Below are 221,891 nucleotides of genomic sequence, written 5' to 3'. Positions count from 1 at the left end.
CTACATCTGAGCAGGGGGTCTAGGTCTTCTCCATATATGGTCCTTGGTTGGAGTATCAAACTCTGCAGTGCCCCTGTCTATGGGCCAAGGGTTTTAGCTTTTTGGTTTCCTGTGGAGCTCCTGTCCCCTCCAGGTATCTCTGTTTCCCCATTCTTCCATATGATTCCTTGCATGCTGGCCAAAATTTTGCTAGGTGTCTCAGTATCTGCTTTTGTTCCATAATATGCTCAACTATACAAGGACATTTGCTCAACCATGTTTGTAGGAGCTTTGTTAGTAACAGCCAGAATCTGGAAACAACCTAGATGTACCTCAACCAAGAACGGATACAGAAATTGTGATACATCTACACAGTGGAATATTACCCAGCAATTAAAAACAAGGAAATCATAAAATTTGCAGACAAATGGATGGAAATAGAAAAGATCATCCTGGGTGAGCTAGCTCAAAAGCAGAAAGACACACATAACATACACTCACTTAAAAGTGAATATTAGACATATAATGTAGGATAAACATACTAAAATCTATACTCCAAAAAAGCTGAACAAGAAGGAGGACCCTAGGGAAGATGCTCAATCCTTGTTCAGAAGGGCAAATGGAAATGACATCAGGAGCAGGAGAAGAGAGGGAACAAGACAGGAGCCTATCAGAGAGCCTCTGGAGATTTATTTTTAAATTATTATTTTTATTTTTTATATTAATTACAGTTTATTCACTTTGTATCCCAGCTGTAGCCCCTTCCCTCATTCCCTCCCAATCCCACTCTCCATCTCTTATCTCCTCCTATGCCCCTCTCCAAGTCCACTGATATGGGAGGTCCTCCACCCCTTCCATCTGACCCTAGCTAATCAGGTCTCTTCAGAACTGGCTGCATTGTCTTTCTCTGTGGTATGGTAAGGCTGCTCCCACCCCAGGGGGAAGTGACCAAAGAGCCGGCCAATCAGTTCATGTCAGAGACAGTCCCTGCTCCCCTTACTAGGGAATCCACTGGGAGACTGAGCTGACATGGGCTACATCTGTGCAAGGGTTCTAGGTTAAATCCATGAATTGTCCTTGGTTGGAGTATCAGTCTCAGAAAAGACACCTGTGCCCAGATAGTTTTGCTTTGTTGCTCTCCTTGTGGAGCCCCTGTCCTCTCCAGGTCTTACTATATCCCCCTTCTCTCCTAAGATTCCTTGCACTATCCCCAAAGTTTGTTTATGAGTCTCAGCATCTGCTTTGATACACTACTGGGTAGAGTGTTTCAGAGGCCCTCTGTTGTAAGCTCCTGTCCTATTTCCTGGTTTCTCCTTCTTCCAATGTCTCTCTTGTTTGCCTTCCTGAGTAAGGACTGATCATATTACCCAAGATCGTCCTTCTAGCTCAGCTTATTTAGGTGTACAGATTTTAGCAGCTTTATTTGTAATAACCAGAACGGGGAAACAAACCAGATGTCCCTCAACAGAGGAATGGACACAGAAATTGTGGTATATTTACACAATGGAATACTACTCAGTAATTCAAAAACAAGGAAATCATGAAATTTGCAGGTAAATGTTGGGATCTAGAAAAGATCATCCTGAGTGGGGTATCCCAGAAATGGAAAGACACACACAGTATATACTCATTTATAAGTGAAGAGTATTTTTAAAGCTGAGGTTCTGTGTAGTATTCATTAGGACTGCAAGGTAGACTTTTATATTTGGCAAAATAAAATTGATTTGTACAAAAGTTAATTAGCAGTATAACTCACAGTTGAGTATAATCTCTTTTCCCAAGAATGGCTAATTGCAAAGGCAGAGCATCACAGGACATGTTAGATTTATGCAAATATCTAATGCCACAAAAATAGTAATAATGTTTCTTTAGAAATCAAACAATACTTATACATGTGAGATGATGTTACAATGGCAGATGCCCCACTGGGGACAAGCTATCAAGATCTCTTTTCCTGTTTAGTTATTGCTGTTTCAAATATCGGTAGTGGACTTCAAACAACAATAAAAGAAAATAATGGGTTAACTACTTTCTTTACTTCTCATAGTGTGTAAAAATAACAAGAAGGGTTTCTAAAAAGAGGATAATTTAGGCCAGCAGAAGTGTTAGTGTGTTTAGAAATTATGAACACAGAATTTCAGAACTTTGCCTAGGAAAACAGTGTCTTTCCAATCTTGCAATATAGCTGATCTGTTTACTCTTGCAACTGGATTATTCCACTTGAGTCCAAGAGAAGAGAATAGGACCTTAATGCACTTAATACACCCAGAGTCTTACTAAAAATCACTTTCTAAATAAGTCTCCTGGAAATAGCCTCCTAATGGGTCTCTATGCCTCTGGACTTGCCTATCTTTAATCCATTTTGTATACTGCATATGAGTGGTTTCTTTCCATCTTTGGTTCCTTGGGTTTCTTTAAAGATAAAGATTAAATTCTTTAATGTGTTATTAAAGACTCTCCATCAGGGGTCTTTACTTAACTTCTAGTTTAATCTCTTAAACTTCTAGTTTAATCTAGTTTAATCCACATATATTATGGTTCTACTTCCTAAGTACATTTCATATCAATATCAGTGAGTTGATTCACAGGCTTGTTGCACTCCCTCCAATTTTTATTATTTTTCAGCTAAAATTATCTTCTATATGATCTTCCTTCTTCTACACACCACCCTGTCCAACCCATTAGTCAACCTTTAAAGGATGTTTCTGGTTTTCCTGATCATAAGCCTCTCACGACTTTTCATTTCCTAGCAGACAAAGGGCAGAATCTCCTCATCTGGGTGTACAAAGCACTTTTATATATTTTGTGTGCATTACTAACCTTCTGTCCTTTAGCAATGTGCATTGTCGTAGTTCCCATCACTTGATGTAGCTCTTGTATGTAAGTTCAAAAAGGATAGCTTAAATGCATATTAATGAGCATATGAAAAAAATTATTCTTTCTTCTGAGTAAGTCCAATTGTTAAAATTTGGGGGAAACGGGGGGTCAGTGTTGTTTATACTGCTTTGTTTCTTGAACAACGCTCTCATCTTGTTTGCATTCTTTCTCTATTGATTTTTTTCATTCTCAAATTCTAAATTAACTTATCTTTCTGGTGTTGGGACTTGAACTCATAGCCTCTTGTATCTTAAATATCATTGAGTGATAGCACCACCTCTTCCTCCATTCAGAGTTGCATAGGGACAACAATTTTTAAAGCACATCTAAAATATTTAAGTTAGAAATAACAGCTTCTCCAATTTTCAATTGGCAATGGTTGCAAAATTTGCTGCAGATGAACTGCTATTTCATACTAGAGTAGATAATGTCAGTTGACTTCTCAAGAATGTGGCTATGTTCCGTAAAGACATACCCACGGAGAGACAAAATTTGAAAGCATATAACACTAGCTAGGTTCAAATATAGCTATAAGTAAGTTATTACATACTGCTATTGATCTTTCAAAGATATAAGATATGTAAGATAAATGCTATTCCATCTTCATTGGAATTTTATATTTGCTTACTTAAACAAAAACCTGAACCACCAAAAGCAGGTTCACTATGACTAAAGGTGTCCTGTTACACTGAACACTAACTTTTTTGGTAGAAAAAAAGAGTAAATATTTTAGGCTTTGTAAATTATATATTCTCGGTGGCAACTACTCACTTGTACAAATGTATTGTGGAAGAACCCTTGGGCAATATATGAATGAATGAGCAGAACTAAGTTTCAATGAAACATTACCTACAAAAATAGGTAATATGCCAAATCTGACTCATGAGCCATAGTATACGAACTACAAACTATTCTGACCATGAGTCATATTAAGTAAAAATATATTTTGCTCATAATATAGTATATACTTATATACACAGCCAAGATAAAGATTAGTAAAGCAGGAAAAAGCCTTGCTTTTTGTACAGTGTACTATAATATCTTTCATTTTCTCCTATTCATTTGTTTAAAAACGCTGGTTGTGAACCTACTAAATTGATTTTATAACTCATTAAGGAGTTGTGAGTCTAAACTTGTAAAACTCTTTTTTCATGTAGTTTATTCATTTACATATCCTCTGAATCATAAGGTGGAAGTAATGTCTTATTTGCATAGTTAACATTTAAATCCTCATTAAAAATCAATCAATTAATTAGTTAATTCATTCATTAATTCATTCATTCAACTGTCCCTAAAAGGACATTATTATAAATAATAAGGCAGACTGCTCATATAGTATCTTGCCAGTACATGTTCTGGATCCAACACAGTGAACATTCAAAAAGTACTCCAAATAAGTGCTCAGATATTCCACTCTCAATGTTATTGGTTTGTACTTTTCTTTTCTTAAATTTGAAGCAGTTACTCTGTCCTGTTCTTTCTCCATTGCTGTCTCAGGATATGTTTCAGAAACATGGTGAGGTCCCTTGAAGCTTTCAGAGCTCAGGAGCAAATAACATGAGACATAGTAATTGTTTCTGAATGAGGCCTATCTTTAGCCTGAGGGGATCTTTTTTCTTTTTGCTTGGCCTCTGAAGTTAACTGATCCATCTATAAAATTAAAAGGAAAAGGAAAACGTAACATGGGAATCCTAAAGTTCTTTACAGCATAGTCTGGAGGCTAAATGAAAGTCAATTAACTGGACAACATGCAGAATTCAAGGAAAGTAGCTTATTGCTTGACTTGCATTCCTTCTGCCTCATGACAAGAGTTTTAACTGACAGCTCCATACCAAGACTTTTGTATGAGACATTAGGAGCCCAAAAGCTAAAGGTATTCATATGCTTTACATGAAGGATGGGTTCATATTAAACAAGTTCTGCCACCCAGGGAAGAAAATAATCACTTCCAGTTTCATACTGAGTATTAATTAAAGTTATTAAACTTAAAATATGAACTATGTATGCTCATTTTTTAATTTTTTTTTTTACCTCGGTGGGGCTAAATGTCTAAGAGATCAAAGATGTTCAGGGGATATGCTTTAAACTAACAATCATTTTTGACGAAAAATACAATTATTATGTTTTAGTTATCCAGAATGGTTTCTGATTGGCTGAGCCGGGTAGTAAAAGACAACTGTTGTTTACAACCTGGAGAAGTGCTTTGTGAATTAACAATTGTGACCCTAGCTTTTGTTGACAGTTAATCTATTCCAGACAAGAAATAATATTGCGGAGCACATGATTACTGCAGCAGTAGAGGAATTTCTTATTCTCAGGATTTACTTCTATAATCTGTAACTGGATGTTTTTGAGGTAGAAAATAATAGAAAGAGAATTGAGTACTAGCTTCTACCTTATGCAGCAAAAACAACAGGGAAGCATCTTATTCTCTAAGACTATGTAATAAATGGGGACTAGTATCCCCCTCTTCAATGCCCACCCGTAGGTAATGTTGTTACATACATCCATAAGTGATCAAATAATCTTTCCTCGTGGGGAGGAGGAGGTGTCTTATTGTTCTTGCTCAAAAGGAATTTGCAGAGACAACTGGGTGGTAATGATCTGAGTGGGTTTTGTTTGTTTACACATTCAAATTCTTGATTGTGCTGTTACAAGTTTTAGTCTAAAGTATTGAGCATGCTGACTTCTATTTGGTTCTTACCTACAGTTACCTCCTACACATCCATATCCTCCACATTAAGGCCATTGTTTCCAAAATTTATTTATATTTTTATAAATTACAGTTTATTCACTTTGTATCCCAGCTGTAGCCCCCTCCCTCATCCCTTTCCAATCCCACCCTCCCTCCCTCTTCTTCCCTCCCCCTCCCCCAGTCCACTGATAGGGGAGGTCCTCCTCCCCTTCCATCTGACCCTAGCCTATCAGGTCTCATCAGGACTGGCTGCATTGTTTTCCTCTGTGGCTCTGTAAAGCCGCTCCCTCCAGTCTCCAAGTGGGTTCCCTAGTAACAGGAACAAGGACTGTCTCTGGCATGAACTCAGTGGCTGGCGCTAGTTTACTTTTTTGTTTCATTTGTCAATTGGTTGAGAACCCATGCACTAAAGAAGGGTACTCTTGTATTTATTAAGCAATAGAGAGTGCAAACATTTTTCCAACTAGTCTTCCTGTTTATAATAACAGTGACAACTGTCCCTCTCTTTGCACTGTTCCTTCAATAATTTTCTGAACAAAGAGATTTGATTCTGTTTCTCTCAACATATTAAGGTAGATTCACTAATTTCTCTCATACTCAAGAAAGTATATTTTTATTTTAAGTCAATAACCATCATAATACAAGAGTGAAATAAAATGTGTTTTATTTATTTTCAAAAAGAAACGTAGAAAGCTATTGGTAATTGCATTTGTTTGATAGGGATGTAAAAATAAAATGTCACATACTATACACCATAAGCAGTAGAAAATTATTCTCTTGACCCTTCACAGAAAAGAAGTTTGTGACAAAGATATTAGAATTGGTTTCTTCTAAGAGCATCTCTCCTTGTTTTGCAGAGGGCAGTCTTCTTCCTGTACCTTCATGTATTCTTCTGTCTACATCCTAATCTATTCTAATAGCATTTGAATAATCCCAGCTTCATTCATAGTTAAGAATACAAGGTATGTAAACAGATGAAGTCAATTGGTTCAAAACTTACTCTAGTGGCTTAATTTTACCTTAATCATCTCTAAAATTTTCATCTCTAAACAATTTTTGTTCTGACCATCTAGAGGCTTACCAGTTTTACATTCTAACTCTGGGGTGCAATATTTTTGATACAGTAACCAATAACTTTTCCAGGGCAAGCAGCTCACAAATTGCTGCTCATTAATGTGCCTAATATCAGATTCACTTCTTTCAATTTATCTATTTTGTTATGGGTATGAATGTTCTGCCTACATGTATGTATGTATATATGTATGTGCATCACACGTGTGTATTTTGCTTGCAGAGATAGAAAGGCGTGAGCCACTATGTTGGTAATGGGAACGTAACCTGGGTCCTCTATGAGAGTAACTAGCACTCTTAGCTGCTGAGCCATCTCTCTAACCCCAAATTGACATCTTCAATGTGAGTTAAAAAGAGGTCTATATTTAAATGTATTTAAGCATTTCTAGATATATCTTTCACTTATTTTCTAGATTTCATCATTGAAACATTTCTAAATTATACCTTGACATTTGAACAAATTGTTATTTATTCTTTACACCCAAATTTATTTTCTTCTAAGCAAGCCTTTTTGGTGGTACATATGTATTTTTCCTGATATAATATAACATATATTCTGTAACCTAACATATTCTGTGCATGTATGAGAAAGAATGTGTGAAACACAATGCATATGTTTGTTTATTAAAAATCACATGGAGTACTTATTTTATGCCTTTAGTGTTCGTAAATGCTTGGCATATTTGGACATGCAATAAATATTTGTTAATAAATTGATAATTATCTAGCATTCTTAGATAGCACCATTAGCCTTATATGACCAAATCCTTAAAAAAAATAAGACAATTTTTTTATAAAGCATTTTTGGGAACAGTGTCACTTACAATTCTGGACATATAGGGCAATGACATCACTTATCCTTGCATTTGGTCAAAGGAGATACTAATATTTTTTCGTAAACCATTTAAAGTGGTTTATGCATCTAGTTTACAATGCTAAGAATAAAATTCTGGAAGTAAAGATGAAAATACTAGGGAGAAATCAATGCCAGATTTTGCAAAACCACCTATACATGCCAAGCAGGCCAAAATTGATGGAAGGGGATAAAAAAAAAGAAGGGAATGACACAGTTTGCATAGGAGGGACAAAGTGTTCAGAAAGACCACAGGGAACTTTGAATGATTAACTTAAGTACTCATCAGTAACTGTTTCACCCTTTCTGATCCTGTATTCCAATTTAACAAACTTCTTCTGACTTCTTAAGTGTGATTATTCCCTAAGACCTGCTTTTGTTCGGTACTAGACTAGACATGAAAGCCAGGATCTTATGCAAACTAGTCAAATGATCTCCAACTGAGCTACATTTGTAGTTTAAATAAGGAGAGGAGGACCTTTCCTATCAGTGGACTTGGGGAGGGGCATGCATGAAGAAGGGGGAGGGAGGGTGGGATCAGGAGGAGAGGAGGGAGGGGCTTATGAGGGGATACAAAGTGAATAAAGTGTAAAAAGATAATAATAATAAAAAATAGAGCAAGACAAAAAATAAGAATTTTCTAGTCATGTTGTTTTTATATGTTTCATGAAAACAAGGATAATGCTTAACACATTTTTGGTCTATATTATGCCAAGCATATCTCCAGTTCAGGTACACGTGAAAGAATGAGTTGTTCTGTTTAACATTTAGGTAGATACAAAAAATTAAACAGGAAAAGCACATCAAGTAAGCTACTAAAAACAATTTTTCCTCCCATCATATTGAGATGATTTTTCAACATCTAGTTCAGCGGTTTTCAATGTTTCTAATGCTGTGACCCTTTATTATAGTTCTTCATGTTGTGGTGACCACCAGCCATACAATATTTTATTATTACTTCATAACTGTAATTTTTCCACTGTCATTAATCATAATGCAAATATCTGATATACGTGATATTTGATATGCAACCTCCAAAGGAGTCATGACACACATGTTGAGAACCACTGATTTCATTTGCAACATCCCACCAGTTCCTGTACCCCAAGAATTCTGTATACCAATTCAGTATCCCACCAGTCCCTGGGATCTTGAAACAGGAGTTAGTATTGTTACAAAACTTTTATATCAATGTTGCATTTATAACATGACTTTCTTACACTTTTCCACGTTTACTTTTTCTTTAATTAAGATAAGATGTTAGGGGCTGAGATAATTTAACTCTGATAACTTTAAGGCCTTCCCTGGGACCCAGACTGCCTGGCTAGAAGACTATCATCAAAGCATTCAGATGGATTCTTCCCATTCTTTCCTGGCTCCTGTGAGGAGCCTATTGGCTCCCTGAGGAAGCAGTACTCCACTATGCGGCTTGCTACCAAAGCTTAAGGCTAGCTGCAGAAGACACAGTCACAGCTACAACAGTTTGCAACAACTGGCTCCAGATATGTTGCCAACACAAGCTTTGATAAACTCCAGTTGCTCATAAAAACCACTATTACTCAGAAAAGAGAGCAAGCACTTCTGGTGACCCAGAAGAGGGCCTGCTAAGGTGAAGATGAGGTCATTCATTTTCATGAAATTCTACCATATCTAATGCAAACACTTTCCGCACTACAAAACAAGGCTGGTTGTTTAGCTCATTATTTGAGTCAGCAGGGAGATAGCTTTCTGTTCTGCTTAAGTTTGTAATCTTAGACATGAAACAATGGTTAATTCCAAATATTCTTTTTTTCCCTACTGTTTTCTATTATTTACAATTTATTTATGTTGTATCCCAGCTGTAGCCTTCTCCTTCATCCCCTGCTAATCCCACCCTCCTTCCTCTTTTCCTCCTTTGTCCCTTCCCCAGGCCACTGATAGGGGAGGCCCTCATCCCCTTCCATCTGACCCTAGCCTACCAGGTCTAATCAAGACTGGCTGCATTGTCTTCCTCTGTGACCTGAAAAGGCTGTATCCCCATCAAGGGGAGCTGATCAAACAGACAGCCAGTAAGTTCAAGTCAGAGACAGCCCCTGTTCCCCTTACTAGAGAATCTCCTTGAACACTAAACTGCCATGGGCTACATCTGTGTAGGAGTTCTAGGTTATCTCCATGCTTGGTCCTTGGTTCAAGTATCAGTCTCAAAAATGACCCCTAGGACCAGATGTTTTTGGTAATGTTGCTCTTCTTATGGAGTTCCTGTCCCCTCCAGGTCTTTCATTTCCCCCTTCTTTCATGAGATTCCCTGCACTATTCCCAAAGTTTAGCTACAAGTCTCAGTATCTGCTTTGATACGCTACTGGGTAGTCTTTCAGAGGCCCTCTGTGGTAGGCTTCTCTCCTGTTCCCTGTTTTCTCTCTCTTCTGATGTCTATCCTGTTTGCCTTTCTGAATGAGGATTGAGCATCTTACCCAGGGTCCTCCTTCTTGCTTAGCTTCTTTAGGTGTACAGATTTTAGTATGTTTATCCTAAATTATATATCTACTATCCTCATGAAACAGAAAAGCTTCAATAAAGCAAAGGACACTGGAATCAGAAAAAAAAATTACAGCCTATAGACTGGGAAAGGATCTTCATCAACCCTATATCTGACAAAGGGCTAATATCCACAATATATAAAGAACTCAAAAGCTAAAAAGAAACAAATAAAGTAATCCAATTTAAAAAAAAAAGGGGGTACAGAGTTTAACAGAGAATTCTCAATAAAGGAATATCAAATGGCAAAGAAACACTTAAAGAATTGCTTAATGTCCTTATTCATCAGGGAAATGCAAATTAAGATGACCCTGAGATTTCACCTTACAGGCATCAGAATGGCTAATATGAAAAACTCAAGTGACCGTACATGCTGAAGAAGATGTGGAGAAAGGAGAATCCTCCTCCGTTGCTGATGGGAATGTGAACTTGTACAATCACTTTGGAATTCAATCCAGTGCTTTCTCAGAAAATTAGGAATAGTGTTACCTCAAGATCCAGCTATACCACTCCTAGGCATATATCCAAAAGATGCTCAAGAATACAACAAGGACATTTGCTCAACCATGTTTGTAGCAGCTTTATTTGTAAGAGCCAGAACCTGGAAACAACCCAGATATCCCTCAACTGAGGAATGGATACAGAAATTGTGTACATTTACTCAATGGAATACTACTCAGCAATTAAAAACAAGGAAATCATGAAATTTGCAGGCAAATATTGGGAACTAGAAAAGATCATCCTGAGTGAGGTAACCCAGAATCAGAAAGACACACACAGTATATAATCACCTTGCCTACTTTTGATATTGATTATTAGTTAATCAGATCAATCTGGTAACAGCAAGAGAAGCAGTATAAATGATGTAAGGGTTTATAGTGACAATAGCAACTCATGAGCAGTTGAATAGTTCCAGAGGCTGGGGCAGAAATGACAGAGAACAGAGGCAACAATGAAAGCTACTGGAAGTAGAGAGATGCTGTAAAAAAAAAAAAAAAAAAAAAAAAAAAAGCAAACGTCTGTGTAGAGCCTCAGATTAGAAATCAAAAGAGTAGCAAGGAAATACCTAGCTTTAAACTGTCAAATGTCCTCCACACCCTAGGCTCAATATCTGTAACATTAACCACTTTAGAGCTGGAAAATTCCAGAATCCAGAGACCACAGGAGAAATGTTATGCCAGCATGTGCTGTACCATTAGGTATTTCTTGCTGATGTCTGCTACTGCTACAGTGCTATTGGAACTAAAGGATTAAACTAGTTACTAAGTGTGAGAGTTGCTTGGTGGTTAAAGGCCACAGTAATAAGCCTCCAACTTGAGAACCTGGAGACTTGAACAATAGGCCTTCATTCCCAGGCTTTGGAGAATAATCCTCCTGGGCTGATCAGTTCAGCACGTAGGCATTGGGTATTCATGGACCAAGACTGTCATAACTGAATGAACATCTATAAATTAACTCATGAATTCTCTACAGGTAGAGCCAAAATACCCCAGCTTGTTAACTATCTCTGCTTCATGTTGAGATATAGGCAAGTGGTAGAGTTCTTCACTCTGACATATTTGGTTATATTTGTTACTGAATTACAGGGCAACGATTGCCCTTTTCCAGCCTTTGTCTCTGATGAATGGGCTAATGTGTCTGGCTAAGTTAGTGACAATCTTTGGTCCTGACAGCCTGACTTAATCAATCCATTTAATTTATTGATCAAACCAGCCGTAAAAGAACATTCTCCATTAAATATGTTTTATCATCTAGAATTATAGAGCAAAATGTATTTTTATCATCTGAAATTCAGTTATCACATGACACATTGTCTGTCTTAGAAACAGCTTGCAAAGAGAAAAATCGAAAGATTAAAAAAGACTCTGTGGCTTTATGTAATGAGCAAGAGGTTGAACTGTAAAACCGAGCTGGATTCTGCCTGTCTACTTCTTTGAAATTGCAATGCAAAGCGATTTTACCTCCAAGCAGTTTTAGGCTGATGCCTGAAGTTACAGTCATTAAACTGTATTACATATGTTGTGCAGAGCAGGCATGTGATAGGCTATGATTTTCTAAGGTCCATTACGTTCATTACAGAGAAGAGAGCTATGTTTCTACAACAGTTAGAATAAATTCCCTTCCAATCCATGTCAAATAATGAGTCTACCTCCAAATTATAGCTTCATATTACAAGTCTGTGAAAATAACAACACCTAGCGTTAATTAGGATTTAGGGATGATACCTACTTTAACACATTTCTCATTTGGGTAATACACAGAACCTGTCAGTTAAGTTCTGCTATACATAAAACTCAGAGACACTGTACAAGGTGGTTGAGATTTGACCCTATGTCAATTAGATTCTGAAATTTGTGTTTTTTCCATTGTATGAGTTTTCTCTGTTCGGACTTTGCTTGAACATGTATTTTAAGCACTCTATTAGCAGGGCTTTACATCCTATTCGGGTTTTTTCATGTCTCTTCTGGAAAACCAAAAACATTTACTATTTGGATTCTCTTTTCTATTGGCCTGCCCATACCAAAAAGATTCACAGGTAAATAAATGACCATGAATAGTGGCACTCATAGGAGCATGAGTGGAATACCAAGGAATTGGGATTGGCGAAGGTTAACACAGTGTTCAAGATGGGGTTGGGGAGAGCATTTTAATTATATAGCACAGGCCCTGTAAGCCTCATTAAAAATAAATTAAAAGCCATTTGAACAAAATCTCAATAGGAGAAGAGCTGAATAGGGTAAGTCAGTCAAGCCATTATCGGTATAAATTTAGCGCCATATTACTGTTTCAGAGTTTTAGAGATGTGACAAAAAAAAAAAAAAAAATTCTGTTCTGCCTTTAATCCCATTGTTATTTATTTCCAGCCAGCTGTCTAGCTAAAGAATGACTCTTCCTAATCAAAGGCTAAATGAAAGGTTATTGACTTTTGAAGATGTTTTCAGATGTTATGGGGTGAAATCTGGCTTGTCCCCAGGCCTTTATGTAGAATACCATTTTATTCATAATATGGAAATTAAAGATTTTTCTTACAAGCTTTTTCCACATAAGAGTGTCTCTTACAAAAATACTTTTCACACCAAACTTGGACCAAACACATGTGTGAAGGTGACATAAACTATGCTTTAAAATTTAATAATACATAATACATACATATATATACATTTCTATTCATCTGTAAATTCTTTTAAAGAGGTTCTTAAAATTTTGTAGGGATAAAAATGCATTTCAAAATCATTCCCTTTTAGTTGCTAGTTTTAATGGAATAGAGTGGGGTTTTGTTTTGAACTCATACTTTAAACATTCTTTGTGAATATGTTAAAAGTTATTTGTGTGTATGTGTACGTATATTTGTGTGAACAGGTACATGTGTGCAGAGGTTAGACATCTACTGGGACCTGGTGAATGTCATCAATTATACTGATTGTAATCTATGTCCTAGAGATACATGTGTCTCCACCTTTCAAGGACTGACATAAGCACACACCACATTGCCCAAATCTTTCACATGGATGATGACGATTGAATTGAGGTCCTCCTGTTTGTGAAACAATCAGCTTGCCAAGTCATCTCTCTTAAACCTAAGCTTTTATAGAACTTTGAACCATCTTATAGACTGACACCTTTCAACCATTCCATAATACTGAACTTGTTAACTACACTGGAGTCAGGTTAGGGTTGAGTTTCTAGACTTCAGAGGCAAGTCATTGTTTGCCCAGTAGTCCTTATAATACCCATTACTATTTTGAACTTTTTTTCACTATTATGACACTCAGACTTCTTTTTGAGAGGAGTAGGTTGTGATTATTTATTATTTTTGTTCAAGAATCTAGTGGGTTTATTTTTATTGCAATTAATTCAATTTGTATCCCAGCTGTAGCCGCCTCTCTTGTCCCCTTCCAATTCTGCCCTCCCTCCCTCTATTCTTCCCATGCCCTTTCCTCAATACACTGATAGAAAGGTCACCTTCCCCTTCTATCTGACCCTAGCCTATCAGGTTTCATCAGGACTGGCTGCATTGTCCTCCTCTGTGGTCCCCCCTCTGTAGCAGCTCTCCCATAAGGGGGAGGAGATCAAAGAACCAGCCACTGAGTTCATGTCAGAGACAGTTTCTCTTCCCCTTCCTAGGATACCCACTTGGATACTGAGCTGCCATGGGATACATCTGAGCAGGGGTTGTAGGTTATCTCCATGTTTGGTCCTTGGTTTGAGTATCAGTCTCAGAAAAGACTCCTGGGCCTAGATTTTTTGGTTCTGATGCTTTCCGTGTGGAGCTCTTTCCTTCCAGGTCTTTCCATCTCCCCCTTCTTTCATAAGATTCCCTGCACTATGTCCAAAGTTTGGCTATAAGTCTTGGCATCTGCTTTAATGCCGTGCTGGTAGAGTCATTCAGAAGCCCTCGTGGTAGGTTCTTCTCCTCATTCTTGTTTTCACCCTCTTTCAATGTCTATCCCATTTGCCTTGCTGAATGAGGACTGAACATATTACCCAGGCTCCTCTTTTTTGGTAAGCTTCTTTAGGTTTACAGATTTTAGTATATTTACCCTTTATTATATGTCTAATATCCACTTATAAGTGAGGATATGCCATATGTGTCTTTCTGCTTCTGGGATACCTCACTCGGGATAATCTTTTCTAGTTCTCACCATTTGCCTTGTGATTTTCATGATTTCCTTGTTTTTAATTGCTGAGTAGTATTCCATTGAATAAATATACCACAATTTCTGTATCCATTCTTCTGTTGAGGGACATCTGGGTTGTTTCTAGCATCTGGCTATTATGAATAAAGCTGCTATGAACATGGTTGAGCAAATGTTCTTCTTGTGTACTTGAGCATCCTTTGTATATATGTCTAGGAGTGGTGTAGCTGGATATTGAGGAAGCAGTATTCCTAATTGTCCAAGAAAGCACCAGACTGATTTCCAAAGTGGTTGTTCAAGGTCACAGTCCCACCAGCAATGGAAGAGGGTTCCCCTTTCTCCACATCCTCTCCAGCATGTGTTGTCATTTGAGTTTTTTTTATCTTAGCCATTCTGATGGGTGTAAGGTGAAATCACAGGGTCATTTTGACTTGCATATCCCTGATGACTAAGGACATTGTGCATTTCTTTAAGTGTTTCTCTTCCTTTCGATATTCCTTTATTGAGAATTCTCTATCTCTGTACCCCATTTTTTAAATTGGATTACTTGAATTGTTGCTTTTTAACTTCTTTAGTTTTTTTATATATACTGGATATTAGCCCTCTGTCAGATATAGGGTTGGTGAAGATCCTTTTCCAATCTGTAGGTAGTCATTTTGTTCTGACAACAGTGTCCTTTGCTTTACAGAAACTTTTCAATTTCATGAGGTCCCATTTATTGATTGTTGATTTTAGAGCCTGTGCGGTTGGTGTCCTGTAAAGGAAGTTGTCTCCCGGCAACGAGTTCAAGGCTCTTCCTCAATTTTTCTTCTAACTGATTTAGTGTTGATTTAGTGTGTCTGGTTTTATGTTGAGGTCTTTGATCTACTTGGACTTCAGTTTTGTGCAGGGTGATAAATATGGATCTATTTGTATTTTTCTACATGTAAACATCCAGTTAAATCAGCACCATTTGTTGAAGATGATGTCTTTTTTCCATTGTACGGTTTTAGCCTCTTCAGTCAAAATCAAAATCAAGTGACAATAAGTGTGTGGGTTTATTTCTGAGTCTTCTATCCAATTCCATTGATCCGCCAGCCTGTTTCTATGCCAGTACCATGCAGTTTTTTTTATTACTGTTTTTCTATAGCACAGCTTGAGACCACGAATGGAGAATACCTTCAGAAGATCTTTTATTGTATAGGATTGTCTTAGTGATTCTGGGTTTCTTATTATTCCATATGAAATTAAGAATTTTTCTTTCAAGGTCTGTAAAGAATTGTGTTGGTGATTTGATAGCAATTGCATTGAATCTGTAGACTGATTTTGGTAAGATACTCATTTTCATTATGTTAATCTTACCCTTCCATGAACTTGGGGGAACTTTCCAGCTTCTGCTATCTTCTTCAATTTCTTTCTTCAGAGACTTGAAGTTTTTTTCAAAGAGGTCTTTGATTTGCTTGGTCAGAGTCACACCAAGGTATTTTATGTTTTTTGTGGTTTTTGTGAAGGGTGTTGTTTCCCTAATTTCTTTCTCAGAACATTTGTCTTTTATATACAAGGGGACTACTCCTTTTTGGAGATAATTATCTATCCAACCACTTTGTTGATTATGTTTATCAGCTGTAGGAATTCCCTGGTAGAATTTTTTGGGTCATTCATTTATACTATCACATCATCTGCAAATAGTGATATTCATTTTGGACTTTCTGAGTTGTGCTGAAAGTATAGATGTTCTAGATCATCAGGGTTGGCAGATGGCTGTGTGAATAAAATTTTTGATGCATGATGGTTCAAATGGAGAAGACCTAGACCCTTTGCTCAGAGGAAGCACATGGCTATTTAGTTTCCAGGTGGGTCCCCTGTAAGGGAATCAGGAGATGTCTCTGACATCAACTCAGTGGCTGGCTCTTTGATTACCTCCCCTTGGGGAATGCAGCCTTGCCAGGCTATAGAGGAAAATGATGCAGCCAGCACTGATGAGACCTGATAGTCTAGGGTCAAATAGAAGCAGAGGAGGTCCTTCCCTATCAGTTGACTAGGAAAGTGGCATAGGATGAGAAAAGGGATGGTGGGTGGGTCTGGGAGGAAACAAGGAAGGGGGCTACTGCCAGGACACGAACTGAATAAATTGTAATAAATAAATAAATAAATAGATAGATAGATAGATAGATAGATAAATAAATTTTAAACTGCTTGATGCAGGAGCATGAGGATCTGTGTTTTAATCTTAACACCTATGTCAAAACACAAGATTCAACTAAACTGCCTAGGCCATTAGGATCCCTAATTTCTCCTGTTTATGTTGTTAAAGAACTTGATTCTACAGGAATTAAAAAAAAAAAAAAAGAAGAAGGTGGATTGCCAGCAAGATGGCTCAACATGGCAAGAAGCTTGTTACCAAACCTAGTGACCTGGTTTCAAATCCTTGGAAGGAAATGGCAGAAGGAGAGAATGGTAGACATCTATAAATTGTTCTGTGACCTCAACATGTACACATGCTCATATACACACCCACTAAATAAATGAAAAAAAAAACAAACAAATAAATAAATAAAATTAATTCATTTTAAACGTAATTTTAATAAAACATACTTAGTGATTTGAAATGGATCCTCTGGCCTATACACACACACATATATACACACACACATACACACACACACACACACACACACACACAAGTGTACACATAGACATACACCCCCCCCACACACACACATACACATACATAATCACATACAGGAATTCTATATATTTGATCAGTGCTTTAGGACTGTGGTCAGCCTGAATAGGAAAGACAGCTAACTATAGACAGTAATGACTGAGAGACTGCTAACTTTAGAGACAGAGAAAATAAAATTTGAAGGCAAAGTCAAGAGCTAACAGATTTGTTTCCAAGTTACTGAACTATTTAAAAGCAGATTTATACTGCACTATCACTTTCTGGTTAAAATAAATTAAATCACAGATTACAAGTCCTTGTAAAGTACTGCAGAAGTCATTTCCCCTCACTTTTATCTGTCTATGAATCAAAGCTATTAAAATCTTCTATTTTTGCTAAGCTACAAAATGAACATATTAATTTAGTTTTTGAAGGTAAGTTTTACAAAGACCACAAAAATCTACTTAAAGCTGAATCAATGAGAATATGTACACACTACTATTATGTATAAGACATTAGCATTAAGCATGGCAAAATGGGAGTAAAGTGATGTACAAAATTAAGCTGACATTGGGATAACATGTGCTCTAAACATGAGTTTACAAAAAGTACAAACATTTATAAGAATTTTATTAATTTATAACATTTCAAGGTCACATTGAAAACAAGTCTCTTTTCCTTATAGTAATTTCTGTCATGCATTTTTCATGTGAGATCTTGTAGTCTTTGTCCTGCCTTCTTTCCTTGTTTTGAGAATGATTACTGTCTCGTTGACTATCAGATAGAAACTGAGTTTCAGGACTCTTACAGGCTTTGGGATTTGAAATAATAACTATCTGAAGAGCAAGTGATTTAAAATTTTCTGTCCTAAATGTTTTGTAAACTTTCAGCTAAGTAATATTATCAGATAAACAAATATATTCTCACATACCTTGAAATAAAAAGGGAGGTTAGCTGGGGCAGGATGGGACCTAGAATTAGTGGTATCAAGGCAGAGAGGACTAGAAGGAGGATCAATAAGGAGAAACTACATATGAGATCGCCACAATAAAAATCCAATGCTTTGTTTGCTCATCAATTTAAAAATAGCACAAGGAGGTTATCAAAGCATTTAATTCACTATCCTTTGAGTAATATATTATGGTTTTATCTGTTTTAGATTATGTTAATAACCTTGAAGCAAAAGAAGATGAGCAGCAACCATTTTAGTTGTCAAAACTATGTTGGATGGAGTGTAAACTACATGCCAGACACTGAATAAGATATTTAACTAGGCCTGTACTTAAAAGATTATAGCTCTCCTGTTTATCAGGATGTTAGAAAGTCAATGAACTTACTCTAACTGTTACTACTAGCAAGTGGCAGTGTTGAGACTTGTCCTCAGGCTTATTTCAAAGCCTGTGCTGCTTATTACTATGTGCTCAAAACACATGTCTTTTAAATCTGGGAGATACTTTGTTGGGAGAACTCTGAAATATTTCCCATTTCCTTGGCTTAAGTTGTGATATGCTGACCATTTAGCTTTCTGTATTTTGAACTACAGTTTTCTCATTACATGTTATATATGATTTCTAGCTCCCTCTGGCCCAGACGGCCATGGCCATTCCTTTACCAGTTCTGTCCTCTGCATTGCCTTTGATCTAGGGGTTGCCCTTTGAGTTAAGAACTAATTTTCAAGGCACTAGGTAACTCCAAGTTTACCCATCCTGAGTTCCTAACTCAGGATTTTCAGAAACTGTGTCTGCATCTCAGAATGGAAACATCAGTTTGCGAGGTAAGAAGATAAGCATTTTCTTTAAATTCCATGGCAGAGATAAGTTCATACTTAGACAAGAGTAAACAGTCCTGATGCTGTGAGGACTAGAAATTCACTCAATCTGTGTTTCTAGAACCAGTTATCAAAGCTTGCCATCATGTTCACAAAGATGTTTGACTCTTTTAGAAAGCTGTGATGTTTGGCATTCAGGGGCTATATTGATGGAACGGATATATTCAAATGTGATGAAATATCCTCAAATACTAGAAGCATTGTTCAGCAAGAAAAATGGTGTTTTGTTTCTTATCCACATCTGGGTACAGATAAAAAAAATTACTCAGTCAAAAGATTAGTGTTGTTCACATTTGCTCTTCAGAATGAGGATTGAGCATCTTCCCTTGGATCCTCTTTGTTGTTTAGCTTCTTTAGGATTATAGATTTTAGTATGTTTATCCTACATTATATGTCTAAAAACCACTTAGGAGCGAGTATATACCATGTGTGTCTTTCGGTTTCTGAGTTACCTCACTCAAGATGATCAAACATCAGGAGAAGGAGAAGACAGGGAACAGGACAGGAACTGATTACAGAGGGCCTCTGAAAGACTCTACTGATAGAGGTATTAAAGCAGAGGCTGAGACTTATAGCCAAACTTTGGGCAGAATGTGTGGAATTTTATCAATGAAGGGGGAGACAGAAGAACTTGGAGGGGACGGGAACTCCAAAAGGAGACTAACAGAGCCAAAAATAACAGCCATGAGGGCCCTGAAGAGAATGATACCTCAACCAAGACCATGCATGAAGAGAACCTTTGGCTCAGATGTAAGCCATAGATTCAGTCTCCAAGTTGATTCTCTAGAAAGGGGAACAGGGGTTGTCTCTAACATGAACTCAGTGGCTGGCTCTTTGATCATCTCCCCCTGCAGGGGTAGCAGCCTTGCCAGGCCACAGAGGAAGACAATGCAACCAGTCCTGATGAGACCTGATAGGCTAGGGTCAAGATAGAAGTGGAGGAGGAACTCCGTTATCAGTGGACTAGGGAAAGGGTATAGAGGGAGAAGAAGGAGGGAGGGTGGGACTGGGAGGAGACAAGGGAGGGGACCACAACTGGGATAAAAATTGAATAAATTGTGACAATTTATAATAATAATAATAATAATAAATGCAAGTAAAAAAAAGATTAGTGTTGTAACTCTTTCACACATCATTCTTATTTTGTTACATTTCTCAGACCTTTCACATTTTGGTTTATTTTTTATTTTTTGCTTCCTTTAAAATATTTCTTTTTTTTAACTTTTATTAATTACACTTTATTTATTTTGTATCCCCTCATAAGCCTCTCCCTCCTCCCCTCCCAGTCCCACCCTCCCCCCCCCCACTTTCTGCATGCATGCCCCTCCCCAAGTCCACTGATAGGTTAAAGACAGATACTCCAACCAAGAAACTTGCATATATCCTAGACCCCTTGCTCAGATGTAGCCCATGGGATCTCAGTCTCCAAGTGGGTTACCTAGTAAGGGGAGCAGGGGCTGTTTCTGACATGAACTCCTTAGCTGGCTCCTTGATCACCTCCCCCTGGGATGGGGGTGCAGCTGTACCAGGCCACAGAGGAGGACAATGCATCCAGTCCTGATGAGACCTGATTGACTAGGGTCAGATGAAAGGGGAAGAGGACCTCCCTTATCAGTGGATTGAGGGAGAAGCCTAGGAGGAGAAAAGGGAGAAAAGGTGGGATTGGGAGGGGATGAGGGAGGTGGCTACTTCTGGGATACAAAGTGAATAAATTGTAATAATCAAAAATAAATAAATAAAAGATGTTGCTTTGTAGACATTATCATACTTTTTTCAAATATTCTGTCTGTAAATCATATCATTCTCTTTATACCACAACATCCTGAAAGGCAAAAAATATTTGCTTTCTTTTCTAATCAGCCCTTACTCTGCGTGTGGTGGGTGTTCCACACATGCTGTTTATTTGAATGTACTATTACTGGAGAGTTTCCTTGTCTGGTAGGATCTAGATTTATACTCAGGAAGGCAGAACATTTATCTGAATGCTTTCACAAATATCCTGTGTGGAATTTCATTGTGTTTTTTTCCTGAAACAATGTCACATTTTGTATTTAGGAGTGATTATGAGTAATTATCTCTGGACTTTAGTTCAGGAATCAAATTGAAAGTTTGAATGTGTCTTTTTCCCACCACCACTTTAAAACAACTTAATAAAAACAGTCAAGACCACCTGACGACCTACACAGCTGTTCTTCCAAACCTGGGTGTAATCAAGCATAAGATGTACGGTAGGTGACTACATTCCAAATACAAGCTACTATTATGAGAGATCCAAATAAAATAGCTCCAATTTATTACTGTGTATTTATCTATTTTAATGGTGCATAGATTCAAGAATGCTCCACCAGCTTCTGTGTATTGTCTAGATGATTCTTCTACATACATCATTTTTATTTATTTATTTTTAATTTTTATTAATTACAGTTTATTCACTTTGTATCCCACCTGCAGCTCTTTCCCTCCTGCCCTCCCAATCCCACTCTTCTTGCCTCTTCTCCACCCATGCCGTTCCTCCAGTCCACTGATAGGGGAGGACTTCCCCCCCTTCCTTCTGATCCTAGTCTATCAGATCTCATCAGGAGTGGCTGCATTGTCCTCCTCTGTGGCCTGGTAAGGCTGCATCCCTCTGAGGGGGAGGTAATTTTTTCCCTTTTTATTGAAAAATTTTTCATCAATTACACTTTATTCATTCTGCATCCCCCCATAAGCCCCTCCCTCCTCTCCTCCCAATCCCACCCTCCCTCCTCCCTCTGCTTGCATGCCACTCCCCAAGTCCACTAATAGGGGAGGTTCTCCTCTCCTTTCTGATCTTAGTCTGTCAGTTCACATCAAAAGTGGCTGCATTGTCCTCTACTATGGCCTGGAAAGGCTGCTCCCCCCCAGAGGGAGGTGATCAAAGAGCAGGCCAATCAGATTATGTCAGATTATGCCTCTTCACATTACTATGTAACCCAATTGGACTCTGAACTGCCCTGGGCTACATCTGTACAGGGGTTCTGGGTTATCTCCATGAATAGTCCTTGGTTGGAGTATGAGTCTCTGGGAAGTTCCCTGTGTTCAAATTTTCTTGTTCTGTTGCTCTCCTTGTGGAGACCCTGTCCTCTCCAGCTCTTACTATTTCCCAGTTCTTACCTAAAATTCCATTCACTCTGCCCAACAGTTGCCCATCAGGCTCAGCATCTGCTTTGATAGTCTGAAGGGCAGAGGCTTTCAGAGGCCCTCTGTGGTAGGTTCCTAGGTTGTTTCCTGTTTTCTTCTTCTTCTGATGTCCATCCTCTTTGCCTTTCCGGATGGGGATTGGACATTTTAGTTAGGGTACTCTCTCTTGCTTAGTTTCTTTAGATGCACAGGTTTTAGTGGGTTTGTCCTATGTTGTATGTCTATATGAGTGAGTATATACCATGTGTGTCTTTTTGCTTCTGGGACAACTCACTCAGGATGATCCTTTCCAGATCCCACCATTTACCTGCGAATTTCATGATTTCCTTATTTTTCATTGCTGAGTAATATTCCATTGTGTAGATGTACCACAATTTCTGCATCCATTCTTCAGTTGAGGGGCATCTGGGTTGTTTCCAGCTTCTGGCTATTACAAATAAAGCTGCTACAAACATGGTTGAGCAAATGTCCTTTTTGTGTACTTGAGCCTCTTTTGGATATATGCCCAGTAGTGGTATGGCTGAATCTTGAGGAAGCGCTATTCCTAGTTGTCTGAGAAAGCACCAGATTGATTTCCAGAGTGGTTGTACAAGTTTACATTCCCACCAGCAGTGGAGAAGGGTTCCCCTTTCTCCACAACCTCTCCAGCATGTGTTGTCACTTGAGTTTTTGATCTTGGCCATTCTCATGGGTGTAAGGTGAAATCTCAGGGTTGTTTTGATTTGCATTTCCCTAATGGCTAGTGAGGTTGAGCATTTCTTTAAGTGCTTCTCTGCCATTCGGTATTCCTCTACAGAGAATTCTCTGTTTAGCCCTGTTCCCCATTTTTTAAGTGGATTACTTGGTTTGCTGCTTTTCAGCTTCTTTAGTTCTTTATATATACTGGATATGAGTCCTCTGTCAGATAAAGGGTTGGTGAAGATTCTTTCCCAATCTGTAGGTGGTCGCTTTGTTTTGATGACGGTGTCCTTTGCTTTGCAGAAGCTTTTCAGTTTCATGAGGTCCCACTTATTGATTGTTGCTCTTAGAGCCTGTGCTGTTGGTGTTCTGTTCAGGAAGTTTTCCCCTGTACCAATGAGTTCTAGGGTATTTCCCACTTTTTTTTCAAGCCGATTTAATGTGTCTGGCTTTATGTTGAGGTCTTTGATCCACTTGGACTTCAGTTTTGTGCAGGGTGACAAGTATCGATCTATTTTCATTTTTCTACATGTAGACATCCAGTTAGACCAGCACCATTTGTTGAAGATACTATCTTTTTTCCATTGTATGGTTTTGGCATGTTTGTCAAAGATCAGGTGTCCATCAGTGTGTGGGTTTATTTCTGGGTCCTCTGTTCGGTTCCATTGATCCACCATTCTGTTTCTATGCCAGTACCATGCAGTTTTTAAAACTGTTGCTCTATAGTACAACTTAAGATCAGGGATGGAGATACCTCCAGAAGATCTTTTATTGTAGAGGATTGTTTCAGCAATTCTGGTTTTCTTGTTATTCCATATGAAGTTGAGAATTTTTCTTTCCAGGTCTGTAAAGAATTGTGTTGGTAATTTGATGGGCATTGCATTGAATCTGTAGATTGTTTTTGGTAAGATGGCCATTTTTACTATGTTAATCTTGCCAAGCCATGAGCATGGGAGATCTTTCCATCTTCTCATATCTTCTTCTAATTCTTTCTTTAGAGATTTGAAATTTTTTTTCATACAAGTCTTTGACTTCCTTGGTTAGGGTTACTCCGAGGTACCTTATGTCATTTGTGGCTATTGTGAAGGGTGTTGTTTCCCTAATTTCTTTCTCAGCCCTTTCGTCTTTTGTATACAGGAGGGCTACTGATTTTTTTGAGTTAATTTTGTATCCGGCCACTTTGCTGAAGGTGTTTATCAGCTGTAGGAGTTCCCTGGTAGAGTTTTTGGGGTCACTCACGTATACTATCATATCATCCGCAAATAGTGATAATTTGACTTCTTCCTTTCCAATTTGTATCCCCTTGATCTCCTTCAACAGTCTTATTGCTCTAGCAAGGACTTCCAGTACTACGTTGAAGAGATATGGAGAGAGTGGGCAGCCTTGTCTTGTCCCTGATTTCAGTGGGATTGCTTTAAGTTTCTCTCCGTTCAGTTTGATGTTGGCTATAGGCTTGCTGTATATCGCCTTTACTATGTTTAGATATGTGCCTTGTATCCCTGATCTCTCCAATACTTTGAACATGAATGGATGTTGGATTTTGTCAAAGGCTTTTTCAGCATCTAGGGAGATTATCATGTGTTGTTTTTTTTTCTTTCAGTTTGTTAATATGGTGGATCACATTGATGGATTTCCATATATTGAACCACCCCTGCATACCTGGGATGAAGCCTACTGGGTCATAGTGGATAATATCTTTGATGTGTTCTTGTATTCGGTTTGCAAGTATTTTATTAAGTATTTTTCCATCAATGTTCATAAGGGAGATTGGCCAGAAATTCTCTTTCTTTGTTGAGTCTTTGTGAGGTTTAGGTACCGAGGTGACTGTGGCTTCATAGAATGAATTTGGTAAGATTCCTTCTGTTTCTATTTTGTGGAATAGTTTGAAGAGAATTGGTGTTAGCCCTTCTTTGAAGGTCTGGTAGAATTCTGTGCTGAAGCCATCTGGTCCTGGGCTTTTTTTGGATGGGAGACTTTTGATGACCGCTTCTATTTCTTTGGGGGATATAGGACTATTTAGTTGATTTACCTGGTCCTGATTCAGCTTTGGTAAGTCAAATCGATCAAGAAAATTGTCCATTTCATTTAGATTGTCAAATTTTGTGGCATATAGACTTTTGAAGTAAGTCCTAATGATTGTTTGGATTTCCTCAGTGTCTGTAGTTATATCCCCCTTTTCATTTCTGATTTTGTTGATTTGGGTGGTGTCTCTCTGCCTTTTAGTTAGCCTGGCTAAGGGTTTGTTGATCTTGTTGATTTTCTCAAAGAACCATCTCTTGGTTTCATTGATTCTTTGAATTGTTTTATTTGTTTCTAATTGATTGATTTCAGCCCTCAGTTTGATTATTTCCAGCCGTCTACTCCTTCTTGGTGTGTCTGCTTCTTCTTTTTCTTGGGTTTTTAAGTGAGCCATTAGGGTGCTTGAATGAGCTTTCTCGAATTTCTTCTTCAAGGCACTTAGTGCTATGAACTTTCTTCTTAGCACTGCTTTCATTGTGTCCCACAAGTTTGGGTATGTTGTGTCTTCATTTTCATTGATTTCTAGAATTTCTTTCTTTATTTCTTCCCTGACCCAGCTGTCATTTAGTAACAAGTTGTTCAGTTTCCATGTGTGTGTAGGCTTTTTGTTATTTCTGTTATTGTTGAGGTCCAGCTTTATTCCATGGTGATCAGACAAGATACATGAGATTATTTCAATCTTCTTGTATCTGTTGAGGCTTGCTTTGTGACCCACTATATGGTCTATTTTCGAGAAGGTTCCATGAGGTGCTGAGAAGAAGGTAAATTCTTTTGTGTTTGGGTGTAAAGTTCTGTAAATGTCTGTTAGGTCCATTTGATTCATGACCTCTGTCAGAGACATTGTTTCTTTGTTTAATTTCTGTTTTGTTGACCTGTCCTTTGTTGAGAGTGGGGTGTTGAAGTCTCCCACTATTAATGTGTGGGGATCTATATGTGCTTTACATTTTATCAATGTTTCTTTCACAAATGTGGGTGCCCTTGTATTTGGGGCATAGATGTTCAGGATTGTGATGTCTTCCTGGTGGAATTTTCCCTTGATGAGTATGAAGTGTCCTTCCCCATCTCTTTTTATTAATTTTGGTTGAAAGTCTATTTTATCAGATATTAGAATGGCTACTCCTGCTTGCTTCTTGGGTCCGTTTGCTTGGAAAGTCGTCTTCCAACCCTTTACCCTCAGGTAATGTCTATCTTTGTGTCTTAGGTGTGTTTCTTGTATGCAACAGATTGCTGGGTTTTGTTTACGTATCCATTCTGTTAATCTGTGTCTTTTTATTGGAGAGTTGAGTCCATTGATGTTGAGAGAGATTAATGACCAGTGGCTGTTAGATCTCTTGATTTTGATGTTGGCTGTGGTCATACTGTTGTGTGCTTCGTTGCTTTTTGTTTTACTGAAGTGAGGTTATTTATTTCCTGTGTTTTCTTGAATGTAGCTAGCTTTCTTGGGTTGTATTTTCCCTTCCAGTGTCTTCTGTAATGCTGGATTTGTTTGTAGGTATTGTTGAAATTTGTTTTTGTCATTGAATATTTTGTTTTCTCCATCTATGAGGACTGAGAGTTTTGCGGGGTATAGTAGCCTGGGCTGACATCTGTGTTCTCTTAGGGTCTGCATGATATCCGTCCAGGCCCTTCTCGCTTTCATAGTCTGTTGAAAAGTCAGGTGTGATTCTAATGGGTTTGCCATTATATGTTACTTGGCCTTTTTCCCTTGCAGCTTTTAGTATTTTTTCTTTGTTCTGTATACTTACTGTTTTGATTATTATGTGGCGGGAGGATTTTCTTTTCTGGTCAAATTTGTTGGGTGTTCTGTAGGCCTCATGTATTCTAATTGGCCTCTCCTTTAGCTTGGGGAAATTTTCTTCAATGATTTTGTTGAAAATATTTTCTGGGCCTTGGAGAAGGGAGTCTTCTTTTTCCTCTATACCTATTATTCTTAGGTTTTGTCTTTTCATATTTTCTTGCATTTCTTGGACGGTCTGTGTCAGGAATTTTTTGGATTTAACATTTTCTTTGACAGATACATCGATTTCTTCCATTGTATCTTCTACACCTGAGATTCTTTCTTCCATCTCTTGTAGTCTGTTGGTTATGCTTATCTCTGTAGTTCCTGTTTTCTTCCCTAGATTCTTCCTTTCCATTATTTCTTCCATTTGTGTTTTCTTTAATTTTTCCAATTCTATCTTCAGGTCTTGAGTTGTTTTGTTTACTTCCTTCACCTGTCTGATTGTACTTTCCTGTTTTTCTTTTAGTTCCTTCAACTCTGTTTCTATCATTTCATTCAGTGTTTTAAGCATTTCCTTTCTAAAGGCCCCTAAACTGTTTGGCTGCAGCTTCCTCTATTTCTTTACAGATGGCAATAATCTGTTTGAGTTTATCTTCCTCTATGTCTTTACGAATCTTACTTGTTTCCTCTGTTATCATCTTCATGAGCATACTTGTTAGGTCATCTTCTTGGATTTCAGTTATGGTGGGGTATCCAGGGCTACTTGCCCCTTGGTAACTGGGTTCTGGAGATGCCATATTGCTCTGTCTTTTGTTGCTTGAGCTTTTACGCTGGCCTCTACCCATTGTGTTATCTTAGGTGTTTGGGGTTATTTTCTGGTGGTTCCTGGGGATCCTGTGGTGGAGAGAATCCCCTTTGCAGAAAGCTTCCTGAAGGATGTCTTCTCAGCTTTTTGGGTATAGTCCCTGGATGGCTGGTTTTTTTTTCAGGAGTTGCTCACCTCAGGGATATAGACCTGAGTGGTAACTGTGGTCTTTGTTAGTTGAGAGGGTTCTCCTCTCACCCAGGGAAGTCCTGAGGGCAGCTGCCCTGTTTCTGGGTTTCTTGTTGTAAATTTAATGATCAGCTGCTGTGACCCAGTTGGACATCAGGCGCGCATCAACTGTTTGTGGCTGTGTCTGGAGCACAGCTGAGTGCTGGTGCCTCGGCCCCACTAGACTGCTAGACTTTTTCTAGGGAAGGATTGGGTGATTTAGGTCAGTAGTTTCCTTCCTTCCCTGTGGATTCTCTGGAGACACGGACTCCCAGTGTCTTTTTTTGCCCTGGTGCACACTGCTCAGTGTCCGCCACCTGGCTGGCCGCAGAAACTGCCTGTGCCTGGAGCACAGCTGTGTGATGGCGGCTCAGTCTCTGCCAGCTGTCTGGTGCGCAGAAACTGCCTGTGTCTGCCTTTGCGGCTTTTGGGAGCCTGAGTGCCTCCCTGAGCTGGGTAATTTTCCGGTGACCTTTTCAGGTTGGGGGTGAGCTGAGTGCTCTGAGATCAGACCCGCCTTTTCTATCTCCGGCGGCGAATCAGGCGCGCAGGCAGGCAGGGCTCAGTGCTGGAACCTGGGTCCCCGGCTCTGGCTCCGGGCTGGCTCCTGGGGTGCCCGTGGAACCCGCCCGAGTCTTTTCCAGGGGATGTCTGGGTGACCTAAGGCTGGTCCCAATCGTTTCCTGTACCCTGGGGTTATCTCTCGACTGAAAATTCCAGTCTCTGATAGTGTGGTGCACACGGTTCAGTCTGGGACCCTGACCAGAAACACTGGCTTGTGGCTCTGGGCTGGGGCTGGGGCTGGCGGCCGGCAGCCAAGCGTCTGGCGGAACCTGGATCTCTTCCGCGGTTTAGCCGGGTGAGTTAAAAACTGATTGAATCCCCCACCGTGGGGTATCCTCTCACCTGGGAAACACAATGACTGTGTTTTATGGCCGAGAGTTCTGATTGCTGGTCACTGTGCTGATCCTGCTGTGCTGCTGCTCAGAATGAGAGTCCTCCAGGCGCCACCATCTTGCCCCTCCTCGAGGGGGAGGTAATTAAAGAGCAGGCCAATCACTTCACTTTAGAGACAGTCCCTGTTCCCATTACCATGGAACCCACTTGGACACTGAACTGCCATGGGCTACCTCTGTGTAGGGGTTCAAGGTTATCTCCATAATATAGGATAAACATACTAAAATATATACCTCTAAAGAAGCTAATCAAGAAGGAGGTCCCTGGGTAAGATGTTCAATCTCCATTCAGAAAGGCAAGCTGAATGGACATAGAAAGAGGGAGAAAACAGGGAACAGGACAAGAACCTACCACAGAGGGCCTCTGAAAGGCTCTACCCTGCAGGGTTTCAGAGCAGATGATGAGACTCATAGCCAAACTTTGGGCAGAGTTCAGGGAATCTTATGGAAGAAGGGGAAGATAGTAAGACCTGGAGGGGACAGAAGCTCCACAAGGAGAGCAACAGAACCAAAAAATCTGGGCACAGGGGTCTTTTCTGAGACTGATACATGCATCATTTAATTGTCATGTTCAAAGACTGTTAGTATCTCACCACTGCCCAGGAAGCAAATTCAGAGTCCACTACATGTTGTTAGAGCTCCCTGATAGTTGGGTGTTTTCCTCTACTTCTGTGCTCCTCTTAATCACAAATTCACTCATCCACCTGCTCCATCATATTCTTTATGATCCCTCCCAACATATGCATGGGTAATGACTTTCTGAATTTTCTAAGCTGTTTTATACTGTAAACACTTCCCTATTCTAAAAATACTGTGCTACTCTTTACCAGTTTAAATTCAAGTCCCACTTTGTAATATTTTCCTAATAATCTGTCTACCATTCATGAGCCATTATCCCTATGAACCCTGGAGAAGTTCTAGGACTTTGGAGTTTTACCCAATAATTCTATTCACTTTACACACTGACTCTGATACTACTTGCATAACACATGATCTTATCCTTATCTTTGACACTATAAAAATTATATACATAGACACCAAGAGAAGTATAAACTTTACAGGAGCAAACATACTATCAATTTTTCTTGGTATTCTCCCTCATACCTACAATTGAGGAACTAATTTAAATTACATTTAGCAATTTTGTGATGGAGTATACTTTTGAATTGCCTGCACAGAGATGTGAAATTTTGATTCCACATAAGAATATAGGAGCAGATAGTGTTGGTGCACTGTCTCAGTACCCTTAGCTGGGGCAAGTGTACAACCATGAGTTACCAAAGTTCTCTGTATTCTGGCTGCTTCACAATTATACTAGCCCTTGGGAGCTGAGATGGGTTACCTTCCTTGTATATTTCATGCAAGTTTGTTTGAAAGCAACCCATAACTTATGAAGGACACACATAAGGGCACAAAAGTCCCTCTCTCTTACTTCAGGGCAAGGTAGACTCACAAATCTAACCCACGTTTCTATGAACTAGTGTGAACAACTTATGCTTCTCCAGATGGCATGCCCTCACTGCTTCTCCTGATTTATCTGGTCTGTTTGTTTGTTTTTCTGATTGCCTTGACATCACTACATCAATAAACTATTTACTTAAGAATCCTAATCTCAGGATTAGTAACCCAGCACCAGAAAGACATGCATGGTATACACTCACTTATAAGTGGATATTAGCCATATAATATAAGATAACCATATGAACAATAAGGAGGACCCTATGGAGGAAGCTTAAATCTCATTCAGAATGGCAAACAGGACAGACACCAGAGCAGCAGAAGAGAGGGAACAAGATGGGAGTCTACCATAGAGGTCCTCTGGAAGGCTTCTCCAACAGGGGATCTAAGCAGATGCAGCAACACACAGCCAAACTTTGAGCAGAGCATATGTAGTTTTATGGAAGAAGGCATGTGGAAAGACGTAATGGAACAGGAGCTCCACAAGACCAGCAAAGCCAAAAAATATGGGCCTATGAGGACCTGCAGAGACTGATGCACCAACCAAGGACCATCCACGGAGAGGACCTAGACCATGCTCATGTAGCCCCTAGGAAGCTCAGTCTTCATGTGGGTACCTGAGTAAGGGGATCATGGGCTCTCTTTGACATGAACTCAGTTGCCTGCTCTTTGATCACATCCCTTTGGAGATTTGGCATTGCCAGGCCACAGAAAAGAGGATCCAGACAGTCCTGAGAAGACTTGATAAGCAAGGTCAGATGCCAGGGGAGAACTCTCCTTTTCAGTTGACTAGAGGATAGGGATAGGGGGAAGAGGGATGGATGGTGAAACTTGAGAAGATAAGGGAGGGGGCTACAATTGGGATATAAAATTAATAAATTGTTAAAAATAAAAATTAAAAAAAAGAAAAAAAAAACCTTTTAACTAACTATATGCTCTCTGCTCCAACACACTTTCTTGAATCATGGGCAAGGGATTCTCAATATAATCTATTGTGAGCCCCTGTCCACAAGTCTCCTAGGGCAGCACCTTCACTGGGACCACTTTCTCTTATCAGCGTAGATGGCTTTTGTAACAACATATATATTCTAGCTGTATCTACTTTACCTTATCTGGTCTGGCTCTGAGTGCCTGGCTTAGAAAGCTGGCTTTTTATTAAAGGATTAACTGATCTTCTACCTGATTTGATAAGGTTCAGATTTGATAAGGTGAAACAATTACATAAATCCATAATAATAAGCATGTGAATAAATTCTTTGTGGCTCCTTGTGAAAATTACTTTCACTATTCAAAATTGAGAAGTATGATTTACATATTAAAATAAAAATGACTAGAAGTCAGATGATAAGAAACACATTTCTGAAATGATATGAAAAAATGTACAGGAATAAGCTTTTACTCATATAAAGATCTGATTATCTGATATACATTTTCTGTACAAATTATCAATCTTATTTCTTCTCAATTCCCATATTTAAAAAAATCGATTAAGGGCTAATACGAAACTAACTCAATGGCAATTTTAAAGGTTGTTTTGTCTTGTAATGCTTTCTCTGGCCTTTTTTTCTTTTCTTGCCAAATTATATTTTTTTGCACATATGTATAATGGTATATGTATATGTATATATATACATATATATGTATATATATACATATATATACCATAAACATATATATGTGTATATATATATATGTATATATATAAACTTTATGTTTCTCTGAGATTTCTGTATGTGCCAATATGATTCTATACATGTTTCTTGTGCTTTTTCTTTGGCTCTTTGTTTTCTACTCAGGTTGGTTTTTTAACTTTACTCTATTTTTTGATCTGTCTTTTTAAAATAACTTTGTTTTCTAATGAGAGAGATAGAAAGAAAGGATATAGATTCAGGTATGTGGTGAGATGGGGAATATCTGGTAAGAGTTGGGGGAGGGGAACCAAAATAAGACTATATTGTATGAAAAATTTTATTTTCAATAAAAATGTTGATAAATTACTTTCTATGACATTCAAATGAGAATGGAATATGATAAAACTATGAGGAGATGTTATAATGCATATAAATAGATGTACTTTTATAGCAATGCAATCCAAAGCAGAAGTAAATTAGAAAAACAGTCATCAAATAGGAAGGAAAATACATTGTTTCTATGTGTTTAAAGAAAAAGGAAGATAGTGCTTATTTAGTGACTCTAAGAGAAACTCTTTCACATGAACTCATTTCAGAGTCAAATGTTCTAGTCTGCAATTAGGACAAGAGTTTTTCTAACCTATTCCTATGGTGAAGCTATTCGCTTCACAACAATCTCTATAACATATAGATTAAAGATAGTTGTCCATCCTGGAAAACAAAATCACGAAAGAAAGTGCCACTTCTTTAGGAAATGCTTTCATTCCTTTTATAATCCTTTTGCTCAGAAAGACATACTACGAAGACCACAGCCTCAACTAAGGGAGAAAAAAGCTAATTGACAAAGACAAAATGATGTATTTTTACATTGAACAATTGGACTTTGACATAACAGTTGATATCTGTCATTAAATAATGATTTTGTAAACATAATGATCTCTACTTATCCCAGAATTGCAAACAATTTTTGTAAAAGAAAACTAAAAACTAAAGACAAATTACAATGATCAAATGGAGGCAAATGGAATTGGATAGATGATATGTTTCGTGTTTTACCTTCTAGAAAGCAAAGACATCGTTATGATAAAAATATATTTAAAGCAAAGACATCGTTATGATAAAAATATATTTAACTTGAAGACCTTCAATGTCTGGAAAGAATGCCTATTTGCTGGACTTCAACTCACATGACAGCAACATTTCTGAAGCAGTATCCTGAGGTCCACTTGATAATACATTACTCTATACAGAAATTTCAAATAACATTGAACAGTACAGGTGGATTCCTAATTACTCAAAGGGGACATGAGATAATACTGAAGAGACTTTTTTTTAATAGTTCTGCTCTTTTGCTTGCAGATTTTATTGAATGCCCAAAGTATGTCTATATAAGACTAATAAACTTCTCTTGCCCTTAGTTAAATATAACCAGAATAGAAAAAAGATATCAAAAGCCATGGAGAAATACTCTTTTCAAATAGAGAAACATAAAGGGGTATTTTTAATTTTATGACACATGAGGAAAGGTACTAGTAATGGCCTTTGATAGAAAGTTAGTAAAATCTATATAGAGTCTCAGCTAAGAGTAGGATGAATTTTAAAAAGAGAGTTCTAATTAAGGTCCATGAATGAGATCAATTCTCAGAATAAATACATAATACTCAGTGGCAAGGATAGCTGTATTTAGAGTTCATGTTATTAAAGAACTAACAACAAGATATATTCAGAGGCTTTGTAATTTATAAACTAAAAGAAGATTTAGAGTTGCATCATGTGTATATAAATCTTTGCTCCCTTATATGATTTTGGGCAAGTTATTTATCCCTCCAATGTCTTAATGTCTTAAATCTGTAATTATTGTGTAGCATAATGGTAACTATTGCTATGATAATTAAAATATTTTATTTATTTTTAATTATTTATTAATTCACTTTATATCCGTATCATAGAGACCCTCCCTATTCCTTCCCACAACCCCTACCCTGAGGGCCCCTACTCCTCAGAAAATGAGAGCCTTCTCTACCAACCCACCCAATCAAGTCACATAAGGACTGAGATCATCCTCTTCTTCTGTGGCTTGGCAAGGCAACCCCACTGAAGGAAGTGATCAAAAAACAGGCAACAGAGTTCTTCTCAGAGGTATTCAAATGACAAAGCAGCATCTGACACATAATTAACACCTGGTACTTATTAGCTAGTTAAGTTTAACTGTGTTTTCATATTGTAGCTATTGAGCTTGGGATCCACATCCATGAAGTCCTGGGATTTAATCATAAGCAAAACAACCCCATATTTAGACAAGGTTTATTTGATTAAATAGTCATAGAAAAAGATTGATAGTAAAACAACATGGCACAATAAAAGAGACTAATCTATCTATAACTTCCACTAATTGCAAATAGAATACCTAAAAAGACACATTCTTAAAATTACTTCCAATTCTTTTCAAAACCATATAAAAAGTCTATGTAATGGCCACAGGTAGTCAGCATAAGGCACTCTGCTAGCAAGTAAAGGGATGAAGCCTAACTGCTGTTCCCTTTTTGCATCCACTTATTAATTAGGATCTAGGACAAGAAGCAGTTGATATGAATGAGAATTTGGCAGTAGGTCACACATGGCAGTCATTGATGAAAAACCATCATTAATTTACACCTAGAGATCATAAATACAAAGATAACAAGACATTCTCTGTATTGTCAGGAGACAGAGAATCTAGATTCAGAGATAAAATACATGTCCACATCTACAATGACAGTTCTCATGTAAAATTGTGTAAGAGCTAACAACACATAAGTTACTACAAGATTTCTGCTATCATCAATAGTAAGTGAGCTTCTATTCCTTGCCATGAGATACTGTGAGAGGATATAAGAGGAATATAAAAATATAGTTTTCTTCATATCTCTGTTTAATGAAGAACTAACATAAGATAGCTATACTCATTTATTAGAAAGGATTAGAGTTCACAAAGATTAACAGAATTGAACATAGTGACTTAAACAATAATTACGGTAGAGTGCAAATATATGACCTCTATCTGACCTTGACGGCTGAATTTTCCTGATAAAGTTTATCAGTAAAGTGTGTGATAAATCCACCAAAAACCTATACAATTCCCTTAAAAGTACAAGAATATAGTCTCAATTACTCCCTTCCCCGTGAAGAGAATAGTATATTTATACCCTCTGAGTGCTGTTATGCTCCCTAGTAAGATAGACAGGAGTGACATGATACTAAAATGTTAACAGAAACTACGCTCTACAGAGTAGTAATATACTTCCTCAGCATTGCCCTTCTTTTCCTGCTTCTTTCTTTCTTTCTTTCTTTCTTTCTTTCTTTCTTTCTTTCTTTTTGGGAGTTAAGGCAGGATGTAACAGTTGAGTTTTACCTAACTACAGTTCTTATGTGAAAGTTTCCCGTTTTTTTGTTGGTTTGTTTGCTTGTTTGTTTTTTAAGTAAAACAAACCTCTGATTATTGATCTTTGCCCATTCTGAACCCCCACGATTACTTTGTCTCATATATTCTTTCTTGTATATTCTTTCACATCCATCTGCTGCCAGGAATTGGATTAACCATTGCATAGTCTCTAAATATACATTCCTCTAGTCTATAATTAAGAAAGATGACTAGTTATTTTGTTTATAGAAAAGAGCACAGGGCACTAGAATAATGAAGAGTAGAATTTGAATGTTAACTGCATTCAACCAACCGCACAACTGCATACAAGTTATGTAACCTCTCTGAGCTGCCATATTGACATCTATCAATCTGGAATTATATTAGTCATGAGCACTGAAAAGAAAGTTCTATGTGAAACACCTGTATATTAACTAAATGCTCAGTAAGATCTCATTTTATTTTACTGTCTTCTTTATGATTAGAGCATGACATCTTTCAATCTTTCATTTGCATCACACAGAGTGGTATTACTGGAGCAAAGCTTCATACCTTGCTTACTAAAACAAACAAACAAACAAACAAAACTATACCCTGGATGTCAGAATATGATGCTGTTCTAATGACCAGGAGAAGCAGTTATACCTTACAAGTAGACAAATTAATTTGATCCAATTTTTTAAAAAATACACAAAAATATTTCATTTTTATAATTATTATCATATTTTTGCCATTTTCTATATATTCAGCCTCTTTGTAAGACATTTAGAAGCTGCCACGTTGTTTTCAGAAGAGACCTAACATAATTAATAATCAGAATATGTAAGGATTAAATAAATTAATTGCAAATGTGACAAAATAAATCTGTTGTAATTTCATATTTTTTTCCTGGGAAACTTCTGTACTGCATATATTTTACTGGGCTACTGTTTAAAAAAAAATTAAGTAAGTACTTTCAAAAATAAGTAAATTTATATGATAATATTATGGGGCAGACTAAGAATAAATATTTATCAAATATGAGCCAGTTATGTTAGGCAATATACACGTAATATTTAATTTTTACCCAAACAAGTATTCTTATTTTACAAAGAAGGAAAGCAAAATTCAAGGAAGCTAACTTAGAATCTAGAGATGACCAATGAACTTCTCCTACTGGCAAAACCTTGAAATTCAAGCACCCAGCACAGCAGTATTACTGTTCTACCACAGTTGCTATGACAATCAGAACCACTGCAGTAAGTTAAGATCAACTCTCATTGTTGGGTGCTGGGATCACAGCCTAACACTAGGTGAATAGTAAGCTGGTGGTCTGTCCTGGCTTCAAAAGGCAGAAAATACACCTGCTTGTTTTTATTTGAATTATAATTCTGGATTGAGGAAAGTTTTGAAAGGATATAGGAAAAAAAAAATCACTAGCCAAAGTAAGCAAAGATGGTGAAAATCTATAAAAACACCCACCTCCCAGAAAATCACATAAGCAGAAATAAAAAAAACAATCACAGAAAGCAATGGACTGGGCTATGGAATCATAACTCATACAAGGTAACAATTAACTAAGTTATTTGAAAACTAATGTAGCCCATTTACTATTAGCATGCTTCTTATGCAAAATATAGTGAGTTGTATTCTCTGATATTGACTTCAAATGACAAGTTGAAACTAGTAAGGTATATCCCACCGCTAATATCTAATACTATTTTTGTCTAGGATACACACTGAGCAGAAAAAAAAAAAACCAACGCCCCCCCCAAAAAAAAAAAAAAAAAAACAGGATGGATACATAAACTTGAATTGGTTGCGTAAAGATCACTTTGGAAAAACTTTAAATAAAATTGATTAAGGGAAATTTTGAGGCATTTTTAAAACATGGCTCACATTTTAATTCAGACATGAGTTGGCAAAAAGAAGTACAAAAACCTTCAATAAAAAGGACTTTCTGCATGGAAGAATTACAACAAAAAGCATCTGTACATGTTATTAGAAGTATAGACAACGGCGACATAAAAACATAAACCAAAAATCACTTCCTGTTTTATACCATCAGAAATAAACTTATTTTGTTGAAGTTAAAAAAAAAAACAAGCACATTGCAATTTCCCCATTAAAACATGGGACAACTGTGTACATATCTGGAAGTTTACCAATCAGTGGGTCTCAGTGTAGCTAGATATACCCCTATCACAAAGCAGCTTCCTTGAAATACAGCTGCTAAATCAAAAGTACCTTTATTTTTTTAATCTTACTATTTTCAAATTGCCTTCCATCATGACAGTTTATAAAAGGTTCATCTAGGTTTTGTGGCTAAATTCAACCTAGTACTCTATGTCTCAGAATCATGGTTTTGTAACTTTACTTACTACGCGGAACATTCAGAATAACACTTCTTTATTAAGGTCTTTCATGTCATTAAGGTTTATTGTTCTATGCATGTTCAAACTGTCTATACATGTAACCCATCAGGACTCTTCATTTAGCAGCAACACGTATAACAGACAGATGTTACACTGTGTCTCTTTATCTCACGGAAACAAATAAAAAATCTATTTTTATGGCAATGTTTAATCCTTTTTATTTGTACTCTAGATCCCATTCCACATACTTGGTCTCCCTTGATTTTTCCTTCTCTAAATAGATCATTTCTAGAGTCATACAAACATAAACTTAAAGAACACCTTCTCATTTGACAACTACTCCAGATGTTATTTTATTTCTCTATATATCTTCTTATATGCACTTTTAAAATATGTATTTTTAAATATGTGTGTATGTGTATATCTGTGTAGGGATGTGTGCAGTGCCCTCAGAGGCCAGAAGAGGACACCGAGTTTCTCAAACCAGTTAAAATTAGTTCTTGATGCTAGGAATTGAACTCAGTTCCTCCTCAAGAATACTGTGCATTCTTAAGAGTTAAGCCATATTTTCTAGCTCCATAACCAAATCTCTTTAAATGGCCTAATTTTATGGATGGTTCTGTCTCATTAATCACACTGTCCTTTCTAAAACTCTTTTCTATTGCCTTAACAGTGAGTAAATTCAGGATATTGTGCACCTATCTTTTTGTTGTATATTGTCTACTTTGCTGATTCCTCACAGTTTTTGACTACAGCTGTTCCTAAGTCATTTTCCCTTCTACTCATCTAAATTTTATGTTAATTAGCTCAGCCAGTTTAATGATTTCAAGATATCTGTATATTAACCACCAAATCTATAATCCTGCTCCATAATTCTGTGAATTGTAGACTCATAAAAATAAAAACTGAAACCTTTTTCTTGTTATTCCATCTCACACTATACCAATGAGAGTTCAAAGAACCATGATTCCTAAAACAAATGTCTATATCTGTGTCTACCCAGTTTCTCTATCCAAATGAGTGGCACCATCATACACCCACCCAACTGTATACACCAAAACCATGAGTTGTATATGATCTTCCCATTTATCTAAATCCCCATTTTATTAATAGTAATGCTAATGATATTAATTACAAGAGGAGTTAGTCCTTCAGGAATATTCATTATGTGTCAGAGCGCTGTGCTGAGTGTTTTGTTCATACAGAATTCTTTCTTTATCTGCAATTTTGCTTTTTCATATTTTATCTAATTTCCAGTAAACCACCACAATCAACCATAGTTTTCTAAGTAAGCCACATATATAAGCAATGAGGGACAATATACATAAACATAAGAGGAGTCTAGGAAATTTGCTACAGAAACCCATAAATATTATCTTGAAACAGGGGAAAAGTTAAAAATAAGAGATGCGAAAAAAAAAGAGAGAGAAATGAGAAAGGGTAGATGTAGAGAAGTGTCACAGAGTTAAGCTAAATATTTTGAAGCAAAGGACAAAGTAATCATTAAGCAATTAGCTTTGGAAGAACTGGAGTGAATATAAGAACAACATCCGAAAACTGCCTTATTACATATCTGAAATCACAGAAATCAGCAATACTAAATTTTATTCTAACATAAACAAATCATATATGGGAGTGTATTCACATATATTAGAAATACTAAAATTATTTTGAAATCACATTTGTGATTTTATGCCATCTTCCATAAAGTTTACAAATTATTTTACATCTTCAGAAAGGCATTGGCTCCCATTCAGTTTCTTATGAATCTTTTATGTTATTTGTCTATTGTTCACCAACATTTATCCTCTCATGGTAACAGTATTTGAAGAGGGAAAGGGCTCACAGGCCAAGAAAGGTAAGCAAGCCTCTAAAAGAGTGGTTTTTCCCTTCCTCGGCGCTACCTACGAGGTGGCTGCCATCTGTTTTGAGGCAACATGGCTGCCCTCCGGCCTCTGGTGAAGCCCAATATCATCAAAAAGAGGACCAAGAAGTTCATCAGGCACCAGTCAGACCGATATGTAAAAATTAAGCAAAACTGGAGGAAACCCAGAGGTATCGACAACAGGGTTCGGAGAAGATTCAAGGGCCAGATCCTGATGCCCAACATTGGTTAATGGGAGCAACAAGAAAACTAAGCACATGCTGCCTAGCTGCTTCCAGAAGTTTCTGGTCCACAATATCAAAGAGCTGGAAGTGCTGCTGAAGTGCAACAAGTTTTACTGTGCTGAGATTGCTCACAATGTGTCCTCCAGGAACTGGAAAGCCATCGTAGAAAGAGCAGCACAGCTGGCCATCAGAGTGACCAATCCCAACACCAGGCTGCGCAGTGAAGAGAATGAGTAGATGGCTTATGTCCGTGCTTTATTTGTGTTTAAAATAAAACCACAAAAACTGCCAAAAAAAAAAGTGGTTTTCAACTTTCCTAATGCTGCGACAGGTCCTCATGTTGTGATGACCCCACACCATAAAATTATTTCATTTTTACTTCATAACAACAATATTGTTATTGTTATGAATCATAATGTAAATATCTGATATGCAACCCCCAAAGGGAATTACAACCCACAGAATAAGAACCATTGTTTTAGAAGATGGAAAAAACAAGAAACAAAGTATCCCCTACAGTCTCAAAAAAGAAGTATAGTGGCCTACTTTAACACAACTCTGACTTCACATTTCTTCGAACAAGCACCCGGTGTCACATACCCATGCTGAAAGAAATGGCTGGGATAATTTAATGAAAAGAAATGGGAAAATGGAACGCAGCAGCATGGAAAAACCAGATCTAAATAAAGGAAGGCTCAAAAGAGAAGAGAGGAAGGAAGCAACTTCCACCCACCTTCAAAGTGACAATTACAGATTCCTTGTCAAATCTAGCTAGGAAAACAGCTGTGAAAATAAGCCAAAACCTCCCCCAAATGCTATTTCACTGGCATGAAGAAACAGCTGCAGTTTCCTTTCTCACTCTTGCTCTTGCTCACCAGGAGCTTAAGGACACACTCAGAAAATATTTTCCAGATTGACAGAAACATGCCTAATCAACACTGGACACTGTTCTCTAACCCAATGAAACTTTTAAGCTAACAATACTAAAAAGAAATAGAAAATGACCTTATTTAGAGAAGAGGACTGATAATAAGAAGGTGACCAAATTGGAAGTAGTGACCTGTAGTTCCCATACATCTGGGAGGTAAATGGTTCAATAACAAAAAGGATTTGCCATACAATAGTGTTGACTTATGCTCAGTTTATGACTGTTAATGAGTGACAGGGAGCACTACACAAATGACTGACCATACGCCTATTTGAGGGGATAATATGTAATAACCCTTTTTAAATTGAATTTTTATTTTTTAATATTAGAGTTTATTCACTTTGTATCCCAGATGTAGTACCTTCCCTCATTCCCTCCAAATCTCACCCTCCCTTCTTCTTCTTCTCCCATGCCCCTCTTCAAGTCCACTGACAGGGAGGTCCTCCTCCTAGGACTTCCATCTGACCTTAGCTTATCTAGTCTTATCAGGACTGGCTGCATTGTCCTCCTCTGTGGCCTGGCAAGGATGCTCCCCATTTGGGTGGGGGGGCCGGTTGGTGATCAAAGAGCCAGCCAATGAGTCCATATCACAGACAATCCCTGTTCCCTTAACAAGGGTACCCACTTGGATACTGAGCTGCCACGGGCTACATCTGAGCATGGTTTGTAGGTTATATACATGAATGATCCTTGTTTGGAGTATCAGTCTAAGAAAAGACCCCTTTGCCTAGATATTTTGGTTCTGTTGCTTTCCTTGTGGAGCTCTTGTTCTCTCCAGGTCTTACCATCTTCCCCTTTTTTCATCAGATTCCCTGTACTCTGCCCAAAGTTTGGTCATGAGACTCAGTATCTGCTTTGATACACTGCTGAGTAGAGTCTTTCAGAGGCCCTCTGTGGTAGGCTCCTGTCCTGTTGCCCGTTTCCTCTTTCTTCCAATCTCCATCCTGTTTGTTTTTCTGAGTGAGGATTGATCATCTTACTCAGGGTTCTCCTTCTTGCTTAGCTTCTTTAGGTGTACAGATTTCTATAGGTTTATCCTATATTATATGTCTAATAACCACTTATAAGTGTGTATATACCATGTGTGTCTTTCTGCTTCTGGGATACCTCACTCAGAATGATATTTTCTAGATCCTACCATTTGCTTGTAAATATCTTGATTTCCTTGTTTTTAATTGCTGAATAGTATCCCATTGTGTAAATTTACCAGAATTTCTGTATCTGTTCCTCCTTTGAGGGACATCTGGATTGTTTCCAGGTTCTGGCTATTACAAATAAAGCCGCTATGAACATGGTTGAGCAAATGTTCTTGCTGTTTAAGAACACGTAAAAGTATCATCCACTATGACTAAGTAGGCTTTATCCCAGGCATGCAAGGGTGGTTCAATATACAGAAATCCATTAATGTAATTTACTATATAAAAAAAACTGAAGGAGAAAAACTGCATGATCATTTCCTTAGATGCTGAAAAAGCATTTGACAAAATCCGACACCCATTCATGTTTAAACCCATAGAGAGATCAGGGATACAAGGGCACATACCTAACATAGTAAAGACAATACACAGCAAGCCTAGAGCCAATATCAAACTAAACAGAGAGAAACTTAAATCAATCCCACTGAAATCAGGGACAAGACAAGGCTGCCCACTCTTTCCATATCCCTTAAACATTGCACTTGAAGTCTGAGCTAGAGCAATAAGACAACTAAAGGAAATCAAGGTTATACAAATCAGGAAGGAAGAAATCAAAGTATCACTATTTGCAGATAATATGATAGTATACATGAGTGATAACTCTTTATGAGCTTTTTGTCAATTATTTTGTCTTCAAGACATTAAATCCCACAGAAAATATTTGTATGCTTCTAGACCTTTCAATTCTGTAGTAACATAATATCACATTTCCCACCTGCTCATCATGCCCCATGACCCTTCATTTAAGTCCTCATGTAAATTTACTGATGTTATTTCCAGCTGTTATCATTCCTTGCCATTCTGGCCTTGTTGCCAAACTCCTGTTCATTATTTGTATCTGAATTACACACTATTTCCTCAGAGAGGTTTTTCCCTATGCCTCATAAAAAAGTATGCATCAACATATCATTTATCACATTCAAGTGATTAAACCATTGACATTAAGAAGTAACTTAGTTTCCTAAAAACATGTCCCTGGGTGTTGTCATGGTTGGAAAAAGACACTGATCAGAGAGCAGACTTCACTGTTATGCTATAATCTTTATACCTGGTATTTCTGAGTAAGAAATGAATAGAGTGAGAAAAAATTTTAAAAAGATTAAGTGGGGGAGCCAAGATGGCAGCAACCAGCATGAACCATATCTGAGGGGCACAGGATCCAAAACTCCGAAATTGGTGAGTAGAGGGGCAGCTGAAGTAAGAACATCAATACTGAGGCTTCCTGGGTTAGATCAGACAACATGTGAGCTGGGACAGTTTGGATCCAGGTCACCCATGGATATCTCCAGGAACTGAGAATTGCAAATATTCAACCCCCCTGTACTTGTCCTTGCTGCAAACATAGGTCCCCTTGCTTAGCAGAGGTGGCAGTGATTGACTCAAGTACAAGCCTCTGTGCTTAGTGACTGAGACAGCAGAGGAAGGCATCCCAGGTCTGCTCCAGCAGCAGGCAGCTGTATGGGCCTCCCTGTTCTGCTGCAGGATCCTCCTTGCTTAGTAACTGAGACTGCAGAGGTGGCTACCCCATGTATGGGGTCTCAGTGCCAAGGAGCAAAACAGTGGACAGCACCCAGCTGATGGATCTCCTACACTCTCATTTGCACCTCTGGGTCCAAATCTGAGAGTAGAGAATGGGGGGGGGGAAACTCTGTGCTTCCCAATTAGACCAGCAAATGAGTGAGTGCTCCTTCATGTAAGTGTGTACTGAGCCTCAGATTCAGGGTCCCTCTAAGATAGCAGTCAGACATTGGATCCCTCCCACGTACACACCACTGTGGGCAACATAAGGAACCTTGGGAGAGTATTCTCATCATTGAAAGCCCTGTTCTGTGGTTCTACCAGTGGAGTCCAGGAAAATAATTTCTGGAACCCAGAAATATATGAATACCAGGATGAGAGTAACAAATAAATCATCCAAGAAATCGCTGATACCAAGAAAAGACAAAATGTAAGAATAATAGGAATAGACAAAAAAGAAGATTCCAGGATCCAAGGTCCAGAAAATATTTTCAAGAAAATTTTCCCAACCTAAGGAGAAGTCTATAAAACTCAAAAGGCCCATAGAACACCGAGTTGATTAGACAAGAAAAGAAACTTCTCACTTCACATAATAGCCAGAACATTAAATCTACAGAACAAAGAAAAAAAAAATATAAAAGGCAGCAAGGGAGAAAGGCCAATTAACATGTATAGGTAGACCTATCGGAATCACACTGGATTTTTCAACAGAAACTATGAAAGACAGAAGGGCCTGGACAGATGTCATGCAGACTCTAAAAGACCACAGATGCTAACCCAGACTACTATACTCAGCAACATTCAATCAACATAAATGGAGAAAACAAAATATTCAATAACAAAACAAAACTTAAACAGTATCTATATAGCAGCCCAACCCTACAAAAGCTACTAGAAGGAAAGCTCCAATCCAATAGGGGGAAAAAAATAACAACTATACCTAAGATAGCACAGGGCATAGATGACTTAAAAAAAATTAAAAGAAAACAAGCATGGAAACATAGTAACACCACCAACCCCACAAAAAAGAAACAAACATTCATTTGTCACTATTATCTATCAACATCAACAGACTCCAATCTCCAACAAAAAGTCACAGACTAACTAAATGGTTACAGTAATAGTCTACAACATTCTCCTTAATCCAAGAAAGACAACTATGCAACAAAGATAAACACTCCCTCAGAGTAAAGGGCTGGAAAAATGTTTTTTTTTTTCAGCAAAAAGACCCAGAAAACAAGCTGGGGTAGCTAAACTAACATATAATGAAATAGACTTTCAACCAAACTTAATTCAAAAAGAAGAGGAGGGACATTTCATTCTCATCAAAGAAAAAAGTCCACCAGGATGAAATCACAATCCTGAACATCTATGCCTCCAATACAAAAGCACCTGCATTCATAAATGAAATATTATTAAAGTGTAAATCATACATCAATCATACAACAAAAAAATAGTGGGAGAAATCAACGTTCTACTCTCATCAAGGGACAGATCATCTAGACAGAAAATAAATAGGGGAATAATGATGCTTACAGAGGTCTGAAATCAAATGGAGCTAATAGATGTCTACAGAATTTTTCACCTAAACTCAAAATAATATACCTTCTTTTCAGTAACTCATGGAACTTTCTCAACTACTGACCTTATATCCGGGCACAAAGAAAGCATAAATAGATACAAGGGGATCAAAATAATCTCTTGGATCCTCTCAGACCACCATGACTTAAACTAGACCTTAAAAACAACAGAAATAACAAAAACCTTACATACATATGGAAACTAAACAAGTCTCTACTACATGACAGCTTGGTCAAGTGAGAAATGAAAAAAAGAAATTAGAGACTTCCTAAAATTCAATGAAAATGAAGGCACAACTTACACAAACTTACGGGGGAAAAAAAATGAAAGCAGGGCTAAGAGGAAAATTCACAGTAGCAATAAGTGCCTCCAAAAAGAAGTTGGAGAGGTCTCATACAAGGAATGTAATGGCACACCAAAAAGCTCTATGAATGAAACAAACACCACCACCAACAAAATATATATAAAGGAAAAGAAGGAGACACACGCAAGAGAAATAGAAAATTGGAAATAATCAAACTCAGAGCTGGAATTGATGAATTAAAAACAAAGAAAACAATTCAAAGAACCAATGAAACCAAGAGGTGGGTCTTTGAGAAAATCAACAAGATAGACAAACCCTTAGCCAAACTAATTAAAGTCAGAGAGAAACTACCCAAATCAGCAAAATCAGAAAAGAAAAGGGTAACACAACAACACACACAGAGGAAATCCAAACAATCATTAAGTTTTACTACAAAAAGCATATATGCCACAAAATTTGAAAAGTAAATGAAATAGACATTTTTTTTTCTTGATAAACTCTATCAAAATTAAATAGAAGCAGTCACCAAAATCTCCCTTCCAAAAAAAAAAAAAAAAAAAAAAAAAAAAGCCCAGGGCCAAATGAGAGCTAACTCCAATTTTCTTCAAACTATTCCAAAAAATTTAAACAGAATGAATGTTACCAAACACATTCTTTGAAGCCACTATCACCTTGATACCTAAACCCCACAAACTCCCAACAAAGAAAGAGAAACTCAATGGTGGGATCTAGAAAATATTCTGAGTGAGGCATCGCAGAAGGAGAAAGACACACATGGTATATACTCACTTATATAGATATGTAAGATATGATAAATATAATAAAATCTATACACCTAAAGAAGATAAGCAAGAAAGAGGACCCAGGGTAAGATGATCAATACTCATTTAGAAAGACAAGTGGGATGTGCATTGGACATAGGAGAAAACAAGTAACAGTACAGGATCCTACCACAGAGGGCCTCTGAAACACTCTACCTAGCACTGTATCAAAGCAGATACGAAGACTCATAACCAAACCTTGGGCAGAGTGCAAGGAATCATATGAAAGAAGGGGGAGTTAGTATGACATGGAGAGGATAGGAACTCCACAAGGACCAAATGTATCTGGGCACAGGGGTCTTTTCTGAGACTGGTACTCCACCAAGGACCAGGTATGGATATAACCTAGAACCTCTGCTCAGATGTAGCCCTTAGTAGCTCAGTAACCAATTGGTTTCCCATAGTAAGGGGAACTGAGACTATTTCTGACAAAAGCTCAATGGCAGGCTCTTTGGCCTACCCACCCCCAAAGGGAGGAGCAGTACTGCTAGGCCACAAAAGCCTAGGAGGCCATTGCAGCCAGTCCTGAAGATACCTGATAAAACAGGGTCAGATGAAAGGGGAGGAGGTCCTCCCCAATCTGTGGACTTGCAAAGGGGTGGTGATGAGATGAGCGAGAGAGGGTGGGATTGGGAGGGAATGAGGGAGCGGTATACATCTGGGATACAGAGTTAATAAAATGTAACTAATAATAAAAATTAAAAAATAAAATAAAAAAAGAGAAACTCAGATCTATGTATCTTATGAACATTGATGGAAAATACTCTATAAACTACTTGCAAAACAAATCCAAGAACACATAAGATATCATCCACCATGACCAAGTAGGCTTCATCCCAGGCATGGGGGGGCAGGGTTCAAAATAAAGAAATCCATCAATGTGGTCCAACACATTAAAAAAAGAAAACTGAAAGAGAAAAACCATATGATCATCTCTTTAGATGTCGAAAAATCATTTGACAAAAATCCAACACTTATTAATGTTAAAAGTCTTAGAGAGATCAGGGATATAAGGCACATACCTAAAAGTAGTAACAACAATATACAGCAAGCCTATGGCCAGCATCAAAGTAAACAGAGAGAAACTTAAGTCAATCCCACTGAAATCATGAACAAGACAAGGTTGCCCACTTTATCTCTATCTCTTCAATATAGTACTTGAAGTCTTAGCTAGAGCAATAAGACAACTAAAGGAGATCAGGGGATACAAATAGGAAAGGAAGAAGTCAAAATATCTCTATTTGCAGACATTATGATAGTATACTTGAGTGAGTCCAAAAATTCAACCAGAGAACTCCTTCAGCTGATAAATACCTTCAGCAAAGTGGCTGGATGCAAAATTAAAAAATCAGTAGCTCTCTTGTATAGTAAAGACAAAAGGGCTGAGAAAGAAAATAGGAAAACTACATCCTTCACAGTAGCCATTGATAACATAAAGTACCTTGGTGTGACTCTAACTAAGCAAGTGAAAGACCTATTTGAAAATAAACTTCAAGAATCTGAAGAAAGAAATTGAAGACAGTATCGGGAGATGGAAAGATCTGCCATGTTCATGGATTGGTAAGATTAACATAGTGAAAATGATCATCTTGCCAAAAGCAATCTACAGATTCAATGCAATTCCCATCAAAATAACAACAGAATTCTTTTTTTTTTTTACATTTTTTCTTTCTTAATTACACTTTATTCCCTTTGTATCCCCCCTGTGGTTTCCCTCCCTCCTCCAGTCCAAATCCTTCCCTTCCTCCACCCTCTGCATGCATACCCCTCCCCAAGTCCACTGATAGGGGAGGTCTTCTTTTCCTTCCTTCTGATCCTAGTTAATTAGGTCTCATCAGGAGTGGCTGCATTGTCTTCTTCTGTGCCTGGTATGCTGCTTCCCCCTCAGGGGGAGGTAATTAAAGAGCAGGCCAAACCATTCATTTCAGAGACAGTCCCTGTTCCTATTACAATGGAACCCACTTGGATACTGAACTGCCATGGAATACATCTGTACAGGGGACTTAGGTTATCTCCATGCATAGTCCTTGGTTGGAGTATCAGTCTCAGGAAAGACCCCTGTGCTCAATTTTTTTGGTTCTGTTGCTCTCCTTGTAGAGTTCCTGTGCTCTCCAGATCTTACTGTTTCCTACTTCTTTCACACGATTCCCTGCACTCTGCCCAAAGGTTGACCAATAAGTCTCAGCATTTCAATTGATAGTCTGCGGGGCAGAGCTTTTCAGATGACCTCTGTGGCAGGCTTCTGACTTGTTCCCTCTTTTCTACTTCTTCTGATGTCCAGCCTCTTTGCCTTTCTGGATAGGAATTGAGCATTTTAGCAAGAGTCCTCCCTCTTGATTAGTTTCCTTAGGTGTACAGATTTTAGTAGGTTTATCCTATATTATATGTATATATGAGTGAGTATATACCGTGTGCATCTTTCTGCTTCTGGGACAGCACATTCAGGATGATGTTTTCCAGATCCCACCATATACCTGCAAATTTCATGGTTTCCTTGTATTTTATTGCTGAGTAATATTCCATTGTGTAGATATACCAGAATTTGTGCATCCATTCCTCCACTGAGGGGCATCTGGGCTGTTTCCAGCTTCTGGCTATTACAAATAAGGCTGCTACAAACATGGTTGAGCAAATGCACTTGTTTTGTACTTGAGCATACTTTGAATATATGCCTAGGAGTGGTATAGCTAGATCTTGAGGAAGCACTATTCCTAATTGTCTGAGAAAGCGTCAGATTGATTTCCAGAGTGGTTGTACAAGTTTACATTCCCACCAGCAGTAGAGGAGGGTTCCCCTTTCTCCATAACCTCTCCAGCATGTGTTGTCACTTGAGTTTTTTATCTTAGCCATTCTGATGGGTGTAAGGTGAAATCTTAGGTGAAATCTATTTAATTTGCATTTCCCTGATGGCTAATGAGGTTGAGCATTTAAGTGTTTCTCTGCCATTTGATATTCCTCTGCAGAGAATTCTCTGTTTAGCTCTGTAATCCATTTTTTAATTGGATTACTTGATTTTTTGCTGTTTAACTTCTTTAGTTCTTTATATATACTAGATATTAGCTCTCTGTCAGATATAGGGTTTGTGAAGATCCTTTCCCAATCTATAGGTAGTTGTTTTGCTTTGATGACGCTGTCCTTTACTTTACAGAAGCTTTTCAGTTTCATGAGGTCCCATTTATTGATTGTTACTCTTAGAGCCTGTGCTGTTGGTGTTTTGTTTCAGGAAGTTGTCTCCTGTGCCAATGAATTCAAGGGTATTATACACTTTTTCTTCTAAGTGGTTTAGTGCCTGAATTTATGTTGAGGTCTTTGATCCACTTGGACTTTAGTTTTGTGCAGGCTGATAAGTATGGATCTATTTGCATTTTTCTACATGTAGACTTCCAGTTAGACCGGCACCATTTTTTGAAGATGCTGTCTTTTTCCCATTGAATGGATTTGGCATCTTTGTCAAAAATCAGTTGTCCATAAGTGTTTCGATTTATGTCAGGGTCTTCTATTTGATTCTATTGATCCACCATTCTGTTTCTATGCAGTTTTTAGTATTGTTGCTCTATAGTACAGCTTGAGATCAGGGATGGAGATACCTCCTGAAGATCTTTTACTGTAGAGAATTGTTTTAGCAATTCTGGGCTTCTTGTTGTTCCATATGAAGGTGAGAATTTTTCTTTCCAGGTCTGTAAAGAATTGTGTTGGTAATTTGATGGGAATTGCATTGAATCTGTAGATTGCTTTTGGTAAGATGGCCATTTTTACTATGTTAATCCTGCCCAGCCATGAGCATGGGAGATCTTTCCATCTTCTGATAGATTCTTCTAATTCTTTCTTCAGAGACTGGAAATTTTTTTTTCATACAAGTCTTTGACTTGTTTGGTTAGGTTCACACCAAGGTACTTTATGTTCTTTGTGGCTATTGTGAAGGGTGTTATTTCCCTAATTTCTTTCTTGACCCTTTTGCCTTTTGTATACAGGAAGGCTACTGATTTTTTTTTTTAAGTTAATTTTGTATCCAGCCACTTTGCTGAAGGTGTTAATCAGTTGTAGGAGTTCCCTGGTAGAGTTTTTGGTCACTCATTTATACTATCATATCATCTGCAAACAGTGATACTTTGACTTCTTCCTTTCCAATTTGTATCCCCTTGATCTCCTTCAGTTGTTTTATTGCTCTAGATAGGACTTAAAGAACAATGTTGAAGAGATATGGAGAGAGTGGACAGCCTTGCCTTGTCCCTAATTTCAGTGGGGATGATTTAAGTTTTTCACCATTAAGTTTGATGCTGGCTATAGGCTTGCTGTATATCGCCTTTACTATGTTCAGGTATGTGTCTTGTATCCCTGATCTTTCCAATACTTTAAACATGAATGGATGTTGGATTTTGTCAAATGCTTTTTCAGCATCTAGGGAGATTATCATGGGGTTTTTCTCCTTCAGTTTGTTTATGTGGTGGACCACATTGATGGATTTCCATATATTGAACCGCGCCTGCATGCCTGGGATGAAGCCTACTTGGCCGTAGTGGATGATATCTTTGATGTGTTCTTGGATTTGGTTTGCAAGTATTTTGTTGAGTATTTTTGCATCAGTGTTCATAAGGGTGATTGGCCTGAAATTCTCTTTCTTTGTTGGGTTTTTGTGAGGTTTCAGTACCAAGGTGACTGTGGCTTCATAGAATGAGGTTGGTAATGTTCTTTCTGTTTCTATTTTCTGGAATAGTTTGAAGAGTATTGGTTTTATCTCTTCCTTGAAGGTCTGGTAGAATTTGGCCTTGAAACCATCTGGCCCTGGGCTTTTTGGCATGTTAGACTTTTGATGACAGCTTCTATTTCCTTAGGGGATATAGGACTCTTTAATTGGTTTACCTGGTCTTGATTCAGCTTTGGCATGTAGAATCAGTCGAGAAAATTGTCCATTTCATTTGGATTTTCAAATTTTGTGTCAAATAGACTTTGGAAGTAAGATTTAATTATTGTTTGGATTTCTTCACTGTCTGTGGTTATGTCCCCCTTTTTATTTCTGATTTTGTTGATTTGAATAGTTTCTCTCTGCCTTTTAGTTAGTTTGGCTAAGGGTTTGTGTAGCTTGTTGATTTTCTCAAAGAACCAGCTCTTGTTTTCATTGATTCCTCTAATTATTTAGTTTCTTCTTTACTGATTTCAGCCCTGAGTTTGAATGTTTCCAGCCATCTACTCCTCTTTGGTGTGTCTTCTTCTTTTTTTTTTCCTTAGGGCTTTTAAGTAAGTTGCTTGTATGAGATGTTTTGAAATTCTTTTTGAAGGCACTTAGTGCTATGAACTTTCCTCTTAGCACTGCTTTCATTGTGTGCCACAATTTTGAGTATGTTGTGCCTTCATTTTCTTTGAATTTTAGGAATTCTTTAATTTCTTTCTTTATTTCTTCTCTGACACAGCTGTCATTTAGTAGCAAGTTGTTCAGTTTCCATGTGTGTGTAGGCCTTTTGCTATTTTTGTCATTGAGGTCCAGTTTTAGTCCATGGTGATCAGATAAGATACAAGGGATTATTTCAATCTTCTTGTATATGTTGAGGCTTGCTTTGTGACTAACTATATGGTCTATTTTGGAGAAGGTTCCATGAGGTGCTGAGAAGAAGGTAAATTCTTTTGAGTTTGGGTAAAAGTGTCTGTAGATGTCCGTGAAGTCCATTTGTTTCATGACCTCTGTCAGAGTTATTGTTTCTTTGTTTAATTTCTGTTTTGTTGACCTGTCCTTTCTTGAGAGTGGGGTGTTGAAGTTTCCCACTATTAATATGTGGGGGTCTATGTGTGTTTTTTTTCTTTTACAAATGTGGGTGCCCTTGCATTTGGGGCATAGATGTTCAGGATTGTGATATCTTCCTGGTGGATTTTTCCCTTGATGAGTATGGAGTGTCCTTCTCTATCTCTTTTGATTAATTTGGGTTGAAAATCTACTTTATTAGATATTAGAATGGCTACTCCTTCTTGTTTCTTGGGTCCATTTTCTTGGAAAACAGTCTTCCAGCCCTTTACTCTCAGGTAATGTCTATCTTTGTGATTTAGGTGTGTTTCTTGTATGCAACAGATTGTTGGGTCTTGTTTATGCATCCATTCTGTTAGTCTGTGTCTTTTTATTGGAGAAATGAATCCATTGATGTTGAGGGAGATTAATGACCAGTCCCTGTTAGATCCTTTGATATTGATGTTGGCCATCGTAGTATGTTTGTGTGTTTGGCTACTTTTTGTTTTGCTGTAGTGAGGTTATTTATTTCCTGTGATTTCCTGAAAGTAGTTCTTGAAAGTAGTTTTCTTAGGTTGTATTTTTCCTTCTAGTATCTTCTGTAACGCTGGATTTGTGTGTAGGTATTGTTGAAATTTGTTTTGTCATTGAATATCTTTGTTTTTTCCGTCTATGAGGACTAAGAGTTTTCTTAGGTACAGTAGCCTAGGCTGATATCTGTGTTCTCTTAGGGTCCTCATGATAACTGTCCAGGCCCTTCTGGCTTTCATACTTTCTGTTGAGAAGTCAGGGGTGATTCTGATGGGTTTGCCATTATATGTTACTTGGTCTTTTTCCCTTGCAGCTTTTAGTTTTTCTTTGTCCTGTATACTTACTGTTTTGATTATTATGTGACAGAAGGATTTTCTTTTCTGATCTAATTTATTAGGTGTTCTGTAGGCCTCTTGTATTCTTATACGCCTCCCCTTTAAGTTGGGGAAATTTTCTTCAATGATTTTGTTGAAAATATTTTCTGGGCCTTGGAGGAGGGCATCTTCTTTTTCCTCTATTCCTATTATTCTTAGGTTTTGCTCTTTATGTTGTCTTGGATTTCTTGAATGGTTTGTGTCAGGAATTTTTTAGATTTATTATTTTCTTTGATTGATACATCTATTTCTTCCATTGTATCTTCCACACCTGAAATTCTTTCTTCCATGTCTTGTAGTCTGTTGGTTATGCTTACCTCTGTAGTTCCTGTTTTCTTTCCTAGGTTCTCCTTCTCCATGATTTCCTCCATTTGTGTGTTCTTTAATTCTTCCAATTCTATCTTCTGATCTTGAAACATTTTGTTGATTTCCTTCACCTGTCTGACTGTATTTTCATGTTTTTCCTTCAATTCCCTCAGCTGTTTGTTTGAACATTCCTGTGTTTCTTTTATTTCTTTCAGTGGTTTAACCGTTTCCTCTCTGAACGCCACATACTGTTTGGCTGCATCTTCCTGTATTTCTTTACAGATGACCATAATCTGTTTTATTATATCTTCCCCTAATTCTTTAATGTGTTTTATTTACTTCCTCCATTAACCTCTTCATAAGCATAGATGTAAAGTCATCTTCTTGAATTTCACTTATGTTAAGGTGTCCAGGGCTACTTGCCCTTGGATAACTGTGTTCTGGGGATGCCATATTGCTTTGCCTTTTGTTGGTTGTGCTTTTTCGCTGTCCTCTATGCATCTCTGTCTCAGGTGTTGTCTGTTAATTTCTGGTGCCTCCTGTGTCCTGGGGTGGGGAGAATCTACTTGGCGGGGTTCTAAAGTTCTCCTCGGCTTTTTGGGTATGGTCAACTGGATGGTGGTGCTTCTCAGGAATTACCACAGTGCACTTCAGGTGTATGGACCTGTATGGTAACTGTGGTGTTCAGGAAGTCTCTCCTCTCATCAGGAAAGGTCCTGGTGATGGCTGCCCTGCTTCTGGGTTTCTTGCTTGCTCTGAATTTAGTGAGCAGCAGCTGTTGCTCTTAAGGTGTAATTTTTGGGTACAGCCGTCTTGAAGAACCAGGGATTCCAACAGTTTTGTCAGTTAAGCTAGGGATAACTGGTTGATCCTTGGGGCAGTATCTGAGGGCTGCTGTAATGGCTCTCTGGTTTTTTAGGTCTGAGGATGCAGCTGTGTGCCCCAGTGCCCTAATGGTTCTCAATAATGGTGGGTGAGCACAGCGCTCCTGCCTGCAGTAGAAGGCTAGAGCCTAGAGTCTGTGTGAATCCAAAAAGTCTTCTGGAGCTGGGTGTCCTGAGAGTTGGACCTTATGATCTCTCTGCTGTGGGTTTTCCTCCTGACAGGGACACCCAGTCTTTGCTTTGGGGACAGCCTTTCTGTCTGTGATGGAGAGTAGAACCTGCAGGCACAGACTTATGTGGCTCCACCTTTCTGCCTTTTTGGCTATTGGGTGCCTGGAAGTCTGTCCAAATTGGTTAACTTTTCGGGAGACCTTTTCGGGGTGGTGGTATCAGCTGAGTGCTCTGAGATCAAACCAGCCGTTCCCCTCCCTGTGGGTTTGCACCCAAAAAAGAAACTCAGTCTCTGGTCCTCTGGGGCCCACAGTTCTATCAGGTGTGCAGGCAGGACTCTGTGCCAGAGCCTGGGTTCCCGGCTCTGGCTCTGGGCTTGCTCCTGGGCGCCCACAGAACCCAAGTCTTTCCCAGGGAATGTCAGGGTGACCCAAGGTTGGTCCCAATTGTTTCCTGCACAGTGGGGTTATCTCTTGACTGGAAATCTGAGTCTCTGATGTTGTGGTGCCCACAGTTCAGTCTGGGACAGTGATCAGAGCACTCTGGCGTGTGGCTCTGGGTTGGCGACCAAGTGCCTGGCGGAACTGGGATCTCTTCCTCGGTTTACCTGGGTGAGTTAAAGCTGATTGAATCCCCCACCATGGGGTATCCTCTCACCTGGGAAACACAATCAGTTTTGTTTTAAGGCCATGAGTTCTGACTGCTGGTCACTGTGCTGATCCAACTGTGCTGCTGGTCAGAACGAGAGTCATCCCAGCGCCACTATCTTGCTGAACCCCCAACAAAACAATTCTTTACAGAACTTGAAAGAACAATTTTCAATTTCACATGCATAACCAAAAAACTCAGAACTGTTAAAACAATCCTGTACAACAACAGATCATCTGGAGGTATCTCCATCCCTGATCTCATTCTGTACTACAGAGCAATGGCAATACAAACTGCATGGTACTGGCATAGAAACAGAATGATGGATCCGTGGAATGGAATAAAAGACTCAGAAATGAACCCACACACCAACAGTTACTTGATTTTGACGAAGAAGTCAAAACCTTACAATGTAAAAAGGAAAGCATCTTCAACAAATTGTGCTGCTCTAATTGGATGTCTAGATGTAGAAAAATACAAATAGATCTTTATTTATCACCCGGCACAAATCTCAAATCCAAGTAGCTCAAAGACTTCAACATAAAACCAGACATACTAAATCTGTTAGAAGAAAAATTGGGGGAGAGCCTTGAACTCACTGGCACAGGAGACAACTTCCTGAACAGAACACCAAGAGGACAGGCTCTATGAGGAACAATCAATAAATGGGACCTCATGAAACTGAAAAGCTTCTGTAAAGTAAAGGACATTGGCATCAGAGCAAAATGACAGCCTACAGACAGTGAAAGAATCTTTACCAACTCTATATCTTACAGAGAGCTAATATCCAGAATATATAAAGAACACATAAAGAAAGAACACATGAAGTTAAACAGCAAAAAATCAAGTAACCCAATGAAAAAATGAGGTACAGAACTAAACAGAATTCTCAACAGAGGAATATCGATTGGCAGAGAAACACTTAAAGAGATGTTCAACATCCCTAGTCACCAGGAAAATAGAAATCAAAATGACCCTGAGATTTCACCTTACACTCATGAGAATGGCTAAGATCCAAAACTCAAGTGACAACACATGCTGGAGAGGATGTGGTAAAAGTGGAACCCTCCTCCATTGCTGGTGGGAATGTAAACTTGTACAATCACTTTGGAAATAAATTTGCTTCTTTCTCAGACAATTAGGAATAGTGCTTCCTCAAGGTCCAGTTATACAACTCCTAGGCATATAACAAAACTATGTTCAAGTACACAATATGGACATTTATTCAACTATGTTCATAGCAGCTTTGTTTGTAGCAGCCAGAATCTGGTAACAGTGCAGATGTCCCTCAATGAAGGAATGGATACAGAAAGTGTGGTACATTTATATAATGGAGCACTACTCAGCAATTATAAACTAGGAAATAATGAAATTTGCAGGCAAATGGTGAGAACTAGAGAAGATCATCCTGAGTGAGGTATCCCAGCAGCAGAAAGACACATATGGTGTATATTCATTTATAAGTGGATATTAAACATTTAATATAAGATAAACGTATTAAAATCTCTACACCTAAAGATACTAAGCAAGAAGGAGGACCCAAGGTAAGATGATCAATCCTCACTCAGAAAGGGAAAAGGGAAGGATATCTGAAGAGTGAGCAAACAGGGAACAGGACAAGAGGCCACAGAGGGCCTCTGAAAAACTCTACCGAGCAGGGTACCAAACTAGATGCTGAGACTCAGTGGGAAACTTAGGCCGAGTTCAGGGAATCTTATGAAAAAAGTGGAAGGTAGAAAGACCTGGAGGGAATAGGAGTTAAACAAGGAAAGCAACAGAAACAGAAATCTGGGCCCAGGGGTCTTTTCTGAGACTGATACTCCAACCAAGGACCATGCATGGAGATAACCTAGAACCCCTGCACAGATGTAACACATGGCAGCTCAGTATCCAAATGGGTTCCCTAGTAATTGGAACAGGGACTTTCTCTGACAAGAACTCAGTGGCTGGTTCTTTGATCACCTCCCTCTGAGGAGGAAACAGCCTTACCAGGCAACAGAGGAAAAAAATGCAGCAGTTCTGATAAGACCTGATAGGCTAGGGTCAGGTGGAAGGGGAGGAGGACTTCCCCTATCAGTGGACTTTCAGAGGGACATGGGAGAGATGGTGGGATTGGGAGGGAGGGAGGGTGTTACAGCTGGAATACAAAGTGAATAAATGGTAATTAATAAAAAAGAATAAAAAAATAAGTAAAGAATAACAAAAAAAGATTAAGTGAAACTGAGTTGAGAACTAATCATTTTCTCTGTAATTTACTCACTAATGAATGAGTTCCTTTCCTTTTTGTAGTCCCCTTTTTATGCAGAACATTTCCACCTTTACTAAAATCCTCTTAAACTCTGTCCTTGCTCAGCAGCCTTTATATATATATTATAAAATTATATATATATATAATTCTGCCCAAAGGATGGAAAATTAACTTCAACCTCACAAGCCTTTGACGAGGTTAAAATTTTGTTTCTACCTTTCAATACCGTCCATGAACAAATGATCTTGTGAACTAACCAACTATCACACCTCTAAGTCACTTCCTTACCTGGCATGCCTCAACAAAGCTGAATTTCTTACTATAATGAAACAAATGCTGGTGTTGTCCCTAAAAGAGATTAACAAACAAACATTTTGCCTTCAGTCTGTATTAAAATCCCACTTGAATATCCTAGACAGGACTTATATTATGAGCTTGGTAGGAACAACGATAGTGTCATGATACACAGAAGATCCCTCTATTTGTAAAGTGTCAATGAGGTTTTAAAGCCCAAAGCCAGGTATCAAAATATTATGCTTATATGATATGACTAAGTCCCTACTTTATGCCACTAACAGAAATATAGAACTATCACACTGTAAACACTAATAATATAATGGCCCAGTATGAAGACATCTAGGAAGGTTTTCAGGGGATAGAATAACAGCCTGAAAATTACTCAAATTAGCACATATGCCATTCTAGATTCCTTTCTTAAAACTTCTGTTTGAGAGGCAGTATGCTTCCCTCTTGAAATGAGATTCACAGCCCGTGGGTGCATTTTGAATTTTTCAGAGAGCCTTTTGCATTGCCCTTCCTGCCATTCTAGTAAACTCTATAAATTTCTCCCCAAACTAACCTATGGAGATAAGGGACATTTCTTGTTACCAGAACTATAGAACCTACAGAAAAATGAACCACACTGTTACTTAGATTGCATCAGAGCACAGGGCTCAAGTTCCTGCCCCAACTGACATTCTCAATCTGTTATCAAATAATTTACTGCTTGTCTGATCCTCATTCAAGACTGGAAACATAGAAAGCAGATGGCTGTCTGTCTCCATACACCATGCTAACAAACTTCGACGAAAACCAACTGTCCTTTATCTCCAAAAGAAACTGTTTCAGGCTTGTTATCCATCCAGAAACTTCCAGACAACTCTAAGGCTTGGATTTCTTATTAAACCTTCTCCTCCTAGCCTTCTTATTTTTTAATTAGTTACTTCCTACCACAAAAAAAAGGATGAAAAATTATTCTTTTGGATTGACTTTTTATTTTTATTTTTGTTTTGTTTTGAAGACCACATAGTTTGGTCCATCCATTCAATGTGAAACTTGAGAAAAATTTATCTCCATGCCTTCATATTCTCAGCAGCTTTTTTATTTCTTAATTGGATCTCCTTTGACTTCAAAAATCACCAAAACACTACCATTACTCTCACTGTGATCACATGGAACCTGCTGAAAACTGCCCTTATTTTTAAACTCCACATTTTACCTGATGTTGTTCGTCATTCCTCCCTGCGTCTTTTTTTTCCTTGTTTTTCTTGCTTTGGTCACTATCAGACTCTGTTTTTCTTCATACATTTGGGAACAGTTATTATTTTTTCCTGACTGAAATTTTTCTCACTCTCACAGGAAAATATTAACTAAATCTCTATCCTCAGGGCTCAATTTTTTCATCTCTAGAATTCTCTGCTTAAGAGCAACAAATTGCAAGTTCGAATGCTTCTAAGAGCTAGAGAGATAAAGCAAGCAGAGAAAAAGGAAAATGGGTTTAGGAATTCCTGGGTATGGATCATAAACTATAAAGCTAATTTATGATTCTAAGATCAAACTGTTATTCAGCCCAAACCAGTTTATTTGCTGTTCAATTTGCATGTGTGAGATGTGTGTGTGTTGGGGCACATGCATACGGAGAACAGACAAGATACAGTTTTCTGCAATGTTTTCTCCATTGCACTCTCATTGAGCTTAGTTCTCTGTTTCTCACAAAGGCTAACAACCTCCTGTGAGCTTCCGATTGCCACTGACCCCAAGTCGGAGGTTACAGATCCCAACCACCACATTCCCAAGGATGTTTCACTTGGCCTGTTTATTTCCTATTCTTTGTTTTTAAATGTATTCTTCTCTTATATATAACATGCAGACTACAGTTTCTTCTCTCTTCATTCTCCCCATCCCAACTTCCACTCCCCATCCCCCAGATCCACTTCTCCGCTTCTCTTGAGAAAAGAGCATGCCTTCCAGAGTTGTCAACTGAACACATCATAAAAAGTTATAATAAGACCAGGCACAAACCTTCATATCAAGGCTGAAAATCAGGGTGAAGAATTTTTTTTTTTTTTAATTTTTTTTTTTTTTTTGTGAAGAATTCTTTTTTTTTTTTTCAATGCAGTTTATTCAGGAACCTTGAACAATCCTCGGACCCTGGGGAAAGCCAGCCCACAGCTTAAATAGCCTCTGGGTAGCCAACCCAGGCGTGCCACGTGGGCAATGCAGATAGGTCCACATACATGTAAGCAAGCCAGATCCTCGGCCTTAGCCAAATGTGGAGTTGTTCGTGACAGAGAGCACTCACCATCGGGAAGTTGGAAGGCAGAAACCAGCTCCATCTTTAAGGCACAGCATTCCGCAGCTCTCTACAGTTCCCCCTTTTTGTTTTAGACGCATCAGGCAAGAGTAGAGGTCTGATCTCTGTAAAAAGCTAAAAGTTGATCTACCAATAGATCCAGCTAAACCACTCCTTGTCATGTGACCAAAGGACTTACTATCTTGTTCTAGAGACACTTGCTCAGCAATGTTTGTTTTTGCCTTATCACAATTGCTAGAAAATGGAAAGAAATTAAATGCTATCAACTGTAAAAATGACACTGAAAATTTGGTACATCTACACTATTGGAATACTAGAAGAAAAATCTGTAAATAAAACTGAAATCAGTAGGGTAAGCAAATAAAACTAGAACATAATACGATAAATGAGGTAACCCAGATCCAGAAAGACAAACACCACATTTTTGCTCTTATTTATGGATCTGAATGTTTATATATGAGTATATAATCCTAACCAACCTTAGAAACCAGAAAAGTAAAAGAGGAAATGAATTATTCAAATAAAATGACAAATCTAAGAAAATAAACAACTCAACAGAAAATGAATGGAAAATGTAGGCTCTCTAGAATATTGTGAAACTACTAACCTGACAAACTATTGGTATATAAGAGAAACAAATCCATGTTAATCACACAAAAATATTTTCAACAAAATCAAAGAAAAATTACCTAAAGCTTGGAAAAGAGATGCCTATCCATGTCCACATCATGTAACAGTGAAAACATACAGAACAAAGAAAGAATGTTGAAAGCTGCAAGGTAGAGAGACCAAGTAACACAAAAGAACAGATTTATCAGAATAACATCTGAATTTTCATACTTTAAAAACCATGAGGGCTTGGTATGATTTACCTCAAGTTCTGAAAGAGCATAGACAAATAGCCAGCTTATTCCCAGAAAAAAAAAAAATGTATGTCATAATTGAAGGAGAAAAAATATCTTCCATTATAAAGCAGACTAAACGGAATGTATGACCACCATATCATCTCTGTAGAGGATATTGAAAGGAATATTTTAGACCAAAGAGAAGAATGAACATATCCAAGAGATGAAAAAGAAAATAAAACAATATTGTGTCAATAGTTAAACAAAGGAGGACTCAGAGCACAAGTACCATAAAGAATCAATACATATCTTTCAAGATTAAGTTTAAATATCAGTGAATTAATTAAACTCCCCACTCAAAAAACTTAATTTAAAAACAGGATCCATCATTTCGCTGCCTCCAAAAAAACACACTTCACTCCAAAGACAGATGCTACTTTAGGATGACAGGTTAAGTATTCCAAACAAGTGAAACTAGGAAACAAAAAGAAATTACTATTCTAATATCTGACAAAATAGACATCAAACCAAAACTAATAAATGATAAGGATACCTCCTACTGAAAAAGGCAACCGGAAAACAAACACAAACATGTGGTTGAATACAATGACAAGGACAATGCAGCATTTGAAAACTAAATTCACTACAGATAGAGATACTGACAGATACTGTCAGATAGAGATACTCAACTAGAAATGGAGATGGAATTGAAAAAGTGAATAACACAAATAAAAACTTTTGGCAAAGGAGTGGGAGGTAAGGAGTCTTACAAGTAGAGTGTATCAAACAGAAGAAACAGTGTCAAGACATGAAAATAAAGTAGTGGAATGTGACCACATAAACTAAGAATATAAAAAATTAAGCACAGGAAAGTAACATGCAGAAATTGTGATGTATCATAAAAAGTCGAATCCAAACCTTCGAATTACAAGCAAATGAAGAAAAAAATCTCAAGTTATAAAAAGCCACAACTGGTCAAAATGCAGAGATCAACTCAGTTTGGGTGCCCAGTTCCAAGTGAGAAATCAGCAACACATTCCCTACACCCAAGGCTCAAGAAATATCATAGAATAGGGACAGAATGTTTTTTAGACCCAGTGAACCAGCAATGCTGCATGAAAGACTTCATCTCCTATATATGACAGAAAAGCTGAGCTCATACAAACCCAACAAGATAGTTGTCTAAATTAGACTTAAATAATGATAACACCACTGGCCTGTAATGGAAGTTTTGTTTCTTTGTAAATTCAGTTATGTTATGTAAATATGTTTTTGTTTTAATCCCAAGTGTGGGATTTTAGTTTGTCCTTTAGCTTGTCCACACCTGTTACTTGTCTCGTTTGGGGCATGGTCTTTTCTAGCTGGTAATGGCCTATTTCATTCAACATGGAGAGGGGCATGGTCTAGGCCTCTGATGATATAAATATGAAAGAGAAAGTGTGGCAAAAAATGGTGGCATGTGGCAAGTGGAGTGACTGTTTTGAAAGAACAGAAGTGGATGGTGTGGTGGCTTGGAGACAGAAAGAAACTTTTCAACGTGTTGCTTGGAGGAGACTGCTTGTGATCACTGTTGACAGCCAATTGGTATAGCCCTAAAAGGAACTCATAGGTTCTAAACAGCTGGTAAAAGGGTCTGTACCCTCTGTCCCTACTAACCTTCTGTATTCTATCTAGGGTTGGAAGTTTGGAAGGGACAGGCTTTAAGGAACCCCAAATAAAATAGATTTTAAAAAGTAAGCACTACAGTGGCCATGCCAATGTGGATGGGGGAACTCCCACAAGGCTCTAACCTATATTTCTTCATATAGAAATATAGGCAAAAAATAACTTCTGAGAGAGGAAGTCACTCTGCCATTCACATGAGCCCTCTAATTTATCATCGAATATCAAGTGGTCAGTCCTAAAAATATAACATATGATCCACACTAAATGGACTCAGCGGATTATATTATAGATTTATATTATATTAATATATGTAACAATAATTACAGAAAAATTTGTGTGGTAGTTGGTGGAAGGGTTGGAAAAGAAGAAGATGGAAAGTGAATTAAAACAATACTAAAATATGAAGTTCTCAAAATATAAAAAAATGCTTTAAAATTATAAAAATAAGACACTGTAATTCTAAACAAAAATGCATCAAACTCACACTCAATTGCATAGAATAGATTATCCAAAACACATAATTAAGTCAGCAACTTCAATATGAAACTTCTACCAAGATAGATCATTAAGACAAAAAAAAATTAGAAAAAACAGCAACAAATATTAGAGCTAAATGACATCACAGATCAAATGGACCTAAAGGGTACCTAAAAAATATATGAAATTTTCAATCAAATAGATGGCATATAGAAATATAAAGGAAGTCTCAACAAATATAGGAGAATTGAATTACCTCTTTGTATTTTATTTGACCACAATAGAATAAAATTGAATTACCTCTTTGTATTTTATTTGACCACAATAGAATAAAATTAGTTATCAACAGCTATACACACCACAGTAAATATACACAGTTGTGGACAATGCAGGACTGGCTGCATTGTCTTCCTCTGTTGCCTGGTAAGGCTGCTCCCCCCTCAGGGGGAGTTGATCAAAGAGCTAACCACTGAGTTCATGTCAGAGACAGTCCCTGTTCCCCTTACTAGGAAACCCACTGGGAGACTGAGCTGACATGGGCTACATCTGTGCAGGACTTCTAGATTATCTCCATGAATGGTCCTGGGTTGGGGTATCAGTCTCAGAAAAGACACCTGTGCCCAGATATTTTGGTTCTGTAGCTCTCCCTGTGGAGATCCTGTTAATTCCAGGTCTTTCTTTTTTTTATTTTTTTAACTTTTATTAATTATACTTTATTCACTTTGTATCCCTCCATAAACCCCTCTCTCCTCCCCTCCCAATCTTACCTTCCCTCCTCCTTCTCCATGCCTGCTCTTCGCCAAGTCCACTGATAGAGGAAGTCCCCCTCTCTTTCCTTCTGATCTTAGTCTATCAAATCTCATCAGGAGTGGCTGCATTGTCATCTTCTGTGGCCTGGTAAGTTTGCACCCCCCTCAGGGGGAGGTGATCAAAGAGCAGACCTATCAGTTCATGTCAGAGGCAGTCCCTGTTCCCATTACTATGGAAGCCACATGGACACTGAATTGCTACGGGCTACATTTGTGCAGGGGTTCTAGGTTATCTCCAGGCATGGTACTTGGTTGGAGTATGAGTCTCTGGAAAGACCCCTGTGTTAAAATTTTCTGGTTCTGTTGCTCTCCTTGTGGAGTTCCTGTCCTCTCCAGATATTACTATTTCCCACTTTTTTCATAAGATTCCATGCACTCTGCTCAACAGTTGGCCATAAGTCCCAGCCTTTCTATCTCCCTCTTCTTTGATAAGATTCCCTGAACTCTGCCCAAAGTTTGGTTATGAGTCTCAGCATCTGCTTTGATACACTGCTGGGTAGAGTCTTTCAGAGGCCCTCTGTGGTAGGCTCCTGTCCTGTTCCCTCTTTTCTCCCTCTTCTGATGTCCATATATAATCTATCATAGTGAAACTAAGAAGATATTTTTAAAAAATTAAGCAGCTCCATCAAAAGCTGCTATAATTGAAAAAGCAATAAAATATCTCTGGTTCTCTGCTCCTTCCTGTTTCAGAGACAGTCACATTTTTTTGGGCAGTGCTAGCCTTGTCCTTTTGAAATGATGGTGAAGGTCTGTGTGAGCATATATGGCCATATTAGTAGGATGCTTGGTTACCAGGGTTGCCTACATCTCTGGCAAAGTGGAGACTGTTGCCATCAATGACTCCTTCATCTACCTAAACTACATGGTCTACATGTTTCAGTATAACTCTACCCATGGTAAGTTCAACAGCACAGTCAAGGCTAACATCAGGAAGCTTGTTATCAACAGCAAGCCCATCATCATCTTCAAGGAACAAGACCCTGCTAACATCAAATGGGAAGATGTTGGTGCTGAGTAAGTTGTGGAACCTGCTGGTATCTTCCCCACCATGGAGAAGATACCACTTGAAGAGTGAGACCAAAAATGTTATGGTCTCTGCTCCATTCACTGATGCCCCCATATTGGTGATGGGCATGAACCATGAGAAGTATAACAACTTACTCAAGATTATCAACAGTGTTTCCTGCACCACCAACTGCTTTGTCCCCCTGGCCAAAGTCATCCATGAAAACTTTGGCATCATAGAAGCTACTCATGACCACAGTCTATGCCATCACTGCTACCCCTGTGAATGGCCCCGTTGGAAAACTGTGATGTGATGGTCATGGGGCCCCTGCATCCACTGGTGCTGCCAAGACTGTGGGCAAGGTCATCCCAGAGCTGAATGAGAAGCTCACTGGCACGGCCTTCCATGTCCCTACTCTCAATGTGTCTGTCGTGGATCTGGCATGCTGACTGGAGAAACTTGTCAAGTATGATGACATCAAGAAGATGGTGAAGCAGGCATCCGGATCCACTAAAGGACATCTTGGGATACAGTGAGTACCAGATTGTCTCCTATTACTTCAACAGTGACTCCCACTCTTCCACCTCTAAAGCTGAGGCTGGCATTGCCCTCAATAACAACTTTGTAAAACTAATTTCCTGGAATGAAAATGAATTCAGCTACAGTAACAGGGAGGTGGATCTCCAAGGAGTAAGAAGCCCTGGACCACCCACTCTAGCAAAGACATGAGAGCAAGAGAGAGGCCCTCAGCTGCTGAAGAGACCCTGTCCCAACTTAACCTCTGACACTGAGCATCTTCCTCACAGTTTCTATCCAAGACCCCCCACCATAGTAGGAGACTCCCAGGGAGCCCTACTCTCTTGAATACCATCAATAAAGTTCACTGCAGCCAAAAAAATCTCCATCAAAAAAGGTATAAAGGTTTATGTCTTTTTTTTATTAAATCTTAATTTTATAACTAGATGTCCCTCAAAAAAGGAATGGATGCAGAAATTGTGGTACCTTTGCACAATAGAATACTACTCAGCAATTAAAAACAAGGAACCATGAAATTTGTAGGCAAATGGTTGGAACAAGAAAAGATCATCCTGAGTGAGGTAACCCAGAAGCAGAAAGACACACATGGTATACACTCACTTATAATTGGATATTAGCTGTAAAATATAGAATAAACATACTAAAATCTATAGTCCTAAAATAGTGGTGCATGACTTTCATCCCATCACTCAGTGTAGAGGCAGAGGCAAACAGATTGCTTTGAGTTCACAGTAAGCCTTTACATAGTGGGTTCTAGAAAAGTCTGAGCTACATAGGGAGACCTTGTCTCAAAACAAACAAACAAATAAACAAATATCCCAATCAAAAAAGCACAGGTCAATATATGTTCACTCCAGAATTTTAAGAACTGCTAAATAAATAAATTGATTAAATAAAAGTATTAAATGAAATAGAAAAAGGAAATAACACTTCCCAATTCTTTCTATGAGGTCAGTATTATGCTGATACCTAAAACACATGAAGCCACAATCCAAAAATTAAACATGAGTCTCCTTAATAAATCCAGATACAAAAATCTCAAAAAAATACTTAAAATCTGAATTTTAAAACACACTAAAAAGATCGTTAACCACAATAAACTCAATTTCATCTAAGATTATGAAGATGATCTCTCACATAAACAGAATAAAAGACAAACATATGATTATCTGAGTCGATGCAGAAAAAAATACATTTGAAACAGTCTAAAATCCAATCATAATGAATAATGTCTTGGAAAGACTAGAAATACAGGGAAATCATCTCAGCCCAAATCATGATAAATTAAGAAAAACTGAAGCATTTCTACTAAAATCAGGAACAAATCAAAGGCATCTATTCTCTCCAAACCTGTTTGTGATACTTCTTGAAATTTTAGAGAAGAGCATAAAATGAATGAAAATAGAAAATAAAGGAATCAAAATTTTCTTGTTTGTAGATATCTTTCTACACACACACACACACACACACACACACACAAACACACAGGACACTATAGGCTCCTACAGAATACTTCTACAAACATTCAGCGAAGTGGCAGCATATAAAATTAAGACAACAAGATCAGTAGTTTTCCTACATACTAAAGACCAACAGTCTGAGCAACAAATCAGGGAAAGACACATATAGTCTAAAAATAAGATTAAATAAACATAATCAAGGAGATGAAAACATAATACAATGGGAGGAGTTATAGAAGGACCCAGAGGGGACAGGACTTCCACAAGAAGAGCAACAGAACCAACTAACCATGGCTCAGGGTAAAATATGAGGACTAAAGTACCAATCAAAAACAATGCATGGACTGGACAGAGGCCCCCTAAACATATGTAGCCTATGAACTGCTCAGGATTCATGTGGTCTTCATAGTAAGGGGATTAGGGGCTGATTTTGACATGGACTCTGTTGCCTGCTTTTCAATAACTTTCCCTTGGGGGGCTACCTTGTCAGGCCATAGGGGAAGAGGATGCTTTCAGTTCTGATGTGACTTGATAAGCTGTGGTGGATTGTTTAGAAGAGTCTCCACTTTTCAGAAGAGCAAGGGAGAGGGAATGTGGGGAAGAGGGAGGAGGTGGGACAGGGAGGAGAGAATGGAGAGTATTATGATCAGGATGTAAAGTGAAAACTTAAACGTTTAAAAAAGAAAGAAAGAAAAAGAAAACTTTAAAAAAACTGCCATGGGCTACCTCTGTGCAGGGGTTCCAGGCCATCTCCATAAGTGGTCTTTGGCTGGAGTATCAGTTTCAGCAGTTTCAGAAAAGACCCCTGTGCCCAGACTTTTTGGATCTGTTGCTCTCCTTGTGGAGCAACTGTCCTCTCCATGTCTTACTATCTCCCCCTTCTTTCATAAGATTCCCTGTACTCTGCCCAAAGTTTGGCTATGAATCTCAGCATCTACCTCGATACCCTGCAGGGTAGAGTCTTTCAGAGGCCCTCTGTGATAGGTTCCTGTCCTGTTCCCTGTTTTCTCCCTCCTCCAATATCCATCCTCTTTGCCTTTCTGAATGGGGATTAAGCAGCCAGAGTCCTCCTTCCTGATTAGCTTCCTTAGGTGTACAGACTTTAGTATGTTTATCCTATATTATATGTTTAATATCCACTTATGACTGAATATATACCCTGTGTGTCTTCCTTTTCCAGTTCCCACCATTTACCTGCAAATTTGATGATTTGCTTGTTTTTTTTATAGCTGAGTAATATTTCATTGTGTAAATGTACCACAATTTCTGTATCTATTCCTCAACTGAGGAGCATCTGGGATGTTTCCAGCTTCTGGCTATTACAAATGAAACCGCTACAAACATGGTTGAGCAGCTGTCCTTTCGTAATGGGGACAGGGACTGTCTCTGACATAATCTGATTGGCCTGTTGTTTGATCACCTCCTCCTGAGGGGGGAGCAGCCTTATCAGGCCACAGAAGAAGACAATGCAGCCACTCCTGAGGAGACCAGATAGATTAGGATCAAAGGGAAGGAGAAGAGGACCTACCTTATCAGTGGACTGGGAAAGGGTCAAGGGTGGGGATAGAGGGAGGGCAGATTGGGAAGAGAGGAGAGAGGTACAGGGGGGGATACAAAATGAATAAACTGTAATTAATAAAAATAAAAATAATTCAATAAAAAATAGCAAAAAAATGAACAAAGAAATTGAAAACACCATTTGTTGTTTTAAAAGAGAAATGTTCTCCATAAGACTTATGTATTTGAACACCTGGTACCTATTCAGTGGCACAGTTCAGAGAAATAGAAATTTAGGTGTTGCAGACCTGTTGGATGAAGTATGTCACTATGAATAGGCTTTGAAATTTTATAGCCTCAAATGGATGGAACTAGAAAAGATCCTTCTAAGTGAGGTAACCCAGATCTAGAAAGACACACATAGTATATATTCATTTATAAGCTGATATTAGCCATATGTACAGGATAACCATATGACAATTCACATACCAGAAGAATCTAAATATCAAAGAGGGAGGATTATTTTTTAAATTATTATTCTTTATTATGATTTATTCAATTTGTATCCCAGCTGTGGCCCCCTCCCTTGTCTCCTCCCTTTTCTCCCTCTATGTCCCTCCCCTAGTCCACTGATAAGGGAGGTCCTCTTTCCAGTTCTTTCTTGACCCTAGCCTATCAGGTCTCATCAGGACTGGTTGCATTGTCTTCCCCTGTGGACTAGCAAGGCTGCACCACCCAAGGGGAGGTGATCAGAGAGCTTGCCACTAAGTTCATGCCAGAGAAATTCCCTGCTCCCCTTACTAGGAACTCCACTTGGAGACTGAGTCTATGGGCTGCATCTGAGCTGGGTTTTAGGTCCTTTCCATGTGTTGTCCTTGGCTGGGGTATCAGTCTCTTCAGAGCCCCCAGGGCTCAGTTTTATGGATCTGTTGGTCTCTGGACAAGAACCTACCACTGATGGCCTCTGAAAGACTACTGATTGAACTGTCAATGCCCCTTGCTGAGGGGCTACTACTGTGAGATCAAATATATAAATTCCTACCCATGTTATTTTTCATTTTTTCCATCACAACAGTAGAAATAAAACTAAAGACAACTATCTACCCATTATAATGGCACCACCAGAAGCTGCTCTGCAAGCTGCAGGAGGAGAACAGGTATGAGTGTTTTTTTTCCAGTCTCAGACCCTTCATGTTACAACACTGACCTACTAGGCGACCAGGCAATATGTACCTACTAGGACAATCATGGCACAACAGTTATTGGGTAAGTAAGCACATTTTGGCTGGAAATTTCATGTTTTGGTATTATAATCATGGCAAAAGCTGATGGTTGAGATTGTCATAAGTCCTAGCATAGAACCTGCTACAATTATCTTGCTAAATGGTCGTGTTATCAAATTGCATTTTATTATTTTTTTATTTTTTATTTATAGCTCCTTCCCTCATCCCTCCTCCACTGCCTCCCTACCTCCCTCTTCTTCCATGCCTCTTCCCCAGTCCACTGATAGGGGTGGTCCTCCTACCCTTCCATCTGATCTTAGCTTATCAGGTATCATCAGAACTGGCTGCATTGTCCTCCTCTGTGGCCTGGCAAGGCTGCTCCACTCTCAGTGAATTATTCAACCTCTCTTAGACTCAGTTTATCTAGAAAATGAATATAATAATAGAATTTTCACATATGCTTATTTTATAGTTGAAGGTAAGAATCCATGTTCTATGCATAGCACATAGTAGCTATGTAGCAAATACTAGCTATTACTATGATGTTTTTATTACTTTCAACATCAGTTACAGGAAATCTGATAACTACTTTTATCTAACACTATCATTTTAAGTACAGTCTCTTTAGAGATAATTTCAGCTAGTTCAAAGAGAAGTGACACATATTTCAGAAAGTCAAAAAGCCAGGCACAGTTTTAATTCATACTCCAAAATCAAATGTTGCTTCAACTACACTAATTTGTTTAACTTTAATAATTATGTATTGAACACTATGTTAGACCATGTATGCAACTTAAATCATTAAAGAAAAAGGATATATTTATATCAAGTCATTACTACCCTTGAGAATCATGGTTTTGTGGATGAGTCCAATATATATATTTCCAATATATAAACAAACAATTATGCATACTTTTGTAGACACGATGAGTTTACAACTCCATGATCTCATGAAAAAGGATGAGGTTATATTTGTGTGAGTTAATGCGATTGGCCTACGTTGATAGTGACTGGACTTTTTGTACATCAAATAATAAATAAGAATTTAATAGTGATAGAGGGAAGCAGGCAATGGATATTTTAGGCAGCGAGATAGTTGGGATAAAGCTACTATATCAGCCTGCCTCTTAGCTCTATCTCTTTACAATTCCTGGAGCATTTGAGTGTCTCATTTATTTGTCAAATAATAATGTGTCATCTCATGACACGTTTTTTATTATTTCCTTGGACTATTCATCTTCTGTGTTAGCTAATTTTTCATGTTTCACCACCTCAGGAGAATTCAAGCTTGAAGAAAGAATACGTTTAACAGATGACCTCTCCCCCATGGTATTTTGCATATGGTCTTAGAGTGGCTACTTAATAAATACTTACTGACTTGATGTGCAAAGAGACAGCAGCCAAATCATCTTAAACATGCACTAATTTCCTCACTTACACTAAAGCCTCCTGTAAAATACTTTGTTCATTCCTCTAAAGTATTTTTTAAGGGCCATAAAAATTAGTTTTGGAATCCTTCTATATGCCAATTTCAACAAAGAATATAGTGGTATATGAAGGCAAATGAATGTGCCCATGTTAGTAAATTTAGGCACATTTACAACAGCCTATTATAGTTTAAGAGCTCAAAGGAAAACAAAAACAAAAACAAAAAAAAAAACAAACAAAAAAACCAAGGACTTTCAATTCAGGTCTAGATTTGGGCCCGAGGTGACTTACTCAGTGAATAAAGCAATTGTCGTGAGAAGAAGAGCACCTGAGTTCACATTCCCCAGAAGTCATGTACAGGTAAATACAGTAGCATGTGTCTGTAATACTAGAACTATTACTGTAATATGGTAGTTAGAGAACTTTAAACCCAGAAGCACACAAGCCATGTACATATGAAAAAAATAAGACCGTATCTCAAACAATGTGGAAGGAATGGACTGACATCAGAAATTGTATTCTGACCTCTACTCACAAGCACGTGTGTACTCATACTTACATATATGATACACACACTCATATATATATATATGTATATATACACACAAATATCATATATGCTCTCACAAATATAAAGGAAAACAGAAAATCACTGATTGCATCAAGACTGCAACAATACAGTTTGCTCAGTTTTCAATAAGTAGCATGCACTCGGATGTAATTAGAAAGAAATAATCAACTATCATACCACTCTGTATCAGCATCCTGGCAAGATGAAACTGAGCAATATAATGCTCAAATTAGATGGGAAACTACTTTTTTCTTTAAAACAAATCATGAGTGTGGAGTGGCAATTTGAACTAAATGAAAAATCAGGATGAGCAGATAGAATTAGCCCTGCTTAGAAACATTTCAAATGTTGGCTTTAAGACTTGGAAATTATGTTACTATATATACCAGTGGTTCCCAATCCGTGTGTCTTGACCTATTTGTAGGGGCTGCATATCAGATATTTACATTATGATTCATAACAGTAGCCACAGTACAATTATGAAGTAGCAACAACATAATTTCATAGTTAGGGGTCACTACAATGTGAGGAACTGTATGTATTAAGGGGTTGCAGCATTAGTAAGGCTGGAGACCACTGATCTAGACAAGTCTTAGCCCTCTTTGTTTACAACTGAGAGCACTAAGTGGTCCTAAGCTAACACTTACTACATTAGGGCCTGTCAAAGAAAATACACATTAATGGTATTCCTTATATGGTGGTTTTAATGAGAATGTCGCCCATAGGTTCTGACATTTGAACACTTATTCCCAATTTTCTGGTGCTGCTTAGAGAGGTCATGGAGAGCCAAAGCATTGCTGGAGAAAGTACATCACTGGATGTGGATCTTAAAATTTTGAAGCTTTACCACTTACTGCTGTTTGCTGTCTGCTTCATGTCTGTTCTTGAGGATGGGATCTCTCAGTTTCAGCTCTAGCTGCTTGTTACCATGGTTTCCTCACTGTTACAGACTCTACCTCTCTGGAACCATAAGAAATCAGCTCTTTCGTTCTTAAGATGCTTTTAATCATGGTGTTTTATTGCAGCAACAACAACAAAAACATAATATGCCATGTGTCACTGATTCTTTACAAGATTATTCTTTCCAATCTGTGTACAAACAAGAATTAATATAAAGGAGTCAATACCTATTTATGCAAGGAATAGTTGGAAATTAAGATACTTTGCCCAGGGTGATGAAGATTATATTTCAGCCAGAATATCTTGATCAGACCAAGTATTACAATTAGGGTGAGAAAATGGAGAAAAATTTGATGCAAATAACTCCTGCAAGAATAGACTGTTATTGATCCAAAAAAAAAAATTATCTCTGCTACTATATCTTTCTCACAAACAGTCAATGCTTCCTACCTATCCAATATACTCTCACTCCCTAGATGTTTATAATAATTCCAAATGATCTTTTATATATTCACATGTATTTCCAGCACTTGGGAGCCTAGAGAAGCAAAAAATCTCAAGTCTAAGGGAAGCCTGAGCTTATATGACTGTGTCGTAAAAATAATGAAAGAAAGAAAGAATGTAGGAAAGATGGGAAATAAGGTAAAGAGGAAATGAAAATGCTTTTAAAAATTTTATTTGTTCTTCCTTTATGTGTATAAGTGCTTCGCTACCCTGTGTGTGTGCCATTTGTGTGCCAAGGATGGAATAGGGAGTCTGATACCCTGAGTTAGATAGTTATGAGATACAATGTGGGTGCTGGGAACCAAACTTGAATCCTCTGAAAAAACCACCAAGTGTCTTAATCAGTGATTCTCCAGCCTTGGAATTACCTTTTAAATAGATATAACATAAATGAATGTGATATAAACAGACAGTGTTTCATACTTTAGATGTCTCTTAGGAACCTTACACACCATTATAAATGTCTCTCACTGGGCAACTATCCTTTCTCTAAGAAAGTTCATCACCACATACCAAGGATAAATGAGAAGAATGGCATAGTGAAGCAGAAACTCTTAGATACTTGTATTGTCATTAAAAAAAAAAAACTATCTTTAAGAGAATTTCAGGGGATCTTACACCCTCTCCTGCACTTCTTAAGGATCAGGCATGCCCATGATGCATAAATGCACATGCTGGCTAAACAAACATGCATATCAAAAAGAAATTTGGCATATTTGCCTTTATTTGAAAAAAAAAACAGTAAGTAACAAGGATGGCTAAATAAATTATGCTAGATCAACCAGATAAAATATCTAAATGTGATTATAAATTAAAACTGTGTACTGTTGACCAACATGGAAAATATTGATGTGTTAGTTGAAAAAGCAAAACATGAAATTATGCCTACAAGAGCTGTAGTTATTTCAAATTGTGTGGGCCTGCGCTACAATGAAAATAATTATGTGAAGTAGGCAGATTATAGTCAAAATTTATTAATTATATCGAAAGTAGAATTAGAAACCAGATGTAGGAGAAATTAGTGATATCTACCTTTGCAATACATAATACAAAATCAGGTGCCAATTTCTTAAGAATTCTGTTAATAAGTCTATGTTCTTTGAGCCTTTATTAATGGATTGTTAGGAAGGGAATATGGAAGGACAAACTAATTCAGCTGAGTTCTGGGTGATAGCATGAAGGCATTGTGAAAGTACATATTTCCTGTAAAGCCTATTAATTTTTTTGTATTTTTTAAATAGTCATAAAGATAAATTTAAAATGAGTCTATATGGATGTAGGTGGAAATGAAAATAAAAGTGGTGAAGAGAAACAATAAAGGCTTGGATAGCTCCGTATTGAGTAACAATTACATGAAACTGGAGTCAGGTATTTCTAGAAATAAAAAAATATAAAAAGGAATTGTTCCTCTCTGCTTTGAATCAACACTAAACTGCTCTCAAATCATATACTATTACTGTAACTATACCGTGCCACATAATGAATGATAACTTTAGCACACAGTTCTACACTCAGAAAACATAAACCATTCTAGACCTCTTTACAAATATTTACAGCATTAACGAAGCCCCACCAAGATGAAGACCATCTGCCCTCTTCCTCTTATATAAAATAATCTCAACTGAATGCTCAAGTAGAAAAAGAGAGAGGCAAGGGGCCATGGAACATTTAGCTGAATAATGGATATAATTTAAAGATACCAACTACAGTTCTCTTAATGACAACTTGAATTTGTTCAGTGCCTTATTCATCAATATTTTCACACAGTCTAAGCAGCGATCAGAGGCTAAATCCCTGAAGATAATTATTCTATCAAAGCAACTCTTAAATTCGCTCCTGCCACCAATTCTTTCCTATTTCAGGGGCCGTTTGCTGGTCACTCTGGAGTGATTTGACTGAAGAATGTAATCAGAATAAAGCAGCAGCACATTTTTCCTGCACTAGGCACCCACATCCCAAAAGAGATAGACTCTGCTATCTGAATTATTATCTACAGTTTCTTTGCAAGGCTGAATCCACCAGTCTTGCTGATAGCTGTTTGCTTAAAACCATCAGTCACCTAAGAATAGATGAACTGATGACCTGATCAATACATTCTCTAAGAATTTTTGGTGACAGTTGTGGTTATCTTTCGTTTTCCCCCATGATATACTCACTTTGGCCTCCTCTATGGCAGCTCTCCAAATCATGCTCTCTTTAAACAATACCCTATGTTCTGGACTTTCTGTCTCCATTGCTCATCAAAACTGGTCTAAAATAAGTCTTTCAGAGTCTTCTTGTTTGTTATTTGGTTGAAAATTCAGGGGAAAAAGTGCTTTTCAACATGCTTAATTCTAAATATTCTTAAATATCAAAAGCTGAGCTTTTACTCTCCGTAAACTAAAATGTACATGTACTCAATTGTACAGCTATTAAAAACTCAGTATTATCTGTTAGTAGATTCATATTCTACTAACTTAATCAACACTTACAGAGGTTAAAAATAACGATCATTCACTGGTTTGATTCACTGACATGGACATTGCATACTACCCATGGACCTCTTTCAAAACCTTTTTAATGTGTCACAGGTATGAAGATTGTAATTGAGAACCATTAATACATGTTAGGTATTAGTCATGCTTTTACAATCCCTAGTATTTTAGTTTTTTGTTGATACGTGTGTGTGTGTGTGTGTGTGTGTGTGTGTGTGTACACATAATTTGCACATAGAATCTTATGAGGTTGGTACTATTATCATTTTCCATTATATAAGTAAAAAATAATGATCAGAGAAGTTGTTTTATTAGATCACAATTACATAGCTAATCATTAGCCAAAGTCAAAATTCAAACCCAGGTCTGTTTTCTTTAAAAAAAATGTATGTAATTAATTCCCAAACCATATTGTCTCTTATTAAGCATTCTTTCAGTAAATATGCTTCAAATTTTCCGTTTCCATAATCAAAATAAGTAGCACATAAAGCCTGTAAGGGATGAAGCTAATGGAGGAGGGCTGTCAGCCATTTAGTGTGTTAATTGGAGGTGAATTCTTGAAATCACACCTGTGTGCCAATCTATTAGTGATAAAGCATTTTATCAAGATACAGCTTTAAAATCACTGGGAGATGTGTATGTTTAAGTGGATTAAAATGACAATGCTGGATTTTTAAGCAAATGAGGAAAGGGAGTCTGTCCGAAAGAGAAAAGATTATCCTACAAGGTTCACAAAAGTACGGTCTTTCGATGTAATGGGTAAACTTGCAATGATATTTCTCACCCCATTGATGGCCCACCTTGATTTTATTGATTACATTGCCTGAGGGGAATTCCTCTTACTCTCTCAATACTCCCTGGGAATCCATCTTAAAGCTGGCCAGTCAGTCCAAGAAAATGATCTTCCTGGAATAGAATCTTTAGTCAAGGGTATACAAATAGCTGAGCTCTCTTGCTAGAATCTCTATGCAAGCTCTTAAAGTATGGATTCTCTGGACCTAGGATTTTTTTAGGGCTACAAATTCCTAGGTAAACTTCCTCCTAATCACAGGCTGCCTAAATCAGAATCCAGGAATCCATGCTTGTTTGAACAAGATCTCCAGGTGTTTCTGATACACCTCAAGGCAAGTAGGTCAACCATCAAATTAAATAGTGTTTAAGCACAGTAGCAGACCTGAACTGACTATAAAATGGACAAAACATCATTTGGGGGAAAAATTAATCCACCTGCAGCAGGACTGATAAAACAAGATGATTAATAGCAAGTAATCTAGACTCCATTGACCTGTGTTTGAGACTTAACTTACATCATATAATTTTAAGAAAGTAACTTAAGCTTTCATCAGTTTTAATTCTATTGACTTTAAAATGAGGGCAAGAGTGATTCTTCAGTGAAAATTACATGACTTAATTCATATAATACACACAGAACATGCTTGAATTATAATCAATGAATAATAAAGATAAATTATAATTGAGTAGATTTCTTCTCTTCATTGGAACTAGCATGCTGTTGAGAGGCATACAGAGGCAGTTTCATTGGGTCTACAAAAGGGAGCTTTAAGCTATCTCTCCAAGAAACAGCAAAAGAATGACAGGGTTGTTAAAACAGTAAGGAGGGACAAAATGATTCAAGTTACCCAGTTGAGTGGTATTGTATTATAAGCACCAAACAAGTGGTGTCATAGAGCTGGCTTCCATAAACCACAGTCAAAAAATGATAGAAAAAGGCAGATGTTCCCTAAATCAATGAATCCTAGAATGACACTTTTACTAACACCAGTGACAGGGAGAACACCTCTCCCAAACAAAAAATATACTCATGACAGTCTCAGACTCTTAATTTATACTTTTAGAGAGAGAATGCTAAGATGGTTGAAGTGCTATTTTGTCTCAGAAAGCAAAGTTTGAGCAAGTATTGAGGAAAAGGATATTTAGCCCTTTGGGTGTGCAATAATATTAAGGAATAATGATATATTGTTACTGCCGTTTTTTGTTTGTGCTCTTGTTTGTTGCAGTTATAGAGACTATAGTCAGGTCATTGCACATGCCAAGCAAGCATTCTACATTTGAGCTGCACTCTCAGCCTAATAACTTCATTTTTATATTAATTTTGCTTGCATCTTTCAAAGGTTTTTAGAATGCCCATGCTCGATGCATTCATACAACATCCCCATGAAACAATTAAGGTGGATATTATCTTATTAATTTCAAAGACAGGGAAATTTTGTTGATCTGAATGGGTAGGTGGGATTGACTATTCAGTGAATATCATAGATGGGCCCTGAACCCTCTTTTCTTATTTCCTAGCCTATTATTCTCCATGGAAATGAAAAAACAAAAACAAAAACAAACAAACGAAAAACTAGTTTTGTTTTAGCAGCAGTGACATTCATGGCTGAGTACAGTAGCACAGAGAGAACAAGAATTCAGTCAAATGCATTTCCTACCATGGTTCTCATTCTCATTCATAGTACATTTCTTCCTCTTTGTTATGTATATTTGCCTAGGTTTTGAACCAAAGCTAGGAACCTCTGATCCTCACTTACTTCAGTACTTTTTCCTAAAACAACCAAGATGGCATCTTCTTTCTGTTATGAAAGATCAGACTTTTAACAGGTTCCTCAAAAAGAGTAACTTTTTAATTATTTTTTTACAAAAATTATACATACAGACTAAGTCCTAGTGGCAGGAACAGAACTGCATCTGTGTCTCCTTTGTATTCAGAGTAATTTTACACAAGACAAATTTACATATATGCTATGAGCTAATGATTCACAAGGAGGGAATTTTGAGTACTGGAAAGTTTGAAATATCAGAACAGTTTCTTAAGCTTTTAAATGTCACTCTCCTCTTTAATAAATCAATGTGTTACCTTTTTATTGAAAAAAAAATGTACACTATAAAAGAAAAAAAATCAAAACCAAACAGGTACAAATGCCCTGAGTGATAACGGCTTTGAAAATGCATCTGTGGAAGTGAAAAACTGGGGGTGGGGTGGGGGTGGGGAAGAGGTCTTGCTTTGGAGTGTTGTTTAGTTTATTTGCTTGCTTCTCCAAATAAATTATTTCTTTTCAGCTCTGCTCAGCCATGATGTTGCTGAGATCGACTTGTTCCTCTAAGTTGATTTGCTCCTAAATCTAATTCTGGGATCAAAACAAGGCAATTTTTACTCTCTGATGCCAAGCCAGACTATGTGCTATGTAACCTTGATGTAAGGTAAGGTGAGATGACAAAAATGTCTATTTCCCTCCCTAGTTACTCTGTTTCTGGTGAGAATGCTGAAACATTTGACTAAAAAAAAAAAAAAATGAATCAGTCCAAAATCTGTTTTCACAAGCTTCTTTACATCTTTCTATAAAGTGTGTTCATTTTGAGGAACAAGTTGGAAGAAGGCCATGACACCCTAGAACTTTTTCACATCTAGCAACATTTAGCAGAGCAGAACCAGAAAGGGCTACCGCAGATATCATATATGCTAAGTAATTGAAGTAGAGAAATGGAGACAAAACATGCAGTTACAGAATACCCACTCTTTAACTCAATTAATACTGTGAAAGTAGATGAACTAAATCCCGAGTGAATATTTATTATCAACATAAGCACAGCCATGTCATGTACTTCAATGCCTCAGACCCATGGGAATGGCAAAGCCTTCTCCAGGTCAGGCTCAAACCAATGGCAGAGCCTCCCCAGTCTGAATGGGGATGCTGACAAACTCCTGACCTTTAGCTAAAACCAGTGTGTGCAAAAAGCATCTACTGCAGCTTCTTCCTGAGTGTTGACAGTGTGTGGAGAAACTACCAAATGAAGCCCACCGCTCCATGACAGCAACCTGAGACCTCTTCCCTCCAGAGACCTTCAACTGAGATTGGCTAACCTGCCGTCTCTTTCCTGTTGTAAATAATAAACTTGAATAGTTCCCAGGCTGTTATTGGTGTATCTCCCTCAGACAGCAAGACCCAACCACTTCCAGCTTTTCTGTGTTTGCCATTTTCTCATTCCTTGTCACCTCACCCCAGTTAAGACAATCTCTAAGCCATGCAGATCACTGCATGGAAGCTTCACATTTCACTACTTCTTTGAATTGCAAAGGAAAATATTAATTCAGTCTTCTCACGGGAAATCTTTAGCACTTCCAATCACTTCCTCCCTTATGGAAGTACTGCTTACAAAATAAATATTATTTGGGAAAATATAAAATTTTGATATTAAGGACGGCATAAATCCCTCTACACACTTCAAAACATACTTTATTCTTTTCAAAGCTGTTCTTCAAGTAAACTTGCTCATTTTCATAATATATGTTCAAAAATCTCTATCCCCATGGTGGAAGCATCCAAATATTCATTATATTATGAACCTTATTACATGTTTCTCCCAGAAGAGAAACCATTGTATAGAAAGTCAAGTAAATGAGTTAGCTGTAGGGATAAGACCTATCTAATTATCTGTTTATCTAATTAATCACAGTGCTGGGTAAAGAGAAGTATGATTAGGAATGAGAGAGCTGTAGCATGAGGGGAATGCTGGTCTAAAAATATGTATTATTCAAAAATCTTGTAGGGGGATCCAAGATGACAGCACCAACTACACAGGGTATCTAAACAGCATCTTATCAGTGAGAGCAGGGTGACCGGCAGGCTGTACTATGGACCCCCAAACCTAGATGAGAGGAGAATCCAAGGGATACTTGAATGTCCATCTTCAGGCCACCCTGCTAATAACTGGGAAAAATTCCCAGGCTCCCGCCTGGCAGTTCCATAGCCCTTGGCTACGTGCCCAATCGCAGTTTCTGCAGATACATTCTTGGGACTCACTGCAGCTCTCTGGGCTCTGACCTGCAGCCATAGATCACTCACCATCTGTGGATATATTCCTGGGACCAGCAGCGGCGGTGGAAGGGGAAGAAAGGGGACTTCACCCCGCAGCCCTAGACCAACTGCCTGAATCCACCATCTGTGAATATCTTCCTGGAAACAGCAGCAGCAGTTCCCTCAGCTCTGTCCCCACAACCCTAGGCCACCCTTTGAACCCACCATTAGTGAATACTTTCCTGGGACCAGCAGCTTGCATGCAGGACTCCTACCCTACAGCTTTAGGCCACCCACCTTCCCAAACACACAATCTGTGGATACCTTACTGGAAAGGCAGTGACAGAGCATACGTATTTCTGACACAGCAGCCTTAGGCTACCCACTGCCCAATCCCACTTTCTGTGGATATCTTCCAGGAACCAGAGCTGGGCAGCTCTGACCTTGGGCACTCACTCTCACTGCCTGTGGAGTGAATACCTTCCTGTACTAGGGGTGAGACTCCAAACCAGGGTGCCTGCTCTCACAGACCTGTGGACACGTTCTGGGTACTAGAGGTTCCTGTTTCTAAACCAGGGAGACCACACTGTACATCCTGTGGTCACCTTCCTAGTCACAGAGGATAGTGGTGCTCACTCTCACCGCCCAGTGGAGGGGATACATTGAGGCTCTGAAGGGAAGCATGGCTCCATTCTGCCTACTCCCCTCTTGCCTGGTTCACCCAGGTGAATCAGGCAAGAATCAGCCAGCACAGCACAGACAGTGAACACAGCAGAGCTATGCTAGGCTTGGGATCCAGGTTCCATTCCCCTTCATCTAAAGGAACCCTGTGGGACACTGGGGCAGCTCTAGGCAAAGAGATCTAGCGACCAGTGTTCCAGCAGCCTGGCTCACATAGGCCAGAATCATGGAGAGCCGCACATACAAAGAATCCAATGGAGCTGAACTAGGCACCTGACTTAAGTTCTATTGTCCTCCTCACCAAGGAAGCCCATGGGGCATTGGAGCAGCTCTAGGCTCTGAGAACGTTCTGCTTGCTCTCCAGTAATCTAGCCCACCTGGGTCAGAAACAACATGGCCAACATAGCCAGTGAACCCAGCAAAGCTGAACCAGGTCTGGGATTCAAATCCCATCCTCCAACTTCTTAAGGAAGCCTGTTGGATGCTGGAACAGCTCTAGATTCAGAGATCTTCCACCTGTGCCACAGCTACCTGACATACCTGGGTCACAAACAGTGAGCCAGCAGAAACACTGAAGCCAGAGGAGACTACTTGAGACTCCAGACACAGGTGGATCCAGTTTGCAGTACAGGCTCCAAAAATAATCAGTCAAGGCTATAGACAACCAGATGGCTAGAAGTCGGCATAAGAATACAGGCAACAAAACCCCGGACATCATGACTTCACCAGAATCTCCAAAAATCAACAGATATTCTATTTCAGCTGAAACACAGGAAAATTATCTTAAATCTAAAATTATTCATTTATTTGAGGAACGTAAAGAGGAAATGAAACAAAAAAATGGAGGCACATATAGAGGTACATATGGAGGAAATGAACAAAAAGAAAATAGAGGCCATCATGGAAAGATAGGAATCCACATTCAAACACATTAAGGAAATCTTGCAAGATATGAAAACACAATTAGAATCAATAAAGAAAATACAAATAGAGAAAACCCTGAAGTAGAAGAACTTAGAGATCAGAAACTACAAAGGTAAGCATCACCAACAGAATACAAGAGATGGAAGACAGAATCTCAAGTGCTGAAGATACAATTGCAGAAATTGATATATTTCTCAAAGAAAAAAACCAAATCAGAAAAATTACTAATACAAAACATCCAAGAAATCAAGGACTCCTTAAAAAAAATTAAGAATAATAGGAATAGACTAAAAAGAAGATTCCAGGCCCCAAGGTCCAGAAAATATTTTTGAGAAAATCATAGAAGAAAATTTCTCCAACCTTAAGAAAGAGATGCCCATAAACATACAAGAGGCCTAGAGAACACCAAATAGACTAGACCAGAAAAGAAACTCCTCTTGCCATATAACAATCACAACACTGAATCTACAGAAAAAAAGAAAAATATTAAAAGCAGTAAAGGAAAAAGGCCAAGTGACATGTAAAGGCAAGACCTATACGAATCACACCAGACTTTTCAACAGAGACTTTGAAACAAAATATTTCATGACATAACTCAATTGAAAAATATATATACAACAATCCACCCATACAGAAGATACTAGAAGAAAACTTCAACCCAACAAGATCAACTATACCCAAAAAACACACAGGATGAAGACACCATCACATCAAAAAAGCAATAGAACTCAAACACACAAACATACAACACACAATCACCACCAACTCCACAATAATAGGAAGTAAGAATCATTGGTCACTAATACCTATTAACATCAATGGTATCACCTCTCCAATAAAAGACACAGACTAACAGATTGGTCATGGAAACAGGATTCAAAATTCTGTTGCATTCAAGAAACAAACCTCTACAAAAAAGATAGACACTACCTCAGAGCAAAGGGCTGGGAAGATGTTTTCCAAGCAAACGGACACAAGAAGCAAGCTGGGATAGCCATCCTAAATAATACCTAATAAAATAGACTTTCAACCAAAGTTATTCAAAATTGATGGAGAGGGACACCTGGTTCTCATCAAAGAAAAAAATCCACCAGGAAGACACCACAATCCTGAACATCTATGCCCCAAACACAGGGGAACCTGCATTCATAAGAAACAATACTGAAGCTTAAATCAGATATTGATCCCAATACGTTAATAGTGGAAGGAATCAGCACTCCACTCTCACCAAGGAAAGGATCATTGAGCATAAGCTAAACAGAAAAATAACGACACAGAGGTCTTTAATCAAATGCACCTAATAGATGTCTACAGGACCGTTCACCCAACCACAAGAGTATAACTTTTTCTCCACACCTCATGAAACCCTCTCCAAAATTGAACATATAATCAGGCACACAGCAAGCCTCAACAGATACAAGACTGAAATAATCCCTTGTATCCTATCAGACCACCATGGTCAAAAAATAAAATTCAGCAATAACAGAAAGAATAAAAAGTCTATACACACATTGAAACTGAACAACTCTCTATTCAGTGACCACTGGGTAAGAGAGGAAATAAAGAAATTAAAGACTTTCTAGAACTTACTGAAAATGAAAGTACAACTTACCCTAACTTATGGGACACAATGAAAGCAGTGCTAAGAGGACAGTTCATAGCACTAAGTGGCTTCATAAAGAAATTTCAGACATCTCCTAAAAGCAACTTAATGGCACAACTGAAAGCCCTAGGTGTGGGGGGGGGAGAAGTAGACACACCCAAGAGGAATAAACAGCTGGAAATAATCAAACTTTGAGCTGAAATCAATACATTAGAAACAAAGGGAACAATTCAAAGAATCAAGAAAACCAAGAGTTGGTTCTTTGAGAAAAATCAACAAGATACACAAATCCTTAGCCAAACTAAAAGGCAGAGGGACACTGTCCAAATCAACAAAATCAGAAATGAAAATGGAGATATAACAACAGACACTAAGGAAACCAAGGAATCATTAGGTGCTACTGCAGAAGACTATATGTAACAAAATTTGAAAATGTAAATAAAATGGACAATTTTCTTAATTGATTGTATTTACCAATGCAGAATCAAGATAAGGTAAATAAATTAAATATTTCAATATCCTCTAAAGAAATAGAAGCTGTCATAAAAAGTCTCCCTACAAAAAAGCCCAGGGAAAGATGGTTTCAGCACAGAATTCTACCAGATCTTCAAAGAAGAGCTAACACCAATGCTCTTCAAACTATTCCACAAATTAGAAAAAGAAGGAACATTACCAAACTCATTCTGTGAGCCACAGTCACCTTGATTCCTAAAACACACAAAGACCCAACAAAAAAAGAAAACTTCAAACCTATTCTATGAGGCCACAGACCCCTTGACTGCTCAAAGACCCTACAAAAAACTTCAGACCAATTTCACTTATGAACATTAAAGCAAAAAAAAAAACCAAAAAACAAAAAACAAAAAAAAACAAAAAAACTCAATGAAATGCTCACAAACCAAATCCAAGAACAAATTAAAGATATTGTAAGTAGGCTTTATCCAGGGCACGCAGGTGTGGTTCAACATACAAAATTCCATCAATATAACCCACCATATAGACAAACTGAAAGAAAAAAAAAACACATGATCATCTCCTTAGATGTCAAAAAAGCCTTTGCAAAAATTCAACTCCCATTCATGTTTAAAGTTTTGGAGATATCAGGATACAAAACACATACCTAAACATAGCAAAGCATTATACAGCCTATAGCCAACAACAAACAAATGGAGAGAAATTTAAATTAATCCCACTGAAATCAGGGAAAAGACAAGACTGCCCATTCTCTCCTTATCTCTTCAACATAGTTCTTGAAGTCCTAGCTAGAACAATAAGATAACTAAAGGATATTAAAGGGATACAAATATGAAAGGAAGAAATCAAATTATCACTTTTTGCAGATGAAAAGATAGTATGCATCAGTGACTGTCAAAATTCAACCAGAGAACTCCTTCAGCTGATAAACACCTTCAGCAAAGAGGCAGTATACAAAATTAACTCAAAAAAAAATCTGGAGCTCTCCTGTATGCAAATGACAAAAGGGCTGAGAAAGAAATTAGGGAAAGAACTCCCTTCACAATAACCACTAAAGTACATTGGTGTGACTAACCAAGCAAGTAAAGGACCTGTTTGCAAAAAAACTTCAAGATTCTGAATAAAAAATTTGAAGAAGATATCAGAAGATGGAAAGCTAATGCATGCTCATGGAACAGGTAGGATTAACACAGTGAAAATGGCTATCCTACCAAAATCAATCAAAGGATTCCATGCAATTCCCATCAAAATACCAATGCAATTTTTTACAGAACTTGAAAGAACAATTCTCAATTTCATATGGAAAAACAAAACAAAAAACCAGAATTGCTAAAACTATCTTGTACAATAACAGAACTCCATACCAGATCTCAAGCTGTACAATAGAGCCACAGTAATTAAAATAGCATGGTACTGTTATAGAAACAGACTGGTTGAGCAATGGGATGGCATCGAAGACCCAGAAGACACTCTTATGCAAATTTGAGTTTTGATGAAGAAGCTAAACCATACAAAGAAAAGAAAACTGCATCTTCAACAAATGGTGCTGGTCTAACTGGAGGTCTATGTGTAGAATAATGAAAATAGACCCATATTTATCACCCTGCGCAAAGTTAAAGTCCGGGTAGATTGAAGACCTCAACAAAAAAACAGACACACTAAATCTGATAGAAGAAAAAGTGAGGAAGAACCTTGAACTCATTGGGACAGGAAACGACTTCAAGAACAGAACACAAACAGCACAGGCTCTAATATTTACAATTAATAAATGGGACTTCTTGAAACTGAAAACTTCTGTAAAGCAAAAGCCACTCTCAGTAGAATGAAACAGCAGTCTACATATTGGGAAAGTTCTTGAATCCTACATCTGACAAAGGGCTAATATCAAGAATGGATAAAGAACTAAAGAAATTAAACATCAACGAACCAAATAATCCATTTGAAAAAAGTGGTACAGAGTTAAACAGACCATGCTCAACAGAGAAACCTCGAATGGTAAGAAGCACTTAAAGAAATGCTCAGTGTCCTTAGTCATCAGGGAAATGCAAATAAAAATGACTCTGAGATTCCATCTTATGCCTGTCAGAATGGCTAAGATCAAAAACTCAAGTGACAATACATGCTGGCAAGGATACGGAGAAAGGGGAACACTCCTCCATTGCTGGTGTGAGTGAAAATTGTACAACCACTTTGAAAATTAATCTGATGCTTTCTCAGACAATTAGGAATAGTGTTACCTCAAGATCCAGCTATACCACTCCTCGGCATATAACAAAAAGATGCCCTACTATTCAATAAGGACGTTTGCTCAACTATGTTTGTAGCAGCTTACTTTGTAATAGCCGGAACCTGGAAACAACCCAGATGGTCCTCAACGGAGAATTAGATACAGATAGTGTGTTACATTTACACAGTGGGATACTACTCAGCAATTAAAAACAAGGAAATCATTAAATTTTTAGGCAAATGGTGGAAACATGAAAAGATCATCCTGAGTGAGGTATCCCAGAAGCAGAAAGACACACAGGGTATACACTCACTCATAAGTGGATATTAGACATATAATATAGGATAAACATACTAAAATTTATAGTCCTAAAGAAGCTAAACAACAAGGAGGATCCTAGGGAAAATGCTTAATCCTCATTCAGAATGGCAAACAGGATAGACATTCCAAGTAGGAAAAGACAAGAAACAGGACAGGAGCCTTCCACAGATGACTTCTGAAAGAAAGACTCTACCCACCAGGGTATCAAAGGAGATACTGAGATTCATAGCCAAATTTTGGGGAGAGGGCTGGAATCCTTATGAAAGAAGAGGGAGATAGAAAGACCTGGAGGGGACAGGAACTCCACAAGGAGAACAAAAGAGCCAAAATACCTCGGACAGAGGGTAGGGGGTCTGCAGAGACTGATACTTCCACCAAGGACCATGCATGGAGAGGACGTAGACCCCCTGGTCAAAAAAAGCCCATTGGCTGTTTACTAGTAAGAGATACAGAGGTACAGAGGTACAGGGATGCAGGAGCTGTCTCTAACATGAACTCAGTGGCCAGCTCTTTGATCACCTCTCCCTGGGGGGTGCAGCCTTGCCAGACCACAGAGGAAGATGGTGCAGCCAGCCTTGTTGAGACCTGATAGCTATGTTTAGATAGAAGGGTAGGAGGTCTTCCCCTATCAGGGGACTGGGGAAAGGGCATAGAAGGATAAGAGTGAGGATGGGTGGCACTAGGAGGAGATGAGGGAGTAGGCTGCAGTGAGGATACAAAGTGAATAAATTGTAATAAATAAATATATACATAAAATAAAAATTTAAAAATATGTATTATTCATGTTACTTGAAATTTGGACATAAAATACCCAGTAATATGTTCTTCTCCTTAACATTTTTTTAATATGGGAGAGAATTCAATGTATTAATACTTGACAGGGTTCCCAAAAACACTGACCCTAGCAGAAATGAAATCTTGTCAATGCCTGATATTTATTTAAGAACTGTACAAACTCTGAGATGGCTTCCTGCATGGAAAATGAGGTGAAGCTCCAAGGAAAATCCCTGTTTTTGGTTAGTACTAACAGAAATTTGTGGATAAGAATGCTGAAGTTTGAAACTCCAGATTTATTTCAGTGTTGCAGTAGTATCATTAATCAGTAAGGTGTTTCCTATTAGTCACTGACCCTGAGTATCATCATCTGTATAATATGGTAGTGGGAGAAGGCAATCACTACCTGCTTTTTGGAAAATCAAAATTTAGCATATTACTTTCTTTCTTAATTCAATAGACTTTCAAGGATCTAATATGTATTGTCACTAAGATACTCTGATTAGAAAAACTGTAATTTCAACCATCCAACTGTGGCTTCCACCCAAAGCGCAGTTATAGAATATAAATAAGCAATTAGCTTCTATAGGTTTATCCTTGGAAATTTCAAACAAAACACATCATCAACAGCAAACATATATACTGGCTAGTCTACAAAGATGTTTACATACTTGCCTGACTTATTTTCCTTTGACTTCAATATAATAATTTATTTAAAATATTTCCTAATTATGCAAGATATTCTATGTCCTCTAATATGTGCTGGTAATATGATGGTGAAGAGTTATCACATGGAACCTTCTCTAAAATTGACCATATATTTGGTCACAAAGCAAACCTCAACGAATATAGGAAAATTGAATTAACCCATTATTCTTTATCAGATCACCATGGATTAAAGCTAGACGTCAACAACAGAGACAACAAAAAGCCTACTCCCTCATGGAAACTGATAAACTCCCTGCTCAATGATCAATGGGTAAGGGGAGAAATAAACACATTAAAGATTTCCTAGAATTCATTGAAAATGAGGATACAACTTGCCCAAACTTATAGGACACCATGAAAGCAGTGTTAAGAGGAGAGTTCATAGTTCTAAGTGCATTCATAAAGAGATTGGAGAGATCCCATATTAGCAACTTAACAGGTCACCTGAAAGCTTCAGAACAGAAGAAGCAAACACACCCAGGAGGAATAGACAAAAGGAAAATAATCAAACTCAGGAAAGGAATACATAAATTAGAAACAAAGAGAGCAATACAAAGAATCAATGAAACCAAGAATCAGTTCTTTGAGAAAAATCAACAAGATAGACAAACCTCTATCCAAACTAACTAAAATACAGACACTATCCAAATCAACATAATCAGAAATGAAAAGGTGAACATAACAACAGACAATGAGGAAACCCAAGGAATTGATATATCTTACTTCAAAAGCCTATAGTCTACAAAATTCGAAAATCTAAAGGAAATGGAAAATTTTCTTGATAGATTTCACCTACCAAAGTTAAATCAAGAACAGGTAAATAGTTTAAACAACCCTATAACCTCTAAGAAAACAGAAGCAGTTATCAAAATTCCCCAACCAACCAACCAACCAACCAAACAAACAAACAAAACAATACAAAAAACAAAAACAAAGAAAAAAACACCCAGGACCAGATAGTTTTAGTGCAGAATTCTACCAGACTTTTAAAGAAGAGCTATCATCATTACTCCTCAAATTATTCCACAAAATAGAAACAGAATGAACATTATCAATCTCATTCTATGAAACGGCAGTCACCCTGATACATAAACCATACAAAAACTCAACAAAAAAGAAAATTTCAGACCAATCTCCCTTATGAACATTGATGTAAAAATACTCAATAAGATACTTGCAAACCGAATTCAAGAACACACCAAACACATTTCACCATGATCAAGTAGGCTTTGGTATGTTTCAACATACCAAAATCCCTCAATGGAATGCACCATGTAAACAAACTGAAAGAAATAATTATCACACGATCATCTCCGTAGGTGCAAAAAGGCTTTTGACAAAATCTCGTACCTCTTCATGATGGGATACAAGGCCCATACCTAAACATAATAAAGGCTATATACAACAAGCCGACATCAAACTAAATGGAGAGAAACTCAAAGCAATCCCACTGAAATCAGGGTGAAGACAAGGTTACCCAGTCTCTCCATATATTTTCAATATAGTACTAAAAATTCTAGGTAGAGCAATAACACAACTAAAGGTGATCAAAGAGGTACAGTCAGAAAGGAAGGAGATAAAATATCACTATTTGCAGACAATGATAGTATATATAAGTGACCCCAAGAATTCCACAAGAGAACATCTGCAGCTGATGAACTCCTTCAGTTAAGTGGCTGGATACAAGATTAGTTAAAAAAAAAAGTAGCCCTCCTGCATACAAATGACAAACATGCTGAGAAAGAAATTAGTGAAACCACACCCTTCAGAATAGCCACAAATTTGGGTAACTCTAAACAAAGAAGTCAAAGTCCTATATGACTCGACCTTCAAGTCTCTGAATAAAGAAATTGAAGAAGATACTAAAAGATGGTAAGATCCCCCATGTTTGTGGATCAGTAGGATTAACAGTAAAAAAAAAAGTCCATCTTAGCAAAGCGATCTACAGATTCATTGCAATACCCCTTAAAATATGAATACAGTTATTTATAGAACTTGAAAAAACAATTCTAAGCTTCATATGGAAAAGCAAAAGTCACAGAATTGCTGAAACATTCCTATACATTAATAGAACTTCTGGAGGGAACTTCATACCTGACCTCAAGCTATAGTAAGAGCAATAGTAATAAAAATTGCATGGTACTGGCATAAAAATAAACTAGGTGATCAATGGAATCAAATCATAGTCCCAGAAATAAATCCACACAACTATGCATATTTGATTTTGAACAAAGTAGCAAAAAACATACAATGTATAAAAGACAGCATCTTCAACAAATGGTGCTGGTTTAACTGGATGTCTGTGTGTAGAAAAATATGAATAGATCCCTGTTTATTGTTTTGCACAAAGTTAAAATCCAGGTGGATCAAAGACCTCAACATACAACCAGACACACTAAATCTGATAGAAGAAAAACTGGGGAAGAGCCTTGAGCTCATTGGCACAGGAGACAACTTCCTGAACAGAACACAAACAGCACAGGCTCTAAGATCTACAATTAATTCATGGGACCTCTTTTTTTTTTCTTTTCCATAATTTTATTTTTCTTATTAGTTACATTTCGTTAATTCTGTATCCCAGCTGTATCCCTCATTCCCTCCCCAATCCCACCCTCCCTCCCACATCTCCTCCCTGCCCCTTTCCAAGTCCACTAGTAGGGGAGGACCTCCTCCCCTTTCATATGACTCCCTTTTGTCAGGTATTTTCAAGACTGGCTGCAAAGTCCTCCTCTGTGGCCTAACAGTACTGCTCCTCCCTTGGGAGGTGGGGAGGTCAAAGAGCCAGTCATTGAGTTCCTGTTAGTAATAGTCCTTGTTCCCCTTACTATGGGAAACCAATTGATTACTGAGCTATCACAGGTCACATCCAAGCAGAGGTTCTAGGTTTTATCCTCTCATGGACTTTGGTTGAGTGTCCATCTCAGAAAAGACCCTGTGCCCAGATATGTTTGGTCCTTGTAGAGCTCCTATCCTTTCCACATCAAACTCCCCTTCTTTCATATGATTCCCTGCACTCTGCCGAAGGTTTGGTTGTGACTCTTAGTATCTATTTTGGAGCACTGCTAGGTAGAGTCTTTCAGATGCTTTCTGTGATAGACTCCTGTCATACGTTCAATGCATATCCCATTTGTCTTTCTAAATGAGGATAGATCATCATACCCAGTGTCCGCTTTCTTGATTATCTTCTTTAGGTGTATAAATTTCATTATGTTTATCCTATCTTTTAGGTCTATATAAGCAAGTATATTCCATGTTTGTCTTTCTCCTTCTGGGATACTTCACTCAGAATGATCTTTCTAGATCCCACCATTTGCCTGCAAATTTCATGATTTCCTCCTTTTTGATTGCCGAGTAGTATTCCATTGTATAAAAAAACCACAGTTTCTGTATCCATTCCTCCATTGATGGACATCTGGGTTGTTTCCACGTTCTGGCTATTACAAATAAAGCTGCTACAAACATGGTTGAGCAAATGTCCTTATTGTGTACTTGAGCAAATTTTGGGTATATGCCTAGCAGTGGTATAGCTGGGTCTTGAGGAAGCGGAAAAAAGATAGCATCTTCAACAGATGGTGCTGGTCTAACTGGATGTCTACATGCAGAAAAATGAAAATAGATCCACATTTATCACCCTGCACAAAACTAAAGTCCAAATGGATCAAAGACCTCAACATAAAACCAGATATGCTAAATCTGTTAGAAGAAAAAGTAGGGAACAGCCTAGAACTCATTGGCACAGGAGACAACTTCCTGAACAGAACTCCAACAGCACAGGCTTTAAGAGCAACAATCAACAAATGGGACCTCAAGAAACTGAAAAGCTTCTGTAAAGCAAAGGACACCGTCATCAAAACAAAACGACTGCCTACAGATTGGGAAAGAATCTTCACCAACCCTCTATCTGACAGAGGGCTAATATCCAGTATATATGAAGAACTAAAAAAGCTGAAAAGCACCAAAACAAGTAATCCAATTAAAAAATGGGGAACGGAGCTAAACAGAGAATTCTCTGTAGAGGAATATAGAATGGCAGAGAAACACTTAAAGAAATGCTCAACGTCATTAGCCATTAGGGAAATGCAAATCAAAACAACCCTAAGATTTCACCTTACACCCATCAGAATGGCCAAGATGAAAAACACAAATGACAACACATGTTGGAGAGGTTGTGGAGAAAGGGGAACCCTCCTCCACTGCTGGTGGGAATGTAAACTGGTACAACCACTCTGGAAAGCTATCTGGTGCTTTCTAAGACAAATAGGAATAGTGCTTCCTCCAGACCCAGCTATACCACTGCTAGGTATATACCCAAAGTTTGTTCAAGTACACAAAAAGGACACTTGCTCAACCATGTTTATAGCAGCTCTATTTGTAATAGCCAGAACCTGGAAACAACCCAGATGTCCATCAACGGTGGAATGGGTACAGAAATTGTGGTATTTTTATACAATGGAATACTACTCAGCAATCAAAAAGGAGGAAATCATGAAATTTGCAGGCAAATGGTGGGATCTAGAAAAGATCATTCTGAGTGAAATATCCCAGAAGGAGAAAGACAAACATGGGATATACTCACTTATATAGACCTATAAGATATGATAAACATAATGAAATCTATACATCTAAAAAAGATAATCAATTGAGCGGACATGGGGGAAGATGATCAATCCTCATTTAGAAAGACAGATGGGATGTGCATTGAAAGTATGACAGGAGTCTACTGAGCGCATCTGAAAGACTCTAACTAGCAGTGTTTTCAAAGCAAAGACTCATGACCAAACCTTTGGCAGAGTACAGGGAATCATAAGAAAGAAGGGGAGTTAGTCTGATGGGGAAAGGATAGGAGCTCCACAAGGACCAAATATATCTGGGCACAGGGTCTTTTCTGAGACTGACATTCAACCAAGGACCATGTATGGATATAACCTAGAACCTCCACTCAGATGAAGCCTGTGGTAGCTCAGTAACCAATTGGTTTCCCAAAGTGAGGGGAACAGGGATTATTTCTAACAGTAACTCAATGACTGGCTCTTTGGCCTCCCCACCCCCGAAGGGAGGAGCAGTCCTGTTAGGCCACAGAGGAGGGCTTTGCAGCCAGTCCTGAAGATACCTGATAAAACAGGATCAGATGAATGGGGAGGAGATCCCCCCTATCAGTGGACTTGGAAAGGGGCACGGTGGAGATGAGGGAGGGAGGGAGGGACTGGGAGGGAATGAGGGATCGGGACATGGCTGGGATACAGAGTTAATAAAATGTAACTGATAAAAAAAATAAAAAAAAAGAAAGAAAAGAAGAATCTGAAATCATAATGATAATCATAATCATAATCCTAGACATTTTCTTCTCACCTTGTTTATAAATACATACTGGGAATAATTTTGAAAGATGTTCCAACATATATTTTAATAAGATCTTGGTTTTACTGACTATTGGTAAGTATTGAATGAGATGCAGATTCTTTTGTAAGCTGAATATAGTGGCTTAAAAGCCTATGTTGTGGAACCAAATTGCTCTGGATGAAATTTCAGCTCAGTGCTGTGTTCATTGTGGGATCTTGAGCCAATTATGTTATGTTTCAGTGCCTTGGTTTTATACTATAAAAATAACAGGGATATGGATCAGCTTCCTAGGGATGTTGTGAGGATTAATGTGCATGCATATATGAACTTGAAACAGGCCCTAATATACACAGGAAGGGTTCCATTCAAGGAGTAAAAATTACTAAGACTGATATCATCTTCAATATCAGTCAATGCATCTGAGAAAGTTAGGAAAAAAATAACCCCCGGATTCAAAAATAATCTGTAATGTAGGAAGTCAGTCTTCAAACTTTCTTAACTTCACAGTTCCTTCCTTGTTCCCCAACTCCTTTCTCTGGCCCTGTGTTGAGGCAAACAGACCTTGGGAAGCCCATTTAAAACTAGGGTTTAAGGGATATGGAATGTACTTTGTCTTCTCTGTTAAGTGTGTGACTTTGGGGAACATCACACAATATTTTTGCTCCCCAATAATTCACTGAAATGAGACTCTTGAGGAACATGACTGACAGAAATTCCTTATGCTAAGAATTCAAACTGTTGCATAGTAAACTCTTTTTTTTAGGACCATGGGAGCTTACCAAATTGCTTATACTAGATAGACCATATAAACTTTCTTATCTTCTACAGAAGACTATTAATTTAATGTATTTATTTGCTTATTTTTAATTTATTACAATTTATTCACTTTGTATCCCTGCTGCAGGCTCATTCCTCATCTCCTCCCAGTCTCACCCACTCTCCCTCTTCTTCCCCTATGCCCTTTCATTAGTACCCTGATAGGGAAGAATCTCCTCACCTTCTATCTGACCCTAGCCTATCAGGTCTCAATAAATCTGTTTGCATAAGACAAGTAACAGGACAGAAGCCTACCACAGAGGGCCTCTGAAAGACTCTAGTGTATCAAAGCAGATATTAAGACTCATAACCAAACCTTTGGCAGAGTGCAGGGGGGAAAAAAAAGAAAAGAAAAAGAAAAAGGGGAGGAAGGAGTTAATATGACCTGGAGAGGACAGGAGTTGCACAAGGAACAAATATATCTGGGCACAGGGGTCTTTTATGAGACTGTTTCTCCAAACAAGGATGCAACCTAGAGCTCAGATGTAGCCCTTGGTAGCTCAATATCCAAGTGGGTGCCCTAATAAGGGGAACAGGAACTGTTTATGACATGAACTCAATGGCGGGCTCTGTGACCTCCCCTCCCCCCTGGGGAGGAGCAGCCCTGTTAGGCCACAGAGGAGGACTTTGCAGCCAGTCCTGAAGATACCTGATAAACCAGTATCAGATGAATGGGGAGGAGGTTCTCAACTATCAGTGGACTTGGAAAGGGGCAGGGAGGAGATGAGGGAGGGAGAGTGGGATTGGGAGGAGAGAGGGCGTGGGATACAGCAGGGATACAAAGTTAACAAACTGTAACTAATATTTAAAAAATAAAAATAAAAAAAGACTAAACTAGTAACAGATTAACCTCTCCTGAGATAATAAGAAGGAATCCTGAAAAAATAAAAGCCAACAACTAGAAAATTCATAAAAGTATATGTGGGTCTCTTAGACCTCAAAGGTCCTTAAATGAGATAAAAACATTAAGCTGCAGAAAGAAAAAGACTTACCTCAGGCCACACAGAAAGTTATCCATAAGTATGCTCTCCTACTTCATAAAAGTATCACATAAAATAAGAGTATATTCTCAGGCTCCTGACTTGTTCCCTCTTTTCTCCTTCTTCTGATGTCCATCCTCTCAAAGGCTCTGCCCTGCAGATTATCAATACAGATGCTGAGACTTATGGGCAACCTTTGGGCAGAGTGTAGGGAATCTTAGGAAAGAAGTGGGAAACAGTAAGATCTAGAGAGGACAGGAACTCCACAAGGAGAGCAACAGAACCAAAAAGCTGAGCACAGGGGTCTTTCCTGAAACTGATACCCCAACCAAGGTCTATACAAGGAGGTAACCTTGCACAGATGTAGCCCATGGCACTTCAGTATCCAAGTGGGTTCCACTGTAATAGTAACAGGTACTGTCTCTGACATGAACTGATTGGCCTGCTCTTTAATTACCTCCCCCTGAGAGGGAAGCAGCATTACCAGGCCACAGAAGAAGACAATGCAGCCACTCCTGATGTGACCTAATCGACTAGGAACAGAAGGAAGGAAAAGAAGACCTCCCCTATCAGTGGACTTGGGGAGGGGCATGCATTCAGAGGGTGGAGGAAGGGAGGGATTAGGACAGGAGGAGGGAAGGAACCACAGGGGTATACAAAGTGAATAAAGTGTAATTAATAAAGAATTAAAAATAATAATACCACAAAAGAGTATATTTTCAATTCCATATACTTCCCTGAAGTTTATCTTTAAAATCTAGTCTAACACTGGAAAGTTACAGGCATACTGTATCAGAAAAAGATCAGTATTCCTGCCAGTACATGATCTCAGTAAAGAAAAAAGAAAGCAAGAATCAGACCTGGAAAGGAGGTACTCCTGGCCATATTTATCCACCCATCCATCCATTTGTTTGTTTGTTTGTTTAATAATGAGCATAATATAAGGATACCTGCTTAGAACTACTAAAGTTGCGCATCCATATCTGCCTTAAACTTCCATACTTCTTTGCCAAAGTAATAGGTTTTTATGTTTACATTCATTGGTTATTTTCTCCCAGGCAGGAAGGGGTGAAGCCAGGAGACATAGGGAGAGAGAGAGAGAGAGAGAGAGAGAGAGATAGAGAGAGAGAGAGAGAGAGAGAGAGAGAGAGAGGGAGAGAGAAAGAGGGAGGGAGGTATCTAGGGAGGGTGAGTAGAAAGGACCAAAAATTGCCTTCCTCCCATAATAAAGCCTTACCCAAATTCTGGTTTAACCTCACCAATGGCCTTATAACATTTCTAAAACTCAGCTTTTTCACTTATAAAACAGAAATGTTGACAGCCCCTCTCTAGCAGAGTTTTATGAGAATTCCATCCATTTAGGCATAAGTATTCAGAGAAGGGCCTGAAGCTTAGGTCAAAGGAAGAGCCCCTTGCTTAGCATGTATAATCTTTTGGTTCAACATCCAGCACCATAAATACATGCAAATACACATGCATGCACACATGCAAACATACATGCATGCACACATGTATGCATCCACATGCATGAGAGATAGAGACAGAGAGACAGCAACAGTAAGAAACAGAGACCCAAGGAGAGGGGAGACAGAAGAGGGAGATTTGGGGTACAGGGAGGGAAAGAGACAGAAGAACTTAAAGCACTGTCTATGTAGCATATGACTATTTTACAATTAACAGCAGTGACCAGCAGCTGCCTTCGGACACTAGCATATATTTGTGCTACAGTGTAAATTAACACTGCCTTAAGAAGGAAAATTTTACATAAATATAAAGCTGCATTTCTAGAAAAATTTCTTGGTGGGAAAAAAAATCAATGTGCAAAGATTATAGAGTGTTGCATAAGGAAGTATCCCAAAATACTAACAAATGCTGTATCTGATACAATGAGAAAGGATTACTATAAGGAATTTCTGTAGTTTGTATGTTTGTGTTGTTGAAGGGGTTAGAATGAGTACATGTTACTCTTTTAATAATAGAAAAATAATAATGTATTTTTTAAAAAAATTAAATGTTTAGTTTGTTGATTTGTTTCCCAGCAGATCTATGTCCCAGAGATATTTTTTTAACCTTTCACCATTCTAAGTGCAAATAGCTGAACTCACTCCATAAAGCTGGCTCCTCGTTACTGTAACCAATTTCTTGTAATGATTTTTTTGTTCTCCTTTAAAAGGAGGGTGAGGACATGAAAAAATAAAAAGACACCAATTTGAAAAATTACTACACAAAGATACAAAGAACACACCAAAGAATCCCAGGCAAATGGCAATGCAGATGAACACTTCACCACAAATAGGAACTCTCTCTCTCTCTCCCTCTCTCTCTCTCTCTCTCAGCATCTTTTTTTCTTCCTTTCACTCTACCTGCTCACTGTGTAAGTTAATGTCCTGGTGTCAACATTGGTTTTCCTAGCTTTGGTCAGGTTATGTCACAACCCTAGAATTATTTAAACATTAGGAGAGACCAATGCTGTAAGATAGAATCTCAAGAGTTGTTTTGATTTCCATTTCTCTGATGACTAAGGATGTTAAGCATTTCTTTGAGTGTTTCTCTACGATCCCTCTGTTGAGAATTCTCAGATGCAGTTAGTCCATGTGGATCTCTGAATGTGGGGAGCAGGGGCTGCCTCTATCATGAACTCAATTGACTTCTCTTTGATCACTCATCCTTGATGATGCAGCCTTGCCAGGCCAAGGAGGAAGAGAATCCAAGCAGTTGTGATGAGCTATGGGCAGATGGCTATAGTGGAGAACTTCCCCTTTCAGTGGACTAGGGGAAGGGATGAGGAGAAGAGGAAGGGAGGGTAGAATTAGAAAGAGTTGAGGGAGGGGGGTTTAATCTGGATATATAATGAATAAATTGTGAAGAAAAAAATAAAAAGAAAAAATAAGAAAAAGAACTGTCTGAAAAAGTGGTAGCCTACAGATTGGGAAAAGATTATTACCAACTACATCTGATAGGGGAATAATATCAAATATATATATGACTCAAGAAACTTGGTATCAATAAATAATTGATCAAATAATTCAATTAAAAATGAGATACAGATATAAACAGAGAATTCTCAATAGAGGAAGCTCAAATGGCTGAGAAATACTTAAAGGAATTCTTGGCCATCAGGAAAATGTAAATGAAGACCATTTTGTGATTCCATCTTAAATTCCATCTGTTAGAATGGCTAAGATCAATATCACAAGTGATAGCTCATGCTGGTGCGGAACTCACCGAGACTGAAGCAGCAAACACAGGTCTGCATATATATTTTAGCTTTCAGTTTAGTATTTTTATGGGACTCCTGAGTGTGTGAATGAATGAGTCTCTTTTTCTTGTGTTTTTTCTTAAGCTTCTTTTCCTCCTGTTGGTTTGCCTTGTCTAACTTCAATGTGATTTAAAAAATATTTGGTGTGCTTTGTTATTATCCCCTAGAAGCCTGTTCTTTTCTAATGAAAGACAGAAAGAGTGCAAGCAGATAGGAGGGAACATGGGGCGGAGGTACCTGGGAGGAGTAGATGAAGGGGAAACTAATAGATATATTGTATTAATAATATATTTTCAATAAAAAGAGAGACCAATGCATGCACATAGTACCATAAAAATTCTGCAGAGTGCCAGCTTTCCCAGCTCATTGTGTCCTTTAGACATCAGTAACAAATGGAGCAGTCTGTGGAGAGCTCCTCCTGGTGACATGAGTTACCTTGCCAACTAGGGCTCATTACAAAACAAGAACCATTGCACTAGGCTGGAACAGAAGGCAATTTTCAATTCATTTATAGCTCATGCCACTCGTTTCACCTCAGCTCTAAACTGGATAGCTTTGCAAACATAAGGCCCCTTAGGCATATAAATTAGTGACTTAAAGATAAGCTTACAGCCAAAGCATTTTAGGTGTCTCAGCTCTGTTTCTAGTTAATTGAAATTGGAAATGGAACCTATCTAAATTGAAATTTACATGCAGATTCTGAAAATGATATTAACAGAGTCATATGCTAAACCGACACTGCAATTCAAAAGACATACTTCTCCCTTGGAGTCACCAGTTAGACATTTAGTGGGTAATAGAAGAATATAGCTTGAATGGCTAGTATACTGTCTCACATTTCAATCCATAAATCATAGTCTGGCTGTCAATTGCTTTTCCTCTTTCAAATACTCTCAATCATTATCAATTAAAAAGTACATGATACAAGCTACTGGCTAAAACTGCATCAATAGGGGGTAAGAACTTACAAACACATTAAATAGACTCAAATGTGTAATTCTAATTTGAAGAATATTCATTGTCACAGTGGGACTGAAAATGTGTCAATCATTATTGAGCCACCTGTTATATGCCATATTTACTTATAGGCTTTGTTTAATTTAATATTAACAATAATGTGACAATAACACTCCAATAGGGAAAGAATTTTTTCAATAATCTATGTGATAGCAGGATGTTCAGAGTCATAAGAGTGAAACTAGACCCCCTGAATTACCCTACAATGGAAACTGGCTCAAATGTGCCATTCGTGTAATGAAAGAATTCACTCTCTAAACTTGTAGAAAAATCTTAGAACTGTATATTTGTGATGTTTTATGGGCAATGCCTTCCTAGATACAAAATGAAAACATAAATAAAGTACTATTTACTTTAATTTTACAGAGGAAAGGAAAGATTGAAACCACAGTAATCACCTACCTTGCCTATTAAGAATCAGAGCTAAATGTCAAGGGCCATTAAATCTCTTTACAAAATAACATATAATTATGATGATGCTAATATTAAAAAAGAACTGATAGCCCCACATGTCTCTTTTATTATTAGTGAAAAATGTCTTCAGTCTGGAAGTTTCAGCTGATTATAAAGAAAAACACACAAGCTAAGTGAAAGGTCTTCAAATCCACACTCAGTATACCATGATGAGTCAATAAACCCCAGCACAGGAAAAATTTAGGTAGGCAAGACATAATATGGTCAGCCTGGGGCATGCAATAATTTCTAGACTATGTAGGACCTACCAAGATTAGGTTTGTAAGATATGGTCAGTTACCTTACAGATCTAAAGTGCTCATAACCAAGTAAAAGTATTGTTACATGTTTTGCCCATAGACTTCTTTTGGCAGAAAAGGATGATTTCTTTCTCCTGAAATAATACATTTTACACGTAATCATTCACCAATGTCTATGATTTGTTATCATACATGCAACTGTATTCAAATATTTCTCAGGTAAGGGTCAAGGCTTCTTCCACAAAGGCACATCTACTTTGGAGGCACTTGCTCAAGATAATGGCCTAAGTCCCTCTGAAATTCAAAATTGAAGCTGGGGATTTAATCTCTTAAGGTTAAGGCTATGGCAAACATGGGTGGAATCATAATATTTAAATATAAGCCCAGATAGAAAGGATCTTCAAAAGGTGCGGAGCCAAGATGGCGACTAGCACACACAGTTTCTGATCTGTGGAAGAGCAGAACGTCTGAGTTGGTGAGTGGAAGGACCTCTGAACCCAGGAAAACAAGAGTGAGGTTTTCTAAACAACAGGAAACATCTCATGAGGTGAGAACTTTGATCTCCGGTCACCCAGGGACTTGTTTGGGGAAGAAGAGAAACGATCCTTTGATCTCCTGGCACTCCCCTCTCTCAGACCTCTCTCCTCCTCTGCACAGTGTACTCATCAAGATTCTCAGTGCAGAACTAACTGCCTGGGATCTGCAGTGGCTGAGGAAGAGCTCTTAGCCCTTTAGCAGCAACTGCCAGCTGTACTGGTCTTAGAGTCCCAGACATGCGCAGCACCATCCTCCCAGGGTCCCAAGTCTGCTAGCTGCCATACTGGCTCCACAGTATCACCCAGCCACTGTCTGTACGTTCCGCCCAATCACACAGTGACAGATAATATGCTATATACTCACCAAAACCAGGCAGAAATGCCATACAAGCTAGACACACCAGGCGCTGGGCCTCCCAAGCTTGGAGAGCACAGTGGAGAGCCCCCAGGACTTCCCAGAAAGCATCTGGACTTGCAACCCAGTATCCAGCTACAGCAGAACTTCCTAACCTGGCGGCGGAGCATCACTGAGCTGGTGGGGCACATCAGTCCTCCAGCTTAAGACCAACCAGGGCCAAACCAGAGAGCAGAGAACCCAGTTACCCCAATCCATTCCAATGTGACCACCTCAAGAGTGAGTACACCTTGCATGTCTGCAGAGCCCCAGATCCACCCCCCTTCTAAAATAGAAGCCAGGCGTTGGTCCCCTCCCACCCACATACCCACTGTGGGGAACAGAGGGTCACATGGGGCATTGAGGCCCCTGCACTGTGGGTCCAGACCCGAGGCACCATCATCTCAGGGCCCAGAATCTGCTAGCCAACATACTGGCTCCACAGAGTCACTCAGACACTGACTGCACAGCCTGCCCAATCCCTCAGTGACAGATAATACACTATATACCCACCAAAGCCAAGCAGACCTGCCATCCAAGCTAAGCACACCAACACCAGGCGCTGTGCCTCCCAGGCTTGGAGAGCACAGTGGAAGGCTCCCACATCTTACCAGAAAACATCTAGACTGGCATCCCAGTCTCCAGCAACAGTGGGAGTTCTGAACCTGGTAGTGGCAGCAGCACTGAGCTGTCAGAGCACATCAAACAAGCAGGGCCAAACCAGAGAGCAGAGAGCTTAGATATCCCGATGCCTGCCAAGTGACCTGCCTGAGAGTGAGTGCAAACTTGAGTATCTGCAGAGCCCTAGATCCAGGGTCCTTCTAAAACAGAAGCCAGACATCACAACCCTCCCACCCACATACCCACTTTGGGAAACAGAGGGTCACTTGGGACATTGAAGCCCCTGCTCTGTGCGTCCAATTGAGGAGTTAAGGCAGTTAATGGCAGAAATTGTGCTGCGACCATCACTAGTGCCTACTACATATACACTGCAGAGCCCCTCCCACACACTCAAGGGTTCAACATTATCACTCTGTCCCCCGAGACACACTTCCATGCACACTTCCACACACACGCACACAAACATACATACACACACACACAGAAACACACATGCCTGCATTTGTCCCATTTGCACCTGCATACTTTTCTCCCACAGGTACAGCTAGTCCTCAGCACATGCTGAGAACACGGGACCTCTCTCAGGTTCCTGAAGAACTCTCCAACGCCAGAGAGAGACAGTACCAGTCTGAGCTGCAGAATCCAAAAACAAACAGGGAAGGTTTCAGATAAGCCAATGGCCAGGGGTAGGCGAAAGAACACTTCCAACATAAATCAGACATCATGACTTTACCAGCGAACCCCAAAATTGATGGATACTCCAATTCATCAGAAGCACAGGAAAATGACTTTAAAGCTATGCTTACTGAATTATTTGAGGCTCATAAAGAGGAAACAAACAACTGTCTCAGAACAATAACCATGCAAATTCAGACAGTTAAAGAGGAAATGAACAAGTCTTTCAAAGATTTGGCCAGACAATTGGAGGTAAAGAACGAAGAAATAGACAAAATTCTTAAAGAAACACAGGCAAACATAGCCAAACAAATAGAGGCACAAGTAGAGATAAAATTAGTAGCATATAGAAAGTAAATGAACAAAAAAATAGAGACCATCATACAGAGACAGGAATCCACATTCAAAGGGATGAAAGAAACAGTGAAAGGCATGAAAACAGAATTAGAATCAATAAAGAAAACACAAACTAAGAAAACCCTTGACCTGGAGAACTTGGAGAAAAGATCATGAACCACAAAGGTAAGCATCACCAACAGAATACAAGAGATGGAAGAGAGAATCTCTGGAGCTGAAGATACAATCCCAGAAATTGATACTTCTCTCAAAGAAAAAGTAAAATCAAAAAAGTCCCAAACACAAAATATCCAAGAAATCAAGGACACCATGAAAAGACAAAATCTAAGAATAATAGGAACTGATGAAAAAGAAGACTCCAGGTTCCAAGATCCAGAAAATATTTTCAAGAAAATCATAGAAGAAAATTTTCTCAATTTAAAAAAAGAGATGTCCATAAATATAAAAGAGGCCTACAGAACACCAAATAGACTAGACCAGAAAAGAAACACATCACGTCACATCATAGTCAAAACACTAAATCTACAGAACAAAGAAAATATATTAAAAGCAGCAAGGGAAAATGGCCAAGTAACATATGAAGGTAGACCTAGCAGAATCACACCAGACTTCTCATCAGAAATTATGAAAGCCAGAAGGGCCTGGCCAAGTGTCATGGAGACTCTAAGAGATCACAAATGTCAACCCAGACTACTATACCCTGCAGAGCTTTCAATCAACATTGATGGAGAAAACAAAATATTCCATGAAAAAATTAAACTTATGCAATATCTACATAGCAAACCAGCCACACAGAAGATACTAGAAGCAAAACTTCAATCCAATGAAAACAACTTCACCCAAGAAAACATGGCATACAGATAATATTCCAACAAAAATGAAAAGAAAACAAGCAATGAAACAAAGTAAGACCCACAACTCCAATACAAAAGAAACTAACATTTATTGGTCACTATTATCTATCAACATCAATAGATTCAACTCGCCAATAAAAAGACACAAACCAACAGAATGGATACAGAAACAGGATCCAACATTCTATTGCATCCAAGAAATACACCTAAGCAACAAAAATAAACACTACCTCAGAGTAAAGGGCTGGAAAAATGTCTTTCAAGAAAACAGACTCAGAAAACAAGCTGAGATAGTTATCATAATATCTAATAAAATAGATTTTCAACCAAAATTAATAAAAAAAATGAAGAGGGGCACTGCATTCTCATCAAAGGAAAAATCCACCAAGAGGATATCACAATTCTGAACATCTATGCCCCGAATACAAGAAGCACCTACATTCATAAACGAAACATTACTAAAACTTAAAACACACATTGATCCCAACACCTTGATATTGGGAGACTTCAACACCCCACTTTCACCAAGAGACAGATGATCTAGACAGAAGCCTAATGAGGAAATAAAGGCACTTACAGGGGTCCTAAATCAAATGGACCTAATAGATGTCTATAGAACTTTCCACCCCAACTCAAAAGAATATACCTTCTTTTCAGCACCTCAAGGAACCTTCTCCAAAATAGACCATATAGCTGGTCACAAAGCAAGCCTCAACAGATACAAACAGATTGAAATAATCTCCTGTATTCTATCCAACCACCATGGAATAAAGCTGGACATCAACAAGAATGGTATTAGAAAAAAGCCTACAAGCACATGAAAACTAAACAACTTGCTGCTCAATGATAACTGGGTTAAGGAAGAAATTAAAAAAAAAATTAAAGACTTCCTAGAATTCAAAGAAAATGAAGGTACAACATACCCTAATTTATGGGATACAATGAATGAAGTGCTCAGAGAAAATTTCATAGCTCTAAGTTCCTTCATGAAGAAATTTATGAAATCTCATACAAGCAACTTAATGGCCCAACTGAAAGCCCTAAAGAAAAAAAAGCAAATGCACCCAAGAGGAGCAGAATGCTGGAAATAATCAAACTCAGGGTGGAAATCAATCAACTAGAAACAAATAAAACTATTCAAAGAATCAATGAAACCAAGAGCTGGTTCTTTGAAAAAATCAACAAGATAGACAAACCCTTAGCCAAACTAACTAAAAGGCAGAGAGAAACTAGTAAAATCAGCAAGATCAGAAATGAAAAGGGGGACATAACTACAGACACTGAGGAAATCCAAACAATCATTAGGTCGTACTACAAAAGTCTATATGCTACAAAATTTGAAAATTTCAAAGAAATGGACAATTTTCTTGATTGATTCCACTTACCAAAATTAAGTCAAGATCAGGTAGAAAGATTGAATAATCCTATTTCCCCCCAAGGAAATAGAAGCAGTCATCAACAGTCTCCCTTCCAAAAAAAGTCCTGGGCCTCATGGATTCAGTGCAGAATTCTACCAGACCTTCAAAGAAGTGGTAACTCCAACTCTCTCCAAACTATTCCACAAAATAGAAACAGAAGGAACATTACCAAACTCATTCTATGAAGCCGCATTCATCTTGATACTTAAACCACAAAAAGACCCAACAAAAAAGACAACCTCAGACCTATCTCTCTAATGAACATTGATGCAAAAATACTCAATAAAATACTTGCAAACCGAATCCAAGAACACAGCAAAGATATCATCCACCATGACCAAGTAGGCTTCATTCCAGGCATGCAAGGGTGGTACAACATACGGAAATCCATCAATGTAATCCACCACATAAACAAACTGAAGTAGAAAAACCACATGATCATCTCCTTAGATACCAAAAAAGTATTTGACAAAGTCCAACACCCATTCATGTTTAAAGTCTTGGAGAGATGAGAGATACAAGCACATACGTAGACATAGTAAAGGCAATATACAGCAAGCCTATAGCCGACATCAAAGTCAATGGAAAGAAACTTAAATCAATCCCACTGAAATCAGGAACAACACAAGGCTGCCCACTCTCTCCATATCTCTTCAACATAGTACTTGAAGTCCTAGCCAGAGCAATAAGACAACTAAAGGAGATCAAGGGGATGCAAATCAGAAAGGAAGAAGTCAAAATACCTCTGTTTCTAGATGATATGATAGTATACATGAGCGACCCCAAAAACTCAACCAGAGAACTCCTCCAGCTAATAAACACCTTCAGCAAAGTGGCAGGATACAAAATCAACTCAAAAAAGTTAGGAGCCCTCTTGTATACCAAAGACAATAGGGCCGAGAAAGAAATAAGGAAAACAACACCCTTCAAGATAGCCACTAATCACATAAAGTGCCTCTAGGTGACACTAACCAAGCAAGTGAATGACCTGTTTGAGAAAAACGTCAAGTCTACGAAGAAAGAAATTGAAGAAGATATCAGAAGTTAGAAAGATCTCCCGTGCTCATGGATTGGTAGGATTAACATTGTGAAAATGGCAATCCTGCCAAAAGCAATCTACAGATTCAATGCAGTTCCCATCAAAATACCAACTCAATTCTTTACAGACCTTGAAAAAAAGATTCTCAGCTTCATATGGAGAAACAAAAAACTCAGAATCTCCAAAACAATCCTGTACGACAACAGACCATCTAGAGGTATCTCCACCCCCAATCTCAAGTTGTACTACAGAGCAATAGTAATAAAAATTGCATGGTACTGGCATAGAAACAGAAAAGAGAATCAATGGAACTGAATAGAAAACCCAGAAATAAACCCACACACTTACGAATACTTGATTTTTGACAAAGCAGCCAAAACCATTCAATGGAAAAAAGATAGCATCTTCAATAAATGGTGCTGGTCTATCTGGATGTCTACATGTAGAAAAATGAAAATAGATCCATATTTATCACCCTGCACAAAACTAAAGTCCAAGTGGTTCAAAGACCTCAACATAAAACCAGATACTATAAATCAGTTAGAAAAAAAAAAAGTGGGGAACAGCCTAGAACTCATTGGCACAAGAGACAACTTCCTGAACAGAACACCAACAGCACAGGCTCTAAGAGCAACAATCAATAAATGGGACCTCATGAAACTGAAAAGCTTCTGTAAAACAAAGGACACTGTCATCAAAACAAAGTGAATTCCTACGGATTGGGAAAGAATCTTCATCAAACTTTTATCTGACAGAAGGCTAATATCCAGTATATATAAAGAACTAAAGAAGCTGAAAAGCAACAAACCAAGTAATCCAATTAAAAATGGGGAACTGAATGGCAGAGAAACACTTAAAGAAATGGTCAATCTCTTTAGCCATCAGGGAAATACAAATCAAAACAACCCTGAGATTTCAATTTACACCCATCAGAATGGCCAAGATGAAAAACTCAAGAGACAATACATGTTGGAGAGGTTGTGGAGAAAGGGGAACCCTCCTCCACTGCTGGTGGGAATGTAAACTTGTACAACCACTCTGGAAATCAGTTTGGTGTTTTCTCAGACAAATAGGAAGAGCGCTTCCTTAAGATCCAGCCATACCACTCCTAGGCATATATCCAAAAGACGCTCAAGTACACAATAAGGACATTTCCTCAACCATGTTTGTATCAGCCTTATTTGTAATAGCCAGAAGCTGGAAACAGCCCAGATGCCCCTCAACTGAAGAATAGATGCAGAAATTGTGGTACATCTACACAATGGAGTATTACTCTGCAATGAAAAATAAAGAAATCATGAAATTTGCAGGTAAATTGTGGGACCTGGAAAGAATCATCCTGAGTGAGCTGTCCCAGAAGCAGAAAGACACACATGGTATATACTTACTCATACAGACTTATAGGATAAATCTACTAAAATGTGTACATCTAAAGAAACTAATCAAGAGAGAGGACCCTGACTAAGGGAAATAGTAGGTTATGGAGAGGTAGGAGCCCCACAAGGAGAGCAACAGAACCAGAAAATTTGAACACAGGGGTCTTCCCAGAGACCCATACTCCAACCAGGCATGGAGATAACCTAGAACCCCTGCACAGATGTAATCCATGGCAGTTTAGTGTCTAAGTGGCTTACATAGTAATGGGAAGACAGACTGTCTCCGACACAATCTGATTGGCCTGCTCTTTGATCACCTCCCCCTGATGGGAGAACAGTCTTACCAGGCCACAGAATATGACATTGCAGCCACTCCTGATGTGATCTAATAGACTAAATTCAGAAGGAAGGAGAAGAGGACCTCCCCTATCAGTGGATGTGGGGAGAGGCATTCGTGAAGAAGGGGGAGGGAGGGTGGGATCAGGAGGGGAGGAAGGAGGGGCTTATGGGGGGATACAAAATGAATAAAGTGTAAAGAAAAGAAATAATCCCAATTAAAAAAATGGAGAACAGAGCCAAACACAGAATTCTCCATAGAGGAATATCAAATGAGAGAGAAACACTTAAAGAAATGCTCAACCTCATTAGCCATCAGGGAAATGCAAATCAAAATGACCCTGAGATTTCACCTTACACCCATCAGAATGGCCAAGATGAAAAACTCAAGTGACAACATATGCTTGAGAGGCTGTGGAGAAAGGGGAACCCTCCTCCATTGTTGGTGGGAATGTAAACTGGTACAACCACTTTGGAAGTCAATCTGGTGCTTACTCAGACAATTAGGAATAATGCTTCCTTAAGACCCAGCTGTACCAGTGCTAGGTATATACCCAAAATTTGCTCAATTACACAACAGCTACATTTGATCAACCATATTTGTAGCAGCTTTATTTGTAATAGCCAGAACCTGGAAACAACCCAGATGTCCATCAACAGAAGAATGGATACAGAAATTGTGGTATTTTTACACAATGGAATACTACTCAGCAATCAAAAAAGAGGAAATGATGAAATTTGTAGGCAAATGGTGGGATCTAGAAAAGATCATTCTGAGTGAAGTATCCGAGAAGGAGAAAGACAAACATGGTATATACTCGCTTATATAAACCTACAAAATATGATAAACATAATGAAGTCTCTACACCTAAAGAATTCAAAGAAGAAAGCAGACACGGGGTAAGATGATCAATCCTCACTTAAAAAGACAAATGGGTTATGCATTGGACGTATGACAGGAGTCTACCTTAGAAGTCATCTGAATGACTCTTCCTAGCAGCGTTTCAAAATAGATACTAAGACTCATAACCAAACTTTCGGCAGAAGGAGAGTTAGTATGACGTGGAAAGGATAGGAGCTCTACAAGGACCAAATATATCTGGGCATAGGGTTTTTTTCTGAAACTGTTTCTCCAACCAGGTACCATGTATGGATATAACCTAGAACCTTTGTTTGGACGAAGCTTGTGGTAGCACAGTAACCAATTGGTTTCCCATAGTAAGGGGAACAGGGACTATTTCTGACAGAAACTCAATGGCAGGATCTTTTACCTCCTCACCCCCCCAAGGGAGGAGCAGTCCTGCTAAGCCACAGAGGAGGATTTTGCAACCAGTCCTGAAGATACCTGATAAAACAGGGCCAGATGAAAGGTGAGGAGGTCCTCCCCAATTCGTGGACTTGGAAAGGGGCAGGGAGAAGATGAGGGAGGGAGGGTGGGATTGGGAGGGAATAAAGGAGCTGGATACAGCTGGGATACAGAGTTAATAAAATGTAACTAATAATAATAACAATAATAATAATAATAATAATAAAAAGTGGAAAAAAAGAAAGTTCTTCACCAACTCTATATCGGGCTGAGGGATAAAATACAGAATACAAAAAGAACTCAAGAAGTTAAACAGCAACAAATCAAGAAATCCAATTTAAAAATGGAGTAGAGAGCTATACAGAGAATTCTCAACAGTGGAATATTGAATGGTAGAGAAACACTTAAAAGAAATGTTCAACGTCCTTAGCCATTTGGGAAATGCAAATCAAAACAACCCTGAGTTTTCACCTTACACTCATCAGAATGGCTAAGATCAAGAACTCAAGTGACAACACATACTGGAGAGGATGTGGAGAAAGGAAACTTTCCTCCATTGCTGGTGGGAATGAAGTGAACTTGTACAACCACTTTGGAAATCAGTTTGGGCCTTTCTCCGATAATTATGAATAGAGCTACCTCAAGATTCTGCTATACCACTCCTAGGTATATATCCAAAAGATACTCAAGTACACAATAAGGACATTTGTTCAACCATGTTCATAACAGCTTTATTCATAATATCCAGAACCTGGAAACAACCCAGATGTTCCAAAACTAAGGAACGGTTACAGAAATTGTGGTACGTTTACACAATGGAATACTACTCAGAAATTAAAAACAAGGAAATCATGAAATTTGCAGGCAAATGGTGTGAACTCAAAAAGATCATCCTGGGGAAATTTTCTTCAATGATTTTGTTGAAAATATTTTCTGGGTCTTGGTGCCCAATGCTGGAATGCTAGTGAATTTAGGTATGCCCTGGTTACTCGCATGCCTCGCTAGGTGCTTGTGCCCGTTGATGCCCCTCACGCTATGACTCTCTTCAGACAGAAAAGGGATCTTGGAATTATAGCCGCCATTGTTACTGCCATCTCATTGGCGGCTGTTGGAGCTACCACCTCAGCATTAGCCATGAGTCATACTATGCAGACTGCTCAGACCCTAAATAATCTTTTAGCCAATGTAGCTCATGCTTTAGATGTACAAAAAGGAATTAATGCTCAAATAAAAGGAGACTTGATGGTGTTCAATCAGAGGATTGACTTCTTGCAGGAGCAAATTGATACCTTATGGCAAATTGCTCAACTGGGCTGTCAATGGAAGTATGCTGGACTTTGTGTCACTAGCATACAATATGAGAATTTTTCCCGTGCTGCAAATCTGTCTAAACAATTGTCTAGCTATATTTTAGGTAATTGGACTGAAGAATTCGATACTATGATGGAGCAGCTGAGAGTGGCCATTGTTATGGCAAATTCTACCAGAGTGGACGCAGAACTAGCCACGGGATTATCATCATGGATTGCTGCAGCCATGAATCATCTGATGGAATGGGCGGGCATGGGAGCGTTAGCAGGCCTTCTGGTGTTGGTCTCCTTGGTTTGCCTGTGGTGTATATGCAAGATTAGAGTCTCATAATAGTTTAATGCAGCCATGATCATTCAGGCCTTTACAGCCATTGAAGCAGGACAGTCTCCCCAAGCATGGTTGGCTACCATAAAAAGCTAAAATGTTAGGCTCAGGATGTGAGGCTAAGCACTGCACTCAGGGTCAGCCACTTTCGACCCAGAGAAGAGCATGTCTGATTGCATGCGGGTTGATGCCCCAGGTCCCGCCTCTGAGAAAAAGATATCGGACGGGTCTGATGCTCTTTGGGTGGATGACACCTAAATGAACATCGGTACAAAGTCCCAATTTATTTCTAATATCAGAGATCAGACCTCTACTCTTGCCTGATGCGTCTAAAGCAAAAAGGGGGACCTGTAGAGAGCTACGTAATGCCGTGCCTTAAAGATGGAGCTGGTTTCCGCCTTCCACCTTCCCGATGGTGAGTGCTCTCTGTCACAAACAACTCCATATTTGGCTAAGGCTGAGGATCTGGCTTGCTTCCGTGTATGTGGACCTATCTGCATTGCCCACGAGGCATTCTGGGGTTGGCTACCCAGAGGCTATTTTAAGTTGTGGGCTGGCTTTCCCCAGGGTCAGAAGATTGTTCATGGTTCCTGAATAAACTGCATTGAGAAGAACAACAACAACAAAAACAAAAGATCAGAAAGAAGGAGAGGAGTACCTCCCCTATCAGTGGACTTGGGGAGAGGCATGCATGCAGAAAGGGGGGGAGTGTGGGACCAGGAGGGGAGGAGGGAGGGGCTTATGGGGGGATACAAAAGGAATAAAGTGTAATTAATAAAAGTTAAATAAAAAATTAAAAAAAAAGATCATCATGAGGGAGGTATTCCAGAAGCAGAAAGACACACATGGTATGTACTCACTTATAAGTAGATATTAGACATATAATATAGGATAGTCATACTAAACTCTGTACACTTAAAAAAGGTAAGCAAGAAGCAGAACCATGGCTAAGATGCTCAATCTTCATTCAGAAGGCCAAATGGGATAGACATCGGAAGAAGGTGAAAATAAGGGACAAGACAGGACTCTAGCAACAGGGTATCAAAGCAGATGCTGAGACTGATAGCCAAACTTTGGGCAGAGTGCATGGAATCTTATGAAAGAAGGGGGAGATAGAAAGACCTGGAAGGGTCTGGAGCTCCACAAGAACAATATAAAGAACCAAAAAAAAAAAAAAAAAATCTGGGCCTAGGTTTTTTTCTGAAACTGATATTCCAACTAAGGTCCATTCATGGAGATAATCTTGATCCCTTGCACAGAGGTAGCCTGTGGCAGCTCAGTGTCCAAATGGGTTCCCTAGTAGTGAGAACAGGGGCTGTCTCTGACATGAACTCAGTGGCTGGCTCTTTGATAACCTCACCCTGACCATGAGCAGCCATACCAGGCCACAGAAGAAGACTATGAAAGACAGTCTTGATGAGACCTAATAGGCTAGGGTCAGATCAAAGGGGAAGAGGTAATCCATTATCAGTGGACTGGAGAATGGGCATGGGAGGATATGAGGGAGGGATGGAGGGCGGGATTAGGAGGGGATGAGAGTGGGGCTACAGTTGGTTTACAAAGTGAATAAATTGTAATAAATAAAATGTATATTTAAAAAAAAAGCCCAGATGGCCTGTGTTCTTCTTTTTGTAAAAATTCCAACCTCAAATTAATTCACAACTTTCAACTCTACCCTAACTGGTTAAGGAGAGATATCATTCTCTCACTGCTGTGCAAATATCTGCCTTTCCAAATGATTTTCTTGATTTTATCACATTCTTTCCCTCTGTCATTACTATCTACTGATTTTAGGTTACTTCCAAGATTCACTGAAGGTTATCATTTCTTTTTTGTGAGTATCCTCTCTACTTAGTCATAACAAAAATCTTGTTTGGCTCAGAAAGCCACATGAACAGAATTTCTTACATAATAGCACAATCATTCTTAACTTTGACTTTGTGCATCTGACTTACCTATAAACTTTATTTGTAAAATATCACTTTTCTGAAACATACTGAGAACTCCTAGATCAGAGACATTGAGGGTAACATCCCAGGATCCACTCTGAAAAGTTTTTTCATATGTTATGATTTACATTCAAGAGGGAATACAGCGTCTAAGCCTCACAGGTTCTTGAAATGGGTAGATTACTCACTAGCTTTCTTCTCTGGTCCTCCAAATGTCAAATTTCTCTTCTCTAACAGTAGTGTCCCTGTGCTCTAGCTCATTCTCTTACATTCTGAAATATCCAACCTTTGTTCTTTAAATATGAAGGCTCATTTATTCATTATTTCAACGATCACTTGCTCCAAATCCTGAACTTCATGGTTTTCTTGTTTGGGCAAACAAAGAAAATCAAGGCATACTTCACTGCTCCAAAAGTACAGAGTATCAAGGTAGAGCCAGAAATGTAAAAACACACAAAAAAAAATCATATAGCATGAGAACAAAGACAAAGTGTTTTCTATAAAACTGAACTCTTCTTCACTCTTTCCTATCACTAATCACACTGTCATTTTATTCCATATCTATTTATTTAGTGCTTTTTCTTATCTTTACACTTGGAAATAAAATGCAAGAAAGAATGTTGTTTTTCTTACTGCTCTCTTCCCAGTGAAAAAAAGCACAAAAATCAGAGAAGAATTCATTTTGACTAAAAGAAGTAGGTGTGTAATGCCATGTTATATGAACTTGTACAGGCAAATTAAGCTCTGAGTCTCAATTTCTATAATTCTTCCAGAGATTAGATAAGAAATATGTGTCCATATGACATATGCACAAAATCTGTACTACCCTTAGGCCTATAGTAGACTTTAAATGTATTGTATCTTCCATATTAGAATATATTTACACCAGTAGAAACAAAACATATTGAAATGGACTTTAATGGAAGAAGATATCATTTGGGAGCTTACTATAGTGCCTCTGAGACTAACAGAAGGTCTGAGATCCCAATAGGTTTGAACCAAAATCAAATTAATATCACATTTTCTTCTGCCTGAGCAGAGGTTCTGTTTGTTAGAAACAGGCAGTACACATTGGTATCAATCAAAAGCGAAAAAGAAAAGAAGAAAAATAGCCTAGGGTTAGCACTAACCTTGAACCAGGCCATCTGACTGTGGGCAAAAGAAATAAGAGTATTTCATTAAGAACCTGACACATTAAGAGCAATATTAATGGGCTGCTTCTGGAGAGAAAATGTCAAAGTAAATGTCGTCTGTTTATGGTAGTTTTGAATTGGACAAATTGTAGTACATTCTGATGAGGAGCTAAGTGAGGTAAGCACATCACGTCAAATACTTGAGAATCCAAAGTGACAAATCATACCAAGCAACATGGAGGCATGCATGGCATTTATTTCTGCCAACTAAGCAAAGCATCCTCAGAGACAACATTGAGCCAACTTCTGAGTGGTTTGCTTTGCCAGAGCCTTTCCTGGGGTTTGTCATTCTTTTTGAAAAAGATAAGGGGTAAGTGATGTAGCAGCTTCAACAAGGTAAAGGTGCTGAGCTATAGGCATACACACATGGTATGTACTCACTTATAAGTGGATATTAGACATATAATATAGGATAGTCATACTAAACTCTGTACACTTAAAAAAGGTAAGCAAGAAGCAGAGCCATGGCTAAGATGCTCAATCTTCATTCAGAAGGCCAAATGGGATAGACATCGGAAGAAGGTGAAAATAAGGGACAAGACAGGAGCCTATCACAGAGGGCCTCTGAAGGACTCTAGCAACAGGGTATCAAAGCAGAATAATGTGTGATATTCAGGTAAGTTCATTTTTCTCATTGCTACTTCTGTCTTAAAGCAGTGTATATGTCAAGTAACCAGATATAGGCCTCTAGGATACTTGTAGTCTTTGAGTTTATTTAGTAGATATAATAATGTCTGCCTTGATGATGACATGGATCATCAGTTGGAATATCAGTTTCAGAAAAAAACCTAGGTAAAACAAGGTAAAAGTGCTGAGCTATAGGTATCTTATAAAGTCCCTGAAATTAAAATGCTAATAGAAGGATATGGGAAGAAAAGAAAAGCAAAACTGTAAAACTAGTTAAATCCATGCCGTGACACTGAGGGGTGAAGGAAGAAGAATCCCAATACAAAGCCAAAATAGGCAATGCTCCTGTGCAAAGCAGCAATTGGGACACCCTTATCATGCTCTAGTAAGTAACAGCATAGGTTAAATGAATATAGGGAATACCGTGGCTAGAAATTATAATTTAAGAGAACGTTTTAATGATTTTTAAAGTTATCCTATAGCTATTATCTGATTATTCCCAAATCTAAAATAGTTATAATTCAAAGTAGAATGTAAATTCTCAGAGTCCATAGCACTTCTTTTACTCCTACCTAAATGAACATTAATGTAATGTTCAATAAATTGATTTCCCTGTCAACATAAATATTAGGTTATTGGGTATCATTTTTCATATTTCTCTTTCCTATAATTATTTCCTTCTTATATGCTTTGTTACTGTTTACTCCTTCTGTGACTATTTAGGGATAAGACATCTCTGAATAAAATCTCTAGAGATGCTTAGAGATATCCAACTAATAAAGATATCAAATAAGATGTAAACAGTAATAGCTAACTCCAGAGAAAAGAAGAAAAAACTAGACTAACATTTCCAAACAATGTACTTAAAGAGTTGTGACAATCAAAGGATAGAAAAGATATGGGGAGAGAAAGTAGACAGAGATAGAAACTAAGATCAGAAATAAACAACCACTGTTGGATAATTTTAGATTCTACTTTCTACTCCAAAACTTTTATCATTATTAACAACTACATACTGAACATGTTTTATGATGTTTATATCCATGTCATCATCAAGGCAGACATTATTATATCTACTAAATAAACTCAAAGACTACAAGTATCCTAGAGGCCTATATCTGGTTACTTGACATATACACTGCTTTAAGACAGAAGTAGCAATGAGAAAAATGAACTTGCCTGAATATCACACATTATTTACCTCAAAATACAAGATTTAGAAGAAAATGTTGCCTCTCTCTCTCTTAATTTTAAATATATTTCTTGAAAACTAAAATCACTCAATAAATTTTTGAACAATTTCATTATAATACAACTCACTCCTGCATAAATCCAGGAGTAGAGTGACTGAGAACACATCCTTTGAAATATAGTCAATAGAAGATTATATTGTAATCGTGGCCCAGAAAGTTCATGAGTACCTTGTTATCCAATGTCCCCATGAAATTCCAATGTAAATAAAACCTCCCTTCCAGTGACTAAAATATGGACAATACAGACAAGTAACTACTGGCATTTGGGAGAAGGGACTAGTCAGTAAATAAGCAGGATAATAGCTTGGGTCTATGGCAATATTGATGTATCAGCTATATTCTGATTTTTTATATCATCCTTTCAAAACAAGCTCTATCTAACTGGAAAAATTCTAATAAAATTGTCCATCCTTTCAAAGAAAGATTCCCATTAAATGCAAGGGGATAAAATTTTCTGGTTGTAGCATGTTTTCTTCTGAGCAGATTCAGAGCTGTTCAATAGAAGTATAATAGAATGTGTAAATCTTGTATGACTTGGGAACAGTGTATCTGACATTGAAGATACAAAGCTGCCATCATGGAGATAACCTTATATTGAGCACTAGACATTCAGGTAGAGATAATGAGTCTTCTGACAATATTTGAGCAATAAAAATAGATTCAAACCAAAATAAAATACCAAGCACCTTATAAAAACAGCCACCAGCAGCTATGGTTTCAACATAAAAATTCAACAGGGATCATTGACAATTATAAAGGCAGCCTTGAAAGTTAAGCTGTACTGCAATAAATCAAAATTAATTCTGAAATTGCTCTTATAATGATGAAGCACACAAAAAGAATATGTTCTTGTCCCATTGGGCTAAGGAACAAGTTAGTTTATTCTTGTTTTGAGAAATAAACCTAAAACAACTAACCGGGTTGGCTGTTCCTTCTAAAGAATGGTCCTATTCACTTATCTGTTTCCAAAGCAAACACTTCTCAGGAAATTTTAGGTTAGATGACTAACACTTCCTGCCATAGTTCTGGAGAATAATGAGAGAAATGCTTGCTAAGTTTAGGTCCTCCATAATTCTCATATCCAATTAAATAATGAATCTACCTGTCCACCTTCTCGCATCTATCCTCAAATGAGAACTCACACAAAGGAACATTTTTCACTGTTCTTACATTAACTACCACTGTTCTCCTGCAGGATCCAGTTCTTCTGATGCCTTCAATATGTTTTCTTGAAGAACTATTAGCACATTGACCAAATGTGAATGAACTTGTCTTTCATTTATTTCTGTGTTTATTTTTATTTCATGTTTATGAGTGTTAGACTGCATATGTATATGTACACCATGTGCAGACAAGCCAAAAGACTGCATCAAATTTTCTGGAACTAAAGTTACAGATGCTTGGAAGTGTCCATGTATGCTAGGAATTAAACTCAGATTTTGCAAAAACAACAATTTTTCTTACTGGTGAGTCACCTCTCCAGCCTTTGGAAGACCCTTTCATTCACAAATCAATGAACTAGAAAGAAATCATAAATAATACTTACACATAGGTAGTTCTTTACAGTATATTTTCTTGTAAGGTGAATAACTCCTTCTCATGAATCCATAGTACTAATAGCTAGTACAGAAATGTATCAACAAGCCATTTATATGTGAGAATTATGTAAAGTTATTGTAAACTATGGGGTATTTCTTCCATCTTTATCTTAGCAATATCCATCCTGTACATTTACACACAGAGGCAAAGAAATGAAGACCTCTGAAAATGATCCAAGAACCAAGTTCTCTTTTCAAAACTAAGATGCTTGTCAAAGGAAATGTTTCATTAATGTCTGTATATAAGAATAAAAGTATAAAGAAAGTTAACTCATTGGCTCAGGATGTCAAAATTCGAGGCTTTCACTGCAAATTCTCAAATGAATGGATTACCATGTTTTGTGTATCAGGATAAATAACAAAAGGCAAGAGATCATGCAGAATGTAAGTATTGTTTATTTTAGGATTTTTTGATGTTAAGATTTTGTAGTTTTGTTTTTATATACATTGTAATTGAAGACAATTTTTATACAGTATATCCTGATCATTTCCCCTTTCCTGAATCTTCTGAGATACTTCTTTCCTCCCTAACCCCTCATTTCCATTACTGTCCTTTCTCTCTTTAGAAAACAAACAGGCAAACTAGCAAAACATAAATTTAAATTAGAAAAGAGAAAACCATAAACACACAGATAGAAAACTCTTTGAAAACACAAAATAAGAAACCATACATATAATCAAAATACCAGTAAGACAAAAAAAAATGTTCAAACAAAGCAATTATGAAACAAAATGTCAACAAAATTACCATTGAGTTCATTAAGTGTTGACCACCTATTGTTTGGTATGGGGACACATGTAAGTGTGGTTAATGTACATAGGGAGGATATTGAAGAAAACAAATTTTGCCTTTGAAAGCAGGAGTCAGTTGCAGATAACATCTTGGTTAGGAGTTGATGCCATGTTCTGTTGCTTTTAATCTATCTTTCCTTACTTGACTGTGTTCTGGTACATGAGGTGCGTTTTATAAGTACTTAATCTATGTTCATTATATGAAGCTTACCTACCCCATTTAATTCTCTTTGGTGTCCTCATGCTCTGTCCAAATGTCTATTTCTATTTATTGTACCACACTAACTACAAGTTATGAGTTATAGGCCTAAGCTCAGTTCTGCCACCACCAATTTAAACAAAATATTAGGCAAGATTACTTCTTGAAAGACAGAAAGAGAAAGAATCAATGAAAACAGACAATTAGTTTGAAAGAAGCTATAGAGGAATCAAAGCAAGGTGGTGAAATGTTATATGATCTGGGGACACTCAGTAGCTTCCATTTGTCTCTAGATTTTCTTGACTATTTCACCAAAACAAATTATTTTGTTCTGAGAAGACATTTAAATAATTTGAAACTCGATCTAAAAACATCTGTTTTCTGTTGTTCATGAAGAAATAAATGAGTTTTAGGAAATGTAACAACAGACTATACGCCCAATATAAAAGAAAATTTATTTTAATTGGATAGTAAAAATGTTTTATCCTACAAAAAAAGCACTTAACATTCCTGAAATATTTTAGAAACATTATGGATCAGAGATCTTCTGAATGAAAACTAATATTATCCCATGCATTCACTTACTCCTTCTTTCTTGCTTTGTTCATTTCATAGAAAGCCTTTATCTGAATCAAAGAACAAAGTTATTTTCAGTTGTGCTGAGTAGGAAGTGCTAACAATAGGTAATGAAGTGTAAAATATGCTTTAAATTTGAAAATATCTGATTAGCTGGGTAATTCTCTCAAAAAGGTTTGCAATACTGTGAAATTAGCATTACTGGTAAATAATGAAATGGACATACTAGTTGTAAGTCATACATTTGATAAGAAGTTAATAGTCAAAATGTGAAACAAATTCAAAGAACTGGCAAACTGATTATGAGATGGATACAGTTCTTAAGTAGAAATTTCTCAAAATAAAATATAGAGATGGCCAAAATCATACCAAAAGATATTTATCATCACTAATAATTATAGAAATGTAAGCCAAAGGCAGCCTCACAGCCTTTAGATTATATATAAGAAAAAAGAAGTGGATCCAAGATGGCAGCACCAAGAGGACACTGTGTCTGACTAGCAGGACAGTAGAGACTGTACAGCGAATAACAGACCAAACTCTGTGCCCTAAAACAGCAGAGATTGTGTTTCCCAGGTGAGAGCAAACCCACGGTGTGGGAAACAATCAAGTCCGTTCTCAGGTCACCCAGCTAAACCTGGGAAAAGTTCCTAGGTCCTGACAGGCAATCAGTCACCAGGCCAGAGACACACTCCTGCATGCTCTCATCACAATCCCAGACTGAACTGTGGGCCCCACAACACCAGAGACTGGGTTTTCCAGTCGAGAGAAAATACCACAGTGAAGGAAGCAATCAGGGCCAACCTCAGGGCACCCAGACATTTGGAAAAGGACCCGGGCTCAAGCAAGATCTCAGCCTCCAGCCCAGAGACCCACTTGAGTACCCAACTCACCTTCCCAGACAGAACTGTGTGCCCCCAAACACAGGAGACTGGGTTTCCCTGTCGGGAGAAAACACCTTGTTGAAGGAAACAGCAGGTCAAACTTAGGGCGCCCAGCTGACCCTCCCCTGCCACCCGCAAAAGTTCTCAGGAAAAATTCCTCGGTTCCTTCAGGCTCCTTGTTGTCAGCACGGAGCAACCCGCCTGTGCCTGCATGCTCTGCTCACTCTCCCAGACTGAACTGTGGACTCCAAAACAACACAGACTGGGTCTCACTATTGGGAGAAAACCCCAATGTGGAAGAAACATATGGTCCAACTTCAGAACACCAAGATAATCTACTGAAAGTTTCCTGATGCTTGCAGGCTCCTTCTGCCACCCACCTGAGTGCTGAGTTCACCTGCCATTGATTATCCCTTGGGTACTAAGGGCACAAAGCTCCAACCTCAGACCTACAGAAGCCTGGAATCCATGGAATTAGCCCACAGACACTGCTCCAAGACACAACCTGTCTCCCTGACTAAACTGAACAAACCACAGAGCTTCCTGGTTCTTCAATAGGGCTGAGCCTAGCAAACACAATGTAAGAGCAGCAGCTTACTAAATTCTGAACAAGTAACCCAATGGCATGACAGCTATCTTAAGGATTTCTCCTGGTGAGAGTAGAGTCCCCTAACTACCAGTGCCCCAGTAATGCCACAGACCATACACCTGAGGTGACCTGCAGCAATTCCCTGAGAAACACCAGCCATTTGGTGAACAGACCTGAAAAGCTGAAGAGGCCTCCTTCAGGTACAACCATCTAACTGCCCTTGGTATTCTCCCCAACCCAGGATGCCAGGGGCACCAGAAACTTTGAGCCAACACCTGCAACAGCCAGAATTGTAGAGGACAGCGTAAAAACACAACCAACAAAAGCCAAAGCAAAATGGCATTCCTAGAAACCAGTTATCCAGGGGTAAGTAGCAATGGACACCTTAACATGAGTTAAATTCATGAAGAAAACCTTACATCTATACTTATGAAGAGGATAATGGAGAAAACAAATAAAATGCATAAATAAATAGAGGAAAGACATTGAGAAGAGAGGAGTTCCACAAGAAGAGCAACAGAACCAAGAAATCTGGGCACAGGGGTCTTTTCTGAGACTGATACTCCAAACAAAGACCGTTCATGAAGATAATCTAGGACCCCTGCACAGATGTAGCCCATGGCAGCTCAGTAGCTAGGTGGACTCCCTAGTAAGGGGAAGAAAGGTTGACACTGACATGAACTCAGTGGCTGGCTTTTTGACCACCTCTCCCTCAGGGGGTAGCAGCCTTACCAGGCCACAGAGGAAGACAAGGCAGCCAGTTCTGATGAAACCTGATAGGCTAGGGTCAGATGTTATGGGAGGAGAACCTCCCTTATAAGTAGACTTAAAAAGGGGCATGGGAGGAGATAAGGGAGAGAGGATGGGATTGGGAATGAATAAGGGAGGGGTCTACAGCTGGGATAAAAAGTGAATAAGTTGTAATTAATATAAAAAATAAAAAATTAAACTGTAAAAAAAAAGGAAAACAGAAAAATAAAGTCAAACAGATTGTGGCCACCTGTAAAGAAGTATAAGAAGTTGCAGGCAAATAGTTTGTGGACTTCAGAGAGGAAATAAATAAATCACTGAAAGAAATAAAAAAAAAACAGGAATGTTCAAACAATCAGATGAAGGAATTGAAGTAAAAGCAGGAAAACACAGTGAGACAGGTGAAGGAAATCAACAAAATGGTTCTAAAGATACATTTGGAAAAAATAAAGAAAACACAAATGGTGGAAATCACAGAGAGGAAGAAGTTAGGGAAGAAAAACGGAAATACAGAGTTAAGCATAATCAACAAACTAAAAGAGATGGAAGAAAGAACCTCAGGTGTGGAAGATACAATGGAAGAAATCGATGTATCTAACAAAGAAAATGTTAAATCTAATAAATAAATAAATAAATAAATAAATAAATAAATAAATAAATCCAGATGCAAACCATCCAAGAAAACAGGAAAAGATAAAACCTAAGAATAATAGGAATAGAGGAGAAGGAATATTCCCATCTACAAAGCCCAGAAAATAAACTGAAAGTAGTAAAGTACACAAAAACACTACTACAACCAACATCAAAATAAAAGGATCTAAAAGGCACTGGTTTTCTCTCAACATCAATGGACTCAACTCTCTAAAAGAAAAAGACAGAGACTAACAGATGGATGAGTAACAAGACTAAACAAATTTTGCATACAAGAAACATATGTAAGTCAAAAAGATAGGTATTACATGAGAGTAAAGGGCTGGAAGATAGTTTTCCAAGCAAATGGACCCATGAAGCAAGCAGGAGTAGCCATTCTAAAATCTAATAAAATAGACTTTCAACCAAAATTAATAAAAAGAGATGGGGAAGGGCACTTCATATTCATCCCCTATTCGTGGACTTGGAGAGGAGCATAGTAGCATATGTGGGAAGGATGGTTGGGTTGGGAGGGGAGATGGGAGGGGGCTACAGCTGGAATACAAAGTGAAAAAATTGTAATTAATATAAAAAATAAAAATTAAAAAAAAAACTGCATGGTACTGGCATAGAAACAGAATGGTGGATCAATGGAATCAAACAGAAGATGCACAATAACCCAGACTCCTACAGATACTTGATTTTTGACAAAGAACCCAAACCACACAATAGAAAAAAAAAAGACAGCATCTTCAACAAATGGTTTTGCTCTAACTGGATTTCTGTTTGTAGGAATATACAAATAGATCCATATTTATCACCCTGAATAAAACTAACACCAAAGTCAATCAAAGATCTCAACATAAAACCAGACACACTTAACCTGTTAGAGGAAAAAGTGAGGAAGTGCCTTGAATTCATTGGCACAGGAGACAACTTCCTGAACAGAACACCAACAATACAGGCTCTAATATCAACAATCAATAAATGGGACCTCATGAAACTGAAAAGCTTCTGTAAAGCAAAGGACACTGTCGTCAGAACAAAACAACTGCCTACAGATTGGGAAAGGATCTTCATCAACCCTATATCTGACAGAGGGCTAATATCCAGAATATTTAAAGAACTTAAGTTAGCACTTACAAATCAAGTAATCCAACTAAAAAATGGGGTGCAGAGCTAAAGAGAATTCTCTATAGAGGGATATTGAATGGCAGAGAACTTAAAGAAATGGTCAACATCCTTATTCATCCAGGAAATGCAAATCAAAACAACATTGAGATTTTACTTTACACACATCAGACTGGCAAAGATCAAATACTCAAGTGACAACACAAGCTGGAAAGGATGTGGAGAAAGGAAAACCCTCCTCCACTGCTGGTGGTAATGTTAAAGTTGTGCAAACACTTCGGAAATCAATCTGGTGCTTTCTCAGACATTTAGTAATAGTGTTTCCTCAAGATGCAACTATACCACTTCTAGGCATATACCCAAAATATGCTCAAGTATACAACCTGGACATTTGCTCTACATGTTTGTAGTAGCTTCATTTGTAATAGCCAGAATCTGGAAAGAACCCAGATGTCCCTCAACTGAACAATGGGTACAGAAATTGTGGTGCATTTACATAATGGAATACTACTCAGCAATTAAAAACAAGGAAATCATGTAAGTTGCAGACAAATGGTGGGAACTACAAAAGATCATCCTGAGTGAGGTATTCCAGAAGCAGAAAGACACACACCGTATATACTCACTTATAAATGGATATTAGACATATAATTATAGGATAAACATACTAAAATCTGTACACCTAAAGAAGTTAAGAAAGGAGGACCCTGGGTAAGATAATCAATCCTTACTCAGAAAGGCAAATGGGATGGACATCGGAAGGGGTGAAAAGAGAGACAGGATAGGAGCCTACCACAGAGGGACTTTGAAAGACTCTACCCAGCAAAGTATCAAAGCAGATGCTGAGATTCCTAGCCAAATATTGGGCAGAGTGCATGGAATCTTATGAAAGATGGGGGAGACAGAAAGACCTGAAGGGGACAGGAGCTCTAAAAGGAGAGCAACAGAACCAAAATATCTAGGCATAGGGGTCTTTTCTGAGACTGATACGTCAACCAAGATCTATGCATAGAGACATCCCCAAACCTTTTCACAGGTGTAGCCGATGGCAACTCAGTTTCCAAGTGGGTTCCCTTGTAACTGTAGTAGGGGCTGTCTCTGACATGAACTCAGTGGCTGGCTCTTTGATCATCTCTCACTGATGTGGGGTTGTGAAAACTTGCCAGGCCACAGAGGAAGACAATGCAGCCAGTCCTGATGAGACCTGATAGGCTAGGGTTGTATGGAAGTGGAGTAAAACCTCCATATCAGTGGACTGGGGGAGCGGTATGAGAGGAGAATAGAGAGGGAGGGTAGGATTGGAAGGGGACAAGGTAGGATATAAAGTGAATAAACAGTAATAAATAAAAAAATAAATTAAAAAAAGAAAAAAAGGTATAAGACTGTCGAAATATAGAAATTCTTATCACCATCAGTGGAAATGTAATCTGGAACATCAGCTAAGATATACAGTATGGAGATTCTTCAAAAAATAATAATCAGATCAGGGAGATGGCTCAATGAATAAATCACTTGCTGTACAAGAATGAGGATCTGCAGTCAAATCTCTAGAACCATCTCATAGTATGTGTCTATAATTCCATCATTTCAAAGATGGAATGGCAGGTGAAGACAATACTCATATGTTCTCAAGCCAGTTGATTCCATGTGATACTAGAACAAGCCATGTTACAGTATTATGTTCTTTTTTTGTTGTTTTTTTGTTTTGTTTTGCTTTTTGTTTGTTTGTTTGTTTTTGTAGAGAAGAAGAGTGAGTCATAGAAAGCTTAAGTGTTGGCCAAAGTTTGCTTTGCAACTTGGTGTCAAAGTTAAATGAACAATCCACATTCTTCTAATTCTCAATTTAGCATTCGAACCATTTTTAGCTACTGAGCCTTTTAGCATGCACTATTGGATACTTTAAACAATGTAGGTAAAGCATAACAAACTATCTCAAAACAGTGAAGTTCATATTCTCCTATACACTATTAATAAGATCCTTCTAGCTTTGTACTCTGATGTTTCAAATGCTCACAGAATTCTCTTTGCATGCCTAGCTATTACAGGCGTAAACACTATAATTGCTCAGAAAGTATTTGTATATTAAGTGAATAAAAGTATCTATGTAAGAATAAATGAATGAGTTGTCAAGTGACAGGAACATGTTGTCTTGATGCCAACTTCTCATGGCAGTAAGACAAATAGACAAATAGTGTAAAATTAAGGCCCAGCATTCCAACCATTCTCCAAGTATTTGTTAATTTGCTCCATCAAGTTATTTTATGAGAAACACCTGCGTTTCTCATTACACAGCACCTATTGTTTATGTCACAATTTTGGAAACATAGATGAAGTATGGGGGCTGCTTGAGAATATTATGAAGTATGCTACTGTGTCTACTAACCACGTGGTCTTTCTTCTATGGCCTTCAAACTGCAACTGCTTCCTTAAATGCAGATGATTCACTAATCATAAATTAAACCAGTTCTCCCATTAACACATTATAATTGCAGGGATATTTCATCTTCATTTTCTAAGTCACAATAGATTTAATATTTGACTTTTGGCTCCTTCCTAACCAAAAATCTTAAAATAGGCAAATGTTCTACACATTCAAAATATCTTTCTCCATCAAATGACTGAGAGATGTAATAAATCACTCTACTTATTTTTATTAAATTTAGATTTTGTGCATAGGAAACATTTCAAAATGTAAACATGCATACATTCCATGAACCATAACAGGTTCTTTTTTCCTATGATTATTTTATATGTATTTAAGTGTAATAGTTAAATTAAAATTTTCTTTTTTTTTAAATTTCTATATAAATTCTTCCTGGGATCTACTGGCAACTGCTAATTTGATAATCTATAGCTATAAGTTACATTCCTATTTATTTATTTATTTATTTACTATTAATTACACTTTATTCATTTTGTATTCCCCCATAAGCCCCTGTTTTCAAAAAATTAACCCTAATTGTAGACAGATGATAATAACATAAATGAGTGGTGTATATGTAAGATTAGAGTCTCACAACAGCGTAATGCAGCCATGACCATTCAGGCCTTTACAGCCATTGAAGCAGGACAGTCTCCCCAAGCATGGTTGGCTACCATAAAAAGCTAAAATGTTACGCTCAGGATGCGAGGCTAAGCACTGCACTCAGGGTCAGCTGCTTTGGACCCAGAGAAGAGCATGTCTGATTGCATGAGGGTTGATGCCCCAGGTCCCGCCTCTGAGAAAAAGGTATCGGACGGGTCTGATGCTCTTTGGGTGGATGACACCTAAATGAACATCGGTACAAAGTCCCAATTTATTTCTAATATCAGAGATCAGACCTCTACTCTTGCCTGATGCGTCTAAAACAAAAAGGGGGAACTGTAGAGAGCTGCGGAATGCTATGCCTTAAAGATGGAGCTGGTTTCCGCCTTCCACCTTCCCGATGGTGAGTGCTCTCTGTCACGAACAATTCCACATTTGGATAAGGCTGAGGATCTGGCTTGCTTCCATGTATGTGGACCTATCTGCATTGCCCACGTGGCACGCCTGGGTTGGCTACCTGGAGGCTATTTAAGCTGTGGGCTGGTTTTCCCCAGGGTCAGATGATTGTTCAAGGTTCCTGAATAAACTGCATTGAAAAAAAAATAACATAAATGAGAATCTGAATAGCGTTATTACTTAGCTTAGCTTTAAGGTAGTAAGGTATCTTGAAAACATAATTTGCAATTTTTTTTCAATTGAGCATTAACTTTTATGCTTAATTTAGAGTGAATGCCCAGGCAGATCTTTTCTTCCTTTAAGACACTTATAAGTCTGCTGACACACTATGCACAGTAAAGGACATTTAAATAGATAGGCAGAAACAGAGTAAGAAGACTAGTGAGAGAGTATGTGATTTCTAGGGCAGCTAGCAAAAGAACACAGGAGGATGTACTATGGGAGACCATGGAAGCATCAGATTTTATTAGCTGAGAAAGCTTATGAATATAAAACATTCATATCATATTTTATTTTTATTGATTAAAAACAACACACAACATATTTTATAGTAATTTATTTTCTATTAATTACAATTTATTCATTTTGTATCCCAGCTGTATTCCCCTCCTTCATTCCATCCCCATCCCACCCTTCCTCTCTTTTCTCCTCCCATGCTTCTCCCACAGTCAACTATTAAGGGCTGTGGGAGAAGACATGTTGTCTTGATGCCAACTTCTCATCTGAACCTAGACTATCAAGTCTCATCAGGAATGGCTGCATTGTCCTCCTCTGTGGCCTGGCAAGGCTGCTCCCCACTCAGGGGGAGGTGATCAAAGAGCCAACCACTGAGTTCATGTCAGAGGCAGTCCCTGTTCCCCTTACTAGAGTATCCACTTGGACACTGAACTTCCACGTGCTACATCTGTGCAGGGGTTCTATGTTATCTCCATGCATGGTCCTTGGTTGGAGTATAAGTATCAGAAAAGATCCATGTGCCCAGATTTTTTGGTTCTGTTGCTCTCCTTGTGGAGCTCCAGTCTTTCATTTCCCCTTCTTTCATAAGATTCCCTGCACTCTGCCCAAAGTTTGGCTATGATTCTCAGCATCTGCTTTAATGTGTTGCTGGATAGTCTTTTATAGGACCTCTAAACAAGGAAATAATGAAATTTGCAGGCAAATGGTGGGAACTAGAAAAGGTCATCCTGAGTGAGCTATCCCAGAAGCAGAAAGACACACATGGTAAATACTTGCAGGTGGATATTAGGCATAATATATAGGATAAACACATTAAAATCTGTATACCTAAAGAAGCTAAGAAAGAAGGAGGACTCTAGGTAAGATGTTCAATCCTCATTGAGAAAGGCAAATGGGATGGATATCAGAAGAGGGAGAAAACAGGGACAACACATAACTTTCAAAGAATGGAAGTATCTGATCATATGCCAAGAAAATATTTCAGTTTTGCTGCTTTAATCTCACTTCTTTCTCTCATATCAAAATGACTCATCTCAGATATTACCATCCTTTAGGACTGAAAATACATCTAGGACATACTATTTAGTCATGTAAAACCTTTCCTCTATTATATAGTCATACCCGAGTTGGCAACCTTCAAATAAGGATCTCATAACTCAGAGACTCCTAAAGAGTTGTCTTGTGTTATTGGTTTGCATGCAATAGTTCTCTCTGTGGGATGTCCTAATATTTACATTGGAGCTCCAGTTTCAGCTCTCTGTTACGGTGTTACCTCTAAACTATATTTGATACACATCTCTTGACTAGCTTTTATATTGAACTATCTTTTAGCTCTGAGTATTCAATGTCCAGAATAGTGGATCCCTAAATAAATATGAATTAAACTACCATTCTAGGAAAAGTATACCCCATTTCAACATATTCTGATATTCCAGGTCCATATCCCTAAAAATTTTAATTTTTTCTCTCTGTTCTGCTCACTGTCAATGTCAGCTCACCCACTATTTCCCTTGTAAATGTTCATAGATAATATTCTGACTAAATCAGATATAAATCTCAAACTTGGCAGCAGTGGTCAAATAGGTAGTTTTTTTTTTTTTTTAAGCCACAAGTAACAGAAAATAAAACCCTGAGTCCCTTAAGCAAAAAGCAACTTATTATACCACACAATTCAAGGTAAATATATCTGTACTGATGACTTAAGCAATGCATCCAAAATTGTGTTCTTCATTCTTTGACCTTAGCCTTTGTTCTTATGCATTTCACATTGTCCAACTCTAACCTTAAATTTTACATCTAGATAACTCTAAATCCATTGACAGGAGTACAAGCCTCTTTAGAGGAAATGGTCATTTAAGTTTCACTCTATTTCTTTTTTTTCTACCTGAGTCATATGTCCTGAACTTGAATTAATCATTGAAGCCTAGCAAAATGCAAAGCTCTAATTGGTTTGATCCTGAGCCTAAAATAACCACAGAAGCTGAGAGACAAGATCTGTAACCTATAAGGAAAAATATGAAGGAAGGATTTTAAAAGACAGGTAAGTTTTGTGTAGTAAAATAATTAAGGTAAAGTAATATATAAAAAGGAAAACCACCTGAGAATTCACTATGGAAAAAAAACACTATATTCACGGAATGGAATGACAGCACTATTACATGAATTTAGAAGGAAGTAAGAACATATTAAATTGTTCTCTTGATTTCATAAACCGAACTATTTTTTCATCTTCAAAGGCTAGAAAATGCTATTTTCCATGGTACTCTGGGATGCTTTTATGTCTTTACAATGACTTAAAAGAGGCAAGGATTAGTTTAATCAATTGAAACCATTACTGGAGAACCATTACTGAGGGTACTGTTTATATATTTTTTAGAAAAGAAAATGCAATATTTATAGTGACTTCATATTTCAAGCCAAAACAAGAATTACATGTTTTTGTGCTTTAGATATGGAAACTACAGCACAGATGGACCTTATAAACAGGTTTGCCAATACCCATATTATTTTTCAAAGGCAGTATCCTTATTAGCTCTTAACTATATAACTACATAACTAATAGCTTTATTTCTTGCCTTTTGGTACTACCTTTGTGTAAGGAATTTATAATTAAAGAAAACATTTTTCATTGTTAAAGCCACCATTTTTATGAGTGTCGCTTAAGTGGTTTAGCAATGAAAACAGTAGAAAGCTTTAACGAAATAGTATTTCCATATTTTTAGTTTTTTATGCATCTAATTTGTATGAAGAAGAATGTGTGCCATTTGTTTTCTATGATAACTATGCCAAATTAAATTTACTGTCTCAAAAATCATAACTAAGCTGTAGATCAGATTTTCCTCCATCAACCATTCAGCACTTACTCCAATCAGTGCTTTATGCTATCAAGCATAAGCAGCCATGGCAACCACATGAATATATTCTCTTTTAGCGGTGACAGGAAAACACAATTATTTTGCCCAAGATTTTTATATTATTATTTCTTTATCTTCCCTCTTTAAAATACTATTCTTTTTTGAAACATGTGGACTTAAAAACAAACCAAAGATATTAAGGTAACACTACATTCTCTTTTGAAAATACTCAAAGCAAATAAAACTTAATGAAACATAAAGAACGACAAAAATTTCTCTCACACCTTACTAATGCAAATACAAATCACCTTTGAGGACTTTTTGAAAGAGAAATATAGTCAGTGTTCAACATGCTAATTGAGTTATCAGCCTCAAAGGCTGGTGAAGAGAAAATCAATTATCACATGTACTTTATTCTGCAGCCTGTAAACTCATAAATAACATTGGAGTTACCCCTTACTGGGCTTCTGTCCAACGTCTCTGCTTCTGTCATTCTTCTGGAGAAAAAAATATGGTTGGTAAAATAGAAGGTGTATGAGAGTAAAGCTGCACTGATTACCCCTTGAGGTTAAAATTTAAATTTAGGAGATCTTTACAGCTCAAAATTCCCGAAGAATACAGCATTTCTGAGAAGAAGAAGAATATGAAGAAAAAGAAGAAAATGAAGAAAAAGAAGAAGAAGAAGAAGAAGAAGAAGAAGAAGAAGAAGAAGAAGAAGAAGAAAACAGCAAAAGACTACAAAGAATAAAGAAGCAATCATAGGAGTACTGTGTTTTCTCCAAGGGCTTTTATATTTTCACTATATGTGAAATATATATTTTTATATTTTCACTATATCATATATGGGTGTTTTGGGTGAGTGTGTGTATGTACATGATGTGTATGTGTATAGGTACCCATGCTAGGCATACATGTGGAGGTCAGAATACCACTTAATGCATTCAAGTCTCTGCTTTCACTTTAATATTGTTTCAAGAGTTGAATCCAGGCTGTCATATATAGAAATCATGTCATTATGCTTTCATGGAAAGGCCTTTATCAACTGTCTCACTTTTAAAAAAGATATATTTATTATAATTTTGTGTGTATATGTATGGGTGTACACAAATGCACATATGCTACCCACACATATGTAGGTCAGAGGACAACTATGTGGGGTCAGTTCTTTCCCTCCACTTTTACATGTGTTCCACGAATCCGATTCAAGATTCCTGACCTTCCCAGCAAGTACTTTTGCCCACTGATCCACATCAGTAGCCCTCTTTAAAGTTTTAAGAAGAAGTTTAAAATATTCATGCTCCTTTTATAGAGTATCTTCCTTAGAATTTAGATTGAAGGAATTTTCTGGGCATGTCACAAGTCTAACATCACTTTGATAATGATAAAAATGGATGAATCTTCTCATGGGGTTTTTCTCTATAAAAGACTTAAGCTAAGACTAATAGTTAAGGCACAAGTTCTAGAACTGGAGGCACTGGTTTTGATTCATGATTCTGACCATTAAGCAGAGAGATGACTCAAGGAAATTTAATTAATTTCTTTAAACTTCAATTTTTTCAACCATACAGTGGAGAGCAAAACAGAAATTAGGTAATTATGATTCCTATAATATTTAAATGATAGAAGTGGTACCTGACAAAGGTAGAATACTTAATAAACTAAATAAACTATACTTGCTATGATCAGACTTATGGGACTGATAGTGGTGGTGATGGATATTCTGTCAAGTACCATGGAATTTATGTTGCTACCTGCAACAAAGGGGATTGAAGTCTTTCATTATTTTGAATTATTCTCAATTAGAATTTTCATATTTTCATGAAAATATAACACATGGAAACCTGGGTATAGAATCATAACAAACTAAATCACTACCTTCAAAGCAAAGATTTATTTTAGGCTTCTTTATTATCTACCTGTAATTGTAAAATCTAGTACTTTCAATTCACATCTTCTACAGCATTGGATGAGTGTCAAAGAGATGATATTTGATATGACTTGCCATTCAAAATAATAAAAATAACAGCAAGACAACCTTTATCATTCCTGATTAACACAAGAAAAATGATGAAACAACATATCAAAGAAAATACCAACTCCACAGAGTCTTATAAATAAAACAAAGCTCTGATCTCTGGAAGAAAATATGATCATCTTGTTGAGTTCAAGGACCAGAATTATCATGATAATCATATTCCTTGGAACAAGACACCACTTGCAATGGGGCTGTCTAGGACATTTAGCTCTACTGAAATCTTCCTTTGCTTCTTGGCTTTAAGAGTGAAGTCAACATTTTGAATTGCAAGTGCTTCTCCTCTTATAGCTTCTCTGTTTTTGTATATGGCATTTGTAATGAGATAGTGAGATCACTACATCATTAAAGATTACCAATCTCTACAGTGCATGAGTTTGCAGATATAGATAAAAATGTAGCTTAATACACAGAGATAGCAGGTACCTAGAGTTATACATTCCTATTCTTAGTCAGACAAGTTAAGCTTCTTGACCTTAATTCTTAAATTAAACCACTGTTAATGATAGCAAGAGTTATAAATGAGAAATTCATTTATTTATTGTATGCAAACATTCAATAGCATCTTATCCCTCCCTAATAATTTCAGAGACCCTGGCCACATACTTGCCTGCCCATGGTTAAGACAAAAAGTAACTGTTAACATTTCAACATGGGAGTCCAAGATGGCGGTAAGCAGCAAACACTGTATATGAAGGGCACAAGATCTGAAATTCAGAAATAGGTAAGAGGACAGGGAGCTGAAGCCAGAAAATCCACATTGAGGCTTCCTGGGTTAGGGGATAACCCATGATCTGGGTTTAGATACAGGTCACCTGTGGATGGATCCAGGGACTAAGAGTGGGGGATATTCAATCCCTCTGCACTTACCCTTAACCCAAACACAGGCCTCCCTGTTCAGCAGCAGTGATGGCCCCAAACATGAGAATCCATGTTCGGTAACTGAGACAAGAGAGGAGGGTTTCCCAGGTATGCTGCGACAGTGGAGTGTCAACTAGCATAAGCAAGAGCTTCCTTGCTCAGTGACATAGACAGCAGAGGTGGCTACCCCAAGTATTGGTCTCCCTGCCCAGTGGCCAAACAGTGGATACCACAGAGCTGACAGATCTCTTACATCCTCATTTGACCCTTCAGGCCCAAATCTGAGAGTAGAGAACAGGGTGAACCCCTGTACTTTCCAATTAGGCCTGCAAGGAAGTGAGTGTGCCTTCAAGTGAGTGCATGCAGAACCCCAGTTCCAGGGTCCCTCTCTACCAGCAGCCAGATATCAGATCCTTCTCATCCACACCCCCACTGTTGGCAACATAGGGTTCCTTGGGACAACATTCTCAACTTTAAAGCCCCTGTTCAGTAGGTATATTAGGGGAGACCAGGCAAACAATTCCTGGAACCCAGACAGATCTGAACACCAGGAGGAGAGTATGACAGGCCTGGAGGCCACTGAGGTATTCAGGGCACCTGCACATGCCCTTTGTACCCTCAAACAGTTCCAGAAAAACCACCCTCTCATGCTTAAGCTCCACCCTTGAAGCATCTACACACTCTACCACCCTGTATTTCAAGACATACTTCCATGCAAACTCACAAGCTTGTACACATGAGACTGTGACCCTCCTCCCTTAGCTAGAGCTGAAACAACAACATCCACACTCAAACCAGTGGAACTCTCATCTTCCTGAAGAATACTACAGACACCAGAGACAGATGGACCCACTTTGAAGAACAGACTGCAGGAACAAACAGGTAAGGTTATGAAGAAGCAGATGGCTAGAGGTCAACATAAGAACACATCCAACAAAAAATTAGGACATCATGGTTTCACCAGCAACCCCTAAATCAAAGGATATGTTAACTTATTGGAGACAAAGGAAAATGATCGCAAATCTATGTTTATCTAGTTATTAGAGGCACATAAAGAGGAAATGAACAAAGCTCTCAAAGAAATACAGGGAAATTCAGCCAAACAAATAGAGGCACAAGTAGTGGCATATAGAGAGGAAACGAACAAAAAAATAGAGGCCATCATAGAAAAAGAGGAATCCACATTCAAACAGACAAAGGAAAGAAATGGTGCAAGACATGAATACAAAATTAGAATCAATAAAGAAAACATAAACAGCGAAAACCCTAGAGCTGGAGAATTTAGAGAAAATACCAGGAACCACAAAAGTAAGCATCATCAACAGAATACAAGAGATGGAAGAGAGAATCTCAGATGGTAAAGATACACTTGCAAAAATCGATATTTCTTTAAAAAAAAAAGTAAAATCAGAGAAGTACCAAACACAAGTCATCCAAGAAATCAAGGACACCATGAAAAGACAAAATCTAAGAATAATAGGAATAAACAAAAGATTCCAGGCTCCAAGGTCCAAAAAATACTTTCAAGAGAATCATAGAAGAAAATTTTACTAACTTAAAGAGATACGTACAAAAGGAGTAGAAAACACCAAATAGACTAACCCAGAAAAGAAATTCCCCATGTCACAAAAAACAAAAACAAAACCAAAAAAACCCACTAAATCTACAGAACAAAGAAAAAATATTAAAAGCAGCAAGGGAAAAAGGCCAAGAAACATATAAAGGTAGACCTATCAGAATCACATCAGACTTCTAAACAGAAACTATGAAAGTCAGAAGGGCCTAGGCCAATGTCATGCAGACTCTAAGAGACCACAAGTGCCAAACTAGACTACTACATCCTGGAAGCTTTCAAATAAAGAGGAGAAAACAAAATATACAATGAAAAAACTAAACTTAAGCAATAACTACACAACAACCCAGCCCTACAAAAGATACTAGAAGGAAAACTCCAATCTAACAAAAACAACTACATTCAAGAAAACACAGTGCTGAGCCGGATGGGCAACTGTTGGGCAGGTGAACGGAATTTTAGGTAAGAACTGGGAAATAGTAAGTGCTGGAGAGGACAGGGTCTCCACAAGGAGAGCAACAGAACAAGAAAATTTGAACATAGGGAACTTCCCAGAGACTCATACTCCAACCAAGGACTATTCATGGAGATAACCTAGAACCCCTGCACAGATGTAGCCCATGGCAGTTCAGAGTCCAATTGGGTTACATAGTAATGTGAAGAGGGACTGCTTCTGACATAATCTGATTGGCCTGCTCTTTGATCACCTCCCTCTGGGGGGGGAGCAGCCTTACCAGGCCACAGTAGAGGACAATACAGCCACTTTTGATGTGAACTGACAGACTAAGATCAGAAAGGAGAGAAGAACCTCCCCTATTAGTGGACTTGGGGAGTGGCATGCAAGCAGAGGGAGGAGGGAGGGTGGGATTGGGAGGAGAGGAGGGAGGGGCTTATGGGGGGATGCAGAATGAATAAAGTCTAATTGATGAAAAATTTAAGAAAAAAGGGAAAAATAATTTAAGAACCTTAAATGATTTTCAAAATTGGAGGAAAACATGGAGTTAGTCAATTGGCATGGAGCACGTCTCGCCCCTGGGGGCAATGGTCTCCTGAACCTACTCAGACCTCGGACACCACCACTGCTAGTTCTAGAATTGACGCAGGATGTTCCAACGAGGGGCTAAGGCTTCTCATAATATTTCCTAAAAGCCCACACCTGTTTGTCTATATCCCCCATTTTTATTCATTATTAGCCAGATAGAGCCAAGTAATTGTGGTAATGATACTTGCTTTTTTGCCCAATGCTGGAATGCTAGTAAATTTAGGTATGCCCTGGTTACTCGCATGCCTCACTGGGTGCCTGTGCCCATTGATGCCCCTCACGCTATGACTCTCTTCAGACAGAAAAGGGATCTTGGAACTACAGCCACCATTGTTACTACCATCTCATTGACGACTGTTGGAGCTACCACCAGGGCATTAGCCATGAGTCATACTGGGCAAACTGCTCAGACCCTGAATAATCATTTAGCCAATGTAGCTCATGCCTTAGTTGTACATAAAGGAATTAATGCTCAACTAAAAGGAAGCTTGATGGTGTTCAATCAGAGGATTGACCTCTTGCAGGAGCAAATTGATACCCTATGGCAAATCGCTCAACCTGGCTGTCAATGAAAGTATGCTGGACTTTGTGTCACTAGCATACAACATGAGAATTTTTCCTGTGCTGCAAATCTGTCTAAACAATTGTCGAGCTATATTTTAGGTAATTGGACTGGAGAATTCGATACTACGATGGAGCAGCTGAGAGTGGCCATTGTCACAGTAAATTCTACCAGAGTGGACACAGGACTAGCCACAGGATTATCAACATGGATTGCTGCAGCCATGAATCATCTGAAGGAATGGGCGGGCATGGGAGTATTAGCAGGCCTTCTGGTGTTGGTCTCCTTGGTTTGCCTGTGGTATATATGCAAGATTAGAGTCTCACAACAGTGTGATGCAGCCATGATCATTCAGGCCTTTACAGCCATTGAAGCAGGACATTCTCCTCAAGCATGGTTGGATACCATAAAAAGCTAAAATGATACGCTCAGGATGCGAGGCTAAGCACTGCACTCAGGGTCAGCCGCTTTGGACCCAGAGAAGAGCATGTCTGATTGCATGAGGGTTGATTCCCCAGGTCCCGCCTCTGAGAAAAAGGTATCGGACGGGTCTGATGCTCTTTGGGTGGATGACACCTAAATGAACATCAGTACAAAGTCCCAATTTATTTCTAATATCAGAGATCAGACCTCTACTCTTGCCTGATGCATCTAAAACAAAAAGGGGGAACTGTAGAGAGCTGCGTAATGCCGTGCCTTAAAGATGGAGCTGGTTTCTGCCTTCCACCTTCCCGATGGTGAGTGCTCTCTGTCACGAACAACTCCACATTTGGCTAAGGCCGAGGATCTGGCTTGCTTCCATGTATGTGGACCTATCTGCATTGCCCACGTGGCATGCTGGGGTTGGCTACCCAGAGGCTATTTAAGCTGTGGGCTGGCTTTCCCCGGGGTCCGAGGATTGTTCAATGTTCCTGAATAAACTGCATTAAAAAAAAAAAAAAAGAAAACACAGGATATAGATAACTTCACAAAAAAATTAAAAGAAAACATGCATTGAAACACAGTATCATTATCAATTCCATAATAAAAGGAACTAACTAACATTCATCGGTCACTATTATCAATTTCAATGGACTCAACTCTCCAATAAAAAGACACAGACTAACACAATGGTTGAGGGAACAGGATCCAACATTATACTGCATCTAAGAAACATGCATCTGCAACAAAGGTAAACACTATTCCAGAATAAAAGCCTGGAAAACTGTTTTTCAAGCAAACGAACCCAGAAAACAAACTGGAATAGCTATGTTAATGTCTAATAAAATAGCCTTTCAAGCAAAATTAATCTAAAAAATGAGAAGGTGAATTTTATTCTCATCAAAGGAAAAATCCACGAGGAGGACATCACAATCCTGAACATCTATGCCCCAAATACTAGAGCATCTGCATCTGTAATTGAAACATTATAAAAGCTTAAATCACACATCCATCCCAACACATTAATAGTGGGAGACTTCAACACTCCACTCTCACCAAGGGACAGGTCTTCTAGACAGAAGCTAAATAGGGAAATAACAAAATTTACAGAGGTCCTAAATCTGTAAGGACCTAGTAGATGTCTACAGACATTTTCACCCAAACTCAAAGGAGCATACTTTCTTTTCAACATCTCATGGAATCTTGTCAACAATTGCCCATATAGTCTGGCACAAAGCAAGCCTCAACATATACAAGAAAATCAAAATAATCCCCTTAAACGTATCAGACCACTATGGCCTAAGACTAGACCAAAACAACAACAGAAATAATAAAAAGACTACATACACATGGAAACTAAACAACTCTCTACTCAACGACAGCTTGGTCAGGGAAGAAATGAAAAGGAAATTAGAGACTTCCTAGAATTCAATTAAAATAAAGACAAAATTTATACAAGCATAAGGGACACAATGAAAGCAGTGCTTATGAAAGTTCATAGCACTAAGTGTCTCCAGAAAAAAGTTTGAGATATTTCATAAAAGCAACTTAATGGCACACTTAAAAGCTCTAGGAAAAAAGAAGCAGACACACCCAAGAGGAGTAGATGATTGGAAAAAATCAAACTCATATCTGAAATCAGTGAATTAGAAAATAATAAAACAATTCAAAGAATCGATGAGACCAAGAGCTGGTTCTTTGAGAAAATCAACAAGATAGACAAACCCTTAGCCAAACTAACTAAAAGGCAGAGAGAAACGATCCAAATCAGCAAAATCAGAAATTAAAAGGAGGACATAACAACAGATACTGAGGACGTCCAAACAATCATTAAGTCTTACTACAAATGCCTATATGCCACAAAATTTGAAAATCTAAATGAAATGTATGATTTTCTTGATAGATTCCATTTACCAATATTAAATCAAGATCAGGTAAATAGACTACATAGTCCTATATGCCTCAAGGAAATAGAAGCAGTCATCAAAGTCTCCCCCCCCCCAAAAAAAAAACACAGCCAGATGGTTTCAGTGCAGAATTCTACTACACCTTCAAAGAACTAACTCCAATTATCTTCTAACTATTCCTCAAATTAGAAATAGAAGGAACAATACCACACTATTGTATAAAGCCAAAGACACCTTGATACCTAAAACATGCAAAGACCCAACAACAAAAAAAAGAGAACTTGAGAACAATCTCTCTTAAGAACATTGATGCAAAAATACTCAATAAAACACTGAGAATCCAAGAACACATAAAAGATATCATTCACCATGACCAAGTAGGCTTTATCATAAGCATGGAGAGGTGGTTCGATATATATAGAAATTCATCAATGTAATCCACCATATAGACAAACTAAAAGAGAAAAACCACATGATCATCTACTTAGATGCTGAAAAGCAATTGACAAAATCCAACACCCAATCATGTTTTAAGTCATGGAGAGATAACTGATACAAGGCACATACATAAACATAGTAAAGACAATATACAGCAAGCCTAGAGCCAACATCAAACATAATGGAGAGAAACGTAAATCAATCCGACTGAAATCAGAGACAAGGCAAGTACTTGAAATCCTAGCTAGAGCAAAATGACAACTAAAGGAGATCAAGGGATAAAAATTGGAAAGGAAGAAGTCAAAGTATCTCTATTTGAAGATGATATGATAGTATACCCCAAAAATTAAACCAGAGAACTCCTTCAGCTGATAAAAACTTTCAGTTGAGTGACTCGATACAAAATTAACTCAAAAACTTATTAGCCCTCCTTTATACAAAAGACAAAAGAGCTGAGAAAGAAATTAGGGAAAATAGACCCCTCACAATAGCTACTAATAACATAAATTACCTTGGTATTACTCTAACCAAGCAAGTTAAAGACTCTGTTGAAAAAAAAAAAACCTTGGAGTCTCTGAAGAAAGAAAATGAAGAACAAAGCAGAAAATGGAAAGATCTCCGATGTTCATGGGTCAGTAGGACTTACACAGTTAAAATGGCCATCATTCCAAAAGCAATCTACAGATTCAATGCAATTCCCATCAAAATACCAACACAAGTCTTTACAGACTTTGAAAGAACAATTCTCAACTTAATTTGGAAAAACAGAACCAAAAAAAAAAAAAATTCCCAGAATTGCTAAAATAATCCTGTACAACAATAGATCATCAGGAGGTATCTCCATCCCTGATCTCAACCTGCACTACAGAGTCATAGTAATAAAAACTGCAGGGTATTGACACAGAAAGAGAATGGTGGATCAATGGAATCAAATAGAAGATCCAAAAATAAACCCACACACCTATGTATACTTGATTTTTGACAAAGAAACAAAAACCATTCAAAAAAATACAGCTCAAGTACATAACAAGAACATTTGCTCAACCATGTTCATAGCTGCTTTATTCACAATAGCCAGAATCTGGAAAGACCTGAGATGTCCTTCAATGGAGGAATGGATATAGAAATTTTGGTATATTTACACAATGGAATCCTACTCAGCAATTAAAAACAAGGAAATCATAAAATTTGCAGGCAAATGTGGGAACTAGAAAAGATCATCCTGAGTGAGGTAACCCAGAATCAGAAAGACACACACGGTATATATTCACTTATAAGTGGATATAATATACGATAAACATACTAAAATCTGTACACTTAAAGAAGTTGAGCAAGAAGGAAGACCCTGGTTAAGAAGATGATCATTCCTTACTCAGAAAGGCAAATGGTATGGACACTGGAAAAGGGAGAAAACAGGGAATAGTTCAGGAGCCTACCACAGAGGGCCTGTGAACGACTCTACCCAGCAGGGTATCAAAGCAGATGCTGAGACTCATAGACAAACTTTAGGCAGAGTGCAGGGAATCTCATGAAAGAAGGGGGAGATCAAAAGGTCTGGAGTGGAAAGAAGCTCCACAAGGAGAGCTACAGACCCAAAATATCGGGGCCCAGGATTATTTCCTGAGACTGATGCTCCAGTCCAGGACCATACATGGAGATATCCTAGAACCCCTGCACACATGTAGGCCTTGGCAGCTCAGTCTCCAATTGGGTTTCTTAGTAAAGGGAACGAGGAGTGTCTCTGACATGAACTCATTGGCTGATTCTTTGATCACCTCTCCCTGATTGGGGAGCCTTCTTACCAGACCACAGAGGAAAACAATGCAGTCACTATTGATGAAACCAGATAGGCTAGGGTCATATGGAAGGTTATTGGGACCTCCCCTATCAGTGCACTTAGAGAGGGGCATGGGAGGAGATGATGGAGGGAGGGTGGGATTGGGATGGAATCAGGGAGGGGGCTATAGCTGGAATAAAATGTGAATGAACTGTAATTAATAAAAAACATTAAAAATTAAAAAAATAAAAATAAAAGAATATATAATTCAATATGTATCTTTCTGTTTCTTGCATAAAATATGTAGAATGTCGATTTCCTGTGTGTGCCATTCCCATCCATTGATCTTCATCACGTCACCCTCCCCAAAGGAGGCCTCTTTTTATAAAGATCTTAATATTTTTAGCAAAGGAGTCTTTTTTTTTCAGTCAAAACTCACAATTTAAAAAAAGTGAAGTTTCTGTGATTGAAACAATTTGATATGCCCAGAGTAGTACCTTCATGGTCACTTATTTTGAATATTCTATCTCTCCAACTCAATTCTCCCACTTTACCTGGATGATTAAATGCATGTTTTAGAGAAACACTATCTAAATTTGAATTCTGAATTTGACATTTACTTTTTTTTTTCTGGTTGCTCTCTCTCTTTTTTTGGGGGGGGGGCTTTTTTATTTTTCATCAATTACACTTTATTCATTCTGCATCCCCCCATAAGCCCCTCCCTCCTCCCCTCCCCATCCCACCCTCCCTCCTCCCTCTGCATGCATGCCACTCCCCAAGTCCACTGATAGGGGAGGTTCTCCTCTCCTTTCTGATCTTAGTCTATCAGTTCACATCAAAAGTGGTTGCATTGTCCTCTACTATGGCCTGGTAAGGCTGCTCCCCCCCAGGGGGAGGTGATCAAAGAGCAGGCCAATCAGATTATGTCAGAGGCAGTTCCTCTTCACATTACTATGTAACCCAATTGGACTCTGAACTGCCCTGGGCTACATTTACTTTAACTACCTTTATATACCAGTGTTTCTCCAACCATTACATGGCACTCTGTGGAGGTACATGCATGCACACACAAACACACACACATGCACACATACACATATAAAAAAAAGAGAAGTTATCATCATGTATGCCAGCTATGCTATCATTAACTTTCTACATTGAGTTCATAACATGTGGAAAGCACCTATATTGTTTTAAGAGCAGGCAGAAGTGAAGAAAATGAGATCTCTATGACCCTAGGACTTCGTTAAGGACAATTTGATCACTTCTCTATTTCAAATTAGGATAACATTGGGTGTGTCATAGTAATTGGATAGATAATATGTAACTTACTAAAAGAAAAGTAAAATGGACACATTGCCTCAGCAAGTATACAAATATTTCAGTTAATGTGTATACACTAGAGAATTATCAGCTGGCAGCACGGTTGACTTCACCAAATTAACAGTTTGAGGCAGTTCTGAGATTTAAACAGAAGCCAAGTCATGGTTCTCAGGTTTAGTGATAACACTTTAGGAAGGCTTAAGAAACTCCTGCATCTGGGAAAGATTATGCAAACTAGGCACTTTGTATTATGCCTGTACATCATAATGTAGAATCACAGCTGTGAATACACATCTGGATAGCATGTTTGTGATGCTAGTCAATCTCTAAGGGAACTATTATATCAAAACAAGTGCCAGTTGAACACGTCCAAAGACTACAAAACTTCTAAGTTTAAGAAAAACAGCCTGTTTAAGATCACAGGATTATAAAACTACGTGACTTTTCTTCTGTAATTATTTATACTCTGTCAATGATATTCTTACACATTTCAAGAAACAAAGCATACATTAAATCTGTATGGTCATTTCTACAAATGAGGTAGTATTGACAATCACCCACTGAAATATTTAGCTAATATTAGCACCTCTTAGTGTTATTAAGAGGCCTTAGCAAATAGGGCACTAACTTTTTCCTAACCTACATATAAATATTTATTTGATTGAGTACAACTTTTTACACCGTTAATAGCCAGGGTTTTTTCCAACAAAAGACAGGTATTATGAAGTACTTTTGACTGGCCACATCAACGATTATTTGAGATATTCCTTGTACAAAATGCTTTGCTGAAGTTCGAACCATGCTTAAAGTAAGGTGAAAATAAAATATTAGCCAAAGGACTTGGAAAATTAGTAGTGAAAGAAACATTTTGGAATAATAGTTCAAGCTTTTCATTTTATGAATGAACCAACACTCAATTTTGAAATATGGTTGCTAATTCTTATCTAGGGGATTCCCCAGCTTGTTCTATGGTAAATAAAAATAACTGATTGTCTGGTAAAGAAAAATAAATAAATCTTTGGAGAAAGTAAAAGTCACAGTTTTATTGCAAACAGTTCCCTGTGGGATGGGAGGAGTTCCAGCACTGGAAGTCCATGAAACATACTTAAGTCTAGGTGTTTTATAGGGCCCCTGAGTCTCCTACTGGTCTTGCTTAGATGTCATCCATTTCCCCCTTTGCCTTTTCTTTTTGCAAACTCCTTTGAAACAGGAAGATGCCATTTTAGGGAGCCCATTCTCATTTTCCTTGTATATCTATTATAGAAGGAATTTCTTGTGTCTGTACGGAAGCATCATCTGTCAATAAAAAGTTAATGGCTTATAGTCGAAGAAGGAATTGGAAGGTAGGACCTATGGAAGACAGAAAGGATTGTGGGATAGGGAAAGAGACTCAGAAGTTTCACTAGATAAAGATGTGAGAATTACAGCTACATGGTCCCTGAGAAGAGGTAACTAGCCACATGGCAGAAAGTAGATTAGAATAAATGAGCTAGTCAGAGAAGATCCTAGCTATATGGCCTAGATAATTGTAAAAATATTTGAGTCTCATGAGCCATTATTTCAGGACTCAGAACCAGGAGGAAAACCTCCCACAACATAATAAGACCATATGTAAATGATTATTAACATGGATATAAATTCATAAAATTATTGTGGCAACAATTTATCTTTACCCTAATAATGACACAGGGAGACTATGATTGATTTAATTAGCCTTGAACACAATACTGAGAAGTTATTACTCCATATTAAACCTCCAAATTAGTCTGGCTTCCTTCCAGCCAAAATCCCCATAATACTTGCATTTTTTTAAATCCTTGCCTGGCTCTAGGTCTCTTCTGATGCTTCCTGAACTTCTTGTGGTACATTTTTCTCCCCTTGCTAGACACACAGGTCCCACCCTATTCTCTTTATTGTTCAATGTTGGCTGGTCAGCATATTTTTGACAAGGTATAGAACAAGTGGTGAGCATGTTTACACAAAGTGAGACAGAAGATACTAGCCAAACTTTGGGCAGAGTGCATGGAAACTTACGGAAGAGCAGGGAGAGAGAAAGACCTGGAAGGGGACAGGAGTTCTACAAGGAGACCAACAGAGACAAAAACCTGGGCCAAGTGGGACATGCAGAGACACACACTCCAATGAAGGAGCATGCATCCAGAGGACCTAGACCCCTTGCTCAGAGGAAGCCCAAGGCTGCTGAGTTTCCAAGTGGGTTTCTTAGTAAGGGGATCAGGGACTCTGACATGAACTCAGGGGCCAGCACTTTGATCACCTCTCCCTGGGGGGTACAGCCTTGTCAGGCCACAAAGGAAGATAATGCAGTCAGCCTTGATGACACCAGATAAGCTCGGGTGAGATAGAAGGGGAGGAAGTCCTCCCTATCACTGGATTATGGGAGGGGCATAGGAGGAGAAGAGGGAGGGTTGGTGGGACTGGGAGGAGATGAGTAGAGTCTATAATCAGAATAAAAAGTTTATAAATTATAGTAAATAATAATGAATTATTAACTAATTTAAAAATAACAAAGTCATGTCTATATTGAAACTTGATAGGGGAATAGAAAAAGTAGCATTTAATTAGTACAATAGAAAACTTTACAAAGCATACAACAATATTATGCAAACAACATAAGCCCTTTTACTTCTCAATTTTATGGATAGCTGAAAGGCCAACAGAAGATGAACCATTTGTTCTATGTCACATACTTGGTTAGTGCTGTTACCAGGGAAATTGTGTCTTTTGCTTCTTTTTTTAATTAAATTTTTATTTTTTATATTAATTACAGTTTATTTACTTTGTATCGGAGCTGTGGCCTCCACCCCCATTCTTTCCCAATTCCACCCTCATCTCCTCCCTGATCCTCTCTAAGTCCACTATTTGAGGAGGTCCTCTTCCCCCTCCATCTGACCCTAGCTTATCAGGTATCTTCAGGTCTGGCTGTAATGTCCCCCTCTGTGGCTTAGCAAGGCTGCTCCTCTGTTGGGGTTGGGGGAGGTCAAAGAGCCAGCCATTGAGTTCATGTCAGAGACAGTCCCTGTTCCCCTTACTAGGGAAACCCACTTGGATACTGAGCTACCACGGCTACATCAGAGCAGGGGTTCTAGGTTATATCCATACATGGTCCTTGGCTGGAGAAACAGTCTCATAAAAGACCCCTGAGCCCTGATATATTTGGTCCTGTGGAGCTCCTGTCTTCTCCCGGTCATACTAACTACCCTTCTTTCATATGATTCCCTTGAATAGTGTTAAAATAGTGAGCCTCCAGTTCATTCAACACATGATGTTTGTAGTCCTTTGCTATAGATCACAATCCTCCACATCATTACAAACTCAGTCAGACAACAAAAAATAGTACAATGCTATTCTATATGTAATCAACCTCAGTTTAGATCCACTCAGCATAGCTATGGGGTAATATGACTAGAAAAAGTATGGTAGTTGTGGAGGCAAAAAGAATACTTCAGAACAAATAATGAAAATGTTTGAAATTCAAATGTTTTCAGTAGAAAAGAGGGAAGAAATCACTAAATATCTGTGACTGTGGTAGAGAATTGTTTAATATATCCTTCCAGAATTCTACTGGAAACAATCAAGTGGATAAAGAGGTTGACAGAGAAGACTAGTTAGGTATTGATATTACAACATATGCTATTCTCAATTATGAAGAGAGTTAAAAGATATTTTGCAAAAAGTAACTATAGTTTATGACAGTGTATTGTATTTTGCAAATAAGAGAGTAGATTAAAATTATCCTCACTAAGAAAGGTAAGTATTTGAAGTGGCACTTACATTAGTAAACAGAATCCAGTCATTCTATAATGTCTATATACTTCAAAACATGATATACATGATACATACACAGAATTTTGTCAAATTAACATAAATTTAAAAGTTAAAAATTAATTTTTCAAGGTGGGATGATCACCTGAACCTGTCACAGCATCCAAGGAATAGGATCCTTTGAGCTATTTCCCAGCTTACAGGAATAGCATTTCAGACTTTTGCAGAGGCTTAAAAGTCTCAAGAGGGTAGCTGTGGACAGCTAGGGGAAGAGAAGCAGCTAGAGAAAACAGAGAAGCTGCTGCTGGTCTTGCTAACAAGGACAATCCTCTGAAACAGCAAAGCCACTAAAGAGGCACATGAAGGTGACCCAGGAGTTTCTGCTCAGACACCTCTCTAATTCACGAAATGAAAATATTCACAGTGCTGCCTTCAAGATAATTTTTCAGTTACAACCTCCTGAACAGGTTGGCTTTGCCATAGTCATGTCTGAGATTGTATTCAAAAATCAAAATCCTGAAGTCAAATTAGGTACTACTTCCAGAGATCTGCAGTACTAAAAATAAAGCTCTGATTCCAAAGCTGGATACGCTAATAAAAAGGCTGAGCATCTATGAGGATGATGTTCCATTGAATGCTAAGAAAGCCAGGGTTCTAGTAAAAGAGAAAGAAACAATGCAATCAGATGATAAAAAGGATGAGCTTGTAGCTAGACTGCTCAAGGTATAGGCAGAAGAAACAACCAAGCAAAAGAAGTAAAAAACAAATACCAACAATTTCTGGACAGCTAAACCTGTTGAAATGTACCATTGTGCAAAATATATTTTAGATTATTTTGACAAAACATCTCCATTAAATATTTCTGAAAAAAATTTTCACTGTAGAATTTTTTCATTCATTCATTCATCTATTATCTATCTATTTATTTTTTATTTATTTATACACTTGTAACATGTATTATTTAAACTTTAAATGGTGACCTGTGTTTGTGGAACTGAAAGTACTTAGATGCAGCAGTGATGTCACAGCATTGGTGATATGTTCAGGTGCCTGGACAATAAATTTTCGCTCCTCAAACAGCCCTGTCAGGTGGATGTTAATACTCTCACTTTTATAATAAAAAATAGATTGGGTAAGTTGGAATATATTTCAACATTTAATATAACATGTTTTAATTTTTTTCTTTTTGCTAATCTTTCCACTTGCCAACCTAGGCTTTGATGTCTATTTTGGCTTTTGACTCTTGTTTGTATTTCCTCTGTTTAAAAAGTTCATTTAGTACTCAAAAAACCAAATACATGAAGAAAATAAGGGGAATAAGAGCACCTTTTCCAAGCAACTCATACTTTAAATTAAAAGTTTTTTAAACTGTTCCTCTCAAGCCCTGTTCACCGTAAACCTTATTCTTTTTATAATTTACTTATGTTTTTATTAATTATAGTCTACTAACTTTGTATCCAGCTGTAGCCCACTCCATCATCCCCTCCCAATTCCACCCTTCCTCCCTCATCCTTTCCCATGCCCCTCCCCAAGTCCACTGATAGGGGAGGTTCTCCTCCCCTCCCTCTGATCTCATCAGGACTGGATGTATTGTCTTCCTCTGTGGCCTGGTAAGGCTGCTACCCCCTCAGGGAGAGGTGATTAAAAAGTTGTACTACAGAGCAATAGTAATAAAAATTGCATAGTACTGGCACAGAAAGAGAATGGTGGATCAATGGAATTGAATAGAAGACCCAGAAATAAACCCACACATGTATGGATACTTGATTTTTGAAAAAGAAGCCAAAATCATACAATGGAAAAAAGACAGCATCTTCAACAAATGGTGCTGGTCTAAATGTATGTCTACATGAAGAAAAATGCAAATCTATTCATATTTATCATCCTGCACAAAACTAAAGTCCAAGTGGATCAAAGACCTCAACATAAAACCAGTAAAACTTATTCTTATTAAACATTCTTAGTTTGTAACCCCACTGCTCACTCTCAGGCATGTGAGTGACCTATACATGATTTAAAATATCTTGAGAGAGCTGAGCATGGTTCTGTTTGCCTTTAATCCCAGCACTCAGGGTGGCAGAGGCAGATAAATCCCAGCCTGTTCTACAAAGCAATCCCAGGACAGCTACACAGATAAACCCTGCCTCCAAAACAAAAGAAAATAAAAATATCTTGAGGGGCTGGAAAGATGGCTCAATGGTTATGAGCACTGGCTCATCTTCCAAAGGTTTTGCATTCAATTCCTAGCAACCTCATCATGGTTCACAACCATCTGTCATGGAATCTGATGCCCTCTTCTGGTATGCAGGCATGTATCCAGATAGAGCCCTCTCATATAAAATACATAAAGAAAAAAATCTGAAAAACAAACAATCAAACAAAAAACCCTTTATATCCTGATGCTTTAGACGGTGCTTATCATTTGTACTCTGGGTTCCATGTTCCTTACAAAACAGTCTCCAAATGAAAATTCTGTGTTTTCACATATGTTCCCAGTGTTACACTCACTCCCAGGCACATTTAGATTGGCTGAAGAGAGAGCCAAAAGTTTGGAAATATGCTTGTTGCAATTAGATGGTTGTTCTTGATGATGATGTTTTTAAGTCAGAAAAAAAAAAAACTATTTTACTGTGTCAGCATTCCCATTAGAACCCATTAGAACCTTTCTAAGCATATGCATTATCTGTTTCAGAGATAAGTTGGAAACATCGGTTTGGTTGTTTCTAAATTTAAGCAGGGACATTAGAAAATATCTTTTAGTCAAAGGCATTATGCCAAGGTACAATGTTAAATAAGTAGTCTGAGAACATAAATCAACTCCAACCACACACACACACACACACACACACACACAGGTTTGGAGTTCTCTCATGCTTTAAAATGGCAAAATAAAGTCAGTTAGTCAGTGAGAAATCAGCATCTGATGTTCCACCTGATGGATGCCCCTAGAAACACTGGTTCTAATTTCCTGAAGTGAACTAGGTTTTCATAAAAATATACAAAATGTACCCTTCCATCAGAGAAACTTGCTGATAAATCTTTGAGGGAGGTGGAGGGAGAAACAAGATATACTTGTCAAGTAAATATTCTCTATCCAAACCCCTCATGCTACTCTGAATAAATTGTACTGTTAGCTAGGGCAGAAGCAAGGAGCATATTTAACTTCTTTGAATTCAGTGAAAAAAATAATTTGGATTGAGAAATTTGGAGTGAGGTAAAAAGTAGATGTATGCTAACTATTTAAAACTGTATACGGTAAATAGCATGTGTCAAACAATGTCAGCCATAGTGATGATGTTATAATATAGGACATGTACACAAAAATCAGAAAATTGAGAAATTTTCATCTGATAAGAAGAAGCAAGAGAGAGGGAGAAAGAAACAAGAATCATCCCATCAAGAGATAATAGGATGTTTATAATTTGTTATTTATAATGTTCAAGGTTTGAATTAATGGGACTAAGGCTAGCCTCAGAAAGTCACTGGATATTAAATTAGTTTGATAAAATATTGGAATGTTCAAGATGATAAGTCATGAACTAATAGATCCTTTTAGAAAGTGCTCCTCCCTGTTATTTAGACACAGGGCAAAAATTTTCAAGGAAATATGGAGAGTAAAGGTCTCTAAGATCCTTATATTGATTTAAGTACTTTCAGATTTTATTTATATTAAAAATATTGTTGTAGTTTTTTTAACTGTAACTTCAAAGTTCAAAGCAAAAAAGTTACTGTATCATTTTCATCATTGTTAGTGGTCAGTTCTTATATAGTTTCCATGGGAGGTTTTCACATGCAAACTAAAGACAAATCTAAAATATAATTCTTGCAAAATATGTTAAATTACTAAATTTCTAAGTTTTGATGGTGCTTACCCACACACAGAAAGAGTAGAAGCTGGTAAATTTTATTGCCATGTTTTTATGTGTATATACTTGACTCCATGCCAAATGGAGAACAAAGTGGAATAAATAACACTGTATTAACAAATCCTTAGAAAAACTCAGTAGAATTTTTTTTAATGCAGGCTAATTCAGAAATTTTTAAAGAAAAAAAATTAGATTCCCCCTGAGCTCATATGCTCAGATACATTATTCTTCTACTCATGTTTCTATTGGAAATAAGAGGTTTCACACATACAAATACACACACATATACATATTCATCACAATACATTAAGTATATGTTCTGTATTAGAGAACTGACTTTAAAGATTGTGGTTTGGTTAGGCTGATGTATTGGCAGAGCCTGAAGAATAGAACTCTATATTGCATCACTTTAGGTAGAGCCTTTAAATAAATGATTTCCAATGTATTGTCCCTATTTTTACACACTGAAGATGGATGTAGGAGTTAATGGATGATAGCCCCTTTATAAAGCAATTTACCAAAGTCAGCTCAGTCATATCACCTCCTTGTTGTATGTATAGATACTGTCCACTTATCATCAACACTGTTTGACGAATGGAATAGCAAAGTTCAGTGGGTTTTCTGAACTCATTCGTGTAGCAAGTTACATAATGAGGCCTTGAGTCTAGGAACCCTCTTCTTCAATTCAGTACATAAACAACTGTGCTGTCTTTTCTGGCCATCATGGGTAGCTGAAGATAGGATGAGGAAATAAGTATCAGATTTTTACTTTCTTGTAGAATCAAATAAAGCAATCATTATTTTCTTTTTATGTTCAGTGTTTTGCTCTTTTGTCTGAAGACAAATTGTATCTGTGGCTTCCCTTACTCAGGCTTAGTGGCAAAACACTCCCCAATCTGTTATGTAACTTTCTAGTTTTAAAAGGATCTGGGGACAGAGAAGTTGTGGGGGGAAATGGAAGGAGTGGAGGCTGGAAAAAACTATGGTCGATGTGTAATGTATGAGAAAAGAATAAAATTAAAAAGAACAAATTTAAAATGAATATCACAAAAAAATGTTTTTAAACTGCTCTCTCAATGATACAATTTCTTCACTCTCAAATTCTTCCCCTGGTTTAACCTGTTTAAGTAAAAACTGTTGCCCAAGTGACTTGTAAATTATACCACATTTGTTTAGTTTCACTTATTCAAAGCCTTTTCATGTCACAGGCAGGAGAACATTGGCACTATAAAGAAGGAAAATAGTAGACTTTTTACTACAGGTCATGAGGGCTGGTCCGTGGTAAATCCTCACAAAAATCCTGAAAAAGCAGATGTACAGCAATGCCAAATGAAAAGAAAAAGAATCTAAGACAGTAAACAACTAAAAGCCACACAAGTACAGGGAGGAAAGGGAAGGGGATGGAATGATATAACTTATTTTAATTAATATGTATTTTAAAGAAAATATTTGAATTGAGTTTATTTGACTTCAATTTGTTTCATGGTTTCCATCAAGACAAACACGAAAAGCCCTAGATTTAAATGTGGGTAAATGGCTTGCCAGTATTTGCTTTGCTAGGATGCAAATTTGCTTAGCATTGATTTATGCTCAGATTTTAAAACTCTTGAAGACCTTTGTTCTTTCTACAAAAATCCAAGGCTAGTTTTAGGCAGAATATTTCTAACCTGATGGCTTTGTTTATAATGCTGATCCAACATTATACTGAAACTCAATCGCTGTAACTAACAGTAGAAAGCAGAAGTAGGAAATTTCTTTCCATTGACACCTATTTTGTGTAACTATGAGTACATGTCAAGACAGGAGACTAAAGGTGAATCAAATTCTATATTTATTTTGACGTTGATGTAAACTGTCATAATTAATAAAATATTAATGAAAGTCTTCTCTGACCTTGGAAGTCTAGTAGAGGGAGAATCAATTCTGATTTTTGCATGTGCCTTTTGTTGCTAGGATAGGATATTTAGGGAAAGCAAAGTAAATTACAAAGCACACCATCACATCATTAGGTAAAGCATTACACTTACTGCTTAATAGAAATGCATATAGATGCAAAACTAAATCTTGATTCCAATTTTTCCACTTTCTGCTTTAAAATCTTACTACATATGTACACACTTACAACAAAGTACCAGCACTCTCAGTAGCAAACAGTACAGCTTAAAATGCAAATATCCTTTCCATTACAATTTAATTTTCTGTCATCATAACTGCATTAACTATCCTGTATCATAGCTAAAATACTCTCTGTTTGCCCTTTGACAAATTATTTTTTTTTTCTTTTCCAAATAAGTTTGAGAAAATTTCTCTTTAGCTGTATCTGAGTCACCACAAGAAAAGGGATGAGGTAAGTCTGCATCATGACCAAAGGGGACAGGGAAAAAATGAAATTGAGAACTGTCTAGATTTCTGTGTTGAAAAGGGAAAAAAGAGAATTACCTGAACTTTAAAACTCAAAATTATGTGATAATATATTTTCCTATGTGGGAAAAAAATCAGCCATGAGTGAGTTATTAACATTTAAGAGTAGCTTGCTGAACTAGCAGATGTCCTGTTCCCTGGATGTTTGTTGCTTGAGAAAAGATGACAAAAGACCTGTAGGGAAGATATTGTCAAAGCAGAGTGGAACATGAGACAAATTAATTCTCTTATCCCAAACGATGTGATTTTGGCTCAGCCACAGGGGTTCCAATCTATTCTAGTTGGTTGTAATTTTTTTTTTTTGGTCGTTGTTTTGTTTTTAACGGTCCCCATGTCTTTATATAGTTTACTTTTAAAGAGTATCCCATCCAGTTTTATCAATTCAAGTGGATTTCAGGATAGAAACATCCATTTTATGAGCCATGATGACAAGCCCCAATCATGTCACATATATTTTGTTTCAAATAATATTTTCTTATAATGTTTTTGTCTGGTACTTGTGTCAATGTGAGGTAGCATGTGTACAAAAGAAATGTTTTGTTTTTCAAAACAACTAAATAAAATTCATCTTTTAAAACCATAACTACTGGTTTATTTTACATTCTGGTAATAAAAATAGTCAACTTCCATTATCTGGTAATAAAAAATACATTTTCATTAAAGAAACTGGGAAATTTGGAAAACATAAAAGAATTTAATATGAATCACTAATATTTCCTAATAATTATAGTAAAGCACAGATGATTCTACTACAAATAATTCCTTGTCATTTAGAAAGAATTTTGTTGTATAGTACATTTTTCAGCCTCAGCATGCCAAAGTACTGGGACCATAACAGGATGAAGCTCTTCATTCTTTTAAGAAATACTTTTTAAGTAAAAAAAGAGAGACAATAATATTCATGCTATTTTGCAACATTTTAATGTGTCATTAGCCTTTGATTTTCTATATATACTAATTACTTACTAAATTTCATAACATTCAATATATTTGCTTATAAATCCCTAGAGTATTTACCTACCAAGAATCTCTCTCTGTGTGTATGTCTCTCTCTCTCTCTCTCTCTCTCTCTCTCTCTCTCTCTCTCTCTTTCTCAAATAACCTTTCAAAGTCTCTATAAAATTTCTATTAGTTCCTCGCCACACTGGATAAAACAAACTTTATTCTTTGATATATTTAAACATGTATTTAGGATAGTCTGAAGCCATGAATCCCACATTAACTCTTTTATCCACTCCCAGTAAACCTACTCTATTTCCCAACAAGTTACCTTCCTACTTGCATGCTTTTTTGTGGACCACCAAGTTTAATTGAGGATATCTACAAGAACATGGGAATGGGTTACTGTATCACACAGCAGTGGATATACCTCTAACAAAAATGACTCATATTCTCCCAGTAGCCATTAATTGCCAATGGCTTCTCTCCCCAAGAACTGGTAAACCTTTTCCATTCTATAGTTGACATTAAATAGTCCAATATTACACTGAATTTAACACAGTAAACACAGTAGGTATGAGTTGATGGGTTCAATAGCCATGTCATATCCAAAAGACAATGTTTCATAGTTCCTCATCTTCTGGCTCTTATATTCTATCTATATTCTTTTTTTAATTCTCTATTAATTACACTTTATTCACTTTGTATCCCCCCCCGTGGTTCCCTCCCTTGTCCCATCCCAATCTCTCCCTTCCTCCACCCTCTGTATGTATGCCCTTCCCCAAGTCCACTGATAGGGGACATCTTCTTTTCCTTCCTTCTGACCCTAGTCAATTAGGTCTCATCAGGAGTGGTTGCATTGTCTTCTTCTGTGGCCTGGTAATGCTGCTTCCCCCTCAGGGGGAGGTAATTAAAGAGCAGGCCAAACCATTCATGTCAGAGACAGTCCCTGTTCCTATTACAATGGAACCCACTTGGATACTGAACTGCCATGGGCTACATCTGTGCAGGGGTCTTAGATTATCTCCATGGTCCTTAGTTGGAGTATCATTCTCAGCAAAGACTTCTGTGCTCAGATTTTTGGGTTCTGTTGCTCTTTTTGTGGAGTTTCTGTCCTCTCCAGATCTTACTGTTTCCCACTCTGCCCAAAGGTTGCCCATAAGTCTCAGCATCTGCATTGATAGTCTACAGAACAGAGCCTTTCAGAGGCCCTCTGTGGCAGGCCCCTGACTTGTTCCCTCTTTTCTCCTGATGTCCATCCTCTTTGCCTTTCTGGATAGGAATTGAGCATTTTAGCAAGAGTCCTCCCTCTTGATTAGTTTCTTTAGGTGTACAGATTTTAGTAGGTTTATCCTATATTATATGTCTATATGCATGAGTATATACCGTGTGCGTCTTTCTGCTTCTGAGATAGCTCACTCAGTATGATCTTTTCCAGACCCCATTCCACCATTTACCTGCAAATTTCATGATTTCCTTGTTTTTTTATTGCTGAGTAATATTCCATTGTCAATAGAGGAATATCGAATGGCGAGAAACACTTTAAAAAATGCTCAACATCCTTAGCCATCAGGGAAATGCAAATCAAAACAACCCTAAGATTTCACCTTACACCCATCAGAATTGCTAAGATCAAAAACTCAAGAGACAACACATGCTGGAGAGGTTGTGGGTAAACGGGAACCCTCCTCCACTGCTGGTGGGAATGTAAACTTGTATAGCCACTCTGGAAAGCAATCTGGTGCTTCCTCAGACAACTAGGAATAGCGCTTCCTCAAGATTCAGCCATACCACCCCTAGGCATATGCCCAAAAGTGTCTCAAGTACACAATAAGGACATTTGCTCATCCATGTTTGTAGCAACCTTATTTGTAATAGCCAGAACCTGGAAACAGCCCAGATGCCCTTCAGTGGAGGAATGGATGCACAAATTGTGGTATATCTATCTATATTCGTTCTGTCCCTCTTTTGTGAGATTCAATGAACCATAAAGGGAGTGATATAGATGTCCTCTTTAATGCTGAGCACTCACTAGTCACTTATACTTTGTATATTCACGAATCTCTGCCTTAACCCTCTGCTGCTGTAAACAAAAGTCCTTGTAACAGCAGCTGAGGGCTACACTAATATATAAATAGAAAGAAAAATATTTAGAGAGCATCTTGATGTCCTGTCTGCTTAGAAATGCAACAGCAAAATGTTCCCTTTAGGGTCTATGATTTCCTTTGTCATAGGTTTTTATAAAGGTTATAGTACCAGGCATAAATTGCCTCTTATATTGTGGGACTTAAATTCAAACAGAAAACAGTTGTTATCTGTTTATCTCCATAACAGTTATGCCACTATTGTACCATTCAGCAAATCTTGCTTGACAGGATGGTATTATAACTCACGGAATTCAAAAATAGAAAAGAAAGTTTATGAGTTTTCTGCAAAAGAAATAGTCATAGCACATTTAGGCACAGTGAAAGCTAGCCAGCAGAGGAAGCTTCCAGCTAAGTTCCAGGTTGATTTCTCAGTGTCCTGAAGCCAAATTGTTTGATAGATTTAACAACAGAGTATTACTATCAGGTGGTCAAGCAAAAAAAAAAAATGACAATAACCTTTATTGTTTGGGGAACCTCAGGGAATTCGCTGACCAACAATTCGTAGAGTGGTATGTCACATTAATATTTTAATTCGATAACTTATAGCTTTAGGAAGAAACATTACCCATTCACATAATGTAGCTCTATCCAAGCTTTTTTTCAAAACAGATTATACTTTCAATTACCTTACAGTATGTTTCCATAAACAATGTGATATAGTCTTTTATGACCTGGCTTATCTAATTCAGTATCATATTTTTCCTTTCCATCTGTTTCTCTACAACTACATTTTCATTATCAATTCATCAGTTGATAGAAATATAGGCTGATTTCATTTCTTAGGTATTGTGAATGGAGAAGCAGTGAACCTAGGTATGCAAATGTTTCTGCAGTAGAAAACAGAGTCCCTTGTGTATGCATTACAGAAGTGATACAGCTAAGACATGGTGTTTTTATTTATTTTCAGCTTTTTGAGAAACTCCTACAGTGACGTCACCAATTTACCTTTCCAAAAATAGTAAATTGGGGTTTCCCTTTCTTTATATTTCATCCATCTTTTATTATCCTTTGTTTTCATGATGATGGCCATTCTGTCTGAAGATGGAATCTCAAATTAGTTTTGGTTTTTACTTTCCTGACATGAAGAGCACTGAATACTTTAAAGGCATATTAGCCATTTCTATTTCTTCCACAGCCCATTTGTTTTATTTTGGTGTTTGTTTTCTCAAATTTTTTTAGTTATTTGTTTATTCTAGATATTAATTATCTTTCAGATATACAACTAACATGGATTTTTCTACCATTCTTTAAGCTGTTGCTTCACTTGACTAGTTTTCTTTGCTGTACAGAAGCTTTTAGTTTCATGGGGTGATGTGAGGAATATAGCTTGAAGGTCCTTTCACCCACATATCTCTGGAAAAGCAAGGAATGTTGACCACACAGGATTTGCTTTCCAACAGTAAAGAAGAAAACGGTTTTCTTACATATAAGTGGTCAGTATCCTGGTGATTTGTGTTAGCTGTTGGGCCAGGGCATCTTAGGCTCCTACAACCAGGATTGGAGGTAGCTAGTAAACTAAATAACCCTTAAAGGTAGAAGGCTCTTCTAAGCTCCCACAACCAGGACCAGTGGTGGCTAATAGCCTAAAAATGACCTCTGTACTACCTGTATTACCGAGATTAGGCCAGACACTTAGGTCCTTAAGGTAGTACAGGTAGCATATCGGTAAAACCCATCTTCTTGGAAGAAAAGACATGTACCCTAAGTTGAGTTTCAATGTAATTACACTTCCTTTTACAAGGATTTTATTATACCAGGAAACTTTTTTTCCGAATTATACAGGGATTAAATATACTGGAAATAAAAGGCCAGTTATTAGATTCCCTGAAGTCTAATCTGGGTTGACAAAGTCAATCTGTCCCTTGTTTTTAATCTTATCTCTTCATGCAGTTTGCTTCCCTGTATAAACACCTGCAGGGATCCCCCCTCCCGTTAGGGTCCAATTTGTTGATTATTGTCTTTATTTCCTAATGAAATTCTGTAAAAAGTGGAAGGCTGTAGCTGTATGGTCTTATGCCTGCCTTTTTTATTTAAATGTATTGATCTACACGTCTATTTTTAAGCCACTATGCTACTTCTATTGCTATAGTTCTATAGTATATCTTGAAACCAAGTGTGGTGATGCCTCCAGTACTACTCTTTCTCCTCAGAATCGCTTTTTGCTCTAGATAAAGCTGACGACCATCACCACAATACTAGACTGAGTGCTTGTTTTTACCTGATTTCTGATCTTTGTAGAAATGCTCCAAGTTTTTCTGTATTTAGCATGATGTTAGTTATAGGTTTGTCATAAATAGCTTTTATTGTATTAAGAGAGGTCCCTTCTATTTCTAGCATTTTCAGGGCTTTTATTATGAACAGATGTTGTATTCTACCAAATGCCTTTTTTGTATCTATTGAAAATGTGATTTCTGTCCTTGAGTCTATTTACATGATCTAGTACATTCATTGATGTATTTATGTTGCATCATCCTTACATCTCTGGAATGACGCCAGTTTGATCCTGGAGATTGATCAGTTGACATGTTCTTCAATTGTGTTTATAATTAATTTACTGATTTTGCACCTATGCTCATCAGAGAGATTGGTCTCTGATTTGCTTTTGTTGTTGTTCTTGTGTCTTTGTCTGCCTTTGGCATCATTTCTTAACATGACTTTGAAGGCATTGTTTTCTATTAAGTCATAAACTCAGATAACAATGCTTAAAACTAAGCATTCTAACCATCCATGTTTGATGTCTTTAATCCCCGTACTCTGGAGGCAGAGACAAGTGAATTTCTGTGAGTTAAAGGCCAGCTAGGTCGACACAGTGAAGCTAGGTCTATAAAGTTCCAGGCCAGACAGAGCTACATTGTGCCACTCTGTCTCAAATAAAACAAACAAACAAATAATAAATAAAATCAAACATTCTAACATAGTACAATACAAACACATGCTAATTTGATACTTATATGCTAAGAAATGAGTTATATTAAAATTAAAGTCATACTGAATATTTAAGTATTTTCATAATTAAATCATTATGTTCCTACAAGGGCAGAACATTTTGTGTTTGCAGTAAAAATGGTGGAAATTACAACATTCAGTACTCTCAAGTCTAAGTGACTGAGTTTCTAAGAGTATCTGATAAAGTGCCTTCATGCACAGAGCAAAGTGGCTATTGTCGCTTTCAGGAGTAAGGCTGCATGAAGTTTATGAGACAGCATGGGAGACTTAAATTTCACCACACATTGGAATTTGAATTAATTTTTTGCCCCTGGGTATTCGTAAAAATTTTACTATTGCCATGCTTTCCGCAGACCCTATATTCATGTATTCAATCAACCATGGAGAGGTCCAACTCATCATTTAAAACCTAGGGTGTAGAAGAACTTTGCTTCATCTAAGTACATTTTCCTTAATTCTATAGAGAAAGTTAATACACTTTTGTAAAGGAATGTAAAGCATACAAGCAGAATCATTTATTTAAATCACTCTTTGATATATCTTCAGTTTATTTTGTTATGTTGTATTTACTTAAATCAAAGCTTTTCTGTTCTAGAATTAACCCATAATAAGCCCAGTAAAATCTAGTCTACTAGTTTTATCTTGTATCAATCCTATTAGCTGTGAAGCATTTAGTAGAGCAAACATCGTTTTTCAAACTATATTTTTTCCCAGCAATTTAAAACAAAAATCTCAAGACTGAAACTTGGACCCACATCCTGATACAACACTGAGAAGAATTCTAACTATATATCTGGGTCCATGTCACTCACACAGTACAAAAAGAGCACTGAATTCAAGTGCAGAACACCCAGTTTACATTTGACTCTTACACACCTTTTCAACCTTCATTGTGTTAATGTACTGAAGAATAATAACCTTACATTCATCTCTAAAATGTGATAACCAAAAGAAAATACATAGATATCCTAATTCGTGTTTCCAGTCACCTCCACCCAACCATACAGTATCTCAACCCCAGCTGTGATTGACAGTCTTTACTTGCCTAGGTGATGAGATTTTGACACAGATCCTCTGTTTATTGTTTCCACTTATCTTTCATGGAGTTCCTATTGCTGAACTGCCTCAAAGAGCAATATTTATGTTAATATACACTTGTTGGTATTTCTTTGAGAAAACCTTTGTACTAGTTATAGAAGGTAGGTGGCTTTCACTAAAAAAGTTAAAAGTCAGGGTTATAGGGCATCTTTTTAAAAAACTCATACTCAAGTATTAATCTCAGAGTAGCTTAGGGATACTTGGTAGGAATTTTGAGGAGTAACATTGAATGAAAATATAGAAATGCCTAAGCTATAAGATTTTAGGAAATAATTCCATGTATGCAGGACACTTAACCAATGGCTATGATAATGCATGTGGAAAAGTCATGACTTGACATTTGGTGGCTTAAGAGAGTCGAAATTATGAGCTATGGAATATTATTTTAAAAGATAAATCTTTATGGTGTTTCTAATAGAATACAGAGCCATGTTAAGTCAGACACTGAAAATAAATATTTCGATAATAAAGCTACAAACATAACTGTTACCATGAGAAAATTCACTCATATTTTCCTTTACATAAAAATACACTTGATTATACTTACTTCATAGAATTAAAGGAGCCTTGCACTAAAACTAAGTACAACTATGTATAGATAAATAGTTCCTCAGTAGGAAACAATCATTAAACCACATGATGTTACTCTCAAGTAGAACATTATTCTCATTTAATTGTTTACATACTGACAATGTGATTTATTCAGAGCTTATACTTTGCAGGTAAATTAGAGCCATGATTTTACAGAAGAATACCAGGGTTTCTGTCATAAGTGAAACCTATTTAAAATGTTTCCATAAAGATAAATATAATATAGCCAGTTAAGTTTTCTAAAAATATAGTTCATGTATGGTGTGTGTGAGTGTGTGTGTGTGTGTGTGTGTGTGTGTGTGTGTGTGTGGTGTGTGGGTGTTAGTGTGTCTGTGGTATGTGTGTGTGTCTGTAGTGTGTATGCATACATAGATAAGTAGGTAGGTAGGTAGGTAGGTAGGTGGACAACTGGGAGTTGTTTCTCTTCTATCATGTAGATCTGCAGAATTGAGCTCAGATCCCTAGCTTGTCAACAGCCATGTTTACCCACTGAAACATCTCTCAGGCCCCTATCCCAACGATTTAAAAGACCAATTAGAGTAATTTCCCCACACCAACATTGTACCACTGAAAATGTTATTTTAAACCCTAAGTGATGCTAGTGCCTTCAAAGATGGAGAGCAACAAGAGTTAACATTTTTTTCTGAATTACCTCTATCTTTTCCAAAACACCACAACAGGAATAATTTGTATCCCACTGTCATTTTTTTGAGAATATGTACAGGTTCTATTCCTCTTCTGTCTTATTCAGCATCTGTTCTTTAGGGTAGAAAGATGAAGAATGGTTATTTGGTAAATTTCTTATATGGTGATTCCATGAAAAAAAGAGGTGATTATTGGCCTTATTTAATAGCAATATGTTAAACACTATACAATATACTTCATCATACAGTGTCATATTTTTCAAAAATGTTAAATAATAAGATGTGACTATACTCCTTGAAGAGTATGCATTCTTACAGAGTTCAGGGTTCATTCCATAAACATTTTGATTAAAATATTATCAAATGTTCCTTGTCAAGCAGATACTTGATGGAAGGGAAATAAAATGATCAAAATATATTGCATTATTTTTTTAAATTAGGACAAATAAAGGAAAGCAGATATTACCACTTGTCCTTGCATAGAGGATGCCTTCCAATTCTCTATTATAAGTTTTGTGAATTTTGTTTCTTTATGTTGATATGGTTTTCCCAAAGTCATGTATTTGTTCTGAGTTTTATGTAGGACTAATGGCAGGGATCTGGAATTGGGGGCCTAAAGGTAAAGTTATGAAACAGAGCAAAAAGAACAAGATCAATAACCATGTCTGTGGTGTGGGCTTCTCTGGTACTGGCAAACGTTTCCTACAGTGCTTAACAATGTCTATTCTTCAGAGAAGTTATCCATGATCTTATTCTGACCCCTCCTTCACACTAGGCCAGGCTTATCCTTCTACTTCTTCTCAGCAATTTTACTTATATAAGTCCAGTATTTAATGTGTGTGCTTTGCCAATCGTATATTAAACTCCTTGAAGGCAGAAACCACACTTGTTTTCCTCATTGTGGCATCTCTGGCATCTAGCACCATGCCTAACATATGGCTTGTGCTTAATGAGTATTTTCTGAATTTATCTGTCCCTGATCAGTGATCCTTCCATGAATTATATCCTCAGAGCTCAGACTACTAACTGATGATTCTAGCTAAGGGCTTCTGCATTCTCATTTCCAAAGAACAGAGAGAGGGGATTTATAAAGTTTGGACTGCCCAAATAAGTTAGAAAAGATATAAAATAGTCTTTGGTTGTTTTTTTTTCCAGTTGCATGTGAGGAATATGAAGCTAGACAGATGAAGGATTTATCAAAGAGCATATAATCAGGTGGTGATGAAAATAGGTATGAATTTCTAGCTCTTTGGGTTTTCAAAAAACCACAACAAGTAAAAAGAGAAGTATGTCTTAGAAAAGAAGGTGGAGGTGGGGAAGAAACCAAAGAGAATTGTCACTACAGTAACAGCAATTTCTCACAAGATAAGTTACCATGCCAGACAGAGTTGCACACAAAGTTCGAGATTAATTCACAAGCATATCTGTCTGAAGTTCTTTTAATATGCTAGAATTCTAAAATTGGTTTACTTATTTTTAGGCAGATACTTATTCAAGTCAGGTCCTCTCATTTCTTTCCTGAAATAGCCTCCTTCCTAATCTCTCTCATTGACTGACCAGTATTATTTTCCCAGGTTGGACTCCACTCTGATAAAAAAAATAATCTGCTTGTTATTTACCCTTTTGCCAGCAATGAGTCATAATCTGACAATCTCCTAAAACCTCTTCTGATCCTGACTTGTGAGAGTTCTTGGAGCTCTTCAAAAAGAAATGTATGTAGTGTTTGGTAGTGTTCAAATTGGCTTCTGTGTCTGCATAGGGCCTCCAGATGGGAACACATGAATTACTTCAAGAAATTAGTCACTCAGTCTGACCTTGTCTGCCCATAACTGCCCTTTGGCTTCATTATACATAAAAAGCTAAATGGTGACCATTGATAACAGCTACCAAAGTTTCATCTCAGTGACATGATGGCTATAAAAAGAAATGGGGATTCAAATAGTACAAAGCATGAACTCTCAAAAAGTTAATCATAATCTGCATAAAATGAATGTGGCATATGTCTGCAATCTGTAAAATTCTTCATTTAGCAGAGTACCCACACTACTATGTAAGCCTCAAAATGGCATAAATATCAAGTTCCCCAAAGAATCAATTAATCTAAGACACTCTCACAAACCTTACTTTCTTTAATCAGGTCATTTTATTAATCATGTTATTGCTAAAGTTTCTTGAACTAATTACAGATGAAATGACCCAAGTTGATCATGCCTAAAATCTTAACCATCAAACCTGAAACCATTTCACTTACACTAACATATTTATATACTGTTCATTCCTAAACTGTTTTGTTCTATTTATATAAGTTAAATCTATAAATACACATATGTATTTAGTTAAATGAAAATTAAAACCAAAGGCAAGAATGGATTATGTGATAAGAGATATGGTCTAATTTCTTAGTTAATTCATAATTTTATTCATGGTTATTTCACCAAAATGATCAGGGGAACATATTCATAGTCAGTCTTTTCCAGGCAAAGCACAATTCCTCTCTAGATCTCATTTGACTTTAACTCTGACTAAAACTACACTAATTCAGATTCACTCCATAAATAGTTTTTGGGGAAAACAGCATTGTATCTCAAATGAAGAAGAAATACATATATGTATAAATAAATCTTAATTTTAAACTTTAGTTTCACATTTCATATGCCATTTTAAGTGCATAAGTCTATTCATCACTGTATGAATTTTTAAGATCACATACATGCACTAATAGGGATCCCCAACAAATTATGAAAAATAAAATCTTTGGTGCCTGCAAGGTGGTTGGCATAGTATGTACCAAAATCTTGTAGGGAAGCTGATGGGCTAGGCAGGCCAACGTTAATTTTAATGCCAGAGTTACACTGAAGAAGAGACAATATCAGGTCTAAGTAGATACTCAAGTACCTCAGGCCTAATATTTTTGAGGATGAAATGGTCTTTGACTCTATTCTATTTTTCTTATGTACTTAAGTTAATGAAATCTTATCATACAATTACTAACTTTACTTTCCTAGAATTTTTAATATTGTTTCATAGTTTCTTTCTATCTTTCACCCACCCACACTAAATCCAATCCTTTCCTGCTAGATGGCCATGATGGATTTGTTTTGGTCGTCTCTCAATTTATTAGGTTAATCTTGGCTTTACCAACTCATTTTCCACATTCAAAACTCAAGGGTTCTATGTAAGAATTAAGATATTGCTAGCTTCTTAGTTCTCAGCAAATCTCAACTGTTGGTATAATGTTCTTTTAAAATGTATACCCCTTACCCTTGTTAATTCAAATGCTGATTTCCCCACCCCCAACTCTGTGGTTTCAATCAGGATATTGCATTGTGATACTCATTATAAGCATCCTGTCTCAACTCTGTGTAAACAGGACAAAAGAAAGCAACTAGATACAATGTCCTGCAATGGGAGGAGCCAGAGGAGAGAGCTTGGAGGACTTGGAGCATGAACCAGACCTAAGATTTCACAAAAAGCAAGTATAATGTGGGAAATCTAAATGTTAGGAAACTGAGGGCTTGGAGGTTTAGGAGGCAGTAAATATCGCCCAGCATTGTGTTCTAGGTTAACTAAAAACCCAGTCTCTGTGTGGTGATTTGGTTATACAGCTGCTGAGGATTAACAGCAGCATTGCTAGAAGATAAACCAGTAGTAAATATTAAAAACTTACTACAACACTCAACCATCTCCCTAAATATTTTATCATTTATTGAAGAACAAACCACCTCATCACTTAATTGCTTCAAATAACAGCAATCATTTCCTTTCTTTATAGATCTTTAACTTTTCAAAGGTCTTGTCATGAGCAACTTGTCTCTACTCTATAAACTGTCAGCTAAAATGGCTCAACTGGGAATTGTAGGGTCTGCCTTTAACACAGATCCTTTACAAGATGTTTATAGTCTGGAATTTTACCCAGATTGGTGAGATAGAGACTTTCATTCCTTTCATTTCAGAACTTTCCTTGGCGGCTTGACTGTCTTAAAACATGATGGGGAGAGATGGATAAAAATGACCCATATAGGCTCATACATGTAAATTTTTGTTCCCATTTGGTGGAACTTTTGGGAAAGTATTAGGAAGTATTTCCTTGTTGAAGAAGGTTTGTTAAGGGTGGTCAGGATTTGAGATTTCAAAAGCCTGCATCATTCCTAGTTAGTTTAGTGCTTTGGATCAAGGTGTAAGCTAGCATGATTATCATCAGAGAGGTTCATGTGGCACCTGATGGGAACAGATGCTGAGACCCATAGCCAAACATTAGGTGGAACTCAATATTCTCCAGAAGAGGGGGAGAAAGGATTATAGAAGCCAGAGAAGACAAAGATACCACAAGAACATGGCCAAGAGTATCAACTGATCAGATTTTGTAAGGGGCTCAGGGAGCCTGTACAGATCTGACCTTGATCATCTGTGTATATGCTGTGGTTGAATAGCTTGGTGTTGCTGTGGGACTCGTAGCAGTGGGAACAAGAGCCATCTTTAAGTCTTTTGCTTGCCTTTCGGACCCTTTTCCTCCTAGTTGATTCCCTCATCCAGCCTTGTGTCTAGTCTTATTGCCTCTTGTTATGCCTTGTTTAGTTGTTATTCCTGGGAGGCCTGCTATTTTCAGAAGAGAAAGAGAGGAGAAATGGAGCTACAGGAGAGGGAAGGAAGGAGAGGGACTGGGAGAAGAAGAGAGAGGGGAAAGTGTGGTCAGAATGTTGTATATGAGAAAAGAATTTATAAAAATGGAAAAAATTACATAAGCTGTCGGCCACTGCTCTAGCACCATATCTGCCATGCCTGCTGCCATACTCCCCACCATAATTGACTCTAGCCTAACCATCTGAATATATAAGCCCAAAATAAACTTTCTTTTATAAGTTGTCTTTCATGGCATCTTATCACAGGAATAGAAAGGCAACTAAGGTACACTGTGAACTTCTTAAACAGAAGAAGTAAAAGTTGTTGTCTCCTTAAATGCTAGGATCAGAGACTGGCATATTCATTTCCCCCATTTTCTATGGATCATATATATTCAAGTGAATGAAACATAAGCCCATTACTCCTTATTTTATAAAAAAAATTATAGAATATTAAGATCACTTTTTAAATCTATAACACTGATGTAGCTACTACCAAATCTACATCTTTTTATTGTTTAGACTCAAAAAGTTTATTTGGGATATATAACTGGCATTTTCTACTTTGTAAGTTCTTTCTTCTACCATTCTCTGCTATTTTCCCCCTTTCCTTTCAACATCCTAACAGTAGATATGAGAGAAAAACAGAGAGGAAAGGAAAAAGATCCCTGAATAAAGTCATGGGTTAGAAAGGAAGTGACATTATCATTAAGCTACTTCTCGGTGATTAGAGGCATTGAGTTTCTTGGGGCAAGTTTGATCTTTACCTTAGGATATCTAATTTCTTCTTGTTGTTTCTTCTCTTTGCATGCCTGCTTAAGAAATCACAGCAATTAGCAATTAGCAACCAGCAACCAAACGACAATCCACCAAAAACCCACCTATCAGGGTTCTAGCATTTATGTACCTTCCAAAAACTCCCAGAAGGTCAAATTTCATACAATCACAGAAACTATCTGCAGCTTCTAAAACTACCCAACTGGTAGGGCATGAGGCAAATCATAGCTGCTGTGAAGCAGCCCCACATCCTCACACCTGGGACTAAACTGAAAACATATTCTTATAATATTTCTGTGTTTGTTAAAGAAGCCAAAATTTCAGAATTGTCACCATAGAAATAGAATTAAACTAAATACTCTCCGAATGCTATTAATTATAAGATCCTTCATCATTTATTTAATACACATTTTCTTCAAAATATAACTCATCACCCTAGGTATTCCAAAGTTTAGTTTGCATGGTCCTTTACAAATGTAGATTTCTTCCCTAATATGTAATGAAACACCCTTTGAGTATACAGCTTTTTGCTTTGTTCTTATCTAAAAAGGCTTATATTGCCTTCAATTGTAAATAAAACATCCCTTAACTATCTCCAACATGGAGAGATTTGTTCCAGAGCAGTATTATTTTAAATATTGCTAAAGTCATCCCAACAAAAGATTAGTGGTCTTGGGAAAGAGATGGGCAGAAGACCCCTGTCTATGTGTGTGTAATCATTAGAAACCCTTTCAGTACATACTGGAGTCTGACTCAAGGACAAAAAAAATATTTAAAAAGAAGTAGGTAAAAAATAAATAAATAAGGACACTTATGTCCGAAATCATTGGGCAGTTTGTTGAGGCAAAAGAACATGGACCAAAAGAAAATAAATCATATGACTTTACTTGGCTTCTTGCCACAAAAGTCAACTCCATATTCTTCAATATTTCTTTCAATTTTCATTTTTTTTTTGTGAATATGGAGATGGGATCAATTTGTACATACAAAGCAAATGGTTTTCCACTAAGCCAATTCTCAATCATTTCCTATGGTTTTTACAGACTCCACCCAACAGTCTGGTTAATTACTTCTCAAATTTTAGTCCTCTGCTGAAATATCACTTACTTAGAAGTCATTTCCTGATTACTTCTGTAAGCCAATTACTTGAGTGAATATAGATCCTATGTCATCTACTTTCCTTACACTTCTACTGCAGAACAGTCTGTTTCTTTCAGACGACCCAATGCTTTTTACATTGAATAGTTGTTATCTGGTCCATGTAATTTGTGTCCTCCATGATAGCGGGGCCAACATTTCTTGAGAAAATGATTATATTCCCCAAAACAAATATGTACCCTTCTAGTTAGAAAATGTGCATATTAATCGTCAAAGGAAACAAGAAAAAGAAAGAGGGAAGAACAGAAGAGAAAAAGAAAGAAGGAGGCAGACAATGAAACTAATGATGTTGCAAGAATACAAAGAAAGGAAGTTTGCTATACACTTATATTAAATGAAGTGTCTATGGAGATTATTAAATGTAAATTAAACTTTGAAAGAGAAAATAATATCTAGATATATAGGTATGTTGAAGAATGGAGGAGAATGGAGAGATGACATTATAAAAAAGGAGGGCAACACATGAGCAATGGAAAAGAGGTGCACATTAATTTGATTGTTTGTCCTGAAGATTAGCTAAAAATATGCCCAAAGGGATAAATTAAACCCAGTAGCATGCCTTCTGAATGCCTGAATAAGGAGTTATGGCTAATGACCTGTAGACAAATGGTATTTTCAGACTTAATGAAAGAAGCTACCCTTTGAAGTAAACTGTGGTTAATACAGAGACACATAAATTTTCAAGATGCTGAGAATAAATGATAGTTAAGAGTTCTTCCCTGAACAAAATATTTATAGCATGCCCTCTGAGACTCAGTATGTAAACGGGAACACTAATGGTAGAAGACAAGGCAGAAAGAACATATAAGCTGGAAGATAGGGAGAAGAACTATAAAATGCAAATTTCTGGAGAAGATGCAGCCATTACAGTCCTGAACTGGCAGCAGCTGTTACTACCTGCATTGGGCCTGCATGTAACTAGCCCTATCAACAGTCATTTATGGTTAGGTAAGGGCCTTACCTTGATGAATTGATGTATTCTGGGAGAAGTGGGGCTCATTGTCTTTAGTTGCATATCCTCTGATAAGTCAAACCCATGGTCATACAGATGGCCTTGGTTAAACTCAGTGAGTCATAAAACAACAAAAGACATTAATACAAAAAGGGATTTGAAAAAAAATAAGGGAACTTTTACAGGGGCAGAAGATGAGAGTAATTAGAATGCATATTATACACATATGAATATTTCAAAGAAGAAATTTAATCGATTATTAAATTGAAAAGAATGGCACTGATATGGGAGAAGAAAACTTTTATTTTCTAATTTCCTTACATTTTTTCACCTTCAATAGGAATTTTCATACCAAGATTTTAAAGTCATATCTAATCTAGGTGACCAAATTACCCATTTCATGACCCTATTCTGTTCCTGAAAATGAACAAAGCTGAGACCAAACAGCTTTTGATTACTGTTTAGCTCATAAAAAAGTGTAGTATTAAACAACCCTATTTCATTTTCAGTTTTTTCCTGAAGGAAGATAGGATCACATCAATTTGAAAGACCAGAATTCAGAAAAAGAACCAACCAACCAAACAAACAAAAAATAAAATAAACAAATACAAGAGGGTTCTGATTCATTCCTAATATCCTCACATTCCTCATCTACAACTTACAGATATTTAGAAAGCTACTCTTGACTCTCCAGTGCCACCAAGATCAGTATTCTGATCACCACTTGCCCTAGAATATGTCAGTTCATCAAGTGTGTGTGTGTGTGTGTGTGTGTGTGTGTGTGTGTGTGTGTAGTATGCTACTCATAAGAATACATTTGGCCAAAGCAAATCTTCCACAATGTTATCTTCTCTATGTGTGGAAACTCAAAGTTCAGTGAAGAAAGTATTGATAGACTTCTGATTTAGAATTTTAGTTTCTTAAATGCACCTGATTCTAGCTGGCAAAAAATACAGCACTGGCCTCCAAGATAGGTCCATGTTTGATTTGCTTTAGTGAAATGGTATGGATTTTATGATAAGGCAGAAAAATCAGGACCTTGGGGTAAGAGTATGAATAAAATTTGTGGCCATCTATACAAATTATTTCAGCCTCAGCTTCTTCTAAAAGTGAGCTATAATAATTTCATGAGTTATTACGTGAATAAGCATAGTATGTCTAATACAGCTGTGAACATTCAGTAATTATTATTCTTTCACTTAACACCAAAAAATCTAAAGCATAGGCTGAATTAAAAGTTGGCACATTATTCCTTTTCCAATATTTTAAATGATTTATTCACACATTTGATAAGGTATGTTCATTTAATTATGATAAATTAAGAATTTGTGGAGATCCAAAATGGCAGCTACCAATGAGTACCATATCTGAGGGGCACAGGATCCAAAACTCTGAAATTTTTGAGTGAAGGGCCAGCTAAAGCCAGAACATTGACACTGAGGCTTCCTGGGTGAGAGGGGACAACACATGAGCTGAGACCATTTGAATCCAGGTCACCACAGATGTCTCCTTTGACTGAGAGTGACGAATATTCAACCCCCCTGTACTCACCTTGACAGGCCTCTCTCCTCAACGGAGGGAGCCTGCAACTGCTCCAAGCACTGACCTTTATGCTCAGTAACTGAGACAGAAGAGGTGGGCCTCCCAGTTCCACAGTGGCATGCAGCTGCACAGTCCTCCAGGTCTGTGGTCAGCTGTACAGGCTTCCCAGTATGTGACTCCCAGAAGGTGACTCTACTGGCTTCCCAGTTTTGCTGCTGCAGAGGCAAGCAGCTCTACTGGTCTCTCAGCTGGACACTATAAGGTCCTACCAGGTCTGCAGGCAGCTATACAGGATTCCCAGGGCCTTGCAGGTCTGTGGACCACTGTACAGGATTCCCAGACTCTTGAGCAGGTGAATGTACTGGACTTAGGTCTGTCACAGTGTCAGCTGGGTGGTGGCTATGGCAGCGGGGGGGGGGGGGGCAGCTGGCCCTAACAGGAGTCTCCATGCTTTGTGACTGAGACAACAGAAGTGGCTACCCCAAGTAAGGGTCTCCCTGCTCAGCAGACAAACAGTGGATACCCCTGAGCTGACAGATCTCCTACACTTTTATTTGCCCCTGAAGGCCCACATCTGAGGATAGAGAACAGGCAGAACCCCTGTGCTTTCTGATTAGGCCTGCTAGCCAGTGAAGTTGCCTTCAAGTGAGTTGCATGCAGAGCCCCAGATCCAGGGTTTCTCAACCCTAGCAGCCAGACATCAGATTCCTCCCAGCCACAGACCCAATGTAAGCAACATAGGGATTCTTGGGACAGCATTTTCAACATTGAAGCCCCTGTTTATTGGGTCTACCACTGGAGTCCACACAAACAATTTCTGGAGCCCAGACAGATCTGAATAGCAGGAGGACAGTACTACAGGGTATAGGCCACTGAGGTATTCAGGGAACCTGAACATCCACATTGCACCCACAAACAGTGCCATCACCCACACACCGTCCTGCACTTAATCCTCACATTCCAGGCATCTACATGCTCTAGCACCCTGTCCTTCAAGGCACGCTTCCATGCACACTCCTGCCCATGTTCTTCTGCACTTGTGCACCTGTACCTGCAACCTTCCAACTTTAGCTACAGCTTAAACACCAACACACACACTCAAACCAGTGGATTTCTCTCATCATCCCTGAAAAATACTCCAGACACCAGAGAAAGATAAATCCATTATGAAGTACAGAATCCAGGAAAAAAAAAAAAAAAGTTTACAGTAGAGCAAATGGCTAGAGGTCAGGATAAGAACATATTCAACAAAACTCAGGACATCATAACTTCACCAGCAACCCTGAAAATCAGTGGATATTTTAATTCATCAAGAACACAGGGAAATAATCTTAAAGCTATGCTTATCCACTTATTAGAGGCAGATAAAGAGGAAACATATTTCTCAAAGAAATACCCACAAAAATGGAGGCAAAGAAAGAGGAAAAGAACAAAGCTTTCAAAGAAATACAGCCAAACAACTAGAGACACAAGTAGGGGCACAATTAGTGCCAATAGAGAGGAAATTAACTCTTATCCTTATGGTTGTGAGTATAGCCTTTAAATGGCTGAGCCATCTCTCCAGGTCATCATGGAGAGACAGGAATTCACATTCAAACAAATGAAGGAAATGGTGCACCACATAAAAACAGAATTAGAATCAATAAAGAAAACACAAACAGAAAAAACCCTGGAGCTGGAGAAATTAGAGTAAAGTTGGTAACCACAAAGGTAAGCATCACCAATAGAATACAAGAGATAGAAGAAAGAATCTCTGGTGCAGAAGACAGCAGAAATTGATACATCTCTCAAAGAAAAAGTAAAATCAAAAAACTGCCAAACACAAAACATCCAAAAAATCAAGGACGCCATGAAAAGACAATATCTAAGAATAACAGACTGAAAAAGCTGCAAGGTCAAGAAAATATTTTCTTTTTTTTAAGAAAATATTTTCAAAAAAATCATAGAAGAAAATTTTCCCAAGTTAAAGACAGAGATGTCCATAAACATACAAGAGGCCTACAGAATACCAAATAGACGAGACAAGAAAAGAAACTCCTCACTTCACATAATAGTCAAAACATAAATCTGCAGAAAAAAAGAAAAATATTAAAAGTAACCTGGGAAAAAGTTCAAGGAACATATAATGGTAGACCTATCAGAATCACATCAACTTCTCAACAGAAACTATGAAAGCCAGAAGGACCTGGGCACATGCCATGCAGTCTCTAAGAGACCACAAATACCAACATAGGTTACTATACACTGCAAAGCTTTCAATAAATGTAGATGAGAAAACAAAATATTCCACAAGAAAACTAAACTTAAACAAGATCTACTTAGCACCCCAGCCCTACAGAAGATACCAGAAGGAAAACTCCAATCCAACAAAAATTATACCTAAGAAAACACAAGATATAGATAACTTTATAACAAAAAATTAAAAGAAAACAAGCATTGAAACACAGTAACACCACCAACTCCACAATAAAAGGAATTAACATTCATTGGTCACTATTATCTAACAATATCAATAGACTCAAATCTCCAAAGTCACAGACTAACAGAATGGTTGCAGAAGCAGTATCCAACATTCTGCTGTTCCAATAAACATATCTCTACAGCAAAGATAAACACTACCTCAGAGTAGAAGACTGGAAAAATGTGTTTTAAGGAAATAGAGCCAGAAAACAAGCTGGGGTAGCTATCCTAATATCTAATAAAACAGACTTTCAATCAAAATTAATCAAAAAGATGAGGAGGGCACTTCGTTCTTATCAAAGGAGAGATCCACCAGAAAGCCATCACAAACCCGAGCATCTATCCCCCAAATAAAAGAGTACCAACATTGGTAAATTAAACATTATTAAAGCTTAAGTTACACATTGATCCAAATACCTTAATAGTGGGAGACTTCAACATTCTACTCTCACCAAGACAGAAGACTTAATAGTGGGAGACTTCAACATTCTACTCTCATCTAGACAGAAGCTAAATAGGGAAATAATGACACTAAAAGAGGTCCTAAATCAAATGGATCTAATAGATGTCTACAGAACTCTTCATCTAAACTTAAAACAGTATCCCTTCCTTTCAGCATCATCTAACCTTATCAACAATTGACCATATAGTTGGGCACCAATCAAGTCTCAACAGATATAAGAAGACTGAAATAATCTCTTGTATCGTGTCAGACCAACATGGCCTAAATCTAGACCTCAACAACAACAGAAATAACAAAAAGCCTATATATACGTGGAAACTAAACAACTCTCTACTCAAAGATAGCATGGTGAGGGAAGAAATGAAAAACAAATTAGAGACTTCCTAAAATACAATGAAAATGAAGGCAAAATAATACCCAAACTTATGGGACACAATGAAAGCAATGATAATAGGAAAGTTCACAGCATTAAGTACCTCCAGAAAGAAGTTGGAGACATCTCATGTAAGCAACTTAATGGCACACTTAAAAGCCCTCAGGGAAAAAAAAAGAAGCAGTCACACCCAAAAAGAATAGACGATTGGAAATAAGCAAACTCAGAGCTGAAATCAGTGAACTGGAAACAAAGAAAACAATACAAAAAAATAAATGAGACCAAGAGCTAGTTCTTTGAGAAAATCAACAAGATAGACAAACCCTTAGCCAAACTAATTAAAAGGCAGAGAGAAAATATCCAAATCAGAAAAATCACAAATGAAAATGTGGACATAACCACAGACACTGAGGAAATCCAAATAATCATTAGGTCTTACTACAAAAGCACTTATGCCACAAAATTTGAATATCTAAATGAAATGGAAATTTTTCCTCATAGATTCTGTTTCCAAAAATAATCAAGGTCAGGTAAATAGATTGAATAGTCCTATATCTTCCAAGGAACTAGAAGCAGTCAACAAAAGTTTCACTTCCAAAAATAGGGCAGGGCCAGATTGTTTCAGCTCAAATTTCTACCAGACCTTCAAAGAAGAGCTAACTCCAATTCTCTTCAAACTATTCCACAAAAGAGAAACAGGAGGAACATTACCAAACTCACTCTATGAAGCCACAGTTACCTTGATGCATAAACCATACAAAGACCCAACAAAAAAGAGAACTTCAAACCTATCTGTTTAATGAATATTGATGCAAAATTGATCAATAAAATATACACAAACTGAATCCAAGAACACATAAAAGATATCATCCACCATGATCAAGTAGGTTTCATTCCAGGCATGCGGGGGAGGTTCAATATATGGAAATCAATCAATGTAATCCACCATATAAACAAATTGAAGGAGACAAACCACATGATTATCTCCTTAGAAGCCAAAAAAGCATTTGACAAAGTCCAACACCCATTCACTTTTAAAGTCTCGGGGAGATGAAGGATAAGAAGCACATACCTAAACATAGTAAAAGCAATATACAGCAAGCCTAGAGCCAACAACAAACTAAATGGAGAGAAACTTAAAGCAATCCCACTGAAATCAGAGGCTAGGCTAGGCTGCCCACTCTCTGCATCATTTCAACACAGTACTTGAAGTCCTAGCTAGAGCAATAAGACAACTAAAGGAGATGCAGGGAATACAAATCAAAAGGGAAGAAGTCAAAGTGTCACTATTTGCAGATCATATGATAGAATACATGAGTGAGCCCAAAAATACAAGCAGAGAACTCCTTAAGCTGATAAACACCTTCAGCAAAATGGCTAGATACAAAATTAACTCAAAAAAAAATACAATAGCCTTCTTGTATACAAAAGACAAAGCATCCAAGAAAGAAATTAGGGAAACTACACCCTTCACAATAGTCAGTAATAACATAAAGTACCTTAGTGTGACTCTAAACAAACAAGTGAAAGAGACCTGTTTGAAAACCACGACAGGTCTCTGGGAAAAGAATTGAAGAAGATATCAGAAGATGGAAAGATCTCCCATGCTCCTGGATCTGTTCCTGAACAGAGCACCAACAGCACAGGCTCTAAGAGCAACAATCAATAAATGGGACCTCATGAAACTGAAAAGCTTCTGTAAAGCAAAGGACACCGTCATCAAAACAAAACGACTGCCTACAGATTGGGAAAGAATATTCACAAACCCATTATATGACAGAGGGCTAATATCCAGTATATATAAAGAACTAAAGAAGCTCAAAACCAACAAACTAAGTAATCCAATTAAAAAACGAGAAACAGAGCTAAACAGAGAATTGTCTGTAGAGGAATATCGAATGGTAGAGAAACACTTGAAATGTTCAACATCCTTACTCATCAGGGAAATGCAAATCAAAACAACCTTGAGATTCACCTTACACATCAGAATGGCCAAGATGAACAACTCAAGTGACAACAAATGCTGGAGAGGCTGTGGAGGAAGGGGAACCTTTTTGCACTGCTGGTGGGAATGTAAACTTGTACAACCACTTTGGAAATCAATCTGGCGCTTTCTCAGACAACTAGAAATAGCGCTTCCTCAAGGTCCAGCCATACCACTCCTAGGCATATATCCAAAAGTGTCTCAAGTACACAATAAGGACATTTGCTCAACCATGTTTGTAGCAGCTTTATCTGTAATAGCCAGAAATTGGAAACAGCCCAGTTGTCCCTCAACTGAAGAATGAATGCAGTAATTGTGGTACATCTACACAATGGAAAATAAGGAAATCATGAAATTTGCAGGTAAATGGTGGGACCTGAAAAGGATCATCCTGAGTGAGATGTCCCAGAAGCAGAAAGACACACACGGTATATACTCACTCATATAGACATGTAATATAGGATTAACCTACTAAAATATGTACATCTAAATAAATTAATCAAGAGGGAGGGCCCTGACTAAAATGCTCAATCCCCATCCTGAAAGGCAATGAGGAAGGACATCAGAAGAAGAAGAAAACAGGAAAGAACTTAGGAACCTGCCACAGAGGGCCTCTGAAAGGCTCTGCCCTACAGACTGTCAAAGCAGATGCTGAGAATTTATGGCCAACTGTTGGGAAGTGTGCATGGAATCTTATGTAAGAAGTGGGAAATAGTAAGATCTGGAGAGGACAGGAACTCCACAAGAAGAGCAACAGAACCAGAAAGTTTGAACACAGGGGACTTCCCAGAGACTCATACTCCAACCAAGTACCATGCATGGAGATAACCTAGAACCCCTGCACAGATGTAGCCCATGGCAGTTTAGTGTCCAAGTCGTTTACAGAGTAATGGGAAGAGGGACTGCCTCTGACATAATCTGATTAGCCAGCTCTTTGATCACCTCCCTCTGAGGGGGGAGCAGCCTTACCAGGACACAGAAGATGACAATGTAGTCACTCCTGATGAGATCTGATAGACTAAGATCAGAAAGAAGGAGAGGAGAACCTCCCCTATTAGTGGACCTGGGGAGAGGCATGCGTGAATAAGGAAGGAAGAGTGGGATCAGAAGGGGAGGAGGGAGGGACTCATAGGGGAATACAAAGTGAGTAATGTGTAATTAATTAAAAAAAGTTAAAAAAAGAAATTAGGGAAACTACACCATTCACAATAGTCAGTGATAACATAAAGTACCTTTGTTATATAGGAGGGCTTCTGAAAAAAAAATCATAAAGTACCTTAGTGTGACTCTAACCAAACAAGTGAAAGACCTGTTTGAAAACCACTTCAAGTCTCTGAAGGATGAAATTGAAGAAGATATCAGAAGATGGAAAGATCTCCCATGCTCATGGATCAACCACTTTGGAAATCAATCTGGTTCTTTCTCAGACAATTAGGAATAGTGCTTTCTCAAGATCCAGCTTTTACCACTACTAGGCATATATCTAAAGTATGCTCAAGAACATAACAAGGACATTTGCTCAACCATATTCATAGCAGCTTTATTCGTAATGGCCAGAATCTGGAAACAATCCAGATGCCCCTCAACAGAGGAATGGATTCAGAAATTGTGGTACATTTATACAATGTAATACTACTCAGAAATTAAAAGCAAGGAAATCATGACATTTGCAAGTAAACAGTATGATCATCCTGAATTAGATATCCCAGAAGCAGGAAGAAACACATGGTATATACTCACTTATAAGTGGATATTAGACATATAATATAGGATAAACCTACTAAAATCTATACATCTAAAGAAGCTAAGCAAGGAGGACCCTGGGTAAGATAATCAATCCTCACTCAAAAAAAGGCAAAAGGGGAGGACATCGGAAGAGGGAAAAAACAAGAAACAGGACAGAGCCTACCACAGAGGGCCTCTGAAAGGCTCTACCTAGCAGTGTAGAGTACCCAGCAGATGCAGAGACTCTTAACCAAACTTTGGGCAGACTGCAGGGAATCTTATGAAAGAAGGGGGAGATAGAAAGACCTGAACGGGACATGAGCTCCACAAGGGGAGCAACAGAACCAAAAAATCTGGGCCCAGGGTTCTTTTCTGATACTTATACTCGAGCCACTGACCATGCATAGCAATAACCTAGAACCCCTGCACATATGTAGGCCATGGCAGCTCAGTATCCAGGTGGGTACCCTAGTAAGGGAAACAGAGACTCTTTTTGACATGGACTCCGTGGCTGACTCTCTGATCACCTCCCCTTGATGGGGGAGCAGCCTTCCCAGTTCACAGAGGAAGACAATGCAGCCAGTCCTGATGAGACCTGATAGGCTAGGTTCAGATGGAGGATGAGGAGGACCTCCCTTCTTAGTGGACTTGGAGAGTGGTATGAGAGGAAATGAGGGAGGGAGGGTAGGATAGGGATGGAACCAGTGATGGCGTTACAGTTGGGATACAAAGTGAATAAACTATGATTAATATAAAAATGAGATTTAAAATTAAAGTAAAAAAAATAATTTGGGGCATGGTTTCTGCTAACCGAAAAGAAAAAAAAAAAAAAAAAAAAAAAGCTATACCTGTGGCTCCTTCTGTTAACTGGCTGAGTACAGTCAGGTGTCACCCTGAACCACATGTATCCAGATCTTTCTATTGAACAGAAACAGGAGTTGTCTTTATGGAACACAGCCCCAGGCAAAGTTGTTTTGGCAGTAGATTAATCCATAAGAAGCCTGGTCTAAAGACTGAACCTAATTGGAGTGAAGCACACTGATGACAATCTCTGGTTGTACCTCCAGATCCTATTCAATGCTGATGGCTGTCTGAAAGTACATTGTTTGTGTCATCTTCTTCCATGAGACATTATACCAGAAAGTTTTTAATGGTGTCCCCTCTGGCTAGACCATCTAGGATAAAGACAGTCTTGTAAGCACCAAAGTTGACATAGGTTTATTGTCTCTAACTGAGACTGATGGGTAAATCAGCACTCAGGGGCTGGATGAACAATTGGAATTTTGTGAATAGTAGAAAAAGGATGGTGCAAATTTTGCCAAATGGCACAGTGATCGCACTCTCTTAGCACTGGCCATTCTGGAGAATGCCAATGTGCTGGCCCCCTATGCTAGCTTCAGCCAGAAAAAAAATGGTATTTTGCCTATTATGGATAATGAGATCTTGTGTGATAGAGATCATGACTTCAAATGTTGCTATTATGTTACAGAGAAGGTCCTGTTTCCTGTATACAATGTCTTGTGTGACCACCATGTATACCTGGAATGGACTTTGCTCAGTCCTAAAATATTGAGCCATGGCCATGCCTGTCTTATCAAATATAGCCCAGAAGAGACGACCATGGCAATTGTCACTGTCTTGCATCATACTGTGGCCCCAGCTGTTGCAGGGGTGACTTTCATGTCGGGGGTCAAAGTGAAGAGGAGGCATCACTCAACTGCAGTGCCATCAATTGCTGCCCACTTTCCTGGCCCTGGGCCCTCAACTTTTCCTATGGATGAGCCCTGGAGGTATCTGCACTCAATGCCTAAGTAGGACAACGGGACAATGCTAAGGCTGCTACAGAGATAAACAGGTTTGCAGCCCAGGACAGATAAGAAGGCAGTGATACAGTCTCTCTACATCACCAACCATGCCTACTGAGGCATGCTTACTCAACCCACAGGCGTCAGCCTAGCAATGTTTTTCTCATTTTGCCTGTAGTTACAGTTAGGGGCAAATAGCCATGCAGTACACAGAAATGTCTTCTTCCAGCAACAAGTCATATTTTGTTTCTTCTCCTCCTCTTTCTGTCTCATGTTGCTGTATCTGAGACCACCTGATAGGAGCCCTCCACACCATGTCTGAAGCCAGATAAACTTTCTAGAAGTGAGAAGAGAGTCTGTGGGTCTTTCTCTTGGCTCTGGAGCCCTTACAGTTTCCCTAAGTTTTCCTTGGACTCTGCTTGCTGGCTTTCTCTCTTGGGGTAAGGGGGAAGTGAATCAGCTCTGATTCAAACTCTGAGTACATAGCAAATAAATGGGAGCAAAACAAAAACAAACAAATACAGAACTTTGGAATGACTGGAGAGATGGCTCACTGGATAAGATCACAGACTACACTTCCAGATGGAAACTGGTTCAATTTCCAGCACGCATACAGCAGTTCAAAACTCTCTGTAGCTCCAAATCCAGGGGATCTGGCACCTTCACAGGTATACATGTAGTCAAAACACCAATCTACATAAAATAAAAGTAAATAAATCTTTTTTAAAAAGAAAAAATGACATTTATTAAGCAGCTACTATATGCTACACCTTATGCTAGGTACAAGTCAAATATCCACTCTATGTCTAAAACTATGCTATTTGTCATTGAGAATAAAATTATCAATAAGAATCTCTTAGTTTGTATATTGCAAATAGCTCTGTCATGTGTTGACTATAAAGTCAGCCAAATTATTTGGTCCAGTTTCTTTTCTTTGTGTTTAATGTATAATGAAAGAATTGTCTTGTTTTGGAATTTCTATTTTAAAAGATATAATTTAGTTTGAAAACACCAAATTTATCTTTAATAAACTAAAGCTCTCTTTGCAGTATGTTACACACCTCAAACAGCTGTGACTTTTGTTAAAAGCTTTATTCTTTCCATTAATATTTGCACCTGATTAAATTTCAATACAGGTGCACATGGCTTAGTAATCATACTTTCATACTTTCCATGCAGATTAGTGGCACAGGAATTTGCATAAATTTGTTATGCACTTATGCAAAAATGAATGCTCAAGCAACTTTTATTTTTATCTAATCAAATCACTGCTTAATGAAAAATGACTGACTGCTTGCAGAAGCACAATGAGCCACACTCTGGGGACTCCAAGCATTTACAATTCAGTGGGAGTTCCCTTCCCATGTTTGACTTTAGGACAACTAAAGTACTAGTGAACACGCTACTCTGTAAAACCAATCTGATCTGTGCTAGTCATGAGGAGAGAGCAACAGATGGACCTTTCTTTATAAAAATCCACTTTTCAGAATTAAACACTTCTTTAAAAGTCAAAAGGGGTCTATAGCAACAGAATCAGTAGTCCCAGTTAAAAGTACACTTGGAACTCACAAGGAGGCTTAAGAATCAAACTGTCCCAAAATAGATTGTCAGCCTTCGCCAAATGACACTGGAATCAGTAATATAGGGAGGGTTATGTCCCATTTGTTGCTTTACCACCTTCTAGAAGAGGGACATAAAGACTGGAAAGAGAGAGAATATTCCATGCTTCTTATGAATTGCTTATAATTGTCCAATCAAGACTGTTAACTGTAAACATCTCTAAACATACATAGGGACATGTACATCTGTTGTTTTTTTATTTTAATTTAAATTTTTTGTTGTGAACTGTAGTGTGGATGCTGGAGATTGAACCTAAGTTCTCGAGAAAAGCAACCTGACCTTTTTACCTCTGAGACATTACTATAGCCAAGATTTATACTTTAAGGACTATTGATTGTTTCTGTATGTTCTCATTTATTTATGTGGAGTTGATATCTATATCCAACCAATTTTGTAAATTATATTTCTTTATCTATATTTCATCCTTATAAATAAAAGTTTTTAAATTCAAAGAAAGAATGAAAGACATTAAAGGGAGAAAAAGATCTTTATATTATGTTTATATTCCCAGTACATTCTAATTTACTGTTTTAATGGTACACAGAAGTGCTCAGTAAGTATTTGCCTGCATGAATAATCGTAATATGAAGTTCCTGGTAGAGTTATTAGTCTCTCCATATGTTTGTTTGTTTGTTTGTTGTTTAAAATCTGAGTAAGCTACTGAACAAACAAATAAACTGCTTATACTGTGCCTCACATCTAAGCCAAAGAGTAAGCAGAATGTTAGTTGAAAACACATGAAAAGCTGCTAATGTAAATTCCACAGGAGAATTAGTCCACTCTGTCTTTAAAAGTCTGTCAGTGTTAGCTCTTTGGCCAAACACTTCCAAGAGAAATTTGTAAAATTAAATATTTTGCATATACACCATTGCTTTCCATAATACGTTCAAAAGTAACCTACAGAATATATTTTCATAAATTCATAGATGTGTTCAAAATTCACATCTCATTATATATTTCCTTCCTGAAATGCAATCACTTTTGTTTTCTCTCCATGAAACTTCAAGATTGTTCAAAATGTATTCAGTCCATATTTTATCCACCCTTATTTACTAGTCTCCCTTTCTCCTGCTTCCTGACCCCATGTCCATCAAGCTCCCAATTCCACTGTGCAGAGCAAAAGCACTCTTTCATTCAGAAGCCTGGATTCTGGTTCTCAGCATAGAACACACTTCTATTGAGGAAGTACACACTTGCACTGTTGTTAGGTGAGCTTGTTATCTGCTTGCAGGGAGACTTTAATGAAACCCACCCTCTTCACTGGCTTGCTACTTAGGCTCTGATTCCTTCACTCTGCTCTGTAGTCTATTCCTGTATTTCTGTATCTGTCAGCCATCTTTCAAATATGTGTCCTGAATCCAAAAGCAGCAGCTAAGAAGCATGTGTCCTGTTCTCTGTCTTCTCCTGTTTATGATGTCTATCACGTTTGCCAATGAGGATTAAGCATCTTTCCTAGAGTTTTCCTTGTTGTTTAGCTTCTTTAGGAGTATAAATTTTAGTTTATTTATCCTATATTATATGTCTAATAACCACTTATGGGTGAGTATATACCATGAGTGACTTTCTGTTTCTGGGTTACCTCACCCCAGATGATTTTTTCTAATTCCCACCATTTGCCTGCAAATTTCATGATTTCCTTGTTGTTAATAGCTGAGTAGTATTCCATTGTGTAAATGTACCACAATTTCTGTATCCATTCCTCCACTGAGGCTGATCTAGGTTGGTTCCAGACTCTGGCTCTTATGAATAAAGCTGCTATGAACATGGTTGAGCAAATGTCTTTGTTGTACACTTGAACATATTTTGGATATATGCCTAGGAACAGAATAGCTGGATCTTGAGGTAGCATTCTTTCAAATTTTCTGAGAAAGCACCAGATTGATTTCCAGAGCGGTTGTACTAGTTTACATTCCAACCAGCAGTGGAGGAGGGTTCCCCTTTCTCTACATCCTCTCCAGCATGTGTTGTTACTCGAGTTTTTGATCTTAGCCATTCTTATGGGTATAAGGTGAAATCTCAGGGTTGTTTTGATTTGCATTTCCCCGATGACAAAGGATGTTGAGCATTTCTTTGTTTCTCTATTGAGAATTCTCTATTTAGCTTTGTACCCATTTTTTAATTGGATTACGTTATCTGTTGGTGTTTAATTTCTTAAGTTCCTTATTCTAAAACAAAAAGGGGGAACTGTAGAGAGCTGCGGAATGCTATGCCTTAAAGATGGAGCTGGTTTCCGCCTTCCACCTTCCCGATGGTGAGTGCTCTCTGTCACGAACAACTCCACATTTGGCTAAGGCCGAGGATCTGGCTTGCTTCCATGTATGTGGACCTATCTGCATTTCCCCCGTGGCACGCCTGGGTTGGCTACCCAGAGGCTATTTAAGCTGTGGGCTGGCTTTCCCCGGGGTCCGAGGATTGTTCAATGTTCCTGAATAAACTGCATTGAAAAAAAAAAGTTCCTTATTCTGGATATTAGCCCTCTGTTAGATATAGGGTTGGTGAAGATCCTGTCCCAATCTATAGGCTGTCATTTTGTTCTGATGACAGTGTCCTTTGCTTTACAGAAGCTTTTCAGTTTCATGAGCAGACCCTTAAATTTTTATTCTTAATGTAATTTTGTCATATTAACTTCAGCTGAAGCTATCACCCCTTTCCCTTCCAAGAAACTACCAAGGTTTAGTCCTATCGCTCATGAATGCTTCGCAATGATATAATAAAAGCAGCATCTTCTTGGCTTTTTTTCCATCTTAAAGTGAAAATAGTTGTATTTAATTCTTCAACTGAACATTTCAAGGGTAACACTATTAATAAGTATATTAGGTCAAGGAATAAATGAGCTGTTTGAGGGGAAATGAGTATATGGTTACTCTCATGGGCAGTATACATATAGTCATTTGTACATTTATAAATTAACTTACAGTAAAACTTACTTTTAGCTATGTAGTTTTAGGAATTTGAATATATTTGTACAGGTTAACAAAAACAAATTCCACAATCCATATACAGAACAATTCCATCACACGAAATTAGTACCCTCATAGTCACACTTTGACTCTATGCCTAATCTTGAAGAAATCCTTCTTAAGTTTTAGCATATTATACTGGCCAGGGTTTTCTAGAGTAACAGAACTTATTAAAAGCTAATATTTAAGTTAATAGCTGTGATCCAACTATTCTAACAATGGATGTCTACCAACAAAAGGTATAAGAATCCAGTAGTTGTTCAATCCACAAAGCTGTATGTCTCAATAGGTAGTCTTCAGTAGATGATGGAATCCTGAAGAATTAGGCTCTAATGCCAATAAAGGAATGGACTTGCTGTCAAGGCAAAAGCAAGCACGCAAGTAGAAAAAGCTTCCTTAGTTCACATCCTTATATTGGGTTCCAGGAGGTGTGGCCCAGATTAGAGGTAGGTGTTCCGAGCTTCAAAGATCTGGATTATAAGCATGTTTTCCTACCTCAAAGATTCAGATAAGAATTATATCTTCCCTGTTCAAATTAAGCAAAAACCCTTCATAGCTTTACCCTACATTTTTGCGATTAAGCTAATTCCATATGTAGTCAAGTTGACAACCAATAATAATGATCACATGCTGAGATTTTCATATAAATGAAATCAGAATGCAAACTTTTAACCTGGCTTTTATTCAGCATACTGCCTTTGTGATCCCTTTGAGCTGGTGTATGTAAAAATTTTATTTTATTTTTTCTTGTTACTGAGTGGTATCCCATTGTGTGGACAAATATGCTTTAACCATGCATCTACTGACATAATTTTTTGCTTTAATCTAAGGTCATAAGAAATAACCTTCTATGGACATTTGCATACAGGGGTGTACTAAAGATGTTTCTGTTTCTTTTGGATAAATTATCAGATGCACAATTTGTAATTTGTATAAAGGTGGTGCATTCATTTTTATAAAAAACAACTGGTCTCCCAGAGGACCAAAGTATTTCCACGGACAATGCATGTAATTTTCAGTTTCTCTGTGTTCTCAGCAGTACTGGCATATATTACCGTATTTATTAATATTAGTTCTGATTTTATAATGATAAACTTAACTCGAAAATCTACATAAACTTGAAAGAGAGTGAGGAAAATATGAAACTCAAAGAGCTTCAGCCAGAACACAGGGTACATGATATAGATTAGAAGTTGACTCCATCAAAGATGACATAATTTTATTTTAACTAGTCATCTCTTCAAGAAACCTACCAATTCCTCCCAAAATATCACATTTGTAAGTATCTTACTACTGCAGCATTATAGGAAAGAGAGTGGAGTAAATCTCCAAACCACAATCTACTTATAATGTGAAATTAAATCAGTTATTGCTAGTCTGTATGTGTTTCATATATTTGCCAATTTCACCGTCCTTTATTGTTTCAAGCCTCGCACTTTCTATCTAAAGTTTCCTATTTTCTAATGCCTGTAGTTTATACGTTTTTTTGTCCGAATATTTATGAGTATTAAATTCAGTATCCATTTAAATTTGTTTGTTGTGCTCATACTCCTCATTTTTCTGCTTTGGGCCTTTGAGAATATTACTCTTCTCTTTTGTCCTCAATTGTTTTTGCTATGAAATCTAGTAGGACTCTTCATTATTCTGCATAGGTGATTTAAGATTTCAATTTTTTAAAAAAATTTACAACGTAATCGTATTTTTAGAACATTTGTACATTTTTCTATAATGTGTTTTTCTCACATTTACTCTCTCTATTACCCTTTCATATGCACCTCCTACTCCTCCTCACCCTCAACATCCATAATAGCCCCCATTTTGTGATATGTATTTTCTTCTTGGTGAACTGTAAGGTTTACAATCGGGCACTTGCAGTTTTACTTGGATATATTTATAGGCACATTTCTTGTTTACTTACTGAGCTGGATGGTCACTGAATTACTTAAATCTTAGTCTTTTATTAGTTTTGAAAAAAAAAAAAACAGTGCTTCATCTTTTTCATACTGCTTCTCTGTGCTCTCCATTTATTCCTTTTTTCTACCTTTACATAGGTACTAAACTTTCTCATTCATTTCTCCCTTAACCCCTCTATCTGTGGTACATTTTATGTGGTTGTATATTCCGTGCACCATTTATCTGTTGGCTTCTACCCCTATATTATCCAATAGTTATTACTAAATTATGAGTTTCATTTCTAAATGTTCTTCTTTTGTCCTTTGGAAATTAGCCAGTGATATTTTCATGTCCTTCACTTAATTATTTGGGATTTTCCATTTTTAAATCACCATTGCAAACATTTGTTTAAAAATTCTCTTTTGTATCACTAACCTACTTTTCTAGTTCTCAAGGATACAAATCTGTTGTGTGATTTTTTTTCTTCTTACTTTTATCATAGGAGATTATTTCATCATGTGTCTATAGTAACATTTCACTGTGAATTTGTCTTGGATAGGACTATTTCCTTCTTGATTAGTTTCTTTTGGTGAACAGATTTTAGTATGTTTATCTTATATTATATGACTAATATCCACTTATGAGTGAGTGTATACCCTGTGTGTCTTTCTGCTTCTGGGATACCTCACTCAGGATGGACATCAGAAGAAGGAGAAAAAGGGGAGTATGACAGGAGCCTGCCACAGAGGGCCTCTGAAAGGCTCTATCTGCAGGGTATCAAAGCAGATGTGGAGACTTATGGCCAACCTTTGGACAGAGTGCAGGGAATCTTATGAAAGAAGTAGGAAAATAGTAAGACTTTGAGAGTACAGGAGCTACACAAGGAGAGCAACAGAACCAAAAAATCTGGGACCAGGATTCGTTTCTGAGACTGATACTCCAAACAAGGACCATTCATGGAGATAACCCTGCACAGATGTAGCCGATGGCAGTTCAGTGTAAATGGGTTCCCTACTAATGGGAACAGGGACTGTCTCTGGCATGAACTGATTGGCTTGCTCTTTGATCACCTCCCCATGAGGGAGAAGCAGCCTTACCAGGCCACAGAGGAAGACAATGCAGCCACTCCTTTTTATTATTTTATTTTTTTCTTATTAGTTACATTTTATTAACTCTGTATCCCACTCCCTCATTCCCTCCCAAACCTTCCCTCCCTCATCTCCTCCCTGCCCCTTTCCAAGTCCACTGATTGGGAGGACCTCCTCCCTTTTCATCTGACCCTGTTTTATCAGGTATTTTCAGGACTGGCTGCAAAGTCCTCCTCTGTGGCCCAGCAGGAGACCCATGGTAGCTCAGTAAACAATTGGTTTCCTGTAGTAAGGGGAACAGGGACTATTTCTGACAGGAACTCAGTGCAGCCACTCCTGATGAGACCTGATAGACTAAGATCAAATGGAAGGAGAGGAAGACCTCCCCTACCACTGGACTTGGGGAAAAAGGGGGGGGGAGAAAATGGGGTGGGGAAGGGAGGAGGGAGGGAACTACAGGGGGATACAAACTGAAAAAATTGTTATGAATAAAAAAAATTAAAAAAACAAACAAAAAAGAGAGATTCTTGGCAATCTTTATTGTTTATTATTGGGAAAGAGGGATTTAGTGACTCAAATAAGTTTCAAGGACTTTCTGAATCTATTTTTGAGTTGTTTACCTTCTAACCTAAAGAGCTTTGCTACAGGAGGGAATGCTTCAATCTCTGAGTAAAGCACTACACATCAGGGAGCAAAGGGTTTATTTTAGCTTCTAGAACATCACTTGGGACATCAGGATAGCAACTCAAATAGAGCAGGAACTTGAAGGCAGGACTTAATGAAGAGGTCATGAAACAGTGATGTTTACTGGGTAACTCCCACTGTTTCCTTAGCCTGCTTTTCTATATAACATCCAGGACAACCTTCCCCATGGTCTGGGTCCTTCAGATCAATTATCAGTCAAAAAATGCCCTGAACACTTGCTGACAGTCCGATATTATGATGACATTTTCTAAATTAAGTATCCTCTCCAGATGACCCTTGCTTATACCAAGTGTACATAAGAACTAGGCAACACATTCTTTATAAACCAAGGGCCCACAAGATACATTTTAATGCAAATCCAGCTGATGATTTTATATAACTCTTATCTAAGAATGTTTTTCACACATTAACTTTGCCTTAAAAAGAACAAAAAAAATAACCTATCTTCTGGTGCAACAAAATAATATATAGCTCATTTTTCTGTGTCCATAAACAGAAGTTCATTGTTTACAACACATGCAAGGCTACCTTTATGCTAGAATGGCAGAGTTGAATACTTTTAACACAGAACTATGCCTGTAAACGTATTTACTATTTGGTTCTTTACAGAAATTCTTGTGACTCTCCTGTTTACAATTACCATCTTTTAGGAGAGTTAAAAGTAAATAACTTTAATTCTAAGTGTTACACAAGCTAGAAACTATAAGGAAGGTAAGGCAATGGTATAACTATAATTTTAGTTAAGAATAGTTATTAGACTAAGACACTGTGCTTTAAGTATTGTCCATGGAGATGAATCCCACACACAATGGGCAGGGACCTCTCACATCAATCAGTAATTAATAAAGTGCTGTAGGCTTACCCATAACCTGATTTTATGGAGGTATAGTCTTAGTTGAGGCCTCCTCATCTCTGATGACTCTAGCTTGTGTCAAGTTGGTATAAAACTAGGTAGCATACCAACTAAGCACAAGATATTGCATTTCAAATTCAGCACCACAAGAAAAAAATTAAAACATGGAAATTTCAGTCATTTTTAATTTTTACTTTTTTAATATTAACAATATGTTATTTACTTTGTACCCAGCTATAGCCCTGTCCCTCATTTCCTCCCAATCCCACCCTCTTTCCCTCATCTCCTCCCTGTCCCTTTCCAAGTCCACTGCTAAGGGAGATCCTCCTCCCCTTCCATCTGACCCTAGCTTATCAGGTATCTTCAGGACTGGCTGCAATGTCTTCTTCTGTGGCCTAGCAGGGCTGCTCCTCCCTGGCGGGGGGGAGTGAGGTAAAGGAGCCAGCCATTAGGTTCATGTCAGAAATAGTTCCTGTTCCCCTTCCTAGGGTACCCACTTGGATACTGAGCTACCATGGGCTGTATCTGAGCAGGGGTTCGAGGTTATATCCATAAATGGTCCTTGGTTGGAGAAACAGTCTCATAGAGGATCCCTGTGCCATGATATATTTTGTCCTTGTGTCTTCTCCCGGTAATACTAACTCCTCCTTTTATCATATTATTACCTGCATTCTACCGAAGGTTTGGTTATGAGTTTCAACATCTGCTTTGATATACTGCTAGGCAGAGTCTTTCAGAGGCCCTCTATGGTAGGCTCCTGTCCTGTTTCTGGTTTTCTCCTACTTCCCATGCCCATCCCATTTATCTTCTTTAGGTGTACAAATTTTAGTATATTTATCCTATCTTATAGGACTATATAAGTGAGTATATACCATGTGTGTCTTTCTGCTCCTGGGATACCTCAGTCAGGATGATCTTTTCTAGATCCCACCATTTGCCTGAAAATTTCATGATTTCCTTTTTTTTTTAATTGCTGAATACTATTCCATTGTGTAAAAGTACCACAATTTCTGTATCCATTCCTCTGTTGAGGGACATCTGGGTTGTTTCCAGGTTCTGGCTATTACAAATAAAGTTGCTACAAACATGGTTGAGCAAATGTCTTTGTTGTGTACTTGAGCATCTTTTGGATATATGCCTAGGAATGGTATATCTGGATCTTGAGGTACCACTATTCCTAATTGTCTGAGAAATCGCCAGATTGATTTTCAAAGTCGTTGTACAAGTTTACATCCCCACCAGCAATGGAGGAGGGTTCCTAATTCTCCACAACCTCAGAGTCATTTTTAATTTAATATTTTCTTAATTGGTACATAAAATGTGAGAAGCTATGAGTAGTGGCATATGTCTCTACTCTTAACACTGAGGAAGCTTAAAAGAGGAAAACCAGGAGTTTAAAGCAATCCTTGGCTATATGTGAAAACAAAACATAAAAATACAAATATAAATACAAATAATAATAAAAATATCATTATTAACAATAATAATAACAATATATAATATATTATATATAATATATTATAATATAATAATAACAACAATATAATATAATATATAATATAATAATAACAATATTATTATAATAATGATGATGATTTACATGTAAAAGTGAGATGAGGTGATAGGTAGGTACTTCAGCTTTGTTTCTGATAATCTGTTATAGACGATCACATGTCTTTGACCCAGCTTAACTTGTCACTAAAACTAAAAAACTTTGACCTATCTTATACTCAAAGGAGTCATGCTGTTTTAAGCATATGGGAACAATAGGCCACTGACAGACATCTACAAATAGTTTTATAGATATAGTAGTGTTCATTCATCCACATATTATCAGTGGTTGCTCTCATACTGTAACAACAGAGTCAACTAGTTGTGACAGCCTCTATGGCATAAAACACAGAAGACATTTGCATCTGGTGATTTTTGGTAGTATAAAATTCTTCAAGGAATCAAAGCTACTCAGCCTGTGTCCACTGATTATATGAACAAGTGTACTGCCTCACAAACCTCTAGCTTACTCAATTCAATTCAGTTTTTAATTAGCAGGTCAATCTTCTTCCTGCTCTTGAAACTTGGCCAACATTCCAGTGTTTTGCTCTCCCCCCAAAACTCAATGCCAACAATTTCAGCTGTAAGCAGCCAGAAACCATTGTTCTCCCCATTATCTATTTATTTTTGTATTTTTTAATTTTTTTATTTTTATTTTTTATATTAATCACAGATTATTTGCTTTGTTTCCCAGCCGTAGCCACCTCCCTTATTTCCTCCCAATTCCACCCTCCCTCCCTCCCTCATCTCCTTCCTACACCTTTCCAAGTCCACTGATAGGGGAGGTCCTCCTCCCCTTCCATCTGACCCTAGCTTATCAGGTACCTTCAGGACTGGCTGTAATGTCCTCCTCTGTGCCCCAGCAAGGCTGCTCCTCCTTCGTGGTTGAGGGGGAAGGTCAAAGAGCCAGCCATTAGGTTCATGTCAGAAATAGTTCCTGTTCCTCTTACTAGGGTACTCACTTGGATATTGAGTTACCATGGGCTGCATCCGAGCAGGGATTCTAGGTTATATCCATACATGGTCCTTGGTTGGAAAAACAGTATAATAAAAGAACCCTGTGCTCTGATATATTTGGTCTTTGTGGAGCTCCTGTTCCCTCCAGGTCATACTAATTCCCCCTTGTTTCATATGATTCCTGCACTCTGCCCAAGGTTTGGTTATGAGTCTCAGCATCTGCTTTAATACACTGCTAGGTAGACTCTTTTAGAGGCCCTCTGTGGTAGGCTCCTGTCCTGTTATTTGTTTTCTCCTAATTCCAATGTCCATCTCAATTGTCTTTCTAAGTGAGGATTGATCATCTTGCCCCAAGTCCTCTTTCTTGTTTATCTTCTTTAGGTGTACAGATTTTAGTATATTTATCCTATCTTATAGGTCTAGAACCCACTTATGAGTTGAGTATATACCCTGTGTGTCTTTCAGTTCCTGGGATACCTCAGTCAGGATGATCTTTTCAGATCCTATCATTTCCCTGAAAATTTTCATGATTTCCTTGTTTTTAATTGCTGAGTAGTATTCCATTCTGTAAAAGTACCACAATTTCTGTATCCATTCCTCCGTTGAGTGACATCTGGGATTTTTTCAGGTTCTGGCTATTGTGAATAAAGCTGGTACAAACATGGTTGAGCAAATGTCCTTGTTCTGTACTTGAGCGTCTTTTGGATATATGCCTAGAAGTGGTATAGCTAGATCTTGAGGAAGCGCTATTCCTAATTGTCTGAGAAAGCACCAGACTGATTTCCAAAGTGCTTGTACCAGTTTACATTCCCACCAGCAAAGGAAGAAGGTTCCCCTTTCTCCACAACCTCTCCAGCATGTTTTCTCAATTGAGTTTTTGATCTTAGACATTCTGATGTGTGTAAGGTGAAATCTCAGGGTCGTTTTGATTGGCATCTCCCTGATGGCTAAGGACATTGAGCATCCCTTTAAGTGTTTATCTGCCATTCGATATCCCTCTACAGAGAATTCTGTTTAGTTCCGTACCCCATTTTTTAATTGGATCCCTTGATTTATTGCTTTTTAACTTCTTTAGTTCTTTATATATTCTGGATATCAGCCCTCTGTCAGATATAGGCTTGGTGAAGATACTTTCCCAGTATGTAGGCTGTCGTTTTGTTCTGACGACAGTGTCTTTTGCTTTACAGAAGCTTTTCTGTTTCATGAGGTCGCATTTATTGATTGTTGCTCTTAGAGCCTTTGCTGTTGATGTTCTGTTCAGGAAGTTGTCTCCTGTGCCAATGAGTTCTAGGTTCTTCCCTACTTTTTCTTCTAACCGATTTAATGTATCTGATTTTATGTTGAGGTCTTTGATCCACTTGGACTTTAGCTTTGTGCAGGATGATAAATATGGATCTATTTTCATTTTTCTTCATGTAGACATCCACTTGGGCCAGCACCATTTGTTGTAGATGCTGTCTTTTTTTCCATTGAATGGTTTTGGCTTCTTTGTAAAAAATCAAATATTCATAGGTGTGTGGATTTATTTCTGGGACTTTTCGGTTCCATTGATCCATCTTTCTGCTTCTATGCCAATCATTATCCATTTGATATCAAGAAAAGGCTGGGATTTAGAAGTCCCTACCTGCTGCAGGGCATGGTTGCCATATCCTGCCTTCTACCTAGGACTGGAGCATCCAGACATTTTAGCTCCACCTCCCATTTTCCCCTTTTCCTTCTTTACCCACTTCCTGATCTCTCTCTCCTTCCGCCCCCCATTCTCCCTCATCCTTTTATGTATAGATCGGTTGACATTTTAAAGGCAAACCTGTTTATATATTTTTCTTTTATTATTATTATTATTATTTTATTTTTTACAATTTATTCACTTTATATCCTAGTTGTAGCTGCCTCTCTCAACTCCTCCTGGTCCTACCCTCCTGCTCTCTTACCCCCATCCACTGAAAAGGCTTGTCCTCTTCTCCTGCCATCTGCCCATAGCTTATTAAGTCTCATCAGGACTTCCTGGATCCTCTTCCTCTGTGGCCTGGTAAGGCTGCATCGTCAGAGGGAAGTGATCAAAGAGCAGGCAACAGAGTCCATGACAGGCAGCACCTACTCCTCTTACTCAGGGACCCACATAGAGACTGAACAGCCTCCCAGCTACATCTGAACAGCTGGTCTAGGCCTTTTACATGCATGATTTTTGGTTGGTGCATCAGTGTCTGCAGGACCTCCTGGGCTCAGAGTTTTAGCTTTATTTGTCTTCTTGTGAAGCTTCTGTCTCCCCTGAGTCCTTCTATGCCCTCCTTCTTCCATAAGACTTCCTACATTCTGCCCAAAGTTTGGCCCTGAGTCTCAGCATGCGCTTCAATCCTTTGTTGGGTAGAGCCATTCAGAGGACCCTTTATAGTGGGCTCCCATCCTGTTCCCTCTCTTTCATTGCTTCTGATGTCTATTCTGTTTGCCATTCTGAATGAGATTTAAACATCCTCCCTAGAGCCCTCCTTGTTGTTTAGCTTCTTAAAGTCTGTGGATTTTAGTATGGTTACCATAAATTATACGGCTAATATCTTCTTATAAGTGAATATATACCATGCTTGTCTTTCTGCTTCTGGATTAAGTCACTTAGGATGATCATTTTTAGTTTCATCCATTTACCTGCACATTTTATGATTTCCTTGTTTACTTTATCTTTTAGTATATATTTCTAGGGTTCACCTGAAATCTAGGTATTATTTTTATACAGCTTAGGCTAGCTTAGCTTAAGTAACACAGAAATTAACTGAAATATCTCACTGTATGTAAGATACTAAGATACTATACTAAAGAGCAGAGCTTTCTTTTAAATATGACTTATGCCAAACTTAACTTGCAATAATTCAATACTCCTAAATATTGAAATAAGAGTCTGTTGAATTAGAGAAACGATCAATTCCTACTACTGAAGGTTAAGTGACAAGAGTAAGGTGAGAAGGTTTTTACTTTAAACCATTTCAATTAATGTTCTTAAAGCCCAGACACTTAATACGTGTAAGTGGATTCACAAAGGAGCAGATCACCAATTGTTAGATTGCTTTATGATTCTCTGTTTCCCCATGGTAAGGAGAAAGTTAAGAAGTATCCACACTGCTGGGTAATGAAATCACTGAAATGAAATTACCATGGACAGTAACTCCGTCCACTATTCTTTACCCCAGAGTAGAGCCATCCCAAACAGAAATGTAAAGGTTATTATTGAATGTGCTTTCACTCCATCTATAATTTGCTCTAGTATTAAACAGGTGTAATTTTGTAAGAAGGACATTTGCATAACATCAGCACAGAACTCTTAGAGAACTGACCCAAACTTGCCAATTGGTCATTAACATACTATATTGAATTTTTTTTCATATATCCAGTTTAACTAATCTGAATTAAAATCATATTTCACAGAACATTATTTCTTAAAATAGCTACTATACAAATTACTTCCTGTTTCATTCATTGTCTTTCTTTCCTTGTTAATTCCTACTGAACAATGGAAACAGCTGTGACAGCAGAATTGTAAAGATACCTGTGAATCCAGTGTTTCTACAAAAGTAAATGTGAATGAGCTTTAAAGTTTATGGGATTGTTTAGACAGATTTGCAGCACAGGAAAAATTCTCATGTTGTATGCTAGTGACACAAAGTCGAGCTATATTTTAGGTAATTGGACTGGAGAATTCGATACTACCATGGAGCAGCTGAGAGTGGCCATTGTCACAGTAAATTCTACCGGAGTGGACGCAGGACTAGCCACAGGATTATCAACATGGATTGCTGCAGCCATGAATCATCTGAAGGAATGGGTGGGCATGGGAGTGTTAGCAGGCCTTCTGGTGTTGGTCTCCTTGGTTTGCCTGTGGTATATATGCAAGATTAGAGTCTCACAACAGTGTGATGCAGCCATGATCATTCAGGCCTTTACAGCCATTGAAGCAGGACATTCTCCCCAAGCATGGTTGGATACCATAAAAAGCTAAAATGATACGCTCAGGATGCGAGGCTAAGCACTGCACTCAGGGTCAGCCGCTTTGGACCCAGAGAAGAGCATGTCTGATTGCATGCGGGTTGATGCCCCAGGTCCCGCCTCTGAGAAAAAGGTATCAGACGGGTCTGATGCTCTTTGGGTGGATGACACCTAAATGAACATCTGTACAAAGTCCCAATTTATTTCTAATATCAGAGATCAGATCTCTACTCTTGCCTGATGCGTCTAAAACAAAAAGGGGGAACTGTAGAGAGCTGCGGAATGCTATGCCTTAAAGATGGAGCTGGTTTCCGCCTTCCACCTTCCCGATGGTGAGTGCTCTCTGTCATGAACAATTCCACATTTGGCTAAGGCTGAGGATCTGGCTTGCTTCCATGTATGTGGACCTATCTGCATTTCCCCCGTGGCACGCCTGGGTTGGCTACCCAGAGGCTATTTAAGCTGTGGGCTGGCTTTCCCCGGGGTCCGAGGATTGTTCAATGTTCCTGAATAAACTGCATTGAAAAAAAAAAGTTTATGGGATTGTCTTCTTTTAACTGAGAGTAGCTAATCCCTCCTCCTTGGGTAAGTAATGAACATAACAAATTACCCAGTTGCAAAAAAAAAAAAAAAAAAAAAAAAAAGCCACAGATAATACAGTGTTCACACTACCACATGTAGCAGGAATTTATTTCTTTTTTATAACCTAAGGCTTTCCATCAGATTAATCACTATAGATTGTTTGTGTATCTATCCATTAATGTGGTTAAGTTCCACCCTTTAGTTATTAAAAATATTTCTTTTTTTAAATTTAATTTTATTTAATTAATTACACTTTATTCACTTTTTATCCTCCCATAAGCCCTTCCCTCCTCCCCTCCCAATCCCACTATCCCTTCCCTTCTTCACACATGCCCCTCCCCAAGTCCACTGATAAGGGAACTCCTCCTCTCCTTCCTTCTGATCTTAGTCTATCAGATAACATCAGGAGTGGCTACATTGTTATCTTCTGTGGCCAGGTAAAGCTGCTCCTCCCTCAGGGGGAGGTGATCAATAAGCAGGCCAATCAGATTATGTCAGAGGCAGTCCCTCTTCCCATTACTATATAACCCTCTCGGACACTAAACTGCCATGGGCTACATCTGTGCAGGGGTTCTAGGTTATCTCCATGTCTGGTACTTTGTTGGAGTATGAGTCTCTGGGAAGACCCCTGTGTTCAAATTTTCTGGTTCTGTTGTTCTCCTTGTGGGGTTCCTGTCGTCTCCAGATCTTACTATTTCCTACTTCTTACATAAGATACCATGCACTCTGCCCAACAGTTGGTCATAAGTCTCAATGTCTGCTTTGATAGTCTGCAGGGCAGAGCCTTTCAGAGGTCCTCTGTGGCAGGTTTCTAGGTTGTTTCCTGTTTTCTTCTTCTTCTGTCCATCCTCTTTGCCTTTCGGGATGGGGATTGAGGATTGTAGTCAGGGTCTTCTCTCTTAATTAGTTTCTTTAGATGTGCAGATTTTAGTAGGTTTATCTTATGTTATATGTCTATATAAGTGAGTATATACGGTGTGTGTCTTTCTGCTTCTGGGACAGCTCACTCACGATGATCCTTTCCAGGTCCCACCATTTACCTGCAAATTTCATGATTTCCTCATTTTTGATTGCAGAGTAATACTCCATTGTGTAGATGTACCACAATTTCTGCATCCATTCTACAGTTGAGGGGCATCTGGGTTGTTTCTAGCTTCTGGCTATTACAAATAAAGCTGCTACAAACATGGTTGAGCAAATGTCCTTATTGTGTACTTGAGCGTCTTTTGATATATGCCTATGAGTAGTATGGCTGGATCTTGAGGTAGCACTATTCCTAGTTGTCTGAGAAAGCACCAGATCGATTTCCAGAGTGGTTGTAAAAGTTTACATTCCCACCAGCAGTGGAGGAAGGTTCCCCTTTCTCCACAACTTCTCCAGCATGTGCTGTCACTTGAGTTTTTTATCTTAGCCAATTTGATGTGTGTAAAGTGAAATCTCAGGGTCGTTTTGATTTGCAATTCCCTGATGACTAATGACGTTGAACATTTCTTTAAGTGTTTCTCTGTCATTTGATATTCCTCTACAGAGAGTTCTCTGTTTAGCTCTGTTCCTCATTTTTAATTGGATTACTTGGTATCTTGGTTTTGAGCTTCTTTAGTTCTTTATATATACTGGATATTAGCCCTTTGTCAGATAAAGGGTTGGTGAAGATTCTTTCCCAATCTGTAGGCAGTCGTTTTGATGATGATGTCCTTTGCTTTACAGAAGCTTTTCAGTTTCATGAGGTCTCATTTATTGATTGTTGCTCTTAGATCCTGTGCTGTTGGTGTTCTGTTCTGGAAGTTGTCTCCTGTACCAATGAGTTCTAGGTTTTTCCCCACTTATTCTTCTGACTGATTTAATGTGCCTGGTTTTATGTTGAGGTCTTTGATCCACTTGGACTTTAGTTTTGTGCAGGGTGATAAGTATCCATTGAAAGAAGAGCTAACTCCAGTTATCTTTAAACTATTCCACAAAATAGAAACAGAAGGAACATTACCAAACTCATTCTACGAAGCCACAGTCACCTTGGTACCTAAACCTCACAAAGACCCAACAAAAAAAAAGAAAATTTCAGGCCAATCTCCCTTATGAACATTGATGCAAAAATACTCAACAAAATACTTGCAAACCGAATACAAGAACACATCAAAGATATCATGCACTATGACCAAGTAGGCTTCATCCCAGGTATGCAGGAGTGGTTCAATATACGGAAATCCATCAATGTGATCCACCAAATTAACAAATTGAAAGAAAAAAAATCACATGATAATCTCCCTGGATGCTGAAAAAGCATTTGACAAAATCCAACATCAATTCATGTTTAAAATATTGGAGAGATCAGGGATACAAGGCACATATCTAAACATAGTAAGGCGATATACAGCAAGCCTATAGCCAACATCAAACTGAAAGGAGAAAAACTTAAAGCATTCCCACTGAAATCAGGGACAAGACAAGGCTGCCCACTCTCTCCATATCTCTTCAACATAGTTCTGGAAGTCCTAGCTAGAGCAATAAGACAGTTGAAGGAGATCAAGGGAATACAGATTGGAAAGGAAGAAGTCAAAGTCTTACTCTTCGCAGATGATATGATAGTATACCTGAGTTACCCCAAAAATCTCTACCAGGAAACTCCTACAGCTGATAAACACCTTCAGCAAAGTGCCTGGATAAAAAATAAACTAAAAAAAAAAATCAGTAGCCCTCCTGTATACAAAAGACAAAAGGGCTGAGAAAGAAATTAGGGAAACAACACCCTTCACAATAGCCACAAAGGGCATAAAGTACCTTGGTGTAACCCTAACCAAGCAAGTCAAAGACTTGTATGAAAAAAATTTCAAGTCTCTGAAGAAAGAATTAGAAGAAGATATCAGAAGATGGAAAGTTCTCCCATGCTCATGGCTTGGCAGGATTAGCATAGTAAAAATGGTCATCTTATCAAGAGTAGTCTACAGTTTCAATGCAATTCCCATCAAATTACCAACACAATTGTTTACAGACCTGGAAAGAAAAATTCTCAACTTCATATGGAATTACAAGAAAGCCAGAATTGCTAAAATAATCCTCTACAATAAAAGATCTTCTGGAGGTATCTCCATCCCTGATCTTAAGTTGTACTATAGAGCAACAGTTATAAAAACTGTATGGTATTGGCATAGAAACAGAAAGGAGGATCAATGGACCCGAACAGAAGACCTAGAAATAAACCCACACACTTATGGACACCTGATCTTTGACAAAGATGCCAAAACCATAAAAATATTTAAGAACTTGCGTGTATAAGTGCTTATTGAAGTCTAATATCTGAATAGAAATGAAAGGCCATATGGGAATTTTCAGTTTATGGCTTACTTGTGAGTGATGCTAGAAACAGAATCCATTTTTTGGCCAAAGCTCTACCAGTGAAGTAAACCCCAACCTACATTAAAGGTTTTGAAGATCTGTCAAATTATTTTTCCACAGTAGCTACATCACTGCACCTTCCAACAAATAATATGAAGGTTTGAGTTTGTCCATATACTTGCTGGCCAATTGTTCTTTTATTTTTATAAATCAAATTAATAATGATATGCTATTTCAAACCTACTAATATGCTTACACTGTAGTAGGCATATTAGTAGTATTGAAATAGCATATCATTATTAATTTGATTTATATTTCCAGAATGATTGAGAGTACATATTACATGTGGCTTTTGACAATTTGTTTATCTTCTTTGGCATAACCATTCAAACCCCCTTTCCACTGTCAAAATTTGCAATTGTCTTTTAATTGTTTTATAATCTCCTTTATATTCCCTGTATCCTAGACTATGTGATATATAATTTATAAATATTTCTCCTATTGTGAGCACTGTTTCTTTTGTTCTTTTTGATTAATTTTTATTTTAAGTTTATTTACTTTACATCCCAATGATACTCACTTCCTTTTCTCCTCCAGGTCCTCTTATTCCTCCTTCCCCCTTCCCTTCTCACTTTCCCCCCTAAAAAGGGGAGCTCTTCTCCCACGACATCAACCTTCCCCAACACATCAAATGACATCAGCACTGAACAGATCATCATCCACTGAGGACACGCAAGGCAGCCCTGCCAGGCGGAAGTGTTCCAAAAGCAAGCAATAGAGTCCATGTTAGAAACAGTACTCAGTTTTTTTAGTTCCATCCATTTGTCTGCAAATTTCATGATTTCCTTGTTTTTAATAGCTGAGAGGTATTTCATTGTGTAAATGTAACACAATTTCTGTATCCATTCTTCAATTGAGGGACATCTAGATTGTTTCCAGATTATGGCTATTATGAATAAAGCTGTTACAAACAGTTGAACAAATGTCTTTGTTGCATGGTGGAGCATCTTTTGGATATATACCCAGGAGTGGTATTGCTGGATCTTGCGGTAGCACTATTCCCAATTTTCTAGAAAATGCCAGACTGATTTCCAAAGTCATTGTACAAGTTTACATTCTCGCCAGTAATGGGGGAGGTTTCCCCTTTCTCCACATCCTCTCTAGCATGTGTTGTCATTTGAATTTCATTCTGAGTGAGATAGCCCAGAAGCAGAAAGACACACATAGTATAAACTCACTTATTAGCCATATATTTTAGTGTAAACATGCTAAAATCTACAGACTTAAAGACAGGGCAGACCTTAGGGAAGATGCTTAATTCTCATTCAGAAGGGCCAACAGGATAGATACCAGAGGAGGTATAGGAGAGGGAACAGGACCTGAGCCTACCACAGTTGTTCTTTAAAAGACTCCACCCAGCAGGAGGTTGAAGCAGATGCAGAAACTCACAGCCAAACTTTTAGCAGAGTGCAGGAAGTCTTACATAAAAAGGGGGAGATAGAAAGAACTGGAGGGGACAGAAGCTCCACAAGGAGATCAACAAAGCCAAAAATGCAGGGCCCAGGGTCCCTGCAAAGACTGATGCTTCAACCAAGAACCCCTGTATAGATATAGTCCTTAGGCAGCTCAGTCTCCATGTGGGTTCCCTAAAGGGTAGCAGGAGCAGTCTCTGACATGACCTCTGTTCCCTGCTTTTTGATCACTTCCCTCTGGTGATGTAGCCTTGCCAAGCCATAGAGGAAGAGGATCCAGGCAGTGCTGATGAGACCTGATATGCCAGGGTCAGACAGTAAGTGAGGAGGACTTCCCTATCAGTGGACTAGGAGAGATGGATAGGGAGGGGAAGAGGGAGAGAAGGAGGAGAAGAAAGGAGATGAGAGAGCTGGGATACAATGTAACTAAATTGTAAAATAATAATAATAATAAATTTTAAAATGTAAAAAAAAATCACAAGAAACAGTCCTTCCATCCCTCTACTCACCAGGCAACCTACATGAAGACCAAGCTGCCCATTGGCCACATATGTGCAAGGGGCCTAGGTCCAGTCCATACATGATCTTTAGTTGATGACTCAGTCTCTGTAAGCCCCTGTGTGTCTGGGTTAGTTTTCTCTGTTAGTTATATGGAGTTCCTGTCCCCTTCAGGTCCATCCATCTTTCCCCCAACACTTCCACAAGACCTCTTTCTTTCATTCTTTTTTATTAAATATTTCATTATACTTTCATTTTATTTATTATGCTTCTATTAAGTATTTTAATTTGGTGTGAAGAACAGGGAACACCATTATGGCATTTTCATACATTTATGTCATTATATTTGTTCTTATTTGTTTCCCATCAGCCTCACCAACCCTGTGAGAATCTAATTAGAATAATTAATAAACATTTAAGCTTAACCACATAGATATGTGTTGATTTTCAAGGGAGACTTAATTTAATCTAGTCTAGAAAAATATGCACAGAGATAGACTAAGATAAAGAGCTAGCTCCAGATTATTTCCAATGCCCATGTTAAATGTACTAGCGTTATGTATATAGAGCATAAAAACATTTATTTCTCTCACGGAAACTCAGCTGAATTGAAAACCTTACATCATACTTGGAGTAAAGTTCTCTAATTCTTTAGGTTGTCTACTACATCTTTGCCCACTGTTGGAAAGTACAGTACAAATGTGACAACAGCCTCTAATATATATTTACCACACTGTGTTCATGCCATAATACCTGATTATAGAAAAATGACAGGATCTTCTTATTTACATGATAAAGTTCCACCCTATAAAGTATCTTATATACATGTACAGAAGCTTCTTTACAAAGTGCTTTTTATATGAGCAATATTTAAATCAATATCAACTTAATAAAATAAGTGAACTATTAAAAGTCTCAATTATACTAATGCACAAAGGGCTTTAATTTTTTCTTATTAATTGTGTGTGTGTGTGTGTGTGGGTGTGTGTGTGTGTGTTAGGTCATAGAACAACTTGTGAGATGGGAATTCAAACTTTTACCATGCGGCTTCTTCACGATGTACATTCCAGGTATGGAAATCAAGTAGTCAGGCTTGACAGCAAAGTATCTTTTCCTGTTGACCCATCTCACAGTCATACACAAAAGTTATCAATGTTAATAGAAAAATGTTTTAAGTATGCTTAAATTCTTTATTACATAATTAAAAATGAAGGACTAAGATAAGAAAAGTAGACAGATACAATGGCATATAGGGGGAAAGTGAAAAGCAATCCACACAGGTAATACACACAAAATAAGAATGGTAAGGGGTGAGTACAAGGCCACAGATAACAAGAACAGTGACATTAATATGCACAAAGTATGCCAATGGCTATGGCCTGCTGAATCTAGGTTTGAAGAAAAATGAGAGAAGTTTGGTTACTTCAAAAATTTATACATTACTTTTATTTTACTCTCAAGTTTTTAATTTGTTAATTTTAAATTGTTCATTCTTAAAATTTCAAAATACTTTGTTGAAATGAGATGGTCCTAGCAGATCATCATAGAAAATTCAATTTCAGAGCTACCCCAACAGTATTTCAAAGCAAAAAGTAACTTGTCCATGTTTACATAGCCAGCATGCAGTTATTCATTCTATGGAAGTTCAAAGATGCAGTCTTTTTTTTTAATTTTATTTTTTCTTATCAGTTACATTTTATTAACTCTGTATCCCAGCCGTGTCCCGATCCCTCATTCCCTCCCAGTCCCTCCCTCCCTCCCTCATCTCCACCGTGCCCCTTTCCAAGTCCACTGATGGGGGGGACCTCCTGCCCATTCATCTGATCCTGTTTTATCAGGTATCTTCAGGACTGGCTGCAAAGCCCTCCTCTGTGGCCTAACAGGACTGCTCCTCCCTTGGGGGATGGGGAGGTTAAGTACTACATTATATAGTTCTTTCCTGTAATATCCATATGTAAATACATATACATATATATTCATTCTATTTGGATGAATAGATAACTCAAATTCAAAAATATTTTCTGTAATGTTATAAGATTTTAATAGCAGATATTCCATCACAATTAAATTTGGCAGGCTATAAATATCCTAGGCTAAGGAAAAACTAACTTACATATGAACTTCTGCAATAGATAATTGAGAGAGGATAATTGACAGTTATTGTACTGTTAAGGTCAATGTTCCCCAATTCTCTACTCAGATGATAAAAATACTGCTATTTCTGTGTGATACACCATTTTCCCTGGTGCCTACATTATTCTACCTCTCAACTTATCTTTCATTCCACTACTTCTAAGGATTAGCTATGAAGGGAGAAAAGTGTTATTGTATCTTGTAATTAAGTATATTTACCATCCACGGACCAAATCTTAATTATCTCTATTACAATCAAAAGTCAGATAAATACAAAATAGTTTAATTTTATTTTTATCTTGTCTGTAGTTAACTTTCTCACTTATGGGTTACTAAACCAAAAAAAAAAAAAAATCACTTTATTACAGAACTAGAGTGTGGGAAAATACGATCAAACAAACAGCCTTGCACAAATGCTGAAAAAAAAATGTGGTTTAGCTGTCCTGTATAATCAGGTATAAAAGTAGGGTGAGTTGGTCCCAAGTGTACCAAGGCTACCCAAAAACATCAAAATAGAAACAGACCAAAGAATAGCTGTATGATGATGGGATGCTAACAGATAAAGAGGCATGGGGTTGTTAAATTACAAAATTTACAGATGAGAAAGCAAAATCTGAGTCAGAAAGAGTCGGAAAGCCAGCAAGAGTAGCAACATCACCAATACCTATCATTCATCTATCATTTTTCATCAGGTACTATTTTTTCTGCTCTGTGAGAAAAGGAAACTTTGTATAATTTGGCCCTCAAGGGATAATGGAATTAAGTCACCAGAAAACAGTTCCTTAAATGGTGAGTAGGGTGGCCAAGTCAAAACCAAAAAAATTACAATAGAGCATTGCAACAGTTCAATTACAGTAAGCCCGTGAGAAGTCTTGTTGAAGATAAAAGTAAAATAAAATATACTGTAAATGAAAACACCCCTATAATGTTTGTAGTTCATAGTAAAGTCACTCCACACTAAAATAATTCTTGCACAAATGTCACAAATGTTGGCAGAAGGAAACAGACACCCACAAGTTTTCTTCTAATTGTCACAAGCAGGCCCTGACATGTGTGTGACCACCTCCTTAACAAATAAATAAAGGTAAAATAAAAAAAAAAAACATTAATTCCTGTAAGCATACACAAATACTTAAGAAATGTCAATAACACACTTAAAACTTTTCTAATAAGCAAGATAATAATCATTTAGTAATTGTAAATATCTTCATTTGTGACTAATATATAGGACTTCAATAAGTAACAGGTCTCTAGAGAGCTATTACAAAATTACCAAAGAAATACTTAAAATGCTTACCAAACTGTATAAAATACTTAGATCCAGGGTCTTTTAATAAATTACAAGAAGGGGCAAGGAAACACCAACTGCCTTACATTAATTAGTCATTGTATAGTCATATATATGTGATATTTTATATATATAAATAAATTATATATAAAATAAATATTATAACATATATATATATATATATACATATACATATAATGCTCACTCATGGAACTCTTCCATACCAGGTTTTCTGGCCAATAGATTTAAATGGTAATAAATATTATTTTTGAAAAACTGTTCTTTCCAAGAGTTAATGCATTTAATTAGTTGATTGTAGGTTTCAATACTCTTTTACCTTTGATGGATTACTCCAAAGAGTAGGCTAACAACCCCTATTTGCTGACTAATTGAATTTTGATATATTCTCTAGGGCTGTTTTTCCCCAGACTAATTGAATTCATAAGTAGTTAAATTTGACAGGTCCAGTAAAATCTGCCAAAGTCTCATCATAGTTTGTTAAATTATGAAAGCATAACTAGTGTGTCATTGCCTGGGGAAAGAGATGTTTGAAGACTCATACCCAAGGGAATCAAGTGGTTATGTTTTATCATATGTTATAATGACCAGTAATAGATTTGACAATTTGTCATTGAAGGTACAAAATAATTTGCCATAAAAGGAATACAAAATTTCCTAAATGGGTGTGAGTGCAGCTTTCTTCATTCATAATGTCATATTGCACTAATATATATGAATCTACATTAAAGCAAAGACAGATGTATTTTCTATTGCTAGCAGAAATAAGGATAGCTCAATTAACACATGGATGCCATTATTAGCCAAGCTAAAAGATACAATCCCTCATAATCTGCATAAGCTTCTAGCAGTGTCTATGACACTGTGTTTTAGAGAAGGAAATCCTTCTCTAAAAAGCCAAAGCTCATTGCAGAAGAATAAAAGCAAGCCTCATTAATTAAGACCTTAAGAATGTGAGATTCCTAATAAGTCAACTTCAACAGCCTTGATATCTGGAAATTAGTTTTCTGAGTAAATGAACAATCAAATACAATTTAAAGAGCTGTTTGAGGACTTAAGAGAACAAATGATTTTTCAAACACTCAGGAAGTGTTATTTACATGCAGGTAATTACTATGTGGAAAGAGCTGTGGTGCCTGGAAAGACAAGTAGGTGTAAATCACAGGGCTTTTTTAACTTGAGGTTTGGCATTATCAGTAAAACCAACAGAGTAATAATAACTCACAACATTATAAGCAGCCTCAGTGAAATGCTATGTATGAAACATCATTAATTGTGAGGAACTAAATAAATATAGACTATTTCTTGTATATGAAATTTTATGAGTAAAATATGTTAGTTGCATCTCTCTAATTTTTACAGATGAAACAGGTAGGGCACAGAGTAACCAAGTGAAGTGACATGGTCCATGGATACACAGCTGGTTAATGACAGAGTTGAAGCTAAGAAGTCTATCGCTCTATTGTACTTTTATCAAACTTTCTTTCACTTAATCACAGCTGCTCCTCTAAATATCCACAATACTATCTCAACTTCTTATGCATCTTGAGTTATTTCAGAAGACATCAATTAACAAAAAACTTTTTTTCAAGTATTCATACTATTTATTTATTTTTTATACTTTATTTTTAATATTAATTACAATTTATTAACTTTGTATCCCAACTGTATCCCGCTCCCTCATTCCTTCCCAACCCCACTCTCTCTCCCTCATCTCCTCCCTGCCCCTCTCTAAGCCCACTGATTGTGGAGGACCTCCTCCCTTTTCATCTGACCCTAGTTAATCAGGTATCTTTAGGACTGGCTGCAATGTTCTCCTCTGTGGCCTACCAAGGCTGCTCCTCCCTCGGGGTGAGGGGTCAAAAAGCCCGCCATTGAGTTCAAGGATAGTTCAAAAATAGTCGCTGTTCCCCTTAGTAGGGTACCCACTTGGATACTGAGTTATCATGGGCTACATCTGAGCAGAGGTTCTAGGTTATATCCATTCATGGTCCTTAGTTGGAGAAATAGTCTCATAAGTTCTTTTGTGAGACTGTGCCTTGATATATTTGGTCTTTGTGGAGCTCCTGTCCTCTCCAGGTCATACTAACACCTCCTTCTTTCATATGATTCCCTGCATTCTGCCCAAAGTTTGGTTATGAGTCTCAGTATCTGCTTTGATACACTGCTAGATAAAGTCTTTCAGAGGCCATCTGTGGTAGGCTCCTGTCCTGTTACTTGTTTTCTCCTACATCCAATGTCCATCCCATTTGTCTTTCTAAGTGAGGATTGATCATCTTACCCTGGGTTCTCTTTCTTGTTTATCTTCTTTAGGTGTATAGATTTCAGTATGTTCATCATATTTTACAGGTCTATATAAGTAAGTATATGTCTTTCTCCTTCTGGGATGCCTCAGTCAGGATGATCTTTTCTTGATCTCACCATTTGCCTGCAAATTTCATGATTTCCTAGTTTATTTATTACTGATTAATATTCCATTGTGTAGATGTACCACAATTTCTGTATCCAATCCTAAAATGAGGGGCATCTGGGCTGTTTCCAGCTTCTGGTTATTACGAATTAAGCTGATAAAAACATCATACAAAGTTTAGCAGATGTCGTTGTATACTTGAGCATCTTTTGGATATATGCCTAGGAGTGGTATAACTGGATCTTGAGGAAGCACTGTTCCTAATTGAGAAAGCACAATGTTGATTTCCAAAGTGGTTGTACCAGTTTACATTCCCACCAGCAATGGAAGAGGGTTCCCTTTCTCCACAACCTCTCCAGCATGTGTTCTAATTGAGTTTTTGAGTCTTGGAGAGATCAGGGATACAAGGCACATCCTGAAACATAGTAAAGGCAATATACAGCAAGCCAACATCAAACTCAATGGAGAGAAACTTAAATCAATCCCACTGAAATCAGGGACAAGGCAAGGCTGCCCACCCTTTCCATATCTCTTCAACACAGTACTTGAAGTCCTAGCCAGAGAAATAAGACAACTAAAGGAGATCAAGGGGATACAAATCGGAAAGGAAGAGGTCAAAGTTTCACTACTCACAGATGATATGATAGTTTACATGAGCAACCCCAAAAATTCAACCAGAAAACTCCTTCACCTGATAAACCCCTTCAGCAAAGTGGCTGGATACAAAATCAACTCAAAAAATTCAGAAGCCCTCCACTATACCAAAGACAAAAGGGCGGAGAAAGAAATCTGGGATACAATTCACAATGGCCACTAATAACACAAAGTACCTTGGGTGAATCTAATCAAGCATTTGAAAGACCTATTTGAAAAAAAAAAACTTCAAGTCTCTGAAGAAAGAAATTGAAGAAAATATCAGAAGATGGAAAGATCTCCCATGCTCACAGATTGGTAGGATTAACATAGTGAAAATGGCCATCCTTCCAAAAGCAATCTACAGATTCAACACAATTCCCATCAGAATACCAACTCAATTCTTTACAGACTTTGAAAGAAAGATTCATATGGAAAAACCCAGAATTTCCAAAACAATCCTGTACAACAACACATCATCTGGAGGTATCTCTATCCCTGACCTCAAGCTGTACTACAGAGCAATAGTAATAAAAACCACATGGTATTGGCATAGAAACAGAAAGGAGAATCCATGGAACCAAATAGAAGACACAGAAATAAACCCACACATCTATGGATACTTGATTTTTGACAAAGAAGCCAAAATCATTCAATGGAAAAAAAAAGACATCATCTACAACAAATGGTGCTGGTCCGAGTGGATGTCTACATGAAGAAAAATGAAAATAGATCCATATTTATCACCCTGCACAAAACTAAAGTCCAAGTGGATCAAAGACCTCAACATAAAATCAGATACACTAAATCGGTTAGAAGAAAAAGTAGGGAAGAGCCTAGAACTCATTGGCACAGGAGACCACTTCCTGAACAGAACATCAACAGCACAGGCTCTAAGAGCAACAATCAATAAATGCAACCTCATGAAATTGAAAAGCTTCTGTAAAACAAAAAGACACCGTCATCAAAACAAAACGACAGCCTACAGACTGGGAAAAGATCTTCACCAACCCTTTATCTGAACAGAGGGCTGGTATCCAGAATATATAAAGAACTTAAGAAGTTAAAAAGTAATAAATCAAGCAATCCAATTAAAAAATGGGGTACGGAGCTAAACAGAGAATTCTTTGTAGAGGAATACAGAATGGAACTATTGTTTAAATGAACACTGGAATGTTTAACACATATTTAACTAAAAAGCACATTTAAATGAAAGCTAAAACTAAACAAAACAAAACAATACAAACAAACAAACAAAAAACCATGACAGGCACTACTTGTAAAGAATTCTTATTATCAGGGAAACAATATATGAAGATAGAATGATCTCGATGCTCATGGATCAGTAGGATAAATTTTGTGAACATGATCATACTCTCACAAGCAGTCTATGGATTCAAAGTAATCCTCATCAAAACTCCCACAAAATTCTTTATAATAATTGAGAAATAATCTTAGACTTCATATGTAAACAAAAAATCCAGGTCCCCAAAATAATCCTGAATAATAAAAGAGCTGCTGGAGGTATCACTATCCCAGATTTAAAATTGTACAACAGAGCTATATTAATAAAAATAAAATGGTATTTACATGAAAACAAACATGCTGCTCAGTAGAATAGAGTTGAAACGCTAGACATAAGTGAACATACCTACACACACCTAATTTATTACAAAGAATCCAAAGTTAAATACTGGAGAAATGATAACATCTTCAATAAATAGTGCTGGTCACACTGAAAATAGATTTGTGTCGATTACTCTGTATAGTAAACCAAAGACCACATTATAAGACCAGACACCCTAAATTTAATAGAAGAGACAGCAGGGAATGTACTTGAATGTACTGATACAAGAAAGGACTTTTTGAACAGGACCCCAGTGGGACAGAAATTAACACCATCACTTAATAAATGGGACCTCATGAAACTAAAAAGCTTCTATACAGCAAAGGATGCCATCATTTGAACAATGATGCAGACTATAGGCTTGGAAAAAAAAATCTTTATCAGTCATGCATTTGACGGAGCATTAATATCTAGAATGCATAAAGTAACATAAAACTAAAAATCAAGGAAACAAATGGCCCTATTAAAAATGTCCTGTAGCACTAAATATAGTTTACAAAAGAGAAAATAAAAATGGTTGAGTAACACTTAAAAATATTCAACAACCTTAGCCATCAAGGAAATGCAAATCAAAACTTAAGATTTTATCTTATCCCAGTCAGAATGGCCAAAATTAACAAAACAAATGAAAGCAAATACTGGCAAGAATGTGGAGAATGTTGGGGAGAATGTAAACTAGTAAAGCAACTGTGGAAAATAGTGTAGGAATTCTTGAACAATCTGAAAACTTATCTACCACAAGATCTAGTTGTACTGTTATTGGGCATATACACAAAGGACTCTACATCTACTACAGAGTTAACTTATAATCCATGCACATTTCTGCTCTATTCAGAATACTCAGAAATTGGAAATATCCTAGATATCCATTAACTGGTGAATAGATAATTAAAATGTACATTTACACAATGGAATACTACTTAGCTGTTAAGAAAAAATTAACTTACAAATGTTTTCAGATGGAGATATAAAATTAAAAAAAATCACCATGAGTGAGGTAATCTAGATCTAGAAACACAAACATCACATACTTTCTCTTATATGAGGATGGTAACTTTTAAATTTGATATATGTACATTTAATTCAGAATATTCACATTGGTTAAATAGCTACTAAATAACTAGAGTGTAGGAGAGAAACTTCTAATGAAATCAGACAGAAAACTAATACCAAAGGCCTTTCAAAATTTCAAATGGAAACCTGCTACTAGAGAGGCTCCCTAAAATATATAAATACATGAAAAGAACTGAAATTAAGTATTATATAAGGGGAGAGACAATGCCCCAGTTATATGCTATGGTACCAAATAACATACTACCAAATAAAACATGTAGTCCTGAAATGGGTTGCAGATTTTTGAGTTGCTGGGCAAAGGGATCTCACAGATACAGCTCCTCCTCTGAAATATTACAGGCTATTGGCAATGTTTTGGTTACTTTCCACAAGTTGACCATATTGCTGAAGACACCACATACACTACATACTTATGTCACTAAATATGAAGAAACTGAACTAATGCTCAATTAGAAGCTCCACACTTACTACCTTTCACAGTACTGGAAGATACTATATATATAGTACTGAAGGAGAGAAATAATCATCAGTCTCACCCAGTTACAAACACTGTGAGCTACAATTACAACCTGCTTACGAAATATATCCAGTGGTGCCATTATGACACAAATAAGCAACCATTTTATTTCCATTAACATGTACTCCATGAGATGGAATCCATACCTGACACTGTTAATGAGGCCAAGAATCATAGACTAGATAGTCATGGCCTTAGGAGAAAACCTATTAGTATTATTCTGCTAAATAAATAAAGCAATAACAGGACGCCTAATGACATATTGCTATGCCGATGATCAGTGAATTGTTCAACCCTCATCAGTGAAGCTTTTTTCTTTATCTCACTAAATGGTAATTAACACATAGACCGAAAACTAAACAAATATACAGAGTAACAGACACTGAAGTGCTCAGTCTTAAATGGACGGCTCTATAACACTCTTCCTTTCAAGATTCAGAGATCTACATGGAAGGGGCTAAAAAATTGTAAGAAGCAAGGATAGTGAACAACTCCAAAGAAACATCATTTCTGGACATAGTAGGGCAGATATACATATAAACATACATACTGTGAAAGGAACAAGATTTGCACAAGTTCAAACCAAAGTTATAGAGTGGAGAAGGAGATGTAGGCACAATGTTCCACTGCACACCAAGAAGGTATTTGGAATAGACAGCTGTTGGGAGAGGGGAAATCAGTTTTCTCTAAAGGATAGATACTGTTTATATCAACTACAGTCCAGGTCATGTCCTATACCCAGCAGTAGTTGGCCAGGACAAAATGACTTGTGATCTCTCTCTCTCTCTTTCTCTCACTCTCTGTATGTGTGTGTCTTTTTGTTTGTTTTCTTAAGAAAGAAAGAACATGAGGTTGGATGTGTAGGGAGAAGGGATATGAGACCAGCAGAGGAGGGAAAAGAATATCATCAAAATATATTCCATGAAAATTTAAGCCAGATGTGGTAGCTCATGCCTTTAGTTCCAGCACTCAGTAGGCAAAGGCAGGCAGACCTCTGAGTTTGGCTAGATCAATATCAGCCTGGTTTACAGAGCAAGTTCCAGGACAGCCAGGTCTAATACAAAGAGAAAATCTGTCTTGGAAAAAAAATAAGAACAAAATTTTAAGAATTGAAAATTTTAAAAAAAGGAATTCTGTAGAGGAATGTTAATTCAGAACATGGCTGTTCTGACAAGCGATCATGTCCAAAGACCTTCTGGGTCAGTGTGATCCATCTGGAATACAAACATACCTTTAATCCAGGAGACAGAGGTAAGCAGATCTGAGTTCAAGGCCAGCCTGTGATAGAGCAAGTTTCAGGTAAAGAAAAGCTTAGGTCCAGGTGTGGTAGTACATGCTTTTAATCCCAGACAATGAAGGGAAAGATAGTTTGTAGAAAGAAGCACCATGTATGAAAGTGATGTCTAATTGAGTGGCAGAAAAAGTGACAATCTGCAAAAGATTTGACAGAATCTACTCAAGGGACAATATAGAGAGAAGAAAAAGCAGTATTTACCCAGACAGATATAATACAAAGACAGGTTGAAGTGAGAACAAGCTAGACATAGGTGAAGACAGAATGAGCCAGAGAATGAGAAAAAGACAGAAGATTAGAAGATTGTAAGAGTTAGTTTGTGGCCAAGCAGAGCACTTCTGGGGCTGAGAGAGAAGCCAGATTGTATAATTCAACTGGGAGAACAGTTTGAGCCAAAACAGCTGAGTTGAACCAGACAGCTCAGGGCTCAGAAAGAACAAGACAGGGTGAGCTGATTAAGCAGTAAGTCTAAGAGGCTAAAAACATTTTAGGTCTAGGAAAGACTGTATGGAGGCTAGAAACTCCCATGACTAGGCCTAGGTTAGAAGACAGAAGCAGTCTTTCACTGAGATAGATAGATAACAGGTCAATAAAAGTTTCTTTAAAAAATTCTTACAAGCATATTTAATCTTATCAGAAATCCCTGTTCTTCTCCCAAGAACTTATTGTCTGTATCTGTCAAGATCCCTAAATATTGATAAACAAACAAACAATGACAACAAAATAAACCCCTCTCTTACTTTCAAATTTACCTAGGGTTTTGATTTTAGGAAACATGATTAAAGTACACCACTTTGGGTTCCTGATTCACAGCATAATTCTGACCCAGTTTTATAAATTTTTCGTAGGTCTATGTGGGGAATGTGGACTGTGCCACCTGGAAAACCAGCATGGAACTAGAGTGAATGGAGTGAGACGTGTCCAAACCTTCAGATTTTCAATCTTGAGAACAGCATAACAGTCCCTCCCTGATCCCTGTGCCTGAATGCCCTGAGACCACCACTAGCCTAGCACCTGGAATTCCTCTCCATTCAAATGAAGCATTCCCAGTGCCTCAGCCAATGATGTTCACTCACCTCCCATCTTCCCAAGGTTTATATAGCCCATAACCCTCCTTGCAATAAAGATTTGCTGTATTACTGGAAGAATTCAGTTGCTGTATCACTGGGAGACCTATGATGCTAAAATGGCTGTTTAAAAAAAAATAAGGAGCTGTTTCTCTGAAAACTTCCTCAGAAAAGGCTTTCTCCCTCCTTGCATTTACTCCCAGACTGGGATACTGCAGACTGGTTCTTCCAGCTAAGCCCAGCACCTGGATACATTTGTGCCTGGATGCCCCGAAGGAAAGAAGTGGACCCCAGGCCCTGAACCAACAAGTCTACTTATGTAGTTGGAGAATGAAGGGTAAAGTTATGTGATAAAGCATAGTAAGAAGGCTATTATTGGGATATAAAGTGAACAAATTAATTTAATTTTAAAAATACACAGTTAGGGGCAGTTTAGAAATATGAGATGTAAAAAAAAAAAACAATGCCATTCAACTGTTGAGATAGTCATATTCTATAGTGTTGAAAGCCGCGTGATCGTCTCGCACGCGGACACAAGAATCCTTCTGCAACAGGCTTTATTACAGTCAAGCGATGAAAGGAGGAAAGAGCCATGGGACCGGCCCCACGACGCTGGGGGCGGCAGTGCGGCCACGGCACGGGCCTGGGCGGCGCTCGCATTGGCCGACGGATGCCCCGGCGTTCCACCCCCGGGCGGGGAGAGACGGAGGAGAGAGGAGGGCCCCGATGTGGCACTGTTTATATAAACCCTGGTCGCACCTAAGTGACGTGTCATACCCTGATTGGCTGCTCACTCTTTACCCCATCTGACGACTCGGGCTTGGTCAGTGGCTTGGCATGCTTATGCAACCCGCACATGCGCTCTGGAGGTTCTTTACAGTTTTGAGGGCGGATGTCAGCGCCAGTAGATGGCGTCTGAGTCTCAGCTCTCCACACTATAGGAAGAAAAATTAGTGGTAACAAAAGTGTAGCTATTGTGGTCTGCTTTTCTAGTGAACCTTTTGAGGATTTATCATAATTATTAACCTAACTGGACACACAAGTAGGAAATTAGTAAATCATACTTATAGGGGTATCTGTGATGGAACTTCTAGAAAGGATGATTAGTTAATTATTGTTGAGGGCTAGTGTTACCTTAAATTGGGTAATACAATTTCATAAGCTGAAAAACCCTACACAGAATAATAGTAGAAGAAATAAAAGCCTAGGAGCACAAGCATATACCTCCTTGTTTCCTGGCCACCAAGAGGTGAACGACTATACTTTGTCATGCACCTTCAACTGTGTTTTTGCCTTGCCTTTGACTTAGGGCAATAAAACCAACTGACCATGAATGTAAACTTCCAACAATACTGACTAAAATTAGTCTTTCCTCCTCTTATTAATTTCTCTCGTTTATGTAATAGTTATAGAGAACAAAACAAAACAAACAAAAACCTACTAACATTCATCAGTTACTAGAAAAACAACTGCAAGCAAAGGTAAACCTTAAAGGGTCCTGGCTTTGTAGACATATGGTATGACACAGTATTAAATTACCTGCTGAACTTAACTAACTGTGTTAGCTAAAACAAGTAGTTTGCCGGAAATCTCAGTTTCATCATATATAGAATAGCAACGAATAGTAAATGTCTCAAAACGTATTATGCCAATTAAATGAGACAATAAAAAATAATATCTGATTCAAACACATGTTGCCCAGCCCCTTTACTTGTTATGGGAGCATTTCTCATCAATCTTCTTCCAACTGCACAGAATCTGTGGACAAATTAGAAGATGTAGGACCTTGTACCACTTGCAATTTACTACTGACATAAAATGTTCTGCCAGAGAGGAGGTAGAGAGACATCCCTAATGTGGGGATAAGGATGTTGTTTATTAGGAAGAAATTTCTGTAGCATGTGGGAAGTTACATTTAGTCCAATAGTTCCTTGATAATATTTCTTCATCAGACTCTGTGTTTTGCTGTTGTATTTTCCTGACACCAGATATTTAAACTCTAGGGTTTGGGTAAGTATTCTGTTAAGGGTACTAAAAATTATGAAATCATGAAGTAAGTAGGCACTTGACATTATCAAAGAACCACAACTTTAGCCAGTATGATGGTTACTTTTTGTCAACTTGATATAAAACAATCTAGGAAAAGGGTACAAGTACGTACACAGAGCTACCTAGAGCATAATGTGTTTTAAATATTCAGACAAACTTGAGACATATTTGTTTTTTTTGCTATTCACTCAGGCATCATAGTCTCAGCAGAAGATGTTAATGTTCTAAAAGAAGAGACCTATTCAAACATACACATAACTTGCAGAACATGAAGTCACCTAACTGCTAACACAGGTGGTTCACCTTTATAAAGCTATATTGCAACATTTTATATGAATCAAACGTATTCAAATGTCAACATATTATTTTTGATAAATCAATATATAGAAAAGCTTTATTTTTTTCCCCACAAAATACCATTGGATAGCCTATTTAGACTGAAGGCATTAGGATATGCCCAAGGTAAAGTAAAGAATAGAAGGCTTTAGTTTGAATTATTGTTTTATTTATGTTTTTGTTGTAAAAGCTATAAGTGTTTTCTTTGCCTTCTTGATATTTCTTTTGACCAAGTAAATATACATTCAGTGGGAATCTCAAAAGTCTTCTATGGAAAGCAGATATTTAATTGTCTTTTGATGGACGGTGTGCCAACATCATTTACTGCTTGCTTTCTGCGTGCAAAGGCTCTTCATGGAGACAATTCAATGTATACTATGTGACAAGATTAACGTCTAAGAGATGACTTAAGACCAGTTACTAAAAAATAAATAAATAGATTCGACTCAAAGAAAATGTCACCATGAACTGTGGATACAAGAACTAAAGACACATAGGGAGAGGGGTAACAAATTGAAAGCTTATTCATGAGGTACAGTTGGCATCAGCTGTTAAAGTGGAGTGTGTACATAACGTGTATAGAAACGTAAAATTTAACAAGAAGTGGCATTCAAATTTTACAAACCAGACATTAATCAAAACATATATATATATAATAAAGCCTTAAAGGGAATCATATATATATACATATGATTTATTTTTTGTTATTCAGAAAAACTTGAGACTTTTTTTGCTATTCACTCAGGGATCATATCTCAACAGAAGAGACTGATGTTATGAAAGAATATACACATATCTTAGCATTGGTAACAGAAAAAAAGGTTATTGAATAGCATCAGGCACACAGTGAGATAACATTACAGACTTACTGTAAGATCTCACATACTTTTAAAAGTGTTAAAATCACTATTATTCACATAAAGGACAGAATAATCTGTCTTGCATGAGGTTTCTTGATTATGCCAAGCACCTGCCAATATTAAGACTTCAAAAGTGGTAATACCCTGGCCACAATATTGTTTTCCCATCTCTAGTAACTAGTTGTGGCTGTACATATAACATGTGCTGAAAAAAATAATCATATGAATTGAACAGGACAATATGAAATGTGTGGTAAAAAATAAATTGATTAGTTTGATGATTTTTCCAAAGATTCTGGTGGCTAAAAAATACACAACACTTGGGTTATTATTAGTAGTAGATAATTAAGACAGAGAAGAATATAACTCTATGAGAAAATTTTGGTTGTTTCCAGGTTCCAGCTATTACAAATAAAACTGCTACAAACATGGTTGAGCAAATGTCCTTGTTGTGTACTTGAGCAAATTTTGGATATATGCCTAGGAGTGGTATAGCTGGGTCTTGAGGAAGCACTATTCTTTTTTTTTTTAATTCTTTATGAATTACACTTTATTCACTTTGTATCCCCCCTCCCGTGGTTCCCTCCCTCCTCTCATCCCAATCCCTCCCTTCCTACACCCTCTGCATGCATGCCCCTCCCCAAGTCCACTGATAGGGGAGGTCTTCTTTTCCTTTCTTCTGATCCTAGTCAATTAGGTCTCATCAGGAGTAGCTGCATTGTCTTCTTCTGTGGCCTGGAATGCCGCTTCCCCCTCAGGGGGAGGTAATTAAAGAGCAGGCAAATCAGATTATGTCAGAGGCAGTCCCTGTTCCTATTACAATGGAACCCACTTAGATACTGAACTGCCGTGGGCTACATCTGTGCAGAGGTCTTAGGTTATCTCCATGCATAGTCCTTGGTTGGAATATCAGTCTCAGGAAAGAACCCTGTGCTCAGATTTTTTGGTTCTGTTGTTCTCCTTGTGGAGTTCCTGTCCTCTCCAGATCTTACTGGAAGCACTATTATTAATTGTCTGAGAAAGCACCAGATTGATTTACAAAGTGCTTGTACTAGCTTACATTCCCACCAGCAATGAGGGAGGGTTCCCCTTTCTCCAGGATGTGTTGTCATTTGAGTTTTTCATTTTAGCCATTCTGATAGGTGTAAGGTGAAATATCAGGGTCATTTTGATTTGCTTCTCTCTGATGGCTAAGGATATTGAACATCTCTTTAAGTGTTTCTCTGCCATTCTATATTCCTCTACAGAGAATTCTCTGTTTAGCTCTGTACCCCATTTTTAATTGGATTACTTGATTTATTGCTTTTTAACTTCTTTAGTTCTTTATATATTCTGGATATCAGCCCTCTGTCAGATATAGGGTTGGTGAAGATCCTTTCCCAGTCCGTAGGCTGTCATTTTGTTCTGATGATAGTGTCTTTTGCTTTATAGAAGCTTTTCAGTTTCATGAGGTCTCGTTTATTGATTGTTCCTGTTAGAGCCTGTGCTGATAGTGTTTTGTTCAGGAAGTTGTCTCCTGTGCCAATGAGTTCTAGGTTCTTTCAACCGAGGAATGCATACAGAAATTGTGGTATTTTTACACAATGGAATACCACTCAGCAATCAAAAATGAGGAAATCATGAAATTTGCAGGCAAACTGTGAGATATAGAAAAAAAATCATTCTGAGTGAGGTATCCCAAAAGGAGAAAGACACATACACTATATACTCACTTATAAAGACCTATAAGATAGGATAAACATAATGAAATCTATACACCTAAAGAAGATAAACAATAAAGAAGACCCTGGGTAAGATGATCAATCCTCACTTAGAAAGAAAAATGGCATGGGCATTGGATGTAGGAGAAAACAAGTAACAGGACAGGGCCTATGAAAGACTTTACTTAGCAGTGTATCAAAGCAGATACTAAGACTCATAACCAAACCTTCGGCAAACTGCAGGGAATCATATGAAAGAAGGGGGAGTTAATATGACGTGGAGAGGATAATAGCTCCACAAGGACCAAATATATCTGGGCACAGGGGTCTTTTCTGAGACTGATACTTCACCAAGGACCATGTATGGATATAATTTAGAACTTCTGTTCAGATGTAGCCCGTGGTAGCTCAGTATCTAAGTGGGTGCCCTAGTAAGGAGAAAAGGGACTATTTCTGACATGAACTCAATGGTGGGCAATTTGACCTCCCCCTCCCCCGAGGGAGGAGCAGGCCTGCTAGGCCACAGTGGAGGACTTTGCAGCCAGTCCTGAGGACACCTTATAAAACAGGGTCAGATGAAAGGGGAGGAGGTCCTCCCCAATCAGTGGACTTGGAGAGGGCCAGGGAGGAGATGAGGGAGGGAGGGAGTGTGTGATTGGGAGAGAATGAGGGAGCGGGTTACAGCTGGGATACAGAGTTAATAAAATGTAACTAAAAATAAAAAAAAAAAAAACATAAAAAAGTTTGGGCCTGGGATACTTCAGTGATTTGTAAATTGCAAAGAGGGTTCACCAGCCTCTGGCATCAAACAACCTTATCCTCTAGCCATTTCCAGTTACTGGGTGATTTGGGATAATCTACTGGATCTGTGCTTCACTTTCAGCAACTGTGGAATAAGGCAGCACTGGATGTGTTCCTCAGCATCAGCATAAGAGTTAAATAAATGCACATAAAGCATGCAGTACTGCATCTGTTATGCTGTCAGTTTTTTTATGCCTACAGTGGAGAAGAACTCCAAGAAGAAAATTGCCATGGGAAGAGGCAAAGGAAGACAGTGGAATGCGAACATATAAACCCATTTTTTTTGAGTAAGAAATGTGTAGTTTTTATTGTCCAATACAGCTAAAAGCTGTACAACAGATTCATGCCCATCAACAAACTGCAGCTACCAGGTGATAGCCACAATAGCAGAATCCTCATACTTCAAAAAAAAATATTTTCCAAGCATTTTATTTTTATTTATTAAAATTAATTCACATTGTATACCAGCTTCAGCTACCTTCCTCATCCCCTCCCAATCCTGCCCTTCCTCCCTCTCCCCTGCCACCCCTCCTCCAGTTCACCAATAGGGGAGGTCCTCTTCTCTTTCCCTCTGACCCTATCCTATCAGGTCTCATCAGGACTGGCTGCATTGTTTTCCTCTGTTGCCTGTTAAGACTGCCCTCAACTCAGGAAGAGGTGATCAAAGAGCCAGCCACTGAGTTCATGACAGAGACAGCCTCTGTTCCCTTTCCTAGGGAGCCCATTTGGATACTGAACTGCCATGGACTACAACTGTGCAGTGTTTCTAGGTTATCTCCATGCACGGCCCTTGGTTTGAGTATCAGTCTGACAAAATCCCTGTGCCCAGATTTTTTGTTTCTGTTGCTCTCCTTGTGGAGTTCCTGTCCCCACCAGGTCTGTCTACCTACCTCATCTTCCATAAGATACCCTGCATTCTGCCCAAATTTTGGCTATGAGTCTCAGTATCTGACTCAATACCATCCTGAGTAGAGTCTTTCTGAGGCCCTCTATGGTAAGCTCCTATCCTATTCCATGTTTTCTCACTCAATCCTCATTCAGAAAGGCAAATAGGATAGACATAAAAAAAAATTTTTTGTGAACAAAAAATACCCAAACAGGTTAGACATAAAAATATTTTTGTGAACAAAATATACCCAAACAAGGTGACACTTGGCTTACACACAGACAAGCACAGACTGACAAGCTTTTGTTATGACAGAGTCACTTTCAAGGAAGCAACATTTATAACCTGCCAGATGTCTACCTCTACTCCCTTATTCAAGGAAGAACTTTCAAAAGCCAATTTTTACATCAAGTGAGTATATCACCTTCAGTAACTGATCATACAAACAGTAGTAACTCCTGGTCCAGTGGAAGCTGTTGCAAGAGTGGACAGAAACTCTAATGACAGTTCTTCCTTTTAGAAATGTGAGCAGAATAACAGAGTGGGAAGAAGACAGTGAGCAAAGAGAACCTTGAGAAATGAGATTGAAAAAATCAATCAAAAAATGGCATGCAATATAACTGGAGTCAAAAGGAAATTATGGTCAGAATAAATGTGTGAGGACAAAAACTCAAATAAGCAAAAAGAGGGATACAGAGAAAAGTGATGACAAAGTAGAGTATTAGAATGTCAGTTTTTAAGAGAAAGTATGTCCACTGGAAAAAAATAGGCTAGGGTTAGAGAGAAGAGGAGGAAAACCTCCCCTATCAGTGAACTAGGGGAGGGGAATAGGGGAGAAGAGGGAGGGAGGCAGGGTGGAATTGGGAGGAGGAGAGGGCCACAGCAGGATACAAATTGAACGAATTGTAATAAATGATAATATTAAAAAATAAAAATAAATTACCTATCCTAATGGTCAGACCTATGTAACAGCTTCCGATTCTGAATAATATCCCATATCCCATTTCTACATAGAATTGGTCTTTATTTCCTAAACACACTATATTTCCTCTTTTAAGAGTTTTTAAATTTAATTTCTTCTTTGGTAGTTTTATATGTTTACATAATGCATACTTGTCACTAAAACCTCTACTAACCATATTTTTTTCCTTCCACACCCAGAAATTTCCCTTCCTCCCAACAAGGCTCCATCTCCCTTTTATGTCTTTTTCTTTTGTTGTTGTTTTTATTGTTGTTGTTATTGTTTTGTTTTGTTTTGTTTTTGTGTGTGGTCTGGTTTAGTGAGGACTGCTCTAGGGATCGTGTGTTTGACACTGTCTAATGAAGCATGAAAATTCATGAGAAGCTGCATCACCAAAGATGCTGTCTTCTTCTCCACCACAGCTCTGAATAGCCATTAGCTCTATTGTGTGGGATAAGACCCATAAACCCTGCCCCCATCTAGGACTAAATGTGTATTCACTCAGTCTTGTGCCTATCCAGGGAACCACAGCTACTGTGAATTCATAGATACAAAGGATACATCCTGATCCTCATAAAGATCTTCAAACCCCTCCTCCTCATTGTCCAGATCTTAAAATATTTTTAAGTTTATTTGTTTAAAGTAGACAAATAATTTAAAATTTTATTTATGTATTATGCATTGGATGTTATAAAATTTGTATGTGTGTTTGATATCTACTTAACCAAAATATGTGCTGCTTCGCTTATAATTTTGTTGTCAGCAAGCAGATATTACTAAACTCTGTGGCCTTGTAGAAGTCAATTCACTGCTCTGTGTGTTACATTATTTAACTGAAAATTGGGGGTAATATTTGTACACCAGGATCCATTTTCTTCTTTCCATGAATGCCCTCTGAACACCAAGCAATCCAATTAAAGAGCAAATTTTCTTAAAATCAGGTGTTATTTTACAACTAACTTTACCAATGACTTATTAGCAAAACTGATATGTGCAATTTTTTAATCATTTTCTTGAAAGTAAACCACTTTAAATGAACATTTGCTCTTTCATTATTCCACAGTCTAGATAAAACCATGGCAGAACACATGTACATTAAGACCATGTCCTGTAGATTGCTTTTGGCAGTATGGCCATTTTCACAATGTTAATCCTACCAATCCATGAGCACGGGAGATCTTTCCATCTTCTGATATCTTCTTCTATTTCTTTCTTCAGAGACTTGAAGTTTTTCTCAAACAGGTCTTTCACTTGCTTGGTTAGAGTCACACCAAGGTACTTTATGTTATTAGTGGCTATTGTGAAGGGTGTTGTTTCCCTTATTTCTTTCTCAGCCTTTTTGTCTTTGGTATATAGGAGGGCTTCTGATTTTTTTGAGTTGATTTTGTATCTTGCCACTTTGCTGAAGGTGTTTATCAGCTGAAGGAGTTCTCTGGTTGAATTTTTGGGGTCGCTCATGTATACTATCATATCATCTGCAAATAGTGACACTTTGACCTCTTCCTTTCCGATTTGTATCCCCTTGATCTCCTTTAGTTGTCTTATTGCTCTGGTAGGACTTCAAGTACTATGTTGAAGAGATATGGAGAGAGTGGGCAGCCTTGTCTTGTCTCTGATTTCAGTGGGATTGATTTAAGTTTCTCTCCATTGAGTTTGATATTAGCTATAGGCTTGCTGTATATTGCCTTTACTGTGTTTAGGTATGTGCCTTGTATCCCTGATCTCTCCAAGACATCTCCTAGACATCTAACAGGAACTCAATGACTGGCTCTTTGGTCTCCCCACCCCTGAAGGGAGGAGCAGTCCTGTTAGGCCACAGAGGAGGGCTTTGCAGCCAGTCTTGAAGATACCTGATAAAACAGGATCAGATGAATGGGGAGGAGGCCCCCCCCTATCAGTGGACTTGGAAAGGGGCACGGTGGAGATGAGGGAGGGACGGAGGGACTGGGAGGGAATGAGGGATCGGGACATGGCTGGGATACAGAGTTAATAAAATGTAACTGATAAAGAAAATAAATAAATAAATAAAATAAAAATAAATAAATAAATAAATTATATTTTAATTAGCTTACAAAAAAAAAAAAAGACCATGTCCTGAACTAGGGATTAGCAAACTTTCCATAAATAGTCAATAGTTTATATATAGTCAACCATGTTTTGTTCTGTCTTGGTTGAAACTACTTAGTTATGTTGTTGTATTAAAACAGATACCAACAATAAGTAAATGAGTAGACATAAGTATGCTCCAATAAGACTTTATTTACAAACACAAGATCTAAAAGCTACCTCTTGAAAGGCAGCTATGTTGTAAACCTAGAAAAGCTAGGCTCTAATGAAAGAAAAAAAAAATAGGAGGCACAAAAGGGGAATAGAATGAAAGGAAAAGTGAACAGAACTAAGAGAGTGATGTCCATCTAACTTATCCTAATTGAGGGTCTTTTGCAGAGCTTTGTAGACCCTAACCTCATCCCAAAAAGCATATTTTCAAGATTTTTCTAGAACAAAATAAATAAGTATACTTGCTGCAAATGAATCTTTAATAAAAACATATTGAATGAGATGTTTCAAGCAAAAGAGTCTAATAAAAACATGTATGAGAATAAATAAGCCCACCAGAAATCTTAAATCTGTGAAAGTTGGCATTAACACATACTTGCTCAAATGGCCTTGCTTTTTTCTTCCTTCTTTCTTTCCTTCCTTCCTTCCTTCCTTCCTTCCTTCCTTCTTTCTTTCTTTCTTTCTTTCCTTTTCTTTTTCTTTGAGACAGAGTTTCTCTGTGTTGACTTGGTTGTCTTGGACTCACTGTGTAGGCAGGGTGGCTTCAAATGCACAGAGATCTGCCTCTGTCTACCTCCCAAAATATTGGGATTACAGGTGTGCACCACCACAACTGGTTTGGCCTTGCATTATTAAAGATTTGTCTTCAGGGGGCAGAGCCAAGATGGCGACTAGCACACACAGTTTCTGAGCTGTGGAAGAGCTGAACATCTGAGTTGGTGAGTGGAAGAACCGCTGAACCAAGGAAAGCAATGGTGAGGCTTTCTAAACAACAGGGAACATCATACAAGGTGAGAACTATGGTCTCGGGTCACCTGGGGACTTGTTTGGGGAAGGAGAAAAAATGATCCTTTAATCTCCCAGCACTCCCCACTCCCAGACCTCCCTCCTCCTCAGCACAGCAGACTCATCAAGATTCTCAGTGCAGACCTAACTGCCTGGGGCCTGCAATGGCTGAGGTGGACCTCCTAGACCTTTAGTGGCAACTACCAGGGGTACCAGTCTCGGAGTCCCAGACCCACACGGCAACACCAACCTCCCAGGGCCCTAGTCTGTTAGCCGCCATACTGGCTGCACAGGATCGCGATCACTGATTGTATGGCCTGTCCAATCCCACAGTGACAAGGAAGACGCTATATACTCACCAAAACCAGGCAGAAAAGCCATGCAAGCTAGGCACACCAGGTGCGCTGGGCCTCCCAAGCTTGGAGAGCACAGTGGAGAGCCCCCAGGACTTTCCAGAAAACATCTGGACTGGCAACC

General features: G+C 37.9%; 3 pseudogenes; all 3 read left to right on the top strand.

Moving 5' to 3' along the window:
- The first annotated feature begins 39,443 nt into the window (after positions 1-39,443).
- LOC110543466 (large ribosomal subunit protein eL32-like) lies at positions 39,444-39,899 on the top strand (annotated as a pseudogene).
- Positions 39,900-63,965: 24,066 nt separating this feature from the next.
- On the top strand, positions 63,966-64,962 carry LOC132649881 (glyceraldehyde-3-phosphate dehydrogenase-like; annotated as a pseudogene).
- Positions 64,963-68,839: 3,877 nt separating this feature from the next.
- LOC110542014 (fructose-bisphosphate aldolase C-like) lies at positions 68,840-177,288 on the top strand (annotated as a pseudogene).
- The last annotated feature ends 44,603 nt before the right edge of the window (positions 177,289-221,891 follow it).

This window comes from Meriones unguiculatus, chromosome X (assembly GCF_030254825.1).
Source record: "Meriones unguiculatus strain TT.TT164.6M chromosome X, Bangor_MerUng_6.1, whole genome shotgun sequence".
Classification (NCBI taxonomy): domain Eukaryota; kingdom Metazoa; phylum Chordata; class Mammalia; order Rodentia; family Muridae; genus Meriones; species Meriones unguiculatus.
This window is presented reverse-complemented; position numbering and strand designations above follow the sequence as displayed.